This window comes from Galleria mellonella, unplaced genomic scaffold (genome assembly GCF_026898425.1).
Source record: "Galleria mellonella isolate WM207_F2 unplaced genomic scaffold, CSIRO_AGI_GalMel_v1 utg1386, whole genome shotgun sequence".
In the NCBI taxonomy this organism is placed as follows: Eukaryota; Metazoa; Arthropoda; class Insecta; order Lepidoptera; family Pyralidae; genus Galleria; species Galleria mellonella.
In genome coordinates, this window is record NW_026441994.1 from 563590 (window position 1) to 819005 (window position 255416).

The following is a 255416-nucleotide window of genomic DNA, read 5'->3' on the forward strand; positions in this document are numbered from 1 at the left end:
ATGATGTTTGAACTCTACCAGAATTCGAGTGAGTCAGTCTTTAAAGAAAATTTTCAGTTTACATTTTCCTTATGGACTGACCGACTCGAAAACTGACTAAAGATATCTAACATCCCATACAATGTGTCTAAACTTTGAGTCAGTATTATGAGATTTAAATTTTATTTATTCTTTGTTGCAAGCAGAGAAAAATGGTACATATTAGGAAATAACATAGATAGATAGATAGATAATTTATTTATATTACTTACAGCACACAAATTACAATAAAAAAAAAACATACACATAATACACAGCAAAAGAGATAAAAGAATGAAAATACAAAAGCACAAATAAAACAAAAAAACAAAATATATAAACAAACAATCTCCCTTCTTTCCCTTCCTTCATGCGTGTGCCATAGTAACACAAAATGGTCACAGCTCAGTTTATTGTTTTGCCCTTAAAAGAGCAAAACATACAAGGGCTTATTCTAGCAAACCTTCAAATTGCATAGAGATAATCAGGAAAATAAGCATACATTTTTCTTAATTATGACTCTTTTTTCGTCCAATATATCTTTAGTAACATTTTTCAGTTCTACTATTAGAATATTCTCTTAAATGGAACAATAGTAATAGTGATTTCAGCCAGTATTCATTTAAATATTAAAGTTTTGATGTCAGAAGGAGAGTACAGTATAGATGGCGTTCCAAATCTGTGAAATATATAGCAACTAATGGCTCTTACTTAATGGAACATCATTAAATTTAAAGGACCACCGTCAAACTGAAACTCAGACTATATCTACTACGATATCCGTGTATATACGATATACGTTATATACGTAACAAGGCTGAATGGAGTTGAGAAAATGTATTGAGAAACAGCTGGGTGTTCAGTTACTAAAGTAAAAAAAAAAAAGTGTTTTCACCTTTACACTTGTATTTCTAGATTTGGATAATTATTTTTGGAATCATTAGTATTAACTTATATAAAGGTCCCATATTAATCTCGACTCAGATGAAATTAGTATTGTTTATAAATTTTAAATTTTTAAATCAATAAATAATAATAATTTGTCGAAGGAGACTACAGCATGGGGTTCTTCGAAAAAGGGGTTAAGAGGCTTTTTCAGGGTCGACAACGCACGCGTAATGCCTCTGGCATTACAGGCGTTCATAGACTACGGTAACCACTTGCCATCAGGTGGGCCATATGCTTGTATGCCTCAGTGATATTAAAAAAAATAACCTACACTGAAAGTAAAAAAAAAATAATTAAAAACAATACAGAATAAAGATCTAACAAAAACAACACATGATTCCTGTGAGCTAAAATCAATAGAGATTATTCCATATTTTGGCAGCTTATCAAATAATACAAGTTTCAACAGATACATTACAAAATGGTTCTTAAAGTCAATGGTAATAAAGCATAAATCTCCTTTGAAAGATTATATCTAGAACTACTGTAAGCTTATCTGGAAGGAAATATGTATTTTAGTTAAGAGGTTAATTTAGTAGATCAACGCGATGGTTGGATGACAGCATCAAGTATTAGCAACAAGATGACATTTTGCGATAATTTAATTTAACCTAACTGAAGTTTGCGCTCCAAATTACGGTTGAATTGACTTAATCAGTTAGAATGATTCAGTTTTATTTGAAAAGATTGAGTCTTAACTCAATTCTCGGATGGAATGATTGAGGACTTTTCTAAGTTGTCCAGGTGTTCCTTTCCTGGTTTCTTTCCACTAAAATTTTTTATTTATTTATTTTAGGTTAATGTATAATGTGATATAATCTTATATATTTATTTAATAACACATGTAAAAAGGAATAATTTTAATAAGATTTAACTAAAATAACAGAATCCATACGCAATTCTGCGGTGATGGTTTTTGTATGTATAGTACATACAGTTTAACATTAGTATTACACAGAAATGAAATATAGAATATATATATATACATATATAAATAACAATGTTACCAATACAATAAAATTGTAACTAATTTATGTCTGTAACTAGGATATATATTTAAAAAACAAATATATATATATATATATGAGAGTTCTGAATATCTGTCTATCTCAGTATATGTCTGAAAGTCAACACTGTAGCGACCTGATATTCCAACAACATGCTGAGCACGGACCTCGTCTTGACAAATATTGCGACACACACTCATTCTTGCTGAGACTGCTGTAACATGTAGGTATTTATTGATTTTTTTTCTACGTATTTAGTTAATTTAGTTTTTCTATTATTATTATTAGTTATTTTTTGCTGTCGTATGTTTAATATACCGCCAGTTAGAACTAACTTACTTGAGTACGCTCTCTTACTTCGCGCAATACAGATATTAAATAATATTGTAAACATCATTGATGTTTTTATTAGTAACCTGATAAAGACATTAGAAGAGGCTCAGAAATAACTGGAGTCTTTGTGTATTTTCTAATTTTGTATGTAGACACTAAGGTTTACATACAAAACTATATGAATGTTTTTACTGTTATAATGTTACAATTATTTTAATGAATAAATAAATAAAGAAAATTTATACAAAATAATGTTTCTTTCTTTCTTTCTATTAGAGCAATAGTTTTTAATATTTTTGTATGTCTGTTTGTTTGACCATCTCTCTGTGTGTCTGTCTCTATTTATTTGTTCCGATATCACGCATAAACTAGTACATCAAAATTCATACAGTTTTCACAGTCATATTTCTGAAGAACTTAAAATCTCAGTACTTTTTATCTTAATACTCTTATAAGTAATTTTATTATAATTAAATAATTACTCAAAAGTCGACGCACATAAAGTTGCGAACAAATGCTAGTAATATGTATAACATTCACGTAGGGTTACCAAATATAAAACCAGCATAAGTATCGGTTACAAAATGTAATGGTATCACTTTACTATATAGCTCCGATCGATGCACTCCCTAACGGCCAGATGATGCTTCGTTTAGAACTGAAACACGTTTCGCAATATGGGCTTAGACGTGCTTACGGTGGGCAATCACTAGTAGGAGATAGAGCCCATACTGATGTAAGTTTTTATTATAATATTGTGTGCTAAATACTCTAATAGTGATCTAATGTAGTATGTTAGCTAAGTACTTTAATAGTACTCTAATGTAGTATGTATGCTAAGTACTTTAATAGTACTCTAATGTAATATGTATGCTAAGTACTTTAATAGTACTCTAATGTAGTATGTATGCTAAGTACTTTAATAGTACTCTAATGTAGTATGTATGCTAAGTACTTTAATAGTACTCTAATGTAGTATGTATGCTAAGTACTTTAATAGTACTCTAATGTAGTATGTATGCTAAATACTTTAATAATACTGTAATGTAGTATATATCCTAAGTATTTTGATAGTACTCTAATGTAGTATGTATGCTAAGTACTTTAATAATACTGTAATGTAGTATGTATGCTAAGTATTTTGATAGTACTCTAATGTAGTATGTATGCTTAGTACTTTAATAGTACTCTAATGTAGTATGTATGCTAAGTACTTTAATAGTACTCTAATGTAGTATGTATGCTAAGTACTTTAATAATACTGTAATGTAGTATGTATGCTAAGTATTTTGATAGTACTCTAATGTAGTATGTATGCTTAGTACTTTAATAGTACTCTAATGTAGTATGTATGCTAAGTACTTTAATAATACTCTAATGTAGTATGTATGCTAAGTACTTTAATAATACTCTAATGTAATATGTATGCTAAGTACTCTAATAGTACTCTAATGTAGTATGTATGCTAAGTACTTTAATAATACTCTAATGTAATATGTATGCTAAGTACTCTAATAGTACTCTAATGTAGTATGTATGCTAAGTACTTTAATAATACTCTAATGTAATATGTATGCTAAGTACTCTAATAATACTATAATGTTGTGGAAAACTGTCTAGATTTACTATTATACTTTTGAACTGCTACCACATCCGCTTTATTTACCTGATCCAGCACCAACCGACTGCTTTCTGTTCCCAAATCTTATGAAGATTAAAATTGTGTTCCACAAACAAAACATCAACATAAATTGTGGCAAAAATTAATTATTTTGATTTAAATACAAAACTATTGAACTGTTTTTAATATAATGTTTATGGGACCAATCTGTAAGTATATCCTTTCAGATAAAAGAATTTTACAAATCAGTTTACAACTGACACAGTTATGAAGTAACAAATATAAAAAATACAACCGAATTGAGAAACTCTTCTTTTTTAAGTCTGTTGTAATTAGGTTAAATTTAATAATCATATTTATGTAAAGGGGACACGTAGCGCCATCTGTTATCACTTTGAGAATAACTCGGCGTACGCCATATTGTATTTCTCTCTGATATCGTCTGTCACTTGCGTTGCACGGCTAAAATATGTTTTTTAAATAAAATATAAGATATATTAAAAGTTGATGTCTATTTTTCCATCCAACCATCTCAACAAAGTCGGTTGAAAAAGCACTTGGGACTCTAATAATTATCGACAAACGACGAGGTTAAAGCAGTAGTAGACGCAAATTGTCTGTAAGGTATAATTTCAACCATTCTTTTTTTTTTCAATTACATGCTTCTATACGCTTTGAAGTGGAGGTGGTTGAAGTGCATCGAACTTGATAGTGATTACGTAGAAAAATAAAAAATATTATTGATTTCATATGTGCACCTAATTTCTTAGTGTTCCAAATAATTCATTTACAATTGCCTCGATTAAATTAATGTTTAAATTCTCCATACAAACTTATATCTCCTATTTCACCCTCAATAATATTTTATTTCTTTTCCAAGATCCAATTTATCTATGTACCAAAATTCGTATAGGTGGCCTGGTCTATATCTAGTGTCATAAGAAGCAATTAAGAGAATATATGATTACTGGATAGGCAGCAGCGTCTCTCTTAAAACATCATAAAAAGCCTAACTGCGGTTGCTAACCTATCTGCCAAACGTGGCAACTACTGGCAAAGTCCCTCTTCATAGGAGAAGCCTATATTCAGCAGTGGACAGTTAACAGCAAGTATGGTATGGTTACGATTTATAAATGTTATTTTAAATAAAGGTATTGTCGTGTGCCCAGTTACTGCATGCAAGTTCCCTGGCAACAGTTGAGGCATAATGGCGCCACTGATTGCCCACAGTCGCGTGTATACAAATCAATAACTGGGAAATCACACTTGGTAACTAGTTAACGAGTCATAGTGTCGTCGACGCCATTAATCTTTTTGTAATAGTTTAGCTAAGCAATTTTCTTTTTTTTTCCAAGTACTTAATATATATTCATAATATATATATTATGAAATTTTGTAGCTGTTGGATTTTCTTTAATAAAAAATAAAATAAGATTAAGTACTATTTTTTTCGGAAACGACAAAGTATATAAAATTTCCTTTATATATATATAAAGAATTAGCAAAAATTTTTTTCGAAGTTTTCTTAGGATTACTCCAGACCCAAACATTATAAAAAATATTCATGGTCATGTTCGAAAACAAGACATTTGGAGACATTTCTTTTTGTTGTACCATTATTTTCCTCGGAGTTACAGGTTGTTGAAAATCACCCAAAAATTTTGTTTTTTTTTTTTTATATCCCTTAATTTTTGTGACTAGTGTAGTTTATGCTTGAATGCCAATTTGGTTGAAACAGATCTAATGTCAAATTATTTAAAACTCTATTTTAAACGCAATCAAAATATATTCTCTCCGAGGCGGTCTATATGAACGGACACTTACGCAGAGAAATCCCGAGTTCAGCCCTCGTCAAGTGATGTGGAACATTCTACTTCTAGCAATGTGTATAAATATAATAAAAACATGGAATTTATAGTGAGGTATTAATAGAGCAGTTAATTGAAGCGGTAATCGAACACAGGATCTGGGTATATCAGGTTTCTTTCGCAGTCACCTGTGAATAATTGGCACGTAAGTCTTTTAAAATACTACCTGTTTCCCGTGACTTTTCCCGCATGCTACTTTATATACTGATATATAAAGTATCATGTGTTATAATTTAGAATATACCTAACCTACATGTGTGCGAAATTTTATCCAAATCCGTTCAGCAATTTATGCATGACTGAGTATCGAATATACAAATAACTAAAAATCTTCACAAACTTTCATGTTTGTTAATAGGACTATCTTTTATCCGCGAGTTCGTCCACGTAACCGGGATATTTTGGACGAAATAAGAATTATTAGCAATGGGAAATGGCAACCCAATTAGTAGCAGTATACCATTGTTAGCAATATATCCTGGCAGGTCGACCTCTCGGGGGGCCCCGGGGGGAAGAGATTGTTAACAATAAGGTGTAACAACTCCATAATGGTAATATCAGATCGGCATCCACGCTGTCCATACATAACCATCGTGGTTGATTCTTGTTAAATTGATATCTGATTTCACCTATTCCTATTCATCCCTCATCGGTATTCCACCAGTGTATACCGAAGCGAAGCATATATATATATATATATATATATATATATATATATATATATATATATATATATATATATATATATATATATATATATATATATATATATATATATATCAAAAATACTTGATAACAATCAAGTTAAAGCATACACCAGTTTTAAGTTAGATCATTAGGAAAACAACTGTGGAAACCGTATCCAATTTGGTGCAGTTGTTTTGGTGATAAATAGACAGAAATTAAATTAAATTACCAGAGAGAGATTTTGTACTAGTCGTTTGCTTAGGCACCTCTGTCCCATTCGTGTTTCAACCGTGAAGCAGTTGTGTTTGCATGGCTATGTTTCGGTTTGAAGGGTGGGATATGGCAGTAAATTTACAGGGTACAGAGAAATAATAATAGAGTCCTCAGGAATGGCAACGCAAGAGGGATATCATGGACGAAACAGTATACTCTGTTACGTGCACGGTACTGCTCATGTCTATGGCAACGGTTACCACTTTCCATCAGGTGGGCCGTCAGCTTGTTTGCCATTCCAAGTTGCGCACAAAAAATATATTTCATTGAAATTCTATTTAGTAGCACCTATCGTGTAATACTTATAACTAATTATTCAGTTTTCAATTCTTCAAAGAAAATATTCAATGCTATTACTACATTGCGCGCTCTACGCTCTCTCTTTGAAATGAATAGTTCGCAGAGATAATCAATAGAGGGCAGTATTTATAATTTTTACAATTCCTTTCTTTAAGCAATATTTAACAATATAAATTTTATATTTCATAAAATACCCGTATATAATTTAAATTTTCTAATAATTTAAATATTATAATGTTATTATAATTTTAGAAAGTTTAAATGTATTTTCGGATTAAATGTTTGATTACATTTAATCACGATGTATTTAGTTAATGAATCCTTATTATAATTTAGACTGAACGAAACTTTATGTGAAATATTATCTGTATAACACCGTTACCATTCTCTAATGAGTGATAATAACATCAAGTTTTAACTAAAACTATTATCTAGTTATGTAACTGCCAACAATACATTAATATTTCTTTTTAATAATAATAAATATCCGCACTTACAATATTACAGCTCGCAAGAGAAACGCAAACACGTTTTGTCTATATTCACGTCACTTTTTAATGTAGTGATAGCTATAAATCACAGGTTGTTATTTCGAGGTGTGAAAAATAACAATGCTATAAAAACAAAAGAAAAAAGCAGTTAAACATTTCCATTGATAAAACCTGTAATTTATAGAAGATATAATCTACTATATAGGCAACAGTATACGAGTATATTACAATATAATACGGGGCTTTTCAAAAAACGTACCTACAAACGTTTAAAAAGCCGGCAACGAATAAGTAACGCGTTTTGTGTTGCCGATGTTCTTAGGCGACCGTAGCCGCTTTCCACCAGGTGGACCGTCTGCAATGTATGTATGTATATACATATATAAATATATGTATGTGCATAAAATTTTACAATTAGAGTTACTTCCACACTAATATAAATCGTCAACATCTCTAATGACGTACAGTTTCCGTGGTCACCTCAGAAATAAGATGAAGCTGGCATCCAAAAAACTGCGCTTAATAAAGCGAAGCAATACTTCACGCCGGATCAACGATTAATGGTCTATAAATCGCAAATCCGTCCCCACATGGAGTGTTGCTGTCACTTATGGGTGCGAACACCTAGACACCAGCCTAAACCCGTCAATTTAGTGCGAAGAGCTATGAGAATTGTTGATGATCTTAAGCTCACAAGCAGTATCGAATTCTTAAGTCTTATGCGAGATTTTGTCTCACTCTGCGTATTCTACCGCTTCTACAACGATCTGTGCTCAGAGGAACTATTCAATATGATGGCCAGGGCTACTGCCTACCATCGGACAGCTCGCTATCGATAGTGAGTTCACTCTCATACTTCAGAACCTAGATAGTTACGTACAGCGCGGTTTCAGAGATGTTTTTCCAAAAAACCACAGCAAAAACTACTTAAAAAAAGGGGTAAAAAAGTTCCTTTAGGGTTGGAAACGCGTGCGTAATGCCCCAGGTTGGCAGCATGCTTGTTTTCCACCTGAGCGATTTAAAAAACATTATACATATGAAAATCAATTTGATCGTACTTATTTGTTTTTATTTTTTTTAAGGATAATGAAATGGTGAAATTATCTATGCTATAGGTATACAATGGTGGGATAACAGAGAATGAAATAATGAAGCGACGCGTCATCCCCATCGCGACGAATTCTCACAAATTAACAATGGTTTCTGCAGGTGTCCATATAGGGACTAACATCCTCATTACTAAAGATCCCTTCTCCCCGTATTTGTTTCTTACTTCTTATCACCTTTAATGACTCATTATAATTATTATTAAAAGACAGGCTTTTTAGCAGATAACCTGCGCGACCTTTCCATGATCATTTGTGCTCGCCCTGTTTTTTATACTTTGCTGCTAATTCCTATCAATGATAAGAATTTAAAGATGTTTTCTGTAGCGATGTTTTTTATCTCTTTAAGATACTTAAGAAGAAGCCTCCTTTTTACGGTGTTTTGCTAGTAGTTGCCACGCTTGGCAGGCGGATTGGCAACCAAAATTAAACTTTAGAAATGTTTTAAGAGGGTCGCTGCTGCCCATCCCTCGGCCTTCCTTATTCGCCTTTTACGACATCCATAGGAAAGAAAGGAGAGGCCTATTCTATGCAAGGACCATACGCTCAATACAGTATGACAAATACAATATAATTTAAAAAGTAAAATATTGATATGTCGATTTTCAAAGACGTATTATATAACAAGTAATAATACCGAAGTTATCAGGTGGGCTTCACGATATCAGGTAAATGTCCCGGAAAGATCAGAAAATGATACCCTTCCAATAAAATTCTTCCTACATAAATTCTGATTAATAATTCTAATGAATACACTAGTGATTCGGCCTGGCTTTGCACGGGAATATAGAATTTTCGAAATTAACGTATAACCGAAATTACTCGCTGATAATATAATTTTTCTATATATATAAAACAATTTTTAAAATAGGTTGAGCAGTTTTCGAGTTTATCTTTTACTAACAAACAATAATATTTTTCCTCTTTATAATTTTCGTAAAAAGGGATACAAAGTTTTTGCTTCACGTATTAATACATAGATTTACCCGTCCATTGGACCGGAATATATTAAGTGACCGGGATAAAATGCAGTTCAATTTCACATTTATAATATTAATAGGATTTGTAAAGAAAAATCCTATTTTTTTTAATTTCCCTCTCTATTTCTGGAGAATTATGGGAACGGAACATCTTATTTTTATGTAATAACACCGGTTTAATATACGTGATCTAAAAATCTCGACTAATTTCGGCATCAATTCGTGATTCTTAATAATGAGCGTCTGTGACGCGAGCACGGAACGTCTTTCTATAAATAAATATATAGTATTCCACTGCGAACTAAAAGAACCTCATATGATTTTTTTAAATTTTTTATGCAACTTAGAATGGTAAACAAGCTGACGGCCCACCTGATGGAAACTGACAACCGTCGCCTATAGACATGATCAGTACCATGGACACAACAGAGTATATAGGCAAACAGACATTTTAAGTTACATAAAAAAATATGTTTCGCCCATGATACTCCCCATGCGTTGCAATCCTGAGGACTCTGGTGTTATTCCTCTGTAACCTGTAATTTCGCTGGCATATCCCATCCTTCAAACTGAAACACAGCTATGCAAACACAACTGCTTCACGGTAGAAACAAGAATAGGGACAGAGGTGCCCAAGCAAAAGACTTGTACCCTCTCGTGATGAACAATTATCCTCAACGGATTCAACGATAAAGCACAATCGAATAGAGTGGACACGTTACCACGTAGTTGATTTCCTGCGTAACCTTTGGGTTGGAAATCCAATAGGCCAATAGGTACTTCTATCTGAAATTGGTTTGGGAAAGAACTGATTAGCTACTCCTATCGTAAATAGATACTCATTCATTCGATACGGAACCTTTACTCACGGCTTTAACCCCAATATATTTATTACAAGCGATCCGACCCGGCTTCGCACGAGTAGACAGAACTTACGAAAATCAATACATACAATTAAAAAAGTTTCAGCCAATTCAACTGATCGGTTATTTTATAGCAATTTCTATGAGATTCTTTAGATTGCTATAACTTTTTTTATTTATGAACCGAATGAAATAAATCAAAACACTAGTAGTGAAAACCGTATTCAAATCTGTTAAGCCGTTTCTGAGATTAGCGTACACAAACGTACGGGCAAACAGACAAAATTCGCTGTAATATTTTTCTTATATATCTTCTATGTACAGACAGCAACCATTTTATTATATGTATTAATTGTACTAAAGGTTAAGACTTTGTACAAAAGTACTTGGGTACCTCTGTCCCATTCGTGTTTCTGTCAAGATGCAGTTGTGTTTGCATGGCTATGTTTCGATTTGAAGGGTGGGATATGGCGTGAATTTACTGGGTACAGAGGAACAACATCTGAGTCCTCAGGAATGGCAACGTATGGGGGGTATCATGGGCGAAACAGTATACTCTGTTATGTCCATGGTACTGCTCATGTCTATAGGCGACGGTTACCACTTTCCATCAAGTGGGCCGTTAGCTTGTTTGCCATTCTAAGTTGTATAAAAAAAATTTAATAATAGAATAACCCCTTAATTAGTTATTTAGAAACCAAATTTCAATTAGCAGTGGAGGCAATTAGTGAAATGGTTTCAAATGTTTATTATTATGGTAATTACTAAATTACCCGTAAATTTCGGGTCTACAATTTGAAGACTAAGATTAATGTTGCTCAGTTTCCCTTTAAATTCGATGCTAGGAACATTTGTGGGGCAGGAAGGGGGGGGGGTATTTGCTAAACTAGCGTAGTTTGAATTTGTACTCAATTACCCGAGAACTTCCTTTAATTTGTGAATATGTTACTACGAAGTATTAGTGTCGTATTCAACCGCATCTCTACTAATATTGTGAATGTTAAAGTAGGTTTGTTTATTTGTTATTCAATTATTAGAAAATAAATTTTCCTATATTGGCTTAAGGTAGACGTGGCATCTTTATTTTTTTTTTCAATTAGTGAAAATAAAATGGAAACCCCGCCTGCGCTATCGGTATACAGCGGCGGGGTACCTGTGAAAGGTGATACGTGAGGATGAAAAGGCAGGTCAGTTAGCCTATCGTGACTAATTCAACGATAAATGAGTCACAATAGTTTCCAGGAGAAACCGCGTGGAGGTCGACCTGATGGAGATGTATATTGATAGTAATGGAGACTAACCTCCTCATTACTAACAATCCCTTCCTCCCGGCATCTTTATTATTTGGTTTGATTGCTGAGACTTCAACTTGGCCATTTTTTTGTCTACATCTACAGTAATGGCTGAAATAACATGTGTTATTAAATTACATTTTAGTTAATATTAACACTCTGTAAGAATAAGAATCTACGTTATTTATTTATTTATACACTTATTTTTCCTTACTAAAAGAAAACAGACTTTTTGCTCTAATTTCGAGAGCTAGCACCTTTATATAATTAACTTATAAAGTTCCCTTATTACCCAAGTTTGTAAACTTAAACGCTAAGTTGGAATAACTTTAACGTCATTAACTAACTTGACTGTTACATTAATATAATAATGAATAACTAGTTACGTGTATATTTGTTGCTTTTGTGTAAATATTTTTCAAATTAAAACTACACATGCCTTTTAATATTATTTCTTATAAAATTACGTACCTGTCCTAATATTATAATTACGACAATTAATCCGTATGTACGCTGTTTATATATATATTATATATATATATATATATATATATATATATATATATATATATATATATATATATATATATATATATATATATATATATATAATACAGGTAAGTGACTACCGCCGCCATAAGCACCCACAACACCAGAGACATTACAGATGTACTTCGAGGTTTTTCCAAGAGACTGTAGCATGGGGTTCTTAAAAATGAGGTAAAGAGGTTTGATTTTTTTTTGTTTTCAGAAGGCAAACAGAAGGCACAGACGAGAAACAATTTTTTTCTGGATATATATTTTTTCTTTTTTGTCTAGGGGCATTGATTGTTAGTAATGGGAATCTAACAGCTCCATTACTAACAATCCATTTCCCCAGCCTTAGTGTCTTCCCCTCCTGTAAATAATGACCTTCGTAACTATACTGACATGTACTACGGTGGACATCTCATTATTTGGGACAAGGTTTTTAGCATTCAGACCTGCGGAAGAAGGCGATCGTGTCGTTTACCGCCTCATTTGTAAACAGCCCTCGCTCAACCCTCTGGAAACGACGGTAACTCCTATAATACTTAACGCTTTCTGACTTGAATTAATTAATGTATCAATAAATACATGTAAGTTTGTATAAAACAACTTTTTCAGCATCCTTTAACGGTGAGTTCTGTTAACGAAACTGAACACTTTCAACAAAGAAAATGAGGGTCAAAAAGGACGTAAAATTTTGGGCCTTTCCATACCAATACCGTATAGGTATACAGCTGTTGAAATAGTTTTACCACGGAGGTGGCAAACAAGCATACGGCCCTCCAAATGGGAAATGGTTACTGTAGCCTATGGACGCCTGCAATACCAGGGGCATTATGCTCTCAGTGCCGACCCAAAAGTAACTAGTAGTTTATCCCTTTTTTTGAAGAATTTCATGCTGTAATCTTTTGGAAAAACTTCAACAGGGAGCTCATTCCATAATTTGAGCATTCGTTGGAGGAAACATCATTGAAACAGGCTGTACGCGATTATCCAGGTATAGGGGTAAACTTCCTGTCCATGACGAGCTGTAAAGTGTGGCCGTGAACATAATGTTAAACGATTTCTCTAATTCTCATTATGCAAGCGTTAAAATACGCACAGTGAGGCAAAATCTCTCCTAAGACGTAAAGGTTAGTACAATAGACTTAAAAGATTTGATTGTTTTAAAATATTTGATTCGTAAAATTTTTGTTGACAAACTATAGGAGCTATCTACTAATGGGAAAAGATATACATCGCCTTTAGACATGAATATCACCATGGATTTAAAAGAATACATTGTAATCACCATAATGCAATAGCAATATCATTCCTAAGGACTAGATGAAGCTGCCCATTGTTCTCTCATCATGCAATCTTTTCTTGTAAATGTTAAGTTTACTTTTGGAGATACTAACAAAGGGCTAACTCTGATTACTTAAATATGTTTTATTTATTTAGTTATATATATTATGCCGCATTAATCTGTAAATTATGCATAGGCACTATTATTTTTTTATGCAACTTAGAATGGTAAACAAGCTGACGGCCTGCCTTATGGTAAGTGGTAACTGTCGCCTATAGACGTGTCATACATAAACATATAGAGTTCACACTAACTATATTTTTTGGAACATCAGCTTATTTAGTACTTACTTACTTTAATTTATTAAATTAATTAATTATTCTATTTTGTCAGATTTTAACATTCTTCTCCATACCATATAGTATGCGTGAATTTACAGGGTACAGAGGAATAATACCTGAGTCCTCAAGAATGGCAACGCATTGGGGGTATCATGGGCGAAACAGTATACTCTGTTATGTTCATGGTACTGCTCTTGTCTATAGGCGACGGTTACCATTTTCCATCAGATGGGCCATTACCTTGTTTGCCATTCTAAGTCGTATAAGAAAATATATATATATAAAATAAATAAATAAATAAATTTCTCATAATTTAGCTAAAATTTTGCATAGTGTCTGATATTTTTGTCTAAAACGATGCTTCGTAATCGCCGAGTCACGGCAGTAGGCTCACATTTTGCCGTAGTTCGTCGAAATGTCGAGTGTTAAGTAAGTTTATCACAACGACAAGGCTTCTGACTACCCCATTAAGGATTACAGCCGTGCGCAATGCTTCGTTAATACAAAGTCCCGGATTACCAAAGGATAATATTCCAGCATCAAAAGGAGCATCTTCATTGAAATCTTGAACTTGATTAAGCTGCGTGGAGACTAATTATGTCTGAACCTCTAGAGAATTTCTCTTAAAGGTAGAAAATAAATGTACTTTAGTATAGATTAGTTCATTAAATAGAGTACGCATTAAGCGGACTACGTAACTGCACGAGGGTCTAGTCTAGGCCATTGTGGATTAAAAATATTATCCTGTTCCATTCCAGTAGTGTAGTATTAAACATGTATGTTATGCTTCTTCATACATTTTATACATGAACTATGCGAGATATAGTTTACACAATTTTGAACTAGATGGCGCTGTGTTAAATCAACTGCAACATTTATTACTGGCTTTTCGCCCACCACTTCGTACACATGGATTTCAAAAATAGAACAACCAATTAAATAGATCATTTCTAGATGGTGTATTAAGATAAAACATATATCGGATTTTAAGTTCAGGAACATAACTATGAAAATTACATCCAATTTGGCGCAACGTTTCGCTCGATGCCAGTAGAAACATACCTACATATGAATATTGATTTGGTTGGGAGAAAAGGAGTGTCCTTGAATTTTATGTAACATTTTTTTTATGGGTGAAAATGGAATGGTAACCCCGCCTGCGCTAACGGGATACGCTGGCGGAGCACCAGTGAAAAATGATAGGTGAGAATGAAGCAGGTCAGTTAGCCCATCGTGACGAATTCAACAAGAATTATTCACGATGGTTCCCAAGGGGAACCACATGGAGGTCGACCTACTAGGGCATATTGCTAGCAATGGGGCTGTCAAACTCCGTTGCTAACAATCCCTTTCCTCCCCAATGGTTAACTGTTGGATAGTGGTAACCATCACTTATAGTTACAAACAGTAACATAAATATCAAATAATGCACTGCAATATCTATGATGCATTGACAGAAAGGAGACAGAAATATTTTTATTCAAGTAAACTTAGAATTATTTTTTTATTACTTCACCGTGTGTACCCAGGCATAGAATGGACCACCCCTTCCGTTCCCGTGGGTGTCGTTAGAGGCAACAAAGGGACAGCGAGGGATGGGCAGCAGCGTCCCTCTTAAAACATCTCTAAAAGCCTACCTGCAGTTGCCAACCCGCCAGGCAAGCGTGGCAACTAATGGCAAAACTCCCCTTATAGAAAAGGCTTATGTTTAGCAACGGACAGTTAACGGCTGAAATAATAATTCCACCCTTCAAACCGAAACACCACCATGCAAGCTCTACCGAGCGGCGAGAAATACAAGTGGGACCGAAGTAGCCACGGTGACAACTGTTTCCAGGCAGGGGATAGGAATTGTTAGTAATGAGGATTTATAGCCCTATGGCTAGTAATATTGTTAGGTCGACCTCCTCGCGGTCCCCTCTGGAAGCCATCATGCTTATTACGAGGCGGATACAACATGATAGGTTAATGGACCTGTTTCATCCTCACCAATCATCCCATGCTGGTGTCCCGCCAGTGTATACTGACAGCGCAGACGGAGGGGGGGGGGGGTTGCATTCTATTATCAACTAATAAAAAAAAGGTTCTTTCCAGTTTTTATTTCGTGGCAAGTAAAATTATTTATTATAATTAATAAACAAATATCTTAGATCAACACCTAATAATAGTTTTTAAGTCAATAACACCATTGGAACATTTTGTATGCAAATTTATGCAAACACTTATAGACACGGAAAACTTGACAATTAAATAAATGTTAATCGGAATCTAATAATAAAAATAGTGAAACGCAATAAACGATTAGATTGAGTGAGATGATGTTATGATTGTTGACGCAATAACGGCTTTTGTTGCACTATGTTAAGCCATAAATTAGGTACAGACAGCATCAAAAGTCGATGAATACCTACTTTTTCTATATATAACAAAAAAAAATAGACTGACTTCAAAAACTATAAAAAAGTCGCTACACTCACCACTATCTCTTCTCCTACCCTAATACCTATACACATTTTGGGGTCAACGTAGTATGTTTTAATTCATATATGCCAAATTTTTGGCTTTTAATTTTGCAACTGGCCACTTGCTAGACGTTAACCATCCTTAGGAATAAAAAAACCACTACATAAAAAAACTAAAAAATAAATAAGTAAAGGCTTCTAAACACTACGACCAGACAGACATCAGACTCTCACTAGACACCAGAGAGAAACCGTGCGTCTCATTCATGCGCATGTGTGTCGCAAACAGTCACATTATATCGTAAATTATATCAAGACAATTTTTCAAATCCTCGCTGTGTTTAAAATAAAGCTATGTTTTGAGGGAATTGCCATATTCATAAAAGAAAGTATACTTTTTTTTTATAGGTGAAAATGGAATGGTAACTCCGCCTGCGCTAACGGGATACGCTGGCGGAGCACCAGTGAAGGGTGATTGATGAGAATGAAAACAGGCCAGTTAGCCCATCATGATTAATTCATCAGGAATTAACCATGATAGTTTCCAGAAGGAACCGCGAGGAGGTCGACCTGGTTGGGTATATTGCTAGCAATGGGATTCTTAGTCTCCATTAGTAACAATCCCTTTCCCCCCAAAGAAAGTATACTAGTGTCAATTCTTCCCGGTACATTATTGTTATGGTGCAGGGGTTTTGAAAATCTTTGAATGTCTACACTCATCGTAGACAGAATAACAGTAAAAGATTGATAACTAATAGTTCCCTATTAGTCAATCTGGCAACGCTGGTAAAAACATCAGCCTCTATCAGTGTTGCTAGATTGGGTATCTTCTTTCGCAATTTTGCATAAAAAATTGTCTATTCATAATATTTGGTAAAATGACATTTTAGAAAAAAGTGAAATATGCTTAAAGAAATTTAGGTATTTTTTTTGGAAATTTTGAGTAATATCTTTAGTACTTATAAGCTGTGTACAGGTAAATAAATAATAATAGTAAAATATATGACTAAAGACACTTAGCAGAGGGTGGAATAAAATTCTGAAAATCATATCAATTTTAAAAAACAATTGATTAAAATGGGGCCGTGGGGCCCAGATGCAAAGAATTTTTATCGGACGATCGCAGCGCGCCTCATCGAAGTTACTGGTGATCCAAGAGCTGGTAGCTACTTTGCCCAAAATATAAGTTTGGCAATCCAAAGATGTAATGCTGCAGTATCTTGGGTACGCTGCCTCGGTGTGGTGCGTTGGGAGATTATTTATAATTAGTATTAGTATTTAAGGAATTGTATATTAACTTTATTGATGTATTGTACGTATAATTGAATTAATATATTATTAGCTGTTGATACTAGATGTAATAATAAAATTGATTAAAAATAAAAGTTCGCATCTAGCCGCTTTGACCTCTACTTATTGTAGACAGTCCTCGGTATCAAGTATTGATAATTACACGCATACTAATAGTAACGGAATTCAATAATACTAACCAAATAACCAATGACATGAACTTCCCCAAAATGACACCTAATTCAATAAAATCACAAAATATTCATGTACTTTTGATGCTGGTCGTACAAATACCTAAATAAGCATAAATGCATTTACAAAAGGTAATCCATAATTGTTTGGATTCCTTACAAGTTTGAATGGAACCATAATATTCAGCCAATATACTGCAGTTCCCAAAAACTTTTATCAGAAGTTTTACAACAATTTACAACTAAAGTTTCATCCCAATCATCTGGACGAGTGGCGGTCTTCCACCGTGCGTTTTTCAAGGCACTTTCTTCCACGCACAACCACTCTTTGGAATCAACTTCCAGCAGCAGTATTTCCGAACCGATACGACAACATAACCTTCAAGAAAAGAGTATATTCCTTTTTAAAAGGCCGGCAGCACACCTGCAATGCCGCTGGTGTTGTGGGTGATCATGGGCGGCGGTAGTCACTTACCATCAGGTGAGCCGCATGCTCGTTTGCCCCCTGTGTTGTAAAAAAAAAAATTTTACAATTTATATACAACGAGGAAATATCTGCATTACCATCAGTCCCCAAACTAGGCCAGACCTGTATCTTGGGGACTATGAGTGCGATTACCTATTTATTAGTACACTTTATTTACCAAAAACTAAAATGAATAAATAAATAAGGAAAACTATGTAAAATGGTGAGTACGTGTGTGCGTGCGTGCGTGTGCGTGTACGTGTGTGTGTGTGTGTGTGTGTGTATGTGTGTATGTGTGTACGCGCGCGTGTGTATATGTTGTGTATGAGTGAGTGAGTGCGTGCGTGCATGCTTGTGTATTCGTGCATAATTAGGTACATGCGTATATATATGTACACAGTCAGGATCAGGGTTTCATGAATTGTGTTTATACAAGTGTTTATAGATATTTGGTTATCTCACTCACAATCGTGTTTCTGCTGTGATATAGTAATAAAGGTTGGTATTTTTTTAATGGATGATAACGAAATGGTAACCCTGCCCGCGCTATCGGTATACACTGGCAGGACACCAGTGAGGGATGATTGGTAAGAATAAAAAGCCAGGTCAGTTAGCCCACCGTGACGAATTCAACGATAAATTAGTGACGATACTTTCCAGGGAGAACTGCGTGAAGGTCGACCTGATAGGGTATATTGATAGCAATGAGGACTAACAATTACTAATAATCCCCTTCCCCCCTGAAGATTGGTATTAGGTATTAAAAAGTTATGTCCATTATTGATTTTAATTAAAAGAAAAATAACTCTAATTTGTTCTTGATAAAGTAAACAACAAATCGATATTTCCTATTTTCCTCGATTCTGTTTACTATATTTCTCTAATTGCAGACTTAATTGTGATTTGATAATGCAATTAATTTTGTCAGCAATTTTTCTTACTAATTGATTCATTAACTATTTAAGTAAGATTCTGATACGCTCTAATAAAAGGATGGTCATTACCAGTACAGTCTTTAAGGCATCCTGTCCTCACTATTAGATACTGTTTTTTTTTGCTGGGTGAAAATGGTATGGTAACCCCGCGTGCGCTAACGGGCTACGCTGACGGAGCTCCGCCAGCGTATCCCGTTAGCGCAGGCGGGGCTACCATACCATTTTTACCCATAAAAAAAAAAAAAAACATTTTATATAAACATGTTAATTAGGATAAAGAATGTTTCTATTCTATTATACATATGTCTCACAACCTATTCGTTTACTAAATGTAATTCCAAAATCCTTCAATCCTCTAGGTATTGTTGAGTAACAAACTTACAAACTTTTTCATAAACTTTTATATTTATATTATTATTAGGCATAATTTGCGAAGACGCGAAATTAGTTTACATCAAGTTATGAAAGTGAGTTTGATTCTTTGTTAGCTGTTAACGCCTAAATAGTTTCAAATACTAATTCTAACTAGGGATGAGTAAAATATAGTAATATCTATATATTGATCAAATAAGGAATATATAAAATACCGGTTATCGAATATATAATATTGAAATGTTCAACCCTTCTTCTAAATAGCGAATATAACGAACGCACACAATCTATATTTCTTTCTTTTTTTTTTTTATTCTTTTTTTTAGTGGTATTTCGCGGCTCACCTTTGGCCACAACAGAATATCAGTGTTTTGCTCTTTTTAGGGCAAAGCAAAAAGCTGAGTTGTGGCCATTTTGTATTATAGTGGCACACGCATAAAGAAAAAAAATATTACTAAATTTATGCATTCCGGTTTTTTTTTTTTTAATTTTTTGTACATGTATCTTTTTTTATCTTTTTTCACTTTGCATTTGTGTCTTTTGCTGTTTGTGTGCTGTAAGTAGTGCAAATAAATAATTTATCTATCTAAATGTAGCCGATCAAAATTAACACAGATATCCGACCGATATGGATGATAACGAAAAGGGTGACGACCTTTTTACCACCAACAATGTCCTAAAAATCCAATATATAAATATCGAAACGATACTCATATTACCCATACCTACTTCTAACATAAAGAACCTTCAAGAAAAGAGCATATTCCTTTTTAAAAGGCTGGCAGCACACCTGCAATGCCGTTGGTGTTGTGGGTGACCATGGGCAGCGGTAGTCACTTACCATCAGGTAGAACGTCAACGTATTTGCCATTCTAAGTTGCATAAAAAAAAAATTCCCCTCCTTTAGTATAGATAAAATATAAATAATTGATATTAGAGGGAGACTTTGTACAAAAGTCGATTGCTTGGGTATCTCTGTCCCATTCGTGTTTCAACCGTGAAGCAGTTATGTTTGCATAGCTGTGTTTCGGTTTGAAGGGTAGGATATGGCGTGAATTTACTGGGTACAGAGGAATAACACCTGAGTCCTCAGGAATGGCAACTCATGGGGGGGTATCATGGGCGAAACAGTATATTCTGTTATGTCCATGGTACTGCTCATGTCTATAGGCGACAGTTACCACTTTCCATCAGGTGGGCCGTCAGCTTGTTTGCCATTCTTAGTTGTATAAAAAAAAAACTATTGATAGCATATATATATATATATTGTATCTCAGCGTATTACAATATACATAATGTTGTGAATATATTAAAATAGAGTCATTAGCATACAAATACCTACTACCTGTCCCATATTTATTTTTGTCATACCATATCATACCTACCTTACGAAAGTTGTAAACTTGTTGCATCAGAATACTTGTTTTAATTTTATCTATTTACACATCTATCTGTTATTGTATACTTGTATGAATGTAACTATTTATAGCGCAAGGTAGTTACAAGTTTAGGTAATAACAATCTTGATCGTTACAATACGAAAAAAGCAAAGTGTTTTAAACATCACTTTGGGTAATATTGTATCTATCACCATATTAGCCGTTTACTGTCCACTAATGAACATAGGCCTCCCCGTAGACTTAATTAATTAAAATATCACCAAAGCTTAATTGTAGTTGTCAACCTGCTTGCCAAGCGTGGCAACTACAGGCAACCCCGGCCCCCGACGTCAATATGTATCTGCGGAAACATGTTTATCTACACACAAATTGAGAATCTTTTCTTATAGGATGTGCTAATAGAATCAGAAAAAGACATAATATACACAGAACAGTTATATTTACGTATATATATTATAATCATAATTTTATATTATTTATTGTGTATACATAGACATTTTTCAATGTGTGCAAAAGTATAAATAAAGAAATATATATATATATATATATATATATATATATATATATATATATATATATATATATATATATATATATATTTATATATATATTTAATGGATGATAATGGCATGGTAACCCCACCCGCGCTATCGGTTTCACCGGCAGGGCACCAGTGAAGAATGATAGGTGAGGATGAAGTAGGTCAGTTAGCCCAAGTGAACAATTCTTGTTGAATTCGTCACGATAGTTTCCAGGGGGAACCACGTAGAGGTCGACCTAATAAGGTATATTGCTAGCAATGGGACTGTCAAACTCCATTGCTAACAATCCTTTTCCCCCTATAGGTATATATTATTAAATATTTTTTTCTTTACCTATCCCAATTATGAAGTAACCACGTCCGTGATTTACTGTTCATTCTAAAGGTTGACTGGCAGAAAATTCTACTAGTATTAAGCCCGCCTGAAATTAAGGAATATATATATTCTTTATTGCGCTTGAAAAAAGGATACAATAATTAGTTTAACAATTTGTTGTTAACAAGCTTATCTCTAAATTAATGTCTAGGGGGTAATCTAACGTAGGAAAGGTACAGGAAAAAAGATATATATATATATATATATATATATATATATATATATATATATATATATATATATATATATATATATATATATATATATATATATATTTCTTTATTTATACTTTTGCACACATTGAAAAATGTCTATGGGCGGACTTAATGCCTAATGGCATTCTCTACCAATCAACCACCACGCCAAACAGAGAGAGCAAAAAATATATATATGTTATTATTTCAATAAAAAACAAAAAAAGAAGTGTCTGAGTTTAGTTCTTATTTGGCTACTGAACCCCAAAAATTACTTATAAATAATTACGATACAACACGTAGGTAACGAGTTTTTGTTCCATTAACTAATTATGCATATTTAATGAATCATAGTTTGATTATTCAAGTGTCAAACCATTCTACGGATTGCAGCCAATGACATGCTTATCAAACAGGTTTAACGTAAACAAACATTTACGTAAGACCAACTATTGATATTTGTATCTATACTGATATTATAAACTTAAAAGAAATTGATTGTTTGTTTGTAATTGATTACTGTAAACACAAAAACTAGTCAACCGATTTTCAAAATTCTTTTATCTATATTATTTTTGAAAATTCTCACTACACTTGCGCAGCTGGGCCAGATCACTAATCTTCTATACTTATAATAAATCTGTAGAGAGGTCAATTCTGTACATGAAATATATTTCCAAAATAACTATCAGGGGGTGATTAGTGATCGATACTGATGTCAAAAATGCAATCGGTAAAATTTTTGTCTGTCTGTCTGTATGTTCGTTATAGAAACAAAAACTACTTGACGGATTTTAACGAAACTTGGTAGAATTATTTTTCATACTCCTGGGCAGATAGTATACATTTTATCACGCTACGATCGATAGGACCAGAGCAGTGAAGGGAAATGTGTCTGTTACATCAAAACCACTGAACCGTGAGAAAGGACATAGGCTACTTATTTTACGAAAAACGACGGAAACGCGGCCGAAGTCGCGGGGAACAGCTAGTAATTAATAAATTAAAAAATGTTATTCACATGAAATATACCAACGGCTCTGAACAAACGATCACAACTTATTCTCGAAGGTTATGGAATCTATCATTAACCGCCAACTGCTCCGGTACCTAGAAGAGCACTGGCTTAACAGCTTAACAGTTTAATGGCAAGAATGCTTATTTAACGCACCAATAGACAGTAACAATAGATAGTAAGGGAGAGGCCTTAGCTGTTAATCTGGATATTGCGAAATCCTGTGATCGGATGTGTACTACCCTATATGTATTGTACCTTAATTTGGATTGCTTGCAAGATTATGCAGTTGGATCACCAGTTCTCTCAAAGAACAAAGCATTAAGGTCGTATTCGACGGAACGTGCTCTGATTTAAACCTGTGAATGCTGGTATCCCGCAAGGCTTGTACTATTCCCGACCCTGTTTCTTCTGCCTATCAATAATATGTTACAGACCAGTGATATTCATTGCTATGCGGATGACAGTACAGGATATATTATATACCGATCATACAAACATCTCGCGGGTACATACCAATGAGTATCGGAATAAACTTCTGTCTAAAATCGAAACTGCATTCGATCCAATTTCGATCTGGATCGAACAATCAATAAATCTTGTTCAATTCAACTCTGAGAAGACACAAGTTTGCGCGTTCACCGTAAAAAAGACGCCGTTTGTCGTATTCCCTCACTTTCAAGTAACTGCCCTTGAAAATAAGTTGAATTTAGGGATCCTTGGGGTTGATATATGAAGCGACATCCAGTTTTGCGGTCATCTGGAGTAAAAACTAAGATGGGTTTCAAAACTTCAAAGTCGAGGTGCTCGAATTATTAGTGAGCCGAGCAGCACCTTACCACCCGACTCGACCTGCATATAGATGTTACATCTCTATGCATCTTCTATCGAATATATCATGAAGAGTGCTCTGAGGAATTGTTCGAATTGATACCTACTGCTGAATTTCAGCATGGTATAACCCACCACAAACTAAAGTTCCATCCCAACAATCTGAATGAGTGGCAGTCCTCCGCTGAGCGTTTTTCAAGGCACTTTCTTCCACACACAATCTCGCTTTAAAATCAACTCCCAGCAGCAGTTTTTTCGCAGCTAACAAGAAAAGAGGATCTTTCTTTTTAAAAGGCCGACAGCATGCACACAATGCCTCCGGTGTTGCAAGTGCTCATGGGCGGCAGTAGTCACTTACCGTCAGGTGAGCCGGGTGCTTGTGTTATAAAAATAAGACTTGATAAATGATAGAATCAAATACTTTGTAACTTTGTCTATGCCATTTCGAAAAAAAAAACATCAGAATAAATCTATAATTGATGAACATAGTGACTTATAAAAAATCGAGGATTTTTAATTCGATATATTTTCTGCTGATGTCCAATCTAAATCGATTAATTGATTGATTAAGTCTATCGATTTGTTACTAACTTAGTTTAAAGAAGAAAGAGTGTCACTGTGACCCCCTTGCATTAAGGTCTATTGAAACAGATTGCTATCAGGCGAATCGCATACATAAACCCCCTAAAGTGCAAGAAAAATAAAAATTAAATCACTCACAAACATTACCATTAATCTCAGAGGCCCGTTCTGACCCTGACACGGTTCAAATTATCTCGTATATTAACCTTCTTTCATATACTTCCTTCTGATACATTAGTAAATATGTCTATGACTTAGATTATAGAAAAACTAAGTTTAAGAAGTAGCGGTATTCATACATGTTGATTTCAGATCTAGAAAAAGCAATAAAGTAGACAACTTCTTGATAACAATCAAGTTAAAGCATACACCAGTTGTTTTAAAAGTTAATTTAGATCTTCAGGAAAACAACTGTGAAAAAAATATCTAATTTGGTGTAATAGTTTTGGTGATACCGGAACATACAGACAGAAATAAATTTATAAACTTATACATTTTGCTTTGCCATCTATCTTATTAAGTACCTTTATATTATTTACCCCTTAATATATCCCTTAACACAGGTTATTATATTAACCTATTTAGAAGCTCAGGTCTGAAACCACGACTACTGTACCCTTATAAAACTATAATATTAACATTTGTTTAAAATCTACAGTTATATTTTTAATGAATAAATCTTATTTATTCTTAAATATCTCCCATACACAGACATCGTCTAGTTACAATTTTATTATATTTTAATGTAATAAATACCGGTTTAACTTACGCGTAATTATATCTAAAAAACTCGACTAGTTTCGGAATCATTTCGTGTTCCTTAGTCATAAGCGGCTGTGACGCGAGCACGAGCCTGAGCGCGAGCTGTAGGCGCTTGAGGTATTGTTACAGATAAGAAAGACGGCATTTGAAACTCTTTAGGTACGAACAATTTTATTATATTTATAATGCACATACTTAGATAACAATTTTGGAGAGTGTGCTTCAGAACTTCATGACCTGATTCCTCCTTCACTCTTTCGACATCGGACGACTAGATGGAAAGTGGTAACCGTCGCCTATAGACATGAGCAGTACCATGGACATAATAGAGTATACTGTTTCGCCCATTATACCCCCCATGTGTTGCCATTCCTGAGGACTCAGGTGTTATTCCTCTATACCCAGTAAATTCACGCCATATCCCACGCTTCAAACCGAAACACAGTCATGCAAACACAACTGCTTCACGGCTGAAACACGAATGGGACAGAGGTACCCAAGCAATCGACTTTTGTACAAAGTCTCCCTCTGGTAAACTCTCCTCTTGCTTATATTTTTCTATCCAAATATATTCTGCATCAATTTAAATAAAAATGTAAATTAACTATTAGTGGGCCCACGAGCCCCATCTTAGACCACATCATCACTTTCCAACAGGTGAAATCATGATCACTCACAGGACCCACAGGATTTTTTTTTATCTATTTATGTATTCAATCTTTTGCGTGGGGGGAAAGAGATTGTTAGTAATGGAGACTAAGAATCCTATTGCTAGCAATATACCCAACCAGGTCGATCTCCTCGCGGTTCTCCCTGGAAACTATCATGGTTAATTCCTGATGAATTCATCATAATGGGCTAACTGACCTGTTTTCATTCTCATCAATCACCCTTCACTGGTGCTCCGCCAGCGTATCCCGTTAGCACAGGCAAAGTTACCATACCATTTTCACTCACAAAAAAAAAATTGCGTATTAATAATTGTTACTTTCTACCAGATGCGTTTTCAGCTTTCCTGTTTACTACTCCAAGTAATATATAGTCTCTAGAAATATGTATGTAAATGATTCACAAACTAATTATCTCTAGCTATATATGTCTAATAGAATTACAATTTATTATAAATGCGGTATAAAATTGTAAACCACATAGATAATTCACTGCGGCTTTCATGCTGATATTGAAATTATTATCAAAGTATATGTATGTAATGAATAATTTATTATAATATTATTTATTCTTGTAAATGTTACAATTTAATACAATAATATTTCTCATATTGTGTATCTAAATCTTTATTAATTGCACTTATGTTATAGATGTAAACTTTTATAATAATAATAAAAAAATCTTTTTATTTCAGGTACATACTCGTACCTTATAAAAATGTTTATATGTTAGTTTTATCAATCACGCATGTTACTCGATTAAACTGAATATTATGAAAAATCATTAAAGGGAAACTTTGTACAAAAGACGTTTGATTGGTTATTTCTGTCCTATTTGTGTTTCTACCGTAAGGCAGTTGTATTTGCATGGCTGTGTTTCAGTTTGAAGGGTAGGATATGGCAGTAAATTTACAGGGTACATAGGAGTAATAAAATATTTTTCCACTGCAATGGCAACGGGAGTATCATGGACGAAACAGCATAATTTGTTATGTCGTTATGTCCATGGTACATCTCGTGTCTATAGGCGACGGTTACCACTTTTTATCAGGTGGGCCATCAGCTTGATTGCCATTCTAAGTTGCATACAAAAAAAGAATAATTTTGAACTATTTTGGTACACGAGTAATTAATATCCCAAGTTAAACGAGTGACGCTAAATGTTTATTTTTTTATCTATTTTTTTAATACATAAAACATTTCTCCCAGAGAAGATTTTGTACAAAAATCGATTGCTTGGGTACCTTTGTCAAGAAAATTTTAATAGCGACTTGTACATAGTACAACGCCATTCTGATTTCAGAACTAAAATTTCTATACAAAAATACATAGTAATTAATAATTTTTCTCGTGAAAAAAATACTAACACCTTTTTTCGGTGATTTCGAGATAGCTTACCTGCCTGAGGCTAAAAAAGCTTGGTCTCTGGCTTGTCCCAACGTAGCTTCTCCCATAAATCCCAAAATCCAAAGGCAATGGGATGAGCCCATTAATGATTTATACAGAACTTCGTTACTAGACTCTTCCCAGAACTCTGCTGAAAGCGCCCGTCTTCTCGCGGTGTCCAAATGGGAATCTGGCCTTTGGTTACACACAATTCCCTCACCTCATATCGGAACATTATTGGATAACGCAACGTTTAGACTCTCAATCTCTCTCAGATTGGGGGCCAAAACGAATGCTCCCCATTACTGCAGGTGTGGGGACAACGTCAGTGCCTTGGGACACCATGGCCTATCTTGCCTTAAGAGTGCTGGGCGCTTGCTGCGCCACTCAGCTATTAATGACATTCTCCGTCGGGCTCTTGTCACCGCGGGCGTGCCTGCCATTCTAGAACCTCCTGGTTTGATACGTGACGATGGCAAGAGACCTGACGGGATGTCCTTGGTACCTTGGAGGATGGGACGTCCGCTTGTATGGGACTTCACCTGCGTCGACACGGTGGCACCCTCTCACCTTCAAAGTACATCCAAGAGGGCTGGTGCCGCCGCAACACACCAGGAGTCTATCAAGCGCCGTAAATATTCATCCCTTGGAAATGGATATATATTTGCGGCGTTTGGAGTTGAAACTCTGGGTCCGTGGGGCCCCGAGGCCATGAATCTTTTCAAAGAGATCTCACGCCGGCTGGTGGAAACCTCTGGTGACCAGAAGGCTGGCCTATACTTTGGTCAACGCATTTCCATTGCTATTCAGCGTGGAAATGCAGCAAGTATCCTAGGCACCCTACCGGCTGGCAGTGATCTTAAAGAAATTTTTTATCTTTAAATATATATATTTTTAAATTTTTTAATGTTATATTGAATTAAGTAATATTTTGTTATTTCAATAAGTTGTAAAATTGTAAAATCTTCAATAAACAGATTCACAAAAATACATTATATGTAAAAATACATTTTCTTTATGCAACTTAGAATGGCAAACAAGCTGACGGCCCACTTAATAGAAATCAGTAACCATCACCTAGACAGATGAACTGTATCATGGACATAACGATACAACAAAGTCTACCGTTACCATAATACCGCCCATGATACCCCCCATACGTTGCCATTCCTGAAAAGTAAGGTGTTATGCCTCTGTTATCTGTAATTTCACTGTCATATCCCATTCGAGCCGAAATACAGCCATGCAAACACAACTGTTTCATAATAAAAACACGATTGGGACAGATGTACCCAAGCAAATGATTTTTGTACAAAATAATACTATGCTTATTCTAAATTTCACAGCTAGTTGTCCCATCAAATTCCAAAAAAAAAATAAAAAAAACATACTTTCACATTTATAACTAATTGTAAAAATTAGTTAGGATTAAAAGCCAGCAAAAAAATTAAATAGAACTAAGCAAAAAATAATATAACCCTTTTTCTGCCTTCAAAGATATAATTTCATTTCACATTCTCATTCAAATGCCAGTTTCCTGTCTGTCAGTGTCAGCTAGACTAGGAATATACTTACTTTATCATTCATTCATATTTAACAGCTGCGCTCTTGTCGGTGGAGTTCTTGCCACTCACTACGATTTTCAGCGAGTCTCATCACCTCTTGACACGACACCTACGTTTTCCTTGATCTGCCTGATGTAACTATGCCTTGGTCTCCCCCTTCCCCTCCTTCCTACCTATCTATCTTGCCTTCTATTATAATGTTCATAAGTATGTCGCGTCGTATCGATTACTCTAACATTTTTCCCCTTTTGATTTTAATATATTTTGTAATTTATCTCTTTTCCTTGACTTATTTCTTATATAATTTATTTCTTTTCCTTAAATATGAATTAAACATATATTAGATCTGATATAATTATTAACTAAATTACTACATATAAAATAAAAGAATAACGAATTATTTATTTATAAAATTATCGTAGTTTTAGGACAAGATCTGATATATTTGATAACAAAAAAAGCTTAGAAAAAATGCATTAGTAACTATGACAATGACATTTAGAATAAAAAATAATAACTTTCTTCTATACTTTATAGGCACATTTTAAAAATATTTGATTTTCGCCATTTGCTATCTTCGTATAGTTATACTTTTTGTAACTTATAAAGTATACACTTTCAGATAAACAAAGAATTTTTCAAATTTAGAACTGACCGATTTATAAGGTAACAAACCTCAAACAAAATGTAACAGAATTGAGAACCTCCTTCTTTATGAAGTCGGTTAAAAAAACACAGTACGGATATTAAATACGAACATAAAAAAATAAAAGGCATTTTATTAGGATTTTATTCAAGCATCAGTTTCCTGTCTGTCAGAATGGCTAGACAAGAACTATTATAATATTTTAATGAATTAAACATAAAATTTATGATGTAACTATTAAATAAATTACTATATGTATGTTTTATTACCAGAGGGAGACTTTGTACAAAAGTCGATTGCTTGGGTACCTCAGTCCCATTCGTGTTTCTACCGTGAAATAGTTGTGTTTGCATGGCTGTGTTTCGGTTTGAAGGGTGGGATATAGCGTGAATTTACAAGGTCCAGAGGAATAACATCTGAGTCCTCAGGAATGGCAACGCATGGGGGGTATCATGGGCGAAACAATAAACTCTGTTATGTCCATGGTACTGCTTACGTCTATAGGCGACGGTTACCACTTTCCATCAGGTGGGCCGTCAGCTTGTTTGCCATTCTAAGTTGTATAAAAAAAAAATAACTAGATCATGCAAATAATTTTACAGATTGTGAGTATCTCTACTGTATTTATATTTTATCATGTAATTAATTATATAAATGTATAAATAATGAATATATATGTAATTTGGAACAACTTAACAGTGTTCTATATGAAATAGAGGACAATTAATTAATGTATTAACATCTTTATAACCTCATGTCACATTAATAAACAATTAAACAATACTAAATATTTTATACACAAACTAATATATGTATCAATACATATAATAAAATCGTAATTGGTCGCTGCCTGTACATGGAAGATATATAAGAAAAACTATTACATATAAAGCACCCCTTTAAGAACGCAATAGAATCCAAAACAATGATTTTTAGAATTTTTGACTGTTTATCTGTACGTTTGTGCACGCTAATCTCAGAAACGGCTTAACCGATTTCAATGCGGTTACTAATGCGTTGTGGTGTACTCCACTTAACATTTAGTGTTTGTTTTGTTTCAATCGGTTCATAAATAAAAAAAGTTATATCAATTTAAAGAATCACATATGAAATGCTATAAAATAACCGATCAGTTGTATGAGTTGGAACCTTATGAAGGTATTAAGTACGTAATTATCTTTTTTTTATGGGTGAAAATGGTGCGGTAACCCCGCCTGTGCTAACGGGATACGCTGGCGGAGCACCAGTGAAGGGTGATAGATGAGAATGAAAACAGGCCAGTTAGACCATCATGATGAATTCATCAGGAATTAACCATGATAGTTTCAAGGGAGAACCGCGAGGACGTCGACCTGGTTAGATATAATGCTAGCAATGGGATTCTCAGTCTCCACTACTAACAATCCCTTTCCCCCCAAAAATATCATTTAAGTATATAATAAAATATAAGATCGGATTCATAAAGAGTTCCAATGGGAATGATATACGGGAACCATATATTTAGAAGCGAGCAAGGCCGCGGGAACCGGCTAGCATATATACATACACATATACAATATATATAATAGACAATAATGGAATAATAGCCCCGCCTGCACTATCAGTAAACGCTGACAGGATACCAGCAAGAGATAAGATGATAATGATAGGAGAGTATGAAAGCAGGTCAATGAGCCCAATGATGAATTCAAGAATAAACTGCGATGACTTCCAGGGAGAACCGCAGAGAGGTCGACCTGACAGAGTATATTGTTAGAAATGGGAGCTGTTAGACCCCTTTACTAACAATCCCTTGTCCCCAATAATATCTAGTAAGAATAGTAACCTAGCTAGCGGAGCGCCAGTAAGGAATGGCGTATAAGGATCCCCAACGTGGTGAACGTTTTTCAGGGAGAAACCGCGTGGAGATCGACATGTTAGGGTACGTTGTTAACAATGGGGCAACTAGTCTCTATTACTAACAATCCCTTCTCCCCCCTCCCCTCACAATAATAATATTGTCACTACGCGTGTGACATACGCAACTACTTGTCTGCGGTGATATTAATACGTTGCCATTAACCCGTTAAAAGACAGACGGGTCATAATGACCGAATACAATAAATAAACTTTTTTTTTACGCAACTTAGAATGGCAAACAAGCTGATGGCCCACCTGATGGAAAGTGGTGACCGTCGCCTATTGAAATGAGCAGTACCATGGGCATAAGAAAGTATACTGTTTCGCCCATGACACCCCTCCCCCAATGTGTTACCTTTCCTGAGAACTAAACTGTATCAAAATAAACTTAAAAATGGAATATAATTGGAATCAAATCACAGTCATCGGATATCGTATCGATATCAAATGTATTTTACTTTTTACATTAAATTTAATGGAATTGATCATAATTCGATTTTCGATGTAGTCCCGAAAACTGTCCAGCAATTTCCATTACTGTCATATAAAATGTTACAACTGTCCATCAATTTAAATTATTGATGTGTTTGGAATTTCGGACCATATTATCGTACTTTTTTTTTATATAGGTAATAATGAAATAGTAACCCCACCCGCGCTATCGGTATACACCGGCGGGGCACCAGTGAAAAATGATAGGTGAGGATGAAACAGGTCAGTAAGCCCATCGTGACGAATTCAACGAGAATTGTTCACGATGGTTTCCAGAGGGAACCATGTGGAGGTCGACCTAATATTGCTAGCAATGGGGCTGTCATACTCCATTGCTAACAATCCCTTCCCCCCTATATTATCGTACTGTAAAGGACTAAAAAGAGCCAATTTACATATTATTGTTTTTTTTTTAATGATGAAACAATTTCTAATTCCTTACTGGCACGATTGTAAAGAACAGTAAATTAATAAATTTTTATATGTTTTTTCATTCATATCAGACGTTAATTCTGATCAACATAGGTTCAGCAGTAGAGTACTAGCAAACCCCCCTTATGGGGGAAGCCTATGTCTTCCTCATAAAGGAATTTTGCTAGTAGTTGCCATGCTTGATAGGCGGGTTGGCAACCACAGTTAGGCTCTGGTGGTGTTTTAAGTGTGACGCTGCTGTCCATCTGTCGACCATTAAATTCCCTTAGTCGCCTTTGAAGACACTCACGGAAAAGCCCATTCTATACCGGAACCACGCAGCAATATCAAAAATTTTATTAAATAAATATTATTATTATTATATACTTTATTACACTTGTAAAAAAAAAGATACAGGGATTAGATTGACAACTTATCTCTGAATATTGTTTAAAGAGACATAAATACAGTTATACTATTATAATACATATTGTATATATATATATATATATATATATATATATATATATATATATGTATGTATATATATATATATATATATATATATATATATATATATATATTCGCCCTGACTGGCTTAACAACACATAAACAGGCACAGGAGTTAAAAACATGAAATTGAAAAGCAACAAAAAAATCTAAACTAATACAAATAGAAATAGTTTCTTTGCAAAGATATGAGCATAAAAGTAATTTTGCAATGAATATTCCTAAAATTGTTTCATCTGAAATAAATTTAGTTGATGATAATCAAAAACCCGTAATTTTTAAAGTTGGGAACAGAATTAAATTTCATGCCCTTTATTTTGAAAATCATAGACTTCCATACACTTTTTTATCTTTTACTTATATTTTTAAGAGAAATTGCGAACAACAACTAGTCTAAATAAGTTAAAATACTAAACATTTTATAAGCAAACAAAAATAAACTGCGGTGATATTAATAGTTAACTAACTATAAGTTACCAGAGGGAGACTTTGTATAAAAGTCGATTGCTTGGGTACTTCTATCCCATTCGTGTTTCTACTGTGAAGCAGTTATGTTTGCATGGCTGTGTTTCGATTTGAAGGGTGGGATATAGCGTGAATTTACTGAGTAAAGAGGAATAACACCTGAGTCCTCAGGAATGGCAACGTATAGGGAGTATCATGGGCAAAACAGTATACTCTGTTATGTCCATGGTACTGTTCATGTCTATAGGCGATGGTTACCACTTTCCATCAAGTGGGCCGTCAGCTTGTTTGCCATTCTAAGTTGTATAAAAAAAATATATCAAGCATAATGTGAACAACAAGAAATAGAACAAGCACAAATATACCTAAATAAATATACAACCGTACCAGTACCTCCAACTGCGTATATAAATATTTGATTGTTTATGTATGCTGACCTACTGGAAACGTGCAAATACAAATTTACATATTTCATTCAACACTGTATATTGTAAATCACAATAGAATACAAATTTTGATCGAATAAGCGAAACAAGCAGAATTTTGTTCTGCAGAAACAATAGCCACTTCTATCGTGATATATATATATATATATATATATATATATATATATATATATATATATATATATATATATATATATATATATATATATATATATATATATATATATATATATATATATATATATATAATGTTATAATGGTTCAATCTCAGTATTTTTTTTATTTACAACTTAGAATGGCAAACAAGCTGACGGCCCACCTGATGAAAAGTGATACCGTCGCCTATAGACATGAGCAGTACCATGGACATAACAGAGTATACTGTTTCGCCCATGATACCCCCATGCGTTGCCATTCCTGAGGACTCAGGTGTTATTCCTCTGTACCCTGTAAAATCACTGCCGTATCCCACTTTTTAAACCGAAATACAGCTATGCAAACATAACTGCTTCACAGTAGAAACACGAATGGGAATTATTTGTGTAAAAAAAATTAAACATTATTTGTGTTCTGAATTTCATAGATAAGTTATGGTGCTATAAAGTAACAAACAAACAAATTTTCACGTTTTTAACATACTCCAAATATTTATATACATATTATATTCTTTATATTGCAAATATTTACAATAATAATACCTTAACAAAATAATATCAACGTTACATAAACAATTATATAAAAAAAATATGTTTATGTACTTATAATTTTTATGACAAAAAATAAATGAAAAAATGTCACGCGGTCCAAATGACACCGTAGTGTTAGTAAACTGTTTACTCACTTCGTAGATTGCCAGCTATTTATATAGGTACAGCTGAGTCAGTCCAACCGTCGGTATTCTATGTCTCGCGCGAGTGCACGCCGATCGTCTGCATTCACGATCGATCCGACTCGATTCTATCGATCACGATCATCGATCTATCGTAATTTTAATTTGACTTTATTGCTACAGCGTTTGAACTGTTAATATTTAAATCTTTACTGAAATGTGTATTTTGTTGTTGTGAGAGTTTATTGTTATAATGTGTAAGCTTTTTATTGTGTGAACAGTTCAGTTTTTTTTTTATTTAAAGTAAGTATTCTTTTTTTTATTTTAATTTTCTTTTTATTTACAATTTTATTTCAATTTATTACGATTTTATATTATTTTTGTTATACAAAACAGATGTAATAATCAATTCAGAATTGCCAATGAAATTGTGAAAATCAGTCGAATTACCTTCTTTTTTTAAAAGTCACTTAAAAATGCTTAGTCTATTGAACATTTTACATGCCATTTTATAATAATGGGTTACCATTAAATCCTACTGTTGGGCACAATTCTTTCCTTCTAAGAAAAGCATGATGATGTTATTTATTATCCTTCATCAGGCACAAAGGGCTTGTAGAAGAAACTTTCCACTTATGATTGGTCTTCTCTTACCACATATTTACCAATTTTTTATTTGATATAACTGTTTAGTCTCTGTAGCATATATCCAATATAAAAAAAAAATTCTATAAGGTCGATCGTTCTAAAAAAAAAAGACATATTTTTTACTCAAGTAAACTTTAAACACTTTTGATTTTGAGTAATTTTTTTTTAATTCTACCGCCCATTCGTAATACAATTTTAGTTGACCAAACGGCTTGGTATAACGTTTTATTTTAAATACTCCTTCTCTTATGTATATAATATTAATATTCACTCTTAGATATTGTGCTTGTTTACCTTAATCATATCTTACAACATTTCTACGGATGACAAAAATACTGAATGCTAGTAGTCCTCAGGAATGACAACGCATGGGCGAAACAGTATACTCTGTTATGTCCATGGTACTGCTCATGTCTATAGGCGACGGTTAACACTTTCCATCAGGTGGGCCGTCAGCTTGTTTGCCATTCTAAATTGCATAAAAAAAAGTTGCTAACATGATGTATTTTTAATAATAAATACTTTCATAATTAAAAAAAAAATTAAATAGCTTCGTCTGTTTATCATATTACATATAATAATAATAATAAAGTTTATCCTCTTCACAATACTAGTTGTACATCTATTATATTCTAATACATTTATTTTTGGAGGTTACATAATTTAATGTATTGTGAAGAACTGGTGTCTGAAGTAGGATAAACCTGTGTTACAGATCACCAGGTCCTCACCCCACGGTGTTGGCACTATATTACAATTTGTTCTGGTTATGAATATAATAACAACATTAACACATATATACATATAAAAATAACATATAAAATATACATATATAAATATGTAATAGGTAATGTCAATGAGCATTATTAATTTTATGGTATTATTGTTATCATTCATACCGTGTATGTATAGTAAATATTTACTGTCTCAATATGTATTCGTTATCATTGAAATAGCATATTATATGATTGCAATGAATGTTTATGGAAGCAAATAATAATAGTTTGTTTACATTATAAACACACCTAACCGTTTTGTTCCAGGGGGGAAAGGGATTGTTAGTAATGGAGACTGAGAATCCCATTGCTAGCAATATACCCAACCAGGTTGACCTCCTCGCGGTTCTCCCTGGAAACTATCATGGTTAATTCCTTATCAATTCATCATGATGATCTAACTGGCCTGTTTTCATTCTCATCTATCAACCTTCACTGGTGCTCCGCATGCGTATACCGTTAACGCAGGCGGGGTTACCATACCATTTTCACCCATAAAAAAAACCGTTTTATTTCCTCTACTTATATTTAATGTCTACCCACTTAGAAAGATTTTTTTTAAATATTTCCAAGATGTTAACGGCGAATCGAATTAATAATTTAGAAATTAGTAAATTAACTTTCTAATTTTTTTTTCTTTAAATATAATCATCGAAGTAAAACAAAACAATAAATACTCAGTTATGTACACCTGTAATCTTCTAGAATAATGTCTCTAAAACTAATTCAAATAATTAAAGTTTAGATTTCAAGAAAAAAATAATTTGGATTCAATTTGAAGACTGTAAAAATAATATACATACAAAATCACAAATTTAGCAACTACTTCTATTTAAAAAAACGAATAACCAAAATAATTTATAGCAAAATTTTTTGGTTACTTTTTAACTACACGTAAATGTTTAACCCAACCGTCCATTTCAATTAACATTTTTAGTTGAAAAGAACTGAACTGACAAGGAACTAAACCTATACATATTTTTTTTTGTCAAAAATAGTATGTAAAATAAATGTTAAACTATATACGTATATTTAATATCTCAGTTTTCGAATATATAGACGATAAGTGACGGTATTCGCTTTCCATCAGGTGGGCCGTCAGCTTGTTTGCCATTCTAAGTTATATAAAAAAATTCATACACAAGTTATGATAGACGCCTATTATCTTGATTGATTGTGATAATAAAAACTATTCCGTAACCGTGATATTGCAAAGTGATATATCAACCATTGGGACAGCGGACTGTTCGGAGACTCAAAATTAAATCGCACCTGTAACTTATTATTCTTAGAATATATGTTAAATCCTACTACTGTTATAAATAGTTTCAAGAGTAGACTTAAAGAGCATCTTCTATCTCTATGAACATATATTTATTTATCTATATGTGTAGATATATTGTATGTATGTGTATGTATGTGTAAGTATATGCATAGGTATAAGTATTAAACCACCATGGCTAATACCATTAACCACTATGACTAATATTTATTGCATTCGTCACGATGGACTAACAAACCTGCTTTTTTTTTTATACAACTTAATGGCCAACAAGCTGACGGCGCACCTGATGGAAAGTGGTAACCGTCGCCTATAGGCATGAGCAGTACCGTGGACATAACAGAATATACTGTTTCGCCCATGATACCCCCCATGCGTTGCCATTCCTGAGGACTCAGGTGTTATTCCTCTTTACCCAGTAAATTCACGCCATATCCCACCCTTCAAACCGAAACACAGTCATGCAAACACAACTGCTTCACGGTTGAAACACGAATGGGACAGAGGTACCCAAGCAATTGACTTTTGTACAAAGTCTCCCTCTGATGCTTTCATGCTCATCTATCATCCCTCACTGGTGCCCCGCCAGTTTATATCGATAGCGTAGGCGGAGTAACCATTCCATTATCATCCATTAAAAAAAACAGGTCCCCCGTCTGCGTAAACAATAAATGTGACATGCGATAAAAACATAAACACCACTGATTAAATTAAACCACGCGGCAAACGCTATCTTCTGTTATTGTACTTCTATAGCATTGTTTCTCAAACATTTTTACGTTTTTTAACTATTTTTTTTATGAAATGGTATCCCCGCCTGCGCTATCGGTATACACTTATGGGGTACCAGTGAAGGATAATAGATGAGGATGAAGGTCAGTTAGCCCATCGTGACGAATTCAAGAAGAATTATTCATGATGGTTTCCAAGGGAAACCACGTGGAAGTCGACCTAATAGGGCACATAGATAGCGACGGGGCTCAAAAAAAATTCAAAATCCATTTCTAACAATCCCTTTCCACCCACATTTTTACGTTGCGACCCACAAGAAACTCAAAAAGTAAAGTACCTATTTATTCTTCAATTCCTTCTACCCAAAAGTTGTTTGGAAGAGATTTCTTAGCAATAAGACCGTGCCTTTTGTACTACACTATACTTATTGAAAATTCTTCGACAAGTCCTGTAATATTGGTATAATAAATTGTTGAATAAATAAAATAAATTAATAAATAAAGAGTCGACGAATGCGACCCCGTCTCTATATATATATATATTTTTTTTTACTTTAAATAGCGGTACGCCAATCGAGATGATTTTAATATTCGAATAATAAATAATTACTAATTTTATAATTGGGTTACTAAATTAGTATCTAATATACTAATTTTCGTATAATTACACAGTCGGATTAATAAAGTTGTGTTAAACGAATCTTTCGAGGTCTTATTAGTTTTCAACAGACTGCGGCCCCCTTTAATAACAAACGCGACCTTCCCAAGGGTTGCGACCCCCCGGTTGAGAAACAATGTCCTACAGGTTGATGACATAGTAACATGACAAAGACATCCTGATAAATGTATTTAATCTTTGGATTAATGTTTGTAAATTGTTTATATATTTATATTAGTCTTTAACCGCGACTTCGTTCGCTTAATCGGAATGTTTTCAAATCTCAAAAATAAAAAATAAAACAATTAAATGGATCACTTTTCAATTACCTATCAAGATAAAATATAAACCAAAATTTAATGCAATAGTTTTTGCCATCTTGCAACCCTATTGCAGCATATAAAAATCGCGATTAAAAAACAGGAGTTGATCGTAAAACAGTGAAAATTTGAGGTTGTATGTATTTTTCAATGCTGAATCATAATAAAATGGAAAAATTAGTAAAAAAAATTTAAAAAAAAATTTGGGGAGGGGTATGAAAAATAGATTGGCCGATTCTCAGATCTACCTAATACGCACACAAAGCTTCATAAAAATCGGTAAAGCCGTTTCGGAGGAGTTTGGTAACAAACACCGTGACACGAGAATTTTATATATAAGATTGAAGTCGTTTTTCTTTTGTAGAACAACAAAAAAATCGACTTGAATAGTACAAAACTAGTTATTTTGATTTAAAAAGTAATTTGATCAAATCTCTATGGAATCAATCTATAAACTTTCTTCCACGCACAACCACTCTTTGGAATCAACTTCCAGCAGCAGTATTTCCAAACCGATACGACATCGTAACCTTTAAGAAAAGAGCATATTCCTTTTTAAAAGGCCGGTAGCACACCTGCAATGCCGTTGGTGTTATGAGTGATCATGGGCGGCGGTAGTCACTTACCATCAGGAGGGCCGCATGCTCGATTGCCCTCTGTGTTGTAAAAAATAAAACAACCGAATTAAAAACCTAGTTCTTTTTGAAGTCGCTTATAAACAGATATAGTTCATTTCCTATTTACTATAGTGGATTTAAGTTACAGAATTGACATTTTATGTAAAATTAAATACAATCGTAATCTTTTATAATTAATTACTAGTAATAATTATTGTAAATAACTTGACATGTACAAAAATTGTAATTACCTAGTAGCGTGTTGGAGTTAAATCATCTGTAAACTGCATGTAATAATAAATAAATAAACATTATTATAATTATATTCTTTTTAACGTTATTTTAATGTACTATATATATATATATATATTTTTTTTTTTACCAGAGGGAGACTGTGTACAAAAGTCGATTGCTTGGGTACCTCTGTCCCATTCGTGTTTCAACCGTGAAGCAGTTGTGTTTGAATGGCTGTGTTTCGGTTTGAAGGGTGGGATATGGCGTGAATTTACTGGGTACAGAGGAATAACACCTGAGTCCTCAGGAATGGCAACGCATGGGGGGTATCATGGGCGAAACAGTATACTCTGTTATGTCCATGGTACTGCTCGTGTCTATAAGCGACGGTTACCACTTTACATCAGGTGGGCCGTCAGCTTGTTTGCCATTCTAAGTTGTATAAAAAAAATGTAAATAAAAATACAAAAGCCTTCATTAATAATATAAACCGATCGAAGGCTTTCATATATCAAATCAAAGACGTAAAATCACGTATGTTTAATTTATTTGTTTAATAATATAGTTATTGATAAATAATATAACAGGTTCTCTTATTAATAACATATAGCGGAAGTGAATTAATAACATGTTATTTTTGTATCGATGTTATTATCATGGCTCATCGTGTGATTGTATATATATATATATATATATATATATATATATATATATATATATATATACATTATGATATTTCATTACTCTAATATAATATACTGGAGTGAATAAATGTCATATTGAATGGATCACTCAACATAATTTCTTTCGACACAAATAATATATAATATTTAGAAAGTAAATTACTTACAGTTGACAATAATAATTCTTTCATTACATTATCATGATCATGTCAGCCGTTAGCTGAATATAGGGCTCCACCTATAGGGAGGTTTTGCCCCCCTTGGCCACTCTTGGCAGGCGGATAGGACCCGCTTTGATGATTTAAGAGGGACACTGTTGATTTTCCCTCGACTATTAAGTTTCCTTAGTTGTCTCTTACGAGATCCATGGGAAAGGAATGGGTGGCCTATTCTATACCGAGACCACATGTCGTTTGTTGTTGCACTTATAACCAATTTCAAAATAGGGAAATTTGTTAATTAGATAGATAGATAGATAATTTATTTGCATTACCTACAGCACACAAATAGTAGAAGACACAAATGCAAAGTGAAAAAAGATAAAAAAAGATACATGTACAAAAATGAAAAAAATAAAAATCAAAAACAAAATCAGAATGCATAAAATTAGTAACAATTTTTTTTTCTTCATGCGTGTTTCAAAAAAAAAAGCTGAGTTGTGGCCATTTTGTATTACTGTAGCAGTAATACAAAATGGCCACAACTCAGCTTTTTTTTTAATTCAACTATGTTTTTTTGTTTATTAGGAATATTTATAATATTTATATAAATTAGAAAATTTATATAAAACGTACATTTGAAATGCCGCGCCGTATGGTCCCAGTATAGAAAGGACCACCCCTTCCTTTCCTGTAGATACCATAAGAGGTAACTACGAGGGATGGGCAGCATCTCTCTTAAAACATCATCAAAGCCTAACCTATATTCATTAATTCTAAATCCGTATGTATTTTTTTGTATCTCAGATAACAAATTCTGTTAAGTTTAAAGTCAGATATTTTTTGCGAACCTAAATGTTATAGCTTAAGATTCCGTCGTTGAATTCTATAATATGTAGAAAAGTTTTTAATTAAACTTGGTTTAAAAACGAGCGAAAATATAATGCACTCGGGTTAACTGCTCACCAGTTAGCCGCAATGTAGGGTTACAAATTTCATTAAAAAGTTTAATATCTACAGAATTTTATGACAAGATCTCAGGTTCAATATTCTTTAAACCACTAAAATATACAGTAATAATAATAATAATTAAAAACAATGTAAGCAAACGTGAACTTATCTTTAAAAGAGATCTCTTCTTATCAACCTAACGCAGTAGCATAGGAAATGGTGAGTGGACAACAGGAATGCAAAACAGAAATCAAAATAAAAATAAAAAGTATTTGCAAAATTGAAATAAATACGTATATACATATATGTAAACCAAATAAATATATTTATATGTACTAATTAAACAATACGTACATATTAAAGAAATGAGAACACAATGTCGATAAACTTGTAATAAAGAACAGTTAGAATAATGAAGTAACAGTAAAAAAAATTATGTGATTTTATTATTAAAAGAAACTCTTAAAATACTATCGATTTATTTGTTAAAAATTAACATACAAAAAATAAAACTACATTATTTATTTATATATAGCAAGGCAACAGATTACTGAACCAGTGCTGATAAAAATTATCATAAATTCACATAAAATTACATTACAAGGTCGTAGAAAATGATTAATTGTTTATATAATTTAATTCTCATGACGATGTCCGTACATTTAATGATTTATCGACACATAAATAGAATGAAGTCTGTTAATTTCCGTCATAAATAAACTATGTCACAGTTAATTACTTTATTATAATTATTTTGATACAAGATAACATCCGTTAAATATTCATTCAAAACATTGAATTATAAAAAAAAAAGTTGCATTGTATAGTATCAGGCATATGTAAAAAAAATATGATGAAACCCGTATTGAAATTCGATGTTTAGTTTAAAAAAAAATTAAAAAAGAAACATCCTCGAATTATGACTTATTATTATTTGGATCAAAGGGAAATCTTGTACAACAGTCGTCTGCTTGGGCAACTTTGTCCCATTCGTGTTTCTACCGTGAAATTCTTATCGAATTTCTACATTTATTATTTCAGCCCTTGACTGTCCACTGCAGAAAGTAGGCCTCCCCTTATTGGGGGGTTTCTAGTAGTTGCCATGCTTGGCAGGCAGATTAGCAACTGCAGTTAGGCTTTGGTGATATTTTAAGAGGGGCGCTGCTGTCCATGCTTCAACTATTAAATGCGGTTGCCAACCTCACTGCCAAGCACGGCTGCTACTAGAAATACCCTTAAGGAAGACCTATGTTCAGCAGACAATAATTAGCAGCTGTATCATCATCATTCATAGCTCCCCATCGACAGGGAGTTCACTCTCATACCCTACAGCCTAAATAGTCACGTACAACGCGGTTTCAGAGATATTTTCTCCCACAATCACTCAGGTTATAGAATGAGTTCCCTGCCGAGGTTTTCCCAAGAGACTACAGCATGGGGTTCTTCAAAAGGGGAGTAAAGAGTTTTCTTCAGAGTAGGCAACACGCGGGTAATACCTTTAGTATTATAGGCGTTCATAGGCTACGGTAATCGCTTACCATCAGGTGGGCCGCATGCATGTTTTCCACCTCAGTGGTATAAAAAAAATACATTTTATTGACATTGCGCCAGATGTTTTTGGGAACGTGCAATGATTACTATAATAAACATGTACAGACCTACTTCGATTCTAATAATGAATCTTCACCGCTATTTTTGGAAACACTCCAGATTTACAAACAGAAATAGCTAACATCTGCATTACTTTGTTCACCAGATACAACCCGTAGTCAAAATGTTTACTTTTAAAGTAGATATATTCTTTAAATACACTATCGGGAATTAACGCGATGAAAATTTTTTCCAAGTAATTACATACCTACTTATTTATTGCTTACATTTCGACGTAGATTGTACGACATAACAGGAATGAAGACAAAGACGCCACTCACTTCAGTTCTGTCGTAAATACGACGTGGATCCACGTCGAAACGTCGGCAATAAAGAAGCATGTATGTAGGTATTATTTACCTGTAAAAACTTTTACATCCCGTTAAGTCCCGATAGTACATACATATATACATATCTGTCACGCCTGTCTCCCATTAGGGTAGACAGAAACAATGGAACGCCAAGTGCTTCGATTTAAACAAATCTCTTTCGCTTCTTCCATATTTATCAATCTTTCATACGCGCTCGCCGGTTACGGGTACTTCTAATTTAGACCTTCTTCAGCACGTCGCCTATTTGGTCAACATACGTCCATATAGGCCCCTACCGACATCTCTATTTATTCTTGCTAGATAAATCTCTTTCGTAATTCTTCTTTCATCCATCCTCTCCAAATGACCAAACCAACGCAACATTCCTTTTTCGATTTTTGTCACTACATCGTCTTTCAGTCCACTCTGTACACGTCCACACAGTCGTACTGATAGTGTATTTCAAATATATGTAAACAAGGCGAAGTTAAAAATTAAATATATTTTGTTACTATAAATTAGTATTTGGAGGCAATTTTCTTTGTTTTAATGAAATAAACTATGTCTTATAGGCGAATCAGGATAAAACATATACCATATTTTAATTTATACCTTCAGAAGTTCAACTGTGAACCCAATGCCCTGTGTGGGGGTTACAAAGTTGTCAATAAGGAAAAAATAAATTAGGTGCACATAAAAAAAATCTTGTGAAAAAATGTTTTGGAACAATAGACAGTTTTGAACGACCGTGCAACTGGCCAGCTCTTCACAACAATTTAACTTTGAAAGTCTAATGAGCTGAGTTTTGGTGGCAAAAAATTCTTTTAATTTCTCGTACACAAAACTTTATTCCGTTTCCCCGAAAGAAAGATTAAAAAAATAAATAAATATTTTAAATAATCAGCGTCGTCTAATAGTTTACTAAACTGAGTTTAATTTTTCGGAAGTCCATATCACTGATTATCATTAGAATTATTCTATATTAAATTATATAAAAAACGAGTTAGCTAATTTGAAAATTAGCTTTAAAAGTTGACCCATTTTTTAAACTCTGTGCTCTATCTATACAATCTGAGGATATACAATTCTGAATGTCGGGATTTAATGAAAAGTGTTTGTCGTTTCCGAAACTTTTTATTAATGAGTATACTTACCCTCGAGAAGATTTCCGAATGAAGTCGAAACTATTGTGGGAAGTAACAAATACAGTAAATACATTACATTCCCGACATCCAGACCGCACGTTGTTGTCTCGTTTAAACTCATGCATGCGGTAGCGATAACGTGTTTATCTATATATCAACAGATATGTAAGTGTTAGCATTTTTTTTAATGGATGATAATGGAATGGTGACCCCACTCGCGCTATCGGTGTACACTGGCGGGACACCAGTGAAGGATGATAGGTGAGGATGAAGTAGGTCAGTTAGCCCATCGTGACGAATTCAACAAGAATTGTTCACGATGATTTCCAGGGGGAACCACGTGGAGGTCGACCTAATAAGGCATATTGCTAGCAATGGGGCTGTCAAACTCCATTGCTAACAATCCCTTTCCCCCCAGTGTTAGCATTAGGCATGGGTAATATCCATTTTGCCGTGCGGTCTCGGCATAGAATAGGCCATCCCTTCCTTTCCCGTAGGTGTCGTAACAGCCAACTAAGGGAAGGTCAAGGGTGAACAGCAGCATCCCTCTTAAAATATCTCCAAAGCCTAACTGCGGTTGCTAATCCGTCTGCCAAGCGTGGCAACCACTGGCAAAACCTCCCAAAGGCGAGGCTTATTTTCAGCAATGGACAGTTAAAGGCTGATATGATGATGATGATGACTCTGAATTATAAGCATATTTGAATAATCATTTTTTTATATTTGTATCTTTATGATATCTATAAATGTGATGATTTGAAAAATATAAAAACTTTAAAAACCTATTTGATCTTTCACAGGTTGTCATTGGGTAAAACGGAAAAATGGCGGTGGATTTCTCATACGCCAATTCGACAGTGGACAGCGGGTTCAGGGATGCCCTGAGTGAACATCTGAAGGCGGTCGGGAGGATATTCTATTTACATTCACCACAGGAGACCATGTACGAGAGGAAGGAAGATGTACCCAACTTCTTTAGACAAGTAAGATTTACCTGCATCATTTCTAAAGATTTAGGAACTTGACTTTGACATTGGTGATGTAATGGTTACATTCACTCTTTTATATTGTAATGATTTCGGGTCCGATCCCCGTACAAGTATTTTCTCTCATCATTTTCTATTTATTTATTCATTATTTATTAATCATTTTCAATCTCACTGCATTAGATTGGCTTGAACAGATCTCTTTCAGAAATAAGCCCGCTCTTGTTAACAATTTGTTAAACTAATCGCCGTATCTTTTCTTTTACAAGTGCATTTCGAATTCGAATTATCAATTATTCAAGTAGACTTATTTACAAGCGCTTTTAAATCGTATTTTTTATGAATGCAGGATTCGGAAAATCGTTACCTGTTGAGAAGAACTCACAAAAAATGTAATATTAACGAATTTGTATGCATATGGATTTACATCTACAACTAGCATTATATATATATATATATATATATATATATATATATATATATATATATATATATATATATATATATACACACATTATAAAAACCAAGCACAATACCGAGTGCAGAGTTCACACATTTCTGCTTTTGGTTTATATAAGCTAGCAAATATTTATCGCTGAACCACTAGCCTGCAGCTTTTGTGCGAGCGTTCAAAGGAAGTTCACAATGCACCCACATATTTGTACATGATCTTGTATTTGCGTTCACCATTTATCGCGTTTGTAGACGCTTTGGTCTTGCGGCAAATAGCAAGCGTGTAAATCTAACATTAGGGTGAAATAGAAACAAATATTGCCGCGAAAAATATAGATCACATGTATCGTAAATCAAATGATATTTTTGATGATGCATGAGAAGGTCAAAATATTTTATGCTTTTTTCGATCTAGATCCAGAAAAAATTGCTATTTCAATGATAGAACATTACATTTAAAGAACACTTCATAATATCGTCATCATATCAGCCTTTGACGGTCCACTGCTGAACGTAAGCCTCCCCCTTGAGGGGTTTTGGCAGTAGTTGCCATGCTTGGCAAAGGAACTGGTAACCGCGGTTAGGCTTTGGAGATATTTTAAAAGGGACGCTGCTGCCCATTCTTCGCCCTCCATTAGTCGCCTCTTACGACAACCACGGGAAAGGAAGGGGTGGCCTATTCTTGCCGGGACCACACGGCGTTAATTAATGGAGTTAAATAAATAGAGGTAAGGGATTGTTAGTAGTGGAGACTAAAAATCCCATTGCTAGCAATATACCCAACTAGGTCGACCTCCTCACGGTTCCCCCTGGAAACTATCATGGTTAATTCCTGATGAATTCATCATGATGAGCTAACTGGCCTGTTTTCATTCTCATCTATCACCCTTCACTGGTGCTCCGCCAGCGCATCCCGTTAGCGCAGGCGCTACCATTCCATTTTCATCCACCAAAAAAAAAATGGAGTTAAACAAAATAGTAACCAAGATTCGTTGCAATTATCATAAAAATACTTTAAAAATAAAATTAGTAACAAATCGAAACAAACCAATAAATTAATGGATTCTTTATCAATACACCTATTAGCAGCTGTCTTGTGACCGACTTAATTACCTATGCATTTGTTTATATTTTCCTTAAGTTTTATTTTATTATATCAAACAGTAATACAATATGTTATGATAATAAATTTACATTTAAATATGATTAATTGTACCACCAACAAAGTTAACCATAGATTACAATTTAAAAAAGAAAAGTATTTTTTATGCAACTTAGAATGGCAAACAAGCTGACGGCCCACCTGATGGGAAGTGGTAACTGTCGCCTATAGACATGAGCAGTACCATGGACATAACAGAGTATACTGCTTCGCCCATGATACCCCCATGCGTTGCCATTCCTGAGGACTCAGGTGTTATTCCTCTGTACTCAGGTATTATTCCTCTAAAAAAAGTATATAAACATGCAAATTTACCGAGAAGTGAAGTTGACCATTACAGTTATTCATTAAATTACATTTATCACACATAGACTCATAGACCTAATGACAACGCATGGGGGCTATCATGGGCGAAACAGTATACTTTATTATATCCATGGTACTGCTCACGTCTATAGGCGACGATTGCCACTTTCCATCATATGAGCCGTCAACTTGTTTGCCATTCTATGTCAGATAAAAAGAATAGACACAACCACATCATCGGTATCAATTATACAAAAAACAAAAAAAAATATTCAAATATATAGCAATTTTTATAATTTACTAATTATGTACATGCGTTACTAAATTCAGAAAGGACGGGAGGTTACTAATTGTTTAGGTACTTTTCTTTTTAATTTAATGATTTAGTGGCAAATATATCAACATTATAAAATGTATCATTACAAATTATATATTTTCTAATGAAATACACTAAAGTAATTTAGATTTACCGTGTAGTCCATCCATAGAATCGTCCATACCTTCCTTTCCGTGAATGTCGTAAGAGGCAATTAAAGGGACCTAATGGTCGAAGAATGGGCAGCAGGGTCCCTTTCAAAACATCACCGAAGTCTAACTGCGGTTGCTAACTCTTCTAAGCGTGGCAACTACTGGCAAAACCTCCGTATGAGGGAGGCCTATGTTCAGCATTGGATAGTTAAGATCTGACAATTATCAATTTGGATTTCATCTTGTACAATCTATGGTTTAACGTAATTGTCAGATGTTCTTGTTTGATTCATCAATCAAACAATATCAAACAAAGCTATGTTACCTTTATTTCATCATACCCACATTCCCTTTGTAGATACGAGTAATTAAATTTATTACACGGAATATTAATCAGTGCATTGTACAAGTTGTTCTGAATTAATGTTCGAAATTTAAAATCGTTCACTGCGAAAATTGGCAGTTAATCTGACAACCGTTAGCAACGCCAAAATCAATCTGTCAATTTTGAAAAACAATTTGACAAATATCAATTTCTGTCGTTTAATGTAAAAAAAAAAATAGAGATTTTCCCTTATAAAAAGATAGTAGTTTTTTTTTTTGATGGGTGAAAATGGTATGGTAACTCCGCCTGCGCTAACGGGATACGCTGGCGGAGCACCAGTGAAGGGTGATAGATGAGAATGAAAACAGGTCAGTTAGCCCATCATGATGAATTCATCAGGAATTAACCATGATAGTTTCCAGGGCGAACCGCGAGGAAGTCGACCTGATTGGGTATATTGCTAGCAATGGGATTCTCAGTCTCCATTACTAACAATCCCTTTCCCCCCAAGATATAGTAGTTTTCTATGTAAGTATAAAATAAAATTACAGGATAGGTTTCTATACCCTGTATTTTTTTTTTGTAATTGGTGATAATGGAATGGTTACCCCACCTGCGCTAATGGTATACGTTGGCGGAGCACCAGTGAGAGATGATAAGTGAGAATGAAAAGGCAGGCCAGTTAGCACATCGTGATAAATACATCTGTAATTCAACAAAATGGCTTCCAGGGGGAATCACGTTGAAACAGACAAGTTATTATGCTAGCAATGGGACTAATAATCCGCATTACCAACAATCCTTTCCCCTACCTATACCCTATATTTACAAGGTCTCCTAACTTTAAGATTAGGCGACTAATGTGAAAGTGTAACAATATTTTATTATTAAATAATATCTAAGACGTGTTTTTAATACGTAGCATAATTTTTAAGAACACGCATAGTTTGTCATACAGATTGGTGTACTTGCTTCATCTATGACTATCTATGTCTATGGTACACGTACGTAAACTTTGCAAAAAAAAACGCGACCTCAAAATATTACAACATAGGTATTTCTGTCTAAATACCTGTAATACATTTCGGTATTTAGACCATTAAAAAGTTACATAGATTCGAGGTTTTATTGAGCAATCTTTTTCATTCTCGTTGGACACGTCACTTCTCGTAAATAAGGTCACGGTTTCGATTCTCGGTTGGGACAATACACAGTTCTTAAATTGAATTTATTTTTTGTGTGTATTATAAGATATAATTAAAGTGTGTTTTTTGATCAAATGGGTTTAATTTTTTTTTTTTGTATAAAATCTTTTATAAAAAAAATATATAAAAACTATACATTCATAAAATAGTTTAATGAATTTTGATATTTTTTTATTTTTATAAATTATTGCAGTGGAAAAATCTTAAGTTGTTATTAATATTATAGTCATAGATGTCAAATTTAGACATACTTGTTTATATGTTACACATAACAATCTATTAGAAAGGTCAAGGGAAACAATTAACATAAATACATTGAGACTTATTGACTTGTTTTCAAGTCGGCTAAGGTTAATGACCTAATCGAAATCTGATAGCGACCAAATTAACGAAATGGACCAAACATTGTACACGCTAACGCAAACGCAACCTATCGCGTTACGTATGGTGTACCACTAAGTAAATGTATGTGAGTATCGCATTACGGACTACGGCGGTGGTGGTTTCACAATGCACTTGCGACACTCATTGATTTCAATCAAGTTGTGGTTTGAAACAATTTGTTAATAAATAATTTTAAATGTTCGAAAGAAACTAATTTCATATTATAGACCTTGTCAACTTAGAAATAAGTCACAAATTGGTGTAGCTAATATTTAATGTTCATATTCATTTAAAGTTCTTGAAAAAATAAATTATTTGTAAACGGATGGAAAAAAATCATTTGTATTATATAATTCAAAATGCTTTGTTCCACTGTTTTTGTTGTTAACTCCCTAAATGTCATCTTCAGGCATGAAATATAAATATAAATGAATTATTTCAGTATAAAACTCTAAAGACTAGTAAATAGAATATTTGTTCTTAAAATACTCGGAACTATGGACAAAACATCCACTAAATTAAAAAAAAAAGAAAACAATGTAACATCTAAAACTCTTTTTATTTACGCATACAAGTAAAAACTAAGCAGCAAAGTTATCTCTCGCCTGTATGTCCTTGTGGTACCGGCATGAAATAGGCCTTTCCCGGGGGGAAAGGGATTGTTAGTAATGGAGACTGAAAATCCCATTGCTAGCAGTATACCCAACCAGGTCGACCTCTTCGTGATTCTCTCTGGAAACTATCATGGTTAATTCCTAATGAATTCATCATGATGGGCTAACTGACCTGTTTTCATTCTCATCTATCACGCTTCACTGGTGTTCCGCCAGCGTATCCCGTTAGCACAGGTGGGGTTACCATACCATTTTCACCCATCAAAAACAAAAAAAAATAGGCCTTTCCCATGTACGTCATTAGATGAAACTTAATGATCCTCAACCATTAACTACATCTACAGCAGTGTCCCTCTTAAAACATCACTAAAACTTAATTACTTAGTTGCCAACTCGGTTGTCAAGTATGGCAACTATTCGCATAACCTTCCAATCTATGGGAAAGGCCTGTATTCAGCAGTGAACAGATAACGGATGATTTGATGATGTTGATGATGAAAATTACCTCTGTATATGAATTATTCCATTCATGGAAAGTGTTAAGATGTGCTATGTACATACCAACATAACTTATATGTAAGTTATGTTTTATTTACTATAACTTTATAGTTCTTTGTGACTTGTTCAAAAGTCGTTTGCTTGGGTAACTGTGTCCCATTCGTGTTTCTACAGTAAAGAAATTATATTTTCACAACTGTCTTTCGATTTAAAGAATGCGGTATGGCAATGATATTACTGGGTACAGAGACATAACACCTTAGTTCTCAGGAATGGTTACGCATGAAGGGTATCATGGGGGACAGAGTATACTCTGTTATGTCCACGGTAATTTCACGTCTATAGGTTACTATTTACCATCAAGTGGACCGTCAGCCTATTTGCTTTTTTAATTTTTAAATTTAGAAAATCCAAAAATACGTCTAAATTTTTCATCAATATCATGTCAGCCTTTAACTGTCCACTGCTGGACATAAGCCTCCCCCTTGGGGGGTTTTCCCAGTAGTTGCGATCGCCAATTCGCCTGCCAAACCGCAGTCAGGATTTGAAGATGTTTTAAGAGGAACGCTGCTACCCATCCCTCGCCATCCCTTTAAGATTCCTTGTGGGCATCCTAATCCTTTCTCTTGGCTTCTAGGATACCCATGGGAAAGGTAGGGGTGGCCTATTCTATGCCAGAAGCACAAGGCCAGAATATTTTTTTACATATCTTATTCCCAAAGCCATATCCACATTACCTTCATCTATTCGTGTCTTCAATTATAGAATTCACAAAATATACTGAATGTTCATTTTATATGAAGATAAAATGGCGGACGGATCTAATCTCGTATCTGATTAGGGATGACCTTGGTGTGACGTCGACAAACCGCAAACTAGGGTAATGTGTCCCTATGTCACAGCTTGTCCAGCTAGCATTACGACAGATTAGGAAACTGATGATTACTACTTAGTATTGCTCTGAATTTCCTATTAGCTATAACTTATATATGTACATAAGAAATATTGCAAATACTTTTCAATGTTTGGAAATATTTTCCAATATCTCTTATAATGCTTTTCAATCGTCTTTAAAAATAAGGGAGTCGAGAACCCCCTTATTTTTAAAGACTGTTTTCGGTTGCATTTTTTTTTTTAATGCCCGCCGGTATATATTGATGGGATACCATTGAGAGGTGATAGGGGAAGGTGAAGAGGCAAGCCAGTTAGCCCACTGTAACGAATTCAACGATAAATTAGTCACGATAGTTTCCAAGGGGAACTACGTGGAGGTCAACCTGATAGGGTATATGGGTAGCAGTGGGGACTAACCTCTCCATTACTAACAATCCTTTCCCCCTTTTAATGTTTGTTACCTAATAAATCCGTCAGTTCTAAACCGATTTGAGAATTCTTGTTTTTATCTGAAAGGATATGCTTACAGTTTGGTCTTGTAGAAATTTTATCAATATTAGTTTAGTAGTTTGGTTTTGAAAGCAAAATAACTGGTTTTGTCACAATTAAAGTCAATGTTTTTTTTTTTTATTTTTCCTTAAAAATATTCATAATGAATAAGTTAAAATGGCATTTTTGCGAGTTTTCGAAGTGTTTTATCTATATGATATTGATTATTACATATGTATATATATTTATCTATTTACGTATTTATTTATTTATTCACAATTTGTGTTCGTTTGTTGTATTTACATTATTTTTACCGGTACCTTCCCTGCACTGATTTACCCAAATTACTTTCTCTCTAACCACACTGGGTCGGCTGGAAGAGATCTCTTTCAGATATAAGCCCTCCCTTGCTAACTAAAGTTGTTAAACTAATCGCTGTATGTATTGTTTAAGTGCAATAAAGAATATCTTTTATTTTTATCACAAAAATATACCATATATGAAATATAGGTAATTTATTTTTTCAGTTCTTTAGTGAAACATATTTTATATTTTTGCTTTTATTTATAATTTGTTACAACAATGTCTTTACGCACTTCTTTTCTAGTTTCGCAAATCACGCCTACTTGCCGTGTCTGATTTGGTACAAAAATTAGCTAAGACCAGAGACTATGTACAAAAGACATGTACTTGGTCACTCATAACTATTCTACTCGTGCTTATATTTATAGACTAGTTTTTTCCCGTAGCTTCACTCGCGTGTAGTATTCGATTGGTTGTTCTGTAAAATTCCACGTGTCTATCTTCTGAACTGATAACATTCCATAGAAATTATCAACCCTCGTTTTACCTCCTTAAAGATTGAATTTCTTTCTTAGTGTTTTTTTTTATGGGTGAAAATGGAATGGTAACCCCGCCTGCGCTAACGGGATACGCTAACGGAATACGCTGGCGGAGCACCAGTGAAGGGTGATTGATGAGAATGAAAACAGGCCAGTTAGTCCATCATGATGAATTCATCAGGAATTAATCATGATAGTTTCCAGGGGGAACCGCGAAGAGGTCGACCTGGTTGGATATATTGCTAGCAATGAGATTCTCAGTCTCCATTACTAACAATCCCTTTCCCCCCTCTTTTAAGAAAGTTCATGTACGATATATGAAAAACATATCTGAAAAATGTGAAGATCCTAGATTCAGTAGTTTCGGCTGTGCGTTAATTTATGGGTCAATCAGCCAGTCAGCATCCTCTTTTATATATATAAATTATAAGAAATTACCCACTTTGTATAACATGTACTGACAGTTTTTCTCTTGTTTTTCTACTATTTGTTGAATTGCATAAAAAATATACAATTTTATATGTTACAACTAAAGTCTAAGTGTTTCTAGGATTTTTTTCATTTTTTTATTACTCTATCTAGATATTTATATATTTATGTATATGTATATGTGTATTTGTACGATAAAATATAATGTAATTAATTTAATTTTTGGCTGTTTAAAAATTGTACACTGCTGTATCCGCTGACGTTGATGCTCCTTTCCACTTTAGGTGTTGCTGGAAGAAAACTCTATCAGAGTTAAGCTCGCCTTTGTACTTTTGTTTACCTCTGTCATATTTTTATAACTAATGTGTACAATAAAGTATTAAATAAATAAATAAAAATATTTATTAGTGTAGGTCTGTGGAAAAATTAAACTTTCGTAATGACATTTGTTTCTAGTATCTCGACACGGAGCATCCAGATAAGACGGAAGTTTCTTTGCGGATACTAATATTTAAGAACCAAGTCCCATAAATTCATCTAACGAGCCCTTTTATCGCATTGGTAGTCATTAAATTATCACGATATCTACTCAAATGTTTCTATAAAATAATAGATCAATAGCATCGATCTTAATTTAATGCGCAAAGTTATTTTATATAGTGTTTTATAAAGAACAAAATGGTGGCATTGACGGCAGATTAAAAGAGCGGGATAAAGTTATTTAAAAATCGAATTTAAATTCTCCGAATGTTTTATTTTAATTTTCAAATAGTTTTTATTGGATCCGGGGATACTTTAAATTTAGATTTTTTACTATAAAATGTGTATTGAAAGATACTTAAGATTTTTAGTTTATTTTTTTTTTATTTTTATTTTATTTATTTTCAACATTTTTTCTTTTGTTGCAGTCGTGGCCATATTTTCTCATCTTTATGATTTTAGAACATATAGTACTAAGGTTAGAAGGAAAAAAAGGTATACGACTTAATGATGGAATCACTAGTATATCCCATGGAATATTTCAAGAATGTGGCAGGTACGCAATTGATTCGAACTGAATGTAATAGGTTATAAAAAAAAAAATTATGATGATTGATCACTAAACAAAATTAAGCACGAATTACTAGATGGTGCTAAAATCGAGAGTAGTGGGTTTTGTTAATTGTTTTATATTTAAAAATAAGTTGAGTGAAAATTTCTAAATTGGCGAGTGTTTTTATTTATTTTTTTCCAATATATTAATATTTTGTCATGATTTTATCTTTATTCTCTTGCAATGTACAACTTTGTAACAAAACACATACTAGCAACAAACATTGCGATTGTATAGGTTATAATTCATTCAGGAAAAGAATATGTATCATCTATCACTTCATATTCATACAAAATAATAGAAAATACTAATTTAGAAATTTTACTTCAAATTATCTTTAATTACAAAATAATCAACAGAAATCATAAATCTCGATTCCAGCGCCACCTTGTATTTCTTATCTAATTTTTTTATACAACTTAGAATGGCAAACAAGCTGACGGCCCACCTGATGAAAAGTGGTAACCGTCGCCTATAGACATAAGCAGTACCATGGACATAACAAAGTATATTGTTTCGCCCATGAGCCTCCCATGCGTTACTATTCCTGAGCACTCAGGTGTTATTCCTCTGTACCCGGTAAATTTACGCCATATCCCACCCTTCAAACCGAAACACAGCCATGCAAACACAACTGCCTTACGGTTAAAACACGAATGGGACAGAGGTACTCAAGCAAACTACTTTTGTACAAAGTCTCCCTCTATCAGTTATCTAGTACCGATAGCTTTGTTCAGTTCGAGATTAGATGGCATTATAAGAACCAATAATATTTATTTTTAATTTTTAGATTAATATGGCGTGGCGCGGAATCCTATCTGTATACCTGGATATACGCTAACTTCAGACTAGTTGATCTGCCTTGGGACCATACAGTCACGTGGTACGTGGCTGCATTAGGAGTGGACTTTTGCTACTACTGGATGCACAGGGCATGTCATGGTAAGTTGAAATTATTTAAGACACTAGCCATGTCCCGCCGCTTTCTTCACTTAAATCATTATAACATCATATTCCTCATATTAGCCATCATCCGTCCACTGCGTCCTATTTGTGTTTCAACCGTGAAGCAGTTGTGTTTGCATGACTGTGTTTCGGTTTGAAGGGTGGAATATGGCGTGAATTTACAGGGCACAAAGGAATAACAACTGAGTCCTCAGGAATAGCAACGCATGGGGGGGTATCATGGACGAAACAGTATACTCTGTTATGTCCATGCTACTGCTCATGTCTATAGGCGACGGTTACCACTTTCCATCAGGTGAGCCGTCTGCTTGTTCGCCATTCTAAGTTGTATAAAAAAATTTATAGCAAAAAAAGATCGTCATCTATTTTGAAATCGCCCATGTCTGTCGGATATTTATTTTCGAGCATGTTAAAAGTCCGTTATTTAATATATTTTTTTGGATAAAACAGACTTTTAACATATTTTTTATTGATATATATTTCATTATATAGATATTGCTGCATTACTCATCACTATCAAGAAGCCTCTCCCTTTGATGTAGCTTTAAAAAAATAACATTTTCCTCTCATAAACAACGCTTATCGCAATATCCCACGTTATATGTTTTTATTATACATTACGAAGAGATATATTACACCATAGCTTCTCCCTTACAGGGTTTCTTATTACATATAACCTTATCTAATGTTCTAGTGGGTATTCCATTATACCCCTTTCGTCTACTTTAACGGATGATAATGGAATGGTGACCCCTCCTGCGCTAACGGTATATGCTGGCGAGGCACCAGTGAGGATGATAGGGAAGGATAAAAAGTTTGGTCGATTAGCCCTTCGTGACGAATACACCTGGAATTCAGTACACGATGGTTTCTAGTGGGGACCATATGGAGATCGACCTGACAAGGTATTTTGCTAGCAATGGGACTGGTAGTCTGCATTACGAACAATACCTTACATTAACCTACTTATAGAAAAGAAGGGGTGGCGCGTTCTATGCTGAAACTACACAAATTAAATTTTTATTAATGCATTATTAATTTATTTTAATTGTTCATTAATGCATTATATATATATATATATATATATATATATATTTACCAGAGGGAGATTTTGTACAAAAGTCGATTACTTAGGTACCTCTGTCCCATTTGTATTTCTACCGTAAAGCAGTTGTGTTTGCATGGCTGTGTTTCGGTTTGAAGGTTGGAATATGGCGTGAATTTACAGGGTACAGAGGAATAACATCATAATAAAATTTTACTTTCAATTAAAATCCACTCTTTGTTTACTTCTCTTCACTATCACTGCATAGTATAAAACAAAGTTATTCCCGTCTGTCTAGCCCTATATATGCTTAAATCTTTAAAACTACGCAACGGATTTTGATGCGGTTTTTTTAAGAGTATACTTTAGTTAATAGATATAATGATTCAAGAGGAAGGTTTATATGTATAATACATGTACAATATAGTAGAAAAACGCTGATAATTTTATCGTATTTATAAGTACGTTACGATAAATATAAAAAAATATATTTTCGAAATTGTATTCTTTAGTGTATTTTGTGTCAGCATTGCACCCGTGCGAAGCCGGGGCGGGTCGCTAGTTATAACACGTATATATGTTAAACGGGTACATATAAGTTATATTCGTACACAATTATTTGTTTAAAAATAGAATAAAGTAAACAAGCAATTAATATAAATTATGATCACATCGTTTCTCGGTTAGTTACACTTATATATATAATAAGTTCCGGACTGTCAAGGTATTACTGGACACACAAACTTCCTACTTTACTAATATTATTTCCTGTTCCCTACTACTGTATATACTTTTATGGGTTATTTATATATATATATATATATATATATATATATATAATGGGGGAGCAAGAGATTGTTGGTAATGGGGAGGTTAGTCCCTATTGTTATCAATATCATTAGGTCGGCCTCCACGCGTTTCTTTCTAAAAACTACCGAGACTGATTTATCGTTGAATTCGTTTTACCTTGCAGAAGTCCACATATTATGGGCACAGCATCAAGTTCATCATACTTCGGAGGATTTTAACATGGGAATCGGCATCAGGCAGTCCGTTCTGCAAGGATGGTGCGGTTTTGTAAGTTTTTAATCCTTTTTCAACCGATTTCATTTAAAAGGAAATTTCAAATACTTAAATTTTTCATTTTATTTATTTAAACTTCAATGCATAATTATATAACTAAGTGTACATATGGCGGACTTAACACCTAATGGCATTATCTACCAGTCAACCACGAGATAAGCAGAAAATTAAGTAAGCGGTGCATTTACTACTAAAATATGTATAAATATTGTTACTCTATATTATATATATACCATAATTCTAATGATTATAAATTAGAACAGCAGAGAATAGATAATAAGGCAAATTTTTTTTATTATATAAACTTTATTGATAAATATTATATAAACAAGATATAAAATTAAATATTTTTGTCCCTGAATCGATTGTAATAATTATTTAATTTTGCTGCTTTTCAAAATAATCCAATAATTATACTTACTAAAATCTTATTTTTATTAATATATTAAAAAAATTAGTCTAAATAATGTTTCACTAAGACCCTTTAATAAGTTCAAGCTCGAACTCATAATAAAAATCTTACATAAGGGTATATTTACATAAAACAGAGATTTAATTTATTTTTCAATACTGATTGATGTACAAATATTGCTTATTGGCAAAAAAGGGGTCAATTGATATTTTTCCTTTCAGCGAGCGCCGCCTTAATGTATTCCTAGTCAGGCAATCAAATATTAAATTCAATGTCTAAGTGCGCGTAGGAACAATAGCCCCGGGACTGAAATAAATTCAAAGCAAAAATAAGTTAACAAAATTATTGTTTTTTTTTTTGTGGCACTTTATTATAGATTTGTATCATAGGATTATGATCTTTAAGTCTAAAGGCTATTGAAACTAATTCGTCATGTCAACTGTTAACTGTCCACTGCTGATCATAGATCTCTCCTATATGGGGGGTTTTGTTATTTGGCAACCGCAGTTAGGCTTTTGTGATGTTTTGAGAAGGACACTGCTGTCCATTCCTTGACCATTAAGTTCCCTTACGATATCTACGGAAAAGGAAATGTTGGTCTGTTCTATACCGGAACCACACGACAAACAAAGCGTTTGAGCCATAATAATGTCTTGAAATTCTAACTCTCTTGTATCGGATAACACCGATAATAAATTACATTTATCGAATTGAAGACTGTAGACTCACCTTTTACCACGTTAAATTCAATACTCGATGACTTTAATTATGATAAAATAATATGAAACCAATCCGAGAATAAACACTAACAATTTCCAAAAAAAAACACCAAAATTAACTTAAGAATGGCAAAGGTTTCGTGCTACGTACAGACAAAGAGACGAAACGAGAATCTTCTCTTTGTTCATGTCAATTAAATGACATTATTAAAAATACTTATACTTTGCTCCACTACATAAATAGATACAATAAATAAATTATATTTTTATTTATTTTTTTATTCATTAGTGCATATATGTGTACATGGCGGATTTAATGCTAAAAGCATTCTCTCCCAGTCAACCGCAAGGAAATGTCAGAATACTCGAATGCGGTACTAGTAATTATTGATATACATACATACTAAAATTATATATATAAACGAATAGATATATTAAATAACAAATTACTTACACATATCTGATATATACTATATTATACACGAAATTGAGAATAATATAAAGTACTTACTTATTTATTACTCAGATATTCTACCTGCCCCTGGCGCTGGCGATCCCACCAGCGCAATTCGTGATGCATCACCAATTCAGCTACCTGTACATGTTCTGGATACATACAGAAGCGATCAAGAGCCTGGGTCCTCTGGAATATGTACTAAATACTCCCAGTCATCATAGAGTGCATCATGGTAAGAGAACCAGTTTAGTACGCTTCATTTCATAAATTATTCGATGACATAAATAGAAGGGATTGTTAGCGATGGGAGAGTAGAAACCCCATAACATACCTTTTCTATTTAACCTCCTCGTGAATGAAGAGGAGGATTGTTAATAATGGCGTCTAAAAGCCTCATTATATGTTACAAACTCTGTCAAGTCGACCTCCACGCGGTTTCCCTAGGAAACCATTCTGGGTAATTTTAGTTGAATTCATCACGATGAGCTAACTGATTTTACTTCTTCCTTATCTACAATTGCTTACTGGTACTTCACCGATGTCAACCAATGATAAATAAATGGTTTTAGTATTTTTTTGTCCATTAAAAAAAACCATTCACATTGAATGTTTTAAAACAATACATTTTACTGAACTGGGTGTTATCTTGCAGAAGTCTATATAACTGGATATTTGATTAGAATTATTTTGTTTAATTCCGCTATTATTTGGCAACACTAGGTTAACACTAGGCTCCTAGCAGTTATCTAATAATTTACCTAAAGGTGCCTCGTTTAGAAGTGAAATACGTGTCGCAAAATGTTTGTAAACAAAATGGCAGTTGAAGATTGATAGCTAATATGGAAGGTTATTGAACTTCTGGTAGTAATAGTGGTGATCATACTTCGATTATTAGTAGACGTAAACATATTAATCGTAGCGGAATTAAACAAAATAATTCAAATCAAATAAACAGTAAACAATACATATTTACAAAATTGTATTAAAATCAGTTAAGCTCCTAATATATTGACGTAAATAAACATCGAGATACGAAATTTGTATACTTATATTAAAATGTATAATATATTTTTTCCTTTAATCCTATTTATATCACAAGTTTGATCGTTATGCTAAATTGGAGTTCCAAGAACCTGGTCGTTTTCAGAATGTTTACTTATTGAGTAGAAAACTCAACATGCGTCATTTATATATCTTCTGAAATAATGATTGGAGATTGAGGGCAATTTCATCGTATTATTTTTAAGAATAATCAATTTTTTTATTCGCGACTTCGTCTGCGTGACATAATTTTATTAGTTGATTGATTGAAGTGTAAAATTTGATTTAATTCATTTATATAAATTAACCCTTTACACTCCGTTGTCGCTGTATTTGCGACAAGCTGCTGGCTTTCACCACCGTACAACGCGCCAAAGACTAAAGTTTCATTCCAACCATCTGGATAAGTGGCGGTTCCCGCACAACCACTCTTTGGAATCAATTTCCAGCAGCAGTATTTCCGAACCGATACCACATCATAACCTTCAAGAAAACAGCATATACCTTTTTAAAAGGCCGGCAGCACACCTGCCTTTGGTATCGTGGGTGATGGGCGGCGGTAATCACTTACCATCAGATGAGCAATATGCTCGTTTGCCCTCTGTGTTGTAAAAAAAAATTAAAATACTAACATTAAATCCTCTGTTGCGGGTTCAACGACACGATTGTATATATATATAATAAAAAAAATTAACCCCTATGTGGGTATAGTCGCATATTTCTGTAAAATAAAGTTTCTTTCTTTAAAATCTTTTAGTAGGAATAGTTTTTGAATTTATCCATTGCAAAGTAACAGTCAAATCTTTCCTTTTTATGAAATCAGTATAGATAATGGTTTGCGTAATATTGGCACGAGAATAGCTTACTAACGTAGTGGAACTACTATGAATTTCCTATTTTGCAGACAGACAACATAATAAGAGGATAAGCAGCCTATAATAAGCCCCGTAAACGGATAATACGTACGTAACTATTGTTAGTATAAAGCGGCTTATTTTGATGCGAACATGACTCTTTTGAATTGTATTATTCACGTGATGCTTTCGACAATATTCTAGTGATTAATATGTTTTTCAACCCACTTCAATAAGAAGTAGTTTTTCAGTTTGGTTGTATTTTTTTTATGTCTGTTACATCATAACTCCGTGAATTGTAAACCATTTTAGATTTTTTGTTTATTTAAAAGGATACACTTACAGTTTAGTACCATAGGAATTTTATCAAAATCGCTTTTTATAGTTTATTTTTTAAATCAAAATATCTAGTTTTACCACAATCGGTATTTTTTGGGAAATGATACAATACAATTTACATATATTGTATTGATTGAATGCATTCTGATAGAAGAAGAATTTTTCAAATCGGTTTACAAGTAACGAAATTATTACGTAACAAACATAAAGAAATACAACCGAATTATTTTAATTATTATTTTCAAGGTACCCTCAAATGGCTGAAAATCAGTGTTTTGTTCCTTGAACAATGTTCCACGCTGAGCTTCGACCTTTTTGTATTGCTGCAGGTCACACATAATAACACAATTTTATAAATCTTATGTTGTTTTATGTATTATCTATTCTTATGTACATGTTGTGGGTGTTTAGTAACAAACAAATAAACGATATATCTATCTATCTATCTATCTAATTAAGAACATACTTCTTTTTAAAGTCGGATAAAAAATAAACGAAATCCGTTCATAAACGGTCGAATTGACATCATAATAAAACTCTATTGAAGTATTTAATAGCACATCTAATACAATAAATCGATAAAAAGTGAATTACTTTCACACGATACGAACTCGCGTGGAAAGGAGGCAACGAGAATTTCCTTTAGGACGCTCGCGCATTTCACTGCTTCCCGATGACGTAATGTCGCTTTTGAATATTTTACTTTATTTTCCTTTAAGACGACTAATAATAAACATCAAAGTAAGTAATTGTAGACGTATTTCAGTCTATCAATGAAACGATGAACAAATCAACAATCTGTAAATATGGTAAACAAAATACTTAAACGATGCAAAAAGGAATTGAGTTCTGAGTTGTGAATACAAACAAGTGGAATACAAATAATAAATAAAATATTATTTGTATTTTAATATTATTTTGTTTCATTCAGAAACCTTACACCGACAGTATAAGGTTTCAGTCCAATTATACTCGTAATAAACTTTCTTTTATTATCAAATTGAAATTGCTTCGTTATCAAATTAATTATATTAGATTTTATAGTAAACTGTACTAGAAATAGAACATCTTGGTTGCCTGGAAGAGATCGCTCTTAGCGATAAGGCCGCCCACTGTTTTCTCATTGTGTTTATTTCTTGTAATTATTTATATTTATAATAAGTTTACTATTGTAATCTTTTGGAGGAAACAATAAAGAGTATCTATCTCTGGTACAACTTATTATAAAATAGTGATAGCGAATCTTTAGTAATAAATCCGGTTTAGAGTACCTATAAATAAACAAATATGCGATCCAAGACTTCCGGGCCACTACATTTACTGACCAGTATCCCTTCCAGTTGAGCCTTTTAGATCTAATTATACGTAAGATAAATCGGTAGTTATTGCATTAAACTATCCCTTCCGCAACTGCAATGCCCCCTTTCTTCTTTCTCCATTCCTTTTTTCTCCATAAATCCTTCATTTCTTTTTTATCAACTTCCTTTACTCCCTCCCAATGTACCCTATCTTTTTTCCTTTATACACACTCCACCTTACCACCAACAAATATATTCCCAAGGAGAGTAGACGTCAGGCAGTTTATACCTTACTAAATATATGGGAAAAGGGCAGGAAGATGATGTTATTCTATCGGAGGTCTCGGCTATCTTTCATTGGGCTAAATAGAAGCAAACACTTAAATAATTGAGCGATGATAGGTGAAAATAAAAGTAAGTCTATTGTGACGAATTCAACAAGAATTAACCATAATAACTTCTATGGGGACCTGCATGAAAGTCGACCTGGTAATATTGTAATATAGCCCATATTGCTAGCAATGGGGCTTTTGAACCAAATTACTGACAATCCTTACCCCCAATAAATACAGTTAGGAAACGACGAAAATTTGGGTACCTCTAATTCTTGATCTAGATGTGAGGATACACACACACGCACACACACACACACACACACACACACACACACACACACACACACACACACACACACACACACACACACACACACACACACACACACACACACATATATATATATATATATATATATATATATATATATATATATTAAATGTATTTTTACAACAGTTGTACTTAACCATAGTACAAGCTCTACTTAATTTGGAACTACGAGTTGATATCTAGTCTATGGCTATATTTTTTTTAATTAATGACTTTGCTGCTGTAGTTTTTAATACGTCGTCTTATTTTCTAAAAGGCGTAAGTTTGATTTCCGGACAATACACATATTTATGAGTATGTATGTTTGTATTGGTCTGGGTATTTTCTATGTTTAATATGTAATATATTGCTATGTATTGCTTCGTATTATATATCATATATTGTTCGTATTTTTATCTTTAATACGGTATTTATTCTTGTATTGATGTTTCCCTAGATTGTATTGGAAAAACGTATTGGTCAATTAGTTGATTAAATTAATAAATTAATATGAATTTAAAAAAAAATAACATTTAACTATATCTATCAATGGTTTATCCATAGTACAAACTCTGCTTAGTTTAATCTTAGGTGATGCTGTGTTATATGTGCAGGGGTTTTTTTTTTATCCTCAGGAAGCAACAAATACTGCCTTGACGTGAACTACGGCGGCGTGCTTATCATTTGGGATCGCCTCTTCGGTACCTTCCGACCGGAGACTGATAAGATCGAAATTGTCTATGGTCTTATATATAACCAGCCGTCGTTCAACCCTCTTCATTTGCAGGTAATTATTTTTAATACAAGTAAACAGTCAATAAATTAATATACAATGGCAGACTTATTCCATAGAGGGATCTCTTACAGCCAACCTTTGAGAAGCTGAAAGAAAGAATAAACTCAACAATACCTAGTTAAAATTGAACATATAATACAATAAATAGTAACTGTATGCACTTACATATGTTAAAACAATAATAATAATACATATATAATAAAATAACGTTGATGCATGAATAAATAATAATAAATTATTATACGAGTACATATAAAATATTATGATATCTGCTAATAAGGGATTTAAATGACTGTTCTTTTTTATAATAATTAAAATTTCTATTTTTTCAAAATTTGCAAAACATTATGACAATTTGAAAAACACAGCTAGAAAAGTAAGGGAGGTAAAGTTACCTTTTCTGCGATCTGTTTACAATAGATATCATAAAAAAAATAAAATACCGGCTACTGAATTGATTTTGGTAAAAATTCTATAGGACCAATGTAAAGGTAAAAATAAAAATTTTCTAAATTAATTTATAAATGACGAATTCTGATGTAACTTAAAAAATACAACCTAGTTGAGATCTTCTTTCGTTTTTTTCAAATCGCTTGAAAAAAGATTTACCGCTTCAATGCAATTTTATCTATAAGGTACGCTTACTGTTTCATCCCTCGAGATTGTCCCACATAAATGTAATGTCATATTAACCTTCAAAGATTTGATTTCTCAGAAGGTAAATCTCAATTTCCCATGTCAACCTTCGTTATAATAGTAACTATTTTATCTTTAGAAAATAGATAAAATAATCTTCATTTAAACAGACTTGCCGTGTGGTCCCAGCATAGGACAGACCACCCCTTACTCTCCCTTGAGTATCATAAGAAGCGATTTTCCTCTTAAAATATCTTCAAAGCCTAACTGCGGTTGCCAATTTACCTGCCAAGCGTAGCAACTACTGGCAATTCCCCCCAAAGGCGAGGCTTACGTTCAGCAGTGGACAGTTAAGGGCTCGTATATATGATGAAACATTATTTATTAAGTATTTAAAATATTGAAATTTTTATCATGCATCTCGATCAAACTGTTTGTACACCTCTCCATCCAAAGATTGCCTTTTTTATTTTAATTTTTTTTTTATACAACGTAGAATGACAAACTAGCTGACCGCCCACCTGATGGAAGTGGTAACCGTCGCCTATAGACATGAGCAGTACCATGGAAATAACAGAGTATACTGTTTCGCCCATGATACCCCCCATGCGTTGCCATCCCTGTGGACTCAGGTGTTATTACTCTGTACCCAGTAAATTCACGTCATATCCCACCCTTCAAACCGAAACATAGCCATGCAAACACAACTGCTTCACGGTTGAAACACGAATGGGACAGAGGTACCCAAGCAATCGACAAAGTCTCCCTGCCTGCTGAGTTACTCCTAAAATAAGTTCCTATAGACCGTTATATATTTTTTTTAATGAATGATAATGGAATGCTATACGCTAGCGGCGCACACATATAGATACATATAAATAGATATAACAAATTGCGGTCACTCCTCTATAAATGAAACATATAAGCAAACAAACCCTAAAATCCGTCAATTTATGAAACACAATATGGAGGCGCTTCACTCAAGCCCACTCGACCAACAATGCGGACGTCCATTCAGTTATAATTATCGTTTACTTTGTAAAGCTAGATGATTATTAGAATAGAATAGGAATTCCATCATAAAATTGTTCAATACATTAACAGATAAATGGAACAATTTATTATTAGGTAAATCGTACTTACCCGGGATTTCAGTTACGTGACCGGGATATGATCACTGACCGGGATAAAAAGAAGGCTTTAATCTTCTTTATCCCATATAGTGCGTGTATACAAAATTTCATAGTGACTGGTTAAGCCGTTAAGGCGCTATAAGGTAACAAATAAACAAACTTTCAAATTTATAATATTTATAAATAAATCAATAGGTCGTTAGTCTCGTTAAAACTCTAATTCCTCCTTCACTCTTGGCATCAGACGACCAGAAGGGACGAGAGCCTTTACCTTTACGTTGTCGATATACCATTAATACATGCGAAGTGTTTTTCGTCTTCCTAAATCATGCATACGGCCAGGAACTGGACCTCTCTCTCCCTGCTTATATTTTTCCATCTAAATATAATCAGCACCAATTTAAGGCCAATATCCAATAGTCTATTCGTGGATCTGCGAGCCCCATTTTAGATCACATCATCGCTTTCCATCAGGTCCACATTTGCTATGTTCGTTATAACACAATTTAAAAGAAAAAAGCCTAAAAATCGCTAAAGTTTAGATAAAAAATCGAAAAAATTAAAAATGAGTAATTTTGTATGGGAACCGCTATTTCGGTTTACGTTTACTAGATGGCGTTGTAGGTGATACGAAATTCACGGGATGACGTAATCCTCAGTAAATACATATGTATTTACTGCACCGTAAAGCAGTTATGTTTGCATGGCTATGTTTCGGTTTGAAGGGTGGGATATGGCGTAAATTTACTGGGTATGGAGGAATAACACCTTAGTCCTCAGGAATGGCAACTCATGGGGGGTATCATGGGCGAATCAGTATACTCTGTCATGTCCATGGTCTATAGGCGACGGTTACCACTTTCCATCAGGTGGGCCGGCATCTTGTTTGCCATTCTAAGTTATATAAAAAAAAGTCGATATCACAGAATAATAATATTTTTATTATTAAGCATACAAATCTTGAAAGATTTATATTATTAGTTTCATATTATAATTAAAAATTGTGTCCCATAAAAAACCAACCTCAATTATTGTAATAAAACTAGATATTTTGATCTAAAAGGTAAACTATTGGTTTAATTTTAATAAAATTTTTATAAGACCAATCTTTAAGTACATTTTACAACTGACGCAGTTATGTGGTAAGAAACATACAAAAAAATTCAACCGAATTGAAAACCTGCTTCTTTTTGTAGTTTATTGAAAATATGTATTATTGAGGTAATAAAATAAGGTATACTTACCTACGTCTTGACATTATCACTGAGTGCTTTTTCTTGGAAGTTGACACTGTTTGTATCGCAATATTTATTATTTTATCCTGTTTAACTTTGAGATTTATGTACTCCTTATTCAGATATATTATTGGGTTAAACAAATATTGTCCTTACACGTTTTAGATAAGGTCGTATATAGAAAGTGAATAAAAGTTTGAAAAAATAACGTATATTTTTATATTATTATCATAATTGCTTGTCATGATAATTTTATTTGTTATAGTTTCAGAAGAATAAGACTGTCTCCCACAAAATAAACGACTTCGGTTGTGACAAGACTAGTCAACGTTGATCAAAAAACTGAACTAGTGAACCGATTATGATAAAATTTCTTTGACCAATCTACAATCATAAATTTTTTAGATAAAAAATAAATTCCAAATCGGTTTACAATTGACGAAGTTATGAGGTAATACACATAAAAAGTACAACCCAATTGAGAATCTTATTCTTTTTTAAAGTAAAAACATATATTTTTTTTTTATATTTGGAGGTGCATTTGTTCAGGCATCCCGTCCTCGCTGTTAGATACTATATTAGGTGGCTATATGCCTGCTATATTTATTTATTTATAAATTACTCACCACACTTACAATACCTCAAAACGTGTAGTGAGCCATATGTTTATTTTACAAACTTAGAATCAAAGCAATCAGAGAATTGAGCAGAGAAATAGCCTAATAAGTGGGAGCAAACTGAGCAGTACAGGTGCAAACCGGCAGTGCCGATAATAATCGCCAAGCACGCAATCGCATGCAGCGTTGGGGTGCGTACAAAGAACAACGGCTAAGAGTTGCAGGATTGTCTATTCCGCCGTTGAGCAACCGATAATAGTGCATCATCAAATTACACTTTCGCCTTACCTCGAGCTTTACCTTACCTTACCATTGGACACACTGAGTATATAAATTTGGGGATAGAGTGCAAATTAGGGGACATAAAGTAAGACTGACGGCCTAAAACTGCCATTGAGATAATAGAGTGGTCTTTTTTTTATACCACTGAGGTGGCAAACAAGTATACGGCCCACTTGGTGGTAAGCGGTTACCGTAGCCTATGAACGCCTGCAATACCAACGCCCTCGATTGGACAACCCCAATCATCTTCCGGTCGCCTATTCAACAGTCGACCGGTCATCAGTAAAATTATATTTAGCTAGTTATTTTAACGGAAATGGAATGGTAACCCCGCATGCGCTAACTGTATAAGCTGGAGAGGCATGAAAAGGCAGGCCAGTTAATTCTCGTAGTTGTGAAGAATACACCTCCAGGCGTATTCATCACAACTACTGGCAAAACTACACAGTTAGGGGAAGGCCTATATTTAACAATGATCAATTAACGGCTGATAATATAACGATGATGAAGTATATATCCAGGAATAATACCAGAAGGAGACTTTGTACAAAAGTCGTTTGCTGGGCACCTCTGCCGCATTCGTGTTTCTACCGTGAAACAGTTGTGTTTGCATGGCTGTGTTTCGGTTTGAAGAATGGGATATGGCAGTGAATTTACTGGGTACAGAGGAATAATACCTGTGTTCTCAGGAATGGCAACGCTTGGGGGATATCATGGGAGTACACTGTTATGTATATAGGCGACGATTACCACGTTACATCAGGTGGGTCGTCAGCTTGTTTGGCGTTCTAATTAGCATAAAAAAATATTCAGAAATAAAGTTCTTTCACACTTACTAATCTATATTTCATGAAAAGTACAACGTAAATATTGATGAATAAAACCTTAAATATAAATAAAATAAATCCTTGGCATTTAACCTATTTTATACCAGTAAAAACACAAGGGATTATAACTCCAAAGACTAAAACGTAATGAAATTTTAATTAACGCAATCAACTCGATCTTACAACGAGGGCTTATGTTCTTAACTTTCTAATTCTTAAATATAATAATTAATATTTGATAATTAAATACCTTAATTATATAAATAAAGAGAAATAATTATAATTAGGTATACTGTTATAAGAACTTGATAGAAGCAATTATCGAAATAATTAAGATTGCGTTCCACTAAAAAAACCGACTTCGATTGTAGCAAAACTAGTTATTTTTATTTAAAACCAGAGTACTGAACCGATTTTAATAAAATTTCTATGGGACCAATACATACATACATATACAAATCTGTCACGCCTGTCTCCCATTAGGGTAGGCAGAAACAATGGAACGTCAAATGCTTCGATTCAAACAAACCTCTTTCGCTTCTTCCACATTCATCAATCTTTTCATACACGCTCGCCGATTACGGGTATTTTTAATTTGGCCCTTCTTCAGCACGTCGCCTATTTGATCGACATACGTCCGTCTAGGGCGGCCCCTACCGACATATCCATTCATTCTTGCTCGATAAATCTCTTTCGTGATTCTTCTTTCATCCATCCTCTCCAAATGGCCAAACCAACGCAACATTCCTTTTTAGATTTTTGTTACTACATTGTCTTTCAGTCCACACTTCTCTCTAATCACACCATATCTTACCAATCTGTAAGTATATCATCATTATATCTGATATATATCTGTTGCCTCGAATCTGCAATTTTATATTTTACTTAGTTTTTTTTTTTTTTATTATTTATCACTACTCAATAGGCAATAAAGATACGAAAACATTTGTCAAATTATTTGTATCCGTCTCGCTCTTGACCAGTTTATTTTTTATTTTTTTTTTTTATTAAACGAATACATATAACTGCACTGCAATTCAACTGCGGAAACTTCAGTCAACAAGAAATTCTATTCAATACGAAACATATTCAAATAGAAAACACATTCACTTTGAGACGGTTTCCAAATAAAGTTTGACTTCAAAGCTTTGTGTTTTCTCTACATTATTTATGGAATACCGCAGCCGCAGTGTATGTTATTTTCAATCTTCTAATATGACAATATATTACGTTGCTATCTGGAATTTTCTTCATCGATTCATACGTGGATTCCTTTGAGATTTCTATAAACGTATGAATTGAGTAATTTTATAATACATATCATATTGCCGTGTAGTCCCAGCATAGAATAGGCCATCTCTTTCTTTCCTATGGATGTCGTAAGAGCGACTAAGGGAACATAATGGATGAGGGTTGGACAGCAGCGACCTTCTTAAAACAAGAGAAGGCCTATGTTCAGCAATAGACAGTTAAATATAAAACAATAATAGTATTATATATTGGATTGTTAGTAATGGAGACTGAGAATTTTATTGCTAGCAATATACCCAACCAGGTCGACCTCCTTGCGGTTCCCCCTGGAAACTATCATGGTTAATTCCTGATGAATTCATCATGATGGGTTAACTGGCATGTTTTCATTCTCATCTATCACCCTTCACTGGTGCTCCGCCAGCGTATCCCGTTAGCGCAGGCGGGGTTACCATACCATTTTCATCCATCAAAAAAAAATAGTATTATATACATTTACCATCATTAGTTAGTCTGTTTATTATTAAACAAATTTTATCATAAACAACAGTTCTGAACTACCTGCGCCCACTGACTTATATTACATACATAGCTTTTACTCGCTACTTCGTCTGCGTGACCGAGATATATTTATTGATCGAGATAAAACAGTAACCTATGTCCGTTTCCATCCCTCATAGTAACTGAGTACCAAATTTCATAGTGATTTATTTGTTAAACCGTTAAAAACCCAATAGGTAACGAATAAGCAAACTGACTTAGTCACTTTGACATTAATAATACTAGCTATTTCCTATGAAATGTCAAGCTTCAACACATATAGCATCCTATGTGCTGAATTAAGATATAACCTATCTATGTACCAAGTTTCTTTCAAATCGGTTTAGTAGGTTTTGCGTGAAAGAATAACAAACAGCTATCCATCCTCACAAACTTTTGAATTAGTAAGGATGTTTAAGATATGTCAAAAAAAAATTCAAATATCTAACTACTATTTTTTTTTAATGGGTGATAATGGAATGGTAACCCCGCTCTCGCTATCGGTATACACCGGCGGGGCACCAGTGAAGGATGATAGGTGAGAATGAAGCAGGTCAGTTAGCCCATTGTGACGAATTCAACAAGAATTGTTCACGATGGTTTCCAAGGGGAACCACGTAGAGGTCGACCTGATAGTGTATTGCTAGCAATGGGTTCATTAGACCCCATTACTAACAACCCCTTCCCCCATATCTAACTACTATTGAAAATTACAAATTATTTATAATGTTTATTACATTTGTGTTTCAACCGTGAAGCAGTTGTGTTTGCATGGCTGTGTTTCGGTTTGAAGGGTGGGATATGGCGTGAATTTACTGGGTACAGAGGAATAACACCTGAGTCCTCAGGAATGGCAACACATGGCGGGGTATCATGAACGAAACAGTATACTCTGTTATGTATATGGTACTGCTCATGTCTATAGGCGGGCGACGGTTACCACTTTCCATCAGATGGGCCGTCAGATTGTTTGCCATTCTAAGTCGTATAAAAAAAATAATTAAAAACTCTTCTTCAACATTATAACAGCATTTTTTGTTATTATTCCTAAAATACTTTAACGTCTATTTGATAGCGATTTACCTAAATGTTAATAAGTCCAAAAATAAAATAAAATCTCTTTTATTCCAGTCTTTCTACACTGCGTACGTGATCGAACGATTCCGGAGCTTGAAGACGGCCGGGGACAAATTCAGGGCGATATTCTGGGGCCCGAGCTGGCAACCAGGGTCACCGAGGCTTGGACGGGACGAGGACAAAATAGACGTAAGTACATTCTCTTTTTCATTTAAGAGTTTCCTCTTGTCGGTGCAACTAATTCATGCATCTTCTTCCAGCTAGCTCTATCACAGGCCATATCCTTGACCTCCCCATACGACATGACACCTAGTGTTTCTTTTATCTGTCCCATGTAAGTTACATTAACTTGGTAATATTATAGAATTAATTAAACTATTTTCTAGAAAACGAAACTGACTTCAATCGTGGCAAATCCAGTTAATTTGATTTAAAAACTAAACTACTAAATTGATTTGATAAAATTTGTATGAGGCCAATCTGATAAATATATCCTTTCAGATAAAAAATAGATTTTCCAAATCGGTTTACAACTGATGGAGTTAATGAAGTTTTTTTTTTATTAATGGATGATAATGGAATGGTAACCCCGCTTGCGCTAACGGTATATACGCTGGCTGGGCACCAGTGAGGGGTGACAGGCAGGTCAGTTAGCCCATCGTTATGAATACACCTGAAATTCAACACGATGGTTTCCAGGAAGAACCGCTAGGAGGTCGACCTGATAGGGTATATTTGAAAACCTCCTTCTTTTTGAAATCGCTTGATAAGCTAATTTTTGCTATTCTAAATATTATATTTATATTTAGTAAGTTTAGGTCTAAAATTTACTATCATAAAATCTACTCTGAGTATACTCAGAAAAGTGAGTTTAATACGTAATAAATTATAAAAGGAAATATTCCTCACTCGTCACACTAGGTCGGCCTTTATCAATTATAATTACAAAGAGATTTTTTTTATGCAACTTAGAACGGTAAACGAGCTGACAGCCCATCTGATAGGTGGTAAGCGTCAAGTATATAAACATGAGTACTATGGACATAACAGAGTATACTGTTTCGTCCATGATACCCCCCATGCGTTGCCATTCCTGAGGACTCAGGTGTTATTCCTCTGTACCGTGTTAATTCACTGCCATATCCCACCCTTCAAACTGAAACACAGTAATGCAAACAACTGTTTCACAGTAGAAACACGAACGGGACAGAAGTGCTCAGGCAAACGACTTTTGTACAAAGTCTCCCTCTGGCAAGATGCAAAGTAATTGCTGATAGCCGCTAACATTAATTAACTCTCAGGACTCTGGAGCTAATAGAATAAAGCCTGTAATGTTTTTCTAGTTAAATGAATAATTATATTAATATTATATATCTTGAATGATATTAGGAGTACTAAATTAATTTCAGTGGTACAGTCAGCTTCAAAAATCAATAAACAAACATAACATAATAGGCATCTTCTCTCATCGGGTTCTTAAGGTTGACTTGAAGAAATCCCTTTAAGGGATAAGCCCGTCTGTGTATATTTTTGCCGTAACCAAATATCTATCCATCAGCATCATCATATCAACATTTAACTGTACACTGCTGAACATAAGCCTTCCCCTTATGAGATCTTGCCAGTAGTTGCCACACTTGGCAGGCGGATTCACAACCGCAGTTAGACTTTGGAGATGTTTTAAGAGGGACGCTGCTGCCCATCTCTTACCCTCCCTTAGTCGTCTCTTACGAAACCCACGGGAAAAAAAGGGGATGACTATTTCTATATCGGGATCACATGGGAATATCTATAAGTGAATGTACAAAAGCATATAAATATATGTATAAATAATTTCACTATAAGAAATGCCCAAGTAATTTTGACGGCCCGCCTGCGACACGTGGCAACTAGTAAACCTTCCCTTAAATGAAAGACCTATGTTCGACGTTGGACAGTTAACGACTGATGATAATAAATTAATAGTATTTTTTTATGCAACTTAGAATGGTAAACAGGTCTAGACATGAGCAGTACCATGGACATAACAGAGGCTGTTTCGCCAATGATACCCCCCATGCATTGTCATTCCTGAGGACTCAGGTTTTATTCCTCTGTACTCTGTAAATTCACTATCATATCCCACCCTTCAAACCGAAATACAGTCATGCAAACACAACTGCTTCATGGTAGAAACACGAATGGGATAGACGTGGCCAAGCAAACAACTTTTGTACAAAGTCTCCCTCTGGTAAAAATTAAATTATGTAAGTAAATTATATAAGTAATATAGTAAAATAACTATCAAGGAAATAATTGAGTAAAATTACCACAAAACGTATCGTAATACCAAATTTTACATAGACTCTTTAAAATATAATTAAAAGTAATAAACGAAGGAATTAATTTAGAAGAGAAGGCAAGTTAAGTGGATAATGAAATTTCATAAGGTAGACCTTATAATTTGCTTGTAAGGATACCGTGACCCAAATAACTTTATAATATTCATTTAATAACTAGCTTTTTGTCCTCGATTTCGTACGCATTGCTTCAGAAGTAGGAAAACCAAAGACATGACCCATTCTAGATGGCACATCCAAATAAAACGTACGCCACTTTTAAAGTTAGACCTTAGGAATATAACAGTGAAAACTTTTTTTCAACTTGGTGTAGTAGATTTTGTTTTTTTTTTCGATCTATACTTAGGTACTGTTGGCCGCAGATGACCTTTACAGCTTCACTGAGCGCTTGTAAGAACGAGTGCAAATGGCATTCCAAGCCCGCGAAAGGGGAGCGACAGTGTCGACTTTTACCGACAAGGACTGCAATAGTTTTTGTGTGATGCCAGGACAAACATATAGACAAACAAACAAACAGACAAAATTTCTAAAAACAATATTATTTTTGCTTTTATTGGTTTTCAGTGGAAACCACGTAGAGATCGACCTGATAGGGTACGTTGTAAGTGGTTTATTAGACCCCATTACTAACAATCCCTTTCCCCCCACTTTTGAGTATTAACACACTGCATTGTTACCAAAGCTAAAAGGTGTATATAAAACTACAGCGAATTTTATTACTGCTTCTAATTTAACTGGCAAGATTTGACCTAAATCAAATAAACAAACGTTGCTAATTATAAAGCTTAAAAGTTAAATAAACCATAGACGATATCTTAATGATTTAAATTTACAATTAATTTCGGATTTACAGCTTCCAAAGTGCTTCCAAAATGAGAATCTCGGTCTATTTGTTTCCGTTTGAAAATTAAATAAACCCAAGGAAAATTTGTTGAAAACTCACTTTCTAATCTATTCTTGAATTCAATATTCCGTTGATTTACTTTGGGCTGGTACGCCTTTTCATTCTAAATTTACTAGAGGAAGACTTTGTACAAAAGTTGTCTATATACGAGTAGTACTTATATATATATATATATATATATATATATATATATATATATATATATATATATATATATATATATATATATATATATATATATATATATATATATATATATATATATATGTGTATTTTTAATGGGTGATAATGGAATGGTAACCTTGCCTGCACTATCGGTATACGCTGGCGGGGCAACAGTGAGCGATGATAGGTGACGATGAAAGCAGATCAGTTAGCCCATCATGACGACTTCATCTAGAATTAACCATGATGGTTTCCAGGGGAAACCATGTGAAGGTCGACCTAATAGGGTATATAGCTGGCAACGGGTTAATTAGACTCCATTACTAACAATCCCTTTCCCCCACTATACATACGTTTTTTTTATGGGTGAAAATAGTATGGTAACCCCGTCTGCGCTAACGGGATACGGTGGCGGAGCACCAGTGAAGGGTGATTGATGAGCATGCCAGCGTATCCCATTAGCGCAGGCGGAGTTACCGTTACCATACCATTTTTACCCTTAAAAAAGACACCCACGTGACAAAAAAGGGTGACCCATTCGGGACCACACAGTGATCTATTGTCTTAAAATCCCTCAAATCCATTTTTCTAAAATATCTCTCACGCACAGACATCATGTAGTTACAATTTCATTATATTAGTACTCGTAAGACGATCAAAGGTTTTTTCCTCGACCCTGCCATCTCTACTAAGCGCTTAATGTATCACAAATGTGATGAAAGGGTCTCTTTTTATTAATGATATCACTTTGTTTTCGTGAAAACAGTTCTTGGAAAGTAAATGGTGACGTACTAAGCTGACCCTTTCAGTGTCTTCTAAAAGGTGAGCTAGGATAACAATCTTTATAATATTTTCCCTAGAGACAAATGTATTTTCATTTGTATAAATTGAAATAATTGATACTCTTTGTGCTAATGGATTTTATACTAGCCGTACCTCGTGTCTTCGCACGAGTGATTAAGTGGGTATATAAAGTTTTCTGTGTATTAAAATATGACCTATTCATATACTAAAATTACATTCATATTTGCTCAGCAGATTTTACTCGAATAAAAATAAATGAAAATTAAGTTAAAAACCAAAATCCGACTACTCAAAAATTACGTCTTAAAAAGTAATTGAAAAAAGAAATTATTCTCATGTGAAATTGTTATTTGAACTAATGAATATTTATTGTTTATCAATCGACTTCGAAAAGAACATGGTTTTCGATGCGTTTATTACCTCATAACTCCGTCAGTTCTGAACCGATTAGAAAAAAATATTTTTTTTTATCTGAAAGGACCTACAGATTGGATTCTCAAAAAATTTATCATAATCGAATTTGATATTTAACTTTTATATCAAAATAACTGGTTTTATTACAATCAAAGTTTTTTTTGTAGTACACAATCTTTAATTATTAAATAAATAACTTAATTTATATATATATATATAGGGCAGATTCTAATAGCAAATACAATTTCATACAATTTCACTCATAATATGTAGCATACCCTTTATACATAAGACGAGGGTAGCCTTCAGTGGCAACGAATGTCACAACTAAAAAGGGGTCTTAAGCCTACTTGTTATAATAATTTTGACATTTGCTACCCGACAGAAATAATATTTTGCCATAAGGATAAATTTTTGGTTAACAGAATCGTCGCGTGATATATATTTTAGTATAATAACTACCGCTATACGAGAATATCTGCAAAAGAACAAAAGTAACCGACATAGCCCGAAGGATAAGCAAGCTGAAATGGCAATGGGCTGGTCGCATAACTCGAAGAACCGACAACCCATTGGTTAAGAAAGGTTCTTAAATGACGACCCCGTACAAGACAACTCAATGTAGGACGACCCCCACTAGATGGATTGACACCCTCAAATACATTGCAGAGAGTCAGTGGCTGCAGGTGGCTCAGGACCGTTCTTTATGGCAGTCAATGGGGGAGACCTATGTCCAGCAGTGGACGAATAATGACTGAAATAATGATGGTGAACTACCAGTGTAACTTACGTGTTATTAATTAGATCGAGATCTGAACAGACATGAATAGTCACTGGGCGATTTGTTACCATTTTCCATTGCTGTCACTTGTTTGCCATTCGTTATAAAAAAAAATGTACGATTTGTTGGTACTCCGTTATATGTACTGTATAAGGAATCTCACGAGGAGTTAAATAAGCTTATTTCTTATTTATGAATGACAGTATTCGTCTCTTTTCAGGTCCAAACACGTGAGAAGTACGACGTACATTTGCCAGCCTGGTGTAATATTTATTTAGTGTTACACTACGCTGTTGTGCTGTATGGTTTTTTCGAGCTGTCTTCAAAATATATGGTAAGTTTACTCCATATAGGCATAGAGACCGAAGAAAAACTTCAGCCATTCTTAAACAATTGCAAAACAAATATATCGAGTATATATATACATTGCAGTTAGCAATCGCCTGAGATAAAGCAAGACACCAGATATCGTTATCTCATTCTATTCCGTGAAGTCAATAGCGATAACGATTCTATCGACTAATTCATTTGTAACTTATACTTAGAAGACGCTGTTTAAATACTCGCATATATAATTTATTAATTATTTTCATCCTCAAGATATCTCAAGACGTTTATTTAGTTATTTATTTATTTATTTAAGAACAACTAACAAAACATACATTTATATCAACTTAAAATACATGATAATATGTCTTCATTATAAAATGCTGTCTTAATTAAAGGTCGCCACGACACGCGTATTCATATTATATATAACTATAAAGATTATTTGCATTATACACTATACGAAATAAGCAAGACAATTTACGAACACAACGATACAATTGTATAAGTACAGTAAGGCGGTCTTATTGCTGAGAACAGTCTTTTCAACATAACCTTAGGGTAATGGACTAATTGTTGTACAAGTTGGTATGATAGTATTGTATAATTAACAAAGTTAACAGCGTAAAACATTAAGGAAAATAATTATAAGTACCTTTATCATATATATGATATATTTAAATAACTTTAATATATAAGTTATTTAGATATTATCATTAATCCTGTCACGCTATAAACTAAGTTTCTAAATTAACTACAAACTGTTTACCTTTTCACACTTATTTATAGAAAAAGAAGAATTTATAGACGTCAATACGTACGTAAAGAAATATACAAAATATTTCAGACTGAAATAAATCTCTCCAAGGGGTAAAGCCGCCTATGTGCTTTGAACAAACAAAACATGATATATATTTAATAAGATCCATATACACAATCTATCAATCCCTTTAGTTAGCACTGACAGTTTCACAGCGACATAGGGGTTTGATTTTGACAAATGATCGCACTCAAGTTCATCATTTTGTTTCCACTTATTGGAAAAACTTAGTGAAACTAGTTTCAAAGTATTCCCCTTAGTGTAACAAATCATTTTGCATCGAAAAAGAGACTTTGATCATAGTATTATGCACTACTGAACGATTCTTGGCAGTTTTGTGTCACATCAGTTGTTAGGCGTATCGTCAGCAGATCTTGGATAGTTCAAGCCCCCATCGTGGGCAACAAGTAATTTTTTACTATCATAAAATTTACATATTTTTACATATCTGCGTACAAATTCTATATTCATCATCATAGTCATCATCATATCAGCCTTTAAATATTAACTGCTGAACACAAGCCTTCTCTTTGGGAGATTTTGCCAGTAGTTGCTACGCTTGGCAGGCAAATTGGCAACCGCAATTAGGCTTAAGAGATGTTTTAAGAGGGACGCTACCGTTCATCTCTTGCCCTGCCTTTCGTCTCTTACGACACCCACGGGAAAGCAAGGGATAGCCAAATTCTATATTCGTTGATAATTAATTAAATGAATATTGTGATTTTATTTGTTCTTAGCATTTTTATTCTTACCGTAAAATAAAGATTTTAATATAAAAGTTGCTATCGGAATAAATACTATTCAATCTCTCGAATTGGAACAAATGAAACACGGTTTCATATGTCATGAACGAACATGCGAACAACATGCCATGTTTATATATTAATCTCTATATTAAAAAATATATATTTATTACGATATTTTTATTTACAGGGCATGACGCCGATATCAGTGTTGATCTTCGTTTTCTACATCATCGCGTCTTTAACCATCATCGGCATGCTTTTCGACAACTCGAAGAATGCCTCTCTTCTGGAAGTACTTCGGTGTTCAGCTTTTGCATTCCTCGCTAGGAGTGTAGCTGCTACTAACCCTGGTCTCGGCACCGCGTTACAAATTTTTTACGTAGTGTCGGCCATGTTCTGGTGTCTGAACATTTTGAAGTTATTAGAAATCAAAAAGACCAAAGTAGAATGAATAATCCAAAATATTGGATATATTGAATAATATTAAAAATTTTAAACGTTTTCAAAATATTAAACATTGCCGAAATTATAAATATTATACAATAACACCTGAGTCCTCAAGAATAGTAACGCATGGGGAATATCATAGACGAAACAGTATACTCTATTATTACCAGAGGGAGACTTTGTACAAAAGTCGATTGCTTGGGTACCTCTGTCTCATTCGTGTTTCAACCGTGAAGCAGTTGTGTTTGCATGGCTGTGTTTCGGTTTGAAGGGTGGGATATGGCGTGAATTTACTGGGTACAAAGGAATAACACCTGAGTCCTCAGGAATGGCAACGCATGGGGGGTATCATGGGCGAAACAGTATACTCTGTTATGTCCATGGTACTGCTCATGTCTATAGGCGACGGTTACCACTTTCCATCAGGTGGGCCGTCAACTTGTTTGCCATTCTAAGTTCTATAAAAAAAAAATGTCCATAATACTGCTCATGCCTATAGGTGACGGTTACCATTTTCCATCAGGTCAACTTGTTTGCCATTCTAAGTAGCGTTAAAAAAAAAAAACAAATTTATTAAAGATCTTACAACTGGTGATAATTGATTGAATTGAACTGAATTTATAGACAGTTCACGACTGAATTAGCCATTTATCAAATAATTGAATTTTTAATTTGGTAGTAAATTATTCGTATTATTAATTTGTATTAATGTTTTTTTTTTTTTAATTTATAGGTAGAAAATAAATTTTATTAATTACTGCCAAATTGAAATTTAATAGGATTTTTTTATTGCATGAAATTAGAATTAGGAATTTAGTACTTAATATTAAATGCCTGTAGAATATACTTAATTTATAATAATTATTTAACATTTTTTTTTCTTGAAAAGTAGTATTTTTGCTACCTAAATGTTACAGTGATAAGATGAAGGAATAGAACACTATTGTGCCTTAATGTTAATAGTTATATGAAAATTTGTCTTAATTAAACATAAATTTTGTTTGTTTGTTTATATAATAAAAATACATAATATCGAAATTTTTAAAACCAGTAAACAATATTTTAACAAGTACATTTTATTAATGATGGGTGAACTATGACAAGACTCAGTGATACTCGTAGTATTCATAAAATGAAATATCTTCCTCAAGGAGCATAGTTGAAATCTGAAAATTATTTTTGAACGTATGTACAAATTGTGCTGAAAAATGAATGATGAATTTAATGCAAATGGTTACAAAATTGTTATCCAAGTTCGATTGTGCTTTTTAAGGTAAGGTTTTTATTTTCAAAAATACTACTAACATTCTTTAAAGAAGTCAAAAGTTAAAATACTGATATTTACTGACTTCAATAAAAAAAAATTTGTAATCCCACTGATTTTTAAAATTGTATGATTATTTAAATACTCAATTGTTCCAATTTTATCAAGATTAAAGTCAATTCTTTTAATCTTAAGTTACTTAATTTTATTTTAAAATTGTTTTATTTATTTGAAACATACATAATTGTAATTTGTTTTTGAATTATCCCTTTATGCAGTGTAAATGAAGATATGAATGAAATATTTATTTATTATTATTACTTTTTTTGTTAATTAAGTTTGATATACTTTTCATGAATAGCTTCTATTAATAATTTATTACGTTTGTATTAAATACGTTATCAAGAAAATGTTCCATTTTACTTTTCCTTTTTATTTTCCTTAAAATTACATCGGGGTCGATTCTGAGGTACTATTCTCTAACCTATCTCTAAAATTAAAAATTTCTATTTAATATCAGGACATAATTTCTATTCTAAAGATTAGTATGAAACAAATTTCGAAGATTCCAGTCGTATTTTTTTTTTATCAAGAAGGTGGCGAGCACGTTTACAATCCGTCTGATACTGAACGATTATTGTAACCTATGGGCGCCTGCAATACTAGGGATATAACGAACGCGTTGCCAACCCTGAAGAAACCTTAATAGAACCTTTAGCTCTTGCCCTTATCCTCGCCCTTATATAATAAACCTTTTTGAAGAACCCCATACTGTAGTCTCTAGCGAAGACCTCAATATGGAGCTCATGCCACAGCCTAAGCGTTTGCGGGAGAAAATTCCTTTGATACTGCACTCTACGTGACCATTTAGATTCAAACGTGTAAGGATGAATTCCCTTTCGATAGCGAGCAGTGCGATTATAAAAGGTTGGGCATCATTTCAAACAATTCCTCAGAACATTAACCGTTATACAAGCGGTAGAATACAATACATACAGGGAGGCAGTTTCACCATAGATTACGGGCTCGATACCGCTTGTGAGCTTGGGATCGTAGACTACTCTCATAGCTTATCTTTAAACCACATCAAGAGGACCGAGCTGGTATTCAGGACCTCCGACTCACAGGTAAGAGAAATACTCCACATTTTGATGATGATAAGTGATGATGAGTGGTTGATGGTAAGTGGTTTCCGTAGCCTATGAACGCCTGCAATACCAGAGGTATTACACGTGCGTTACTGACCCCGAAGAAACCTCTTTACCCCCTTTTGAAGAACCCCATGCTGTAGTCTCTTGGCAAAACCTCGGCAGGGAGCCGAGTTATGATGTATACATACATATTTAGTTTATGATAATAATTAAAATAGTACATTCGAGAATCATCAATTAAATTACTACAAGTAATTTTCTTCTTTATTGGGAGGTAGGGTCGTCCTACACGCCCTCCACCTCCCCTAGATGGAGTGACGACCTCAAATACATTGCAGGAAGTCAGTAGAGGAAGATGGCTCAGGACCATTCCCTATGGCAGGGGAGGCCTATGTTCAGCATGGCTGAGAATGACTGAGAAGATGATATATAATGATAAATTACAGACGGATGAATCATAAAAATGTTTTTTAGTTAAAAATGCAATTATTATCATAAAGAAATAACAAAAGCAAACCCGTGTTAAACTAATGTTTTAATACAGTAAACCCTACACAGTTTAAGTTAGCAAGGCCCAAAACTTAGTTACCGCACGTAGAAAGTTGAAATAGCTTTGTGAGAGAAATAACAGAGATATCATTGTGTACGTTCGTATTATTTCAGTAATTTTATTTGACAAACCAGACGTAAAATGTAATAACAAAGAATTATATGCGATACGATATAAACAAACTTATAGCATCAATTGATGTATGATAACGGATTGAGAATTTTACCACAAGGAGACTTTGTACAAAAGTCGTTTGCTTGGGCACCTCTGTCACATTCGTGTTTCTACCAATTCCAAAAGCAATTGTGTTTCCATGGTTGTGTTTCGGTTTGAAGGGATATGGCAGTGAATTTACAGAGTATAGAGGAATAACACCTGAGTCCTCAGGAATAGTAACGCATGGGGGATATCATGGTCAAAACAGTATACTATGGTATATATATAATCATGGGTTAAACAGTATCCTCTGTTATGTTCATGTTACTGCTCATGTCTATAGGCGACGGTTGCCACTGTCCATCAGGTGGGCCGTCAGCTTGTTTACCATTCTAAGTTGCATAAAAAAAATTGAGAATATAATTTATCAACATTTCTGATTATGAACAAAATGTCTTAAGAGATGACAAATCAAAAATGAAGCAATATACAAGAATACGAGAATAAAAATTAATAAATAAATATTTTTTTGTTCTATAAAAACAAAACGACTTCAATTTTAGCAAAACTACACATTTTGAACTAAACTACTGGCCCGATTTTGATAAAATTCCTATGGGACCAATCTGTAAACATTTCTTTACAGATAAAAAATAATTAACGGCTGATATGATGATAATGATGATCCCACTTTTCAAACATGATCATCCAAACGCAGTTGCTTTACAGCAGAAATACAATTGGAATGACTGTACCTATTTAGATATTTTTAACTGTCACTGTTAAACATAAGCCTCCCCTATTGGTAAGTTTCGCCAGTAGTTGCCACGTTTAGCAGGCGAGTCAACTACCGCAGCTGTACTTTGGTGATGTTTTAAGAGGGATGCTGCTGCCCATCCTTCGACCATTTAATTCCTTTAGTCACCTCTTACGATTCCCATAAAAATTATAAATAGCTGAATTGACCAGGTCGATATTAATTTTGATACTCCAATTGTTTTTGTACGAAATATCTATAAATAAATATATAAAATGAGCCGTGCTGCTGGATCTGCTTATGGATATGGTGGCTTTAGTTGTTAGTTGTTAAGCATTTAAACATGCATTTAAGCATTTAAGCATTTATACATGTATCAATATATGCTGTGTTTGCCTATAAAAATTTTTTACACTTAGGTCTAAGCTCCATAATTGTATATATAAAAATATTATTTTGTGGAAACAATTGTTGGTAAACCTAAATAAATAAATAAAATAAGAAAGGAAGGGATAGCCCATTCGACTATTCTATGCCGGGACCACACGGCATATAATGTATTAGAATGTAAATAATGGTGACTCTTATCAAGTAAGTCTTAAGTATTCTTGTAAATCAAATTAGTCGAAGATAGACGACCTGAGTTTTTATACACAATCGTGTCTGAAATGAAGAATAATGCGATCCCTCCTTCTCGTGGTATAAGCGCGATAATATTTCTTTGAATATCATGAAAAATTCATTTTTATGATATGTATACAGGTGAAAATTGTTAATATACACCATAGAGACTACAGTATGGCTTTTTTTTTAGGGAAAGGGATTATTAGCATTGGAGTTTGACAGCCCCATTGCTAGCAGTATACCCTATTAGGTTGATCTCCACGTGGTTCCCCCTGGAAACCATCGTGAACAATTCTTGTTGAATTCGTCACGATGGTCTAACTGACCTGCTTCATCCTCATCTATCACCCCTCACTGGTGCCCCGCCGGTGTAAACCGATAGTGCGGGTGGGGTTACCATTACATTATCACCCATTAAAAAAAAGTATAGGGTTTTTTAAAAATGGTATATTACGGTTTCTTCAGGGTCGGCAACACGCACCTGACATTCCTAGTGCTAGACGTTTATAGGCTACAGTGACCATTTACCATCAGACATCATCTTTATGGAATGATATAAGTATAAATAAATAAATCTATTATTATTACTATTATAAAAAAATAGAATTATTATCTAGGGCAAGGTCAGGGGGGGGGGGGGTGGCTGGCCCCTTAAAAATGCACTTATTTACTGTCAGACACGTATTTGTGAAACTTCGTCTACAAGTAAGTAGGTACAAATGTGTTTTCGTTTGAGTTCCCATATGTATTTTGTACTTTACATAATATAATCCGTTCACCATATAAATACACAACGGGATTTTGTTGGAAAATGGTATTTTGTGCTGTTGCTGAATTTTCCGTTTCATTTCCGCCATTTTGCCTTTTTTACCTTTTTACGTGACGTCATTACATAGTTATAGCTACTCCCATATGGACTCCCATTATTTGATAAATAAAATATTGCGTATAAAGTTTAGATTGGTTTATTGAGTTTCCATGTACCGAAAAAGTGGTGAGTTATATTAGTTAAACTTTTTAGGTATTCGAAATTCAATAAACTAATTTAATAATATAATATTTATACATAATATTCTATAAATATATGTATATATAAGGAAGATATGTAGAATCATTTCACATTTCTTCATTATATAACTTCCGATGGGGAAGAGAGGTTCTTGAGTGGCGACCCCATACGGGAAAACGTAGTGTAGTATTATATAATAATATCAGCCATTAACTGTCCACTGATGAAAATAAACCTCCCCCAATTAAAAAGTGTTTTGCACGTAGTTGCCACGGTTGGCAGGCGGATTGGCAACTAAAGTTAGGCTTTGGTAATGTTTACATAGGGACGCTGCTACTCGTAGCCCATTCATTATGTTCCTTTTGCCGTCTATATATATATATATATATATTATACCTATATTATTATTTTACTACTTAATTAAATGCCTTAAATACTTCAATTAACTTACCAGACATTTGAAAGGCATTAAACTAATTCAGTCATAAAGTTTATAATGTTTTGATCGACGAGTCAGACTTAATGGATGCGTTGATATAGCTACTGTTTGTCACGGCCGCTTGATTACATGACCTTTTATGAGGCTGTTTTATCCGACTGACGCTGAAAAAGAAGGTAACGTTTCGTATATTCAGCGCTTATGAAACGGTTGAATCTTGTGGAAGAAGATTCATGCAATAGGTGGTTAATTTTTGACGAATCGATCACGGTGGGCCAACTGACCTGCTTCATCCTCACCTATCATCCTTCACTGGTACCCCGCCAACTTATCCCGATAGCGCAGACGGGGTTGCCATTCCATTTTTATCGATTAAAAAAGAAACTCCCGAGTAACGGGATAAGGCAAGGCAAAAGAAGAAGATGTATGTTAGTAAATTAGCCAATCGGCCTTTTTTTATAATGTGTATTTTTATATTATTTAATTTTTATATTCCATTTGATATGTCTTTTTTGACACTTCTTACTCTGTACATCTCTGAAAATGCATTTTATAAAAACGTACATCATTTTTATTGATCCCCAGTCACGGAGTCCTACCAGGAAAAATCACCAATCTAACATTGATTAAACCGATTAATCTAAACCGATCCAATGAATTTGTCTTACTCTTTCTATCTCAGTTGAGCTGTGACTCAGTTACAATATTTTCTCCACAATAAAACCGAAATTTGATCAAGACAAAATTAATTATTGCAACATTCTTTAATACAAAAAAAAAACATTAATAATAATGCTCCTTTTTGCAATCAACTGTAGGTTAATAGAATAGTTTATTCTGTGTGTAATGTTTTAATGTTGGTAGCATTGTCAATTTGACATTAGCTTAATTATAATTAGTTATGACTCTCTGTAATAGCGTTTCATTAAAGTGTATTTTATGAGAAAAGTTTATTTCAATCATCTTTAGTCATAAAAGTGTACAGATAATATTTTAATGAGTGACTACACATTAAAATTGACAAAGAAGACACGTCAAGTCTCACAAGAGTCGGAAACGCGCACGTGACAACCCTAGGCGTTCATAGGCTTCAGGTTATAGTATACTTTTTATCACGCTACGATCAATAGGAGCAGAGCAGTGAAGGGTAATGTTAAAAATGTCCACCTGTGCGACGCCGGGACGGGCTGCTAGTGTGGAACTCAACTGAATCGGGGACCTCTTTCGTTGTTGAAGTCGGTTGAAAGATTCTCAATTCGTTAGCATTTGTTTTTGTATACATTATCTAATTTAAAACTAATTTTGTTAACTTCTTTTGTAATTTATTTATTTATTTAAATAACTTTATTGAACAAAATAAAATATGGTACAAAAGGTGAACTTAATACTAGTAGCATTCTCTACCAGCCAACCTTTGGGATGAACAGTGAATCACGAATGCGGTACTTCATTATTGGGATAGATAAAAAAAACTAATAAATAAATAAAACAACAATATAAATTAATAACCTGTAAATAAATAATATATACATAATACACATAATACATAAATATAAAGGAATATGCAATCACCGAGTATCAACGAAAGAGTATACTCTATTATGTCCATGGTACTGTTCATGTCAATAGGCGACGGTTACCACTTTCCATCAGGTGGGCCGTCAGCTTGTTTGCCATTCTTAATTGCATAAAAAAACTATCTTCTTCATGATTAAACGATTTTACATGATTAAATGTTTAAATTTTAAACTTTCATATTTTAAAACATATTTTAAATACACTATCGGGATTTAAACACGACGTGGTGGAATCCACGATAAAACGTCAGCAATAAAAATCAAATATGTATGAGTAGGTATTATTTATCTGCAAATTGCGTGGCGTTAAGTCCCAATAATGTATTTGACATATATTTTAAATTCACGATCGGGACTGAACGCGAACGATCGTGAATAAAAAATATATATTAAAAAAATATAAGTTAAATAGTACCTACATATATATTAATAATATATAGTAATATAATTTTTTTTATACGACTTAGAATGGCAAACAAGCTGACGGCCCACCTGATGGAAAGTGCTAACCGTCGCCTATAGACATGAGCAGTACAATGGACATAACAGTACACACACATACTATTTCGCCCATGATACCCCCCATGCGTTGCCATTCCTGAGGACTCAGGTGTTTGTTATTCCTCTGTACCCTGTAAATTCACGCCATATCCCACCCTTCAAATCGAAACACAGCCATGCAATCACAACTGCTTCACGGTAGAAACACGAATGGGACAGAGGTACCCAAGCAATCGACTTTTGTACAATATCTATATACTGGTCCAATAACGATTATATTAAAAGTCTGTTATTTGAAAAATAATATTGGATAACAGCAACTTACAACATATTCAAAAATAGGATATCCGACCGATATGGGCGATATCGAAATAGTTGATGAGTTTTTTCCACCATCAATGCAGAACCCGATATATAGATATCGGATCGGTATCTATATTACCTATATTTACTACATACCTGTTTTTCTGTAAATATATAAAAAAATTAAATATATTCCATTGTAAACGTTTCATTTTTAAATATATAAATACAAATATAAAATTAATTAAATGTTTATAAATATAATATAACTTATAAGTAAAGTAATAAGTAAATAAATTAAACTATAATATTTCGGCAAATTTGTAATTGGTAGTTGTAGAATTTTCCAATAAATATGTTAAACTGTAACCCAGTGAAAAGACATTTTAATCCTCACTTAGCAAGTTTTAAATCGTACTGTCTGGAGCTTAATATTCACTTAAAGTACTCAAACTTTTATCCACACTTAGAGCTGAATTTTTACAAATTATTTATTACTTTAGAATTTCGCAGTGTTATTCATAATCATGGCCAGTATAACCAGGTTAAAATAGGGAGAGAAAAAGTATGTCTAACTTCCTTATTACTAGCGGTATACCCTATCAGATCGACCTCCACGTAGTTCCCCCTGGAAACCGTCATGATTAATTCTAGTGGAATTAGTTATGATGGGCTAACTGACCTGCTTTCATTCTCATCTATCATCTCTCACTGGTGCCCCGCCAGCGTATACCGATAGCGCAGATGAAGTTACTTTCATTAAAAAAAAAAAACCGGTCAAATGGGCGGAAAGGGGTTGTTAGTAATTATGTCTAACTTCCTCATTGCTAGCAATATACCTTATCAGATCGAAAAAAGCAAAACCGTAAAGCAGTTGTGTTTGCATGGCTGTATTTCGGTTTGAAGGGTGTGAATTTACATATATGGCGTGAATTTACAGGGTACAGAGGAATAACACCTGAGTCCTCAGGAATGGCAACGCATGGGGTATCATGGGCGAAACAGTATACTTTATTATGCCCATGGTACTGCTCATGTCTATAGGCGACGGTTACCACTTTCCATCAGGTGGGCCGTCAGCTTGTTTACCGTTGTAAGTTGTATCAAAAAAAACCTCCAAGCAATTCCCCTGAATAAATTGTTGAATTGCCTACTTTATCCTTACCTATCATCCCTATCCTATACTCACTAGTGTTCCAATAATGCAGGCAGGATTACTATTACATTTTCACCCCTTAAAAAACAACAAATCAAAATATCGGATAACATAGATAAAGTACTTTCCTCGACTTTATTTTTGTTACATTGTTTGTAATGGGGTCTAGCTTCCACGTTGCTAGCAATAAACCTTATCAGGTCGACCTCCCGGCCCAAAACATGAATTCCAGGTGAATTCATCACGATGGGTTAACCGACCTATCTTTTAATCCTCATAAATCATCTCTCACTGGTATCCAGCAAGCGTATACTGTTATCGCAGGTGGGGGCTGCCATTTCATTATCACCCATTAAAAAAACACAAGTAAATTATCATACTTTACGTAAAAGATAAATTATTAATACCTATGTATCTAATCAATAATATATAAATAATGATAATGTTTTATATTTCCATATTCTGAAATTATTTACAAAACTATTTTAAAAACCATTTCAAATTTTGGAACTTATTAAGATTCTAAATTTTAAAATAGTCCGTGTATCTTAAAATGAGTGGTTCAATTAAAACTAAGTACATATATATTCTTTTCACAAGATCTGTTCCTTTAATAATAAGCCATCATCCGTTTGTTAAAATTAACTCGAAATCTAAAAATAAAGTCTAAGTAGGCACCTATGGATGTTGTTAAAAGCTTCACAATATTCCAGGAGACGGAGACAGCCTCGCTTCAGTCGAACTAAGGATTTCGCGCTCGAAGTACGTGTGTTTCGATAGATCAATTTTCGTGTTACGTGACAAAGTAAGGTATTAAAAACTAAGTGTCTTAATTCAATAAAAAACATTGAATAACTGGCCGTTAAAATAAAAAATAAAGTTGTGTGTGAAATAGTTTTTAAATTTCGAATTCATCTGATTTATTTTTTGAAAGTTTTCAACTGAGCGGTGAGTTCTTTTTTCAACTTTTTATAAACTGTTTCAATATTTTTTTATTATAATATCTATAGAAATTTTATTATAAATATTAGATACATTAATATTCTTAATTAAATTATTAGGGTAAACCCACATTGTAAATTCTTACCTTGCTATATTTTCAGTTTAATTAAATTCACATAATTTGAATTACTTCCGTGCATTATTTCGACTTTATATTAATTCCATAATTTACAAAGCCATACAATATTAGATAAAGCGTGTGTAATTTACGAATTCTTGCAATATAAACTCGCCGTTAATTAATTAACGTGTATTACGTGTAGCGTTCTGAGATAATTACGATTTCTAATATGATTATATTAATATTTCATTATCATCACATATCAGCCGTTAACTGTCCACTGCTGAACATTGGGCTCCCCCATAATGGGGATTTTGCCCATAATGAGGATTTTGCCAATAGTTGCCACGCTTGGCAGGCTGGTTGGCAACCACATTTATGCTTTTTACGATGTTTTAAGAGGAACGCTGCTGTCCATCCCTATACTATTAGGTTCCCTTAGTCGCCACCTAGAGAAAGGAAGAGGTGTATTTTTCTGGCCATTTCGTTTCATTCATTTCATAGCCGAGACCACATTAATAATTTTTGTTTACTTACTAATATTATAAGTGTGAAAATGAATTTGTTTGTTTGTTATCTCTTAACGGCTTAACCAATTACTATAAAAAATTGGCATACACGTATTATAAGGGATGAAAAGAATATACGTTACATTTATCCCGCTTAATGAACACATCTCAGTGTAACATACTTCATCCGAATGGGACGAAGCCACGAGTAAAATCTAGTGAAAATAATATTTACTTAAAGTAATTAATATACTATATTATATATATATATATATATATATATATATATATATATATATATATATATATATATATATATATATATATATATATATATATATATATATATATTGGTACTGGTATTATTTTTATTTATTGGTATCAAATTTAAATTTTCTCGCACCATACTCATTCATATTCATACACTTTGCATAATAATTGGAATGGAATGTATAACGTCACAAAGTACTTGAATTACCATTATTTGTTGTTTTATAATCGACACCGGCGGAGTTCTATTTGAATTTTATCTTTTTCCATTTACGCAGTGAAGCAACAATACAAATTATGATAAATTTAAACCGTCCAACACAGTGTCTGATATATTAGATGTATACATACATTCTTTACAAATATGTACAAATATGTGTGTGTGTGTGTGTGTGTAAATATATATATATATATATATATATATATATATATATATATGTATGTGTGTGTATGTATGTATTTTGCATGTATAAAAACCGATGAATTGTGTCATTACGCAAATGTGAAAACGATCCATGGCTTAACATAGATATAAATTTGATTATGTATTGACTGTAATTCAATTGTAAGTTTTCCCAAAAAAAAAAAATATAACCACAGAATCTTACTATTCTTATGAATGAATTAATGATTGAAAACTCTTTATTGATCCCTTCAAAAAATTATATAGATTATAAAGTATAGCAATATGTACACAAAAAAATAAATAATTAACAACATAAACTTAATCACATAAAAGCAAGATAAAGAGCCAACAATAAGCGGTCTTATCGCTAACTAACAGTCTTGTCCAGGTAACCTTAAAATGGAGAGGAATAATTAAAAGTGTGAAAATAATAAGACTTAAAATGGGCTAATGGTAAAATTAAACGCAATATAATTAATAATATACTTATAATATACTATACTTATATAAATTAATACTTATATATCTTTATGGCAGTCTATGGGAGAGGCTTATGTCCAGCAGTGGACGGATAATGGCTGAAATGATGATGACTTATATAAATAAGTAATACATACATATATATAAACATACATATATAAACTTATATAGACATTAGTCTTTATTTATTTATTTCTTTATTGTACATACCAGTTATAAGAATATGACAGAAGTAATCAAATTTACAAAGGCGAGCTTAACTCTAATAGAGTTTGCTTCCAGCAAACCCAAAGCAGAAGTGCATCAATGTCAGCGAGTAGAGCGGTATACAATATTGTGACAATTGTTAAACAGACAAAATTAAATTAATTACATTATTTTTACTTGTATAAATACACATATACATAAATATATACCTACATCTATGCATATACGCCTTTACTGTTATACTATATTGATTTCGTAAATGATTTTCTTAAATAGTAATTTAATCTTATTTACTTGGTCTGGCCTTTTCGTCACATTTGTGGTACATTATGTGCTTAATAGAGTTGGCAGGATCAAAGAAAAAACCTTCGATCATTTTACTGTTCGTAGTATTATATGATATTTTAGAAAAATTGTTATGAGATACTCAAGTAAAAGCAATAGAAGTCGTAACAATGATTTTTAGAAACTTCAACTCTCTACGTGTTTGTTTGTTCCGGCGTCATGCAAAAACTATTGCCCCAAATTGGATGCGTTTTCAATGTTGTATTCCAAAATGTTCAACATAAAACCTAGTATATTTTTTGTCCTGATACGCTTCGCGAACTACGAGTAGAAGCGGTAGGTATATTTTATTTTTCTAAAATCCATAATGGATTAGCTCAAATACTAGTCAACTGATTTTAAAAAAATTTCAAACTATAGAAACAAGGCTACATTATAAACGAGTAACATATATATATATATATATATATATATATATATATATATATATATATATATATATATATATATATATATATCCAGCGAAGTCTAGCCAGATCGCTAACATATATTGAGACTACTTACTGCTCTATTCAGCCATCACGTTCCGTTACTTAAGTCATCTACTTATTTATGATTCACAATAAAAAATGCCTTACTTGCATGTACCAATACGGGGATAAGTACCTTTTAAATTGAAAAAGAATAATCAAAATCGAGATATGTGATGTACTCATTGACTGCAAGCCTCCCGCTCCAGACCACTTCTCTGGGCGCGGTCCGGACGGGTGGTCGTGTAAGTTGCATTGTGACATTGTTTATTATTTCCTACACCTACTTACCATACCAGAAGGACACCACAAATATTGGTAATATAATTGGTTAAAACCTCTCCTAATGATTATGAATTACGAGTCGAGATCATCTACCATGTGAAGTTAATTAATAATATATATGAATTTGTTTGGTTGTATACGCAATGTTATGTACATTACGCTGTATATATGGACATCATATACGTATATGTATTGTAGTAAGCAGAATGTATGATATTCTAGATAAATCTCTGTGGTTTTTGCTATGCATATTTGTTAATATTAATTTAATATTCATAGTAAAATAATATGAAATAACCATAAATTTAAAATAATATTTAGTGTAAAAATAAATAAATAATGAAATGAATAGAAATTTTTGAACTGAAGAATTCAGTTAAATCTAACTATATCTTCTATGAAGTATCTAACTATGAAGAAAAAATGTAACGGCGGCCATCTTGAGCAATATTTAAGAAATATAAAAAAATCTTGTTAAAAACAACGGAAGTTGAATAATTTCCGTGAGCGGGCAAACGGCTTGTAGAGGAACCACTTTGGTTTGAAGTATGCGCTTTGTATATTTTCTGCTGACTTGAACGAACGCACACAAAGAGCTTTGTTGTTGTGAAATTAAAAAAAAAGCTATTATATGTATAATAAGTAGGTTTAAATTATACATATTTAGAATATATTGAATCATAAAACAACATAAAAACTTTCAACCAAATCGCTCAGATGCGTAATTCATTTTTTTTTAACAAAAGCGCGCCAATTTTCATTGTTACTAGTAATAACAATTTAATATCCCTAATCACGCATACACTGGCTAATTATCTAAGTGTCTATGCCAAAAATTCATTCGCACTAGATTGAAAATGACAGACTATTTTTGAAGAGCAGATACTATCATTAATTGATGTTCTCTGTCTACACATAAGGTCCAAAAATTAACCAAGACACGAGTATGTACATCCCGCTAGCCAAAGGACGTGACTTCATTCCCTAATATATCCCTCTCTAGTACCTCGTCAGCGTAAACTAATAGCGTAGGTAGGATTACCATTCTATTTTGTCTATTTAAAGAAAACGCCCAGTAAATACGGAATGTGCAATCTATTTTAACAAATATCGAGGAACCTAAATAATTATACTTTTTCACTATTTTATATATTTTTGCTGATCTCTTTACCTTACTATTTAGACAAAAATTACATAGCTTATGAAAAATATCTTCCGGGGGGTAAAAATTAAAAATACAACGTAAATATTAATAACATATTAGATATTTCTTTCTTCTTTTTTTAATTAAATTACATTATTGTCAATAGTATAACTAGCTTTTCTCCGTGTCTTTACACGTATGGTATCGTCTGTCCTGTTTCCAAAATGCTTTCATAATGGATGTTTACATTATACATATTTTTTATGCTACTTAGAATGACAAACAAGCTGACGGCCCACTTGATAAAAAGTGGTAACCGTCATCTATAGACATGAGCAGTACTATAGACATAAGAAAGTAAACTGTTTCGCCCATGATACTCGCCATGCGTTGCCATTCCTGAGAACTGAGATGTTATGTCTCTGTACTCTGTAAATTCACTGCCATAACCGGCATCTATAGACATGAACAGCATACTATACACAGAGTGCACTGTGATGCACTATGGAATACAGTGTCAGGTCGACCTCCTTGCGGTTCCTTCTGAATAATATCGCGAGTTATTCTTGACATATTCGTCACAATGGGCCAACTGACCTGAAGGTCTACCGTGAAATATTTTCCGGATTTATGACGAATAAAATGTTAAGCTCCATTTACAAGGCCAATTTCGGTACAACAAAAACACGAAATTGAATCCGAAAATTTGGAATTTTATTTCATGGTAGATCCCCAGCTTTCTTATCCGTTACCGGTGCCCCGCTCGTGTATAGCGAGAATACAGACGGGGTTACCATTCTATTATCATCCATTGAAAAAATAAATACTGTGGAATAAGGACAAAGGTATTCCGATTAATTTTTATATTTTTGAAGTTTTTTTTTTTATAATTCTACTGTCCATTTGAAGTACAATGTGAACTGATAAGAACGGGCAAGGAGCTTTATAAATTTGTGTGAATACAGACTGTACAAGAGTTAAACCTTCGTACTATGTAATTTCTCTGTGATATCCTACTTTTTTTTTTTACAACACAGGGGGCAAACGAGCATGCGGCTCACCTGATGGTAAGTGACTACCGCCGCCCATGGTCACCCACAACACCTACAGCATTGCAGGTGTGCTGCCGGCCTTTTAAAAAGGAATAGGAATACGTTTAAAATAAACCTATTACATATAAATTAACCAACTTCATATAACGAAGAAATTCGTAAATATTGTTACTATTTTGAGCATATATTTACGGTTACTATGTATTTTTTCTAAATAAAATATCCTACGTTTCAAATAATTATATTGGGTTGACTGGAAGAGATCGCTGTCAGAGATAAGTCCACCCCTGCTCACAACATTTATAAATGCTATATTACATGTAATTTACAAGTGCAATAAAGAATATATAAAATATACATATAACATATAAATTAACCAACTTCACATAATGAGTCAGTTCATAAACAATGTTAAAATTCTAAACAGATACTATTTCGATTGAATTTATCATTATCATATTAGTTTTAACTGTCCATTACTGAACATAAGGCTCCCCCTAGAGGGGTTTTACCAATAACTGCCATGCTTGGCAGGAGGATTGGCAACCACTATTAGGCTTTGGAGATGTTTTAAGAGGAACGCTGCTGGCCTTCTTTTGCTCTTAGTCGCCTTTACGACACCAACGGGAAAGGAAGGGGTGACCTATTTATTGAAATATTATTTATTATTTTATGGAACTTTGAAAAATCACACTACTGACCGACGATATTCAAGTGATCTTTATAAAAAAAATCACGTTTCTAATCTTCATAGCCATTTCGGCTTTTTTTTTTATACAACTTAGAATGGCAAACAAGCTGACGGCCTACCTAATGGAAAGTGGTAACCGTCGCCTATACACATGAGCAGTACCATGGACATAACAGAGTACACTGTTTCGCCCATGATGCCCCCCATGCGTTGCCATTCCTGAGGACTCAGGTGTTATTCCTCTGTACCCAGTAAATTCACGCCATATCCCACCCTTCAAACCGAAACAACTATGCAAACACAACTGCTTCACGGCTGAAACACGGATGGGACAGAGGTACCCAAGCAATTGACTTTTGTACAAAGTCTCCCTCTGACCGTGTTGGTTAATCAATTTTAGTATTATTTTATAAGTACATTTCTTCTTTTATTATTTTAAATGGCTTAAAGGTTTATCTAATTATAATATGAACTGATTTTAAAAAAAGAACATCAATTATATTTATCAATTCTAACTGTAGTTTTCTGTGTAGAGGTTTTTACCTTCATGTTTCTTAGCATTCCAAATTTAAAAATTCTTTTATTCATAAAATTCAATCTTGTTCACAACATTAATAATGCAAGCGACCGTTTTCGATACATCATCGTTAAGAGAAGACGTTTAGATAATAAAATTTTAATATACACCCCTGACGATGACGTATCGAAATCGGACCTTTATTATGAATAATAATACGTACACATCTTCGCAAAGAATGGAATTAAATAGATACAATGTTTATTTAAATCTATACAAACTTTTTTAAACCATCACTTTTAATTATTCTAATATTATAAACAGGAGAGTTTTTTTTTAATTAATATTAGTATATTTGTCTTTATTTTCTTTTAAATTTTGCACACCTGTAGGTAGAATGCGACTTATATTTTTATTTCTATATTGTAACATTATAATAACCTTTATTTCTTGCAAATAAAGAATTTGATTTAATAGTTTAGTAGATAATTGAATACCAGAGGGAAACTGTACAAAAGTCCTTTGCTTGAGCACCTCTGTCCCATTCCTGTTTCTACCGTGAAACAGTTGTATTTATATGGCTTTGTTTCGATTTGAAGGGTGGGTTATGGCATTGAATTTACAAGGTACAGAGGAATAACACCTGAGTCCTCAGGAATGGCAACGCATGGCGGGTACCGTGGGCGATACAGTGTACTCTGTTATGCACATGGTATATATATATATATATATATATATATATATATATATATATGTTCACGTAGAATGGTAAACAGCCATAAAGAATGTTTCCGTTCCTTATGACATTCCTTATAGCAGTCTATGGAGGAGGTCTCTGTTCAGCAGCGGACAGATAATGTCTGAAATGATGATTATTTATTGTTTTGGTCATTTATTAATTACAATATGAATATTTATATATTACATATTAAGTTTAAATAAAATAAATAGATACTAACAATATTGTGAATGCATTAGGGACATTAAAATAGGCTTTGTTACTATAGCAGAAAGACATTAGAGAAAGAATATTGAATCTAAGAACAGTTGACCACTTCCCAGAAACTGTTTTATGCTAATACTTCGCGGAAGAACTAGAAATGTTTTTGGCCTAAAATTCATTTAATACTATCGTGCAATTTAGAATGGCAAACTGACGGCCCACCTGATGGAAAGTGATATCCGTCGCCTATAGACATGAACAGACGCGTGGACATTACAGAATCAAATGAAACACTCATGATTATTATTATATCAGCCGTTGACTGTCCACTGCTGAATATAGATCTCCCTTATAAAGAAATGCGTGCGTGCGTGCGTGCGTGCGTGCGTACGTGCGTACGTGCGGATTTTTTAATGGGTGATAATGGAATGGTAACCCCACCCGCGCTATTGGCATACACCGGCGGGGCACCAGTGAGGGATGATAGATGGGGATGAAGCAGGTCAGTTAGACCATCGTGACGAATTCAACAAGAATTGTTCACGATAGTTTCCAGGGGGAACTACGTGGAGGTCGACCTGATATTGCTAGCAATGTCGAACTCCATTGCTAACAATCCCCTTTCCCCCCGTGCGTGCGTTTTGCGTGCATGCAAGCGAGCGTGCGTGAGTGAGTGTTATATATATGTAATCGGCATAGAATCGCATATTCTGGTATGATAAACATACTCTTATGGTACTGCAATCATAGGTTGCGAAATACGACACCTCATTGATATCAATTGTGATTGATGTCGTGACGTCACGAGTGTAAGCGGTGTAATTCAAAGGTTAAGCCCTCGTGTTAGAACATTTATAATCGTTTTTATCTCGACGTAATATATACGTGTAAATTGTAACGTAAATAAAAAAGGTTAAATTAAAAAAAAGTAACAATGTTATAAATTAATGCCCGTTTTTAACCCAAATTCTTTTTAGCTTTTTTAAACCCACCAATTCTATTATACAATTTGAAACCTTATTAAAATTTGAAACGGTATCAATTCTGCTATTTTTTGTTTATTAGCATTTATTTATAGATTATTCATCTATCTCTCTATTTTTTTTATGCAACTTAGAATGGCAAACAAGCTGACGGCCCCCCTGATGAAAAGTGGTATCCTTCGCCTATACACATGAGCAGTACCATGGATATAATAGAGTATACTGTTTCGCCCATGATACCCCACATTTATTTATTTACAAGAAACATGCGTTGCTATTCCTGAGGACTCAGGTGTTATTCCTCTGTACCCTGTGAATATTAATGTTAATAAGTTTTAGTTTTCCTTTTAGAAATAAATAAATAAATGCTTCTAATATCGGATTTAAAGAATCTCTGGTTTTCAATGGAAAGGTAAAAATTCTATTTTGTCTGAATTAGTAAGATTACTAATAGTTCATTAAACTTATTATTAAACAAATAATATTTAATGCATTATATTTATTAGAAAACGATAATATGAGACCAACACTATTTTAAATATTATATATATATATATATATATATTAAAATAAAAAAAATATTAAAATCTCTATTATGGTGATATAATCCAGGTATTGTTACTTTCGCTTGCTGTGCGTTTGTTGTGTTTTTAAAAAAAATACCGTCTTACCACAACAAAGTTAGACTTGCGATAAACAGATCTTAAATACTTGTTTAGACGACAACTTCTACTTACTTTAAAACAGGTATATGTATATAAATATATATAAATATGTTTGTGATCACTCTCCTCCGAAACAGCTCGACCGATTTTTATAACATTTTTTATGTATTATTGTTTATTAGAATTTATTTATATATTATTCATCTCTCTCTCTATTTTTTTTATGCAACTTAAAATGGCAAAGAAGCTAGGTAGGTATGATAATAAGTCGTAAATTTATATTTTATACCGCTAGGTAATTACGGTATCCCTATCCAGAAAAATAAATTTATATGTACATATCAGAACAATATTTTCCGGGTCAGCTAGTAATCTATAGATTTTGGCACATTAAATTTTAATTAAACATTGTTCAACACTGTCTCAACAATATTAAGTCACATAGTTTCATTAAACACTGTTTATCTAAACAGTGTTTTAAATATTTCTTTTTTTTTTGTAGTAAGACCGTAATATTTTATCTGTGGTCCAACTTTCAATTAATACGTGAACAACATTCCATGTCCCGGCACTATGAGACATTTCGAGGACAACACACACATCATGGACTTTTATCTCCATTGAATTTCAACGATAAAGATGTGACGGAATTCCCCAAATGCCTCCCAGCCGCAGCTGAAGGCGTATATCGATCTTGTTATTGGGGCCCGGCCGAGTTGTGACCAGATCGAGTTACGGATAACCTTTGACTATTTCAAATGCCGCATTCCCAACACTACTTCCGAGTATTATTGGCTTTAATAATATATTTTATATAAAATAGCAATAAACAGCTAGTTCTTACTAAAAAAAAAAGTTAGTTACAGTCTCTTAGTGATTTAATTTTGACTTAAAAATACTTTGTTGAGTGTAATTTTATAAGAAACAAAGTTTTTTTTTTTATATACCAGTGAGATGGTAAACAGGAATACGGCCCACCTAATGGTAAACGATTACCGTAGCCTATGAACACCTGCAATACCAGGGGCATTTTTTTATGGATTATGGAATAGTAACCCCATCTGGGCCACCGATATACGCTGGCAGGGCACCAGTGAGGGATGATAGATGAGCATAAAAGTAAGTCAGTTAGCCCATCGTAATGAATACGACAAGTATTAATCACAATGGTTTCCAGGGGGAACCGCGTGGAGGTCGACCTAACAGGGCTTGTTAGCAATGGGAGCATTAGTCCCCATTACTAACAATCCCTTTCCCCTACCAGGGGCTATACGCACGCGTTGTCGAGGCTAAAGGAACTCTTTACTCCTAATTTGAAAAACTCCGTGCTGTAGTCTCTTGGAAAAACATGGACAGAGAACTCAGTCCATAACTTGAGCGTTATACAACATGTTTAATAATATAATTATGAACTTTTATTATTTATTCCTATAAATATTTAGTTCTTATTTCCTATCAGAATTATTTATTTACTAGCTTTTACCCGCGATTTCGTCCGCGTGACTGTATATTCATTGAAAGAGATAAAAATGCTTCAACAATCTATCCAAGGTTGCACGATCACATTTTTTATTTTTACCCAAACGTCAATTATTTCTCGTCTTCGAATCGTTCTGATATTCCTTCACTTTTACCCACAATATTTGTATCAATCTTCATTTGTCATATACCATAAATCAAACGATGAAAAAAGAACGCGAATCCCAACGAATTCACGTTTAGCTTCTCTTGCCCTCCTTTTCTCTTATCCCATCCTATGTTTTGCTGTCTTCATTGGTATATGTATTTTAATGTATTTTTGTATACATTATAAGATTTAGAAATACAAATAAAAATTTATTTCAAACTTTCGCTTTGTTGACACATTTGATAGATAGATAGATAGATAGATAGATGACCTTTATTACTATTATTAAGAAAATAAAAAATTAAAACAACAAAAAAAAAAGAACAATTAATATTGCTGGTAATAGGAGCCGCCTCAGCTGTTGCTATATATGTACAGCTGCAGCGAGATGTACCTATATAGCGCTGATTTTCAGGCGACCCCTTAACTCCTTTATCTTTAGCATTTTGAATACACTATCTGGACTTAACTAACTTAACTTATTATACTTTGACTTTACTTATGTTATTACTACTATTGTTCCTGTCGTAACCACAACATGGCGCAATCTACGTCGAAACGTCTTCAATAAAAATCAGATATGTAGGTATTATTTACCTATAATTTTCATCGTGTTAAGTAACGATGTATTTAAAATAAATTCCGAAAATATAAAAAATTTACCCTTTATCCAATCCTATTTCACTATTCTCCAATAATTTCTCCGAGAATTTAATATGTCTAAAATTTCGTAAATAGAATGTTTTTACCCAAAATTACGAAAGAAATACCCGATCTGGCAACACTGATTTTATATATATATATATATATATATATATATATATATAAGTATATAATTTCAGTATCTCAAAGACTCCCATACCCTTAATCTTCGGTCATCTCATAATCTCCTCCTCATCACCCCGTCACATCATTCCGGATTTATGTCCAATTCTTTTACTGTCACCGCTATCAGCCTTTGGAATAAAATCCCTGTAGATCTACGCAGAGCATCAAGTAAAGATATTTTTAAAAGAAGACTTTTTAATTATTTGTTGAGTCAACAAAACCAGCGCTAGTTACAGGTCACTCAATAGTTATTATATCTCATAATGCTAATCGTTGTTTTAATTTATGTATATATATATATATATATATATATATATATATATGTATATATTTCATATGTATTAGTTTATCCATATATATTAAAAGTAATGTTTATGTATTATATGTGCATTTCTTATGTGTATTATATTTATATTGTGTATTGCCTTAATGTGTTACTATAATTGTCACATATTTTTCACCACATCTGCCCTTCATACGCTTTCTATTTTTACCCAATGGTTAGCTGGTAGAGAATGCCATATGGCATTAAGCTCGCCATTTGTACAAAATTTTATTGTGCAATAAAGAATAAATAAATAAATAAATAAATAAAATATACTTATTAAAACAATAAACATACACACACATACAAATATTTCCTATCACCATACTCCGAATAGCATGATGATTGAATATTTAATGGACTTCATAATTTTTTAACTTCATAACTTAATCTTTATTCATGAACAAAAATAAACTGAAGTATCTTTTAGGCTTCTATCATTTATTCAGTTTGAGCTCGGAAATGTTCTGAAAACATATTTTTCTGTGCCTTTTTACTTAGATTTATTATATAATGTATAGATAATGGAACACACTTCCTCATGAAATAGCCCAAGCATTGGGATTTTCAAATCACGTCTGAAGAATTATTACCTCTCATAATGCTGATGTACGTACTTTTATATTTGTATATTATATATATATATATATATATATATATATATATATATATATATATATATATATATATATATATATATATATATATATATATATATATATATATATATATATATATATATATATATATTTGCTTATATATCTTTATTCATTTATTTATACCTACAGGTGTTTTCAATTGTAAATACATTTTATTTATTTTTAACTATAACATTTAATGAATGAATGAGTATACTTTATTCGCATTATACAATATAGGGAATAAGCAAGACAATTTACAAACACAACGATACAATTGTATAAGTACAGTAAGGCGGTCTTATTGCTGAGAGCAATCTTTTCATTCAGGTCGATCATTTAATCTCATTTCATCATTTAAGTCGATTGATACACATGTATGACTGTAACTACTAATAAACTGTCAGTTTTTCTCATATTGGGTTTACTGGAAGAAATCCCTTTTGGAGATAAGCTCTTCTTTGTGCACTTTTATATTTGTTTTTTATATTTCAATAACCTTTTGTGTACAATAAAGAATCATCATCAGAACATCTCAATTTGGCAGAATAAAAAGTAAAAATTAACAAATTAGTATTGATGTATATCTATATGTAAAAAACCCACCACTTTACCAGAGGGAGACTTTGTACAAAAGTCGATTGCTTGGGCACCTCTGTTCCATTCGTGTTTCAACCGTGAAGCAGTTGTGTTTGCATGGCTGTGTTTCGTTGTGAAGGGTTGGATATGGCGAGAATTTACTGGGTACAGAGGAATAACACCTGAGTCCTCAGGAATGGCAACGCATGGGGGGTATCGTGGACGAAACAGTATACTCTGTTATGTTCATGATAGTGCTCATGTCTATAGGCGATAATTACCACTTTCCATCAGGTGGCCAGCTTGTTTGCCATTCTAAGTTGTATAAAAAAAAATATATTAAGCCTACATACCCCGAAATTTTAATGGTTATAAAAATTCCTGGGGAACAACAATGCCTAACAAAGCTGCCTAACTTAGGTTTCAAACTAAAATAATTATATACGCATAACAGTAGCAACAAAGATAAATAGAAGATCTAAAACATTTTCGCCTTAATTGTATATATTAACGGACATTTAATAAATATAGTGTACCTACTGTTTACTGCCTTTCTCTCGCCAAGACACAGAGACGTGACAAGAAAATAAAAGGAAAGAATAAAAAAAGGTATCAGCCCATTATATCGACAATATTATGAGAACTAATAAAATGGTACTTATTATATTAATATCATTGATGTACAAAAAACTTTAGATACACAATCGATGACTAAAACAGGGCACTTCTGTTACGTTTACCAGAGGGAGACTGTATAAAAGTCGTTTGCTTTGGCACCTCTGTCCCTTTCGTGTTTTTACGGTGAAGCAGTTGTGTTTGCATGGCTGTGTTTCGGTTTAAAGGGTGGGATATAGCAGTGAAGTTACAAGAAACAGAGGAATTACGCCTGAATCCTCAGGAATAGCAATGCATAGGGGGGGGGGGGCGAAACGGTATACTCTGTTATGTCCATGGTACTGCTCATGTCTATAGCCGACGGTTACCACTTTCCATCAGATGGGCCATCAACCACCAAAAACTAACTGCGATTATCAACCCGCCAATTAAATGTGGCAACTACCGACAAATATTCTTCTTTATATGTAAGACCTATGTTCAGCGACGAACAATTAATGGCTGATATGATGATGATAGTCGAGGATGATTGGTTGTATGGTCCCAGCATAGAATAGGCTACCCCTTCCTTTCTCGTGTGTGCCGAAAAAGGCGACTAAGAAAAGACGAGGATTAAACAGCTGCGTTCCTCTTAAAACATCTCTAAAGTCTAACTGCGGTTGCCCATCCGCTTGCCAAGCGTAGCAACTACTGGCAAAACCCCTCAAGGGAAAAGCTTATGTTCAGAAGTTAATAGTTAAAGGCTATCAGCCTTGATATTGATGATGATGATGATGGACCAATTTAGCACTTATTTCTAACCATCTACCAATGTTTCCAGTTAATCTACTGAAGTATTCTTATATTATTAAAATGTCTTATAAATATTTATTATAAATATTACCAATTCGTCGTTTGTAAATGTTGTATTCAATTTTAATTTGAAATGACTTTAATATTTTCTTTAGTATAGGGCATTAGAAATATGAATCTTGAATTTTTGTATATCAATGATTAATACAATTTCCCTGTAGAAAAATACGTAGACACGCCATGAATAATAATTACTTTATGAGCTGGAGTAAAATTTTAACAATCCTCTTGTACTAATCGTAAAACTTTTACAGAGTAATATTGTAAAAACCTTTTGTTTTATTGTCCGTTTCGCGGGATATACGCTTGCTTTTAAAAAGTAACTTGCCTTATAATACATAAATGGATTGGAATTGGATATTGGAATAAGGGAATATAAAATCTTTTATATTGTATTTTTCGATATTACAAACTATAGAGAAAAATCTTCAGTAATTGTTGTTCTTGCTCGACAACGAAATAAATGAGGATAATGTTTTTCGGGTAAATATACTTATTTATTTATTTATTCATTAGTACAAATATGTGTACATGGCGGACTTAATCCATTTGGCCAGTTTCATTCATAAAATTGCATATAATAAAAAACCTAAGACCATCCTTCCATCCGTCCGTCCATCCATCCTTCCATCGATCGATCCGTCGACCGGTCCGTCGACCGATCCGTCGACCGATCCGTCCGTCCGTCCAACAAGGATATACATACATACTAAAACTACATATATAAACGTGGCAACTGCTAGTGATGAAAAAAGGGTTTAAAACCATTGTACAAAAGTTTGATGTAAAATATCCTGGGAACAAAACAGATTGACCACCTTGTGTCACAACCCATTCGTGTTTCTACCGTGAAACAGTTGTGTTTGCATGGCTGTGTTTCGATTTGAAGGGTAGGATATGGCAATGAAATTAAAGGGTACTGAGGAATAACACCTGAGTCCTCAGGAATGGCAACTTGGCCACCTCTGTCCCATTCGTGTTTCTACCGTGAAACAGTTGTTTGCATGGCTGTGTTTCGGTTTGTAGTGTGGGATATGGGAATTTAGGGTCATGGGCGAAACAGTTAACTCTGTTATGTCTATGGTACTGCTCATTTCGATAGGTGACGGTTACCACTTTCCATCAGGTGGGTCGTCAGCTTGTTTGGCCATTCTAAGTTGCAGAAAAAATTACTAAAAGCATAACTACGGTCGCCAACTCGTCTATCAAACGTGTCAACTACTAGCAAAACTTCTTGATGAGGAAGGCTTATGTTCAAAAATGACTGATATGATGACGATGATAATAACAGATCACAGTAGTCATAGTGTTACAGGTTTCTCTTTGAAAAAGCCCATTTCTTTATAATACTCCTTTACATTAATTTATCATTCGAATACCATTGGAAAAGGCAACCTTTTTTAATGTACGAATATGTACAGGCATTACATACAGGCTGCTTTTGAAATCAAATAGGATCTTTTTAAGTGAGTGTTCGCAGACTCGAGTTTCTTTGGGAAAAATTATTCAATCACACTGATAAAACACTTTCTTCAAAGGGTGCTAATATTATATAGATAAGATATATAAAGCTTGCATGTACATATTGTATGTATAGCCTGAATACTTAATAGATTTTAAAATTGTCTGTTAAATCCCAAAAGGTTGCCTGGAAGAGATCTTTTAGCGATAAGGTCGCCCTTTGATTTCTCACTGTGATTATTTCTTACAATTGTTTGTATTTATAATAAGTTTACTATTGGAAACAATGAAGAATATCTACCTGTATATTTACCCATTATATAAATGCTTAATGATCAAGAAATTAGCAGCAGTATCCTCTAGAAATATCAGCAAAGGCTAACTGTGGCTGCCAACTCGCCAGCCATTTTATTTTACATTTATTTAACTTCCATTATTATACTATGTTTTTTTTTTTAGTTTTTTTATGCAACCTACAATGGAAAACAAGCTGACGGGCCACCTGATGGAAAATAGTAATCGTCGTCTACAGACATGAGCAGTACCATGGACAACGGAGTATACTGTTTCACCCATGATACCCCCCATGCATTGCCATTCCTGAGGACTCAGGTGTTATTCCTCTGTGCCCTGTAAATTCACTGCTATATCCCACTCTTCAAACGGAAACACAGCCATGCAAACACAACTACTTTACAGTAGTAACAAGAATGGGGCATATTCAAATGCTATTAGTTTTTACTAGCTTTTACCTGGTTCTTACTTGGCGTAACCGGGATGTTTTTACTTAGTGGGAGAAAGTAACCCATATATATCCTTCTCCATCATAACAAATTTCACAGCGATTGGTTCAGCCCTTAAAAAGCTATAAGGTAACAAACTTTCACATTAGAATATTAAGTAAGAATATCATTTATATTAATATCATTTATATTATATATAATATATTCTTCTTTCATCCAGAGCAGACATTCCGTGCTTTATCGTATTTAATATTAATCTAGCTACATTTCATAATGCAAACATTACTACTCACTTAGACTAATGTCTCCGCTGATCCATTTTCTAGATGGGCGTCTTATATTAATCTTATTTCCTCCAAAAATATCTGGTTAATGTAACATATGTAATGTATAAGTACATCACGACTGTCTTCCCATGGTGTAGACCGGTGTTTCCCAACATGGGGCCCACGCCCCACAGGGACAATTTGATAGTTAAAGGGGGGGAGGGCAATTAATAAATGTATTCCAAGCGATTTTAATCCTCTTGCTCCGTGCCATTTAAATGCAATGCTACGAGTAGATATCAGTGCTAAAATTAACAAAAAAATAGTTAATTAAGAAAAATTCTGTAAATATTTATTAGGTATAATTTCGTTTGACGTTACCAAAATATCAACTGGGCGATTAGAGTCGTCAAGTAAACATTGTCGGGAAAAATTATGTATGGGGGCATAAAAATGTTAGAAATGTTCAAGTGGGGCATAGCACAAAAAAGGTTGGAAAACACTGATGTAGACAGAAGCAATAGAATGCTAATTTCTCTGTAAATTAATTTAAACGGAATGTATATTATTATTTACATGATTATTTCGAAATTTTGTTTCAATTGTTATTCGAAATTTAAATTTATAAAACTGTTGGTCCTGACTGACTATCAATACGCAGCCAAAACTATTAAGTCTAGAAAAGTGAAATTCGAAAAATTTATTTAATTAAGTAACGTAAGTACTCGCGGAAAATTTTTTTTGAAAATTTCAATTTAAAAGTGGAACGTACAAAGCCGGGGACAATAGTTAGCTTACTATATATTTTATAAATATCTTATACACAAAACAAAATAAAACTGGAAATTCTCTCATTTTCATAACTTTTAAAGTCTAATGAGTCTGAGCTATAAGTAATTACTTTTTCGTTGGGAAATTAAGAAAAAAAAATCATTTGCTAATTCATTTCCAAAAATATACTTCAGAGATAAGAATGATATTTATTTGAATACACTTCTAAATCTCTTCTCTGGTAGTCTTAATTACTTTTAAATTTTAATTGTTTTTTCATAATACTACAGTTCTGGATATAGATTTAGAGGGAGACTTTGTACAAAAATCGATTGCTTGGGTACCTCTATCCCATTCGTGATTTAATCGTAAAGCAGTTGTGTTTGCATGGCTGTGTTTCGGTTTGAAGGGTGGGATATAGCGTGAATTTACTGAGTACAGAGAAATAACACCTGAGTCCTCAGGAATGGCAACGCATGGGGGGTATCATGGGTGAAACAGTATAGTGTGTTATGTCTATGGTACTGCTCATGTTTATAGGCGCCGGTTACCACTTTCCATCAGGTGGGCCGTCAGCTTGTTTGCTATTCTAAGTTTTATAAAAAAAAACTTTTATTTAGGGTAATGTTGCAGTTCTGGTATTGTTTTTTTTTTTGTTTTACTATTAAAATATATTTAAAACTTATTTATCTAAACAGTGTTCAACAAAACTCTGTCTAAGTATGAATATTTTTTAATCCATGTAATACATGTTTATTTATAATATTACGTATCAATATCTATATAGATTATTATAATAAAATATGTCACTTTTAACGCCGTACATTTTTTATAGGACACATATTTTATATACACATAAATATATACATAGTAAACACTCTTTTGTAGGGAGATGTTCAAACGTGTATTGAACACCTGTCTATCTTTATTGTACATAATTACATTGGACACATTAGAAGATTTAATATACAATGGCAGCAATTGAACCCCTGAATCTTATCCCGCATATCAGTTGACTCCCTAAAAAGTGTTTTAACATACCCACCTCATCTGCACGACCGGTCACATACATTACGGGCACAGTTAGTTGTCAATCAATATATTTACTTGTACTCGTACAGTTAACTGAACTAATGGGGCGGGACGCGGCAGCGGTTCCTATCTGCAAATTTTCATATTCAATACAATTACTCTGTTAAGAGATGCCCACTCGTCCCACTAGAAAGGTGTTTTTTATTAACATTTTATTAAATTACTCCGAACACTCCACACCTATTGACCTTTCAAACAATACGGATCAGTTTACCTACAGAAAGGGTAAAAGTATCGCATCGTTTTACTTACACTATAATACCTATTTATAGCCATTAACTTCCATTTCACGCCTCATTTATCGCCTTTTCCATTAGCAAATTAGCATTCTACTATATTATAGTTTCCCCTGGGTTGGTCCGTTCACTGTTCAAGCATTTACTTAGTGCTATACTATATAAAATATAAAATGTACGGCTGCTTTTAAAACAAAACTGAAGAACTATTATTTGAGCAAGTTGTCATCTTCTTAATGTGTTTATATGTCTGGTTAGCATACTTATTACTTGCATACTTTTCGTGAACAGTATTTATATATTTTTATGTATTTGTGTAGGCGTTTTTATCCAGGTATGTATATATGTATAATATGTATATATATATGTATATGTGTGTGTAGGTGTATGTATATAAATATAATAATGAGTAGGGATAATATTTATATTATATTATATGTATCACATCTTCCATATTTAGAACTAACAAAATTTTTCATCGTGCCTCCCACCAAACTGTTTATAATTACTCCTCTCCATCCAAAGGTTGCCTGGAAGAGATCGCTCTTAGCGATAAGGTCGCCCATTGTTTTCTCATTGTGATTATTTCTTGTAATTATTTATATTTATAATAAGTTTACTGTTGTAATCTTTTGGAGGAAACAATAAAGAGTATCTATCTATCTATCTATACTTTATATATATTAAGCGAATTTACCAGTAACTAACTGTTTGCCAAGGCTTCGCTCGTGGGATATTTTATTATATATTTACCACCTAATTACGTTCTGACGGTCGGTGATAGGTTTTTTAAAAAACGAACACTATTTAAGTTCACAATGTCGTTTAATATAATTTAACACAGTCTTTATTTAAAATTTGTAATTATATATTATTAGTTATATCTGTGAATCGTGATTGATTCCTAAAATATACACCGTACGTTCGCGACTTAAAACATACTGGCCTCTCACCGCCCTGTGGTATTCCCTTTTATCAATTTCCTTTGTAAAGTGTGTCTTCATTCTTTCTGGGAATTTTTGTGTGGGAACAGCTATTGTGCAATATGTATTGGTAGGTTGTAGTATGATTTGGAAGGGGTTTGCACCCCTTAACTTGCTTAATATTAGTTTTCAATGTCTGCTAGGTTTATTTATTATATAAACATAGCGCGCGCTAACCGCCATTTTTAGAAATTCTTTCTTAAAGTCAAAATTACATTATTATAAATATAGTATAAATAAATCAAAATTAATTTCCCCATTTATATATAAATTTTATGACTGAAATAAAAAGCTTCCATAGGAAAATACAAAGACAATCTGCGCGACCGGTCACATACGTTACGGGCCCAGTTAGTTGTCAATCAATATATTTACTTGTACAGTTAACTGAACTAATGGGGCGGGACGCGGCAGCGGTTTCTATCTGCAAACTTACCTATACATCGATGTACCGTAAACACTAAACGCTTTTGTGTTCCACTTTCACTTTTGTTTCTTAAACGAATTCAAAACGGAGGTAATTCCCAAATGAATGAATGAATGAATGAAAATTTATTTCAATAAACCATAACACTTACATATACATAGATTATAAGTAATAACAACATAAAAAAATTTGATTCATCTGCATTTTTTAACTATATATAATATGTTACGACACAGAAGTAAATCTTACTGATGAAGTAATGTCTACAGATTTTACTCCCGAATTGACCCTATTCATTAAGAGGATAATAAGGAGTAATAGGGTTCTGAAATAACCTCATTGCTAGCAACATAGTCTGTCAGGTCGACTATGCTGTTCCCCTGGAAACCATCTTGATTATTGTTTATGGAATTCGTTACGATGGGACAACTGGCCTGCTTGCATCCTCAACTATAATCACTCAATGGTGCCCCGCCAGCGTATACCAATAGCGTAGCCAGGGTTATCAGTCTATTTTCATCCTTAAAAAAAACCATTCAACGTTATTTTCCGATGAATTCACCGTGATGAATTACTTCTGTCCAACTGGCAGAACTAAAAAAGCATTTTTCAAACACTTCTGTTCTACTAGCAGATCTCAATCGTAGAACTATTCGGATATAATCCAACTGATCTGACCTTATCATTCATTCATTATTCATTCACTGTTTCATCACTCGCTAATAATGCCCCGTACTATTAAATCTTAGTCCATTAATTTTTTTTTTCTGATTAATGACCGATTGCACCAGCAGATAAGATTAAAAAAAACCGACTTCAATCGTGACAAAACCAGTTATGTTTGGGTCTAAAAATTAAAATACTGAACTGATTTCGATAAAATTTCTATGGATCCTGTGTCTGTAAGTACATTCTTTCGAACAAAAAAAAAATTCCAGATCGGTTTAGAACTGACGAAATTATGATATAATAAACATAAGAAAATACAATCGAATTCAGTACCCCTTTTGTTTTTGAAGTCGCTCGAAAAGTGACTAGTCATAAAAGTTGTCATTGCAAAACTCTGCTTATGGAGGCTGTGACGCAAATAAATCACCGAGGGTCTCCTCCGTACAATCGAAGAATCATTGCCTACTGAATATTAATAATGCCTATAATAACAAACCGAAGTCACCCGGTAAACCTTCTACCCAAACTTCCATCAATGGATACCGCAAAAAACTTGCACAAACCACCTCATTAATATCTTACCCACTGACAGACCATTTACAATAGAGTTTTCAATTTATTAAATACTCAATGAAACCCCAGAATGATTAATTGTCATTTTGAACAAAGACCATTCGGCAACTGATAGTTCAATATATGAAATGATTTTAATTAAATCCTTTATTATAATTATCCAGTAGAGGACGCTCTTTGTTCCAAGATTGTCTAGCTGATATCTTCATTTTAGTTAAGGAGTGTCGACACTTCACTATTACATGATATATATGACACAATTAAGGGAGACTTTGTACAAAAGTCGTTTGCTTGGGTACCTCTGTCCCATTCGTGTTTCAACCGTAAAGCAGTTGTGTTTGCATGGCTGTGTTTCGGTTTGAAGGATGGGATACGGCGTGAATTTACAGGGTACAGAGAAATAACACCTGAGTCCTCAGGAATGGCAACGCATGGGAGGTATCATGGGCGAAACAGTATACTCTGTTATATCCATGGTACTGCTCATGTCTATAGACGACGGTTACCACTTTCCATCAGGTGGGTCGTCAGTTTGTTTGCCATTCTAAGTTGTATAAAAAAACGATAGATATATTTTTAATAGTCGAAGGATGGGCAGCAGCGTCCCTCTCAAAACATCATGAAAGTTTAACTGCGGTTGCCAACTCACCTGTCAAGCATGGCAACTATTAGCAGAACCCCTTACAGGCAGGCCTATGTAAGCAGTGGACAGTTAATGGCTGATATGATGACGATGATGGTGATGAAATAAAAAAAAATACAATTCAATTTAGTATCTGTTTCTTTTTTAAAATCAGTTGAAAAGAACAAGTTCATCGAAGAACCTATTCATAATTCCGTCTATATCAATCTATTTACTAATCTTCTAGGGAAGAAAGAAATTATTGGTCCTATCAGGTCGACCTCCACGCGGTTGCCCCTGGAAACTATTGTGGTTAATTCTTGTTGATTTCATCACGATTAGCTAACTGACCTGTTATCATTCTCACCTAGCGCAGACGCGGATGCCATTCCATTATCATTAAATAATACCAGTCTTCTAGCTTTTTATTAAACAATAGTTTCATTGTTTTCGTATCTCAAATACAATCTTTACTAAGATTTACTCGTAATGAGATATTACATCAGAGTTCCTTTGAAATTTCGTGATATTAGCAAACTTTCATGACAGTGAATTTTGATACAAGCCGACTAGTTACTTTTGATATTACAATTATAATATCTATAACAATAAGAAGTCCAGCCATAATTATATCTTTAGAAACAAATAACTCCCTTCAAGGAAGGTCATGATCGAATTTAGATATATTTAATATATAATATTTTATTTAATATATATTTTTTCTATTTTAATGTTTATCAAACACAAGGCATGCTGTGGTTGCCTATAAATGTAAGAACAGTTAGATCTAATCTACCAGTGTGTTGTATTGAAATATTTAGCTGTATCTTATGTTGGTAATTATAAATAAATAAATATGAAAGATTAAATTTAAAATTGCTGTCACTTTTAGATTTATTTAGATTTATTATTATTATTATTATTTTAGCCGTTAACTGTCCACTGCTGCTCCATAAGGGGAGTTTTGCCAGTAGTTGCCACGCTTGGCAGGCGGATTGACAACCTTAGTTGGACTTTTAGAGATCTTTTAAGAGGAACACTGCTGCCTACCTTCGTAATATACAATTAGGAAAATACGGATTTATTTTACTTAACTACATGTTATTTTGCTGAAGTCTATATCTATATTTATTCATTCATATCAGCTGTTAGGTGTCCACTACTGAACGTAGCCTACGTTCAGCAGAAGACAATCCACCATAAGAGGGGTTTTGCCAATAGTTACCACGTTTGGCAGGCAGATTGGCAACCGCAGATAGACTTTGGTGATGTTTGAAGTGGGATACTTCTACCAACCTCTCGACTATTAAGTTTCTTATGACACCCACGGGAAAGGAAGGAATAGCTCATTCTATGCCAGGACCACACGTCTATCACTAACACTGGTTAATCTAATACAGTTATTTTGTTTAACTCCACTATTATAAGCGTGCATGCGATTGTCAACGTTCGAAAATTGGCTAATATTATTATTAAAAGAAATTCTACGACCTTATTAATCACAATACTCTGACCGTTATTCAGTCTTCGCATGTCGTTTATATATTGTACAAACACAGACACACACATAAATACATATAAACACACACACACACGTCATTAAGTATACCTAATATCTTTCTTAACGATGAAATAATGTCACGCGGACACAGTACTAGAACTAAGAAAAGAGGGCATATTTCGTTTTTTTTTATACAACTTAGAATGGCAAACAAGCTGGTGGAAATTGGTAACCGTCGCCTATAGAAATGAGTAGTACCATGGACATAACAGAGTATACTGTTTCACCCATGGTACCCCCCATGCGTTGCCATTCCTGAGGACTTAGGTGTTATTCCTCTGTACCCAGTAAATTCACGCCATATTCCACCCTTCAAACCGAAACACAGCCATGCAAGCACAGCTGCTTCACGGTTCAAACACGAATGGGACAGAGGTACCCAAGCAATCGACTTGTACAAAGTCTCCCTCTGGTAACTTTACAATCTTTCTTTACAATATCTTTTATTTATATAAGAATCTCATATTACTATGTCGATCTGCTAATATCTGAAATTGCTCGACCGAGTTTAATTAAAGTTTGTAAATGTATTTTGCTTTCTCCAGACTGATGACATTTTTTTTTCCTAATAAGAAAAAATGAATCCGACAGGGGGCAATACGATTTTCGGGTCGTCTAATGTAAAATAAATGTATCACCGAAAATCTTGCATTACACCGACACGTTTTGTGTGATTTAATCACATCTCGACCACTTATTTTGAATGAATGTATGAATGAGGGAATTACGTCGGAAAGCGTATTTCAAAGGCATGAATGATGCATGTCAATACAATGCCCATTTATAATGGACTTTTACACAAATTCATTTACATTCTTTTTTTTATCCTGATCGATCTGTTTGAATTTGGAAGTGGGCGACTAAAATATTACATTCACCGTATTTTTGAGTTCTAAACACACTATTAGTAATAATTCGAATACTACTAATTATAATTATTTCCCAAAATTGATTATGTTACAGACTATATTTTTTTATAGATACCTAGAATGGCAAAGAAGCATACGGCTCACCCGATAGAAAATGGTAACCGTCATCTATAGACATGAATAGCACCATAAACATCACAGAATACGCTACGTATATGATGCTCGTGATTATTGGGCTGTTATCCCATACCCTTTATATATCATATCCACACTTTCCGCGTGGTTCCGGCATAAAATGGATGTCGAAAGAGGCGACTAAGAGAACTTAATGGTCGAGAGATGAGTAGGAGCGTCCCTTGAAAGGAAGGGGTGGCCCATTCTATGTTAGGACCACATGGCAACATTCCATATATATAGTCATATTTTTATTTAAACATATATGGAGTATTAATAAAATAAAGTATACACTCTCTCGCTCTCTCTCTATCTCTCTCACACACACTCTATCTCTCTGTCTTCATAGACTTAATGCATTTATTTCTCTATCCATGATAACTGTCATGTTAAATAACCTCGTAACCCACCTGAAGTAAACTGTTACCTATAGACGTGAACAGAATCATGCTATGTCTGAACTGTAAGGTTGATAAACCTTACAGGTGACACGGGGAGTTTAAACACGAGGAGGAAAGAGCTTCCGTATTGATTTTATCGCAAGTTTTTTTTTTTTACTTTGGAATAAACTCCTGAAGTAAAGTATACGACTCGAATTTCTAGTAGACAATCGATCTTTACTCGTTATATTTGATAGTTGAAACGACTACGCTATCAGAGAGGGATTCTTTCAATTAAATTTCTTTTTAGCATTTAATATTGTTCGTAACGACCATAAAGGACAGGAACAAAGCCAACAAATAATACCTTTGATGTTGGAACACTGAGAAATTTGTACGGAAGAAAATCTACGGACATTACTGATTAAAGACTTCTTATTACAGTGTTTGATATTTAATATCGTTACAGAGCAAATTAAGGTAATAAATAAGGAGAGAATGAATATACATATACATATACATGAATGTATGATTATGTATGTGTGAATATACAAGGAACACTCACTCCAATTCATGAAACGTTTTGAACTTCTCGGATTTACATGATAACTGCTTTGTAATTTACTGTTTTATTATAACTTTTTCTTTTCTCTAATAATTTTAAGCGATTTCAAAAAAAATAATGTTCTTGATTCGCTGCTATTTTTTTTTTTTCTTATACATATATGATACAATGTCTTCTCCAATTCTGGTTTTGGTAATTCTTTTTTTAAAGGTAATTATTTTTCTTTTAAAAAGTTTACTCCCGCGTTCATCTTATTTGATGGTCATTTTTGCAGTTCCATCAGGTTTATCATCATCATTACAACGTTATAATTTTATTTTCTCATTGCTTTCTTGATTTAATTGATTGATTTTAGAAATATGAAAGCGTAGCGGTTTTTGTATTAATTGCCGCATATGCACATGCATTCTTATGTAAAATGTGAATACTATAACTATCAGATGGCAATTGTGAGTAGCTTTGACATGGTCTAGTGTTTTGAGTAGTCATGCTCACTAAAATGTCCAGACTTGTGGCGGCGTGGTGGGCCGGATCATTGGGCTCCCTAAAATATGGTCGAGCGCAGTGATGGCTGGCTCATCCGTTATACTCGTGAACGGGTGCTGCTTGTAGGGACTGGTCTGCTCTAATCACTATGACTGATTTCCTCTTATTAATTGTTTAACCAGTTGGTTATGTATTCAATATTTTTTCTTTTTGAGTATTTAATTGAATTAGTGCTAATTGGTGGTTTGTATTCACACAGTTAAACTTAAAAATGTAAAGTAATAATAAAATTATTTAAAAGAGCAACACGCAAGTTTCTTGCTCGTTCTTCTTGTGATGAGACAGCTTTCCGAACGAGCGGTAGATTAAAAAAAATGTAATGACTATTCAAAAGTGCTTCAATGTAAGTTTATTTGAATAAATGATTTTCTATTCTATTCTATTCTATTCTATTCTATTCTATTCTATTCTATTCTATTCTATTCTATTCTATTCTATTCTATTCTATTCTATTCTATTCTATTCTATTCTATTCTATTCTATTCTATTCTATTCTATTCTATTCTATTCTATTCTATTCTATTCTATTCTATTCTATTCTATTCTATTCTATTCTATTCTATTCTATTCTATTCTATTCTATTCTATTCTATTCTATTCTATTCTATTCTATTCTATTCTATTCTATTCTATTCTATTCTATTCTATTCTATTCTATTCTATTCTATTCTATTCTATTCTATTCTATTCTATTCTATTCTATTATTCTATTCTATTCTATTCTATTCTATTCTATTCTATTCTATTCTATTCTATTCTATTCTGTTCTATTCTATTCTATTCTATTCTATTCTATTCTGTTCTGTTCTATTCTGTTCTGTTCTATTCTGTTCTGTTCTGTCCTGTTCTATTCTATTCTGTTCTGTTCTGTTCTGTTCTGTTCTGTTCTGTTCTGTTCTGTTCATGTTATGAAGAGGAAAGAAATTGATTGTTTGTTTGTAATGAATAAACTTAAGCTCAAAAACTACTCATCTGATTTTAAAAATTCTTTCCTCTATCACCATCATCATCGTCATCATTTCAGCCATTATCTGTCCACCACTGAATATTGGCCTAGCATGTTAGACAGCCACAAAGAACGTTTGTTTCTAATGAATAAACTTAAGCTCAAAAACTACTCATCTGACTCTCTGCAATGCATTTCATCGTCATCATTCTTTCCACTGAGGGGGAGACATCATTTAATACACAGTACACGTACAGGTAAACGACATGTAGAACACACGGCGTTCATCATTCAATGACCTTTCCATCCCATAGGTTGTCTGTTCTTTGAGCTACATGACCAGCCCATGGTCACTTCAGCTTGCTTATTATTCCATTTGATTGCTAATATGTAAATTATAAATTAAGAAGCTCAGATTTGTGGCTGTAGACAGACAAACATATATCCATTTATAAAAAGTCTATTCATCACGTTATTGAATCGCCTTTCTGAAAACATTTCCAGCACTGCTTCTTTTGTCAAAGATGTCCGCTACGACATTATATAATAAATTTATGCCCGACTGCCAATGTAATGTAGTATTTTTTTACCATAAATACTTACATATAACACATAGAAAACTCGCAGACCAATGTCAGCATACTCATGAATACAAATGTTTGAATTGTCCGGGGTTCGAACCCGCGACCAATAAATAAGGCAATACCATAACACAAAAGTTATCTTCAACATCAAAATATTATAAACTATCTTTTATCCGCGACTTTGTCCACGTTACTGGGATATGTTTACTGATCGGGATATAAAGTAATCTATATTTAAAAAAAAAATTATGCAATTTAGAATGTCAAACAAGCTGACGGCCCACCTGATGGAAAGTGTTAACCATCGGGTATAGAAATGAGCAGTACCATGGACATCATAGAGTATACTGTTACACCCATGATACCCCCTATGCGATGCCATTCCTGAGGACTCAAATGTTATTCCTATGTACCCTGTAAATTCAATGCCATATCGCATTCTTCAAACCGAAACACAGCTATGCAAACACAACTGCTTCACGGTAGAAACACGAATGGGATAGAGGTGCCCAAGCAAACGACTTTTGTACAAAGTCTCCCTCCGCTCATATCCTTCTCCTATAATAATATTTAGTAATCTAAGTCTAATAATCTAATATTTAGGTATAAATTCCTGATTTATGTGAATATGGCTAAATATAAATTTAATTTTATTATAATAAATTATTTTGTCATAACTTTATAATGATTGTTGCATGTCAATAAATTTGAAACCAACTTTTATAATATTACCACGTGAAGCAGTTGTGTTTGCATGGCTGTGTTTCGATTTGAAGGGTGAGATATGGGGTGAATTCACTGGGTACAGAGGAATAACACCTGAATCCTCAGGATGGCAACGCATGGGGGGTATCATGGGCGAAACAGTATACTCTGTTATGTTCATGGTGCTGCTCATGTCTATAGGCGACGGTTACTACAATTTCATTCATTCATTCACTCCACCCCATGTATAGTAAATTTTATATTTATCAGTTAAGCAGTCAAGACGCTATAAGGTAATAAACAAACAAATTCACTTACATTTATAATATTAGTAAGGAGGAGAAAGTGTGTTTATTTGTTGCCTCTTGACGCCTTAAGGGCTCAATCAATCATCATGAAACGACATAATGTACGATATAGCATTAGAGCAGTATGATTATGGAACAATATTACAATGTATATACATCCATAGAATATTGGAAGAGGCTACTGAGAAAATAATACGTCAATGTAAAGGAGTAATACTCAAAGAAAACTCTATATGAAACCGTCTGGCCATTGTAGTAAAGCTGGGTCCATACTATAATGCCGGGCTCGGTTCGAACGCAGTTTGGTGAAATATTATTACATAAAAAACAATGTATGTATTTAATGGAGATGTATAAGTGAATAATTGCTTTTATTAGCTATATAATTTATTTTAGACAGTGTGGAGTACAGGCCGCACTTTTTTTATGCAACTTAGGATGGCAAACAAGCTGACGGCCCACCTGATGGAAAATGGTAACTGTAGTCTATAGACATGAGCAGTACCATTGACATAACAGAGTATACTGTTTCGCCTATGATAAATGATACTACATATATTATTTATAGTCTTTATATTATTTACCAAATTTGAAATTTGCATGTACCTCTATTGCTTCCTTTTGACTTTCCTTCACGGCCCTAGTCTTCCATTCCTAGTTTTCTCTGTCGCCCACAAACAGCTTCATATACGACCAATAGCAGATTTACCAGAAGTCTGAGTAGGTTAAAATTTGCTGTTCTAGGCTGAACAGCAAATTTTTAGCCATTTTTTTTATTATTAAAAAGGTACAATTTCATAGACAAAAAATCATAATTATTATGATAATGAACCAGGGAATCGTATTATAGAAGTTGGTAGAAGCGGAAAAATTTGAATTGCCTACTTGTGGCAAATATGTAAATCCGCCACTGCACACGACAAACTTTCAACAGTTACAAGATGAAACAGTATCCAGGGCAACCGTACTAAATTTAGTGATATTTATAATAGGTTATTTTTTATGTTCTACTCTTATGTGCTTAATAGTATTCATAATATAACAGTCCAATCCCATTATGTTCGGATCATGATTAATCTCAAATTGTTTCTACCGACTGTACCGAGATTGAACGAAAAAGAACCGACATTATAGTGTGGATCCAGCTTAATAATATTACATTCTTTTGTAAAAAATTGAAATGGGAAAAAAAAGAGAACTTAAAGAAGGACATAAGCTACCTTTATATCCTGCTGACAACGGCCAAGTTGCTTGGACAAACGACAGTATTATGAAAAAATGCATACCAAAAAATCTCGACTTGCAATTGATATCTATTTAAATAAATAATGAATATCTAATTACGTTGCTAATAATAATAATAATTTTTATTTCGGACTTTTTTTGTCTATTAAATATTTATTAATAACAATATTCTTAAAACTAATGTTAATATATTTACATACACAATACACACACACACACACAGATAATATATTAAATAGTATACAGATAATCACCGCTGTACAATTCCATTGGAAATTGCGCAGCAACGATTAACGTACCCACAGTCCAGCCTGCTTGCTTGGGGGGAGAGGGATTGTTAGTAATGGAGACTGAGAATCCCATTGCTAGCAATATACTCAACCAGGTCGACCTCCTCGCGGTTTCCCCTGGAAACTATCATGGTTAATTCCTGATGAATCCGTCATGATGGGCTAACTGGCCTGTTTTCATTCTCATCGAACACCCTTCACTGGTGCCTCGCCAGCGTATCCCGTTAGCGCAGGCGGTGTTACCATTCCATTTTCACCCATAAAAAATAGCCTGCTTGCTGTCATACTCTATACTATACTAAGTATATAACTCTTGAGTGATTGAAACTACTTGTAAATTTTTTATTTCATTTTATTCAAGAAACAAACAATACAATTATTATAAAATATTACATTATAAGAAGTTAATGTCCAATAAAGTTTCCACTAATAATAATACCACATAAAAGTAGACAATTTTTTTTTTTTCATATTTTGTGAAGTCTGAAAAATGTTCTTATGAAGAGAAAAATTGGAAGAATCGTCCGGAAAAACGTATAACCATCATTTTTCTCTCTCCCATACCAATTGTTCGTAACCGCCAATTCAAACATTTCGTAAACGGATCGCCACAGTCCAATAGCTTTTAACAGAATGACGTCTGCTGAGTCAGCTAGTTAAGGAAAAATATTCCAAAAAAGTAGGTACAACAATAACAGTTACCTAAAATAAATCGCCTTTAACGATAATACTAACCATTGCTTTATCACTGTGATTTTTTTCTTGTAATTTTTCTTTTTGCTAAATTCACAGCTAAAATATGTAATACTTTGAAAGAAACAATAATGGGTGTCTGTCTACAATTACGCAGATAAAGTTTTTAAAAATGATAAACATTTATTATATAAATAGGTAAGTATTATATTTATGTATATATCTAAAATTAATATATATTAATTGAAATTTCGTTTAACTGTTTATTTATATAAGCATGTATTGATTTTTTTATACTACTTAGAATGGCAAACAAGCTGATGGCCCACCTGATGGAAAGTAGTACAAAGACATGAGCAGTACCATGGACATAACAGGTGAATACTGTTTCGCCCATGATATGGACACGAATGGGACAGAGGTACCCAAGCAAATGACATTTGTACAAAGTCTTCCTGTGGTATAATGTATACAGTTATTATATATTTATTTACATGTAGGTATTCGTATTCATAGTATTAATAGTTGTTCGTAAAGAACTCGTGATTTTTAACTGCCCGCTAACAAGCTTTCCAACCGTATTGAGTTTGAAAAGATCTCTTTCAGAGATAAGTCCACCTATGCTCACAATATATATTATATAATGTAATATATATATTTATATATATATATATATATATATATATATATATATATATAATAAATATATATATATATATATATATATATAAATATATATATATATATATATATATATATATATATATATATATATATATATATTTATTATATATATACAATAGAACTGGAATAAACTTTAGACTAAAGCAATCCCAATTACAAAACTAAATTTATCACTAAACTATGGACCATCTAAAGTAAAGTTCTAAAGGTAGAAGTCCAAAATATCTAGTTTTACTACAGTTTAAGACCAAATATTTATTTTGAGATTACGATCATTCTTGTGATAAGACGAAAAATTATTATTTTTATATTTCTTTCGAGTTCGTTTCCTTTACTGGTATTCATTCATAAAACGAATAGAGACGTGTGTAAGGACAGAAACATTTAGCATTCGATTCTATCTGCCTACCCTGCCTAGGACTTAACGTAAAGATACATAGAAATACATTATCATAGAAAGAGAACATCGTAACTATTTTTAATCTATATACATTTTTTTTTAAATGGATGATAATGGAATGGTAGCCCCACACGCGCCATCGGTATACACCGGCGGGGCACCAGTGAAGGATGATAGGTGAGGATGAAGTAGGTCAGTTAGCCCATCGTGACGAATTCAACAAGAATTGTTCACGATGGTTTCCAGGGGGAACCACGTGGAGGTCGACATAATAAGGCATATTGCTAGCAATGGGGCTGTCAAACTCCATTGTTAACAATCCCTTTCCCCCCTTTATATCTTTGATTGCTATCTCACTTCAATATAATCTTAAGTTATTATATTAGAGTTACTTGCTTTCGTACATAACTGTAAGTGCTTACTACAATATTAATAATTTCTATTTCAAGTTAAATATAGCCGAGAATGTATACAAATATTTACCTACAGACTAACTTTATTGAAATAACGAAAATAGTATGTCAATTCTTGATGTAAAATAAACTCCATTTTCATGACTGTAGATTTTGGGAAATCTATAAACATATGTATATTAATTGTAATATACATACCTACAGCGTTCATAATAATAATTGGTGGTCCCGGCATAGATTAGACCACCCATTCCTTTCTTGTGGGTGTTGTAGAAGGCGACTAAGGGAAGGCGGGAGATGGGCAGCATTGGCCGTCTTAAAACATCTCTAAAGCCTAACTGCGGTTGCCAATTCGCCTGCCAAGTGTGACAACTACTGGCAAAACACTCCTCAGGTGGAGGTTATTATGTTCAGCAGTGCAATATATATATATATAATCTTACTAATATATATTTCTCTTATATACGTGCTGGGGTTCACGTTCGTTCACGAGTATGACAGATAAGACCGCCATCGTCGTGTTCAACTGTATTACAAGGAGCCCAATGACCCGGCTCACCACGCCGCCACCAGTCTAGACATTATAGTGAGCATGACTTGTTCAAGATACGCGATTATGTCAAAAATATCGTTTCCTCGGAGGGTACAAAAAACCTATAGACGTATTTAAGGAGAAGACAGGGTATTAGAGAACGGTGAATTGTGATGAGGTAATAAATGTTGAAGACATGGATTTTGGCAGAGAAAATGTATTGAACAGCGAACAAGCAAGAAGGAACAGGAATTGTAAAGAACAAAAGAAATAAATCTGTATAAAAAAGTATCTCAATAATGTAAGAATTTTGCATCAACCGATCACCTAAAGACAGGAAGGCTGGCCCATACCCAGAATTATCTAGTGCCTACCCCAGGAACAAACGGAGCTCTCATCTATGAGTAAAAACAGATCTAGGAGTACATATTCGCCTTTTTTAAAAAGGCCAGGCACCTCCTGGAAAGAAATAATCCTAAACGTCAATGATAAAGCCGTAATCTGTTTAGCCACGTCAGAAAATTTCGTATATAATAAAGCCAGCTTAAAAATACTTGAGACTAGAGGGCGACACAAATTTGTATAAATAAAAATTTATTGCCAAATGTATGTAAGCGCATTACTTCAGAAAGGCTGCATTTATTTGGCTAATTTTTTTTTGGTGTTTTCGTAATTATCATGACAAGTTTATACAAAAAAAAAATACTAGAAAAAATGTATGGAAAAGTAAAAATCTTCATAAAAAAAATGAGAGAGTGAGTGAAAGGGAAAGCGAAGGTTCAAATGAATGAATAAATACACCCAAATATAAAACGCACAAAACAGGGACGGGCAGCATAGTATAAAAAAAGATATTTATTCCTCAACTAGCTTTTTAAATGCTGTATGGTCCCGGCATAGAAAAGACCACCACTTCCTTTCCCGTGGATGTCGTAAGTACTACAGTACAGTACTAGGTATACAATAAATAGTTATACTACAGTAATACTTTGGATTTGAGAGATTTGTACACTTATAATCTATACATATCGTCATAGTCGTAAAATACTGACGGATCTGACAAATATTACGTATATAGATCCGTCAGTATTCTACGACTATGACGATATATGCGATGATACATGCCATGCTGTTATTAAGCTGATTAAATTTAACTATAGAATTTATACAAAGTGGATTTGAATTTGTTTAAGGTCGTGTTATTATCAATGTTAATATTAGGCAATCGTGACAACTGACTATACTGTAACTGCATACTGTTAACAGCTGAGAAAGGGCCTAGATTTGTTCTGAAACATAATCTTTGTTTTGGGTGTGAAAGGTGCTTTGTTTAGGCATCCTGCCTCGCTATTGGATACGAGATATTGATGGGATGCCTTTTCTGGTATGTGAACTGTGTTAATTGGGGTACAATACGGTTATTAGGGGATCATACTTTGGTGTATTGTAATATAAATGAACATTTACATTTACAACAGAAAAAAATCACATTAGATTTTTTTTTATACAACTTAGAATGGCAAACGTGCTGCCGGCCCACCTGATGTAAGGTGGTAACCGTCGCCTATAGACATGAGCAGTACCATGGACATAACAGAATATACTGTTTAGCCCATGATACTTTCCATGCGTTGCCATTCCTGAGGACTTAGGTGTTATTCCTCTGTACCTTGTAAATTAACGCCATATCCAACCCTTCAAACCGAAACACAGCCATGCAAACACAACTGCTTCACGGTTGAAACACGAATGGGACAGAGGTGCCCAAGCAATCGACTTTTGTACAAAGTCTCCCTCTGGTAGACACTTTTATACTATTATTATGTTATTTATTTTATTATGTAGAGGTAGATACTTTTATTCAGAACAATAACCTATTTAAATCACGCGGACTAAGTAGCGAATATAAATTAGTAGCATGGTAAAAGTAAGGTGTACCATTGATATAAACAATATGCAAATCCTTCTTAAAAGGTATTGTAAATTTATATTTTCCTATCTCACAAGAACGCCACGTTTTCCTGGGGTGAGTTAAGACTCAGCGTCAACGGTATGAATAAAAAATAAAATGAACAATACGTGACCGGAATACGTTGATTACGAGTATATTCGATTTGTACAAAAAAAAAAGAACAATACTTATTTAAAACGTATACAAGAGGAAGATTTTTGTTTAGCCATCATCATCATCTCAGATCAGCCGTTAGTCGTCCACAGTTTGGGCTTGATAATGTTTTAAGAGCGACACTGCTGCCCATTCCTCGACCATTGAGTCCCCTTTGTCGCCTGTTAGGATAAGCATGGTAAAGGAAGGTGTACCTCATTCTATGCCGGGACCACGCGGTAAGCCATTTGATTATTTATTTATTTATTTATTTATTTATTCATTAGTACAAATATGTGTACATGGCGGACTTAATGCTAAAAGCATTCTCTCCCAGTCAACCATAGGGAAGTGTCAGAATACTCGAATGTGGTACTACTAATTATTGATATACATACATACTAAAATTACATATATAAACGAATAAATATATATAAATAACAAATATACTTACACATATATGACACATACTATATTATACACGAAATTGAGAATAATATAAAGTACTTACTGCTCGGATAAAAATAAAAAGTGAGCGTGAACGCTTTTTTTGAAAGACGGTTTAGTCGGTAGTCTCTTAATGGCATCAGGAAGCGCGTTCCAGAGTCGTGAAGATTGATTACTTACTATTCCTTATTATTGATTACTATTCCTTATTTAATAATGAAATATATATATATATAGAATAGATGATTGAAAGATTGAGCCACATTTCTGCTTGGAATATTACATAAGTAGCATGTCAAATATCATATGATATGCAAAAATATATGTCACATCTGCCACATGTCTTCACATAGACAGCTGCAAGAAGTACTAATCGCAGGAAGTCGTCGCGTTCATATTTAATGAAATAATAATAATTCATTTATAAAAATCACAATTCTTTCTTCATTTTTAACAGCAAATAGTAGTAAATGTAACAGTGTGATTTTTCAAACGTGTGATGACTGCTATAACGAAAAATAATTATATTAATTGATAATTAAAATTAAAAGTAGCAATTATTCCCATGCTTAGCAATTATAATGACAAAGAAGTTAATTAGCTAGAGAATATATATATTTAAAGGTAACATTATAATCGTTATAACGCTAAAAGCTTTAAGAAATATACTATATAGTCTCTACTTGTACGTAAAGTTACGAAAAAGCTGAACACGTTCGACCATCGAGGCCGAATTGATGAGAGGTGATTTTTTAGCTGAAAAAATCACCTAGGAATCATCTCGCTGAATTTTTAAGGATTGTTATTTTCACTCGACTACCGAAAAAAGGACAGTGAGGTTTCTTGACTATATAAAATGAAACGAAGTAACAGTCTTTACCAAAGGAATTGAATATTTTTTTTTCTTTTTAATATGATTTAAGAAAAAAATTAAATATTACTATATACTAACTAAATTCCTAAATGAGCTGTATTAACAGACATTAGCGTGAGAAGCTCAAATTTTTTTATTTTATGTCGATCCACGTTCCTTTGAAAATTAAAATTGTGTTCCATAAAAACAAACCGACTTCAATTGTGACAAAACTAGTTATTATAATTTAAAAACTAAACTGCTGAATTGTTTTTGGTAAAATTTCGACAAGACTGATATGTAAGTATAGGATATACTTTCAAATAAAAAAAATATTTTGCAAATCGATTCACAACTGACAGAGTTATGAGGTAGCAAACATAAAATAAAAATAAAAAACTTCGATTGGATTTTTTTTTATACAACTTAGAATGGCAAACAAGCTGACGGCCCACCTGATGGAAAGTGGTAACAGTCGCCTATAGACATGAGCAGTACCATGGACATAACAGAGTATACTGTTTCGCCCATGATACCCCCCATGCGTTGCCATTCCTAAGGTCTCAGGTGTTATTCCTCTGTACCCAGTAAATTCACGCCATATCCCACCCTTCAAACCGAAACACAGCCATGCAAACACAACTGCTTCACGGTTGAAACACGAATAGGACAGAGGTACCCAAGCAATCGACTTTTGTACAAAGTCTCCCTCTAGGTGAAATATAACCAAATTGAGATTTCTTTTTAAAGTTGATTGAAAATGAACACTTACGCTGTTAATATACAAGTAATATGTATTAAGCTAATTATTAAAACTTCACTCATTATTATTACATACGAGTGATTTCAATTTGTGACAGAAATCCGATAATGAATCGTATACATTATACAGTAGAGTATTTAATATGCTTCCAAAGGTTACATAAACCGACATTGAATATTAAAGCCCTTAGCGAACACTGCGAGTACCTAATTATTTCACGTTGCTACAGATCATTATTAATTAATATATATTAAATATGTATAAATATCATTATGTTACATGTATAATATAGTGTATATACATATGTATATTAAGAACAGAGACAAATTTTTATTTCGACTTTCAGAAGAAGATTGGTTAAGTCATAAAATTACCAAATAATAATAAATAAATAAAAAATAAATAATGACATATAAACAATTCAACTGAAATACAGTAGCATGGAGCACAGATCAAAATATACAAAAGGCTTTTAGGCATCTTATCGCTAGGGCAATCTCTAGGCTTATTTCCATGTTTCGACCAAGTTACTCAGACGATCATTAAATGACCATGATAATGATAGAGTATGTTATTGTTTTTTTTTTTTCATTTTTTTTTCTTCACAAATTATTGTTGGTGCGGTTTGGCCATTTGGAGAGGATGGATGAATGGAGATGTCGGTAGGACGCCTATTTGGTCAGCATACATCCGTCTATATCGCCCTAGACGGACGTAAGTCAACCAAATAGGCGACGTGCTGAAGAAGGGTAAATTAAAAATACCCGTAAATAGCGAGCGTGTATGAAAAGATTGATGAATGTGGAAGAAGCGAAAGAGGTTTGTTTGAATCGAAGCATTTGGCGTTCCACTGTTCCTGCCTACCTTAATAGGGAGGCAGACGTGACAGATATGTATGTATGTATGTACAAATTATTGTTACGTATAACGAAAATATAATATGGTTTAATGTTATGGTTATTACCACTAAGCTGTTACAGCTAAATTCGCCGTAATCTGTTTGTATGTTCCATATATAAAGTAAACAAGCGATTTCCGGGCCTCGCCAATCTTCGCTACATTTGGTTCCCTCTTGAATACATGATTAATGCCAACGGTAGCTACATAATGAATAGATTTGCTCTTACGAAGCAATGTTCATATATTTATTTATTTATTCATAGGATTACGTAAAGCATATTGCATTGTAACATATATAACAAACATTACATATAATACAATCTATGCCTATAAAAATAAAGGTGTTTACAACATTCACTTTTTCAATTATATAGTAAGACAAAAATAGAACACTTTTAAGGAATTAAGTAATAATAGATTACAATTTAAGGTTCTTAATGTATGTGTGTGTGTGTGTGTGTGTGTGTGTGTGTGTGTGTGTGTATACGTGTACGTGTGTGCGTGCCTGCGTGCGTACGCACGTGGGAAGGTTTGTGTGTGTGTATGCGTGCGGGCATACTAGAGAGTGCGTATGTGCGTGTGTTTGTTGTATATTTATTTAAAGCGTACATATAAAAACTTATATCTTTGATAATATAATGAATAATAATAAAATAATAACTCTTGGCATGCGATGGCTGCAGGTTCGAGCCTTAAAAGTTTTGTAAATGTTGACACGTTTTTAACACTAGATGCTATGTCTATATTAACTTAGGCTTTTCGCTATAAAATAATATCGACTTCACTCTGCGGATAAATATTATATAAATACGACCGTATTTTTTAATTAGTATGTGTGTAAGTGAGTGCGTGCGTGCACGAATGCGTGTATGCATATATGTATTACGCAATATCGTAGCCAATACTGTACCAATTTTAATCATTATCTATGCAATCGATGTGATTTAGCCACGTGATGAGCAAGAACATAACAGACAATGTCTTTTCAGATGTCAAGCGTGAGAGCCATCGCGTAACGCCGTGAGGTGTACAGCGACCGTGGCTAAGCTAGCACTTATGAAGCGCAAACTATGTGCCACACCAGCTTTCACCTGTGACGACGATATGGAAGAGCTCAATGTCGTGAGTAATTAATTAATGATATTTCTTTGCCGTTACCTATTAATATCATAAAAATAATATTTTCACAGTAGAAAAAAAATAGCATCAACATTTTTGTTTGTTTTAAATAATTGGCCTAATTTTATGAGAATCGTAATTTCCTCTACATCTTCTATTCCGTATTTTCCTAAATTATGAACACTTAAAATCGTTAACCATATAAAAAGAAATTGCTATTGTGCATAGTGTGAATTTGCAATCACTTCTTAATCCGAAATGAAAATATTTTATTTATATTACGAAGCTATCAATTATTTTCGATTTCACTTCTGATCTTCACTTAAATAAGTGAAGATGAGAAGGTTCTTTGCCGGCATAGAATATGCCACCCCTTCCTTTTCCGTGGGTGTAGTTAGAGGCGACTAAGGGAGGACGAAGGATAGGTAACAGCGTCTCTATTAAAACATCTCCAAAGCCTAACTGCAGTTGTCAATTCGCCTGCCAAGCGTGGCAACTACTGGCAAAACCCCCCAAAGGGGAGGCTTATGTTCAGTAGTGGACAGTTAAAGGCTGATATGATGATATTTCTTTAAAAAGTCGACGCTTCTGATCATCGACGATTATAATTAGCGCCAAGTTAAAAACTAATTCTAATATCTAATAAGGATTCAGGTCTCACTAGAAGGAGACTTTGAGCAAAAGTCGTTTGCATAGGTAGCTCTTGCCCCATTATTGTTTAATTTACTAACCCAACCAGGTCGGCCTCCTCGCGGTTCCCCCTGGAAGCTATCATGGTTAATTCCTGATGAATTCATCATGATGGGCTAACTGGCCTGTTTTCATTCTCATCTATCACCCTTCACTGGTGCTCCGCCAGCGTATCCTGTTAGCGCAGGCGGGGTTACCATACCATTTTCACCCAGAAAAAAAAATATCTATATACCTAAGTACTCTAGTACTAGTCTGAGTCTCAATAACTATGTATTTACCATCATATTATATCCAGCTACAATGAAACAACAAATAAAATTTAAAACAAAATCTATTCTGATTTAATAGTCAAAAGGTAAAAATACCTATTTCTTAGAGAAATCCCTTTAAGCTTCTCCTGCTGGTTACTCTGTTTGAGTCATAGATTACTATTTGCTCTTCTATTGCAGTTGTTTTATTTAATTGTTTTATATAATAATATTTTATATATGTATTTATTTATGTATTTATTGTATGTATATTTATATATTAATTTAATATATTATGTGTATGTTTATATTATATGAATTTATCAAGTATTGCTTTTTTTTTCCTCTATTTAAAAATGCACCGCCTACGTATTTCTCGATTTACCCAATGGCTGACTGGTAGAGAACACCGTCCGGTGTTAAGTCCGCCAAATGTACATAGAATTCTACTGTGCATTAAAGTTTGAATAAATAAATAAAAATAGTATTAATTAAAAAAAAAAATACTTGTTTTATTCTGTGATGTTTGCTTATTAAATGAAGTGAATCTAATAATATTTAAAAGGCAATATTTAAAACTCAATAGCCCTAATGTACTAAATATCGACAAGAAATTAAATAGATTGTACACATTCCACCTTAATATAAAGCTACATACAGAGTAATCATCGACTTTTATTGCCAATCGTATTAGAATAGCCGCAAGAACTAAATTGGATCCCATTAATTACTTATTCGCTTCGAAAATTCCATTTTAAGATAATGCCCCGTCATAAAGAAGTTGTCTGTACTCAAATTTTATAAGCACTTATCCCAGCTTTGCTTGTATGAACATAAGAATGGTTTTATCTTATCTAATTATTTCTGTACTTAAAGAAGATTGTTTTAATCTACGTCTCAAGTTAAATCAATAAATGTTTAATAATACATTTAATAAATTCTTCATAGCAACATCATTTTTATTAATTAATTAATATGGAAATTGAATTAATAAAATCCAATAATGTGAAGTGTATTATTTATTTTATATATATTTTATTTTATTATATATTTATTTTAATATGAAGTATAATATTTATTTTTGGTTATAATACATTCAAAATTCAATACACCATATTCAGGAACTTATAATTAAAAATTTATTTAAACAAAATTACCAGATTCAATATCGATTTAACGAATCTCTTTGTTTATTTTGAAATTGGATATTCTTTGTTTGACATGTAATGTGAAACTTATATTTTCAAGAAACACTTGAAGGAAAGTTGCCAAATATTGTTTACTGTATCTTGTAAATATAAATTGTTGAACCTTCTTTCATTACACTACTTGCTATCGATAGGAAATTTCAACCTTACACCCTAGAACATAAAAAGTTTCATAGAGAAAATTTGTTTATCGTGGGGAGTGCTCAGACTGTGTAATAAGCTTTCTACCAAAGTTTTATTAGAGACTTTGACATGGACCTCTTGCAAAGGACGCAATAAGTTTTCTATAGATTTTGCATTATACATTGTGATCCTTTGAATTCATAGGAGTTGATGGAATACGATAATCGATTGTTTCAACCGTGAAGCAGCTGTGTTTGCATGGGTGTGTTTCGATTTGAAGGGTGGGATATGGCGTGAATTTACTGGGTACAGAGGAATAACACCTGAGTCCTCAGGAATGGCAACGCATGGGTGGTATCATGGGCGAAACAGTATACTCTGTTATGTCCATGATACTGCTCATGTCTATAGGCGACGGTTACCACTTTCCATCAGGTGGGCCGTCAGCTTGTTTGCCCTTCTAAGTTGTATAAAAAAATCATTGAATATTGCATATTAATTCATCATACAATAAGATGTGTAAAAAAATACACGCAATTTAAACAACTAATATATTATTAAAACAACAAATTTTCGTATAATATTAATATGTATTAATCTAACTTTATTAGACTATTCGTAAAATACAACATAAATTGCAAAAAAACAGATTATAATAAAATTCACGCACTATCTCTTTCAGTAAGCTCTTCTTTCGTAATTTCACGACCAGACATTACAGGTTGTATTTTTTTATTTACTTTGACAGTCGGTGGAGGTGGCGACTCTTTACCTTCCTCTTCAGTTCTCATTCTATGCATCGTAATATAATCTTCGTAAGCATTTAAAGCTTGTCTTCTCTCCTTACCCTCAGCAAGTGTTCCCTCCCATGAGAATACTGCTTTATAGGGATTTTCACGTACCGTGTTGATAGCAATACTCTTTAAATAATTGTAATCTTCTAAATATTCTTTTTTAAGTCCTTCTTTATCGTCAGACAACAGGTTTTTCTTTTCTTTAGCCTTCTTTTTTATTGCTTCCGGGAATAAAATAGCAACGGTGTCATTAAAAATACCCTCCTGGTTTTTCATAATTTCAAGCATTCTTCTTTCTTTCTCCAAACGTTGACTCTCTAATTCTCTTAATGGTTTTTCGTGTTCAATAAGCTCAGCTCTATTAATTCTTTTTTTTACGGCAATAGTTCTCTCTATTAATTTTTGTATAATTTTTTGCCATCTCTCTTCTGGGCCAACTACTTTCATCTTTTGCTGCCTTCTAGCTTCTGCCTGTTCTTCCAATCTTTTCTCTTCTTCTTCTCTCTGTTTGCGTCTTTGTTCTTCTTTTTCAGCTAAAAGAACTCCTTCTTTTCGCTTCATCTCTAACAGTATATGTGGATTATTTTTCATCCACTCGTCTTGCCAGGATATAAATGAATGCATAACTTTCAATTCTCTTAAAATCATACTTTCCATCCGACCAATATACGATGCATTCTCAATCATAAATATCGGTGGATTTAAAAACATTCTAAATGAACCATTGACGTCACTAACTCCGATAATATTTTTGACTAATGGTAAAGTATGAAGGCTAACCCCTGTAAGCATAGTTCCAGAGAGAGTCTGTACGGATATCGGTTTATCACTCCTGAGTAATAAATCCCATGTTTCAAGATCACCTTCTGAAGTAGCAATGAACAATAAACTAGGTTTATATAATGACCAAGCTGCATCTGTAAGACGATATGGTCGTTTCTTCCATATCAGCGGCCGAGCTAATAATTTATCAGACCAAATTGCAAATATTTTTCCACCCACTGTCAATGTCAAATGATTTATAAATGGATTTCTCTGCGTACATGTTATAATACCGTCGTGTATATAGCATCTAAATTTTATTTCACAATATTCGGAATTGACAACTTCCCCGGTATTGAATTCATGGCCCTCATACGCAATACGTCTTACCTCACCATGCTGAGAACCGCAATATAAAACCGTAGATATCTCATCTTCGCTTTGTGAAACAATTTCACAATTAAAATACTTCCGTCCAGTACCAGTATTTCTTGGCGTATAAATATATTTAATAACTGGAGGATTCATTGCAAAAGTTTGCAAACTCAAAATCTGCGGCTGCCCAGCTATCCCCAAAATAATTTTGTAAATTGGTTGCAAGTGACGATCTAATACTTTGTAAGGTGAAATATCAACCAACAAACCCGAGGGTCTTTTTAATACTCGTTTTAATTTTTTAACTTTATTACTATCAACTAAAGTAACATTTTCTACAGATAAATTCCAAATTAGAATATTTCCGTCCTCTGAACCAGTAAAAAACATCATAGATTTTTTCTTATCCGTCATCATAATAGTTTTCCCAGTAGAGGTTACTATGAAATTAGGTGAAAGCCACCTAATAGTCGTCACAGGCCCATAATGACTTGTCATTAAATTACTTAAGACAGTAGCTTGTACTACAGCATTATCTTGAACAGATTTCATCCAACCCATATGTGCATTCATGGCAATTCGATACTTTTCCCGTGTCTCACTTAAAACTTCAAACTTTTCTACATTTTCTAATTTATTGGTGAGATCCCAAACTACAATTTGTCCATTTATGCATCCACCGATTAAAATATTTTCATCAAAAGGACAAAACGAAAGTACCTTAACTTCACGTGGTGACTCTAAATATAATTTTGGAATTAAACTATCAATGTGACTCCAAATCATAACAGGATTTAGCCCATAAACTGCTCTTTGTATCGGATCTGGTCGGGAACTTATAGTTTTCATAACTGATGGTGATCCATCTGAATAACTTATGGCTACAATACCTGACCACATTGGATGAAAAACTGCACTAGACACATATTTATCTTTAGCTCTTACATCTGTAAAACATACATATTCTTCAAATGTCATTGAATCATAAATATCTATAGTTTTTTCAGTCACCAAATTAGGATAATCATTACAATATATATCCATTACAGTATTAAGTTCCACAATTGAATCCATTTCACTTTTTTTCAAAGACATGAAATCATTAATCATTTTTATGTATGATGTTCGACGCATACGTTTCAAAGCTGCTCTATAAGTAGCCAATCCTACTTCATCAGGAGGTTCTTTATTTTCTTCTTCTTCTTCATCAGAACTTTGGCCTTCTTTGTTGTCATCTTCTGCTCCGCCTTCTATGCCAGTATCACCCCCTGCCTCAGTATCACCAATTTTTGAAAGAGCGTCAGCTATTGACTGAGTCCACATATTTTGAGGGTATCTAAGTTCAGTTTGAGCTTCTCTGTGAGATTTTGATGGCGCTGCTTGACATCCATAATCAACTCTACTTCTAAAGACATTATTAAATCGCTGCCTATAAGGAGTTAGTTCGATATAACCGTCACGAGCTCCATCTGCATCTCTAACTTTAAATGAAGTAGGTTCATAAACTTTTGGAAATTTAGCTTTTATTTCTACTTCTATTAATGGTCTTGTATTGACAGGTAATAACTCCAATATTTCCGCTTCACTTCCTAAACTTTTCCATGGCCTTGGCTTCTTCTGAACAGCCTTCTCTAATTTTTTTTCTTGTCTCTTAATAAATCTGTCAGACTGTTGTTTACAATGATCTCTTGCTTCTGTAGTACAACAAATATAGAACTCATCAACATCATTAGATTCATCTGCAATATATCCCATTAAAATAAACTCTTCAGTATACGCTTCAATTTGCTCTTTTATGGGAAAGAATTCTGAGAGTTCCCCGCCGCTATCAATAGTTTCTGCTATTTTAGCTTTACTTATAGGTTTCCAGGGATATTGAGCATTTATATGTGTTCCAACGACCATATCGATTTGTATTTCCGTCTCCTCTCCTAATATTACTTTGTGGACGCCTTCTACTTCGTATTTCGGTACAAATCTTTTTCTTCGAGGCTGTGATCGGGATGTTGACATTTTAGACTTTATTGATTGAACTGTAATCAAATATATATTTATAAACGACGATTTTAGAAAAAATATTTGTTATGATTATTCCCAATGACTTTGTCAATATTTGACAATTAAAATATTATTTTTTTAATACGAATATTCAAATGTAGTAAAGTCTCTTTCATTTGTATTCACAATCTAATACAAGTTCGAATGACGTAATAATAATAGATACATTAAAGTAACATAAGAATTTCTAATATATATTTTTAATTTATAATAATGACATATTATTTTTTAAATCATACTACATATCATTATAGATGTAAAAGTTTATAAAGATATTCGAATGTTTGTTACTCAATCGCGTTTAAACGACTTAACGGGTTTGTATGGCATTAACTCAGATGGACTAAACCATGGGATATTACTAGTACTTCAAGATTGGCAACGCGGACCTGACACCCTTGGTGTCGCAGGCCTCCATAAGCTACTGCGACAGTTTACCAAAAAACGGTCTACACGCTCGCTAGCCACCTTAGTGGTATAAACAAAACTTAGAAAATCCCAATAATTACAATAAGTAGAGATTAGATATATATATATGCAAATTTTCTGACACCAAACCTGAAAAACATATTTATATAGAGCAAAACGCACCAAGACCACGCAGCGACATTGGTTTCTTTTCTTCCGATGTTTTGTCCTCATCGTGAATAGATTCTTCATCACAACTCGATTCCGAAGAATCACTTTTCTCCTCCACTTTGGAATCTTTAACTTCTTCATTGTTACTCTCAGAATCTGTCATCTCACACAAATGTTTACTCTCCAGTTATGATGACCTGAAAAAAAAAGAGTATAATATTTTCTATCAATAAATATAAATAAAAAATTTTATTTCAAATTAGAAACTTTGTTTTTCTTCATGTATGAAACTGTTAATTTTTAATTAATTTTTCAAGACTGCAGGTATACTTTTAAGCAGTTGTCTCGCCAGCTTGTTAACTATACTACTACTAAATATACTAAGAAAAAATTATTTAATTGTGAAGCTAAACTTTCTACATAGGAAATGAGTCGAATTATAAATTCAAAAAATTTAGAATCTTCTATACTAACATAAAGCAATCAGTTATAAAGTAGATATAAAAAGGAATTAATTGATGAATTATAAATTGCAAAAAGATATGAAATACTCAATGTTTGCAATTATAAACTTGACAACAAATTTAAATTATAAACTCAAAATTGGACAAAATGCCTAAAAGGAAAAGCAACAATAAATTTACATCCCTCTTTTAACTTATTAATGATGAAAAATGCGTTGAAATATGGAATGAATGTTGAAGTTTATAGTTAAAATATCATATAATTATTATATTTAGTTACTGTTTAAGAAATTGACTAGTTACTTACAGACTAATGACGATATCTGTAGTTTCTTTTTTTGGTAACAAGCATATGGTTGCTCAGGTAAATATACATTATACGCATGCGTTAAATTCCGATGGTACCACACAGTACAAGGTACCTAAACTAAACAGGATAATATTGTTAACACTACAAGTGAGGGGGAAAGGATTGTTATCAATGGGGAGGTTAGTCCCCATTGATATCAATATATCCTATCAGTTTGACCTCCGCGCGGTTTCCCCTGGGTAAAAAGGTTTCTTCAGGGTCGGCAACGCACGCGTATAACCTCTGATATTGCAGGTGTACATAGGTTATGGTAACCACTTACCATCAGGTGGACCGTATGCTTGTTTGCCACCTCAGTGGTATAAAAAAAACCATCGTGACTAATTTATCGTTGAATTCGTCACGACGGGCTAATTGATCTGTCTTTTCATCCTCACCGGTCATCTCTCATTGGTGCACCGCCAGCGTATACCGCTAACGCAGGTGGGGTTACCATTCCATTACCATCCAATAAAAAAACACTACAAGTATAAGAATATTGTGACTTATTATGATCATATATGAATTTGGACATCATAATATGAATTTTTTATACAACTTTGAATGACAAACAGGCTACGGACCTAATGAAAAACGGTAACCGTCATCTTTAGACAATAAATATACTGTCATCTATACCGTTTCTATTCCTGAAGATTACTACGTACTCTCCTCCGTACTCGATAATTTCAATGCCATTTTCCATAATTCAAATCTAATACTGGTTAGTAATTTGTATTCACACAAAATAATTTATATAAACCGATTTTTTAAAAAAGTGACAGCGGAGTTTCTTGCTCGTTGCTCTTGGCAGAAATTACGTTTCGAATCATATAAAATACTATTTAAAAATGCTTATATAATATTTAATTGAATAAAAATATTTCTTTCTTTCTTCCTTCCTCTCTTTCTTCCTTTTTCTTTTCAAATTTATCAATTCATGCATTATTTTCACAAACTTTCACAGTAGTTGTCTATTGTAAAAAATTGTTATTTCGACAAACTGATATTTCGAAATCAAAATACCAAAGTATCAAAAATTACTTCATTTACATAGAGATAAATATATATAGTATATAGAATTTGTACCTAGAATATAGACATCAGCTAAAACAGAAGATTTTAATATAAATGTCAAGCGAGAATGGGAGCCGCCCTAGACGGACGTATGTCGACCAAATAGGCGGCGTGCTGAAGAAGGGTCAAATTAAAAGTACCCGTAACCGGCGAGCGTGTATGAAAAGATTGATGAATGTGGAAGAAGCGAAAGAGGTTTGTTTGAATCGAAGCATTTGGCGTTCCATTGTTTCTGCCTACCCTAATGAGAGACAAGCGTGTCAGATATGTATGTATGTAATATAAATGAAACCGCCTACCCTTATTAGATTCATCATGTCATCATATCGGCCTTTAATTGTCCACTGTTGAACATAAGCCTCCCCCTTGGGAGGTTTTGCCAGTAGTTGCCACTCTTGACAGGCGAATTGGCAACCGCAGTTAGGCTTTAAAGATGTTTTAAGAGAGACGCTGCTGCCTATCCCTCGCTCTCCTTTAGTCGCCTCTTATGACACCAACGAGAAAGGAAGAGGTAGCCTACTCTATGCCGGGACCACATGGCTAATTAGATTGTACTTGATTTATACTGTATTTGATTATTTAGAATCTATTTAAAAATAAAATAGCCTCTATTTTTAGAGACGGGCCAAGTATACTAAATAGGTACATTCTTCAAAATTATATTTGCCAACGAAAGTGTCTTAAATATTAACATAATAACTAGTTAAAATTCGATTACAAACAGCGAAGAAAAACAGAGCTTAACTTAATATACGTAAGACGAATGTCAAGAATTCAATAATTCATTAAATAAATAATGGAAAATAAAAACAAACTGTAATATTTTGTTCAATTATTCATTCAAAATTATTATTATTTAATTTTAATTTTATCCTGAAGATAACGTTAAGCGATCAAAGATTGATAGCTAAATATTAGCCATCAGTCTTCGCCAGCTATTCCACCACATCACGAGTATTTCAGAAGTTTTAGAATTTCTGGTAATAATAATAGTAGTAAGTCTTCGAGTGTTGGCAGTCACACGCACGCTACTGGTGGCGGAATTAAACAAAATAATTCTAATCAATTAACCAGTGATGTGGACTTCCATTAATGCAGTATAGGACGACCCCCTCCCCCCCACTACATGGAGTGATGACCTGAAATGCATTGCAGGCAGTTAGTGGATGCAGGTGGCCCAGGACCGTTCTTTATGGCAGTCTATGGGGGAGGCTTATATCCAGAAGTGGACAGAAAATGGCTGAAAATGATGATGATGATAATGGACTTCCGTAAAATAACACCTAGTGCAATAATATTTTTTATTTCTAGCAAAGTACGGTGACAAGAACTAATCGAATAACATACGCACGAGTAATTCACGTGTTATTTAGGGGCCATTTACTAGAGTGCCTTTTCTATAAATTGGTTAACCTAATGTCTGTTTCAAACATACGGCCGTGAAGTATCGTATATAGCGACCCCAAATAAAATTTATTGGGCTCCGGTGTCTACTTATATAGGGACGTATATAAATTGCCGATCGAAGGTGGGAAATGCAAAGTTAACATTTTAATTGTAATAAATTAACATCGCAATTTGAGAGAGATGGGCAATTTGTTATTTATTTATAAAAACCAGTTAATAACAGTTAATAACCAAATATTTGATCAATAGCTAATATAATGTAGTTTTTTAACAACTAAATATCACTTATAAAATTCATACAATTTAAATGAGTACTTTTAAATTATTTAAAATAATTTAATTTTAATTAATTATAATTTTACATTACATTATACAAACTTTAATTAATAAAATACCAATTAATATCATTTTATTATAAATTCCTTGGTCATCAGTTACGCAGTGTTGCAATACTGTCTTAGCAATAGGATTATTTATTTTCATTAATCTTTCATGAAATATTTCTTTACATTTACGTAAAATAGCAAAGAAATCATTAATCCTGTTCTCTGCGAATATAAACATAAAAGTAAGTTTGTGCACGGAAAAGTATGTCCCAATGTCATAGCATTAAAACTTGAAACCATAAAAACCGGTTATTAATCATTAATTACCAAAGTAACCGCAGGCGTCCATAGACTACAGTAATCGTTTACCACCAGACGAGCTGTATGCTTGTTTGCCACTTTTTTGGTATAAGAAAAAAAATACATTTTTTTATGCAACTTACAACGGCGAACAAGCTGACGGCCCACCTGATGGAAAGTGGTAACCATCGCCTATAGAAATGAGCAGTATCATGAACAGAACAGATTATACTGTTTCGCACATGATACCCCCCATGCATTGCCATTCCTGAGGACTCAGGTATTATTCCTCTGTACCCTGTAAATTCACTGCCATATCCCACTCTTCAAACCGAAACACAGCCATGCAAACACAACTGCTTCAAGGCAGAAACACGAATGGGACAGAGGTATCCTAGCAAACGACTTTTGTACAAATTCTCCCTTAGGGTTAAAACATTACATATGTAACATAGCCCTATTTTTAATATAAGAGAAATACATCACCTAGTAATCCACGAGATCATGATTAGATATTGCCTATTGGCCTTCCTATTGGCTAAAACCCGAGAGTTTTGATTCTTCGCCGCGAAGCCGGAGCTACAGGATCGCTTTCACGTTCAATTCCAATCACTGATTTATTTCCAATTTATTTCAGAATTTTCACATACATAATTCAATAGTTTGAGACATCAACGACTAGATAGAGCAATGACCTCGTAATTGCCCAGAGTCGATAGATGCAGATTTTTCTGGAAAGTTTTTTATAGCATATCATAAAGGAAATGAGATGTACGCATAGGACATAACAGAGTATAGTGTTTAGCCCATGATACCCCCCATGTGTTGCCATTCCTGAGGACTCAGGTGTTATTCCTCCGTACCCAGTAAATTCACGCCATATTCCACCCTTCAAACCGAAACACAGCCATGCAAACACAACTGCTTTACGGTTGAAACACGAATGGGACAAAGGTACCCAAGCAATCGACTTTTGTACAAAGTCTTCCTCTGGTATAGATGATTATAAGTAATAGATGCCGATACAATATGTTTTAGAAATTTTGCCTGTCTGTATGTTTGTTCTGAGATTACGCTAAAACTACTGCAACAAACTTGGTGCAGTTTTTACAATTGTAGGCTCAAAGTTCTAGTTTAAAATCTAGTGCACGTTTAATCTTGATATTCGACCAAGAAATGGTATATTTCATTAGGTTTTGAAATCCACGCATACAAAATAGTGGGCAAATGAAAAATTATGCTCGCATATTATTTAATTTCATTTTCATTACCATTCTATTACTTATAACGATAAATTACGAGAACGGTGCTTTATAAATCTTAATTCTCGTTTTGTTTCAGGCAGCTCTATCTAGACGGAAGGAGTCAGCGGCTCCGCTGACGGGCGAGAGAGATGGAACGATATTTCGCACCGCTCTCAACTATCCACTTGCGTTGGTTTTAAGGCTCAGAGTATTGCAGGTAAGTTGTTACTCGTAAATTTATTACGAGTAACTCGAATATTCAAATTTAAAAATAACAGAAGGAGATTTTATAGAAAATTCGCCTGCATTAATAACTCATGGGTAGGACCCATGTTTCTGGGAAATAGTTATGCTTACACTAGGAAATTCCAGTATGGACGGTTTTTAATAAATGATAATAGAATGATAATCCCGCCTGCTCTATTAACATCACTGGTCTGGTGAGTCACTGGTGAATGATGAGGATAGAACCAAGTCAGTTAGACCATAGTGACGGATTCAACAACGATTAATCGCGATGGTTTCCAGGTTGAACCTTGAATGTTCTATACACTATATATATATATATATATATATATATATATATATATATATATATATATATATATATATATATATATATATATATATATACATATATAGACAAATTATAACATCATCATCATCATCAACAATAACATCATAGACAAATTATCCAGGCAGAAGTCGGATTGTTTTTTGTACGTCATAATACGAAAAAGAACAAGGCAGTTTACGGCCGTAAAGTGAATTGCCTGGAACTTGACTGGTTTTTTAAAAGTTCATAATACGACTGCAGTTCGCTAGACGTTTCGTAGTAAGGTAGACGTATTGTTTGTATACGCGGAATAATAACATTTTATAATGTACGAGTGCGCGGTCTAAATTATTAAGAGATGGCGGATAATATAATAATTAATGAACTTTTAGCATTTATTCAAAACAAAATAGACATTTTGGATGAACTTAGTATCATGCAAATATGTGCTTCGAATTATTCAGATTCTGAAATTGAAACGGGGAAAAATGTATTGTATTGTGCGTGTGGAAATGGATCCAGGAACATTCACAGAAAGGGCGACGACAAGAAGAAGAAAAATGTGAAAGATATCATTACAGTGCTTAAAGAAGTGGATCCAGACAAACAACCAATTTTCGTTGCGCGTGACCTAAGTCGCCTACCGTCTGTAACCTTTGACTATGTAGATGTGACTCGTCTATTGAAAGATATGTCTATGATGCGAACAGAATTAAATGAATTTCAGACGAAAGTTAGCTCCGAGTTAACTGAATTACACTTATCAATGACGATAAATAAGCAAGATAAAGACACAAGGATAAATAGTAGCCCGACGACTCCGACGAGAAATAGGAGTATTAATGCAGAGCTTCGCCCGCTACCGCCTGTCGTTGTGCCGTCGCCGGTGCACGGCGGCACGCTGGACGTGACCGACACCGTTCATACACCGACCTATCGTGATATTGTTCACCGGACACTGTCGAGTCAAACGAAAAGCGCTCGTAAGCGGCACCGCATACATGGTACAATATCGCCTGCGAGTGCAGTGACTGGGAAGTGTGGAGTGGTTGCGCAGTTAATGTCGAAAAATATAGTAATACCTACATCTAATAAGACTCTTGAGAACAACAATAGTGAGCAATTCACTGTTGTTAAATATAAAAAACGTAAACAAAAACTTATTAATATGCGTGGTACTTTAGAAAATACGGCTAAAATTCAAGTAGCTGAATCACAGTGTTCGATTTATATTTCAAGGGCATCAAAAACTGTTACGGAGTCAAATATAAGGGCTCATATTCAGGATATGGGGGAAGAATGCTTTAATGTTGAGCTACTCAAACAAAACCGAGAGACGTCATTTAATTCTTTTAAGGTTAAAATATCAAGTAATAAAATAAATACCTTCCTAAATTCTAGTTTCTGGCCAGTAGGATTGGTATTTCGACGTTATCGAGAACGAGTGATTCGTACCGCTTCTAATAACACACTTTATGGATAAATCTAACAAGATATCTATATCCATGGCTACTTTTAATTGTAGATCGATAAAGAGATCTGTTAATCAGATTAGAGATTTGTGTAAGAGCGTTGATATCCTAGCGTTGCAGGAAACATGGTTGCTTCCTCATGATCTTAATTTTGTGAATGAGATTGACAGGGACTTTGGATGTTTTGCGAAGTCGTCTGTGGATACATCCGTTGGGTTATTGAAAGGCCGACCCTATGGAGGTGTTGCACTGCTGTGGCGTAAGTCTGTTTTCTCGAAAGTGTCTATTATAGAGTGCCCTAGTGACAGACTGGCTGCTGTGCAAATTAATGTCGATGGGCATAGTATTGCCGTGATATGTGTTTATCTACCATATGATGAGGGAAGGGAAGAGAATTTGCTAGAATTTACTAACTGTTTGGGAAGTGTACAGGCGATAATAAATGACGCAGAAACGGAGGCTATTTACGTGCTTGGAGACTACAATGCACATCCTGTATCTAGGTTTGGTAACGAGCTACTGTCATTCTGCTCAGAACAGTCACTAGTGTGTGTTGATCGAGAGTTGTTAGAGGATAGTACTTATACTCATATGAACGATGGATGTGGTACAAGGCGCTGGTTGGACCATTGTGTGGTGACAGCTGCTGCTCGTGAAACTGTCTCGGCGGCTCGTGTGGACTACGGTGTGTACTGGTCGGACCATCTCCCGCTAATAATTTTGTGTAAACTCAGTACTGTCGCTAAGAAAATAATAATTGATAATACAGATGACGTGTTGTGTGGTGTTCGCTGGGGGGAAAGGAATGTTGAGCAAATACATTTATACTCTGACTATTGTTATGATAGATTGCAAAATTTTAAATTGTCTAGTCAATGTGTCAACTGTTGTAATAATCACTTTTGCAAAAAGCATTTATTTTTATTGGACAATTATTATAATAATATAGTACAAATTCTACAGGATGGTGCAATAAAGTATGTAAGTCGAGGTGCACGGAAAAAGAACAAACATATATTAGGTTGGAACTACCACGTAAAACGTTTACATCAAACAGCCAAAATTCATTTTGACTGTTGGGTGCTAGGTGGTAGACCGGTGACGGGCGATATTTATAAAAATATGGTTGATACTCGTAAGGCTTTTAAAAACAAGTTGAGGTGGTGCCAGAATAATGAGGATCAAATTAAAATGAATATATTAGCCTTGCACCAAGCGAATAAAAACTTTGGCAAATTTTGGAGAAGCACGAGACGGCTTGATTATGGATCAAGTATACCGGCTAGTATACAGGGTGAATACAATCACAAATCGATTGCTGACTTATTTTCGCGCCATTTCCTTGTGAAACCTCGTTCATGTCGTGCTGCGGTGTGCCCGCGTACGGTTAACGAAAATGTAGACAATGAATTTTTTTATTTTAGTTCAGACGATGTTGCTCGAGTAGTTCGGGCAATGAAACGTGGTAAATCTCCAGGATTTGACGGGCTGAGTGTGGAGCACATTGCAAATGCGGGTGAAATTATTTTTCATGTATTGTCTGACTTATATAATATTTGTATTAACTCGGCCTATTTGCCTAAGAATCTAATGAAAACTGTAGTGATACCTATTCAGAAACATAAAACTAGTGACCCTTCGAATATTAACAATTATAGACCCATATCATTAGGTACAATTATTGGTAAGATACTCGAAAGATTAATTCAACCAGAACTGCAGCGTAGTATGAAAATAGATGATGCGCAGTTTGGCTTCAGGCCTGGACTCTCGACAGATTCAGCTATATTTTGTTTTAAATCGGCCGTTCACTATTATGTCGAAAGAAGTACGTCAGTTTACGCGTGTTTTTTAGACTTAAGTCGAGCTTTCGACCTGGTAAATTATGATTTATTGTGGGAGAAACTAAATTTATCGGCTGTACCAAACAGAATTATTAATCTGTTGAGGGTTTGGTACTGTGGACAGACGAATTTTGTAAAATGGGGCAGCACCACCTCTAGTGAGTATAGACTAGAGTGCGGAGTTCGTCAAGGAGGGCTGACCTCACCGGACCTCTTTAATTTATATGTAAATGACCTGATAGGGGAACTAAGAAGCGCCAAAGTAGGCTGTCATATTGGAACTACTTGTTTAAATAGTATAAGCTACGCTGACGATATGGTTCTTCTTAGTCCCTCTATCAGTGGACTAAGAAAATTGTTAGCAATTTGTGAACGTTATGTATCGAGTCATGGACTGAAATACAATGTAAAAAAAACACAAATGATGGTATTTCGGTCTGGGAGAGGACCGGAGAGGATCCCGCCAGTTTTTATAGACGGCGCTGCAGTGGAAAGAGTGGGTCGGTTCAGATACTTGGGACATATCGTGACGGAGGATTTTCGCGATGACGGAGATGTGGAACGAGAACGAAGGGCCCTGGCCGTCCGTTGCAACATGCTCGCGCGAAGGTTCGCCCGTTGCAGTCCAGATGTGAAGTTGACATTGTTTCGAGCATTTTGTCAATGTTTCTATACATGTCAGCTTTGGACAAATTGCACCAAAAGTGCGCGGAACAGCATTAGAGTGCAGTATAATAATGCATACCGCATTTTGATGAGGCTTCCGAAATACTGTAGTGCGTCGGGCATGTTTGCGGAGTCCAGGGTGAATGATTACTTCGCTATAATAAGAGATCGTGTAGCAAATTTCTGGGCTCACATTCGGAATTCAAAGAATGAAATCCTCAGCACATTGTCCCAGTGTCTGAACAGTCCCATTCAAAAGTATTGGTTGTCCGTGCACCAAGACAGGAACATTAAATAATGTTCTCTTGCTTCTTGCTATATTATTTACTTTTACTTTTTATAAATTATAAATTTTCTACATATTTTAATTTTTATGTTTTTCTTTTTGTATATTTTGATTGTTATATTTTTATATTTTTTTATATGTTATCCGTGCACGTTGTAATACAATTGTACCTCTATGGGCTAAGTACCTGATAATAAAGAATTATTATTATTATTATATACATATGTATTATTTCTCAGCTTATAGCTGGTTTTGTAGAGACAAGGACGGGATTGTTACCAAGTCACTTGTTCTCATATTTTATTTTATTCAGTAGGAATGTTAGGAATTGGACTATTTAAAAATTTTCTAACTATGGAGCATGTATCTAATACTGTAGATTTCTGGAGTTCAATGAAGAATGTCTTATTAAGGTGCAGTTTATTTAATGAGTTGTGTAGAGATTTTGGGATAACGCCAGTAGAAGATAAGATAATCGGGATTATATCAACATTCTTTTGGTGCCACATATCTTTTATTTCTTCGGAAAGAGGTAAGTATTTTTGAATCTTCTCGTTATGTTTCTGTTTTAGGTTTTCGGTATTTGGTATGGAGATGTCTAAAAGGTAAGTTGTCTTTTCTTGTTTAAATGTAAGTGTTATATCAGGTCTATTACAGGTTATTGTTCTATCGGTGATGATATCTCGGTTCCAATAAAGTTTAGCAGTTTCATTTTCCAGTACTGCAGAAGGAGTGTATTTATAATATGGCGATTTAACGGATATAAGTTTGTGTTTAATTGCGAGCTTCTGATGAATTAATTTTGCAACATTATCATGTCTTCGCACATAATCCCTGCCAGCCAGTACGGAACAACCTCCTGTAATGTGTTCTATCGTTTCTTTTGTGTTATTACATAGCCTACATTTATCATTTTGTACGGAATTGTCCTTTATTATATACTTTGCATAGTTACGTGTATTTATTATTTGATCTTGGATCGCTATCATGAAACCTTCGGTTTCTGGGAATATATTTCCCTTAGTAAGCCATGTGTTAGATGCTGCTTTGTCAATATGGGGCTGATCCAGTTGACAAGGGTGTTTTCCGTGTAGTTGTTTTCTCTTCCAGTTCTCAACTTTCTGTTCTTCTTTTATAATTTTATCTTGTGGTTTATATTGCTTATTATTAAATTTTAGAGTTGTTCCTGATACTGGTAAGGTTGTGATTGCTTTATGCAAAATGCTGGTGTTGGAGTGATGTAGAAAATATGTGCGAAGATTGTGAACTTGCGAGTAGATTATTATTATTATTATTTTTAAATTTTACCAAAATTCTCATCTCCCCTCTTAAGGAGAGGAGATGGCAACTAACCCCCGGCAGAAGCATAGTCGGCCGGGGTTCAGGGCCCCAGGGAGAGAAACCGGCGTACAATGCGGGCAGAATCTAAGAGCACCGCTTTCTGCATCTTTCCCGGGAGTGAGCCGCCTCGGAATCCCAACCGTCTGAGATGTTGTTCCAGACTGGTTGGGATAAGACCGTTCACCGACATAACGATTGGGATGATTTCGGTAGATGTCACCCCCACATTTCGGTCACCTCGTGAGCCAGGTCGAGATATTTTCTCTTCTTCTCGGTTTCGGCTTTCACGAGGTTCTCGTCATGCGGTATGGTGACATCCACCAAAAACACCCTCGAAAGTGCCCGGTCCATCACCACGATATCAGGTTTGTTCGCAAGAACAGTCCTGTCCGTGATGATGGATCGGTCCCAGTAGAGCCTGACGCTGTCGCTTTCGAGGACCGGCTGTGGCTCGTACTTATAGTACGGCAACCTCTCATTCGCGAGGCCGTACTTCAGAGCTAGCTCTTGATGGAGTATTTTGGCTACCTGGTTGTGCCTGTGCAAGTACTCTGTGTTGGCAAGAGCTGAACAACCCGAAAGCACATGTCTGAGTGACTCTCCAGGATGGCGACATGCTCGACAGATGTCCTCAGTGCCATCCTTCAGAATGTGCTTTCGGTAATTGTTCGTCTTAACCACCTGATCCTGTATTGCACAGACAAAACCCTCGGTCTCTCCGAAGAGATCACCGAACTGTAGCCAGTGCACGGAGGTCTTCGTGTTTACGTACGGCCCGTGAAGGGCTTTGAAGAACCTTCCGTGCAACTCCTTCTCTTTCCATACGGCCTCCCGCTGAGAGGTACCCAAAACTTCGGGTTTTCGCCAGTCCTCTTTAGCCAGAGAAAGAGGGGTGAATCCTTTGTCACATTCTATGACCTCTCTATGCAAACCCTCGTCTCTTTTCTCCAGAAAATATGTCCTGAGGCTGTCAATCTCGCGGTTGTGCATGGTCTTAACGCTTAACAAGCCTCGACCACCAGCTTTCCGCGGGATATACAGCCTCATGACTGACGATTTCGGGTGATGCATTCTATGGAGGGTCATAGTTGTGCGGACTTTCCGATCCAGGGCTTCGAGTTCGGTTTGAGACCATCTGAGCACGCCAAAAGTGTAAAGGAGTACGGGCATGGCCCAGCCGTCATAAGCTCGGATTTTATTGGCGCCCGACAAAGAACTTTTCAGTACTCTTGTAAGGCGCGCAAAAAATTCCTCGCGGACTGACTGTTTCATATCCGTCTCCTTCACACCGATGTTTTGTGACATGCCCAGATACCGGTATGTTTCAGCCTCGGAGAGGGTTTTAATATTAGAGGGATCTGTGGCGATCCCTTCAGTTTGAGTGACCCGTCCCCTCTGCACATGGAGGACCGCGCACTTGTCTATTCCGAGCGCCATCCTAATAGAGCTGCTATAATCGTTTACGATATTTAGCAGCTCCGTCAGGCGTTCGACGCTCGGAGCTAGCAGTTTCAAGTCATCCATGTACAGAAGGTGAGACACTCGTGTACCTCCTCTCCGATACTGAAATCCAGTCCCCGAATTCTCCAGTAAAGTACTGAGTGGATTCAGGGACAGGCAAAACCAAAGTGGACTCAAACAATCGCCCTGGAATATTCCTCTCTTTATCTCTATCCGGTCAGCGGTATCCGTCAATCGCTCGCCCTGGATAGTCAGGATCGTCGTCCACTACCTCATGCATGCCTCCAAGAACACTCGAACTGTACCGTCGATCTTGTACAGCTCGAGTATCCTCCGGAGCCATGAATGGGGCACGGAATCGAACGCCTTTTTATAATCTATCCAGGCGGCGGAGAAATTCCGACGGTTCCGCTTGACCACGTGCCCAGCGACAGCATCAATGAGGAGCAGCTCCTTCGATCCGCGGCTACCGCCCCTGCATCCGTTCTGAGCGCTAGATAGGATCTTATTCTCGTACACATGACGAGAGATCTTAGCGCTCAGAACGGATGTTAACGTCTTATATATTGTCGTAAGACAAGTGATGGGGCGATATTTAGATGGATCCGCGGTATCGTCCGTCTTAGGAGCTAAATGAGTGATCCCGGTTGTAAGGAAGTTCGGGAGCGTCCTGTTTTCGAGGGCACTCTGGAATTGCACGGCTAAGGTCGCATGGCTGGCCGAGAACGCCTTTAACCAGTAGTGCTGCAATCCGTCGATCCCCGGACTTTTCCAGTTCGGAGCCCGACGGATCGCGGCAACCACGTCTTCCTCCGTAATGGCAATGGCGTTCATCGGCGTTATTCGAGCACATGCTTCCTCAACATCGTGCATCCATGCGCCCTCCTCATGTTCCGCAGGTTCAGACCACAGCTGTCTCCAGAAGGCGACGAAATTGGCTGTTTCGGGTCTTTGTCCTGTGGGCTGTAGTTTTGGGCGCTCCAAGTTCCTATAAAACTTCCGTTGATCACTCATAAAGAGGCGATTCTGTTGATACCTCTCAACCCTCTCAGAGTACCGTCGGAGTCGCTTCCCCCATGCAGCGATCTTCTGCTTCAGTTCATCTATGCGCTCCGTAAGTTTGTGCCCGAAGTCCGGCTGGAACAGACGTACACCTGTCCCAGCAAAGGCCTCTTTTACGGAGCGCATAATTCTCGGGCGTGTGTTGCCCTCCCTGAAGCAGAGCAGTCTACCAATGAGGACTCTGGCCTGGGCGATCCGTCGTTCAATCCTTCTTTTCCAGGCTGGTTTCATATTATCCCTTTGGATATTACGTCCAGCCCGGGGCATTTTTGCGCCGGTATATCGGCATACTGCCAACGCAGCGCCAAACAGGATTGAACTCGTCTCTCCCAGGTCACCGCTGCCCTCAAGGTACTGAGGCAGCAGTCCATTTGGGGCCTCAATGGCATCCCGCGTCGCCACATTTGGATATATCCGGGGAAGCTTCGGTCTCTCTTCGAGGGGAGTTCTTCGGATCTCTAGAATCGCCTCCTCTATTATTATTATTATTATTATTATTTTTATTATATATACACATATATATATATATATATATATATATATATATATATATATATATATATCATGTATGTATAGAGAGAGAGAGAGAGAGAGAAAATTATATAGATTTGAATAGATTATTAAAATATTATTATGAATTAGAATATAAATACATATACTACTACATTAGTAATTTAATTTAATGATTTATATATAGATATATATACCAAGGGGACCAGATATCGAGAAATTCGTCGCCGTCAATATTTGATTTTAAAGTTATGAAAGTGTATGAATTATGAATCACAAGACCTTCTACTTGGATACAGATAATTCAATTTTGACTGCTTAGAAATGCTGCTGGCATCACATTTATATTCGTTTTATATACCTACCGTCTTCTCTTGCGAATAAAATAAAAATATATATATTCACGACTGTAATACCCAATGAGGTTTTTTAATGAGTCTAGATGAAATGGTAACCCCGCCTGCGCTATCGGTATACGCTGGCGGGGCGCCAGTGAAGTGTTTTTTTTTTTTATTTTTTTATACAACTTAGAATGGCAAACAAGCTGACGGTCCACCTGATGGAAAGTGGTAACCGTCGCCTATAGACATGAGCAGTACCATGGACATAACAGACTATACTGTTTCGCCCATGATACCTCCCATACGTTGCCATTCCTGAGGACTCAGGTGTTATTCCTCTGTACCCAGTAAATTCACACCATATCCCACCCTTCAAACCGAAACACAGCCATGCAAACACAACTTATCTACCCAAGCAATCGACTTTTGTACAAAGTCTCCCTCTGGTGACAGTTAATCACTGTGGTTTCCAGGGGGAACCGCGTGGAAGTCGACCTGATAGGGTGTATTATTGGATTGTTAAATCTCATTACTAACAATCCCTTTCCCCCCACCTAATGGGGTAGGTATGTATTGACGTTTTAAAATAATAATGGACATAGCGATATTTCGCTGAGCTGTACGTATTTAGAATATAAAGAGATAGGGAGCCAACCTGCCGTTACATAGATTAATTTAATATGTTAACACTGTTATCCATCGCCAGCAAGTTCGGACATCGCACAGTTATTGACCAGATTCGAACTAACGAAGTTGGAGTAATATACTTCGCTTAGACTTTGCACAGGTAGATAGATAGAAAAATAAATTAGTATTTTATAGTAGCTTTAATCGCCGTTTAGTTTTTTTTATTTTTTTTTTATTTCGTAAATTTTTATTTCTTTTATTTGCACGGGACCACATCCCGACCTATTTAAAAAAATAAAAATTTATAAAAGATTACTACTGTTCATTTATTTTGTTGCCAGTGTCACTTAGAGACCTACTCTAACAACTTCATTGGAACTTTTGTTTAGCTAATGTTTGCCGTAACTTCGTTAGACGGTTGGACTAGTGAGTAGTTGTATACCGAGTTAGGCTAACTCGAGTACTGACTCGAATGTCAACTAAGTATTCGATAAATGATAGAATGAGTATATTTTTATTATACAACATAGAGAATGTAGCAAGACAATAAATGCAACGATACAATTGTATAAGTGAACTAAGACAGTCTTACTGTTGAAAGCAATCTTTTCAAGACCACCTTCAATATTTATTGTTTCTATTTTAGCGTTCCATTTATATTTCTCCCCGATTACCAATGGAAAAAATTTTAGATTATTGAACATTTATTAAAGTAATCGATTACCAGTACAAGTGCTCTAGTAATCCAAGTCGTTAAACTCGAGTCACGATTCGATTCTTTTTAAGAAGTATCTAAATATTTACTTATAATTTAGGATTTGTTCCATAAAAAGCACACTTACTTCAAACTCTACTACTCTGTTATGTCCTTGATACTGCACATGTCAATAGGCGACGGTTACTACTTTCCATCAGGTGGGCCGTCAGCGTGTTTGCCATTTTAAGTTGTATAAAAAATAAATATAAAAAAACGTAGTAAAGCCAGTTTTATTGTTTTAAAACTATTGAAACAATTTTAATAAAATATATATAGGACCATATGGAAATATATATAAAAAAAAATTCATATTTATAAATAGTAGGTACTATAACATTTAAGTCGATTGGTACACATGTATGACTGTAACTACTAATAAACTGTCAGTTTTCTCATATTGGGTTTGCTGGAAGAAATCTCTATTAGAAATAAGCTCGCCTTTGTGCACTATTATGTTTGTTTTTACATTTCAATAACCTTTTGTGTGTACAATAAAGAATAAAGAGTTATGAGGTAACAATCTTAAAAAAAATACAACCGAATTGAAACCTCCTTTTTTGTAGTCCATTGAAAAGGCCGACTCGGTGCATCACTACTAATGATTATTTCCTAATTACATTGTTCGTTCCTAAACAATTATGTTACAAATTCTAGCCTCATGATTTGGTGGAAAGTTTTCCTTTATACAAAACATTATAATCCTTACTGATAGCTAAACAAAATTAACTAACTGACCCGGTAGACATTGTTTTGCTTGTTATCTTCACAGGGTTGCCAGATGCAAATTTTAATTTTATCCAAATATCAAATACTTTCCTCCAAATCGATACGACTTCCAGAACTGTTACCCAATCACACTATGTGTCATTTATCACAACGTTATACTACGTGTCATAAAATGAGTAATAACCTAATCCCTCCCCCCCCCCCTCCCAATTTATTAACTACGACAACGAAATGCATAATAAACACTAGATTAAAAATATTTTAATTTTAAAAACGGAATCCATAATTTTCGAGTAAAATTAGTTATAGCAAGATTTTGGTCAGAAAACAAAAATGCCTGTTTCAATCATCACGAATGTTTTAATGTGACCAGGAAAGTAAAAGAAGATAAAGTAAATGGGTTCGTCTACAAAGAGTATCATCAATACTGGATCAGAAATATAGCATTATCAATTATATACGTACTCCCAAAAAAAACTTTTCCCTTTTGCAAGTCGCTTTAAACTGTGGTCGATTCTGAGGTGCTATTTTTCTAAATCTATTTCGAAAATTAAAATATCTATTTGATCATCATCATCATACCAGCCGTTAACTGTCCACTGCTAAACATAGGCCTCCCCTATAAAGATTATTTTGTCAATAGTCCCACGCTTGGCGTGCGAGTTGGCAACCACTGTTAGGCTTTGGTGATGTTTTAAGAGTGAGGCTGCTGCTCATCCCTCGACCGTTAAATTCCCATAGTCGCCTCTTACGACACCCATGGGAAAGGAAGGGATGGCTTATTCTATGACGGGACCACAAGGCAATTAATTTCAATATCATAACGAAATAATTATTCTAGGGACAAATATGTACTAATTTTCTCATAGATTTAAGTTAAATTATTATAAGTTCCGCGTATTAACAAACATTGCATTGCATTCACATCACCTGAATTAGTAATTGGGAAAAGGATATATGTATGTAGTTAAAAGATAGGTTTAGAGAGATGATGTCTCAAACCAGAATGTAATATCTATATAGTGGCAAACAATACTATTTCTAAACTGATATTACTATAATATATATATATATATATATATATATATATATATATATATATATATATATATATATATATATATATATATATATATAATGGACCACCCCTTTAAAAATATTATCATTATTTAATTTTATTTAATTTATTTATCAAATTAGAGACTTGAATAACAAAAACCCTTGAATAATAAAAATAAAAACTCATATCAATGAATATATTATACAATGTTTATTTCAGGAGCCGTCTCAGCTGTTGCTATATATGTACAGCTCCAGCGAGATGTACCTATATAGCGCTGATTTTGAACTCCTTTATAGAATGCGTGCGGGAATTTTTTCGCGCTTAACAACAAATACATTAAACATTACAACTAAAACTGAAAAAAACAAACTCTGAATAAATTATCGCTCAATTTTCAACAACTGTTTTGAGTTTGTTTTCAACATTTCCATCTAAAGAAAACAGTTTTATGCTTTATTCTGTTTGTAAATTTACTTCTAATATTTCGACTATGTATATCTTTCATCCAAAAAATTTTTCCAATAGATACTTAGGTTTTTTTTATTATTTATATAATAAACTTGGAAGAATAAAATTGATTTCAATAATCCATAATACAAATAATAGTTTTAAACTGCAATATAAAATTTGAGACTTAGAATTTTATTATTAAAAAAATACACATATGAACGAAATTTGACACATACTTTTGGCATTTTTAATATTTTTAAAAGCCTTTCCCAAAGTGGGTTATATATACGGTAAGAGACCCATAAAAATGGGGGCATTGTGTAGGGGGGGGGGGGTGATTTATAATTTGCAATAATAGTGGTTTTTAAGTAGGTAAAAAAATGGGGGCGCTAAAATATAATTTATTCTCAAAGTGTGCCCACGTAAACAAAATAAGTTTGGCAACCCCTAATCTAAATTGTCGATATATACAACTTAAATTATAAACAATTTAAAAAAAAAAAACTATAAAACCAATTCAGTTTAAAAAAATACACGCCTATATTTCCACAAATAATTTACGTACTCTCTTAATCCGCTACAATGCAAAGGCACTCATCCGACAATGTTAACTCTGTAATCTGATTAATTCGTCGCACTACCAAACTAATGAACTACTCTATAGCGAACCTAGTTGAACTACAAACCTCATAAACGTGCGGTTAGGACAAATTGAACTTTAAGTACTTGCAGAAGCTGTTTCGTGAACTATATTACGGTTAACCGTTGCCACACGAAATTCCCGTGTGTTCAGATTCATTAACAAACATTGCATTGCATTCACATCACCTGAATTAGTAATTGGGAAACAGGAAACCAGAATGAAGTGGCAAACAATACTATTTCTAAGTATAATATGTCAAAATGACGGTATTAACTGGGGGTCTACCATGAAATGAAATTCCGAATTTTCGGGCTCAATTTTCAACAATTCAACATTTCATTTGTCATAAATCCTACCATAAAAGTCCAAATGAACGATACTTTAGCATTTTTAATATTTTTAAACGGTACATATCATGTAATTTTGACATCAAATTTGTGTTTCGTTCGGATCCGAAATTTCGGAAAACATCGAACGGCAACACTGAGACACCTCTGTTTTAGGCGGATGCACTTTGTGCCGTGCCATAAGTTAAGAAAAAAAAAAAAAAAAAAAAAACACTGAGACACACCGTCGGGTAGTTTCGGGTTAAGTCGGCTCTGTTCGCCACTTCGTGTCACGCCACCGATGGCACCGTACGCGTATCTTTATCTACCATATATTATATTGTTTTATTCAAATTCAATCTATAACTACAACGAGAATTATAACTATTTTACAGTCCACTGTTTTATCATTAAATCATCTTCCTTTACTAATATGTGCCTAAACATAACAATAGCTGATTTTGTTTTCTAGTAGTTTAAAAATAAAGCTGTTTTTTTAAATACAGCTAAAGTAATAATCATACAACTATTTGTGGCTTACTTGTATTACACTAACTTACCAGAGGGAGACTTTGTACAAAAGTCGATTGCTTGGGTACCTCTGTCCCATTCGTGTTTCAACCGTGAAGCAGTTGTGTTTACATGGCTGTGTTTCAGTTTAAAGGGTAGGATATGGCGTGAATTTACTGGGTACAGAGGAATAACACCCGAGTCCTCAGGAATGGCAACGCATCGGGGGTATCATGGGCGAAACAGTACACTCTGTTATGGCCATGTTACTGTTCATGTCTATAGGCGACGGTTACCACTTTCCATCAGGTAGGCTGTCAGCTTGTTTGCCATTCTAAGTTGTATAAAAAAAAATTGTTAAAATGTTCTGTATGTTATAGGTAGTAAGTTCCTTAATTGTTTGTGGTGGGAAATAAATAAATAATAAATTTGTAATATAATATTTGCCCACTTGTATTGTTATATCAGCCGTTGACCGTCCACTGCTGAATATAGGCCTTCCCCATAAGGGGAGGTTTGTCACTAGTTGCCACGCTTGGTTGGCTAGTTGGCAACCACAGTTAGGCTTTGATGATGTTTAAATGGAAACGCTGCTGCCCATCCAAGTAACCAGGTAACGAACATCTGGGCACACAAGCCAGAACACCTCTACCCTTTCCAGTGCCTAAAAGTCCATTTTTTAAATTGGCTCAACCGGAAATCAGTCTCTGATCCTAATATTACATATTTCATTTATTTACCACTACGTCACAGCCTTCATGCATTGCCATTCCTGAGGACTAATGTAATATGCCTGTATTTATTTATTTGAGTGATGTTCAATACTAAATCACTTGTACAAGTCGCGTAAAACTTTACGAAAACTAATTTTTCTGTATTAGGTACTAAACACATTTCAAGAGTTATAAATTGCTCTTTGCAATACATATTCACAATTTCGTATCACACAAATTTAACAATGAGAATGAAACGTTTGGATAAATCATCTTTGATCGACCTTTTATGGCATCGAATTATGGATAAGATGAAATAACGATTTTTTTACTAAACTAACTCAATATCTCACTAACTTCAAAACCTCTGTGGTGTGGAAGAGATAAGGCCGCTTTTTTTACCATTTCTCATTAAAATTAACTATATTTATTATTTAATAAAGTTTAAAATAAATAAATAAATAACTAATTTATGAAGAATAATAATAATTAATAACGATAACATAAATAATAATTATTATAATAATGATTTATAGATGACAAATATGGAATATAAAGAAATTCGTGTAGTAATAATAGTACAATATTTGAGTGTTGGCAGTCGCACACATACTAATGGTAGCGGAATTCTATCTATCTATCCTATTTAAGAGCTGCGCTCTTGTCATTGGAGCTCTTGCCACTCGCTACGATTTTCAGCGAGTCTCTTCACTTCTTGATACGACACGACACCAACTCCTTCCTTGAGGACAGAAGGGAAAAAATATTGGGGCACTTGATACGACACGACGTTATAATAGAAGATAAGATAGAAGGAAGGAGGGGGAGAGGGAGACCGAGACATAGTTACATCAGGCAGATCAAAGAAGGAGTTGGTAGCGGAATTAAACAAAATAATTCTGATCAAATAATTAGTGATTATTTATTTATATGTATCACACAATAACACCTATAGCTTGGTCTTTAAGCTAGGTTAGGTATGTTATGAGGGACCAGGCAATGAATATCTAGGTGCATAACCCAGAGTCATGTGGTCTTGACATAGAATAGACCACCCAACCTTTTCCGTGTGTGTCGTAAAAGGTGTCTAAGAGAACTTAATGGTTTTAAAACATAACCAAAGCCTAATTACGGTTGCCAAACCGCCTACCAGGAGGAAGAGAAGGGGTTGTTAGTAATACGGACTACTAGTCCCATCGCTAGCAATATACCCTGTCAGGTCGACCTCCTCGTGGTCCCCCCTGGAAACCATCATGCTGAATCTCAGATATATTTATCACGATTGGGTAACTGACCTGCCTTTTAATTCTCACCTGTCATCCCTCACTGGTGCTCTGCCAGTGTATACCGTTAGAACGAGCGAGGTTTTTTTTTATACCACTGAGGTGGCAAACAAGCATACGGCCCACCTGATGGTAAGTGGTTATCGCAGCCCATGAACACTTGCAATACCAGAGGTATTACGCGTGGGTTGCGGACCCTGAAGAAACCTCTTTACCCCCCTTTTGAAAAACCCCATGCTGTAGTCTCTTGGGAAAACCTCGGCAGGGAGCTCATTCTACAACCTGAGTGTGAGAGGTTGCCATTCCATTATCATCCAATAAAAAAAACCCGCCTGCCAAACATAGGAACTACTAGCAAAACCCCCCTTCTATGGGGGAGACCTATGTTCATTAGTGGACAGCTAAGACTCATCCAAATTGATTCAAAATCAGTGAAAATATAGCATAATGTGCTCATATTATAAAATTAAGAGTGAACTAAGAACCCTTCTGCTTTCAATTAAAAATGGTCGGAAACGTTTTGCTTTTGAAAAGTGAAATTCTAACGAAGCATCCCGGTCATAATCAATGTAAACATTACACATGAGTGCCCACATAAGAAGTTTAACCAACTAAAACACCCATCCACTCTTGCTAAATTAATTCACACGTAATCCCATAATACCCAAAAAGGGTTAATATGTACAAAGGTAAACATTCCATCATAAATTATAATATTATCCATCTTGATGGCAAATGTTAAGTTTCTGGTTTAAGTACATATTAATGTATGCATATATATATATATATATATATATATATATATATATATATATATATATATATATATATATCTACTAGCTGACCCTGCAAACGTTGTTTTGCCGTATACATTATTTCTAGAAAATAGTTTTTTTAGTTCAATCAAAAATAGCTAACATTATAAGTATGTTAGGATTTAATTATGATTGAAAGAGGAATGAAGCATTGCAGGCAATTAAAGTATACTTATTTTAGTTAATAAATTATTCAAAATAACAAATACATATTAAATTACAATTCGTGATAGCTATCTATACATCGATAATATTTTTTTATATATTTCTACTAATAATTATGGCAATTAAAAAATAAACAAAGATTAATCTCTCAGCGCAATGGCAATATATATATATATATATATATATATATATATATACACTTATACTTAAATATATAGAATAGTATTAGTAGTTGGTATATTCATTTATTTTAACATTTATTATATAAATAGGTATGTATTATATTTATTTATAGTATATGTATTTATATATTATTCTAATATATATTAATATTTCATTCAACTGTTTATTTGTTTATATTTTGATTAGTGTTAATAGTTGTTCGTGCACTTTAGCTGCCCGCTAACGACACGCTTTCCAACTGTATTGGGTTGATTGGAAGAGATCTCTGTCAGAGATAAGTCCACCCTTGCTCACAATATTTATAAATGCATTAACAATGTAATTTACAAGTGCAATAATGAATATATAATAATAAAATTAGGATCTTTCTCTTTTCATTTAAGAGTTTCCTTTTGTTGGTGCAACTAATTCATGCATCCTCTTCCAGCCAGCTCTATCCCAGGCCATATCCTTGACCTCACTTAATATTGCAGCACATTACATTACCAGATATAAATATTCATACAAAGGCTATGAATGATCCTTAGATTATATAAATGGAGCATCAAGCATAAAAATAAAAAAGACCTATATTCTTACAACATGTAATAGCAATAAATGATTGAAATTAATTAAATTGAATTTAAAAAACAGAACAACTTTTAATCAGTCAAACGTCAAATTGTCTAATACATCGTTTATTAAAACAAACAAATTGCACTTAATTTTTTTAGTGTTGCAAGTAATTAAATTAAAAGTTTCCCAGATCAGGACGATTTTTTAATTAAAATTGGGTACTATTTTTCTGATATATTCATAAATATATAAATGCAAAAATGAAGGATAAGCAACCTGAAGTGGCAATGGGCTGGTCACATAACTCGAAGTACCGACAACAAGTGAGGAACAAAGAAGAGCGACGACCCCGTACGGGCAACTGCAGTGTAGGGCGACTCCTCATTATATGAAGAGAGTCAGAGGATACAAGTGACTCGAGACCATTTTATGGCGGTCTATGGGGGAAGCCTATGTTCAGCAGTGGACGAATAATGGCTGAGATAATGATGATAATATAAATGCACGTATTGCTTACAAATTAATATACATGTATTAATGAAAAAAACCTAAATAAAGGCTATTTCGCTTTCAACCTGTATTGAAAAATAAACGTTAACCTGATTAACAAAAAGACACAATTTTGAATGGAATATTTTTTAAACAACCCTAATGACATTCTTAAGCACAACAAAATAATACCTCGTTTTACTCTTTACTCCTTTAAATTAAAGTTTTTTTTTTAAGAATCACAAGAAAATAGTCCCCGGGGAATTCGGTTTGAAGTTACAACAATTAAGTGCCCTTTTTGTTCTTTTATCGCCACTAATTAATATTAATTAAGAACAGAAACTTTGAAAACAGCGATCCTTTCTCCTAGTAACTATGTGGTACGAATATATTTATTAGAGAAACCTAAATTTATATTTTTTTTATGCACCTTAGAGTAACAAACAAGCTGACGTTCCAACTGATGGAAAATGGTAACGGTCACCTATAGACATAAACAGTACCATGAACATAACAGAGTATACTGTTTTGCCCATGATACCCCTATGCGTTGCCATTCCTGAGGACTTAGGTGTTATTCCATTTTACCCTGTAAACTCACTGCCATATGCTATCCTTCATAACTAAACACAGCCATGCAAACACAACTGCTTCATGGTAGAAACACGAATGGGACAGAGGTGCCTAAACAAACGTTTTTGTGCAAAATCTCTCTCTGGTGTTTATTGAATTATACATTATACATTAAATTGAGCATGACTTGTTCCAAGATACGCAATTACGTTAAAAATATCGATACCAAACTGAGTGTGACTATGTCGATACCAAACTTAATGTGACTATATCGATACCAAACTGTACATATTGATTTTTTTTATGGGTCATAATGAAAAAGTAACCCCACCCGCGCTATTGGTATACACTGGCGGGGCACCAGTGAGGGATGATAGATGAGGATGAAGCAGGTCAGTTAGCCCATCGTGACGAATTCAACAAGAATTGTTTACGATGGTTTCCAAGAGGAACCACGTAGAGGTCAACCTGATAGAGCATATTACTAGCAATGGGGCTGTCTTACTCCATTGCTAACAATCTCTTTCCCCCCCCCCCCCCGTGTATATACTGACTGTATACCCACTCATTACAAAATTAAAATGTCATTTATATTTATACAATTGACTGAATTTTATATCAAATATTATACCTAGGTCTAGACATGCTAAACTCACAAACATACTAATAAATTCAAATATTTATTTTGTTCGGGAATCGAACCCGTGACAGTAAAGCAGAGTAATCAACGGCAATACCCATCAAGAATAGAATATAAACATTGGACACTACTGATCTGTCAAAATTTAAAAAAGAAAGACTCCTAATTTTATGTCATTTGTCAAACTTTTTTTTTACAGTACCTAATCTAGTCTATGACTATTTATTTTTACAAATAGCAATTGGTATATGATCCAAATATATTAAAGATCGCAATAATAGCAATTTATGTTTCTTTGGAAGAAATATTACATACATACATACATATCTGTCACGCCTGTCTCCCATTAGGGTAGGCAGAAACAATGAAACGCCAAATGCTTCGATTCAAACAAACCTCTTTCGCTTCGTCAACATTCATCAATATTTTCATACACGCTTGCCAGTTACGGGTACTTTTAATTTGGCCCTTCTTCAGCACGTCGCCTATTTGGTCGACGTACGTCCGTCTAAGGCGGCCCCTACCGACAACTCCATTCATTCTTGCTCGATAAATCTCTTTCGTAATTCTTCTTTCATCCATCCTCTCCAAATGGTCAAACCAACGCAACATTCCTCTTTCAATTTTTATCACTACATCGTCTTTCAGTCCACACGTCTCTTCACAAGTGTTACATTTCACAAGTAAAAAATTATGATAATTAAATTGTGTTCCATATACAAAAACTTTGTCTTTATTTGTCGCAAAACTCAACTAGTTTTGATTAAAAAACTAAATCTACTAAACCGATTTGATAAAATTTCTATAGGACCTATTTGTGAGTAGGTATATCCTTTCGGATAAAAAAGAAATTCCAAATCGGTTCACAACTAACAGAGATACGAGGTAATAAACAAAAAAAAACAAACGAATTAAGAAACTTTTTGAAATCGTTTGAAAATGATGCTAACGATTTGTATTTCATCCTATATTTAGTACATAATTAAGTATAGACGTGTGGCGGTTCTGGGAATTGGCCTCTTTCAACAAACTTTTCGTAGCTTGAAATGCAATTAACAAGTCTAAACACATTACCTATTTAAATGTTGGAAATACAGAGAAAATTATTTTAGCTGCGTTCAAACGGATATTCTCGGTTCGTGTGTATATTTCAACCGACTTCAAAAAAAGAGTGTGTTCCCAATTCGACTGTATTTTTTTTTTGTTTCACCTTATCATTCTTATCAACCGTCAACTTTTTCTTTCACGCAACTTAGAATGGCAAACAAGCTGACGGCCCACCTGATGGAAAGTAGTAAACGTCGCCTATATTTGTGGGGAAAGGGATTGTTAGTAATGGAGACTAAGAATCCCATTGCTAGCAATATACCCAACCAGGTCGACCTCCTCACGGTTCTCCCTGGAAACTATCATGGTTAATTCCTGATGAATTCATCGTGATAGGCTAACTGGCCTGTTTTCATTCTCATCTATCATCCTTCACTGGTACTCCGCCAGCGTATCCCGTTAGCGTAGGCAGGGTTACCATACCATTTTCACCCATCAAAAAACCATCGCCTATAGATGTGAGCAGTACCTACCATAACAACCATAAATAACAACTGTAATAATAATAATAACTGTCCATAGCCAAACATAAGCCTCCCCTCTGGAAGGTTTTGCCAGTAGTTGCCACGCTTGGCAGGCGAGTTGACAACCATAGTTAGGCTTTAGTGATGTTTTAAAAGAAACGCTGATTTTTATATTTATTACTTCATAACTCCGTCAGTTATTAATCATTTTTTTATTTGAATAGATACTTTGGAATTTGTCTCATAGATATTTTATCAAAATCGGTTCAGCAGTTTAGTTTTTAAATCAAAATAATAGATTTGGCCACGACTGAATTTCGTAGCGTTTTGTGAAACAGTCTTAAATTATAATTCACTATAATTTTTCTTAATTTATTCTCTCATTTTAGATAGTATGCGGCATATCAACCATGGTCATGGGTAGCGTGGCCTTTATAGAAGAACGGCAGAAGTTCAACATGGGGCTGGGTATTCCGGCCGGTGGTATCAGTGTGCTTGCTGCAGGTAACATCCACAAATCAATAATGGTACTCATTAGCTAAATAATAATAATAATATTTATTGAAACCAAAAAGACAAGTGACAATTATACATTTTATTCCCCAGACTTCGGCACTAGGATTCCCTGTGTCGTGAAGTCATGGGTCATCTTCTGAGGGACTACCATGAAATATTTTGCGAAAATACAGATCGAACGAAACATAAATTTCATGTTAAAATTACAAAATATACTTATATAAATATAATCATTTGGAGGTTTTATGGTAGGCTTGCTCGTGTTTGTGTCCATACCGAAATTGGTATGGACAAAACACGTAATTAAGTCCGAAAATTCGGAATTTCATTTTATAGTAGCCCGCCAGCTTACAAATCTTATTAGCTTATTTACAAATTTTAGCTATATAATCAATTTAGACATATACACTGTGACGGTTCGCCTATAGTACAATAGGTTTAATACCATAAGTACATAAAAGAAACAGGGGTTCCTATGGGTGACCGCTACGAAAACTGAGCTATTTAATATAAACAAACTTTAAAGTCAAGGTTCACAATAGCGTACAGAGAAGACGTTACCATGTATGAAATATTGACACAGAAAGGAAACTCCTTTGATGTGTTTCCAAAGTGTAGTGGATGTCACAAGAAAATTTAATAAATTAAACAAAAATATATTATATTTTATATATAACTAAATTATAGTTTACCTTTTATCATCAGATGTAAAAAAGGATGCATACAACACAGTTTAATAAGGTTTATGAGAGCCTTTAAAGTTTTATAAATTCGATAATCAATTTAATATAAAATACCAAAATACGTTAACATATAATTAAATTGAATTTAAAGAAAAGTTCAGTTCGAATAATAGGCTAAATCTGATTATTGAAATATCTACCCTTCAGTGACATAATCTATGACGTTATTAGAGAAAGAATAGAGAGAAAAAAAAAAAAAGGAGAGCCGGGAGATCGGCGGGCGCGCGGGAGTCGGTTTTAGGAATAAATAAAAAAAGAAAAAAAAAAAAAAAAGGAAAATGGCGCGGGAGTCGTGTTTTAGGGATTGCGCAATAAAATAAAAAAATAACTGGGATATAGATCTAGGAGGGACTGGATCGATGAAGGGGTTTGAGATCTTAGTGTATCACTATCGATTAAGTGTGTGAAATTAATCAATAGAAGACTGGAGAATCCGGTGAGCTTGTTCCATTTATTACTACGTAGTTAGATTTTTGACTGTGATCACAGGCAAAGTCTATACTTAATATTTTTCCCAACAACTATTAAAATACGTATTTAGTCGAGTCCATATACCTTTAGGTAATGCGTATATCGTTAAATGCAATCACATTTGAACAAAGTTTACATCAATATAATTTACGTACTTACGTTATTTTACTCATATACAAAATCCAATTATATGGTCGTTTGATAGAACTCTATCAATTTGATTCAATGTTCTAATTGTCCAGTTTTGGAAAATACTTATTGAATCAACTATTGAACTATTACAATACTAACTAGTTTCATATCTAGTTATTATAAAGTATTTATTTATTGAGGATAATGGACTAAAGTGACTATGGTCTGGTCTCATTGCTGGGGAAACAGCTATTGATGAGAGAGAGGGGTTATTGAGTGGCGACCCTGTAAATGCAAGTGCGGTGTGGGCTACCTCCATTGTTTGGAGTGACTGTTGTATGTGTATTGTGGGGCCGTTCCTTGTGTCAGTCAGTGGAAATTGCCTGTGTTCAGTCGTGGGTTGGTGATGGTTGAGACGATGATGATGATGAAATATTTGTATTTATTACACTATTACAGTGTTGGTTTGGAATATCTGTTCATACTTAACGCTTCATGGTGAAGTGTTTTTATACCATTACTCGGTCGACCAGATTAATGATTCTTAGTCTATATTTGATTATCCATGACTACATGTGGGGATTTGTTTTACACCAGATGTACAAAGAGACAGCTTAACTGTTGCAAGTGATATTATGTGAATGTAATACTTTTAATACATTATTAATTGTGTTACTAGATAAATTCATGTGACTGTGGGGTGTTTATGGTAAACAAGCCTGTATTGTTTAAATAGATATTTTGTCTTGATTTATTATAAACTTTAATATTGATTTTGTTGTAGTAAGCAAGCTGATAATAACAATTCTGTGTGTATTACTGATTACTAATAATATTTAATTATGCTGATATTATAGGTGTGGATTTATTTCCTAATGGTAATAAAAGTACTAAAAGATTCTCTGACTATAGTTACTCTTAACTAGGCATGAGGTTCAGTATAAAATTGGTACTGTATGACACTTGTGAAGCTATGTATTTTACTCATATTTAGAAAGGAAGTTGTCCTGGCGATAAGGTTTGTATGTGTGTTGTTTGTTCATGTTATATTGACTAGACAAGTTCAGACAGGGTTAATATTAGTGAATATTTACTGGATTTATATTTAATATACATGTTTTGAATATTTATAAATTTAATTATTGAGTTATATGTTTATGTCGGACTGTATCCAAGGAGATATTATCTTATTAATATCAAGTTAGGACAATTACTTTAAATATTAATAAAGTAAACACTAACACTGATTATTCACTTCTTTAATAAATTTACATTAGAGGTTAGGAATCAAATAGATAGCATATTGGGAAATCTTCACCACACATGTATTTGAGGAATGTTCTTGATTATTAGTACTGTATGTATATATTATTGCAAGTACAATTGCAATAAGAATGTTAAACTTCTAATCTTCTGTTCATTCTTGAATTTGAAAGTAAGCTTGGCTACTGATATGAATATAAAACTGCAGCATTACTGGATACTATTAATTATTTCTGGTGTAAACCATGATTATTTATGTCACTGATAATTTAGTTGTATATTACGGTTGATATATGATGATTTTATATTTAATTATATTAAACAAATACAAATAAACAAACTTGCTAGTATTTGTTACGTTGACAGTTGTGATAGATAATCAAAATTCAATTCAATACATCAATACGTCATTCAATACGTCATTAATGTGACAGATGTCAAACAAAAGGAGATTATACACGTTATGATTCTATATCTAAGTCTATAGAAAATTTATATAATTTTCTGTTATTTTATAATAACTGTAGGGGAAATATTGGGATTATTTATATGAGAAATTTCACTTAAATGATATGATAATTATTTAAAGACCTAATTTCTTAGGGATTTAATCATGATGATTTAAACACTAAAACACTTGTTTATCTGAGAAATCCTATTAGTAAATAGGTTTACTAAGACACTAAAAGGAAGTAGATATAGTATAACTATAGTACGGCTACAATAATTGTATGGGACTTACTGTCCTTTCTATACAAATATATATTTAATCTATGTCTTTTACATTATAATTATACAATATATTGCCTCTACTACTACAACATACACAAATAGGACTTATTGCCCTTCCTATATACCTATATATAATAATTGACCTGGCACTTTATGTGTAATTTATCAGTACTTATGACAACAACCAATTAGGACTTATAGTCCTTTCTATAAAGCTACATAATTATTTAATCTGATTATTTCACAATGTGATTAATCAAACCTCTACAAATATTACAAAAGATCTCTGTTACTCTCAACACAATAATAGCTTGTTGGACTTAGTGTCCTCAAACTTATAGAAAACCCAACTGGTTATTTCACGAGACGTTGTTAACTTGTGATTAATCAGTGTCTTTTAAAGGACTTATAGTTCCTTTAGATATATCTCTCTGAATAAATAATTGGTTAATTCACAATGTGGTTAATCAACAATAATATTATATATAATTGACTGGACTTATAGTTCATTCAATAGCACTCATTACTTTTAGTAGCTCTCGACCTATGGGTTGGACTACTCATTCTTAGGCTCCGGCCTAATCAACAGATTTAACTTGAACCTTGAGTATTCTTGGTATTAAGTAAATAATATTAAATTGACAATGCTATGTTATGATATAGCAATTATCAACATTATATGGCTTGGCCAATTCCAGGGTGTGGAAGGTATCCCCTATCACACAAATCTTCATCTCTATCGGACTGTCTTCACAGGTGATCTCTAATGTCACATTATAGGGCCGAAGGGTTATGTCCCAACAAAGTAAGTTCTGGTGTCTGGGTGATCTCGCTTCTTGGTCTGATCTCTTGTGGAGCCGAAGGGAAAACCCCATTGAGTAAGCTCGTAACAGGGTGACGCTGGGAAACAGTTTCGTACTGTTAGTGGGTGATCTCTATGTCGCCATATAGAACTGAAAGGGTCATCACCCATGAGTAAGCTCTCGTGTCGGAGTGATCCTGGGATTTCAGTTCCGATCCGTTTGCCTCTGGCAAACACTAATTTATACTGGAAGCATCGTGGGGCTGGTGGAGCCACTGTAATGTTGAAGTAAATGTACTTATGTTTGGTTTGGAACTGAGAATACTCATTCCCTTATTACCATCAGAGTGCATTAATAAATACCCTTCCCTACCTTTTAGGAGGAAGAGTTATAGATAGTTGGAAAGTCTTCCACTGGTCCGGGCGTGTGAGGGGCCCGACCGCTCCCCCATTTTTTTTTATTATTACAGTTATTCTGTAATTTACTATTAAATTAACATAACTTCCTAGTTACATGAATTATGAGTATAATTCATTAATTATTCTTAATCCTTAAAGATTTATCAATCATCTTCATTATTTAACTCCTATCATATACCAATTAAAGAACCTTTTGGTTATTACACACACAACGGGTCCTACATTACTAGACGATCACACATTTATTTATTTGGCGAGATGATCAAGTGTTCTACTATAAGATCTGTTCAATATTAAGTGTTTATTGTAAGGGTTTATATGATTCATAGGGTGTTTGGGGTGTATAAGGCAATATAGGTATGGGGTTATATTGAGGGTGTTAGGCCATTCTTTAGGGTAAGTTTTCATTAGATTTTCATAGATTTCATTAGGTTAAGCCTTCGTAGGCTTTTCTTAGGCTTTGTAGGTTTTCCATGTGTAGGTTAGTTTAGAGGGTTATTATTATAAGGGGTGCAAAAGGGGGGACCATCACAATTGGTGCCGTGACCAGGATATAATTGGTTCATGGCTATTTACATATCAGATCAATAAGAACACTTGGTCACAATTGGAGCTTGTGACTTCAGGGATTGGTTATTAAAATATGAAGGAGTATAAAGTTAAACAGTAATATCTGCTAATAGTATAACTCAAAACCAACTTTGATGATTATGACTAAATAATTATACCGTCATAGATCTAGGATTTGGACCTAATTTCATGATTTCTATGTCTATAGGTAAATAGCCTATTTTACTGTTATCTCATGTTCTTAGGATTTAATTTATCAAATTCATTTAGTGGTTACCTATTGGAGTCAATTATACAACAAATTTACATGATTTGGTTTATATTTTATTTTACTCTATATCAATTGAGTAAATAATATTAAGTATTACACTAATAGGTACATAACAATAGTAGTGAGGATAGCTTACTAGGTTATATTCAGTTCACATTGATCTAATTTTATGCTACAGGACACATTTATTATTCTTTTGCTTCATTAATTCTCAATACTTACTGAACTATTAATTTAACATTATATTAATTTTATAGACAATAATTATGCTATAATAACTTATACAAAAAATTGATTAATTTCATTTTATTATCAAAGAAATAATTTAAGATGAATTAATGTTATGATGCAGTGACATTGATTATATATAAAAAAAAAAAATTAAATAATTATGATTTAATTTTAATTTAGGATGTTTAAATAGCTTATACAATGTTTTATAGGGATTTCAAATTGAGAGTTAGACGTTTCATAAAATACCATTAGGGTTAGTTAGGGCCTTTAGTTACCTTATTTAATTATCTAAATATGAAAATTTTATTAAAGGTTTTCATATTGTTAAATTTAATTCCAACAATTAATTAGGATGCTATTATAAATATATTATTTAGGGTTCTTCACATAATTTATTTATTGCATTTTACAATTATATTTCAGATTCTATTTGATTATTCACTTATTTCGAATTAGACATTTTATAAAAAAAAAAAAAAAAAACCTTATACTTATATCAGAGGGAGATTTTGTAGGTTATTTATTCAAGTACACTCTTTACATGCCTAAGTATTTTACATACTTAGATTTTGCGCACACTTAGTTATTTAGTTCTTTGTAGTTGCACATAACACAAGACATCTGTATCTTTTGAAATAATAATTTATTGTACAAAATAAATTAATTGATGTATCTAATGTAGTTGTTTGTATTTATGTTAGGTTTGCTATTGTGATCTTTTGGGGGAGGCGATGGGGGGTGTCTATCTACCTATCTAATGTGGTTACATAATATTTTATTATAAAACTTATTGATCATGTTATTTCTGAGAGTATTAAGAAATAGTCATTGGTAATTTAAGTATATTAAAGGAATTTCTTATAATAAGAGTTTTAAACTATGGGGCCGTTTGTATTATTTTATGCAACATATTTATAGGAGTCTTAAAATTTGGGGGCCGTGCAAAAATTTTCAGACAGGGGGGCCGGTGGTGATAAATTATTATTTATATAAGCTTTACTTCTATGATTAAAATTAATAAATAAAAATTAAATTTATTTGAATTTTGTTAGGGACTATTATTTTTTTTATTCAATGAACACTAGGTTATTTCTTAGATGAAATATGTATTTGTGGTTACTTAGACGCTTCATAAAGTTTTATTCGTATTGTTTAAATTTATTTTAACAAATTAATTTGAACATCTTCATTTTAATATTTAATTAACTTGGGATTTTATCTAATCATTTATTTACACTTAGACAATTATTTTAGGATTCCTTTTTGCATTTATTACATTTTAATGCTTAAATTATTTCACTTCATTTCGCTTTAGGTTTTTTACTTAGGCTCTTTCGCTTGTTGATATGTTATACTCATACATTTAAGCTTTTAATTATGAACTTCCATTTAGATGTTTTAACTCGTATCTTTTAAATAGATACTTTATCTAAATTTACTGATACAAATAACGTATCTATTAGGTTCTTTACTTGAAGCTCTTCACATATTTAGGTTTTATACATTTAGACTCCTCACATACTTAGGCTTTTCATACATTTAGGTTTTATAGACTCCTTTACACACATTTAGGATTGTATTCATTTATGCTGTTTATGACATTGTAATTACATGCATTGAATTTATTACATATAAATAAACGAGTATAAAAATTTTAATTATAAAATTTAATGGATTCACTCTATCATTACAGCGTATGCAAATTAATTATAAATAATTATTTACAAATCTATTCATAAATAAATATTATGCTTAATTATTAATATATTGAGTAGAAATTTTAAGGCTATTCATACACATAACATTCAACAACACATAACTTCGGGTTTAAAGATCTTTTTAATACTTTTATTGTTTTGAGTCTTAAGAATGTCAGAGTGTTAGGCTAGTATCGATGAATCAATGAAAAATTTAAATGATGATCTTAAGCTCTGTAAAGTTAAATTATATACACATATGTGAAGTACATTTTTAGGGTTGGAAAAAAAAATTGTAACAATAAACTTATCTTGTTATAATTATCAATCCGGTAAACTCCTTGATAATTAGGGGGCCGGATGTGACGGTTCGCCTATAGTACAATAGGTTTAATACCATAAGTACATAAAAGAAACAGGGGTTCCTATGGGTGACCGCTACGAAAACTGAGCTATTTAATATAAACAAACTTTAAAGTCAAGGTTCACAATAGCGTACAGAGAAGACGTTACCATGTATGAAATATTGACACAGAAAGGAAACTCCTTTGATGTGTTTCCAAAGTGTAGTGGATGTCACAAGAAAATTTAATAAATTAAACAAAAATATATTATATTTTATATATAACTAAATTATAGTTTACCTTTTATCATCAGATGTAAAAAAGGATGCATACAACACAGTTTAATAAGGTTTATGAGAGCCTTTAAAGTTTTATAAATTCGATAATCAATTTAATATAAAATACCAAAATACGTTAACATATAATTAAATTGAATTTAAAGAAAAGTTCAGTTCGAATAATAGGCTAAATCTGATTATTGAAATATCTACCCTTCGGTGACATAATCTATGACGTTATTAGAGAAAGAATAGAGAGAAAAAAAAAAAAAGGAGAGCCGGGAGATCGGCGGGCGCGCGGGAGTCGCTTTTTAGCGAAAATAAAAAAAAAAAAAAAAAAAAAAGGAAAATGGCGCGGGAGTCGTGTTTTAGGGATTGCGCAATAAAATAAAAAAATAACTGGGATATAGATCTAGGAGGGACTGGATCGATGAAGGGGTTTGAGATCTTAGTGTATCACTATCGATTAAGTGTGTGAAATTAATCAATAGAAGACTGGAGAATCCGGTGAGCTTGTTCCATTTATTACTACGTAGTTAGATTTTTGACTGTGATCACAGGCAAAGTCTATACTTAATATTTTTCCCAACAACTATTAAAATACGTATTTAGTCGAGTCCATATACCTTTAGGTAATGCGTATATCGTTAAATGCAATCACATTTGAACAAAGTTTACATCAATATAATTTACGTACTTACGTTATTTTACTCATATACAAAATCCAATTATATGGTCGTTTGATAGAACTCTATCAATTTGATTCAATGTTCTAATTGTCCAGTTTTGGAAAATACTTATTGAATCAACTATTGAACTATTACAATACTAACTAGTTTCATATCTAGTTATTATAAAGTATTTATTTATTGAGGATAATGGACTAAAGTGACTATGGTCTGGTCTCATTGCTGGGGAAACAGCTATTGATGAGAGAGAGAGGGTTATTGAGTGGCGACCCTGTAAATGCAAGTGCGGTGTGGGCTACCTCCATTGTTTGGAGTGACTGTTGTATGTGTATTGTGGGGCCGTTCCTTGTGTCAGTCAGTGGAAATTGCCTGTGTTCAGTCGTGGGTTGGTGATGGTTGAGACGATGATGATGATGAAATATTTGTATTTATTACACTATTACAGTGTTGGTTTGGAATATCTGTTCATACTTAACGCTTCATGGTGAAGTGTTTTTATACCATTACTCGGTCGACCAGATTAATGATTCTTAGTCTATATTTGATTATCCATGACTACATGTGGGGATTTGTTTTACACCAGATGTACAAAGAGACAGCTTAACTGTTGCAAGTGATATTATGTGAATGTAATACTTTTAATACATTATTAATTGTGTTACTAGATAAATTCATGTGACTGTGGGGTGTTTATGGTAAACAAGCCTGTATTGTTTAAATAGATATTTTGTCTTGATTTATTATAAACTTTAATATTGATTTTGTTGTAGTAAGCAAGCTGATAATAACAATTCTGTGTGTATTACTGATTACTAATAATATTTAATTATGCTGATATTATAGGTGTGGATTTATTTCCTAATGGTAATAAAAGTACTAAAAGATTCTCTGACTATAGTTACTCTTAACTAGGCATGAGGTTCAGTATAAAATTGGTACTGTATGACACTTGTGAAGCTATGTATTTTACTCATATTTAGAAAGGAAGTTGTCCTGGCGATAAGGTTTGTATGTGTGTTGTTTGTTCATGTTATATTGACTAGACAAGTTCAGACAGGGTTAATATTAGTGAATATTTACTGGATTTATATTTAATATACATGTTTTGAATATTTATAAATTTAATTATTGAGTTATATGTTTATGTCGGACTGTATCCAAGGAGATATTATCTTATTAATATCAAGTTAGGACAATTACTTTAAATATTAATAAAGTAAACACTAACACTGATTATTCACTTCTTTAATAAATTTACATTAGAGGTTAGGAATCAAATAGATAGCATATTGGGAAATCTTCACCACACATGTATTTGAGGAATGTTCTTGATTATTAGTACTGTATGTATATATTATTGCAAGTACAATTGCAATAAGAATGTTAAACTTCTAATCTTCTGTTCATTCTTGAATTTGAAAGTAAGCTTGGCTACTGATATGAATATAAAACTGCAGCATTACTGGATACTATTAATTATTTCTGGTGTAAACCATGATTATTTATGTCACTGATAATTTAGTTGTATATTACGGTTGATATATGATGATTTTATATTTAATTATATTAAACAAATACAAATAAACAAACTTGCTAGTATTTGTTACGTTGACAGTTGTGATAGATAATCAAAATTCAATTCAATACATCAATACGTCATTCAATACGTCATTAATGTGACAGATGTCAAACAAAAGGAGATTATACACGTTATGATTCTATATCTAAGTCTATAGAAAATTTATATAATTTTCTGTTATTTTATAATAACTGTAGGGGAAATATTGGGATTATTTATATGAGAAATTTCACTTAAATGATATGATAATTATTTAAAGACCTAATTTCTTAGGGATTTAATCATGATGATTTAAACACTAAAACACTTGTTTATCTGAGAAATCCTATTAGTAAATAGGTTTACTAAGACACTAAAAGGAAGTAGATATAGTATAACTATAGTACGGCTACAATAATTGTATGGGACTTACTGTCCTTTCTATACAAATATATATTTAATCTATGTCTTTTACATTATAATTATACAATATATTGCCTCTACTACTACAACATACACAAATAGGACTTATTGCCCTTCCTATATACCTATATATAATAATTGACCTGGCACTTTATGTGTAATTTATCAGTACTTATGACAACAACCAATTAGGACTTATAGTCCTTTCTATAAAGCTACATAATTATTTAATCTGATTATTTCACAATGTGATTAATCAAACCTCTACAAATATTACAAAAGATCTCTGTTACTCTCAACACAATAATAGCTTGTTGGACTTAGTGTCCTCAAACTTATAGAAAACCCAACTGGTTATTTCACGAGACGTTGTTAACTTGTGATTAATCAGTGTCTTTTAAAGGACTTATAGTTCCTTTAGATATATCTCTCTGAATAAATAATTGGTTAATTCACAATGTGGTTAATCAACAATAATATTATATATAATTGACTGGACTTATAGTTCATTCAATAGCACTCATTACTTTTAGTAGCTCTCGACCTATGGGTTGGACTACTCATTCTTAGGCTCCGGCCTAATCAACAGATTTAACTTGAACCTTGAGTATTCTTGGTATTAAGTAAATAATATTAAATTGACAATGCTATGTTATGATATAGCAATTATCAACATTATATGGCTTGGCCAATTCCAGGGTGTGGAAGGTATCCCCTATCACACAAATCTTCATCTCTATCGGACTGTCTTCACAGGTGATCTCTAATGTCACATTATAGGGCCGAAGGGTTATGTCCCAACAAAGTAAGTTCTGGTGTCTGGGTGATCTCGCTTCTTGGTCTGATCTCTTGTGGAGCCGAAGGGAAACCCCCATTGAGTAAGCTCGTAACAGGGTGACGCTGGGAAACAGTTTCGTACTGTTAGTGGGTGATCTCTATGTCGCCATATAGAACTGAAAGGGTCATCACCCATGAGTAAGCTCTCGTGTCGGAGTGATCCTGGGATTTCAGTTCCGATCCGTTTGCCTCTGGCAAACACTAATTTATACTGGAAGCATCGTGGGGCTGGTGGAGCCACTGTAATGTTGAAGTAAATGTACTTATGTTTGGTTTGGAACTGAGAATACTCATTCCCTTATTACCATCAGAGTGCATTAATAAATACCCTTCCCTACCTTTTAGGAGGAAGAGTTATAGATAGTTGGAAAGTCTTCCACTGGTCCGGGCGTGTGAGGGGCCCGACCGCTCCCCCATTTTTTTTTATTATTACAGTTATTCTGTAATTTACTATTAAATTAACATAACTTCCTAGTTACATGAATTATGAGTATAATTCATTAATTATTCTTAATCCTTAAAGATTTATCAATCATCTTCATTATTTAACTCCTATCATATACCAATTAAAGAACCTTTTGGTTATTACACACACAACGGGTCCTACATTACTAGACGATCACACATTTATTTATTTGGCGAGATGATTTGTGTTCTACTATAAGATCTGTTCAATATTAAGTGTTTATTGTAAGGGTTTATATGATTCATAGGGTGTTTGGGGTGTATAAGGCAATATAGGTATGGGGTTATATTGAGGGTGTTAGGCCATTCTTTAGGGTAAGTTTTCATTAGATTTTCATAGATTTCATTAGGTTAAGCCTTCGTAGGCTTTTCTTAGGCTTTGTAGGTTTTCCATGTGTAGGTTAGTTTAGAGGGTTATTATTATAAGGGGTGCAAAAGGGGGGGACCATCACAACACATCTTTACACACTTAATTTATCCTATATATGTACATATACATTTCATACACATAACATTAAATTAGTATACTAAGCGATACACATGTTACTATTCCTGTCGTTTTCAACTTATTTAAAAATAGAACAAAGTTCCCAGTTCGCTTGTATGTTTTTTTTACCTCATTACACTGTCATTTATAAAGCGATTTGTAATATTTTTTTACCTGAAAATAAATATTATAAAATACTATATAATTGATTATTTTCTCTCTAACTGCACTGGGTTGGCTGGAAGAAATCTCTTTTAGAGATAAGCCCACCCTGCAATAAAGAATATATATATATATATATATATATATATAGATTTGTAATTAGATACCGGTCACGACCACTATCCAGTTAATTCACTGCTATTTTCTGTCTAATAGAAACACAGCTTGCAAGCAAATCTATCCCAGACAAACCTCTGTAGACAACTTTACGTATACCCAGTATCCTAGTAAACATGATTAGGTTGCAGATTCTCAATGTTGAGATAAAATATTTCTGTCGAGTTTGCATAGTAGAATCTCGAATACTGCTGTTCGATTTTATACTAAATTTTAACTCAGTTTACATTCATCTCGTAGTTCGATTTCACGTGATTTATGACAGACCAAATTAATGTTTGTATCTAAGCATATTACTATTTTGTACAAGTTGAAGGCTCTATGTCTATTTATGAAGATATCAAACAGTGAGTTTTCCTTGAAACACATCAGAAAACATTTCCAAGAGCCCTCCCTAGATGTCAAAGTCACTGAAAGCACATAACACTCGGCGTTATACGCTTTACCGCTGAATGTCATGTTTTATTGATATGACCCCCACGGCGACTATAAAAGAAAAATCCACGTAATGCTGTTCTAAAGAGCACGTGCTATAAAAAGGAATACGTAATCGACGCGTGCAACGACTAAAGTATGGCCATAACTTTATTATTTCGCATACAGCGGTATCAATCCATACATCGCGGGGTTGGAGCGCTGTGTCGAACCCCGCGGGAGCGGGAGCGGGCGCGGCGAGCGTTTTGTGGGCCGCCGCGGCTTGCTTGCAGTTCGCATTGGTCGTTCAGTGCTGTAGAACTATACTGGATCCTTCTGGACTTGTTCATGGGTATTGTTCATTATATAATCGTAATTATCTTTATATAACTCGAAGTTGATTACACAACTGATAGAATAAATAATTATTTAAACTTTTATCATCAAATATCTATAACAAATTCGGACTTTCATTTATTATTACAATAACTGTTTCTGACGGCTTTTCTTCTGATTTCTGAATCAGTATATGAAATAAATTTCGTATATTAAGTTAGGATATAATCTGACCGTATACCATTATTCAAATATTTACAGCCATTTAAGCATTATTAACAAAAATCCGAATATCTTTATAAACTTTCTTATATATAATATAGTAATCTTATATAAATAATAGTGTTTCCACTACTAAATTTCATTCTCAACTAAATATTGCATCCTATACCTACTGCTGTTTTAGATTAGATTTTTTGTATCTGTAATATGTTTTTTTTTTTAAGTCTACATTATCAAAATTAAAGCAATCTATTTACTTTTAGGGATGGACCGGACGAAGAAGACTCAGCGCCCTCATCTCGAGATTTAATAGTGATCGCGTGTGTACAAATCGCTCTGGCCGCAGCTACACTCCTCAGCGCCGCGATATGCGCTCGGATAGACTGCGGCGCATGACGCGAACCCGTGCGGACGCTCACACGACGACGAGTGAGTGAAGCGCCCGCGGTCGCTACCTGCGCCGCTCCTCCCGACAACGTATCGCCACCCGACATCACAGTGGAACGAGAGAAGGGCGGACGTGTAGCATGGCTAATATAACTGTACTCACTACTATTTTCAGCGTACATAACTACTTTTGTAAAGTGCAACATGTATATTGTTTGTTCATAAGGTAAATATAAAACTTTAAATAAATAACAAATAGTGCAAACTTTGGTAATAAAAAGTACATTTCATTCGAATATTTGCTTTACGAGTATTGTCTACATTCAACTGAGTTTAAGTAACGTTCCGAATTGAATTGTTTTCTTCTGAGTGTAACGAGATATTGTTGATTTTATAGGTTTGTTTACTGTTACAATAAGTATGACCACTTGCTACGATAAAAATAAATTTGCACTGCAATAATACTTACTAATATTATAAATGTGAAAGTGAATTTGTTTATTACCTTATAATTCCTTAATGGGTATATGAGTTACAGAAGGCTGTAGGCTATTTTTCATCCCAATCTGTAAACATATCTCGCGGACGAAGTCATGGTTAAAAGCTAGTTTCAAATAAACGTAGGAATTTTCTAGATTAAGGCGATTGTAGTGATCTCTAGACTGAAACAAATATGATCGAGTATTTACGAATCAAAACAGCAGGAGGCAAGCTTTACGGGAGCGAGTCTTTTAAGGTAATCGTTTTTCATTTTCAATTTAGAATGCAAATTGTTTACTTTGTGATTTCCTTATGTTTTTATTCATGTTATTAATGCTGACATAGAAAGCTCAATATAGAGCGTCACAACCGCTCAAAACTAAGGGTCCTGAATGATCCCGAAACTAATCGACCATTTTCGATTAAATTACACGTAAGTTAAACCGATAGTTATAATAACCGATATTAAATTATAATGTGTACTGATAAAACTTTTAGCATAAAAACTTTGTCTCCACCATATAAAAAACAAAATACTTTCAAATTAACATTCAAATTTAAATCATCTTTTCTATTATTATTTATTCTTTATTGCACAATAAAATTTTGTACAAGTGGCGAGCTTAATGCCATATGGCATTCTCTACCAGCTAACTATTGGGTGAAAACAGAAAGCGTATGAAGGGCAGATGTGGTGAAAAATATGTGACAATTATAGTAACATTTTATTCAAATAGAATTGTTTACAATCACTTTTAAATCGTCATTTTTTTTTAATCTACTGCAGGGTTTTGAACGTTGTTATCTATTGAGAAGAGCCCGCAAGAAACTCACCGGTTACTCTTTTAAATCTCTGTTAATATTATGTGTATTTATTTAAATGTACTAAGTCCAAAATTACATGGTCGTTAAAAGCCCATGCATGATCGACTAACACCATGCAGATTTGTCATTCAAGTAATCGTCTAGTGTGTAATGGGCTTTGTTCAATAAGTGTTTTTTAATAACAGTTTTAAACTTATTAGAAGGCAGATCCAAAATATCCTTCGGTATCTCATTATAATATTATTATTTACTGCAAACATTGCATTGTAAAACACCGACAGAGCATTGTCGTAATGCATAAAACAGTTCATCTCAATCAAACTGGGTGCCCAGTTCTCGGAACTTTCATTTTATTTGTTCCGCTTCACTCAAGAAATTGCACATTTAAATTGAGAAAGTTCCAGTCTTGTGATAACGCTCTTAGAACGGAAACTCTCTACAGTGAGGGAAAACAACAATCTCTGTAATACAATGAAGTAATTAAAAAGTTATTGTATAAAGATGTTTTTTTATGCACACAAAAAAGAACTTAGCAAAGGTTCCATATTTTAAATACACTATCGGAATTTCGTCGTGTGGGTCCTGGCATAGAATGGGCCCATTCCTTTCCCATGGATGTCGTAGGAGGCTATTAAGGATACTTATGGCCCAAGGATGGGCAGCAGCGTTTTTCTTAGAACATCACCAAAGTCCTGACTGCGGTTGCCAATCCGCCTAGTAAGCATGGCTACTGACAAAATTCTCCTTATAGGAAAGTTTAACAGTGGACAGTTAACGTAGTAAAATGTAGGTTTGGTACAGGTACCTACATATATACATAAACGAAATTTATTTGGTTGCATCTAACTTTGGTGTGCAATTATCACTAATCAAATAAAACTGGGCTGTATAGGTTAAGTTCCTTTTACAAAAATTAAAAAATAACAAGTTTCGAATGGTCAAGCCTGCATTACTTCAATTAAAAAATTTATTGTATAAAATTTATGCAACTCGTTCATTAAATTTAAAAATTTTAAAATATAAAGTAAATAAATCTTTTTTGATACTTATAAATATCGATATTTTAAACATAATCATATTATAAATAGTTATATATCACTGTGAATAACATTTATTTTATTTTGTGGATACTAGATAATTGCATAGATTCATTTTCAGTATCGTTATTCTAAAGACAGTATTACCTCTTAAATAAGGTAGCGATTACTTTTTTGATGAAGATATAATTTTATTATAACATTGATTTATTAGGCAAGAAAATAGATATTATTACAGTCTACATTACTCCATATTAAATAATTTGATATTATTTTATGAAAAAAAATATCTACATTGAAACTTCCGACAAATTTTTTACAATATATGTAAACTCAACTTCAATTTTTTTCAATAGTAAGTACACACCTACTTTTAAAAATCGAACAAAAACGTGTTTATTTCTATAAGTACATGGAAAATTAATTTTGGCGCGCAATTACTATTAATCTGACAAGAAGAAATTGAGTAGTCTGTGTTACTTTAAAAAAAAAATTGAAAAAAAAAACTAATAAATAGGTTTCATTGCAATGCTCTATAACAGGCGAATTTATAATAAATTCTTCTATAAATTGTCTCCCGCTGTTTTATATTTAAATGGAGAGATACTTTATTTTCTGTTTAAAAAGTAACCATTATCTAAGCAAATAAAATAACAAAATGGACAATGTTTTACTATATAATAAAATTGTAATATTACAAGAGATTCAATTATCATAATGTAAATAAATAGAATAATAACTGGAAAATTTTCTATTACAGTAATAGATAAGTTTAGTTGATACTGGTTACAATTTAACTGTAAATATTTAACTGTAATGTAATAACGATAAGAGACTATGTTGTAAAATAGAACTAGAAGCAGTAAAACAATAAAAGTTATTTTAAATAATATTTGTAATTTTACTCATGTGTTTTTAGATGTGTAGCCGTGTGGTCCCGGCATAGAATGGACCACTGCTTCATTTCCCATGGATGTTGTAAGAGGTGACTAAGGGAACTTAATTGTCAAAGGATGGGCAGCAGCGTCCCTTTTAAAACATCACCAAAGCATAACTGCGGTTGTCAACTGGCTTGCCAAACGTGGCAACCACTGGCAAAACTCCCGTTATGGTGAAGCCTATGTTCAGCAGTAGACAGTTAACAGCTGATGATGATGATGATTATCATGCATCCTATAGCAATCACGCAATGAAAATAAATCTCCCTACATCGTATTTATTCAAATTTATCAAACCAATATCACATCTGGTGTTATTATACATCTGAAAAACACACCCTCCTTTTGCAACAGTCGGATAAAACACTAATTATCTTCGATAAACACTTACAAGGAAACATTTCGTTGGGTTTATCAAGTTTTCCGTTAAACATGTTCCGGTTAAGTTTTAATCGTGTAATCTGTCCACAAAGTTGTTAGTACTAACTAGGTTTTACAATGTCAATAGACATAACCACAGACTAATTAAACTTGTACTAAACACTGAGTTTTCCGATTTAATAAATAAGCAATTTCATCATCATCATCATCATATCAGCCTTTAACTTTCCACTGCTGACCATAGGCCTCCCATGTAACCGTCGCTTATGAACATGAGCACTACCATGGACATAACAGAGTATACTGTTTCTCCCATGATAACCCCCATGCGTTGCCACTCCTGAGGACTCAGGCGTTATTCCTCTGTACCCTGTAAATTCACTGCTATATCCCACCCTTCAAACCGAAACACAGCCAGGCAAACACAACTGCTTCACAGTAGAAACACGAATGGGACAAAGGTACCCAAGCAAACCACTTTTGTACAATGTCTCCCTCACTTTCAACAGTGCGTTGACTTATCGATTACTTTTTTGGTTATACAGATTGCAAAATCCCAACTACCTAGTTACAGTTTTAAACTAACCATTTGAAACTGGAACATAGTTTTAAACTAACTGTTCGAAACTGCAACTACAAACTAGATAACTAGATGGTTATTTTTCGCAAAGTTGTGTTCAGTTATAAATTATTTCATTCCATTTTTTCATACATATATTTTTTATTATATGTTTTTTGCAAGGAGACACGTCCTTACTACATACATATATATATCTATTACGCCTATCTCCAATTAGGGTAGGCAGTAGGGGTGGGTTATTTATATATTACACTATAATATTGCTGTATCTATATATTTTAGTTGCAACATATATATATGTTTGTCAAGAGACTACAGGTGAGGTTATTCAAAAGGGGGGTATAGAGGTTTCTTCAGGGTCAGCAACGGACGCGTAATACCCCTTGTATTGTGCCTACCGTAACCGCTTATCATCAGCTGGGCTATATGCTTGTTGATCACCTCATTGGTATAAAAAAAAAATACTGGTCTAATAACAAATATGGTAAAAGTATTGAATATTATTTTATAATGTCCAGATGAACCTAATATATTAGTACATTCCTGCAGCAGTTAGCAACTGAGGCATTGATGGGCGAACGTACAAATGTGGGCCGAGGCGCAGCCGAGGCACACATACGTGAATCCATCATCCTTTCCTGGAAACTATCATGGTTAATTCCTGTTGAATTCATCATGATGGGCTAACTGGCCTGTTTTCATTCTCATCTATCACCCTTCACTGGTGCTCCGCCAGCGCATCCCGTTAGCGCAGGCGGGGTTACCATACCATTTTCACCCATCAAAAAAAAACCCCAATACCGTTAACAGCTGATATGATATATGATATCATATACGAGTACATATATATTCCTTGCAGTGATATTCTTGTAATTAGCACAAATAATTTAAGTCATTTCATATTTTATAACATGATTATTATACAGCCAATGATGTGTACATCTCTTGCTAATGTGCATATATTACCATATCTATATTAAGTGTCGTATTTTAACAAACTATATGTAACACTGCTGATGTACCAACAAACAAATATGATGATTGACTAAAAAGTACTATAGCGCTCAGCTGATCGATTTCCCATAGATTACTTCCGCTATTCGCTCCATAAGCCACCAGTTAATCCTACTTATTCGGACTTCCAGAAGTTTGTTCTACAAACATCAATACCTAACAAAGTTGAAAGCCTTTAGTCAATTTGATGTGCAGTAACTTGATGGCCCGTAATTTCAAGTTTATAAAGTATATTTACTATTATAAACGTGAAAGTGTTTTTTTTTTTATACAACTTGGAATGGCAAACAAGCTGACGGCCCACCTGGTGGAAAGTGGTAACCGTCGCCTATAGACATGAGCAGTACCACGGACATAACAGAGTATACTATTTCGCCCATGATAACCTCCATGCGTTGCCACTCCTGAGGACTCAGGTGTTATTCCTCTATACCAAGTAAATTTACGCCATATCCCACCCTTTAAACCTAAACACAGCCATGCAAACACAACTGCTTCATGGTTAAAACACGAATGGGACAGAGGTACCCAAGCAATCGACTTTTGTACAAAGTCTCACTCTGGTGAGTTACATCTCGGCGCTTTCAAGGCTGAATTCATCATCGTGAAATTTATGACTGTACTAGTTTTTACCCACGACTTCATTCGCGTAATCGAGATATGTTTACTAACCGGGATGGAAAGTAGCCTATATCCCTCTTCGTTCCTTATAAATAGATAGATAGATATTCTTTAATGTTTCCTCCAAAAGATTACAATAGTAAACTTATTATAAATATAAACAATTACAAGAAATAATCACAATGAGAAAACAATGGGCGACCTTATCGCTAAAAGCGATCTTTTCCAGCCAACCTTTGGATGGAGAGGAGTAATTATAAACAATTCGGTCGGAGACACGATGAAAAATTCTGTTAATTCTAAATATGGAGATGTGATGCATGTAATAATATAAATATATATTCTTACTCCTTATTACATTTATAGTACGTATATACCAAATTTCATATTAGATGGTTAAGCTGTTAAGGCGTTATTTTTAAATAATAAGTCAGAAACATTGAACATTCCTAATTTTTTTAAAACTGACAGATAAAAAAAATTGTTACATTTACCACGGTTGCCACTTTCCATCAGGTGAGCCGTCAGCTTGTTTGTCATTCTAAGTTGTATAAAAAAAAATAAAAAGCAAAACTTGGTTGTAAATACTGTTAAATAAATAGTCAAAAAACACGAGCGCAATAGACGACTCTTATACAAAATGGATGCTAATTTTAAACTTTCGCGTTGTTAACACATATTTTAATCAGGTAAATATTACCTTATGCTTCTTTATTGCCGACGTTTCGACGTGGATTGATGGTAACGTTTCCATTGCGTTAAGTCCCCATAGTGTATTTAAAATAAAATGAATGTTCTACTATAAACATACAATTAATGGGAACACTCTGGAATAACGTAATTGAATAATATTCGCATGTTATTCCAACATTAACGTTATTAATTGCAAAATAATAGAGTGTTCCCTTGTCTATAAGGTACTCGTAAGTACGAGTACATTTATCGTGCCAACGGTAAATTAATTGGTAGCTGCATAACTGTAAACGGAAATGGAATACAACAAGGGTAAAGCTATGAAATAAAACTAAACAACTTTCCCCGAAGGTCCATTGCTGTTACTTATATGATTTTTTTTTTTCAAACACGCTTGGAAGTGTGAGCGTTATTTTGGCAATCTTCTTCGAGATAAATGAAAATTGCCGTACTGGCCAGATACATGCGGGCAGCGGCCGGCAAAAGTTGTATGTAAATCCATATCCGTCGTGTTTTGCGACAAATAAATTACTATGTAAACTCAAATCTGTCCTGTAATTTAAAAATGGAATGACTTTTTACTTCGAAACATGGCTACCAAGGAGGTAACTAATAAAAGGTTTTATTTAAATTTCGAACCGGATTGCAAATAACTTAAAAACTTAAAAAGTAAAATTGTGTTTTTGATTTCCGCGCATTGTTTGAGAAAAGTACTATACAAGCCTTGACCACAACTAGGCATTGTAGACTCACGTATGTGTGCCTCGGCTTCGCCTCGGCCCACATTTGCACGTTCGTCCATCAATGCCTCAGTTACTGGCCGATGCAGTAATGTACTATAATTTGTGTTCCAAGAATAAGAACGACTTCAATCGTGGCACAATATTTTGATTTAAAACTAAACTACTGGATCGATTTTGAAAAAAATGTCTTAAACCTAATCTTGAAAAATATATCTTTTAAGATAAAAAATGAATTTTCCAAATCGGTTTACAACTAAAGAAATTGTAAAGTAACAAACAAAGATATAAGAATAATAAAAGAATATCAAAATAAATATTAAACGCGGATAGCTTATAGATTATATAGATGGAAGAGCAACGAGCCTCAAAAACGGCAAGTTTTTCGTTAGCTAATTGTCAAATTAGATGGATCGTTTTTTTATCAGTGTTCTATATACTTACACACATAATGTATCTTGACGTATCTATATTTAATTATTTAATAAATAAAATGAGTTTTTTACGCATTAAAAAGATGCAAAAAATATAAAACAAAATAAATACAAAAGTTATAAAGGAAACACTCATAACTTTATATCACGAAAAATTGTATGAAAAAATTTACTCGCTCTTCTCGAAACATTTGTATGGAAACACTTTATCAATATAATCTAAGCATAATACATCATCATTATCTTCCTACCTTTATTCCAATTATTATTTATATAAATAAACTAGCTGACTCGGTAAACGTTGTTTTACCATATACATTATTTCTAGAACTATACATGAAATAGTTGGTGTTGTGGGTGATCATGGGCGGCGGTAGTCACTTACCATCAGGTGAGCCGCATGCTCGTTTGCCCCCTGTGTTGTAAAAAAAAAAAAAAAAAAAATGAAAATATATCGTACTACAATTATTATATTCGATTGTCATCTTGCAACCCTATTGCGGCATATAAAAATTGAGATTAAACAACAGAGGTTCATCGTAAAAGCGTTAAAATTTGCATTTGTATGTATTTTTCAATGCTAAATCATAATAAATTAAAAATAAAAAAAAAATACAAAAAAATAAAAAAAATATTTAGAGGTGGGTCACCCCTATCATTGAGGGGTATGAAAAATAAATGTTGGCCGATTCTCAGACCTACCCAATATGCACATAAAATTTCATAAAAATCGGTAAAGCCGTTTCGAAAGAGTTTGGTAACTAACACCGTGACACAAGAATTTTATATATTAGATTTAAAATTTAATATTTAAAAAAAGAACTACAGTCAATTACCTACTATGGACAAGCGTTGTAATTGGAGTGATAAATCTCATTCCACACAAATAAGCACCGCCGCCAATTCAATGAGGAAGGGATCTATCGAAATTACTTCGGAGATCCATTGACAAATGGACCAAGGACAAATGGAATTTTGTTACAGCGTTGTGTTTGTGTTTAAAAATACAAGTTCTTGTTTTTCAACCGACTTCAAAATTAATTAATTGCAATAATTGTATTTGTTTGTTTGTTACCTCACAACTTTATCAGTTATTTTGAATTTGGAAAATTCTTTTTTTTTATCTGAAGGGATATACTTTCAGATTGGTACCACACAAATTTTATTAAAAGTGATTCAGAAATTTTGTTTTTAAATCATAATAACTGATTTAGCCACAATTGAAGTAGTTTTTTTGCGGTACACGATCTTAATTACGACAGTATTAAGGTGGTCCTAAGCTCAAATCCCAGCCTACTCCTCGAGATTTTTCACATTTATATTTGGATTATTTAATAATTGAAAGTGTTGTCCCAAAACCAGTTATTTTCAATTAAAAACTAACCTAAAGAACCGATTTTGATAAAATTTCTATGAGACCCAACCTGTAAGTATATCCTTTCGGATAAAAAAGATTTTTTAAAAAAATTTAATTTATTATTTTAATATTTGGATCTGTTACGTTAATTAACATACTGTATAACAAAGGAAAATTTTGCCATCAGAGGGTGCCACCCTCATACGAATAGTAGTTGCAGTTCTGCCACATCACAGAGCCATGACGAGTTTTAAACCAAAACTTATGACTGTAGTATGGTTTGAAAAATGTGGTGCACAGCAGACCACATGTTTAAGGATTCCGTACCACAAAATGAAAATAGAACTCTTACAGGATCGCTTTGTTTAACGTCTGTCACTCTGGCAGTTAAGATACTTTTTTTCAAGGACACGTAAAGGTATAAAGCTAAAATTAATACCTTATGCTCAAGTCTGCAATCCTTTGAAGCTATTTTTTTTTTTTAATTAAACGTCAAAAAATCAAACATCAAAGTCAACGCAATCAAAAGATACGATCGTTTATAGAGTATATTTTGACAGTTGCAAGGAAACTAAAAACTATAAGATACTAGCCGTTGACAACGTTACAAAAGTCGATTGCTTTGGTACCACTGATAGGAATTAGGTCGTACTGTCCTTTTGACATCATAACGGCTTAAACAATCTCTATGTTTAGTATACAGTTACCATATGGAATGGAGGAGGGCATAGTCTACTTTTTATTCTGATCATGTGGACGAAGGGATGAGTAAAAACTAGTAGGTTGTTAATTACAGAAAAATGTAACCTCCCACGAGTTATTCGTTCTCTCTGATTGGGTCCTAAAAATTGAGTATAGATCCCAACCTTAAGTATAAATACTGAGGTCAAATAACAATAAAAAGCTGTTATCTTGTTACTTAATGAAAAATAAAACCGTCTTAGAGTTGGCGAGATATCTACCATAAAACTGAAGCAGCAACCATCACAGGGGATTAGAGATGGGCAATCCACCTGGGTGGGTTTAAAGTCTGGTGGGTAAAAACCGGGTGTTTTGGGTTTATTGGGTTTAAACCCCATAAACACCCAAATTTTTGGGTGTTTATGATTTTGTACTTCATCATCGTCATCTCAGCCGCAAGACGTCCACTATACTGGACATAGACAATATTATTATGCAGCCTACAGAATAAAAAACTTTTAATTTGATTTTGAGTTTATTAAGAAAGAGATGAAAGTAAAATGTAAAACTACAGTCAATCACTGTCAGATTCAGAGTTATTACAAGCGATGAATTGTATAGGTTCGATAGGCTCTATTTCGTCTAAACTGTTATGTTCATTTACTTGCTCAATGAAAGCTTCTAAGGTATTTTCTTCATTAAACTGAATGTCCTCGCATTCAGCTTTATGTTTAAGATTCCAGTTATAACAAATGAATGAAATTTTTTCAGTTCTTTCAGTTGTAAGTCGATTTCTTTTGTTATTATGTATGTAGCCTTGGATACTAAAGGAACGCTCAGTGGCTGCCGAAGTACAGGGAGCTGATAGAATACGAATCGCTACTTTGCTTAACTCAGTGGAACCACAAATACCTTTCCACCATATTAGGGGCTCAATGCTATCTAATGAGCTCCATACAAATCCTCTGGCCCAAAAGTTTTCTTTAGCTTTATAACACGCCAAATCTGCCATTACATTTGACAAACTTAAGTGTTGGCTTAAATTGTAGATAAACTCCATACCCTTAAGTTCTTCCTCTTGAGTAAGTTCGACTCCTAGAGTCCTGGGGTCTAGAATATATGCTGCAAAATGTATTGGCCTCATTGCCATATTTCATCTTGAAGATACTGATGTTAGAATCTGCTGTTTGCTTTCTTCGCTCAATGTCGAAATCTCATTTAATGCAAAACGTATCTTAGCTTGTACATCTCTAAATGTAATGTATGTGCGATGCAAACGATTCTGGTCGCTCTCTAAGTAAAATATGCTTTCAGTGACTGGTTCCAAAATACTTATACATTCCCCTGTCTTCGTCCAGAAATCATCACTTAGAATTAAATCTTTAATATCTCTTGAAATTACCACATCTTCTCTAACTGTTAATATTTGCAAAGCTATCTTATTTGCTTTCAAACTTTTTAACGAAGTAACATGACTTCCCCATCTTGTAGCACAAGGCAATTTTAGTGTTTGTGTAGAATCTTCACCCTGCCTTGATTTTATCAACAAGGAACTTAATCGTTGACTCCTTTTAACAGTTTTTATTATATTTATGGCTTGCATAATAAACACAGTTACTTCTTGTATCTTTACAATATCTTGGCACAACAAGTTAAGGATATGTGCACAGCAACCGAGAGGAACAACATGTGGATATTTGAGTTTTGTTAATTCGAATGCCTTTTGTATATTTCTAGCGTTATCGCCAATAAGTACAAGAAACTTATTTGCTCCATACACTTTCATTACTTTTTCAACTTCTTGGCTAAGGTATTCACTAGTGTGAGGATTACTTTCTGTATTCAAACTTTTAACGTATGCAGGTTGAGGTTTTGATATAAGAAAGTTTATTATTCCTTCATTTCTTAAATTAGACCAGCCATCGCACTGAAGGTGTAAGTAACTACAAGCATTTAGTTCCTCATTTAACTCAAAACGCATTTCTCTATATATTTTATCTAAGTATTTTGTCGCTAAAGCTTTACGTGAAGGTATTTTAAATTTTGGTTGCAATTTTTCGAAAAATTGTATCCATAAAGGATGTTGCACCATCGATAATGGCGTCCCTGTTACAAATATAGCTCTCGCTAATTCTGTTTTTATATGATCATCGGTGTCTTGAAACTCAGCATTTATTGTAGTGTTAGCAGACGACGAGGGGCTTATAAAAGAATCATTTGTCTCTATCTCTGACAGTCCAGACATTTTGGTTTTGGACGAGCTATCTTTTATAAGTTTCATAGAGTCTTTTAATGTTTCTGGAGATTTTGGACAAGTGATAAGATGTTGAAGCATTTTGGCAGCATTACTGAATTTGTAGACCTTATTACAAAGCTTGCAAGAAACAGACTTGTTTGGTAAAGTACGGTAGTGCTCCCATATGCGTAAATCTTTAGGTCTCCCCATTGAACCTAAAAAAATGAACGATGATTAGTTGGTCTGACGAAAATTCAACAATAGAGTGCCTATTTTTTTACAATGATTATTTCTTGTTATTTACAATAAATTTATTAAAAAAATAATAAAATAAATACAAAAAACCTTTGTAAAATTACATCTCCTCGGAGGATTAAACGCAGACGCTAGTTTATTATCGTATTGTTCTGTATTTTTCTCAGCAACTTCTTTAATTCGATTAGGTACTTACGCATATTATGTTAAAAATAAATATCTAGTACACATCTTAGGCTATCCACCATTATTATCCAATGACGACTCTCAGCTAACTATGCACTATCATCCAAAATAAACGTGTATGGAAAATTTTATCCCAGTCGGTTGAGGATTGAGGATAATTGCATCAACATACGAACATACCTACATACTTTTATTTACATAACGCAAGCTAAATAAAAGCTTGTAATAATACATCTAATTTTAAGTTAAAATTGTTAAGTGATCATGATATAATTGTATCATTCAAAAATCCACTTACCTTTAATTATTTCTTGTTAAGTATAAATATTATTTCAAATCTGCTCCCTTAATATGCACTTTTTTACTGCTTTTCCTACCTAACACGTTACCAGGAAGTCACGTTACCAGAGTCAGAGTAATAGTGAACACGTTTGACAGTGATTGTCGTCGCCTCATATTCAGCGTCGACGAATAGGGGAATCCCCAGTCATAATGTATTGCATGCGTGGCGGTCTTACTTCAAATCCATAAACAAAGAGATAATTACAGAACTCGATACTAGATGGCGCTGTTTTTGTTTGAAGAAAGTTTGCGGGCTAAAATACATAGAATTTCATCAATGACTTCCACAAAGAACAACATTTCTGTTTTTTCTAAGTCCGTATCTCTTCCGTATATTTCATAAGATATAAGCTTGGGCTACATTGTTATGCAACGTGATTTTGTCGCTGTCTTGCTAGCAGGGTTGACAGATATACGATTTAAATCGTACTCATACTATTATTTGTCTATTTTTTAATGTACGATCGTAAAGATTATGATCGTAATTCGCACAAAAACATACGACTTTTTGGTTACCTGGCAACATTTTTATTATGAAACGAACATGCTCACATCATCAGTCACATGCAACAATTTATTGGGGATTTCCCCTTCACATCTGGCAGTCCTGCTTGCTAGAATATAGGTAAGTCAGCCACAGTTACTGACGATCGATATTTAAAGGGTATTGTTTTTGTGCTAAATATTTCATAAAAACGTTATTTAATACTTTGTGGATTATTAATTTAGTTGATAATCACTGGAAGTAAAATGGATGCTAATTTGAGAGATCAAGATCTTCGTATAAAACAGTTAATAAAAGAAAATCTACGTAAGTACTCTTTTTATACCTAGGTAGGTAAGGTATAATAAACACAAAAGGTACTTAGATCGCGTGTGTTCGAAGCATTTATTCTAATAAATTTAATTTAAAATTGTAGAAAGAAAAAATGTCTGCCAAGCCGTAGCCGAAGCCGATCTCCAAATATATTTGGCGATAGTGAGACCCAGTGTCCAGATGATTTACCCAGCGTCGTCGCAACAAAGAAAAAAACGAGGATAAAGTAAAAGAAAATTTACTGAAAGAAGAAACAAACTGTTCTAAATGCTTAATTTATGGAGAAGAGGATAAAAGAAATGAGTATTTCGGACTGTTAGTGGCTCAAGAATTTAAATATATACGGCCATGTGTGCGAACGAGGTGTTATGAAGAAATTTTAAAGTATCTACGGGAAGCAAAAGGCCAACATGTTGATCAACTGCAACATGAAAACACTGAAAATTAATTACTTTCATTTTATTATATATAGATTTTTAAAATTTCCTGAAATATTATTAGTTAACGTTTTATTTAATATTGTAGAATTGATCAATACAATTTATAAAAATAATTTATTGGTATTACTTACATATTTTCAAAAAATACGTAAAAACCTATTTTTTGGGTGATTATGGGAGTTTATGGGTGTTTATTGGGTTTTTACCAAAGCACCGGGTTTAAACCCGGTGCTTTGCCCATCTGTACAGGGGATATCAAAATCTCATATCCACAATAAGTCTTTATCGCACGTGCCCAGCAATCTTCGACTTTATTACAATTCGATTCGATCTATTTTAGTGTATCAGATAACATTTTATCGAAACGCTTTGTTTAATGTGATATAAAATGGATTTTTTTACTGCGGTCACATAGAGACTATTAATACATATTTACGAGGACAAAAAAATGTCCTTGAAATCTCAATCTTTGAAAATATCTTTTTATTGTATCCCATAAGCATTCACTACGTGTGGTCATACTCGTGATAGAGTAAGAATTCAATTTGCCAACTTTTAAATATTGGACGGTCTTACTACAACAAAAAATAAAGTTGCGATAAACAGATATTCAATACAACAAAAGGGTGGGAGGAAGGGATCGTTAGTAATGCGGGCTACCAGTCCCATTGCTAGCAATATACCCTATCAGGTCGACCTCCACGCGGTTCCCCCTGGAAACCATCGTGCGGAGTTCCATGTGTATTCATCACGATGGGCTGACTGACCTGCGTTTTTTCATTATTCACCTATCACCTCTCACTGGTGCCTCGCCAGCGTATACCGATAGCGCAGGCGGGGTTACCATTCCATTAATCATCCATTAAAAAAAAAACAACAAAAGGGTGTCTAACATCTGTTTATCCTTACAATCCTTACTAATATTATAAATGTGAAAGTGAATTTGTTTGTTTGTTACCTTATAGAGCATTTAAGACTTAACCAATTATGATGATATTTGGTATAAACGACAAATGGGATGGAGAAGGACGTAGACTATTTTTTATCCCGATCATTAAACATATCCTGGTCACGCGGACAAAGTCGCGGGTAAAAGTTAATCTAAATAAAAAAGGCTGATATATTAAAAGGTATTTAAAGTAACAAATTTTATTTTAACAATTAGGTCTTAGTTGTATTTGTAATTTTAGCATAAAATTTAAAACATTATTACATCGGGTAAACAATGTTTAAACATTTAGACTTAATTTTGTTAAACACTATTTAGTTAGACAGTGTTTTAAATTATTTTGTGGAACCGAGAAATTAGGTGGTACTTACAAGGTATAATACCTAAGCATAATACGCTCAGATTGCGGAATGATCTGCCCTGCCGACGTTTTCCCTAGAGACTACAGTATGGATTTCTTCAAAAACGATGTATTAAGGTTTCTTCGGTGTCAGCTATGCGCACGTGATACCCTCATTTTTGCAGGCATCCATAGACTACAGTGACCGTTTACCATTAGACAAGCTGTATACTTGTTTACCACCTTCATGCTATAAAAAAATCTACACCAATACTAAAGATGTACAATTTAAAATACGATTCTAAACTGAGGCACCGCATTTTTGTATAAACATTCAATTAAGAAAGCCCTATATGTTCTAAATAATAACAAGGACGGGGTAAAACTGTATCTCAAAATATCTATACTTATAATAAAAAAAATATATATAAATCTTTTTGAAGACGGTTTAAAATATGATAATTATTTACATAACTAGCGGCCCGTGCCGGCTTCACACGGGTGGACATTTTTACATTTTAAATAGTGGCCATTAAGGCTGCACACGCGACGGAAACTTAAAAATGGTGTAACTTCTCCCGTTTTCCCAACATTTCCACTCACTGCTCTGCTCCTATTGATCGTAGCGTGGTGAAAAGTATACTATAACCTATCCAGGAGTATGAAGAATAATTGTACCAAATTTCCTTAAAATCCGTCGAGTAGTTTTTGTTTCTATAACGAACATACATACATACAGACAGACAAAAAATTTACTGATTGCATTTCTGGCATCAGTATCGATCACTAATCACCCCCTGATTTTGGAAATATATTTCATGTACAGAATTGACCTCTCTACAGATTCATTATAAGTATAGATTATTAGTAATACTATATATAACATGAATTCAATGCTACATAATCAAGTCGCAAAAAAGTGCACTTCTCATTTCTTCATTAGAAAATTGCACCCATGCGAAGGCAGGACGAGTTGCTAGTATTGAAATATTAAAAATCTTATACTGATGTTGTTCTTTGGAACCATTTATCTTTAGCATTCCCATTTAAGGGGGCCTTCAACGCCGGAAATTGCAGTTAGATCCCTTTCCTTTCCAACGAACTGTTTTATATAACTGTACAAACTTTTTTGTGCCATTTTTTTCGTTATTACTTTTCCGAAGCCGGATTACTTAAAAAGAAAATTAAAAAGTAATGTTTCAGATGTGTTTGTTATGTAATTTAGAATGGCATGCGAGCTGATGGCATAACAGAGTATAGTCCCATGTGTTACCATTCCTGAGAACTCATGTGTTTTTTTTTCATGGATGAAAACGGAATAGTAACCCCACCCGCGCTATCGGTATACACAGGCGGGGCACCAGTGAAGGATGATAGGTGAGATCAGTTAGCCCATCGTGACGAATTCAACAAGAATTGTTCTCGATGGTTTCCAGGGGGAACCACGTGGAGGTCGATCTAATAGGGCACATTGCTAACAATGGGGCTGTCAAACTCCATTGCTAACAATCCCTTTTCCCCCGAACTCATGTGTTATTCCTCTGTACCTTGTAAATTCACTGCCATATCCCACCCTTCAAACCGAAACACAGCCATGCAAACACAACTGCTTCACAGTAGAAACACGAATGGGACAGAGGTGCTCAAGTAAATGACTTTTGTACAAAGTCTACCTCTGATCAATCGAAGGGGTAAAAAAAATTGGAATGACAAGATTGTCCTTAGTATTATTATTATATTCCTTATTACTGTAAAAGAGTTTGTCCAAAAGTTATCTCCTTTTTTAATTTAAATTTAATTAAAATTAATTAAATACAGCTTATAAAAACACCTATAATCTTTCAGAAAATACCTAACCAGTTTTGCTATTCAATGAAATTAATTGATTTATTTCAATTAACTGCAAACAGAAAACAAGTAAGTCTTTGAAACTGCCGTAAACGGTGGAACTGGACAGGTATTTATCACAACAATTTCTGGAAGTATACGAATGATTTTCTAATAATATCAATTATACTGTTTAATTGGTTATTGGCATTCCAAATACTTATAATTAAGATTGTTTCCCATTGAGATAGGCTATAGGTAGGCAGAGACTCGATCTTAGGATCTCAGTTGTGTTCTATAAAAAAAAACCGACTTAAACTGTAACAAAATCAGTTATTTTGATTTATAAACTAAACCACTGAACCGATTTTGATAAAATGTTTATGGAATCAATCTGTAAGCAGGTCTTCTCAGGTAAAAAAGGAATTATCCAAATCGGTTTACAACTGACGGAGTTATGAGGTAACAAACATAAAAAAAAATACAACCGTATTGAGAACCTTTTGCTTTTTGAAGTCTTTTGAAAATGATTTATTTACTACAAGTCAACATATAAACAGAGATATTAAGTTAAGAATTTCCAGAGGGAGACTTTGTACAAAAATCGATTGCTTGGGTACCCCTGTCCCATTCGTGTTTCTACCATGATGCAGTTGTGTTTGCATGGCTGTTTCAGTTTGAAGGGTGGGATATGGCGTGAATTTACAGGGTACAGAGGAATAACACCTGAGTTCTCAGGAATGGCAACGCATGTGGAGTATCATAGGCGAAACAGTATACTCTGTTATGTCCATGGTACTGCTCATGTCTATAGGCGACGGTTACCACTTTCCATCAGATGTTGACTTGTTTGCCATTGTAAGTTGTATAAAAAAAAAAAGAAAAGAAATTTCTATAAACTCTCGACAAATTTTACTACTTTAAGAGCTAAAAGCAATTACAGTTTACATTTCTTTAATATTATAGAAGGTTACATTTACACTGATATCCTGCTACAAAAAATCACCTCTATGTCTCCAATTAATAGAATTTACTCTATGTATTTTCCTTTCAGAGCAAACGATTCTAAAATTCAAATATTTTAATAGAGTTTCTCTTTAATTCTCGTCATTGTGGTTCAAAAGTTGAATTTACCTTTTTTTATTTTTTTTTGTAACGTCAATAAAGAATAATAAATAAATTTGTCACAAATCAAAATAAATCTATTTGTTACTTATAACTTTAACAATCAGTGTGAGAGATTCCTGCGAAGGATCACTCACAATGAAATCAAAGGGAAACTTTGCACTGAGTCATTTCCGTGTGTTTTTCATTTTACAAATACTTTTTGTTATTTTTCTCTATAAACTTTTACAATATCATTAAATATATTATTTAGTTTAATTTTTTTTTTCACTCTTTATCGAGCTTATTCTACAAAAATATACCATGCAAAATGATAAACTTAACGCATTACCTCCCAAATGGTTTTGGAAAAGTAAATATATATATATATATATATATATATATATATATATATATATATATATATATATATATATATATATATATATATATATATATATATATATATATATATATATATATATATATATATATTATTACTAAAAAAATAAATTGGCTAAGATTAGCAAGATGAAGACAGTATCACTGTGTTTTGGTTATATACAACAACACAACAAATAAAAAAGTTATTTCAAAATTATGTTACATAACACACATGCTCGTTTGCCCCCTGTGTTGTAAAAAAAAATATACGCACACGTACACACGCACGCACGCACGCACACACGTACACGCACGCACACACACACGCGTAACTTGTGTAGACTTACATGTATTTACTCTCATATCTACATACACTGTATATGTGTGTGAGTGTAAATATGACCGAGTGTGTATATTATTACTATTTTACATTTATATAAACAATAACAAACCTATATAGCTAGTATCCAATTAAAACTACCGTCAATCAAATTAGCTAGATTAATTTGCGACGTCGTATACCACAGCGTATATGGTTACAACGACGTGCCTCGTTACACGTAACTTATAGCCCTATTAACCCTGCCCGCCCTGTGCGTTGTGCCGTGAACATATACCTATAATAGGGTTGGCATTTGTATTTTATATAATTAATTTTAAACTATAAGGTCGCCTATTGTTTTCTCATTGTGATTATTACTTGTAATTATTTAATTTAAAATAAGTCTATCCATCTATCTATATTTTTATATTTAAGCCGTGTGATCCTGACATAGAATAGGCTACCATTTTCTTTCTTGTAAGTGTCGTAGGAGGCGACTAAGGAAGGGCGAGGGATGGGCAGCAGCATCCCTCTTAAAATATCTCCAAAGCCTAACAGCGGTTGCAAAATCCGCTTGCCAAACGTGACAACTACTCAATAAGCCTTGTTCTGCAGTGGACAGTTAACAACCGATATGATGATAATATGATGGGCAAAATAATATTTTATATAAACTTTTTTTTTTTTTTGTAATTTTAAAGATGTATGTATTCATGCCAGTTAGGTTGTTAGGTTAAGCTTTTTCAAGTTCTTAATACATTACACTTTTCTATTTCAAATAGGTCACAAACAAAACAAACCGAAATAAAACACTCTTTCATATTTATATAATAACAATAATAATTATATTATATTTATGGTGTCGTAAAAGGTGAAATATATAAGTGAAAAGGAAGGAAAATTCGCAACAGAATTTTATACAAAGCCGCCCTGTTAACGTAGTTATAATAAACTAATATCCTCCCCTAATGAGAATAAACCTTTATGAAATGTTATGTATAAAAGCGTACCAATAATATGCTGTTATGGTACATTATTTCAGGCAATTATACCCTGTAATAAATCAATGGCAGACTAAGCCCAAAGGCGCGGGGAGGCAAAGCTGAATGAGGTCTAATTAATAATAATAATTTATTTAAATAAAATATACAGATGCAATTACAAGATATATATATATATATATACATTACATATTGATTCACAGTAGATAGATAGATAGATAGATATATCGTTTATTTGTTTGTTACTAATCACACACAACATGTACATAAGAATAGATAATACATAAAACAACATAAGATTTATAAAATTGTGTTATTATGTGTGATCTGCAGCAATACAAAAAGGTCGAAGCTCAGCGTGGAACATTGTTCAAAGAACAAATCAGTAAGTGTATCTGACCTCTATGCTAGGAAAATCCTGTGTCATGAAGGTCAGGCAATTTAAGAACTTGATGTAATTTTAGAAGCTTTTTATTCTGTTCATGTTTGTATAAATAAATGTTTATGTTTATATAGTTAAAATCTTGCAAATTAAATTTAAATTATAATTTAATAAATATATATAGAATATGGATGAGGAAAAAGAAGGCTTATAGAGAACCTCCCCCCCCCCCCTTCTCCTGACCAGAGGCCTAGAGCGGACCGCCCCTTCCACCGCTCCCCTTTAGTCCGCCACTGTACTGTACATACAGGTGAATATAATAATTAGCCTTCTTTAAAAGGAGTATTCTACAAATTAATATTAACTATAGAATGCTTCCGTAAAATTAATCCTATTGATTCTAATTTCACGCTGTACACCTATCCCCCGATTTACACGGTACTTGTTTTACACGTTTTCGCTTTTCACAGTTTTCCAAATAAGTTTTTTTTTGTTTTTATCGCACCCTACTAAATGCTAAAATCGAAATTTTGGATCGCTTTGGATCGTTTAATGTATTGTAATTAAATAAAAAAACAGTGTTTCCGTAATATATTACATATTTTAACCTGTCAATGCATTTATTTTTATTTCTGTGTACACCTAAAAATATTGAAAAAAATCACAACTGTTAAATAGTAAATTATGCATTTTCGGCAAGCTTTTCGATTTACACGGTTTTGACTTAAAAATTTTTAATTTTCGATTTACACGTTTTTCTCAGGAACGTATCTACCGTGTAAATCGGGGGATAGGTATATTAAGAAAAGAAAAAGAAAAACCTTCCTCATTAAATTTTACTTTACCAATTTTTTTTTATTCACACCAGAATGCCTCATCAAGATCTCTTTCATGCCATACTTAAAAAGATCCAAGGTTTTTGAGAGAAGAATTGAAGAAAATTTGAATAGATAATATATGTATCTTAATATTTTATTTAACTGTATATTTGTTTATGTACTCTAAATATTAACATTTTTTTATACAACTTAGAATGGCAAACAAGCTGACGGCCCACCTGATGGAAAGTGGTGACCGTCACCTATAGACATGAGCAGTACTATAGACATAACAGAGTATACTGTTTCGCCCATGATACCCCCCATGCGTTGCCATTTCTGAGGACTCAGGACCCAGTAAATTAACGCCATATCCCACCCTTCAAACCGAAACACAGCCATGCAAACATAACTGCTTCACTTCAGCTACCCGCTAACAACAAGTTTTCTAACTGCATTGGGTTGACTGGAAGAGATCTCTGTCAGAGATAAGTCCACCCTTGCTCACAATATTTATAAATGTATTACCAATGTAATTTACAAGTGCAATAATGAATATATATATATATATATATATATATATATATATATATATATATATATATATATATATATATATATATATTTTTATTTATTTAACACTTTAAACAACATAACATGATTTGTTAAAACAATTTTCAATACGTATAGTGTAGTACAAAAGGCGGTCTTATTGCTAAGCAATCTCTTCCAATTTATTCACAATTGTATTATCATAAAAACAGTAAAAGAAGTATTATCAATTAAAATATCACATTATCACATTAGGTATAAAGAAAACGTGGCAACCCTACCCAACCTCAGCTCGTTATGGCGAAATGGTATATTATAACGATTCGTCAAGCTTAAACTTTCCGTAAACTCAACGTGTTTTGATGGAATGAAGAAGCCACAAGATCGCGTTACAATTTAACGGGTTTTTTGTTACATTCCCTTTAAAATAAATAATTAAACTTTTAACCAACTTAAAAAGTGGGCATAACAGAGTATACTGTTTCGCCCATGACACCCCCCATGCGTTGCCATTCCTAAGGACTCAGATGTTATTCCTCTGTACCCAGTAAATTAACGCCATATCCCACCCTTCAAACCGAAACACAGCCATGCAAACACAACTGCTTCACGGTTGAAACACGAATGGGAAAGAGGTACCCAAGCAATCGACTTTTGTACAAAGTCTCCCTCTGGTGAGGATGGATGAAAGAAGAATTACGAAAGAGATTTATCGAGCAAGAATGAATGGAGATGTCGGTAGGGGCCGCCCTAGACGGACGTATGACGACCAAATAGGCGATATGCTGAAGAAAGGTCAAATTAAAAGTACCCGTAACCGGCGAGCGTGTATGAAAAGATTGATGAATGTAGAGGAAACGAAAGAGGTTTGTTTGAATCGAAGCATTTGGTGTTCCATTGTTTCTGCCTACCCTAATGGGAGACAGGCGTGACAGATATGTTATGTATGTACTTCACTTTATACCTCGTTACAATATTACTTAGCGTTTTGAACTTCTATGCAAAAACGAGCAAAAGATACCTTAATGTTTATATAAAAATATTCTCTTATTTACTATCTGAATCCTGGCAACATAATTTAGCGAATACTTAAATTTCGATTCGATGAACTCGAAAATCCAGCTCATTAGGCAGGTAAATAAAGTTACGTCTACATAGAACGCGGATTGGTAATTGGGTATAAATAGAATAAAAATAACAAGGTAAGTAATGGCCCTTTTTATATTATTAGTAAAACAATTTTTAAAAGCATTTATATTTATTTATTTATTTAACTCTTTATTGCACCATAAATAAAAATATACAATGACAAGTGAATAATTCAAGTGAAATACAGTAACATAAATACAGATTGAAATATACACATAAAGGTACAAAAGGCGGTCTTATCGCTAGGGCAATCTCTTACAGACAACCTTTGGTTAAAGGAGAACAGATAGAAAAGGGCAGGTGGCGCAAGAGTGTATATAACAAAATAATATCTGATTTATTTATTTAAAAAAGTACTGTAACAGCAAACTAGAATAATACGTCATCATCGTCATATCAGTAGCTAATTATCCACTGCTGAACATAGGCCTCCCACTATTGGGGATTTACTAGTAGTTGACATGCTTGGCAAGCACTACCAGTGGGAGACTTTGTATAAAAGTCGATTGCTTGGTTACCTCTGTCCCATTCGTGTTTCTACAGTGAAGCAGTTGTGTTTGCATAGCTTTGTTTCGGTTTGAAGGGTGGGATATGGCGTGATACTGGGATACAGAGGAATAACACCTGAGTCCTCAGGAATGGCAACACATGGAGGGTATCATGGGCGAAACAGTACACTCTGTTATATCCATGGCACTGCTCATGTCTATAGGCGACGGTTACCACTTTCCATCAGGTGGGTCGTCAGCTTGTTTGACATTCTCAGTTGCATAAAAAAAAAGGTTGGCAAACGCAGTTAGGTTATAATAATGTTTTAAGAGAGACGCTGCTGTCCATCCCTCGACCATTGAGTTGTAAGCTTATTATTATTAATCCAAAAAGTTTTATTCTATAAAAATTCTACATTTTTTCATTAATACTATATCTTTCCGTTTAATTCTTTTTTAATCCAACAAAAAGGGAAAATTTTCGATATCCACACTCGTAAAGTAGCAGCATTTTTCCATCTCGTCCGGTGTGAACCAGGTTTTATTCTGTATTCCATGATAAATGATTGCTAATGAAAAAATGCTTGCTCATTTGTAAATTTCTGAACGAAACGAACAAATTTAATACTCTTCTCTTAACTTAATTTTATAATACAGACTTAGCATAACAATTCTCTCTAATCTATACTTATAATAAATCTGTAGAGAGGTCAATTCTGTACATGAAATATATTTCCAAAATAAATATCAGGGGGTGATTAGTGATCGATACTGATGCCATAAATGCAATCAGTAAAATTTTTGTCTGTCTATCTGTATGTTCGTTAAAGAAACAAAAACTATTTGACGGATTTTAACGAAACTTGGTACAATTATTCTTAATACTCCTGGGCAGGTTATAGTATACTTTTCATCACGCTACAATCAATAGGAGCAGAGCAGTGAAGGGAAATGTTAGGCAAACGGGAGAAGTTATTGCATTTTTAAGCTTCCGTCGCGTGTGCAGCCTTAATGACCACTTTTTTAAATGTAAAAATGTCCACCCGTGCGAAGCCGGAACGGGCGCTAGTTTTAAATAAAGACATTTGATTCGTAAAAAAAAATACAATAAAAAAAAAAAACAGATCTTCAATCATAATAAAACACAATGATGATTAATGAAAATTATTTGAATTTAGAACTCGGATTTATTTGTCTTAGATTAAATAAATGCCCCTCTCTTAGATTATATAGATAGAGTGTCCCTATCGAAATGCTTCGAGAAAAACGAATCAACTTTTTCAAACAATTTTGCGTGATAAATAGTTATTAATGATTCCTTTATAATTTCCATATTTACTTTGTCTCATAATTTCTACATAAAATAATACATAAATAGTTATTTTATTTATTAAATAATCTATCAAGATACATTTTATACGTAAATATATAGAACACTGATAAAAAATGAGTCAGCTTATTTGACAATTGGCTGACAAAAAGTTGGTCCGTTTTTGAGGCTCGATGCTCTATCTATACAATCTAAGGTTTCTCCGTAAAAAAAAAACTGAATTTAATTTGATTTATTTATAGCTGTATGTACTCGTAAGTACATAATCTATAAATTTTTATATTTTTTTTAGTAAAAAATTATAGTTATCATGTGAAACATACATTTACGTAATATCATGCCTTTATCCTTTCTGCTAGCGCATTTTGACCCCGGACTTGCGTCACCATTTGTTAGCAACAAGCGCTCGATGGGCAGGTAGACTGTTTCGGATTTGGCTGCATATGAATATCTCCCCCTGGCAACATGTTGAAACCTGTCATACGTACAATTGTTGGAACACCTGCCGAGAGAAATATTTGTGTTTCAATCTAAAAGGGAAATCAGTATAAAATTTAATATTGAAGTTTCCAACAAATTTTCATGAAGAATTGAACAATTTTGTATCGAGGTCATACGGACGTCTTCTTCAGGGCAAGAACGGTGTTTATATCGCAAGATCTTGCCTTGTATGAAGTCGAAACAGTTAACATAAATAATAAACATAGTCGATCTTACAACAAAAAAGTTAAACTTGCGATAAACGAGTGTTGAATACACGTTAAGAAAATGTGATACAAAACAGATTTATAGTGCGTTTTGTAAGATCGAGTGAATTCATTTTAATGATATAATATATAATTCATATAATATAAAAAGTAGGAATTTATTCCCATTTTTTATATTTCAATTAAAAATAAAGTAATGGTGTAATATCAATTCACAGATTAGGAACATTAATTATACTGTGTTTACACTTATACTGTGAGTTTGTCATTCTAAATAATATTATAAAAAGTATGTTTATTTATTTTACACTTTTTTTTTATACAACTTAGAATGGCAAACAAGCTGACGGCCCACCTGATGGAAAGTGGTAACCGTCGCCCATAGACACGAACAGTACCATGTACATAACAGAGTATACTGTTTCGCCCATGATACCCTCCATGCGTTGCTATTCCTGAGGACTCAGGTGTTATTCCTCTGTACCGAGTAAATTCACACCATATCCCACTCTTCAAACCGAAACACAGCCATGCAAACACAACCGCTTCACAGTTGATTTTAGAACCGTGAATTTTATATTCGAATTTAGAACACGAAGTTGTATGCGTATTCGTAAGTAGATTTTACTTGGTAACAAGCAGCAGTGTATGTCATTAGCATAGGCTCCTAAATGAATAGACCGTCTATTATTACACCAACCTTATTCATTATTCAGTCTTCCTACATTTTTATGAAATAACATAGGGGCGTGCATAAATTTATTCTTATAAAAACTGGGCAGTTGCGCAGATACGTTATAACCTTTTATGATTTAAGATCTCGGATAGTCCCGAAACTAGCCGAGCTCCATATATATATATATATATATATATATATATATATATTTAGAGTAAATAGAAATTAATTTATATTGTATTTTCTATAGGCGACGGTTACCATTTTCCATCACCTTGTTTGTCATTTGTCTAAGTTGCATAAAAAAAACTTGAAACTAGCTGTTACCTACTACATTTTTTTTTTATAATAAATAAAAATGCAATGTGTCCATTTGACGTATTGGAACTGGCATTAAATATGTTAAAGTGATGTTACAATTTGACATTTATAAGAAATAATTACGATTTCAACCTGATACGATTGCGTCGACAATCAGTCCGCATGTGAATTAATCACCCTACATAGGTACATACCTAACAAACAGTACCAGAGGGAGATTTTGTACAAAAGTCGATTGCTTGGGTACCTCTGTCCCATTCGTGTTTCAACCGTGAAGCAGTTGTGTTTGCATGGCTGTGTTTCGGTTTGAAGGGTGGGGTATGGCGTGAATTTATTGGGTACAGAGGAATAACACCTGGGTCCTCAGGAATGGCTACGCATGAGGGTATCATGGGCGAAACAGTATACTCTGTTATGTCCACGGTACTGCTCATGTCTATAGGCGACAGTTACCACTAGCCATCAGGTGGGCCGTCAGCTTGTTTGCCATTCTAAGTTGTATAAAAAAAAAATATGCTCTATTATGTCCATGGTACTGCTGGACCATGGACATAACAGAGTATACTGTTTCGCCATATCCCACCCTTCAAACCGAAACACAGACATGGAAACACAACTGCTTCACGGTAGAAACACGAATGGAACAGAGGTACCCAAGCAAACGACTTTTGTACAAAGTCTCCCTCTGGTAAAAAATATTTATTATTAATAACAAATATGAATTATTAAATAGATAACCTGCTATTTTTATTTATTTTGAAAATCACGTTGGATCGTGCGATTTCTAATAATACGCAGCAATTCGTTTTCCTCCATGTATTGTACTGTACATAGTGCTTTTAGAGCACTTTAGGGAATACTAAAATTTTCCCCAACTCAGGACTAATGTAGCACGATATTTACATATGTATTTATAAGGCTCTATATTGTGTATTGATATATTACAGCTGCGACTGTGTTGTAATATAACTGTAATGCTATAATACATACGTGTTGCCATGTGGTCCCCGCATAGAATGGGCTACCCCTTCCTTTCCCGTGAGTATTGTAAGAGACGACGAATTCTCAACAAAATGGATAGCAGCATCCTTCTTAAAAAATCTTTTTAAGAAGGACACTGTCACCAAAGCCTGACTACTGTTGCCAACCCACCTGCCAAACATGGCAAATACTGGAAAACTCCCCAAGGGAGTTCCCTATGTTCAACAGCGAACAATTAACGGCTGATATGATGATGATGATGTTAATACTCAAGACCTATTTATTTATATATATATAAATTAATCTGCCTTCCAAGAAATAAACATAAAATTGTCTGGTATACAAATTGGAAATCTATAATTGATTAATGTATGATGTATTGTTGTGACAGTGTAACAATGTTCAAATGTAATCTTATGTGTTAAAATCTATAGATTACTAGCTGACCTTGAAAATGTTGTTCTGATATGTACATATAAATTTATTTTTCTGGATAGGGATACCGTAATCACCTAGCGGTATAAAATATAAATTTACGACTTATTATCATACCAACCAAATATACATAAAAAATTATCTGAATCTCTGAATGATCTGATGATGAAACATGATATATATATATATATATATATATATATATATATATATATATATATATATATATATATATATATATATATATATATATATATATATATATATACTTTTCTCTATTTGATAAAAATATTTTAACGTTCTTATAAAACACGTTATATAATATTTTCAATTTAATGTATTTATTAAATATCCCGTCCTTCATCTGTGTATGTGTGTTTCGCTTAATTCGCTTTTTTTTACAAAGCAAAATGTACTTTATTATATACATATAAACTATCTCTTTACCCAATATTTCGTACGTGTGGATTTCACAAGCAAGAAAATCAATTAAATAGACCTCTCTAGGTGTCGTATCAAGATAAAGCATATACCAGATTTTATGTTAGACCTTCAGGTTGGTAACTGTGAAACTTTTTTATATATATATATATTTTTTTATACAACTTAGAATGGCAAACAAGCTGACGGCCCACCTGATGGAAAATGGTAACCGTCGCCTGTAGACTAAGCAGTACCATGGACATAACAGAGTATACTGTTTCGCCCATGATACCCCCCACGCGTTGCCATTCCTGAGGACTCAGGTGTTATTCCTCTGTACCCAGTAAATTCACACCATATCCCACCCTTCAAACCGAAACACAACCATGTAAACTCAACTGCTTCACGGTTGAAACACGAATGGGACAGAGGTACCCAAGCAATCGACTTTTGTACAAAGTCTCCCTCTGATAAACTATAACTATATTAAATTTAGTATTAATTTGTTTAATAGTTTTTACATAATACCGGAGAAATGTATACTTATACAAACAAACAGACAAATTTTCAAAAATATATTGTTTTGGCTTCTATTGGTTTCAGTAATACTCCTCATATCATTTTTGCTTAAATATCTCCCATACAAAAACATCGACAAATACAATTTTATTATACTAGTAAGAATTAAATTTATACTGTCGTTTCATAAAAATGTTACAAATATCTGAACAATAAATAAGATTGGTATAAAAATAAGAAGAATCCATTTATAAGTAAATTAAAAAAGCTGAGTTTCTGAGTTTCTTGCCAGTTATTTACAGCAGAAAACAGCATTTCAAACACAGCAGTAGAATCATAAAAATGACGATTTAAAAGAACTTGTAAACATATTTGAATAAAAATTAGTTTTATTTCTATTTCATTTAAAAACCTCCTAAACGGCAGTTAGAATATTTATTAAGCGAATTTTTCGATCGTACTGCGTTTTTTTTATATTCTCATCACACCGCTTGATGGAGTGTATAACCTCTGTAACCCGTTCACCTCGCCTTTGGCTGTTTAGTCCCACAACAAAATCACCCGACCCCTTTATATTAGGTTTATTTTCCATTAACAGGCTGTCATGTGGAGGATTTTCTATCGTTTTCAACCGAAATTCCATCACACACTCAGTCGCAGATACGTATAGATTTATTTTTGTTCAAACTCCATTATTGATAAGTATCTATTATATTTAGTTATTTATACTTTATTGTACACACTTTAAAAATATGACAGTGGTAATTAAATGTACAAAAGGGAGCTTAATTTTAACCCTTAAAAGCCTGATTTTTTTAATCAAATTAAAAAATATATAAGTGTACCCTTTACTATGTTTACTAATAAGGAAAAATAATGAAAAGAAATCAAAACGATATTTTTATATATTTATTTTGAAAAAAAAAAACATTTGGTTACATGTAAACAGCCAAATATTAAAATAAAATCGATTGTAGGCGCCCAATGCGATTTATAAGCCCGGTATCAAATTTGAAACTTCAGGTATTTAAGGGTTAAAAGAGTTGTCTTCCAGCAAACCCAAAGTTATTTATTAAGGCTGAGTAATATACAGCAATAACTATATATTGTAGTTTTTTTTTTTATACAACTTAGAATGGCAAACAAGCTGACGGCCCACCTGATGGAAAGTGGCCCCGTCGCCTATAGACATAAGCAGTACCATGGACATAACAGAGTATACTGTTTTACCCATGATACCCCCCATGCGTTGCCATTCCTGAGGACTCAGGTGTTATTCCTCTATAACCAGTAAATTCACGCCATATCCCACCCTTCAAATCGAAACACAGCCATGCAAACACAACTGCTACGATATCTATACATACATTGGCCCAATAATAGATATAGGGGGGAAAGGGATTGTTATTAATGGGGTCTAATGAGCCCATTGCTAGTAATATACCCTATCAGGTCGACCTCCACACGGTTCCCTCTGGAAACCATCGTGGTTAATTCTGGTAGAATTCGTCACAATGGGCTAACTGGCCTGCTCTCATCTTCATCTATCATTACTTACTGGTGCGCTGCCAGCGTATACCGATGGCGCAGGCGGGGTTGCCATCCCATTATCACCCATTAAAAAAAAATAGATATATTATACGTCGGTTATCAAATATATAATATTAAAAAAACCCGCTCGTAATGAATATAAAAATCTAATTGGTATAGACAGTATTGCAATAGCTGGTCATCAGTGTCCAGAAGAACTAAACATACAGATGTCGGACCATTGTTATATAGAGGAATTTCGGTGGAATATTAACTTTCATCACCTACTTCGTCTCACACTTAGGTGCTGGTTCAGGGCTCCCGTAATTCGCTTACCGTTGTCTATTTATCCTCGATTTATATGTATGCATATATAAACAATAAAAATAATAAATAATAACCTAAACTCAAACCCAAATAAGCGAAGATTGTTAATATTTTCAATAACTGCCGTGGAGGTCGATGTTTGTTCCCGCGTCAAAGTCACACACACTGGCGTTGTTGCACGGCGCTCACACCAGAGGGCAGGCGTCTCCATATATCCCCGTAATGAGTAATTAATTTACAGGGACGATATATATTTATGTGTGTGTGTGTGTGTGTGTGTTGTAGAATTGTGAAAGTATAGTGCCACGAAGTTTTTTTATTTATTTATTTATTTATTTTCTCCACAAATTTTACAAAAAAATACAGTTACATGAAAAAAAAGTACAATGGTCTATAAAACTTGTGGGAGACTGGACCCTAAACTAGATCGGAGATCTGTATCTCAGAAATCCAGGCTCCCAACTCGGACACCATGTACAGCTTGCATTAAGGCTAAAATTATTAAAAATATTGCAGATAAATTAAACAACCATCTCTATTATTTATGACTCTATATGAATAGTACTTATATCTTTTATATATTTTTTTATATTTTATATATAACATTTTAAGTGTTTTTTATTTTTATTTTATGTGTTTGCTTTTCATGAAATACTCAAGCTGTGCACATAATTTAATTGGACTATAACCTAACCGAATCAAAAATGTAACTATTACATAAGTTTTTTATGGTCGTGATCTGTTTTGTGTGCCAATAAAATAAAGTAAAATAAATAAATAAATAAAATAATGAAAATGTAACTTTTGTTAAATTATATTTGATTGATTAATTTGATTTTAATTTTTTTTTTCGATTTATACTACTGTTGGACATCAACAGACTGTGTCAATAACCAATTTTAAAACGAAGGAGTTTCTAAATAATTATTTTTAAATTTAATTATTATTTGTTACCTCATAACTCCGTCAGTTTTAATTTGATTCGAAAAATTCTTTTTTTATCTATTTTATTTTATTTATTTCAAGTAAATAGTTACATAGACAGTATATATTCTTAGTACTGCGAAACTGCATTGCAGTTTGTCTGCATCTTTGCGCTCTTGTACATACAGCTTTATAAACAATTATGAATTTATATCCTAATTCTATATACTAAACTTATATCTTTATACATACATATACACAGATATGCATACACATATATACACATACATATACATACAGACTTACATGCATATGCTAAATCTGGAAAAATATATTACCACAGATTGATATGCATATCAAATTAATTTCAAACATGGGGACCACTTTTGGGGGCTAAATTGGGAAATAAAAATTTTTTTTCCAATCTATATCGTGTCATATCAAATGAAAGGGCTTGATGTGAAATTGTGTCCCACAAAAAACCGACTTCAATTCTTACAAAACCTGTTATTTTGATTTAAAAACTAAACTGCTGAACCGATGTTGATAATATTTTTATGGGATCAATCTATAAGTATATTTTTTCAGATAAAAAAGGAATTTTCCAAATCGTTTTTAAAGCCGACGGTATTTTAAAATAACGTAAAAAAATTACAACCGTATTGAGAATCTCTATCTTTTAGAAGTCGGCGAAAATATACGAAAATTTACCGAATGGCCACGTAATAACGCGATTACGTCGCCAATTTTAAACCGGGAATAATTTTAATTGAATTTTTAGCAATCAGTGTATGTTGGTCCCTTCTCATTTTATCATGATTGATATTGCTGTTCTTATTTTTTTTAAATAAAAAACGAAAAAATATTTTATTCCTTTTTTACCAAAAAATTAACATCATATGCATTATCGCAGTGGAGAGCTCGTTGCTTTACTCCAATAAAGTCCCGTGCTCGAGCCTCTCCGGGACAATTTTAGAAACCAACTGTTCTAATTTGGATGAATCTACCATTTTCTATTACCAAATATCTCTTCCCTCCTCCCCCGCCATACATATCTGATTTTTTTTTAATGAATTATAATGAAATAGTAACCCCGCCCGCGCTATTGTTATACACTGGTGGAGCACCAACAAAGGATGATAGGTGAGGAAAAGTGGGGTCATAGCGACAAATTTGACAATAATTAATCATGATGGTTTCCAGGGGGGACCGCGTAGAGGTCGACCTGACAGGTTGTATTGCTAACAATGGGGATTAAAGTGCCCATTACTAAAAATCCTTCTCTCCCTATCTGTTATGTTACCTACCATCAGGTGAATGAGTAATTACCATATTTTCCATGCTACGTCATATTTCCCATCAACGCAAATGTATTACACTAGAGGATTCATTGAATCGTCTCCCTTACAAGGGGATATTGAAGGGCATACATAGTAACTGTCCCTTTGGACTGACCAGAAATCCTCGACCACTATTTACATAATTCGGGGATCAATGGCGGACAGCAAACTTGTTTACAGCGATCTTTAAAGGGTCTGAGGGATGTCGTTTGAGTACCGAATACGGAACTATGACCGTATCTCCTATTTTTAAAGGCCTCGAGAAAGTAGGTCCTCATTGCGTTTGATTTCTTTTTTGTAAATATTTTATCCGATTGCGACATGTCGCCAGTTTTTTTTTTTTGATGTTGGTGAAAATGGTATGGTAACCCCTACCAGGATACGCTGGCGGAGCACCAATGAAGGGTGATAGATGATAATGAAAACAGGCTAGTTAGCCCATCATGATGAATTCATCAGGAATTAACCATGATAGTTTCCAGGGGGAACCGCGAGGAGGTCGACCTGGTTGGGTATATTGCTAGCAACAGGATTCTCAGTGTCCATTACTAACAATCCCTTTCCCCCTCACATGTCGCCAGTTGTGGACTGATTTTTAGAATTTTTTTTATATAAAACAGGGAACAAACACGCACACGGCTCACCTGATAGTCAATGACTACCGCCGCCTATGAGCACCCGCAACACCGGAGAAATTGCAGCCTTTTAAAAAAGAAAATGTTCTTTTCTCGGCACCGTGTGGTCCCAACATAGAATGGACCATCCATTCCTTTCCCGTGGCTGTCGTAAGAGGCGACTAAGGGAACTTAATAATTAATGTATGAACAGCAGCGTCCATCTTAAAATATCACCAAAGCCAACTCACCTGCCAAGCGTGGTAACGACTGGCAAATCTCACCTTATGGAGAAGACATATGCTCAAATGTGGCCGTGTGGTCCCTGCTTAGAATTTTTTTTTATTTTTTTTTATGCAACTTACAATGGCAAACAAGCCGACGGCCCACCGGACGGAAATTGCTAACCGCCGCCTATAGACATGAGCAGTACCATGGACATAACAGAGTGTACTGTTTCGCCCATGATACCCCCCATGCGTTGCCATTCCTGAGGACTCAGGTGTTATTCCTCTATACCCTGTAAATTCACGCCATATCCTACCCTTCAAACCGAATCACAGCCATGCAAACACAACTGCTTCACGGTAGAAACACGAAGGGGACAGAGATACCCAAGCAATCCACTTTTGTACCAAGTCTCCATCTGGTCTACCCCTTCTTTTCCCGTGCGTATCGTAAGGGGACTTAATAGTCGAAGGATGGGCAACAGCGTCACTCTTAAAATATCACCAAAGCTTAACTGGTTTACTAACAAAGCGTGACAAACACTGGCAAATCTCCCCTGAGATTAAGATTTAAGAAAAAGCATAAATAATATAAAGGTAGGTAATAGGTTGGTATTCCTCCAACTTCTTTTCCACCATCAATGTCCAGAGGTCCCAATATATAAATATCAGGGGGGGAAGGGATTGTTAGTAATGGAGACTGGGAATCCCATTGCTAGCAATATACCCAACCAGGTCGACCTCCTCGCGGTTCTCCCTGAAAACTATCATGGTTAATTTCTGATGAATTCATCATGATGGGCTAACTGGCCTGTTTTCATTCTCATCTATCACCCTTCACTGGTGCTCTGCCAGCGTATCCCGGTAGGGGTTACTATACCATTTTCACCTATCAAAAAAAAAATATCGGATCGGTATTCATATTACCCACACCTAGTAGGATATCCACGAAACATCACGTCGTTTATAGGCGCGTGTGTTTACTATCGAAGCCTTTTTTTACGAAGCAATTTACATTTATATTTGTGATTCGTAAAATTAGATTTCCATAGGGCAAACACCGGTGAAGGAACCGTTGTTTGCGTAAAAATTTAATAGCGTCACGTACCTAATGTGTTCGGTCAAGATTCAAAAACTATGTCTGACAGTTTGCAGTTAAATCGACTATGTATTTACTGTAGAACGTAAAAAAATTGTTAAAATGCAAGTCATACAGGAGTGTTATAGATATGCTACATTCTATACTGGCTCTTAATGTGTAGAAAATGGATTGATTTATTTATTCATTCATTCATTTAATCATTCATTCATTCTATCAATCAATCATTCATTCAATCATGCATTCATTCATTTCTTCATTTAATTAAAATATAAAAACGAAATTTGTATATATACAATAAAAATTGTAAAAATGGCGTGCTTAATACCGTATCAAATTCTCTACCAGCTAATAATTAGGTAAAAACAGAAAGCGTTTGAGGGCAGTGGCGTACTCATATAGCTAGTGATGGGATCTAAAAGCCCCATTGCTAGCAATACGCTTTATCAGATCAACCCCCACATGGTGCCCATCTGAAAAACATCGTAGTTAATTCTTGTTGAATTCATCACAATGGGCTTACTGACCTACTTTCATTCATGCTTATCATCTCTCACTGGTGCCCCACAAGTGTATACCGATAACGCAGTAAGCATGGGAAACACTGGTACTGCTGCTAAGCCAGACAGACGGACAGATAACATTTCTACAAAATATTATTTTGACTCTCTGTCGAGGTTTTTCAAAAGACTAAAGCATGAGGTTCTAAAAAAATAGATAAAAAGATTTTTTCAGGGTAGACAATGCACTCTTGGTATTCCAAATGTCATAGGCTTTGGTACACGCTTACTATCAGGTCAGCCGTAAGCTTGTTTGCCACCTTAGTAGTATAAAAAAATCGCACCATAAGGTTTCCTTTGTACCTTTTTGGTAAACCCAAAAAATTGCACGTCAACCAACAGTTTGCTAATTGTTCTTTGAACTTTTTTGGTAATTGACGCTCCATCTATGCCTAGATGTAAGTTTTTGGCTACTTTTGCCATCAAACTTGCCAGTTTACTCATTTCTGAGTCATGAGAAAAAATTTGACGGGATTCAGGAACCACAGCAGCTCGACCCATCTCCCAGGGAACAAGGGTCGTGCCATAAGGATATAAATTATGTTTGCTTTATTATATCATAAGGAACATTGCAAAGGGATACACTTCAATAATTCATTGACCCCTTTCAAATAACGGCTGTCAGGAATAATTTGTCGGTAATATTATTATTTAGGTCCTTCTTTTTGGGGTTGCCCAAAAAAAATGTCATATATAACTTTAATAATTACTGAAATATTTCTCAAACTATAAATTTTAAATTTGTATCGTTTTTAAATATTTTCAACTTCCAGTATTGCGAAAGGAATAATTAATTTGAAATGTATTTTATTATTTATAAGTTCCAAAAAGTTTGAATAACTCACTTGAGTACATATATTTATTTCTTTGTATTATTATATCCTAACGGAACGATCCCGAGCCACCTGCATTCACTAATGCCCTGTAATGCATTTGAGGTCGACATTTTTGTGGCGATCGTCATACACTGCGTTTGCATGCGTCATACACAGGCTCGCTACTCAAGAACCTTTCATCCTCATTGATTATCGGCTCTTTGTGTTATAGAACTAGCTCATTGCCACTTCAGCTTGCTTTTCCTTCAGGCTTTGTCCTGATTCTTCTGCGAATATATTTTATACATACATAAATATGAAAATACTAGGGTAAGAAAAAGATCAGAAGTAGTTTGAAATATTTTTAAAATAAATAACACTTGACATATTACACAGTACATAATATTGTTAGAAATTAATATTAAACGTATTTAAGTATTCATGGAAACTCGTGAACTTCACTCATCCTAAAACTTATAAGTAATACGAGTAATACTAATCAAATCAAAGAACATATCAAGATATTCTAAACTATGAAGAACTTTCGTGAAAGTTTACATTTACTTGGAAATGTTACGAATTCCCTTGATTAAATTAACAACGTCTTATTGATCTTTACTTCTTGAATAAAATTTAACAAATTATTTTAATCTTATAACATCCGTAACAAAAATCAACAATTCCTTGTTTATTTAAATTATGGTAAATTTCAATAATCCATTGTTTATTTTAATTATGATAAATATTAAAAATTCTTTATTAAATTAATTATAGATATCTAATAAAAATACCATACCATCACAATAATTTTATTTAAAATCACTTTTGTTTTTATCATAATTACAATCCTGGTCATTGTCTGAAAAATGTCCAACACTAATATATTGAGCTCCATAAGGTAACGACAAAAACTGAAATCTCATAAATTTCATATTAACTACCGGTATGTTTATCAGTATACGGTATCGGTAGGTTTATACAGCATCATAATGTTAATAGCTTAATATAAACGGCAATCTATAAAAAGAAGTCTTCAAAATCAATCCATGCTTGCATAAAACTAGTAACAAAATTAGATTGCTATCTCTTTATATGTGCATGAAAACATATCATTATTTCATTTCAAAACCTTCATTTATCTTGCCATCAATACTTTTTTTCTTTGATAGAAATGGCATATCCCAAAACCGTAAAGATTTCATCAACTCTTCCGCATCTTCAAAAGTTTGAGGCATATCTTTTCGTACAGTCTCCGGTAAAGTTAGAGCTATCACACCTCCAAGTCCAGCTACACATCCAATTATTACGTATGGTAACCAATAAATATAGGTTTCCAAATAAATAATATAAGGTGAAATCACGGTTGCAACGTAACTACAGATATGCGCAATTGAAGCACCAGATCCTCTAACAGCAACAGGCATCATTTCTGCCGTCCAAAGTGTAGTTGCACTGCCTGACATATTAACTGCAAATCTGGCTACAACAGCAAATAGTGTCGATATCCAACCATCACTGATAACCGTTATAATACTACATACGCAACTAACAAACAAAAATATCGAGGTCATCCATCTTCTGCCCATCCACTCCCCAATAAACGCGGCGATTATCATTGACGGAAACTCGGTAAATGAAACAATCGAAAATGTCAAGAAATAATCGAATTCCAATTGTTTAATATCTCTCACTAGTCCATCGAACACTATTGTACAACATATATACGTTAAACAAATAAAAATTAACATTCTTCTTAATGAAGGTCTTCTTAATAATTCCAAACAACTCGAATCTTCTTCTATTTTTGTTTTAGATGAAGTCATTTTAAACTTCTCTATAAGTATAGACGATATTTCTTTTTTATTTATTCGGCTTATTGTTACAACTTTTTCAATAGCATCGTCAATGCGTCCTTTTGATAATAACCATCTCGGACTCTCTGGTAAAAATAACGGAGTCAAAATAGCTAATGCCATTGGCAAACTTGTTACTAAAACTATAGTCTTCCAATGTCCACAAAGTAGAATTATCCACGGTAATACTGTAGCAGCTGGACCATAAAGAAGAGCGAATGCCATATACGATACAAAAGTCCTATACTTCGGTGCCATATACTCCAGGACTATTAAGTAAGCCATCATCATACAATTGTCATATGACATTCCCATAAAAAATCTGCATATTGAGAACTCAATAAAGTCTCTTGCAAATACACTAGCAGTGCCACCGATACATCCCAGTAAATTACTAATAACAACAGCTGGTATTCTACCATAACGATCAGCAATCCATCCAATGATAAAACCTCCAGTAATTGAACCAAGAAAGAATATTGCTTGAGCTGTCGCTTGATAGCTATTTTTGTCACAAACCCATCCAAGCTCGCTTGATATTGTCGGATATGGTATTTCACTTTTGTTGAACTCCCATCCGTGTTGGCAGGATTCAGTGGCCCACGTTTCATTAGGACTTTGACCAGTTAACAATATTTCAGTCCAATTGGCTACATACACAGTACACTGTGAATATCCAAAGTGAGCTCCATTGTCTAAAGGTATCGCAAGAGATCTTCGGTCTTCTGATGTTAAGTTTTGCAACTCGGGAACCCAACACCAATGGTTTGGTGATACTTCGGTAATAAATAGTTGTGAATAGTATGATATAGCACCGTATACATAAAATGGAAATGTTGAAAAGAAAAGCAATATTTGATAAAGACCAAATTCACCGGCTGATGATAATAATTCATCGTAATTCACTTCTTTAACTTGTAACTCTTTATTTTTTATCGAAACGTCTTCACTTACATCTTGCTGTGGATTCAAATTTATTTTATTTTGTTCAAATAAACTCATTATAAATGTTATTTTATTTAGTAGCACATACTTGTAGCATTCAAAATCTCTTTCGAAATGCTTGTCAAATGTTTTAGTTGATTTTTATATATCGTTGTACAGATGAATTATTTATTCTGTCACACTTACTATTTAATGAGCTTTACTTATCAATCTTAAATATAACACACAAAAATTATTATTTTTTGTGATATGCGCGTGAATACATTTGTTTCACACGTGCTGTTCCAACCACTAAACAGCTGTGTTTGTATGATTCGATTAGTTAGATCTCAACATAGCAACGAAATTACTAAGTTTGGCAACTGGAATTGGCAATAAATAAGATGTAAAGTTTATACTTAATTTTTGATTTATGTTATTGTTATTTTTTTTTTTTAGTATTTTCTTCCTTTGGTTTATTTAGATCACATTGCACATCTTTCTATGCATGCAACCTGTGGGCTGTATATACTCAAAAATCCTACAGCGACCTCCGTATCCAATATAGCGTAATAACGCGTTCAGGGTGTTGATGGGGCTGCCACGATTCTGCAGCGCGTCAGGGATGTTCGCCGAGCATCGTGTAGATTGTTTTTATGCCACGATGCGAAAAAGGTGTGCATCCCTGGTGCACAGAGTACGTGCCAGCACCAACATGATATGAGTATGATAGCAAGCAGGCTGGACTGTGTGTACGTTAATCGTTGCTGCGCAATTTCCAATGGAATTGTGCAGCGGTAATTATCTGTATACTGCTTAATATATTGTATGTGTGTGTATGTGTATTGTGTATGTAAATTTACTAACATTAGTTTTTAAGAATATTGTTACTAATAAATATTTAATGGACCAAAAAGTCTGAAAAATAAAAATTATTATTTTTTAAATTTCACTAAAATTCTCATCTCCCCTCTTAAGGAGAGGAGATGGCAACTAACCCCCGGCAGAAGCACAGTCGGCCGGGGTTCAGGGCCCCAGGGAGAGAAACCGGCGTACAATGCGGGCAGAATCTAAGAGCACCGCTTTCTGCATCTTTCCCGGGAGTGAGCCGCCGCGGAATCCCAACCGTCTGAGATGTTGTTCCAGACTGGTTGGGATAAGACCGTTCACCGACATAACGATTGGGATGATTTCGGTAGATGTCACTCCCCACATTTCGGTCACCTCGTGAGCCAGGTCGAGATATTTTCTCTTCTTCTCGGTTTCGGCTTTCACGAGGTTCTCGTCATGCGGTATGGTGACATCCACCAAAAACACCCTCAAGAGTGCCCGATCCATTACCACGATATCAGGTTTGTTCGCAAGAACGGTCCTGTCCGTGATGATGGATCGGTCCCAGTAGAGCCTTACGCTGTCGCTTTCGAGGACCGGCTGGGGCTTGTACTTATAGTACGGCAACCTCTCATTCGCGAGGCCGTACTTCAGAGCTAGCTCTTGATGGAGTATTTTGGCTACCTGGTTGTGTCTGTACAAGTACTCAGTGTTGGCAAGAGCTGAACAACCCGAAAGCACATGTCTGAGTGACTCTCCGGGATGGCGACATGCCCGACAGATGTCCTTGGTGCCATCCTTCAGAATGTGCTTTCGGTAATTGTTCGTCTTAACCACCTGATCCTGTATTGCACAGACAAAACCCTCGGTCTCTCCGAAGAGATCACCGAACTGTAGCCAGTGCACGGAGGTCTTCGTGTTTACGTACGGCCCGTGAAGGGCTTTGAAGAACCTTCCGTGCAACTCCTTCTCTTTCCAAAAAAATTATTATTATTATTATTTTTAAATTTTACCAAAATTCTCATCTCCCCTCTTAAGGAGAGGAGATGGCAACTAACCTCCGGCAGAAGCACAGTCGGCCGGGGTTCAGGGCCCCAGGGAGAGAAACCGGCGTACAATGCGGGCAGAATCTAAGAGCACCGCTTTCTGCATCTTTCCCGGGAGTGAGCCGCCTCGGAATCCCAACCGTCTGAGATGTTGTTCCAGACTGGTTGGGATAAGACCGTTCACCGACATAACGATTGGGATGATTTCGGTAGATGTCACCCCCACATTTCGGTCACCTCGTGAGCCAGGTCGAGATATGTTCTCTTCTTCTCGGTTTCGGCTTTCACGAGGTTCTCGTCATGCGGTATGGTGACATCCACCAAAAACACCCTCGAGAGTGCCCGATCCATCACCACGATATCAGGTTTGTTCGCAAGAACAGTCCTGTCCGTGATGATGGATCGGTCCCAGTAAACCTGACGCTGTCGCTTTCGAGGACCGGCTGTGGCTCGTACTTATAGTACGGCAACCTCTCATTCGCGAGGCCGTACTTCAGAGCTAGCTCTTGATGGAGTATTTTGGCTACCTGGTTGTGCCTGTGCAAGTACTCTGTGTTGGCAAGAGCTGAACAACCCGAAAGCACATGTCTGAGTGACTCTCCAGGATGGCGACATGCTCGACAGATGTCCTCAGTGCCATCCTTCAGAATGTGCTTTCGGTAATTGTTCGTCTTAACCACCTGATCCTGTATTGCACAGACAAAATCCTCGGTCTCTCCGAAGAGATCACCGAACTGTAGCCAGTGCACGGAGGTCTTCGTGTTTACGTACGGCCCGTGAAGGGCTTTGAAGAACCTTCCGTGCAACTCCTTCTCTTTCCATACGGCCTCCCGCTGAGAGGTACCCAAAACTTCGGGTTTTCGCCAGTCCTCTTTAGCCAGAGAAAGAGGGTGAATCCTTTGTCACATTCTATGACCTCTCTATGCAAACCCTCGTCTCTTTTCTCCAGAAAATATGTCCTGAGGCTGTCAATCTCGCGGTTGTGCATGGTCTTAACGCTTAACAAGCCTCGACCACCAGCTTTCCGCGGGATATACAGCCTCATGACTGACGATTTCGGGTGATGCATTCTATGGAGGGTCATAGTTGTGCGGACTTTCCGATCCAGGGCTTCGAGTTCGGTTTGAGACCATCTGAGCACGCCAAAAGTGTAAAGGAGTACGGGTATGACCCAGCCGTCATAAGCTCGGATTTTATTGGCGCCCGACAAAGAACTTTTCAGTACTCTTGTAAGGCGCGCAAAAAATTCCTCGCGGACTGACTGTTTCATATCCGTCTCCTTCACACCGATGTTTTGTGACATGCCCAGATACCGGTATGTTTCAGCCTCGGAGAGGGTTTTAATATTAGAGGGATCTGTGGCGATCCCTTCAGTTTGAGTGACCCGTCCCATCTCTGCACATGGAGGACCGCGCACTTGTCTATTCCGAGCGCCATCCTAATAGAGCTGCTATAATCGTTTACGATATTTAGCAGCTCCGTCAGGCGTTCGACGCCCGGAGCTAGCAGTTTCAAGTCATCCATGTACAGAAGGTGAGACACTCGTGTACCTCCTCTCCGATACTGAAATCCAGTCCCCGAATTCTCCAGTAAAGTACTGAGTGGATTCAGGGACAGGCAAAACCAAAGTGGACTCAAACAATCGCCCTGGAATATTCCCCTCTTTATCTCTATCCGGTCAGCGGTATCCGTCAATCGCTCGCCCTGGATAGTCAGGATCGTCGTCCACTGCCTCATGCATGCCTCCAAGAACACTCGAACTGTACCGTCGATCTTGTACAGCTCGAGTATCCCCGAGCCCTGAATGGGGCACGGAATCGAACGCCTTTTTATAATCTATCCAGGCGGCGGAGAAATTCCGACGGTTCCGCTTGACCACGTGCCCAGCGACAGCATCAATGAGGAGCAGCTCCTTCGATCCGCGGCTACTGCCCCTGCATCCGTTCTGAGCGCTAGATAGGATCTTATTCTCGTACACATGACGAGAGATCTTAGCGCTCAGAACGGATGTTAACGTCTTATATATTGTCGTAAGACAAGTGATGGGGCGATATTTAGATGGATCCGCGGTATCGTCCGTCTTAGGAGCTAAATGAGTGATCCCGGTTGTAAGGAAGTTCGGGAGCGTCCTGTTTTCGAGGGCACTCTGGAATTGCACGGCTAAGGTCGCATGGCTGGCCGAGAACGCCTTTAACCAGTAGTGCTGCAATCCGTCGATCCCCGGACTTTTCCAGTTCGGAGCCCGACGGATCGCGGCAACCACGTCTTCCTCCGTAATGGCAATGGCGTTCATCGGCGTTATTCGAGCACATGCTTCCTCAACATCGTGCATCCATGCGCCCTCCTCATGTTCCACAGGTTCAGACCACAGCTGTCTCCAGAAGGCGACGAAATTGGCTGTTTCGGGTCTTTGTCCTGTGGGCTGTAGTTTTGGGCGCTCCAAGTTCCTATAAAACTTCCGTTGATCACTCATAAATTATTATTATTATTTACATCGAATTGCTTATTTCTCAGCTTTTAGCGCTGGTAATTATACTACACTTACGGGTACGTGACCAAGTAAGTGCAGTGTGTATGTTTGAATGTTATAACAGCCTTTTGTAGGGAGATGTAGAGATTTTTTCGTAGACCTATTTGTTTTAGACTATGGTGTAAATGGTTGGGAATGACACCTGTAGATGAAAGGACTATCGGTACTATGTAAACTTTTTCCTGTTTCCAGATTCTTGTGATTTCATCTTTAAGTTCAGCGTATTTGTTAATCTTCTCAGCTATTGTTTTTTGGAGATTGTGTGTATTGGGAATTGCGATATCAATAAGGTAAGTTATTTTATTTATTTTGTCTTGTAGGGTAATATCCGGTCTATTATAATGGATGGTCCTGTCGGTAAGTATGGCTCGATCATAATATACTTTACATGTTAAATTTTCCAGCACGGTTTGTGGGGTATATTTATAATATGGAGTGTTTGTGTCTTCAATAAGCTTGTGTTTCTGTGCTAGGGTTTGGTGAATGATGTTGACTATCTGATTATGTCGGTGTGTGTAATCAGTTTGTGTAAGACTTACACATGCCCCTGTTATATGTTGAATTGTTTCAGGCTGAATATGGCATTTGCGACACTTATCATTAGATATGGTTGGATCTTTAATAATAAATTTTCTGTAATTTTTGGTGTTTATGATTTGATCTTGTATTGCAATTAAGAACCCTTCTGTTTCTGGGAATAAATTGCCTATTTTCAGCCATTGATTCGATGCCGTTTTGTCTATATGTGTTTGTTCTAGATCATGAGGGTGCCTTCCATGTAGTGTTTTTTTCTTCCAATTTTCTATTTTTTTATTTTGCAGTTCACTAATTGTAGAAATTTCTGTATTTGTTTGATTATTTAGGTTTAGGGGAGTGTAATTTTGGTCATTTTGGACGATTGCTTTGTGTAAAGTACCAGTGTTAGATTTTGAACGAAAGAAGGTTCTTAGTCCTGTTATTTGTTTTTGCCACATGTGACTTATATCTATTAGACCTCTGCCTCCGTTCTGTCGTTTAATAGTAAGTCTTTCTATAGCAGATTTAGGATGCAAGTTGTTATGTTTCGTAAGTATGGTTCGAGTAGTTCTTTCTATTAGTTCTATATCAGTTTTTGACCACCTTATAATGCCAAAAGAGTATATTAAGATCGGAATAGCATAGGTGTTAAAGGCTTTTATAAGATTTTTGCTAGAAAGTTGGGATTTGCATATTGAGTTTATACGTTTTCTATACTCTGTTATTAACTGCTGTTTTATCGAAGTGTGATCAAGACCTTTTAACTGGTTATACCCTAAATACCTATATACTTCGTTTGGCTCTAAAGCTGTAATTGTATTGTTATCATCGATTGTGTAGTTGCCGAGTTGTACCTTATCTCTAATAATATGTACTGTTTTACACTTTTCTAGTCCAAATTTCATGTTAATATCTTTACTAAAATTTGTAGTGACTTCTAAAAGCTTTTTCATTTCTTTATCTGTTTTAGCATATAATTTTATATCGTCAACATATATGAGATGTGAGATAATTGTTTGTTGGGCGGTGTTTTGTAGAGGATATCCAACTCGGCAACGATGCAGTAAGTGAGATAGGGGGTTTAGTGCTAAGCAAAACCACAATGGACTCAATGAATCGCCTTGATAAATGCCTTTCTTGATAATTATCTGTCGCGTTTTAATTATTTTTTTATTAGTGCTTAATTGTAGTGTAGTTTTCCACAGTGGCATTATGTTACGTAAAAAGTCTATTATTTTGGAGTTTATTTTATAAATCTGTAATATTTTTAATAACCAAGAATGTGGAAGACTATCAAAGGCTTTCTGGTAATCAATACCAGAAAGCCTTTGATACAGTGTAGATTTCTGTTTTTTATTTTAGCATGTTTATGGATAGTAGAATCTATAACTAATTGTTCCTTGCATCCCATGTGGCCCCGCCTGCATCCCTTCTGTTCCTCTGCTATTATATTATGGTGTTCTATATGTGCGTTGATTTTAGTTGCGATTGCTGACGTCAGAATTTTATATATCGTTGTTAAGCATGTGATTGGCCTGTATTTGGATGGTTCTGAGGAAAATTTTGTTTTTGGTAGCATGTAAGTTATTCCTATTGCAATAAATTCAGGTATATCCTGTTTACCTAATATAACGTCTGTTAGATTTTTTGCTAAAGCTTTGTGTAATGATATTAATTTTTTATACCAAAAGTTATGTATTTTGTCTATACCAGGTGATTTCCAATTATGAAGTTTTCTCGTAATGTCTGCGATATCAATCTCTTTTATTTCATTAAACTCCATTTCTTCAATAGTATTCCACATTTTCTTTTCTTCCTCTATCCAATCAGCTTTGTCATTGTAGTGTATTTGTTCTTCCCAAATGTTAGACCAAAATGTTTCTAATTGCGTTTGTGTTGGTAATTCTAAGTTTTCTTCAGCAATCATGTTAGTTTCTAATTTATGCAAGTTTTTATAAAATAATTTTTCGTTAGTTTCAAATATTATGTTGTCCCTTTTCCTTTGCATTGCTTTCTTATATCTCCTGAGTCGATGAACTTTCAGTGCTAAAGTCTGTTTGAGGGTGTCTAAAAATTCTTCAGGCTTTCTGTTCTGATTTTCATGTCTCGTGTGTGTTGTTCTACTCTTGAAAATTGCTTCAACTCTTTTAATAATTTTATTTGATCTATTGTTATTAATATATTGAGTCAGTCTGCCGCAGTCTGACTATTATTATTTTTAAATTTTACCAAAATTCTCATCTCCCCTCTTAAGGAGAGGAGATGGCAACTAACCCCCGGCAGAAGCACAGTCGGCCGGGGTTCAGGGCCCCAGGGAGAGAAACCGGCGTACAATGCGGGCAGAATCTAAGAGCACCGCTTTCTGCATCTTTCCCGGGAGTGCGCCGCCTCGGAATCCCAACCGTCTGAGATGTTGTTCCAGACTAGTTGGGATAAGACCGTTCACCGACATAACGATTGGGATGATTTCGGTAGATGTCACCCCCCACATTTCGGTCACCTCGTGAGCCAGGTCGAGATATTTTCTCTTCTTCTCGGTTTCGGCTTTCACGAGGTTCTCGTCATGCGGTATGGTGACATCCACCAAAAACACCCTCGAAAGTGCCCGGTCCATCACCACGATATCAGGTTTGTTCGCAAGAACAGTCCTGTCCGTGATGATGGATCGGTCCCAGTAGAGCCTGACGCTGTCGCTTTCGAGGACCGGCTGTGGCTCGTACTTATAGTACGGCAACCTCTCATTCGCGAGGCCGTACTTCAGAGCTAGCTCTTGATGGAGTATTTTGGCTACTTGGTTGTGCCTGTGCAAGTACTCTGTGTTGGCAAGAGCTGAACAACCCGAAAGCACATGTCTGAGTGACTCTCCGGGATGGCGACATGCTCGACAGATGTCCTCAGTGCCATCCTTCAGAATGTGCTTTCGGTAATTGTTCGTCTTAACCACCTGATCCTGTATTGCACAGACAAAACCCTCGGTCTCTCCGAAGAGATCACCGAACTGTAGCCAGTGCACGGAGGTCTTCGTGTTTACGTACGGCCCGTGAAGGGCTTTGAAGAACCTTCCGTGCAACTCCTTCTCTTTCCATACGGCCTCCCGCTGAGAGGTACCCAAAACTTCGGGTTTTCGCCAGTCCTCTTTAGCCAGAGAAAGAGGGGTGAATCCTGGCCCACGTTTGTCACATTCTATGACCTCTCTATGCAAACCCTCGTCTCTTTTCTCCAGAAAATATGTCCTGAGGCTGTCAATCTCGCGGTTGTGCATGGTCTTAACGCTTAACAAGCCTCGACCACCAGCTTTCCGCGGGATATACAGCCTCATGACTGACGATTTCGGGTGATGCATTCTATGGAGGGTCATAGTTGTGCGGACTTTCCGATCCAGGGCTTCGAGTTCGGTTTGAGACCATCTGAGCACGCCAAAAGTGTAAAGGAGTACGGGTATGACCCAGCCGTTATAAGCTCGGATTTTATTGGCGCCCGACAAAGAACTTTTCAGTACTCTTGTAAGGCGCGCAAAAAATTCCTCGCGGACTGACTGTTTCATATCCGTCTCCTTCACACCGATGTTTTGTGACATGCCCAGATACCGGTATGTTTCAGCCTCGGAGAGGGTTTTAATATTAGAGGGATCTGTGCCGATCCCTTCAGTTTGAGTGACCCGTCCCCTCTGCACATGGAGGACCGCGCACTTGTCTATTCCGAGCGCCATCCTAATAGAGCTGCTATAATCGTTTACGATATTTAGCAGCTCCGTCAGGCGTTCGACGCTCGGAGCTAGCAGTTTCAAGTCATCCATGTACAGAAGGTGAGACACTCGTGTACCTCCTCTCCGATACTGAAATCCAGTCCCCGAATTCTCCAGTAAAGTACTGAGTGGATTCAGGGACAGGCAAAACCAAAGTGGACTCAAACAATCGCCCTGGAATATTCCCCTCTTTATCTCTATCCGGTCAGCGGTATCCGTCAATCGCTCGCCCTGGATAGTCAGGATCGTCGTCCACTGCCCCATGCATGCCTCCAAGAACACTCGAACTGTACCATCGATCTTGTACAGCTCGAGTATCCTCCGGAGCCATGAATGGGGCACGGAATCGAACGCCTTTTTATAATCTATCCAGGCGGCGGAGAAATTCCGACGGTTCCGCTTGACCACGTGGCCAGCGACAGCATCAATGAGGAGCAGCTCCTTCGATCCGCGGCTACCGCCCCTGCATCCGTTCTGAGCGCTAGATAGGATCTTATTCTCGTACACATGACGAGAGATCTTAGCGCTCAGAACGGATGTTAACGTCTTATATATTGTCGTAAGACAAGTGATGTGGCGATATTTAGATGGATCCGCGGTATCGTCCGTCTTAGGAGCTAAATGAGTGATCCCGGTTGTAAGGAAGTTCGGGAGCGCCCTGTTTTCGAGGGCACTCTGGAATTGCACGGCTAAGGTCGCATGGCTGGCCGAGAACGCCTTTAACCAGTAGTGCTGCAATCCGTCGATCCCCGGACTTTTCCAGTTCGGAGCCCGACGGATCGCGGCAACCACGTCTTCCTCCGTAATGGCAATGGCGTTCATCGGCGTTATTCGAGCACATGCTTCCTCAACATCGTGCATCCATGCGCCCTCCTCATGTTCCACAGGTTCAGACCACAGCTGTCTCCAGAAGGCGACGAAATTGGCTGTTTCGGGTCTTTGTCCTGTGGGCTGTAGTTTTGGGCGCTCCAAGTTCCTATAAAACTTCCGTTGATCACTCATAAAGAGGCGATTCTGTTGATACCTCTCAAATTATTATTATTATTACTATTATATATTATTATTATATAGTAAACTATCAGCTCGTCCTATATTCTGTTATATAAAAAAAAATGCATCTACAAAGATAAGACTTCTCCAAAATTCTACGGAAATTAAAGATAAAAGCACTACGGCCTCTGTATATTCGTTCCAATCTCGTCAATCTTACTTAACCTCTTTATAAACAGGTTTTCCATAATTTTATCCACGTGAACTATGTAACTACTTAGTACTTAGCTACTGATAATGTTATTTGTAGAGAATGGCGACCAAAAGTATGAAGATAAGATAAACAATTTTATATATTTCCAAACAGAGAACAGCAAATAAATGTAGAATGTAAATAGTGTATACCTTATTATATACGAAATGCCTACATAATGTTCATGAGAAACCACTATAGGCGTATTTCCGTCTTTAAATATGAAATTAATCTCGCCGACTGCGATATCTTCTACTCCAAGTGAATGTATTTTTATAAAATTTCTTGACGTACCAACATTATATCTCATTTTCTTGTCATCCGTTTACTTTTTTTTTAAACTGTTACAAATATCACAGCAGCTGGCGATGTACTTAGTGAAAAATAATAACCATCACCAGGCATGAAGAATATTATTAAGAATACAAAATATTCTGTACTGTTTATTTTTTATTATCAAATTTATTATCTTTATTAGCGCATTTCATCATCATCATCATCATGTCAACCATTATCCGTCCACTGCTAGACATAAGCCTCCCCCTTAAACTGCCATAAAGAACAGTCCTCAGCCACCTGCATCCACTGACTCCCTGCAATACTTTTCAGATCATCACTCCATCTAGTGGGAGATCGTCTTACACTGCGTTTGCCCGTACGCGGTCGCTACTCAAAAACCTTTCTTTCTAATCACTTGTTGATTCTTCGAGCTATGTGACAAGCCCATTTCCACTTCAGCTTGCTTATCCTTCGTTATTATTTTACTAAAAATGTATTATGAACTACAGAAAATTTTAAGTTTATTTTCTACTGATAGTAATATGAAATAACTCGTTACTTATATTATTTCTAAAAATACGAAATGAATTTGAAATGCACTGTACATTTTAAATTAGAGTTTGTATTTTTAAATCCACACAAAGAGACTCGTGAGCACGTATAAAATAAATTGAGAAAGTAACTTTGTTGATTTACTATATGGACCATGGTATTAAATGCTAAGAATTATTAAATCAACTATTACATTAATCGTAATAATGGTTGAATATAATGCCTCTGTCCGCAATTCAATCCAGAACCATAAATGTATTTATTTATCTTAAAATAAAACAAAACTAACAGTTTTTAAAATATTTTATTATTATCATTATGTAATGATTTCGACAGAAATCATCTTTCATTCAGTTTTGGGTGTTATCAGATCTCAAAACTCTCATTTATATTTCCCTCGGCACTATTTTTCTTTGACGTTTGTAAGAACGGTACCTCCCAAAATCTTAAGGATCTTACCAAATCTTCAGCATCTTCAAATGTTTGAGGCATGTCTTTTCCTGCGGTTTCCGGTAGGACCAAAGCAAGAACTCCGCCAAAACCAGCTATACAGCCAATCAAGATCAAAGGTAACCAGTATATGTATGTTTCTAAATAAATAATGTATGGAGATATTACAGTGGCAACATATCCGCAAATGTGGACTATCGAGACAGCAGATCCTCTAACTGTAACAGGCATCATTTCCGCAGCCCACTGCATAGCAGCGCTGTACGATATATTAACTGCGAATCTGGCTATAACAGCGAACAATACCGATGTTAATCCACTGGTGAAAACTGTCAGTATTGAAAAAATAAAACTTATAAACATAACAATTGAGGAAAGCCATCTTCTTCCCATCCAGTCCATTACGAAGGCTGTTAAAACGGAAGATGGAAACTCAGTAAATGAGACCAATGAAAATGTCAGGAAGTAATCGAATTCTAACTGTTTAAGACTTCTCACTAGACCGTCAAATACTATCGTACAACACATATATTCTACACAGATACAAATAAACATACGTCTGAGTAAAGGCCTCTTTAATATTTCTAAATTGCTATCACTTTTTTCTACTGTTATCTTCGAGGCAGAATTTTTAAACTGCTCTATTAATTTTTGTGAAATTTCTTTCTTATTAATTCGTCCTATTGTAAGAACTTTTTTAATGGCGTCGTCAATGCGTCCTTTTGATAGTAACCATCTTGGACTCTCTGGTATAAAAAATGGAGCCAAGATAGCTAACGCCATCGGCAAACTTGTTACCAAAGCTATGGTCTTCCAGTGACCACAAAGTAAGACTATCCATGGTAAAGCTGTAGCAGCTGAACCATAAAAGAGAGCGAATGCCATATTCGATACATAGCTCCTATACTTTGGCGCAACATACTCCAGTACTATTAAGTAAGCCATCATCATGCAATTATCATACGCCATTCCCATAACAAATCTAGATAAGGAGAACTCGATCAAATTTGTCGCGAACATGCTTATAATGCCGCCGATGCATCCCAATAAATTACTACTGACGATTGCTGGTAATCTACCGAAACGATCAGCAATCCATCCGACAATAAAACCTCCAGTGATAGATCCAAGGAAGAATATTGCTTGAGCTGTCGCTTGATAGCTGTTTTTATCACAGACCCAACCAAGATCACTTGATATTGTGGGATATGGTATTTCACTTTTGTTGAACTCCCACCCGTGTTGACACGGTACAGTATCCCATGTTTCATTAGGTGTTACCTCATTTAATAATACTTCAGTCCAATTAACTTTATATGCTTGACACTGCGAATATCCAAAATGTGCATCAATATCCGAAGGTATAGCCAAAGTTCTACGTTCAAGAGCTGTTAAATTCTCTAACTCGGGAATCCAACACCAATGGTTCGGTGATACATCAGTCATAAACAGTTGTGAATAATACACGAAAACACCAAATACGTAGAATGGAAATGTAGAGAAAAACAAAATTATTTGATAGCGTCCAAATTCACCAGCCGATGATAATAAGTCATCGTAATCCACTTCTTCATTTCTTGTTTTGTTCTCTGATATTCGTGAATTTTCAACGTTCCCAAGCCGTAATTCGCTTGTTGCATTTTCTATTTTTATTTTAGCCATTTTTGTTTCTTATGATTTAATGTTTAAAAAAATATTTTGTTAAACGTTTAGCACTTTTAGCAGCTCTTTCTTATGTCTTTATGAGATAGGACTATATCAGTTGAACAATATATAACGTCATTTCGTAATTTTCTTAGATAGTATTCTATTATTAATATTTACTATTTGTAGAAGCATTATTTGTTAATCCTCTTAATATAAAGTGTGTAACGTAATACGTTTATAATTGCAATTATGTATTGTGTAATTTATTTAACTATAATATAAATAGTATACATTATCTTTCACGTGATTTATGGAATATTTTAATGCAATGTGACGTTATTTTATAACTTAATCGCTATTCTCAACATCATCAAGTAATATGTGCTATTTTGTAACATTTTATAACTGATGACTGTCCTGTAAGTCATCGGCGAAGTCTAGAATTAGGGAATGACTGCTCAACGTCCATTGGTCAATATTAAGTTTCTGGTATCGATCGTTTTGGCCTGATAATGTCTCGTCTAGTTGTGTCTAGATGATGCATAGTCTTTCAATTAATATAGCAATATAGATGTAGTCAATGCAGTCACAGATTGATAATTGGTAAAAAGATCATACCTAAACGGTAGTAAGATGAGTCCTCCGCGCTAAAGGTAGGTAATCACATATCAATTGTAGCGAAATTAAAATAACACTAATCAAATAACCGAAGGACCTAATTATCTAGTGTTTCCAAGAAAAAGGATTGTTAATAATGGAGTCTAATAGCTCCATTGTTAGCAGTATACACTATCAGGTCGATTCCCCTTGGAAACCATCTTGGTCTTGGCAAATTCGTCACGAGGGGCTAACTGACCTGACCTTAACCTCAGCCAATTGCTCCGCTATTGCTCCGTCAAAGTATACCGATAATGCATGCATTTTTACCTCATTAGAAAAAAAAAAATTGTGTTTCCATACTTGAAATTATCTGTGACAAAGTTGATCACTATGTGATAGTGAGCTAATCGCTTTGCACAAATGACGTACTGGATTAGTTTCTCGGGCAAGATTTTTGTTCTAAATTGATCTAATTCCGGACACTTTCAGTTGCGGTATCAAATGTTGATTATTCTGATTTTAATTTCACGGACATTGAAAAAAGAACTATTTTATCTATCATATAGAAGTTATTATTGTTTGTCACTTAAAAAAAATTCTTAACCCTAGCAATGTACCTGATACATATCCAAGTACACCCTTATACTCAAAATGTAATTTCATTTATAATATAAACTACGTAAAAGTATGAATAAATGTAACTTAATCATAATTTCATTTAAAACAAATATCCTATTCATATTTATGCTAAATTGAATCCATCATTGATCCACAATCTCTTTTGAAACCACACCCTTATTTTGTATGTATGATGTATAAATACCATTACATCGTATTTCATTATATTACGATGAAATTGCTCGTAGTAAACGTCCAATTTAAATACAACTATGGATTAATACATTCAATATGGGAAAGAAGGCCTTCCTTTTGTGGATATTTTAACAAATATAGAAAGATCCCTCTTGACTTTTGTTATGATTTGATTTGAGAATCAGCTTAAAATGGATGGTTATAGTGAAATGAAAATTCAGTAATGACGTAATATATGAATAATATAGCCTATATCCGTATAGTTCTACAGGACGGACTTTAAAATCCGTTCTCTTCTACTACTAGAATAGAAAAGACTCCATCTTGTACATTGTATTATACATACAATGTATCCTGTATAGTTAAACATTTATAACAATTGTTTTGTTTATAAGGTAATTATTAGCTCTTTTCGACCGACTTCAAAAGGAAGAAAGTTCTCAATTCGGTTGTAATTTTTTTTTTATATTAGTTACCTCATATTTCCGTCACCTATAAACCGATTTAGATTTTTTTTTAACTGAATATATTTACATATTGATTCCATAAAAATGATCTCATCCATTTTTAAGTTAATCAAAAAATATCTAAGAACTTTATGATTATGCTTTATACTGCTCGTGTCTATAGGCGACGGTTACCACTTTCCATCAGGTGGGCAGTCAGCTTGTTTGCCATTCTACTTTTTTTTAAAAAGAAACAAGATATTAAAGTATTATTCTTTTTTTATCCATCTTAGAATGGCAAACAAACTGTCGGCACACCTAATGAAAAGTGGTAACAGTCGCCTATATTCTACCGGCCCCGGCTTCATACGGATATACTAATGAGGAAAATAAGATTTCGAAATCAAATCTTCTCTCTCACTCACATGCACATTTTTTATATGAAAAACATTTCCTTTCATACAAACCTTGTCCTGAGTATTACAAATACAACAAAAAAAAATGAATTAGCCAAATACGTGCAGCCGTTCTGAAGCGATGTTCTACCATCATCAGCCTTCACCATATCAGCCTTTAAGTGTCCACTGCTGAACACAAGCCTCCCCCTAGGGGAGTTTTGCCAATAGTTGCCACGCTTAACAGACAGGTTGGCAACTGCAGTTCGACTTTAAAGATATTTTAAGAGAGACTCTGCTGCCCATCCCACGCCCTCCCTTAGCCGCCTCTTACAATACCCACGAGAAAGGAAGGAATGGCCTTTTCTATGCTGGGACCGCACGGCAATGATGATGTGCTTACATACATATAGACAAAATATTTGTATAATATATTTACCCTTTTTACGCGATAAAATATGAAAGTTATTATTCAAATGATATTCGGAAGCGTGGCCATTAGAAATTGTATTCGAAGCGTGGCTTATCAAAACGAGATTTGAATGGAACAGTTGGGGTTTACGAGTTTTACATATTATCAGGTATATACTTAATGGGAGATCTTCTAGATCAAGTGTTATTTTGTTTGTATTCACCGGTTAGAATCTCTAGATTGTGTAGCTTTCTGTCGATGAAAAAAATTTTTAAATCGGTTTAGTGTTTTTGAATTTATTCTAACAAACGAACATACAAAAAATCAAATATTTCCTCTTTACATAATTGGTAATTTTTTTTTTTATTTATTTCAAAAGATGTATTCACGAATTGGTCTCATAGAAATTTTATCGAAATCGCTTCAGTAGTTTAATTTTTTAAATCAAAATCATTGTCTTAACCAGAATTAAAATCGATTTTTGTTTGTTGAATACAAGCTTTATATTAAGTATAAATAATATATACATTAAACCTCCTTTTTTTCATTTCCATAATATTTATGACAATATCGAATGACTTTTTTTATTCAATTTTATAACTCGTGAAAATAAATATAGAAAGTATTTTTGAATATTAACAAATAGAACAGATGCTACTAGTTTTCGGTATAATCTCTTACTTACACACAAATCATCCGCAGTCGCCATCCATTATCCTAAAGTGACTGCAGTTATCTCTAACAGTAATCCTCTCTGTCCACTAAATAAACCGGGCTTGCTGCGATCTTGGGTATAAATCTAACAAGATTGAAATAAAACATACTGAAAAGTAAATTTATCTTTTCTACGCAATTCGACCGTTGTGGGATCTTTTAAAACATGCACAGACTATTTCGTTGTAGAAGAATTATGAGCGCGTAATTTTTAAACGTAAAAATAAATAAATAAATTTAACCGGTTATTTAATTAGAATTGTTTTGTTTAATTCCACTATCATTAGTATGTGTGGTACTGCCAACACTCAAAGGTTGACCTCCACTATTACTCGCTCGATCTAAAAGTTTACCTGAAGATGCTTCGTCTAGAGGTGAAACATGTGTAGCAATGTGTGTAAACAAAATGGCAGTCGAAAATTGATAGGCTAATATTTTGGAAGGTTTTGGAACTTCTGGTAATAATAGTAGTGGCCAATCTTCGATTGTTAGCAGTCACACACATATCAATGGTAGCGGAATTAAACAAAATAATTCACACAGTCACAGATATACTAATGGTAGCGGAATTAAATAAAATAATGAAGTAACCAAACAATTCTAAAATAATACACGCATTATGAAGGTATAATATATGGCAAGCGCTACAAAAGCAGCGGCATCACACGACGCATCATACCACCTGTATGCACATAGCACCAAGTCAGCGCAACGCGCCGGCGAATCTACAAGGAAAAACGATGGTTCACGACTTCACTTTTGATGCACACATTAGTCAGTAATCACGTCTTTATACTGTAATTGGAATTAAGTTTAAAATTAAAGTAGTGTTATTTTTTTTTTATTTTTTTACATCCTTCGACTGAATTGTTTTTATCTCGCGTATGACAAATTTTACGACTGGTGTGAGTAAACAAATAAAATGACACACATATTTATAATATACGTAAAGACGTAGCTACGTCTTGTGGATTTATCCGCGGAAATCAGTAAACACATAAAGTATACTAAATGCTAAGTTAGGATGCTAAGTTACCTAACCATGTACTAAATTTCATTCAAATCCGTTCAGTAGTTTTTGCGTGAAAGAGTAACAAACATCCAATCATCCATGTTTGTTAAACATCATCTATCCATCGTTACAAACTTTGCATTTATAATATTAATAGAATATGTATATTTTATATTATTATTTGCCAAATTGTGAAACTGATAAACCTTTTAATTATATATATATATATATATATATATATATATATATATATATATATAACTTAAGATTGCAGAACTTAAATAAGAATTATATAAATTAAAAAAATCGTTGCCTTACATTCGCGATACAAAGGAAGCTATCTCCAAATTATGTATCCATCATTTTACGTTGCCATGCAACGACTCTTGAATCGTCAATCCCATTCTTCTTTATATTCGAACCCAAATCTACTATCTTTGAAGCTTCCATAAAAATATTTGTAGCACTTTCGTAGATTATCTGAGCGGCCGGCCTCTACCGATGAAAGGCTAAGTGGGTAAACTTTGTTAACAACCCGTACGATCCTTTTAACCGACTTTTGGAAGGAACTATTATGATTTCTTATATAATAATAATGGCAACCCTAAACCGGACTAATCGCTTGATCCACAAAAAAGGATAAGCACTCGTAACTGTTGAGTTTCTTGTGGGTTCTTCTCAGTAAATAACACCCCGAACTCAGCTGTACAGTCCTAAAAAATAGTCGATTAAAAAGAGTTTGTAAACAAGTCTATTTGAATATAGTACATTACTGAGGCATTGCTGGACGAACGTGCAAATGTGGGCCGAGGCGCAGCCGAGACTCACATACGTGAGTCCATCAATGCCTAGTTGTGGCCAAGGCTTGTACAGTACTTTTCTCAAACAATGCGCGGAAATCAAAAACACAATTTTACTTTTTAAGTTCGATGACGAAAAACGAACAATAATAATTTTTCACGCGCCATAATGTTTCTTTGTTTTTTTTTCTATAAACAGCTTTCTATTTACAAGCCAGTTCCAAATTTAAATATTAGTTACCTCCTTGGTAGCCATGTTTCAAAGTAAAAGGTCATCCCATTTTTAAATTACAGGATAGATATGAGTAGTACATAGTAATTTATCTGGTCGCAAAACACGACAGATATGAATTTTCATACAATTTTTGCCGGCCGCATGTATCTGGCCAATACGACAATTTTGATTTATCTCGAAGAAGATTGTCAAAATAATGCTTACATTTCCAATCATGTTTGACAAAAAGATTATTTCTGTTCTATTCTATTCTTCTTTTTCGTGCTGTGATACTAAACAGCCTACTTTAATCTGTTTTCAATTCTTGTCTGTTTGTTTTCATTTATTCTGACGACAGTTTCTTTATCATTTTTTTATACAACTTAGAATGGCAAACAAGCTGACGGCCCACCTAATGGAAAGTGGTGACCGTCGCTTATAGACATAACAGAGTATACTGTGTTTCGTCCATGATACCCCCTATGCGTTGCCATTCTTGAGGACTCAAGTGTTATTCCTCCGTACCCAGTAAATTCACGACATATCCCACCCTTCAAACCGAAACACAGCCATGCAAACATAACTGCTTTACGGTTGAAACACGAATGGAACAGAGATACCCAAGCAATCGACTTTATTTTAATTTTGTAATTATAAATTATATTTCTAATAAATACTTATTTTAATATTCATGTGTCCACAAATATCAATTACTAAACGAAAACAACTAATTAAGAAATTCCTGGCGTTTTCTTTCATCCATCATGTCATACGTCATTCTTTGTTTATTATTATGTTGATGCCTCAAGAGACGTTAATAATTTAGTCAAAAATTCCATCTTATTTATGTCATTATATTTATTCTATTATTTTTAATATCATTAATCCAATTAACGTTAATAATAATTCGAAGTTCTACTATTTTGTGGAATTGTATTGTGTTTGCATGGCTGTGGGTGGGATATTTTCAGGGTACAGAGGAATAACACCTGAATCTTCAGGAATGGCAACACATAAGGGATATTATGGGCGAAACAGTATATTATGTATTATATATTATATAAACTCTGTTATATGTCTATAGGCGACGGCTACCACTTTCCATTAGGTGGATCGACAGCTTGTTTGTCATTCTAAGTTGCAAAAAAAAGTTCTGAGTTATTTTTGTGTCAAAAACAAAGCGTAATTGTAAGAAATTATCGGTTGACTTCGAATACATTTTATTAATTATTAACTTTTTTTATTGTTTACAAAATATATGTTTTATTGTTTTATGAAATTAGTCACATGTTTTTATTGTAATCGATATTCGGTAAAACCAGCTTCGAAATCGATATGTGTTAAGATTTACTCACTAATTTGATATCATTTTCAGTGTAAACTCATTTTCATTACATTGCCGATGTTAGCCGATTGTCTACTGACATTTATCCAAAATCCTTTGTACGTTTATTAAAATTATAATAATTTTCCTACTTATATGACAAATTCTTATTACTATAAATATATAACTGACTTTGTTTTTATTGACTGGTTATTTGATTAGAATTATTTTGTTTAATTCCGCTACTATTAGTGTGTGTGACTGCCAACATTCGAATATTGACCACTGTTACTACCAGATGTACCACAACCTTTCATATTAGCCATCAATTTACGTTTCGCTACACGTGTTTCACCTCTAGACGAGGTATAGTGAGCAATAGTGGTGGTTAATCTTCTAGAGTTAGCAGTCACACACATACTAATGGTAGCGGAATTAAACAAAATAATTCTAATCAAAAACAATGATATGGACTTCGGCAACATAACAACACCTAGTTCAGTAAAATATTTTTGTTAACTGCATTTTCACGCCTTAACTACTTAATCAATATTTATGAAATAGCTATATGTATAGTATATATTATTTAAATTATACACACAATATTTAGGATTGGCACGGGTATAAGCTGCTTTTATCCTGGTCCACAAAGCTCACACGAAAAACAAAACGTCTATATAATAAAATACCATTTATAGGCTACATATATATAATATGGTAATCATAGAGTAAATAAAATAAATAACTTACTTTATATGATTATTTAATTTACTTTTTAAAACGAAGTAGATTATTCCAACGTGACATCCCTAGTACTGTCAGTATCCCTATATCTTACCATTAGACGTTCGTCCTATTTGTGGTATAAAAATCCGACTTTGTATGAATACTGTGTAGTTAAATAACCCTTGGGGAGCTCGTTAAAAGTTAGGTGAAAATCAAATGCAGCTCGCAGCGGCGCGACAAATATGGAGGATAAAAATAAATGTCTCACATTATGTATGGTGCAAGTTACGTACTCGGGGGAAAAGGGATTGTTAGCAATGGAGTTTGACAGTCCCATTGCTAGCAATATACCCTATTAGGTCGACCTCCACGTGGTTCCCCCTGGAAACCATCGCGAACAATTCTTGTTGAATTCGTCACGATGGGCTAACTGACCTGCTTCATCTTCTCCTATCATCCTTCACTGGTACCCTGCCGGTGCATACCGATAGCGCGGGTGGGATTACCATTACATGATTACCCACTAAAAAAAATTAAAAAAAAGTTACGTACTGCTGCTCCCAGGTAACAAAAATTAATGAAAAGTACTTTATGAAAAGTAAATAACTAAAAATATATAACTTATTGAAAAATCAAAATTAGATAAAAACTATTAAAAAAAAAGACAATTTACTTTTTTTTATAACACAGTTCCCCTGATGGTAAGCGACTACCGCCGCCTATCAGCACCTGCAATATTAATACTATTACTGGTGGGTTGTCTGCCCTTTAAAAAGGAATATGCTCTTTTCCTAAAAGTTACGATGTCGCATTAGTTCAGAATTTAAAATGACAAGTACCAGGACTACTAATACGGCGATAATGTCATCTTCCATGACGTTCAAAAGTCAGAAAGGGATTAGGGGTAAAGGGGTCTAACAGCCCCATTGCTAACATTCTACCCAATTTTCATCCATTAAAAAAAATAGTTAAACCCAAAAGGTATTTGGCGAAATGATTAAACTAATTTGAATTACCAATCAGACTGCAATAGTAAAGTATCTGTTAAACTATTTTAATCATTTATACGCAAGCGCCTGTGATTTAGACCACAAACCTTCAAGTGCTTCAACAAGATGCTTCTAATTGGATTGTACCGTATTCGTTGCTGCGAAGATGATCCTAATTTTATTTGATTAGCTAACAAACTACGCTCTGTTAAATCTCCGAGTGCGAACAGAGACGTTTTCTTTTCTGTATTGCCATCTCGTCTGTCGTCAATGTTTTTGTTATTTTTATCACTTCGTTCTTAATTATTTCGATGGTATTAATTTTTTTTTAAATAATGACATACAAACTAATAATGCTTACAAAGCTGGCCGTGTGGTCCCGGCATAGAATAGGGCACCCCTTCCTTTCCCGTGGGTGTCGTAAAAGGCGACTAAGTGAGGGCGAGGGATGAGCAGCAGCGTCCCTCTTAAAACATCTCTAAAGCTCGACTGCGGTTGCCAATTCGCCAAGCGTGGCAACTACTGGCAAAACCCCCCAAGAGGCTTATGTTCATTGGACAATTAAAGGCTGATACGGTGAAGGTGATGATGATGATGATGAAGCTGACAATACTTCTAGTGGAAAATAGTGACCGTCACTTATAGACATAAACAGCATTGTACATATTACAAAATATATATTATAAATAATAGATATTACTGTATTATTACTTTCCATCAGGTGGGCCGTCAGCTTGTTTGCCATTCTAAGTTGTATAAAAAAAAACATTGCTATTCCTGAGGACTAAGATTCACAATTCTATAATTTCCGTAAACATGTCATATCAGCCGTTAACTGTCCACTGTTGAACAAAGCTTCCCTCATAAGAAGGGTTTCGCCAGTAGTTGCCATGCTTGGCAAATGGGTTGGCAACTGCAGTTAGGCTTTGGTGGTGTATTAAGAAAAACGCTGCTGCCCATTTTTCGGTCATTAAATTTCCTTAGTCGCCTCTTACGACACCCACGGTAAAGAATAGGGTGGCCCATTCTATGCCGGGACCACACAGCAAATTTGTTTATCTAAAACACAAAATTGTACACAATTTAAAAATATAACAAAGTACCTACGTAAAATAACAACAATAAATAAAATAAATACGTACCCCGCCGGTTTTTATACAGCACAGGATGTAGTTTCTCTGTTTATTGCTGTACCATGTACGAGAAACGTTAATATGTTTCTTGTACGTAGCTGACCATAACAAACGATTGTGATTTACTACTGCCTCGCCATTGATATAAGAAAATCACTAGATACACGATCTGAAGACCAAAAACAGCACTCAAAGTAGAGCGCATTAAACCAAATTAGTTGAATATCCAGTAACGTTGTAATCAAACGTTATAAATACAACATATAAACATTTAGTTTTTATTTATATAAAGTAAGCATTTAAATCATGCTTTGTCGTATAAGAAATATTTAGATATATAGTTTACGTCTGCGTCATATTATACATACAAACAACAAATAGAACTAAATATAAGCAACATTAAATTATTTATAACCTTTATTGCAGCATTTGTATAATGTTACATCAAAATTTATTGAATTTGCCCTCAACATTATATATATATATATATATATATATATATATATATATAATTTAAATATAAATAATAATAATAAAAATCTTTCGTGTCTCAAAATTTAAATTCTGATATTTATTTTTACAATACAAATTTGTCACAGTTTTAAGTACAACCTTTGTACAGGATTGTGAATCTTAAGTTTTTTGTATATCAATGTTCAACTACGCGTATTTCTCACAAAAACAAACATTATAGAGTGGCGTTAATTTAGGACGATTATCATAATAATGGAGCGAGAAAATTCTTAAATAACATAGTTTTGAAGAACTCGCTGAAAAAGTTGTGAGAATAATACATGTCGTCTGCTGGATTGTGTTATTTTTTTTTTTTATACAACTTAGAATGCAAACTCTTTGACGGCCCATGATGGAAAGTGGTCTATTACCTATTTAGAAAAGCAGTACCATGGACATAACAGTATTGTTTCGCCCATGATATCCCCCATGAGTTGCCATTCTTGAGGACTCATTTTTCCTCCGTACCCAGTAAATTCACGCCATATCTGGACTGTTCAAACCGAAACACAGCCATGCAAACACAACTGCTTCATGGTTGAAACACGAATGGGATTGTATTCTCTTTAATATATAGCATGTGTGTGTATGTGTATTGTCGAGAAAATTGAAATTACATTTTTTTTTATTGTTGAGTCATAATATTTAATTTCTCATTTTTCTCCTACATAAAGGATTTTGCTAGTAGTAGTAGAAGGGTTTTGCTAGTAGTTGCCCCGCTTGGCATTGCATTAATGATAAATTTAATAATAAACCAGCTCAAAATTCTTAGCCCTTTTATCATACTCAGCAAAGCGAACTTTTATTTTAATTTTATTTAATTTTTCGTTATATTTAATATGAATCTGGTAAGATTAAAAAAGATTGAATGCTCTTAGTCGGGTCAATTAATCACGATCGACGTAGACTGACTCAGGGACCTTGATGCCTTCATTAATTTTCTGTACTTCATTAACGCCAATGAAACTGTCAAATCATCCATTAATTTTCTTTTAAAACTAAACAATATTTTCTATAATCCGATTTTGCTCTAGAAAATTAATGGACTTCAATCTTAATGTTTTTTTTTTGTATTTTATTATTTCAGCCAATAACTTGGTTAGTAAGTAGTTGCCACGCTTGGCAGGCGGGTTGGCAACCGCAGTTAGGCTTTTAGAGATGTTTTAAGAAGAACGCTGCTGCTAATCGCTCGCCCTGTGAGGGAAGGCATTAGTAATGCAAACTACCAGTCCCATTGTTAGCAATACTCTGTCTGGTCGACCTCAACGAAGTCCCTCCTGAAAGCTATCATGACAAGTTCCAGGTTCAGACAGATCAGTTAGCTTACTGTGATGAATAATCAATGTGATAATAACTGATCTGCCTTTTCATTCTCACCTGTCATGCCTCACTGATGCCCGTCCGTGTATACCGGACGGGGCATCAGTGAGGCGGATTGCCATCCCATTTTCCACTAGAAGTATTGTCAGCTTCATCATCATCATCATCACCTTCACCGTATCAGCCTTTAATTGTCCAATGAACATAAGCCTCTTGGGGGGTTTTGCCAGTTGCCACGCTTATCACCCAGCTTTAGAGATGTTTTAAAAAATCCCTCGCCCTCCCTTACTCGCCTCTTACGACACCCACGGGAAAGGAAGGGGTGGCCCATTTTACACACGGCGAAAATTTTATATAGAACGAACTAAACTAATAAAATGAACTACTTTGATTCAAAAGAACATCAATATTAGTTCAGAATTGAGGAAGTTGTCAGCCATTTTTCACACTGCAGATTACAATCTTATTTGATTTGATTTTGAACTTGGATGTTAATAAAAACCGGACAGTGTGAGTTAAACACCTGTGGAGTGGGTTCCATACGTTGTTACAAAATTTGACCAAAATTTATTTGTGCAAATTAAAAAAGTATGCATGCAGTTTATACTTGTAACATAACATCTGCAATTTGTACAAATTTTGTGCATATTCGTACGTACAAATATTGGAATATGTATTATTTTAAATACCATAAACTTCTCATAGATTTTTCTATGAGCTTTAACTGAAGAACTATTTTCTGTGTAGCTAAAATAAATGGTAAATTTTCGCCTATTTTCATCAGTAACTTCAAAATTATTTATCCTAAAATTATAAGTAATTAATTACCCTTAATAATATAATTATTTACGTTTAAGATTTACACAACAAGCCCTTTTATTTGTTATTTCACATAATTATTTTGCACATTACGTACCTTGATATATCTATATTTAATAAATAAAATGAGATTTTACGCATTAAAAATATGCATTAAAAATTATAAAACAAAATAAACAGAAGTTATAATCACTCGTTTATCACGTAAAAATGTATGAAAGGTTGACCTGCTTTTCTCGAAGCATTTGTATGTTGACACTCTATCTATATAATCTAAATATATAACATACACAAAAATACGGAATAAAAATAAATTATATTTAAGCTTTTAGCATTTTATATAAACATTGCCAGCGTCGTCGTTTGAACGATCCACTCCATAACCGTGTTCCGAAACCGGCTTCGAAACAGGATATGAATTTCTCCTTCACTAGACGGCTGCAAAATGAGAATTTATTTATTATTTCATAACTAAGTTTTATGAAAGCTTCGCAAACTGTGGATATAATGCGCTTTTGTGGCTGGCTATGTAAAAGGATCTTTATATATGTATTTTCTAACGTAATACGTAACGTAAACTAGTTGTGGTACGAAGTCCACTTCTTGTTAAGGATCTTTTCTTATAAGAGAATTATTTTTTAATGCAACTTAAAATTACCAGAGGGAGACTTTGTACAAAAGTCTTTTACTTGGACACCTCTGTCCCATTCGTGTTTCTAACGTGAAGCAGTTGTGTTTGCACGACTGTGTTTCGGTTTAAAGGGCAGTGAATTTAAAGGCTGTACCCTTTAAATTTGAATAACACCTGAGTCCTCAAGAATGGCAACGTATCATGAGCGAAACAGTATGCTCGATTATGCCAGTAGTTGCCACACTTGGCATGCGGATTGGCAACCGCAGTCAGGGTTTTAGAGATGTTTTAAGAGAGACGCTGCTATCCATCCCACGTCCTCCCTTAGTCGATTCTTAAGACACCCACGGGAAAAGAAGGACAATTATGGAAGTAGATTAATTTGGAAAGGTTTTATTATTAATTATTATAATTATATTTTGTTCATTAAATACAACTTATAAATGAGATAAATAAATAATAAATAAACACGAAAGTTTAAAAATAGATGCATAGGACACTTTCATCTCAAATCAAGCGGACAATCTCGTGGGAGTTAAAACTACATTAACGTGGCCGATGACTAGTTGAAATACAATAATAAATTACTTTCAGAGGTTCGGACAGCGCTACAGCTTTGTCCGCTGTTTCAAATATAAAAGACCTCAGATTTGAATCTGTCCATCACTAAAACTTAATTTAAGTTTCCGACCGACTAGATATCAAACCTAATCAAATTTTGAGACATCTTCTGCGTTGGATTGCCACACTCAACGAAATGTCAGAATATAATCCAATTACCCACCTAATCAACGAAGAGAGCTGAAACAGAAACAGGAATGAATTTTATTCGAGTAAACTTAATTTTCAACATTTCAGAACAGTCATTTTTCATGTTTCTACCGCTGAATTCGGTATGCAATTTTAGAGCTTTAAAAATGGGTAAGAAAAATTGAGTTGTTGCTTTTTTTTAATGAAAGTTGAGTTTTATAAGTTACTAGCGATCCGGCCCGACAGCTTAGGTTATTGATGTAATGATAATGTAGCTTTGTATTGCTAAGTTTTTTTTTTTGTTTTTTTTATTTTGTTTTTTTTTTCCTTTTTTTTTGATGGGTGAAAACGCTATGGTAACCCCGCCTGCGCTAACGGGATATGCTGGCGGAGCACCAGTGAGGGGTGACAGATAAGAATGAAAACAGGCCAGTTAACCCATCATGATGAATTTATCAGAAATTAATCGTGATAGTTTCCAGGGAGAACCGCGAGGAGGTCGACCTGGTTGGGTATATTGCTAGCAATGGGATTCTCAGTCTCCATTACTAACAATCACTTCCCCCCTATTGCTTAGTATTGTTTAGCTTGTGTTGCACGCAAGTTGTCAACCGCAGTTAGGCTTTGGTGATGTTTAGAGAGGGACGCTGTCCACCTAGTATTCTAACTTAGCATATGGGATATTATATATACACTTATATATATTTTATATACATCACTAAAGTCTCCCACTTTGTACAAAAGTCGTTTGCTTGGGCACCTCTGTACTATTTGTATTTCTACCATGAAGCAGTTGTTTGCAGGGCTGTGTTTTGGTTTGACGGGTGAGATATGGCAATAAATTTATAGAGTACAGAAGAATAACACCTGAGTCCTCAAGAATAGCAACGCATGGGGGATATCATGGGCAAAACAGTATACTCTGTTATGTTCATGGTACTGCTCATATCTATAGGCGACGGTTACTACTTTTCATCAGGTGGACCGTCAGCTCGTTTGCCATTCTAAGTTGTATAAATTAAAAAAAAAAACACTGATTATGTAAGGAAAGCCATAGGATACATGTAGTAAATAAATATAATACAATCATAGAGGCAAAGAGCATTTGTCGTATCTTAATACCAGTCTGGACATTTCCAGTCAGCAATCAGTCTAATGAATGCGTCTAACGATCCTGCCCCACCTTGCGCCCTTGTGGACAAATTGTATGGTACAAACTATTGGGTATGGCTAGAAAAAATACTCATATAAATACATTCAATTGCCAAAAGTATCAAAAATCATTATACCCCGTTCACATGCCAACGACGATTTACTTGAAGATAAATGTAATAAATTTCCATAATATTATAATTTTTTACTATAAATGTGACATTGTTGATTTTTTTTATGTATTTTTTTTTTCTTATATAATTGCAAATTTGTATACCTCGATAGATGGGGTTGATCATAGAGGACTTATCTTGTTTTACCATCCATTGTTACCTATGTATCACAATTTAAATAAATAAATAAATATAAAAAATGTTACTGCTAAGCACAGCCCATGCGAAGGTTATTAACCTACTATCTTTTAATGTTAAAATACAAATACAGTTCAATAAATCATAATTTACGAAATTACAAGTCTAGTATCAATTAATTACGTCATTCCCACTATAAATTTGTCATCATCGTCATCATTTCAGCGATTATCGGTCCACTGCTGGACATAAGGGGAGGCTTATGTCCATAGACTGCATAAAAGACGGTCATGAGCCACCTGTATTCACTGACTCCCTGTACTGTAACGCATTTCAGGTTGTCACTCTATCTAGTGGGGGGGTCATCCTACACTGAGTTTACTCGTACGAGGTCGCCACTCATGAACCTTTCTTCTACATCGTTTGTCAGTTCTTCGAGTACTGTAGTACCACCCATGTCTCGACCAAATCAAAGGGTTTCTCATAGTCTACAAACACCAAACATAAACAGATTTGTCGTATTCTATTCTAATTTCGACAAATTAGCGTTTTTTTTATATTAATTATAAATCGTGTATTATTTATTTTATTTATTTATTTATTTATTTATTTATTTATTTAACACTTTATTGCACCAACATAACATGATTTGTTAAAACAATTTTCAATACGTATAGTGTAGTACAAAAGGCGTTCTTATTGCTAAGCAATCTCTTCCAGACTGTTGTGAATACCTATAATAGGCATGTGCATTTATATTGTATTATATTTAACGTTTGTTATACCTATATGTTATAATGCAATATGTTGTTGGTGTTCCTTAAATAAATAAATAAATAAATTAGTAAATAAATAAATAATTATATAATACACTAGCTTTTACCCACAATTTCCAACTTTCACCCAATCTTTAAGAAATTTGGTACCAGTATACCAAACTTCATAAAGATAGGCTTACTTGCACGTTTATAGTATTAGTAAAAATGGAAGTTTACGTAATTCAATATGATATATTATAAATATGAGATTAGGAACAAAAACTATTATTTAATAACAATTTTTTATCAATATCAGTATGCAGTATACTATTAATTATATCGATTTATTGATGATACGTATCTAGAAAACAAACAAACAAATACACTTTTACATTTATAATATAAGCAAGGATGCTTGATAAGATTACAAACTACGGTGTGTTTATTTAGGGATCCAGTCCATAAAAGGTTGATAGCCACTGGCAATCTCCTCGTGTCCAGATGTCAAGATCGTAGGATAACTTAGGTCCATTGTATACGGTGAAGAGCAAATATGTACAACAACTGGACCTCCGGATTTCTCTTGGGACCTCTTGGCATTTACGTTTACTGTTACTTTGACTATTGCATTTAATATTCCATTAGGTACCCTTATTACCCGACTGCTGTAGAGCAGATAAAATAATAAATATTTGAAGGCAAAATATAAGCAAAATTGACACCGATATTAATATATCTTCTCTAATTTCTACAGTCTACTAACCCCGGGTACCACTAGGCTGTGAGTAGCTATTTATAATAGTTGGTTTTTTTTATACAACTTACAATGGCAAACAAGCTGACGGTCCACCTGATGGAAAGTGGTGACCGTCGCCTATAGACATGAGCAGTGCCATGGACATAACAGAGTATACTGTTTCGCCCATGATACCCCCCATGCGTTGCCATTCCTGAGGACTCGGTGTTATTCCTTTGTACCCAGTAAATTCTCGCCATATCCCACCCTTCAAACCGAAACACAGCCATGCAAATATAACTGCTTCCCGGTTAAAACACGAATGGGACAGAGGTACTCAAGCAATCGACTTTTGTACAAAGTCTCCCTTTACCTGAATGTGCCTCGTTTAGAGATTAAACACGTGTCGCAAAACGTGCGTGGACTGTATGGCGGTCGGACATTGATAGCTAGTGTGGAAAGTTGTAGAACTACTGGTAATAGTCAAACTGAAATGTTGGCATACGCATATTATATAGTAGAAAAATTAAACAACAAATTCTATTCGACTAACCAGTGTTCAACTGGGGGGGAAAGGGATTGTTAGTAATGGAGACTGAGAATCCTATTGCTAGCAATATACCCAACCAGGTCGACCTCCTCGCGGTTCTCCCTGGAAACTATCATGGTTAATTCCTGATGAATTCATCATGATGGGCTAACTGGCCTGTTTTCATTCTCATCTATCCATACAAGAAGTTAATAAAATTAGTATGGGGGACTCTAATGTTTTTATTATATTTATTTCTCGAGTAATGCTCTTCTTTGTAAAAAAATTAATATACAATTACATTCTCATTTTCAATTTTATTATAATGGGTTTCGCCGTATCGAGGCACAAATCCTTATGTTTTCGCCGTCATTTATATTTATTTACTTTATATATATATGACGCTGTGTTACAAAAACAGATTACCTCTCCCTCAATAGATGTCGCTTTTGTGATTTAAAATATGTATTATGAAAGGAAATCTGGGTAAACGACGCCGCAAAATACAATTTGCAATGTAGAGACTTTGTGTATTTTAAAATTAAAATATCTGATTATATACCACTAGCTTTTACCCGCGACTTCGGGCGCGTGACCGCGATATATTTACTGACTAGGATTAAAAATAGCCTTAATCCTTCTTCATGCTATTTAGATCATGTATACCAAGTTTCATAATTATGGGAGGAGAAGGGCTTGTTAGTAATGGGGTTGAATAACCCCATTGCTAGCAATATACCCTGTCAGGTCGACCTCCTCGTGGTTCCCCTTGGAAACCATCGTGATTGATTTATTGTTAGATTCGTCACGGTGGGCTAACTGACCTGCTTCATCCTCATCTATCATCCCTCACTGGTGTCCCGCCAGCGTATACCGATAGCGCGAGCGGGGTTACCATTCCATTATCATCCATTAAATTTTTTTATAGTGATTGATTGAGCCGTTAAGGCGCTATAAGGTAACAAACAAGCAGGCAAACTCATATTCACGTTTATAAAAATAGAAAAGATTATTTATGTTGGTTTTATTATTATTATTTTATTATTATTATAAAGGGAGTTTTGCCGGTAATTGCCACGCTTAACGGGCGGGTTCGAACCGCAGTTAGGCTTTTGGAGATTTTCAAGAGGAACGCTGCTGCCCATCTCTCGTCTTTAGTCGCCTCTTACAACACGCACGGTAAAGGAATAGATGTCCAATAAAAAATAAATGCAAAAATAAATAAATTCATCTAAAGTGCTAAAGTGATATTTTGATTCTGTGTCTGAAACTCTAATATTTTATCAATATAAAGAAAATTAAACTTTTTTGCCGATCCTCCTGTTTACAAGTGAGTTTTTTTGCTTAATTAATGCTTAATGCAGAGTACCTACTTAACTTAGAGCTTTTACATTTCAATCCAAATTGTTTACCTACTCTTATTATAGGTTCAGGTTACTTTTGTATAGGTGTGTTTCTATTTGAAAGATAGAATTTGCAAGTGAAATTACAAGGTGCAGAGGTATTTATTTATTGAGATAATTTATTGACCCCTTCCTTTTTCATAAGTGTCAATTATAGAAAAAAAAGTTATATTGGTTTAAAAATGAAACTATTGTACCGATTTTGATAAAATTTCTACGTAACCAAACTGAAAGTATATTCTTTTTGATAACGAAAGAAATTTCTGAAACGGTTTATAAACGACTGAGTTATGAGATAAGAAACATAAAAAAATACAACCGAATTCGATTGATAACATAAAATCAAAGAAAAACGAAAATGTAAAGAAACTAAATATACATAGTATCTTTCTATATACAAAAATGAAAAACCCATTTTTAGCTAAATCAAAAAGGAACGAATTCATGTAAATCATGCAATGTTTTGATCAATACTGAATAGATTTTGGTAATTCTTCCCTGTTGATATTTTTTAATTTTATTTTATTACTAGCGACCCGTCCCGACGTCGCATGGGTGGACATTTTTACATTTTAAAAAGTGGCCATTAAGGCTGCACACGCGACAGAAGCTTAAAAATGGAGTAACCTGCCGTTTTCCCAACATTTCCCTTCACTGCTCTGCTCCTATTGATCGTAGCCAGATAAAAAGTATACTATAACCTGCCCAGGAGTAGTATGAAGAATAATTGTACCAAGTTTCGTTAAAATCCATCGAGTAGTTTTTGTTTCTATAACGAACATACAGACAGACAGACAAAAATTTTACTGATTGCATTTTTGGCATCAATATTGATCACTAATCACCCCTGATAGTTATTTTGGAAATATATTTCATGTACAGAATTGACCTCTCTACTGATTAATTATAAGTTTAGATTACTTAATTCACTGTTTCTTATACCGGATAAAACCTAAAATAATTATTATTTGAGAATGTTCAGTTTACCATTTTATATGATTACAGCTTTGTAATATAAATTTTAAAGTTAAGGGCCATACGTTAGCAAGTTACTGAACTTTAAGAACAAAGACGAGCTTATCTTGCACAGTTTAAAATGGACCTCCGCAAATTCTATCCCTCGAGATGACGGTTCACGGCGGTTAGTTAAAAGATAAAACTTATGCAAATTCCGAAGAACATGCGTCTATAAATTAGGCTTGGAACATTTCACGTGTCACAATTAAAATTTCATATGTTGTTCCAAATCACACGTCACTACAGCTACGTCGCTTCAAAGAGATCGCTACTCAGAAGACGTTCGACTGCTACAAATCACTTAAAATGAAATCGCAGATAGTCACAGCGTTCGGATTCATTCGTGACTAATCGACTGTGCTCGGTTAGCAGTTAAATCACATCAGACGTCCGACTTAGTCATACAGAGCCAGCGAATACAAACTTTATCACATTGCATTAAAGTGTCTATTCGTTATTTGCTCTTATCATAAAAAACAATTCATATTTCACATTCAATAGTAAGTTTAAAGTACATTCAATAGAGTAATCACTCTTAAAACATCTCCAAAGCCTAACTGCGGTTGCCAGTCCGCATGCCAAACGTAGCAATTACTGGCAAAATCCCCAATGGGGAGGCTTATGTTCAGCAGTGGACAGTTAAAGGCAGATTTAATGATGATGATAAAATAGTAGCGACTGTGATATTAAGTAATTTCGAGCGAAAATTTGTTAGTCGTGATATCACTGTGAACAATCACAAAATGATAATTAATTAAATGTAGCAATAATTTCCATACCAACTATAAATTAATTTAATTTAAAGACCACATTATACTTGGCGAAATGTGGGAACATGGGATTAAGTTCTCTATTATACTTCTGAGATATATATATATATATATATATATATATATATATATATATATATATATGTGTTACGTATTTGTTAATATATCGATGAATAGTAGAGACGTATTACTTATCCAAAATTACACTTCTGTAAAACTATATTTTTTCTTTAAATGGTTTGATGATAGTTTTTCAGTGTTTAATAGTTTCTACGTGAAAGAGTAACAAATGTTCATCCATCCATCGTTATAAACTTTCGCTTTTAAAATATTCATAGATTAGTGATAACTCAAAAATATTAATGCCCTAACACATCTATAGATCAGAACGGTACCTTAATATTCAAATTGTAAGTACTAGAGTACTAATATATATATATATATATTTGATATTTATATATTAAATTCTTCAGGACATTGATGATCACACATTACGATAATGCCCATATCGTCATAGTCGTAGAATACTGACGGATCTGATAAATATTACATATATAGATCCGTCGGTCGAATATCTATATTCACTATGAACGGGTTCTTCCTTTTGATATTATGTATTAGATGACCATATGTAATATATCTATAAATATATTATACATATATTGGGCCAATATATGTATAAAGGGGGAAGGGGGAAGGGATTGTTAGTAATGTGGATTGCCAGTCCCATTGCTAATAATATATCCTAACAGGTCGACCTCTCCGTGGTTCCCTCTGAAAACCATCGTGTTGAATTCAAGTTTATTCATCACGATGGGCTAACTGACCAGTCTTTTCAATCTTACTTATTATCCTTATAAATATATTATATTTATAAATATTGTGAGCAAGGGTGGACTTATCTCTGACAGAGATCTCTTCCAGTCAACCCAATGCAGTTAGAAAACATGTCGTCAGCGGGTAGCTGAAGTGCTACAACTATTAATATTTAGAGTACATAAACAAATATACAGTTAAATAAAATATTAAGATACATAATAAAATTATACATAAATACATATACTATAAATAAATATAATATCTACCTACTTATACAATGGATGTTAAAATAAATGAATATATATATAAACCACAGTATATAGATATTACTATATTTAGCCACCATTAGAAGGTACTATTATTGTGGTATTCTGCAGATATTATAATAAATTGTTCAATCAATAAGTGATAATGTCAGAAATGTCCAAGTGTGCCTACTGAACGCCTGACAGTGTTCGTGATACCAACGAGGTAATGGGATTGTTCGGAGTTCCCAAATGGAAATACACGAATTTCTTTCACGCATGTCGCTGATACGTAACATCTGAAATGATGATAATTTTTTTTTTATATACGACTTAGAATGGCAATCAAGCTGACGGCCCACCTGATGGAAAGTGGTAACCGTCGCCTATAGACATGAGCAGTGCCATGGACATAACAGAGTATACTGTTTTGCCCATGATACCCCCTATGCGTTGCCATTCCTGAGGACTCAGGTGTTATTCCTCTGTACCCTGTAAATTCACGCCATATCCCACCCTTCAAACCGAAACACAGCAATGCAAACAAAACTGCTTCACGGTTGAAACACGAATGGGACAGAGGTACCCAAGCAATCGACTTTTATACAAAGTCTCCCTCATACATATAAATGAAATTTTAGTATTTAGTTAGTCATACGTAAAACTAAGAATCTCTTCGTGCTGTAGAAAAAATTAAGACAGACATCGTGAATCAGAAATTCAAAAACGACTATTAATTTTTAGACTTTAATAATAACAGCTACACGCTGCAGTTTTTTTTTATGGATAAAAATGGTATGGTAACCTCGCCTGCGCTAACGGGATACGCTGGCGGAGCACCAGTGAAGGGTGATAGGTGAAACTGAAAACAGGCCAGTTAGCCCATCATGATGAGTTCATCAGAAATTAACCATGATAGTTTCCGGGAAAAACCGCGAGAAGGTCGACCTGGTTGGGTATATTGCTAGCAATGGGATTCTCAGTCTCCATTACTAACAATCCCTTTCCCCCCACACGCTGCAGGTTAGTATCATCATCATCATTTTAAGGCGTTAACTATCCACTGCTGAACGTAGGCTTCTCCCATAGACTGCCATAAAGAGCAAAGTCATCCTGTTACCAGTAGTTGACGGGTTGGCGGGTTGGCTACCGCAGTTATGCTTTTGTTGATATTTAAAGAGGGACGCTGCTGCCCATCCCTTGACCATTAATCTCCCTTAGTCGCCTCTTGCGATATCTACGGGAAAAGAAGGGGTAGTTTATTCTATTATGGTAAGTTAGTATCATATGATATACATATTTTTTTTGGTTTTTAACAGATTTTTTTCTAAGAATGTTTATTTACATTAGTAAAATCAAAGATGTTGTTAAAAAACAGTAAAATACTCCCTTAAAAGAATACAAACTCCCTTAAAAGAGTTATACAAAATAGATACGTCAATACATCTCAAACTTGAAAGCTTAGAAGCAGCAAATAGTAGCTGGCTTCTGTTGCCAGGATTAAATGACTTAAAAGCCCTAATTAAGTTATTTTTAGAAAATTACTGTAAGAAATTAATTCTTTCGAGTAAAAATAATATATGTGTATTAACAAGAGCCTTTACTAAACACTGCAGACTAAACAAGCATATGGCCGAACTAGGCTTATGCCCAAAAAGTATTTGCTGATTTTGTCACAGTGAGGAAGAAACGCCGCAGCACTTAATTTGTAGCTATAGCCCACACATACATAAACGATTTATCTCCTTTGGAAAACACACTCTATATCTTGAGGAGATAAAAAACATTGCTACAAAGAATATCTTAAAATTCCTATCATTGTTAGGAATCAGCAGCGAACATTAAAAAAGGGCGAGCACAAAAGATCATGGAAAGATCGCACTGTCACAGGTTTTTCTGCCTGAAAAAGCCCGTTTCACAATAATAATAAAACATCACTTAAAAGATGATTTATATGGGCTCGATTGATTGAATAATGATAGGTAGAACAGTTTGTTGGCTCCTCATAACAATTTCACTTGGAATTAACGACGATTATTTCCAGCTGGAGCATGTGAAAATGGACCTGATTGGGTCTATTGCTAATGAGTCGCCTAATCTCAGTTTCTAACAATCCCCTCTTCTAAAACAAGAGTTTAGAACCCCCGTACCTGAAAATAGTGCCTTACCTCCTAAACGGGGGGAGGGGGCGGGGAAGAATTGTTAGTAATGAGGAGGTTAGTCCACATTACTAATAATATACTCTGTCAGGTCGACTTCCACACAGTCCTGCCTGGAAACCATCGTGGTTAATTATTTTTAAATCCGTCACGAAAGGTTAACTGACAACCCTTCACTGGTGGTGATCACGATAGGCTAAATGGCTTGCCTTTTCACTCTCACCTATCATCCCTCACTAGTGCTCCGCCAGCGTATACCGATAGCACAAGCGGAGTTACCAATCCAATAAAAAAAGACCTTAGCGTTTCTATACCCAACTTAGTGCCGTGTATTTCTAGCAGGATATTCATTCCTACATTCCATTCAGGTAGACACTTATACTCGATAACAGCGATCCTGTCGCTTTGTGGCGACATCGCTGATGCTTCCAAGATGACATTACAATTGGAGTTACTGTGATTGCTTTAACTAAAATTTTATTTAAATTGGAGAAAGATTTTAAAGTGGATTATTTTTTTTAATGCAACTTAGAATGGCAAACAAGCTGACAGACCACCTGATGGAAAATGGTAACCGTCGCCTATAGACATGAGCAGTACCGTGGACATAACAGAGTATACTGTTTCGCCCAGATACCTCCCATGCGTTGCCACTCCTGAGGACTCAGGTGTTATTCCTCTGTACTCTGTAAATTCACTGCCATATCCCATCCTTCAAACGGAAACACAGCCATGCAAACAAATACAACATTTCTATTTGTACATGTAATAATAAAAAGTAAAATTTGTTATAACTATGTGGTCCAGCATAGAATAGGCCACCCCTTCCTTTCCCATGGATGTTGCAATAGTCGACTAAAGGAAGGTGAGGGATGGACAGCAGCCTCCCTCTTAAAACATTTCCAAAGCCTAATTACGGTTGCCAATCCGCCTGCCAAGCGTGACAACTACCGGCAAAATGCCAATAGTTGACACACTTGGCAGATGGATTGGCGAACACAGTTAGGCTTTTGTTGATATTTTAAGAGGGACACTACTGTCTATCACTCGACTATTGACGTCCTTTTAGTTGCCTCTTATAACTCCCACGGGAAAGGAAAGGGTGATTTTTATACAATTAGTTAATTATTTACTTTCTGCGTCATTTTATTTTTAACTCTTCTCTGGCGTAGTTACTATTTTTATATTTGTTTACCGACTTAGTGTCGTAGTGATAGACAAGATACGCCTACTTATATTGTATTTACAGAAAACGAAATTCTATATAAATGAGGTGATTTACCTACCGTTTCTATTATCATTGAGATAATTATAATACTAATATCATTATAAATTAAATAAATAACTTATTATAATCGAGTTATTTTCCAGTAATCAGATACATAAGTGTACGTTTTGATTAGAAGATTAGAAGTTTTAAAATTTGAAAGTACACATGTGTCTTTTACAATGCTCTCTCCTGTCTCTCTCCTCTCCTGCCTCGTCTCCTCTCTCTATTCTCTTTCTCTCTCTCTCTCTAATTTTCTCTGTCTTCTTAAAAATGAAAAACATAACCCGTCAGTAAAGAGTTACTTACCATAGCTACTAAAAGCCTGCAATACCAGGGATGTATAATAAACGAGTTTGATTGTAATGGAGTCTAACAGCTTAACTGATTGAGCAATATTCCTTATCAGATCAACGTCATCAGCTGGAAGTCATTGAATTTAAATACTAGTAAATTCGTAACTCTACAACCTTCCATAACATAGCAGTCGGAGATTGATGGCCATTATGGAATGCTGTAGAACTTCTGGTAATAATAATAATAGTCAATCTTCAAATGTTAGCATATATTTATTGTTATGTTTGTTCCGCAAGAAGTACTGTACCAAATTAGATGCAGTTTTCACAGTTGTGTCCTAGAAGGTCTAATTTAAAAGCTGGTTT

General features: G+C 34.2%; 5 protein-coding genes across 5 annotated transcripts; 2 read left to right on the forward strand and 3 right to left on the reverse strand.

Moving 5' to 3' along the window:
* Positions 1 to 34728: 34728 nt before the first annotated feature.
* On the forward strand, positions 34729 to 81637 carry LOC113518647 (alkylglycerol monooxygenase-like). Its single transcript, XM_031912114.2, has 10 exons — positions 34729 to 34981; positions 45643 to 45825; positions 54806 to 54933; positions 55781 to 55932; positions 57975 to 58078; positions 59742 to 59904; positions 64485 to 64636; positions 72298 to 72432; positions 77871 to 77984; positions 79731 to 81637. Exons 2-10 carry the CDS (start codon positions 45667 to 45669, stop codon positions 79992 to 79994), a joined length of 1371 nt encoding a protein of 456 aa, XP_031767974.2. The 5' UTR covers positions 34729 to 34981; positions 45643 to 45666; the 3' UTR covers positions 79995 to 81637.
* Positions 81638 to 90224: 8587 nt separating this feature from the next.
* Positions 90225 to 181361, forward strand: LOC113517868 (uncharacterized). The gene is made up of 6 exons (XM_052903263.1): positions 90225 to 90425; positions 129766 to 129898; positions 142000 to 142119; positions 163920 to 164034; positions 177405 to 177567; positions 178037 to 181361. The coding sequence occupies exons 2-6, from the start codon at positions 129833 to 129835 to the stop codon at positions 178167 to 178169; spliced, it is 597 nt and encodes a 198-aa protein (XP_052759223.1). The 5' UTR covers positions 90225 to 90425; positions 129766 to 129832; the 3' UTR covers positions 178170 to 181361.
* On the reverse strand, positions 132791 to 136174 carry LOC113512736 (dynein axonemal intermediate chain 3). The gene has a single exon (XM_026896650.3). It carries the CDS (start codon positions 136109 to 136111, stop codon positions 132830 to 132832), a length of 3282 nt encoding a protein of 1093 aa, XP_026752451.3. The 5' UTR covers positions 136112 to 136174; the 3' UTR covers positions 132791 to 132829.
* Positions 181362 to 188249: 6888 nt separating the features above from the next.
* LOC128202559 (uncharacterized) lies at positions 188250 to 191971 on the reverse strand. The gene is made up of 2 exons (XM_052903272.1): positions 190917 to 191971; positions 188250 to 190392 (listed from the first exon to the last, which is right to left on the reverse strand). The coding sequence occupies exon 2, from the start codon at positions 190385 to 190387 to the stop codon at positions 189095 to 189097; it is 1293 nt and encodes a 430-aa protein (XP_052759232.1). The 5' UTR covers positions 190388 to 190392; positions 190917 to 191971; the 3' UTR covers positions 188250 to 189094.
* Positions 191972 to 215156: 23185 nt separating this feature from the next.
* On the reverse strand, positions 215157 to 230090 carry LOC113514724 (uncharacterized). The gene is made up of 5 exons (XM_052903268.1): positions 228251 to 230090; positions 223772 to 224226; positions 222845 to 223022; positions 221561 to 222664; positions 215157 to 217301 (listed from the first exon to the last, which is right to left on the reverse strand). Exons 1-5 carry the CDS (start codon positions 229990 to 229992, stop codon positions 215474 to 215476), a joined length of 5307 nt encoding a protein of 1768 aa, XP_052759228.1. The 5' UTR covers positions 229993 to 230090; the 3' UTR covers positions 215157 to 215473.
* Positions 230091 to 255416: the final 25326 nt, after the last annotated feature.

Coding starts and splice junctions, on each gene's coding strand:
- LOC128202559 (XM_052903272.1), bottom strand. CDS start 190,387: ATGGGGAGACCTAAAGATTTACGCATATGGGAGCACTACCGTACTTTA.
- LOC113517868 (XM_052903263.1), top strand. CDS start 129,833: ATGAAGCGCAAACTATGTGCCACACCAGCTTTCACCTGTGACGACGAT. Junction 142,120..163,919: donor TAAGGCTCAGAGTATTGCAG/GTAAGTTGTTAC, acceptor CTCTCATTTTAG/ATAGTATGCGGCATATCAAC. Junction 164,035..177,404: donor TATCAGTGTGCTTGCTGCAG/GTAACATCCACA, acceptor TTTCGCATACAG/CGGTATCAATCCATACATCG.
- LOC113514724 (XM_052903268.1), bottom strand. CDS start 229,992: ATGGCTAAAATAAAAATAGAAAATGCAACAAGCGAATTACGGCTTGGG. Junction 222,665..222,844: donor GAGCCAAACGAAGTATATAG/GTATTTAGGGTA, acceptor TGGCATTATAAG/GTGGTCAAAAACTGATATAG. Junction 217,302..221,560: donor ACTTACTTGGTCACGTACCC/GTAAGTGTAGTA, acceptor CAACGATATATA/AAAATCAACTAAAACATTTG.
- LOC113512736 (XM_026896650.3), bottom strand. CDS start 136,111: ATGTCAACATCCCGATCACAGCCTCGAAGAAAAAGATTTGTACCGAAA.
- LOC113518647 (XM_031912114.2), top strand. CDS start 45,667: ATGGCGGTGGATTTCTCATACGCCAATTCGACAGTGGACAGCGGGTTC. Junction 45,826..54,805: donor TACCCAACTTCTTTAGACAA/GTAAGATTTACC, acceptor CTTTTGTTGCAG/TCGTGGCCATATTTTCTCAT. Junction 58,079..59,741: donor TGCAAGGATGGTGCGGTTTT/GTAAGTTTTTAA, acceptor TTTATTACTCAG/ATATTCTACCTGCCCCTGGC.